General features: G+C 46.4%; 6 protein-coding genes, 1 long non-coding RNA gene and 2 other non-coding genes across 32 annotated transcripts; 3 read left to right on the top strand and 6 right to left on the bottom strand.

Moving 5' to 3' along the window:
• Positions 1–3,716: 3,716 nt before the first annotated feature.
• LOC119053197 (zinc finger protein 420-like) lies at positions 3,717–132,697 on the bottom strand. 5 transcript variants are annotated; one of them, XM_053671986.1, is made up of 6 exons: positions 34,273–34,367; positions 33,613–33,739; positions 31,160–31,335; positions 29,184–29,250; positions 24,117–24,243; positions 3,717–9,005 (listed from the first exon to the last, which is right to left on the bottom strand). In XM_053671986.1, the coding sequence occupies exons 4-6, from the start codon at positions 29,214–29,216 to the stop codon at positions 6,865–6,867; spliced, it is 2,301 nt and encodes a 766-aa protein (XP_053527961.1). In that variant the 5' UTR covers positions 29,217–29,250; positions 31,160–31,335; positions 33,613–33,739; positions 34,273–34,367; the 3' UTR covers positions 3,717–6,864. The 5 variants fall into 5 exon arrangements, with proteins under 5 accessions (XP_053527961.1, XP_053527960.1, XP_053527957.1 ...); XM_053671985.1 differs by lacking the exons at positions 24,117–24,243; positions 29,184–29,250; positions 31,160–31,335; positions 33,613–33,739; positions 34,273–34,367 and adding exons at positions 13,740–13,866; positions 15,187–15,240; positions 17,421–17,446; XM_053671982.1 differs by lacking the exons at positions 24,117–24,243; positions 29,184–29,250; positions 31,160–31,335; positions 33,613–33,739; positions 34,273–34,367 and adding exons at positions 13,740–14,026; positions 15,187–15,223 and having other exon boundaries at positions 3,717–10,642.
• Positions 54,723–54,851, top strand: LOC119053202 (small nucleolar RNA SNORA38). Its single transcript, XR_005083256.2, has one exon. It is a non-coding gene; the product is annotated as a small nucleolar RNA SNORA38 (small nucleolar RNA).
• Positions 60,582–83,364, bottom strand: LOC119053149 (zinc finger protein 135-like). The gene is given in 5 exon segments (XM_053672009.1): positions 60,582–62,613; positions 62,615–68,384; positions 74,936–75,062; positions 78,408–78,476; positions 83,286–83,364. Coding segments are annotated over 2 exon segments (1,293 nt in total). The 5' UTR covers positions 63,626–68,384; positions 74,936–75,062; positions 78,408–78,476; positions 83,286–83,364; the 3' UTR covers positions 60,582–62,331.
• LOC128628385 (zinc finger protein OZF-like) lies at positions 87,869–101,108 on the bottom strand. Of its 2 annotated transcripts, XM_053672007.1 has the most exons (4): positions 100,379–101,108; positions 99,390–99,458; positions 96,788–96,914; positions 87,869–91,146 (listed from the first exon to the last, which is right to left on the bottom strand). In XM_053672007.1, exons 2-4 carry the CDS (start codon positions 99,435–99,437, stop codon positions 89,777–89,779), a joined length of 1,545 nt encoding a protein of 514 aa, XP_053527982.1. In that variant the 5' UTR covers positions 99,438–99,458; positions 100,379–101,108; the 3' UTR covers positions 87,869–89,776. The 2 variants fall into 2 exon arrangements, with proteins under 2 accessions (XP_053527982.1, XP_053527981.1); XM_053672006.1 differs by lacking the exon at positions 100,379–101,108 and having other exon boundaries at positions 99,390–99,921.
• Positions 107,042–134,962, bottom strand: LOC119053147 (endothelial zinc finger protein induced by tumor necrosis factor alpha-like). 4 transcript variants are annotated; one of them, XM_053671993.1, is made up of 5 exons: positions 134,840–134,962; positions 133,637–133,699; positions 132,644–132,770; positions 126,465–128,305; positions 107,042–108,916 (listed from the first exon to the last, which is right to left on the bottom strand). In XM_053671993.1, exons 2-5 carry the CDS (start codon positions 133,682–133,684, stop codon positions 107,618–107,620), a joined length of 3,315 nt encoding a protein of 1,104 aa, XP_053527968.1. In that variant the 5' UTR covers positions 133,685–133,699; positions 134,840–134,962; the 3' UTR covers positions 107,042–107,617. The 4 variants fall into 4 exon arrangements, with proteins under 4 accessions (XP_053527968.1, XP_053527967.1, XP_037006527.2 ...); XM_053671992.1 differs by lacking the exons at positions 126,465–128,305; positions 132,644–132,770; positions 133,637–133,699; positions 134,840–134,962 and adding exons at positions 113,762–113,888; positions 117,879–117,947; positions 118,615–118,696; positions 120,199–120,299 and having other exon boundaries at positions 107,042–109,308; XM_037150632.2 differs by lacking the exons at positions 126,465–128,305; positions 132,644–132,770; positions 133,637–133,699; positions 134,840–134,962 and adding exons at positions 113,762–113,888; positions 117,879–117,947; positions 118,615–118,696; positions 119,594–120,099 and having other exon boundaries at positions 107,042–109,308.
• A 4,667-nt stretch (positions 134,963–139,629) lies between these two features.
• Positions 139,630–182,684, bottom strand: ZNF470 (zinc finger protein 470). Of its 10 annotated transcripts, XM_053671974.1 has the most exons (10): positions 181,903–181,975; positions 181,107–181,222; positions 180,962–181,023; positions 177,991–178,038; positions 174,691–174,817; positions 174,450–174,545; positions 172,799–172,962; positions 171,978–172,089; positions 171,587–171,682; positions 164,601–167,661 (listed from the first exon to the last, which is right to left on the bottom strand). In XM_053671974.1, exons 5-10 carry the CDS (start codon positions 174,722–174,724, stop codon positions 165,956–165,958), a joined length of 2,208 nt encoding a protein of 735 aa, XP_053527949.1. In that variant the 5' UTR covers positions 174,725–174,817; positions 177,991–178,038; positions 180,962–181,023; positions 181,107–181,222; positions 181,903–181,975; the 3' UTR covers positions 164,601–165,955. The 10 variants fall into 10 exon arrangements, with proteins under 10 accessions (XP_053527956.1, XP_053527947.1, XP_053527955.1 ...); XM_053671981.1 differs by lacking the exons at positions 177,991–178,038; positions 180,962–181,023; positions 181,107–181,222 and adding exons at positions 139,630–144,098; positions 182,404–182,684 and having other exon boundaries at positions 166,255–167,661; positions 181,903–181,994; XM_053671975.1 differs by lacking the exon at positions 181,107–181,222 and having other exon boundaries at positions 177,987–178,038; positions 181,903–181,992.
• On the top strand, positions 148,624–148,759 carry LOC119046060 (small nucleolar RNA SNORA79). Its single transcript, XR_005081902.2, has one exon. It is a non-coding gene; the product is annotated as a small nucleolar RNA SNORA79 (small nucleolar RNA).
• Positions 153,189–163,888, top strand: LOC128628394 (uncharacterized). Its single transcript, XR_008392783.1, has 3 exons — positions 153,189–153,479; positions 161,990–162,065; positions 163,555–163,888. It is a non-coding gene; the product is annotated as an uncharacterized LOC128628394 (long non-coding RNA).
• A 709-nt stretch (positions 182,685–183,393) lies between the features above and the next one.
• LOC128625751 (zinc finger protein 471-like) lies at positions 183,394–202,131 on the bottom strand. Of its 7 annotated transcripts, none has more exons than XM_053671989.1 (6): positions 201,767–201,985; positions 200,069–200,158; positions 197,578–197,704; positions 193,589–193,681; positions 191,476–191,624; positions 183,394–183,782 (listed from the first exon to the last, which is right to left on the bottom strand). In XM_053671989.1, exons 2-6 carry the CDS (start codon positions 200,099–200,101, stop codon positions 183,723–183,725), a joined length of 462 nt encoding a protein of 153 aa, XP_053527964.1. In that variant the 5' UTR covers positions 200,102–200,158; positions 201,767–201,985; the 3' UTR covers positions 183,394–183,722. The 7 variants fall into 7 exon arrangements, with proteins under 7 accessions (XP_053527964.1, XP_053527965.1, XP_037023925.2 ...); XM_053671990.1 differs by lacking the exon at positions 183,394–183,782 and adding an exon at positions 186,407–188,287; XM_037168030.2 differs by lacking the exons at positions 183,394–183,782; positions 201,767–201,985 and adding an exon at positions 202,065–202,131 and having other exon boundaries at positions 186,407–191,624.
• Between the last annotated feature and the right edge of the window lie 1,574 nt (positions 202,132–203,705).

Raw genomic sequence — 203,705 nt, 5'->3', positions numbered from 1 at the left:
ATGTATCATCATTTCTTAAATGCATATCTAATGTAGACTATTTTTGTCCTTACAGCAATACAATCACTACTCCAAGGTTACTTTATTTAAAAGGAGGCCATCAAGGCACAGTGGTCCTGGAAATAGCATGTACATGGGACTGCTGATCGCTGAACCCAGAGTGGTCCCAGATATGTGGCTGCAGAGCCAGGGGTGGCCGCTGCTCCTCTTCCTCCTCCTCTGACCAAGCTTTCTGGCATTTCCTGCCATCCATTGTTCTTAGGAGAAACAACGATTTCCCACTGTGGGGTGTTTAGTATGGGTGTTCTGGTACCTGGATGCCTGGGTGTGGAGTTGGGTGATTTACTTAACATTTTCTGAGCCTCAGCTTCCCATTTTGCACATGGTGAGGGTCCCTATCTCAGAGTCACCAGGTGGCCTATAAAATGCCCACAACTAGCACTGCCTGGTGTAGGCAGTGGATCGAGTGCAGGACTGAGAAGTGAAGGATCTCCAGTTGATTCCTAGTTGGGTAGATCCCTAGTCCGGGTACATGCCTGGGTTGCCTGACAGGTACCCAGTGGGTCCCTGCCAGAAACAGGCACACACTGATGTTTCTTCCCCTCTCTCTCTCGCCTTCTCTTCCCCTCTCTCTAAAACAAAATATATAAATATCTAAAGAAAAATGCCCAGAACCATACCTTCAGCACCCAACACACACTCCATGAACAAATCCACCCGGGTCAGCATGGGGTAAGGTCTCTGACTCTCTTTCTTGACCCCAAACCTGGCTACTACACAGGCCCCGTCCTCCCAGGGCCAGGGGAGGCTCTGAGGGCGGGAAGGAGAAGGCTCTGGGGCCCGCAGGCAGGCAGCTCCGCCAGGCCGCCTGTCCGGCAGGACCGTGTTCTCCACGCTCTGGGAGGGCATCTCTAACGCACTCATTCACAAATGTCTGCAATGCCCAGAAACAGAGAAGCACACGCACGCCGGCAGGGGAAGGCTCGGGCAGGAGGGACGCACCCCACACGCACACGCACTCACACCAGACACACAGACGCACAGGAAGAGACATCGGGATGGTGCCTTCACATGGTGACACCACAGATTGAAATAAAGGCAGACACGCACACTGAGGAACAAAGAAGGGCCCCGGAGAGACAAACACCTGCAACACACACACACACACACACACACACACACGAGCAAAGGAAAACACAGGTGGCCTCGCGCACACTCGCGGTGACACACACCCGGTGACACAGGCACACGAAGAGACCGCCCGGGAGTCTCAGCCCCACACACACGCACACTCCCAGCCACAGGCACTGCCTTCACCCGTGCGACCACACCCAGAGCCGCGCTCAGTCTCCTCAAACCCCTGCCCAGCCCGCGCTCAAACTCACCAACACGCGGTTACCTCAGGAGACAGAGCGGCTTCCGCTGGGCACCCCGACCGCACTGCGCCTGCGCCCAGCGGCCCTACTACATTTCCCGAATCACTGCGCGTCTCCGGCGAGCGCGGCCGAGCCGACCCGAGTCTCAGCAGTGGACGCGAGACTCCACGTCCCAGAAGTCCCCCGCGACACGGTCAGTAAGACCGTGTTCCTGAGGGAGCTGGGGCTGCAGGGTTAGGGAGCGGGAGGAAACTACCGAAGAGCACAGGGCCCGGGGAGGATCGGGGCGAGCTGTGACTGTGGGAGGAGAGCGACAGAGGGGTTCCTGGCCCTACGCAGCGAGGGAATGAGAGCGGAGTGAGCTGGAATGGAAATAGAGCCAGGGAAATTGAAGAAAAGGCGGGGCGTGTGGACGCAAAAAAGACTCTGGAGTCTCCGCCCCCTCAGACCTCTTTTTCTTTGGCCTTGGGCCCGCATGGGCGTGCTGAGTTGCAGACAATTTGTAAAGCGTGCGGAGACGCCAAGAAGCAAATGATCTTCAACACAAAAAAGTATCAGCTCTTCGCCTTAACAGCCAACTCCTGTTCAGGGCGTGTTAATGTTACAGAACCAAAGCGGGGGTTCTCCTGCCTGTTTCCCTAAATAGGAAAGCTCTAGAGGCACAGGCTGATGAGAAAGAGGTTTTTCACTCAAATGCAGAGTCGGGGAGAATGGCAGATACTTGTCTCAAAGCCCATTCCCTCCGAAAAACTGAGGAAAACCGCAGCCGTCTTCAACACAACCAGATCAGAAGGCAGAGTCCAGAGGTCCTGCTTCAAAGTACCATCTTGTGGGAACCGCTGTTGTCGCTGACCAGTCATCCAGGCAGCTCAGCTGGTCCGGGGCTGCTGTCTGGTTTCATACTTCCTCCTGGAACCTGCAGGCTCCGATGTTAGCCAAGTCTCTTCCAGGACCACAAAGTCCGGCCAACTCGCAGGGTAGTACCCTGCCCACCATCATAGCCAGGTGGGCAAGAGACCGAGCCCAGCCTGTAAACCAAAGGGTCACTGGTTTGATTCCCAGTGACCCAGGAACATGCCTGGGTTGCAGGCCAGGTCCATAGTAAGGGGGCATGTGAGAGGCAACCACACACTGATGTTTCTCTCCCTCTATTCCTCCCTCCCTTCTCCTCTAAATATAAATAAAATCTTAAAAAAAAAAAAAAAACTTGGAGCAAAGGAAAATACCCCTATAAAAATTCATTCCATGCAGAATGTGTATTGGGTAAATGAGCATCCAGGATAAAGGAGATGAAAAATAACTGACCTCTGGATATTGCTGGTCCTAATATGTGTGAGGTGGGGAGATGGACAAATGTAATTTCCTCCTAATATTTCTCCATCATCATGCGAGACCAGCAAACCCCCAGGGAAACTGTTCTCATAATGGACATCAGACATGGTGTAACCATTCCCAAGCCAGGAATCCAGGGCTATGAGGAACACGTGGTTTGCAACCTGCTGCTGAGTTCTTCTGGGGTATTTGTGCTCCCTCCCCACAATGGTTCACACTCATTTGGTCGGGACAACCAGTAAGTCCCTCTGTTGCACCTGACAACTGTTTTAAATGATGTTGGTGGCCCTGGATGGTATGGCTCAGTGGACTGGAAGCCAGCCTGTGAACTGAAAGGTTGCTGATTTGATTCCCAGTAAGGGCACATGTTTGGGTTTCAGGCCTTCTCACACATCAGTGTTTCTCCGTATTTCTTCCTCTTGTTCACTCTTTCTGAAAATAAATAAAATTTTAGAAAAAAAATGAGGCTGATCCCATCTCCTGGGGTCTGGGGTGTTATGGATGAGACAAGACAAATTCACATGGACTACCAAGTTCTGTGGAGGAAAAGGGACAGTGCAGCTTTTCTGTCAAGAGGAGAGTGCTCAGAGAACCTCAGCCACTCTCTCACAAGGACAGCGCCTCAACTCTTACCTTCAGAGACTTTTTATTGGGTTCCATTTACACAGGAATACAGGGTGTATACATAAACCTCATCAATCATTTTTAGGCTGAAATGATTAAACAACAGATAACATTCAAAGAACTCTCAAATAACATTCAATAAACTCAAGGACGTTTATTCCGAATAACCCTGGCTTATTCTGAGTCAGGGTCAGATAGTTAAAGGGCCATAAAACTTTGGGGAACAAACTAACTTCCTGCTTACACCCTTATCATTTAAATTGAGGGTATTTGAGGGTATTAGCAAAGTAGGTTTCATAGGATTTTATACATTTTTCTCAGGCCTGATTGCCCTAGGGAACCCAACCCTCCCCGGCCCCCCCAAGGCTGCACCCACCTCCAGCATTGTTTTAGGCTTAAGTCATTGTTTCAGGCTTAAATCAGGTGGGGGAAGTAAGGCAGCCAAGATATTATGAGACTTCTTGCAGACAGAATGAGAACTCAGGCTATGTCAAAGCTGAGGGGTGAGGGTCCATCACCCCCTTTCTCTATAGCCCCCCAAGTCCTTCCCTGAGGTCCCGTTTGTGACCATGCCTGTCTTAGGTTGTCCCTCCCTTGAGGAATCTTACCAATCATTGGCTAACCAGTCATCCACCAATCCACCAGCCATCCAAAATGGAAAAATTGGAGCAACAGGTCCTTAGCCCAAGGCCCTTTTAACTATAAACTGCAATGCCAAGTCCAAAAGCATTCACTGAATGCCTCAGTGACTGCAAAAGTGCTGACTGCAGCTTCCTTAGGTGGTGATTAATGACTTTGTTTCCATTCTCTTATTCTTTTTCATTCTTCATTGGAGGATATGTACTTGATTTTACAAATGGAGAGAGAGAAATCCATGTGAGACAAAAATCCATTTGTTGTGATCTGCAACCTTTGGGTACAAGGGACAATATTCCACCTATGTGAGCCACATGGCCAGGGTTGACCAGGCCCATGACCCAAACATGTGCCCTGACCAAGAATTGAACTGGAGCTCTTTCAGTTAGCTGGCTGATGTTCCATCCACTGAACCACACCAGCTAGGGCAATGAGATAGTCTATATTTTCCTGAAGAGTTAAATGAATGAAGTGTGATGCCTGTAAATGTAAATTATAATGATTTAATGAGGAAAACTCATTACACTGAAAATAAACTGAGTGAGCTCAATCAAGTCCATCTGCTGTCTGGGTGCAGTCCACAGTGTGCCCTGTTGAGTCACCCATGATCATGGACTCCCTGTTGGTTAAGACTTGGCCAGACCTCACCATGGGCGGGGAATGTTGTTCCCTCTGGGACTTCAGCAGTGGCCCCAAATGTGACTGTTTCACCGAGACTCTTGTAAGGATCACCCTACAAGTAGAAGAATCTACTTCACTTTTTAAAATTCTATTTATTTGAGAGAAAGAGACACATTGATGTTTTCGTCCCACTCATCAGATTGTTCTTTTTTTTCTTGTAGGCACCTGACCAGTGACAGAACCTGCAACCTTCACATACACAAGCAATGCTTCACTGAGCCACCAGCAGGGACTCCGTTTCAGGCCAGGTGGATAAGCACACTGTGCTGTGTCTGTCCCACTGGAGCACTTCAGTAAATTGGCAACTGTACAGAAGTGGGAGCCAGTCTAAGTATTGATCACCACCAGGTCGTACACGTTTGGTGATGAGGAGGGTACTAGGCTGCAGCACCATCAGCAGCCATTCACAGAATCATCCCAAATAACAACCTATACAAAATAGTTAATAGTTTCCCACTTATTAATAAAAGCTTTAGGTATTGCTTTATTGTTAACAGAACACCATTTTCATATCACTTGCTATTTATTATTGGTAAGAGGTTGCTATCCATATCAGTAATAAAATATTAAGTAAAACGTGACCTAGGCTGTGGGTGAGGCATAGATTAGGTAATGCTACAGCCTAACTGAAGGCACTTTATTTTCTCAGAAATTCTGGTTGCAAGGGGTGGGTCAGGACACTGTATTATGAGAATTTTTCTCCTGTAACTTAAATGGCCCTGTGGGGAGGAGGCCAAAAGGGTGTGTTTCAGCACAACAGGCACTTTCTCCATCTCTGCTACTGAAGGTCTGGGTCCTGCCACCTGATCTGACCATTCCCAAGCCAGGAATGTAGGGCTGGGAGGGACAGGTGGCCTCATACCTTGGGCAGGTTTGCTGAGTTCCTAAGGTTCCTGTAGGGTATTTGGATCACCGCCCCCCCAAAGTGTTCACACTCATTTTGACAGGGCAAAATGTCCCGTACGTGTACATTTTGCACCTGATTGTTTACAATGACATTAGTCTCCCTTTAAGTTCTATTTTTTAAAAATTTATACATCCCTATGAGAAACGATGGCACCTGATGCAATTATTGTTAGTTCCCAGGCTGAAAGAAATGTCCTTCTCCTCATAAAATACCTGGCACTTCTACTGTTGGAAGGATACGGAGGATGGGTATGGAGTAAATGAAGACAGCCACAGATGTGATAACCTGGCCTCTAGACAAGATCCAGACATGTGTCACAAAGTGACAATGCCCCCATGGAGCCCACCTCCACATCTTCCTTTCTCCTTTCTCCCCTCCACTTTGCTATACAGTAGATGGAGACCAGAGACACTGAATGTGTTGTCCAAGCTCCCAAAGTTTACTAGATCTGGGTCTGGAGCCACAGGACGCCTGGCAACATTTCCAGATACGAGACCTCAAGTGGGGCTTGCTTTGCACCTGGCCCTGTGGATGCTGGGGAAGCAAATGGCGAGAATGCCTTGGTGTGTCCTCAACACCAATACTTCTAAGACAGGTCTGATCAGGACTTCTCTTGCTTCCTATCTGTGGGCTCCAATACCAAGTCTGGCACTGACCCATGGGCTCGGGACCTACCAGGTGTGGATTCTAAAAGCCCCCAATTCCCTGCTATGTATCACATGAGGTAGAAATTCCTGAAGGTTTCCCTGCACTTGCCACTGTGGTAGAGCTTGTCTCCCACAGAAATCACCCAGCGGATGGGGAGCAAAAAGTTCCTGATGAAGGTTTTGCCACAATTTTCCAAGGTGGGGCTAGTTAGAGAATTCTGTAAGGATAAGCATGTCATTAAGTCCTTCTGGCACGTGGAGCACTGGCAGGGGACTGCCCAGTGTGCACTGGTTTGTACTTCCTGAATGAGGAGCTCTTGCTAAAGTCTGTAATAGCCTAACATGTATACCTTCTCCTGAGGGTACATTGTTTTATTTTCCTAGTTTTTAAAAAAAAATTATTTACTTTTAGAAAGAGAAGGAAGAATGAGAGAAAACGTCAATATATGGTTGCCTCTGGAGCACCCCCCTACTGTGGACCTGGCCTTAAACCCAGGCATGTGCCCTGAGTGGGAATTGAACCAGAGACCCTTTGATTCGCAGTCCAGCACTCAATCCACAAAACCACACCAGCCAGGGACGAAATCTGCACTCTTTGATGGTCAGTGAAGTTCCTGTTCTAGCTACAAGCCCTGCCACAACCCCTGCATACATATGGCTTCTACCCGGTGTGCATCTTCTGGTGCTCGATGAGGCACCTATTCTCTGTGAAGGCCTGGCTGGAGTCCTTGCCCACATACGACATTTGCCCAATGTGTGTCCTCTGATGCTCAGTGAGGCTCTTCTTCACTCTGAATGACTTGCCGCAGTCCCCACACAGGTATGGCTTCTCCCCTGTGTGAGTCCTTTGATGCACAAGGAGGCTGGATTTCTGACTGAAGGCCTTGCCACAGTCACCACACACATACGGCTTCTCTCCAGTGTGTGTTCTCTGATGCACAATGAAGCCGGATTTCTGGCTGAAGGCTTTTCCACAGTCCCCACAGGAGTGCAGCTTCTCCCCCGTGTGCGTCCTCTGATGCAGAATGAGCTGACCTTTCGTGCTGAAGGCCTTTGCACAGTCACTGCACACATACGGCTTCTCTCCGGTGTGTGACCTCTGATGCACAATGAGCATCCATTTCTGGCTGAAGGCTTTGCCACAGTCCCCACATGAGTGCAGCTTCTCCCCGGTGTGCATCCTCTTATGCTCCATGAGGCGCCTATTCTCTCTGAAGGCCTTTCCACAGTCCCCACACACATAAGGCTTCTCCCCTGTGTGGGTCCTCTGATGCACAATGAGACTCCATCTGTGGATGAAGGCTTTGCCACAGTCCCCACACGAGTGCAGCTTCTCCCCAGTGTGTGTCTTCTCATGTAGGATGAGGCACCTTTTGTTGCTGAAGGCCTTGCCACACTTCCCGCACATGTATGGCTTTTCCCCAGTGTGTGTCCTGTGATGATCGATGAGGCGCCTATTCTCTCTGAAGGCCTTGCCACAGTCCCCACACACATAAGGCTTCTCCCCTGTGTGTATCCTCTGATGTTCGATGCGGCGCCTATTCTCTCTGAAGGCCTTGCCACAGTCCCCACACACATAAGGCTTCTCCCCTGTGTGTGTCCTTTGATGCACAATGAGACTCCACTTGTGGATGAAGGCTTTGCCGCAGTCCCTGCACAAATGAACCTTCTCTCCAGTATGTGTTTTCTCATGTAGGACGCGATACCTTTTCTTGCTAAAGGCCTTGTCACAGTACCCACACGTGTATGGCTTCTCCCCGGTGTGCATCCTCTGATGCTGGATGAGGATCCAATTATCTCTGAAGGTCTTGCCGCAGTCCCTGCACACATATGGTTTCACCCCGGTGTGTGTTCTCTGGTGTAGGGTGATATAACCCTTCTTGCTGAAGGACTTGCCACAGTCCCCACACACGTAAGGTTTCTCCCCAGTGTGTGTCTTGTGATGCACATAGAAGCTCGATTTATGGCTGAAGGCTTTGCCACAGTCCCCACACAGGTATGGCTTTTCCCCAGTATGTATCCTCTGATGCTCGATGAGGCGCCTATTGTCTCTGAAGGCCTTGTTGCAGTCCCCACAAGAATAAGGCTTTTCCCTGGTGTGAGTCCTCTGATGCACATTGAGGGTTGATTTGTGGCTGAAGGCTTTGCCACAGTTCCCGCACACATATGGCTTCTCCCCAGTGTGCGTTCTCTTATGTAGGATGATGTTACCCTTCTGGCTGAAAGACTTGCCACAGTCCACACACATGTAAGGTTTCTCCCCGGTGTGTGTCCTCTGGTGTAGGGTGATTTTATCCTTCCGGCTGAAGGCCTTACCACAATCCCTACATACATATGGCTTCTCTAAGGAATGGTTCCGTTGGTGCTTCCTCAAGGATGACTTTGAGCTTAAAGTCTTCCCACAGTGTCTGCACTTGTATGTCTTCTTCTCTGCACAAAGTTGGGAGGCAGGACTGGGGCTTGAAGTATCTGAGTTCTTCCCACCCATGGTGAAACAGTACATCCCTGGCCCTCTCGGTCCTTCCAGTCTTGGTGGGTTCTGCATATAGCTCTGGTGGATCAATGTCTTAAATTCACAACACTCAGGAGCTAACACTTGGGACATGTCCAGAGGCACTAGACAGGTCCCTGTGCTTCTGTGTTGCTGCCCCTCCCTGTCCCCCTGTATCCCCACTTTTTCACAGGCATAATCCTGGGCCCCATTCTTCATGAGTCCTTCCACCACCATTACAATGGATGGGCTGTCTTCCAAAGATTCCTTCTCTGGGTCCAGTTCATTCATGTTCTGTCCAGTCTCCAAGTCTGAGGGGAGGGGAAAAGAGATGACAACACTCATGTAGTTAACCACACTTGGAGGGAGGATCTTCCCAAGACATGACAAGGCACATTCTGACAGCAGAGGACAGCCTGCAGTAGGTACACAGGAAGGAGGGTGCAGGTGAGTGAGACAATGAGTTTTAAGGATGTGAAAACACAGCAAGAAAAGCCTGATGGAAATAGATGCAAACATGGCCTGCACTGCTCAGACCTGGCAGGAAAGACCAAGAAGAGAACTAGGAAGAAAACAGGTTTGGAGGAGTGCATCTATTGACCCCACGCACCCAGGGAGGGTTCACTGCACCCGGTTCCTTGCTTTCCAAGCCTTTTTGTGCACATCTCCAGACAGCTGTGCTTCTCAAAGCATCGCCTGTTACTACTAATGATACAGTTAAGAGCTGATTCTCATGCTGTTGTGCTGGTTGTCTTCTGTCTCCCCACATGCCAGTGAAGCTCCCACAGGTCCACACTGCCCCTGAGTGGCCCGCCCTTTGGCCTGGCTCCTCACCCCTCCACTCAGTGCACTAATCCACCCCTGCGAACCACACAGCCTCCCAGTCTGTTATGCCTTGTCCCATTGATTCTTCAACCTGTTTCCAGACAAGGTGACTGTCCTGAGGTCCAGACTCTGCATATGCACTTTAAGGTTCATTCACACATTTAAAAACTATGGCATCTTACACGAAAATCTCATTAAAAAAGGGAATATCCTGTCACATGTAGCCCTCTTTCCTAGGACGTAACAAAGAAAGCAAGAGTGGTAAGCAGCTGTCTCATACCCCCATTAAAGCACTTATTGGCCACACAAAACCTGAGATTCAGACCCTTCCCTTGAGTGTAGAATGGAAACAATCCTAATATTGATCATCAAGTAAAAGGATAAACACATGGTGATCTATCCCGGAAGTAGAATATTACTCTGCAATAAAAAGAAGTCACCTATTGCACTGGACACCTAGCTCAGCTGGTTAGAGTTGTCAAGTCCACCAAAGGACTGTGTGTTGGATCTAAGTACAAGGCTTATACAGAAGAGAATGGATTGATTTTTCTCACACACAATCCTTCTTTCTTTAAAATCAATTTTAAAAAATAAGAAAGGAAAAAAATGAGGGAATGATTCGTACATACAGTTGACATTGAGTGAACCTCAACAAAATGATGTGAAGTGTAACAAATCAGATGAAAAATTAAAAATATGTGCTATATAATTCCATACATATAAAATTCTAGAATAGAAAAACTAAACCCCTTTTGTCACTAAAGGATTGTGCATGGACAAAAAGAAAGAAAAACTTTTCAGGCTAATCCGTGTATCTGCATCACAATGATAATTTCTGGTTGGACACAAATGTCAAAATGCGTCAAATCATTTGCTTTATCTATGTGCAGTTAATAGTAGGTCAGTAAAACCACCAGAAAAATCTGTTAAAGAAATGGGACTGTACACTAAGTCAGAAAGTTAGTGTTTTTCCTTAAGAACATTATCCAAGAAAGAATATTATCCTTTTTTTGTCAGTGAAAACCAAAAAGTGCTCATCTTTGAAGAGTTTTCTGATTTCCATCATGTTTTATTCTTTTAGTCTCTTGGTGAATATCTAGGTCATTTCTCTTCATTTTTCTTCCTACGAAAAAGCAGGGAAATTTCTATCAAGACGGAGCCACATGTAAACACATTTTGCCTCTTGGCACAACTGCAGATGAAGTTAAAACTAGACAATAAAATATATCACACAGAACTGTCAGAAAATGGAGTACTATTGACATCCGACAGCCCTGAACATACGAAATCCATATTCATCCAGAAGGTTTGGAGGGGCAGAGTGACAGACATGAGTGCAGAAGAGTAGAGATGTGGCATGGCGTGGACAGGTGGAGGAAAGAGTAGTCCCACACACCCATGTGGTAGACAAAAACTGGGAGGAAGACCTCAGGAATGAAGAATCTCACCCCCAGGCCAGACCACACAGCCTATTGTTCAAGGCCAGGAAGACACATCCCCATAACTTCTGGCTGTAAATATCAGCAGGGTTTGGGGTGGAAGAAGATACTGCCAGATTTTCAGTAGACTCCTCTAAAAGCCTCCCCACAGACTTAGGACTTCCCAGCCCCACCCACTGTGGGCTCAGCACCAGGGCAACAGCTGGAAGGGCACCACTGGTAAAAGTGTCTGGAAACAGGGCAAGTGCTGGGAGACAACTTCTTTCCCCACAAACCTCCAGAAGCCAAGTGGCAGCATTATTCCCTCTCTTGAGCCCTCCCCTGACACAGAGCCAAAAAGTGGTGAAGCTGGTTGCCCTACCCTGGCAACTACCTAAGGCTTCGCCCCCCACAATTTACATGTGCCTCTTCTACAACAGTCCACACAACTCAGGGAGTCAAAGGAGCTCTACCTAATACACAGAAACAAACACAGGGAGGCTGCCAAATTCAGGACACAAACAAACATGCCCCAAACGAAAGAATAGAACAAAACCACAGGAAAAGAACTAAACAAAATGGAAACCAACCTATCAGATGCAAAGTTCAAAAACTGGTTATCAGGATGCTCAAAACTCATCAATTCAGAAACAGAATAAAAAGACCCAGGAAGAAATGAAGGACACAACAAGTGAAAACAACAGAAGTCTACAGGGAACTAACACTGGAGGGGATGAACATGAGATTCAATTCAAGGATTTGGAACATAAGGAAGAATATATAAAAATAAGTAACCAAAGCAGCGTGAAGAAAAAAGTTATTTGAAAATATGAGGGTAGCATAAATAGCCCCTGGGACATATCCAAATGTACCAACATTCGAATCATAAGGCTGCCATAGGGCAACAGGAAGAGCAAGAAATCGAACACTTATCTGGAAAAATACTGAAAGGAAACTTCCCTAATTTGGTGAAAGAAATAGACATACAAGTCCAGGAAGCACAGAGATGCCCAAAGAACTTGGACCCAAACAGGACCACACCAACACACATTATAATTAAAATGCCAAAGGTTAAAGATACAGATGGAAAATCTTAAAGCAGCAAGAAAAAAGCAGAGAGTTAACTTACAAAGGAGATCTTTTGGTTCGCAGGCCGGTGCTTAATCCATTGAGCTACAACAGCCAGGGCTACAAAGGAGTTCTTATAAGACCTCCAGCTGATTTCTCAAAAGAAACATTACAGGCAAAAAGAGACTGGCAAGAAGTATTCAAAGTGATGAAAAGTAAGGTCCTATAGCCTACTATACTCTAGCCATCAAAGCTCTCATTTAGAATCAAAGTGCAAAGAAACTGCTTCCAGGCAAGGCAAAGCTAAAGGAGTTCATCACCACCAAGCCATTATTACACAAAATATGAAAAGGACTTCTTTAAGAAGATCAAACCTATGAATATCAATATGAAACAAATTCACAGCTATCAACAACTGAATATGAAAACCCAACTAAGCAAACAACGAGAACAGAAACAGACTCATAGATAAAGAGGGTAAGACTGTACATCCATTAGAAAGGCTAAAATTAGAAAGCGTGAGGATGTTCAGTTTTGACAGGCACATGGAGCAATGCAACACCCAGCACTTGCTGATGGGAATGAAAAATGAAGCAACTGCTTTGGGGAAAAATTTGACAGATTCTGAAAGTTAAATATACACTTATGTATAACTCAACCTTTCCAAACAGGAAGAACATTGTATCTCTACAGAAAGACATTCAGCCCTGGCTGGTGTAGCTCAGTGGATTGAGTGTGGGCTTATGAACCAAAGAGTCACTGTATCAGTCCCCAGTCAGAGGACATGCCAGGGTTGCAGGGCAGGTCCCCAGAGGGGCATCATGTGAGAGGCAACCACACATTGATGTTTCTCTCCCTCTCTTTCTCCCTCCTCCCCCCCCTAAAAATAAATAAGTAAAATTAAAACAAACGAACAAAAAAGACAGACATCCAAATGTGGAAACAATTCAAATGTTTGTCATCAAGTCAGTGGATAAATAAAAGGTGTTCTATCCATGAAGTAGAACGTTGCCCAGCAATACAAAGAGTATACTTTGTCCTGGTTATATGATTCAGGTGGTTGGAGTGTCACCTGGTTTGGAGTGGGCACCAAAAGACTCCCCAATATGTTTTGATCCCCAATACGAGCCTGTATAGGAGGCAACTGATTGAAGTATCTCCTTCTCTTTCAAATCAATGGAAATATCATCAGGTGATGACTTTTAAAAATGTATAGATAATAAAGGTAACTATTCATATATACAGATAATGTGGGTAAACTGCAAGAAATAATGCCAAGGGTAAAAACTCAGGTAATTAAAGAAAAAAGAAAGAGGCCCCAGTTGCTGTGGCTCGGTGGCTTAAGTGGTGGCCTGTGAACCAAAGGCTTTAAACTTTGATTGCCACTCAGGGCACATGCCTAGGTTGCGGGGCAGGTTCCCTGTCCAGGACAGGGGAGAAACAACCACACATTGATGTTTCTCTCCCTTCTTTCTCTCTCCCTTCCCCTCTCTCTACAAATAAATAAATAAAATCTTAAAAAAAAAAGACTTCCTGCAATATGTTTACATAGATACAAAATTCTAGAACAGGTAAACTACACCACAATGGTTGTATGGAATGGAGGGTGGGTTAAAGGAAAGATAAACTATTTGGGCTAACAGACATGTCTGCATCTGTCCCATCTTTTTTATTTCTGTGTCATCCTGAGGTGACAGGCACATGGTGAGTAACACAGGGAAGCTGTCCCCTTACCCAGCGAGACCAAGTTCCAGTAGATCTCCATCATCACATCCCTGTACAGGTCCTTCTGCGCAGGCTTCAGCAGCTGCCACTCCTCCTGGGTGAAGTCTACAATCACATCCCTGAATGCCACCGACCCCTGTAAGAGGACACATTACTCACTGCAAGGCCCTCCTCACAGTGTTCAAGAGACGTGACCAGAAGGGCTGAGAGGATCAGAAGACACACAGGATGATGCATCTGATTGATGTCAACAAGGTGCAGAACTCTGAAGGGCCTCACCATTCAGTCCTCATTGCCTAAGTACACCGGAAGGGCAAATATTTATGTCAGGCCCTGATCGGATGGTTCAGTTGGTTGGAACAATGTCCTAGACATAAAATAATTGCATATTCTGTACCAGGCTGTAGCACATGTGGGAGACAACCCATCAAAATTTCTCTCTCACATCTGTGTCTCTTTCCCTCCCTTTCTCTGCCTACAACTCAAAGAAGATATCCTGTATTGATGACAAAAAAAAAATACATTTACCTCCAGACATGTATAAATATAAATTGGTGATTTCAGAGAAAAAGATGTTGTTCTAATTCTTGATGATTTCATTGGTTATTTCTCAAAAGTGCCCTGACCAGGGATTGAACCCAAACCTTGGTATATCAAAACAATCCTGTAACCAACTGAACATTTTTTTATTGTAAAGTTTCTTTTCATAGAAGGACATTTAGAGAAAAATACGACAAATTTCCATCCACTAAAACATCATGAAACACCACAATGACAGACAGGTATTCACCAGTCCCACATATCAGATGTCCTCCTCCCATCCCCCTCCATTCTCCTGGGCATGTAGTGCCCCTGCATACTTCTGAAGGTGCCTCATCCAGCACTTTCCACCTGAGGACTCTGTCGTGCTTCACTGAATATGTTTAAGTGGCCACATCCCAGGTCCCTACAGGTGTCTCCTGAGATCCCTCAGAGTAGGACAGCTCACTGCTGAGCCATCCTTACCCCTGCAGTTGAAAAACACCAGGGTCAGCCCTGACTGGTGTAGCTCAGGGGATTCAGCGTGCAAATCAAAGGGATGCGGTTTGATTCCCAGTCAGGCACATGCCTAGGTTGCAGACCAGTCCCCACCAAGGGGTGAGCAAGAGGCAACCACACAGGTATGTTTCTCTCCCTCTCTTTCTCCTTCCCTTCCCCTCTCTCTAAAAATAAATAAAAATCTAAAAAAAGGGAGGGAGGGAGGGAGGGAGGGAGGGAGGGAGGAGGCAAGGAAGGAGGGAAGGAGGGAAAGAAAGAGAACCTCTAGGGTCAGAACAGTACTCTATCAACTAAGGGTGGACAAAACCCCAGGAGAGGAGAAGAGAGGCCTGTGGCCTGATGGGGGTTGGGGTGGTGAAGGATCATTCCTGTCCAAAAGCATGACCCTAAGGAGGAGCCAAAGGGTGACATGACTTACCAGGGTCTCCTTGGTCCGAAGCTGGGTGGCCATCCTTCCAGCGCCTATGGTGACCTGGGAACAGGCAGACCGTACACAGGGAGAGAGAGAAAAAGGCACAGTAAGAGATGAGGTAAAGGTGTGATCCACAATGCAGACATGACAAATACGCCCACTAGGAGACAGGCAGACAAGGACAGGCACACATGGTAACAGTGAATGCGTGCAGGGGGCCTATGGCATCCAAGGTCCTTGACTCATGTCCCTGACTTGATCCTCCTGACATCCTACATTGTTGGGGCTACTGTCACTCATCCCATTTCACAGATCAGGAAACTGAGGCACAAAAAGATAAGTCAGGAACCCAAGAAGATAAGGGTGGGATTTGGGTTGAGCTAGTGTATCAGCATCCATGTGATTGTCCACATGTCATACCCACACACATATACTCCCCCAACACACAGGCAATGCCCACACAGCCAGTCCCAATCCTGGAGGGAGGAATAGGACCCTCTGGCCCCTTCCCACTGGGTCTGACTTATCCAGGAGGTACAGGGCACAGGGCAGCTGACAGCAGTAGGGGCCCTTGAAAATGTCATCAATTTTAGCACTGTCTGGTGTGGCTCGGTGGACTGAGTGCCAGCCTACCGATCAAAGGGTCCCCAGTTTGATTCCCAGACTAGGGCACATGCCGGGATTACAAGCCAGGTGCCAAGTAGGGAGAGCCTGATGGCTAGAGGCACTGATGATTCTCGCCCTTTCCTTTTACTTCCCTCACCCTCTCCCTAAAATTAAACATAAAATGTTTAAATTTTTTTAAATGCATCATCATTTCTTAAATGCATATCTAATGTAGACTATTTTTGTCCTTACAGCAATACAATCACTGCTCCAAGTTTACTTTATTTAAAAGGCCATGAAGGCACAGTGGTCCTGGAAATAACATGTACATGGGGCTGCTGATCCCTGAACGAACCCAGAGTGGTCCCAGATATGTGGCTGCAGAGCCAGGGGTGGCCGCTGCTCCTCTTCCTCCTCCTCTGACCAAGCTTTCTGGCATTGCCTGCCATCCATGGTTCTTAGGAGAAACAACATATCCCACTGTGGGGTGTTTAGTATGGGTGTTCTGGTACCTGGATGCCTGGGTGTGGAGTTGGGTGATTTACTTAACACTCTCTGAGCCTCAGCTTCCCATTTTGCACATGGTGAGGGTCCCTATCTCAGAGTCACCAGGTGGCCTATAAAATGCCCAGAACATGCACTGCCTGGTGTAGGCAGTGGATCGAGTGCTGGACCGGGAACTGAAGGATCTCCAGTTGATTCCTAGTTGGGTAGATCCCTAGTCCGGGTACATGCCTGGGTTGCTTGACAGGTACCCAGTGGGTCCCTGCCAGAGACAGGCACACACTGATGTTTCTTCCCCTCTCTCTCTCGCCTTCTCTTCCCCTCTTTCTAAAACAAAGTATATGAAATCTAACAAAAAAAGAAAAATGCCCAGAACCATACCCTCAGCACCCAACACACCCTCCCAGAACGAATCCACCCAGGTCAGCATGGGGTAAGGTCTCTGACCCTCTTTCTTGACCCCAAACCTGGCTACTACACAGGCCCCGTCCTCCCAGGGCAGGGGAGGCTCTGAGGGCGGGAAGGAGATGGCTCTGGGGTCCGCAGGCAGGCAGCTCCGCCAGGCCGCCTGTCCGGCAGGACCGTGTTCTCCACGCTCTGGGAGGGCATCTCTAACGCACCCACTCACAAATGTCTGCAATGCCCACAAACAGAGAAGCACATGCACGCAGGCAGGGGAAGGCTCGGTCAGGAGGGACGCACCCCACATGCACTGACGCACTCACACCAGACACACAGACGCACGGGAAGAGACATCGGGATGGTGCCTTCACATGGAGACACCACAGACTGAAATAAAGGCAGACACGCACACTGAGGAACAAAGAAGGACCCCGGAGAGACAAACACCTGCAACACACACACACACACACACACACACACACACACACACACACAGACAAGCAAAGGAAAACACCAGTGGCCTTGCGCACACACGCGGTGACACACACCCGGTGACAAACACAGGCACACGAAGAGACCGCCCGGGAGTCTCAGCCCCCCCCCCCCCCCCCACACACACACACGCACACGCACACTCCCAGCCACAGGCATTCCCTTCACCCGTGCGACCACACCCAGAGCCGAGCTCAGTCTCCTCAAACCCCTGCCCAGTCTGCGCTAAAACTCACCACCATGCGGTTACCTCGGGAGACAGAGCCGCTCCCCCCCTCCCCCGCCCCCGTAACCCCGACCGCACTGCGCCTGCGCCAGCGGCCTACTACATTTCCCAAACTGCCTTGTGCCACTATAAAGTCCTCCCCTCTTAAGCTCCCCACAGAGCAAGTGCGGAAGAGGGGACGCGAGTCTGAGTGGCAGACCTGATGCTCCTTACCCCAGTAGACCCCGCCACACAAAGACAGTAAGACAGAGTTCGCGAGGGAGGTGGGGCTGCAGGGCGAAGAAATCACAATGGGTCTGGGAGCCGGAGGAAACTACAGAGAAGGACTGGACCCACTAAGGAGTGGGGGGAGCAGTAAGTGTGGGAGGAGAGCCAGAGGGGTTCATAGCGGTATGCGAGAACTGAGAGCTGAGTCAGGGGGAGTGGAAATAGAGACAAGGAAATTGCAGAAAATGCGGGGCGTGTGTGGAGACGGGAAAGATGCTATAGCGCCCCCCGCCCCACGTGAGAAGTCCTCCTCTCCGGCCTTAGGCCAGCATGGGCGTGCTGACTTGCAGAAAATGTGTGAGGGTGCAGGGACTCCAGGTTCAAATGATCTTCAACACGAAGTAAGTATCGGCTCTTCGCCTTAAGTGCCAGCTCTCGTTCTGTTACAGAACCAGTGTGGGGGTTCTGCTGTCTGTTGCCCCCAATAGGCAAATTCTAGAGGCAGAGGCTGATGAGAAAGAGGTTTTTCACTCAAATGAAGGGTTGGGGAGAATGGCAGGTAATTCTCTCAAAGCCCATCCCCTCCGAAAAACTGAGGAAACCCCAGCCATCTTCACCCGACCAGAACAGAAGGCCCGTTCCGGAGGTCTTGCTTCAAAATACCATCTTGTGGAAATCGCATTTATCGCTGAGCAGTCACCCTGGCAGCTTAGCTTCTCCGTGTCTGCTTTCTGGTTTCAGGTTTCCTCCCGGAACCTGCTGGCTCTGACGTTAGCCAGGTTTCCTCCAGGGACACAAAGTCTGTCCAACTCTCAGTATCGTGGGCAGGTAGGCAAGAGACCTAGAGTGGCCTGTGAACCAAAGGGTCACTGGTTTGATTCCCAGTGACCCAGGAACATGCCTGGGTTGCAGGCCAGGTCCACAGTAGGGGGCATGTGAGAGGCACCCACACATTGATGTTTCTCTCCCTCTATTCCGCCTTCGCTTCTCTAAAAATAAATAAAATCTTTGGAAAATACCCCTATAAAAATTCATTCCATGCGGAATGTGCATTGGGTAAATGAACATCCATGATAAAGGAGGTAAGAGATAACTCACCTCTGGATATTGCTGGTCCTAATATGTGTGAAGTGAGGAGATGGACAAATGTAATTTCCTCCTAATATTACTCCATCATCACGCGAGACCAGCAAACCCCAGGGAACCTGTTCTGATAATGGGCATCAGACATGGTGTGACCATTCCCAAGCCAGGAATCCAGGGCTACAAGGAGCATGTGGTTTGCAACCTGCTCTTGGGTTCTCATGCTCCCTCCCCCCAATTTGGTGGGAACAACCAGTAACTCCCTCTTTTGCACCTGACAACTGTTTTAAATGATGTTGGTGGCCCTGGATGGTGTGGCTCAGTGGACTGGAAGCCAGCCTGTGAACTGAAAGGTTGCTGATTTGATTCCCAGTGAGGGCACATGCCTGGGTTTCAGGCCTTCTCACACATTGATGTTTCTTTTCCCATCTTTCCCCCTCTTGTTCCTTCTTTCTGCAAATAAATAAAATTTTAGAAAACAAGACAATGTTTAGTTCACTTAATTAAAAGTTTTATTTAAAAAAAGATATTTTAAAGAGCACTACGAGAGACTTTGGTATCTGAAGTGATGACTGCTACTTCCTAATCATAAAAAGAGTATTTTTTTCTCTGTGTGAACCACCTGGTAATTTATACAGCTCATCAGCTTGGGGCCTTCCAGCTGGTGTTGCACAGAAAGAAGGGGCTGCGTTTTGGGAAAACAAGATACACATAGATGGCGACAACCTGACCTCTGGACTAAATCCAGGCATATGTGTGAAAGTGACTATGTCCCCATGGAGCCCACCTCAAGCTCCTCCATTATCCTCCCACTCTTGCGTTTTCCTGTTGAGGAGATGGATACCTACAGACTACATGTGTGGTCCAAGCTTACAGGACAGTTTACTCCAGCTGGGTCTGGAGCCCCAGTGCCCCGGCCATGCTCCCAGATACTAGACCTGTAGGGAGGCTTACTTTGCACCTGGCCCTTTGGATGCTGGGGAAGCATATGGTGAGAATGCTGTGGCCTGTCCTCGCCACCCATATTCCTAAGACACGTCTGATCAGCACTTCTCTTGTGTCCTATCCATAGGCTCTAATATGAAGTCTGGCGCTGGTCCATGCACTCAGGACCTACCAGTCAGGTTTGGATTTTAAGATCCCCCAATTCCACGCTATGTGTCATGTGAGGTAGAAATTCCTGCGAAAGATTTTCCTGCACTCACCACACTCGTAGAGCTTATCTCCCACACAATCCTCCAGTGAACGGGGAGCAAAAGTTTCCTGATGAAGGCTTTCCTGCACTGGCCGCACTTATAAAGCTTCTCCAGAGTGGCTGGTCAAGATATTCTGTAGGGATGAGGGTGTCATGAAGTCCTTCTGGCAGATGCAGCACTGGCAGGACTACTTGGTGTCTGGTGCCTGTGCTGCCTGAACGAGGAGTTCTTGCTAAATGCCTTGCCAAACTACCCTCACATGTATGGCTTCTCCTTGGTATGTGTCCTTTGATGCACAGTGAGGTTTGATTTTTGGCTGAAGGCCTTGCCACAGTCCCCGCACACATATGGCTTTGCCTTAGTGTGTATCCTCTCATGTACACTGAGCATAGATTTCCGGCTGAAGGCCTTGCTACAATGCCTGCACAAATATGGCTTCTCACCAGTGGACATCCTCTGATGCTCAATGAGATTCCATTTTTTGCTGAAGGCCTTGCTGCAGTCACCACACACATATGCTTTCTCTCTGGTGTGCGTCTTCTTATGCTCATTGAGGCTACACTTATAGCTAAAAGCCTTGCCACAGTCTATGCATGTGTATGGCTTCTCACCAGTTGCATCCTCCAATGGTTGATGAGGTACCTATTCTCTCTGAAGGCCTTGCCACAGTCACCACACGTATAAGGCTTCTCCCTGGTGTGTGTCCTCTGATGCACAAAGAGGTTCCATTTCTGGCTGAAGGCTTTGCTGCATTTCTCACAGAGTACGGCTTCTTCCCCGTGTGTCTAAGCTCATGCAGGACAAGGTACCTTTTCTGTGCGGAGGCCTTACCACAGTCCCCACACCAGTATGGCTTCTCCCCAGTGTGTGTCTTCCCATGCTGGACGAGGTACTTTCTCTTCTTGAAGGCCTTACCACAATCCCTGCACTTGTGCTGCATCTCCCCAGAGTGCATCTTCATATGCTCAATAAAGTGATTTTTTTCCCATATAAATGCCTTGCTGCACTCCCTGCACACATATGGCCTCTCCCTGGTGTGCGTCCTCTGGTGTAGGATGAGGTTATCCTCCTGGCTGCAGGACGTGCTGCACTCCTCACACATACATGGCTTCTCTTCAGAGTGGATTTGCTGGTGCTTTCCTGGGGATGAACTATAGCTCAGACTCTTGCCACAGTGTCCACACTTGCATATCTTATTCTCTGCACAAAGGTGGGAGGGAGGACCGAGGCCGGAAGTACCTGAGTTCTTCCCACCCATAGTGAAACATTATGTCCCCTCTCCTCTCAGTCCTTCCACTCTTGGTGGGGTTGGCATGGAGTTTTGGTGGATGAATGCCTTGAATTCACAACACTCAGGAGCTAACACTGGGGACATGCCCAAATGCCTCTGACAGGTCCCCGTGCTCCTGTGTTGCTGCCCCACCCTGTCCCCCTGTATCTGTATCCCTGCTTTTTCACAGGCATAACCCTGAGCTCCATTCTTCATAAGTCCTTCCTCTACTACTGCAATGGATGGTCTGTCTTCCCAAGAGTCAGATGAGTCTGGTTCATTCATGCCCCATTTAGTTTCCAAGTCTGAGGGGAGGGGAAAGAGATGATGATAAACATGCAGTTAATCACACTGGGAGGGAGGATCACCCCAAGGTACAACAAGGCACAGCCTGAGAGTAGGGGACAGCTTGTTGTGGGGACAGAGGGAGAAGGGAAGCTGTGATCTGAGACAGTGAGCTGTAGGGAGGTGACCACAGAGTGAGAAAGGTCTGATTGGGAGGGGGTGCAAATGCAGCCAGCAGAGCTCAGTCCTGGGAGGAAACGCTGAAGACACAAAGGAAGAAAACAGGCTTGGAGGAGTGGATCAAAGGATCCCACACCTGCAGGGAGGGTTCACTGCACCTGGCTCCTTTCTTGCAGGCCCTGTCCTGCACATCCACAGAGACCTGTGCTTCTCAAAGCATCACCTGTTATTACTAATAAAGAGCTGATTCTCAAGGGGCTCTGCCAGTTGTCCTCTACTGCCCCGCCTACCACTGAATCTCCCAAATTCCTACACTGTCTAGGAGTGCCCTGGCCCTTGTGCTGGTTCCTCACACCTCCCCTTAGCACACTAATTCCTCCCTGGTGACTGCACTCACTCCCAGCAGGTTTTGCCTTCTGCCATGGGTTCCTCAATCTCTGTTTCCATCCTATGGGTGTACCCTGAGTCCAGACGCTGCCTATACACTTTAAGGTTCATTCAAACATTTAAAAACTGAGCAATTTCCTAAAAGATCTCATTTAAAAAGGGAAGATTCTGCCACATGTAGCCCTCCTTCCCAGGAAGTAATAAAGAATGCAGGAGTGGTAAGCAATTGTCTCCCTACCCCATTAAAACCCTCAATGGCCAGAGAAACAATAGATTGAGACCCTTCCCTTGAGTCTAGAACTGGAATCCTGATGTTCATTCATCGTCAAGTGAAAGGATAAACATGATGATGTGTCCCAGAATTAGAATATTACTTAGCAATAAAAAGAGGCCAGCTATTTTGCTGGATGCCTAGCTCAGCTGGATAGAGTGTTGTGGAGTTCACCAAAGATTGTGGATTGGATCCAAGTTCAGGGCTTGTATGGGAAGCAACTGATTGATGTTTCTAACATACTTGCATCTCTCTCTCTCAAAACAATAAAAAAGAAACAAGGGAAAAAATGAAAGGAACAATTCATATATACGGTACATGTGAGTGAACCTCAAAAAAATTATGTGAAGGGTAAGAAATCAAGATAAAAAAAATGTGCCATATGATTCCATACAGAAAAATTTAAAACACACCCTGGCTAGTGTAGTTCAGTGGATTGAGCAGACCTTCAAAACAAAGGGTTGCCAGTTCGATTCAGAGTCAGGGCACATGCCTAGATTGTGGGCTAGGTCCCCAGAACTACGCACACAAGACGCAACCACACATTGATGTTTCCCTCCCTTTTTCTCTCTCCCTTCCCCTCTCTCTAAAAATAAATAAAATCTAAAAAAAATTTTTCTAGAAAAGTCAAACCAAACCACAATGGTCACTGGACATTGAGGGGTACACAAAATGAAAGAAAAACTTTTTGGGCTAATGGATGTATCTGCATCATGACAATGAATTCTCGGCTGAATACAAATGTTAAAATGTGTCAGATTATTCCTTTTAACTATGTACAGTTAATTGTAGGTCAGGTAAACCACCAGAAAACCTGATAAAGAAATGTGACTATATACTAATTTTGGAAGTTAGTGTTTTTACTGAACCATATTATCAGGGATATTTCTCTGGATCAGTGACTACAAAGAGTACTCTACTTTGAAGACCTGTGTGATTTCCATCATCATTGTACCTTCTTTTGTTTGACAACCTTCCGGTGGGCATGTAGGGCATTTCTCTGGAATTTTCTTCCTATAAAATCTCGGCACACTTACAGGAGATTCTTTAAGGATATATTCCACGAATGGAATCATTCGAATTTGGTTAAGAACAAACTGTCTTCCCAAAGAGCTGTCCCAACATCACGCATCTAAAATGGGGGGTGCTTTTCTCTGCACCCTCATAATACAGGAGCATTAACAATTTATTTTAATACCACAGACAAGAATATTCTTACATAATGAGGAAGGGGGTGGGGAGGTACAGGGTTAAAGAGTGAAAGAGAAAGAAACATTCATTAGGGCAAAAAATGTCAACTGGTTTTCCTCCTAGGTATGTGCCATCTGGGATCAAACTCAAACCTGCATATGTATCCTGATACAGATTCAAACCCACATCCTTCTGGGTTGAGAAATTCTCCAAACAAGTGAGCCATACCTGGGCAGGGTTACTATTCTTTTCATACCTGTATACATCATGGGTAAAAATTGTATTTCTGTAGCTCAATTGGTACTTCTTTGACGATTAGTATGGTTCAAAAATCTTTGTAAAGTGTAACTCGATGCATTTGTATATCTGAGAATTGAATGCTGATAAGCCGGGTCTATCTCTCTATCATTCATTTGGTGCTTTTCTCATTTATGCATAGCAGTTCTTTATATACTTATAATCCTCTGGCTGTTGTATATGTGCTAAGTACTCTTTCCCACTTCACCACCTATCAACTTTATTTTTATCTTCTAGTAATCTGAATGTCCTATATGTCAGATCTGTCCACCTTGTCTATTTCTGTCATTCTGAAGTGACAGGCACATGGTGAGTAACTCAGTGAAGCTGCCCCCTTACCCAGGGAGACCAGGTTCCAGTAGGTCTCCATCATCACGTCCCTGTACAGGTCCTTCTGCTCAGGCTGCAGCAGCTGCCACTCCTCCTGAGTGAAGTTCACGATCACATCCTTGATTGCTATTGACCCCTGTAAGAGGAAGCGCACACCACTCATCACACTCAGGAGATGCGGCCAGGAGGGCTGGGAGGATCAGGAAGGCACACAGGTTGCACCTGATGTGGGGTAGAGCAGGTGCGGAGGTCTGAAGGGCCTGAAAACTCAGTGTCCTCGGTGCCTAAGTACACTGGGTGGTTCAGAGACAGACAGACAAACTATGGTGCTGTTCACAGGAAGGCAAACAACACAGTTCAAAATGGACAAAAAACCAGAATGGACACTTCACCAAATCGGACACCCAGATGGCCAATGTACATATGAAAAAGTGCTCAACATCACTCATCATCAGGGCTGCAATCTAAAACCACAATGACATATCATCTCATACAAGTTAAATGGAAACCCCCGCTATGGACCTTCAGCTGGTCAATACCAAAGTGACAGGTGCCTGAGCAGTGGTAGCTCTCAGGGGTGTCTGGGAAAACAGAAGGGGTGATCTGAGGTTGGGTCCATGGAGGAAGATTCTGGGTAGAACTGATGGGTCAAGACCTAAGGCTTAAACAATATACTGGAGCACTAAGGAGGCTGACACCAAAAATCCAAATGAACAAAGTTACTGGTGAAAATGAAAAAGGTGTCTTTTACTTTACAGAAAAAGCATAACGGACTTTTTGGCTAACCCAATAATTATGATCTACTGAAATTACCACTGAGGTCACAAACTGATCGACCACCCACAAAGTTTCCTCCTGCTGCCCTTTATTATTGTACACATTTCATTTTAACTTTTTAAATACAACTCCTGATGAAAGTCTTCCCTAAGTCTCCCTGCCTGAATGGATTCGCTCAATGAATTTTTTACTGAGCAGGCTCCAGGCACTGAGCCCAGGACGGGAGGTACTGAAACCCTGAGCCTGTCCTGGGCATCTGGCTGCCCACACTCTACAGCAAAAGTGTGGGAAGTGAGCCCTGGCTGGTGTGGCTCAGTGGATTGACTGCAAGCCTGAAAAAAAGAGGGTTGCTGGTTTGATTCCCAGTCCGGGCTAATGCCTGGGTCGTGGGCCATGTCTCAGTTGGGGGTATGTGAGAGGCAACCACACACTGATGTTTCTCTTCCTCTCTTTCTCCCTCCCTTTCCCTGTCTCTAAAAATAAATAAATAAAATCTTTTTTAAAAAGTGTGGGAGGCCTGGCTGGTGTAGCTCAGTGGATTCAGTGCGGGTGATCAGACGATAGCCAGATGAACCAGACGATAGCAGTTCAATTCCCAGTCAGGGCACATTGCAGGCCAGTTCCCAGCTGGGGACACACAAGAGGCAACCATACATTGATATTTCTGTCCCTCTCTCCTTCCTTTGCCCTCTAAAGATAAATAAAATCTTAAAAAAAAAAGTCAATGAGACTAAAAAAAAAAAAAGTGTGGGAGGTCAGACACAGGGTCTCTCCTGAGAAGGGTTGGGAGGTTCCCCTAAAATGGGACTTCCCTGCAAGCGCACTAAAGGCCTCTGAGCGCTCTCTGGGTACATGACTGAGGCCACGCATTCCAGGGCTCCATCTGTTTTGGGTTCTTGTGCAATGGCAGAAACCACTTTGCCACAAGAGAAATCTCACCCAGTTGCAAAGAGCTGAAATCAGGCTCTATTTTTTTAATCCTCAGCCAAGAATATACACATTGATTTTGGAGGGAGAGGAAGGCAGGGTCAGAGAGACAGAGACAGAGACACATCCATCTGTTCGCATCATGCACATGCCCTGACCAGGGATCGAATCCACAACCTTCTGGTGTGCACGGTGATGCCATAACCAACTGGGACACCCAGCCAGGGCAGGCTCTATTTTTAGAAAAATCAGAATGCAATTACACTAAAAGACAGTAAGAAAGAGAAATTGAATCCCCAAGAGCCAACAACAGGGAAATACAACCATCCACAAATCCTAAACAAAGTTGGTAAAGAGGAAACCAAGGCAACGATTCCAGAGAAGGTCAAAGTGGAGACATCATGGTGCAGCCATACTGGAAAACAGGAGGATTATTCCTTAAGTGGTTAAATACACTGATATCAAAGGACCCATTATTTCCTCTCCTGCAAAGGAAATGAAACCAAATAAAAACTGTGCAGGAATGTTCACAGAAGCATGAGAAATAACACCCAAATGTCAGCCCTGATAAGTGGATACAACAGGGTCTACCTGCACAATGGCAGAGTATGCAGCCATTGAAGAGCACACCTACCACAACACAGAAGTACCTCAAATACACAGTGCTAATGAAAGCAGCCCGATATGAAAAACCATGTGTTGTGTGATTCTACTTATAGAAATGTGCAGCGCCGACCAGGTAACTCAGCTGGGTGCAGAGTCGTGTGTACAACCAAAGGAAAGGGTGTGGTCCTAGCTGGGGTGCCTGTGGGAGGCAGCTGATCAGTGATTTACTCGGATCCATGTTTCTTTCCTACTGTATCCCTCCATTCCCTTCTCTCTAAAAAGAAACAAAATCTTGATAAAATAAAAACAATTTACCCACCATAAACGGTGAAAAACATTCCTAAAAATCAGGCCTCACAGTCCCGACTGGTGTGGCAGCTCAGTGGATTGAGCACCTGCTTGCAGACCAAAAGGTTGCCAGTTCGTTTCCTCCTCCGGGCACAGGCCTGAGCTGTGGGCCAGACGCCCAGTTGGGGATGTGCAAGAGACAAGCACACACTGATATTTCTCTACCTCCCTTACTCCAAAAATAAGATAAATGAATGTTTAAAAAAAACACCAAAATCATAAAAAAGCCGTGACTGTGTCACTCAGTGGATTGAGAACCAGCCTAAAACTGAAAGGTGAACTGTTTATTTCGACTCAGTGCACATGAGTGGCAGTGGGCAGGTTCCAAACTGGGCTGCTGCTAGCGGGGACCCATGAATATTTATCTTGCACATCGATGTTTCTGTCCCTATATTTCTCCCTCCCTTTTCCTCTCTCTGAAAAATAATTAAAATCTTTACATCATTGCTCCACTTTCATAATTGAAAAAAATGAAAAAATGAAACATACAAAATGCAGGGCAAGTATTGATGCCCAGCCCTGGCCATGTGGCTCAGTTGGTTGGAACTCTGTGCCAGACACCAAATAGTTGAAGGATCTATACCAGCCTGGAGAGCATGTGGGGGGCAACTGATTGAAATTTCTCTCTCACATCTGTCTCTCTCCCCACACCCTCTCTTCCTGTCTCCCTAAAACTCAACGAACATATCCTCTGTTGATTATGAAAAAAGATTTACCCCACAGGAATACATATATGTGCATATATGTATATACACACACATATAAATATAAACTTACTAATTTGACAGACAGAAGGAAAGAGATGTTGTTCCAATTATTGATGAATTCACTGGTTGCTCCTAGAAAGTGTCCTGACCAGGAATCAAACCCACAACCCTGGCATATCAAGATGAACCTCTAACCAACTAAGCCAAATCTGTACATTTTTCTGTGTTTTATTGAAAGATCTCATTTATTTACTTTTAGAGAGAGAGGACGTGAGGGAGAAAGACAGGGGGAGAAACATCAATGTGTGGTTGCCTCTCACATAACCCTACTGGCGATCTAGCCATGCATGTGCCTTTACTGGGAATGGAACTGGTGCCCTTTTGGTCCACAGTCTGCATTCAGTTCACTGAGCTACTTCAGCCAGGGCTACATCTGTATGTTTTTTATTGTCAAGTTTTTCTTCCACAGAAGGAAATTTAGAGAAAAATACAAGAAAACACCCACTAAAACATCACAAAGACAGTCAAGGACATTCACCACTTGTTGGGAACCGCCCTGCCTGGTTTCAGAAGCTGTGACTCCCCCAGGCTAAGGCTGAGTAAGAGACCTTGGGGCCATAAGCCACTAAGGAGATACAGCTTATCTTCCTGGTAGGGCCACCACCTCTGCCCCCTTTTACTTCACCCTGCTTGGCCTTGGGCAGATGACTGGTTAGCCAATGACGGGTAAAATTCCTCAAGGGAGGGAGGACCTAAGACAGGCATGGTCATGAAAGCGCCCTCAGAAAACAACTTGGGGGGCTATAGAAAAAGGACGTGATGGACCCTCACCCCTTGGCTTTGAGATAGCTTGAGTCCTCATTCTGTCTGCAACCAGTCTCCTAATCTCTTGGCTGCTTTACTTCCCCCACCTGACTTAAGCCTCACACAATGCTGGGCAGGAACAGGCAGTTCCCCCTGGGGGAATCAGGCCTAAGAAAGAATTCACAAGATCCCGTCCAACCTTCTTTGCTGAGAATGCCCTCAGTTTTCTGATAAGGGTCCAAGCATAAAATGAGTTTCATTCCCAAAGTTTTATGGTCCTTTAGCTAACTGACCCTGACTCAGAATAAACCCTCCTACTTCTTTGAATGTTACCTATTGTTTGAGCCTTACTGCCTGACAATGATTGATGAGATTTACCTATATTCCTGTGCAGACTGAACCCAATGAAAACCCATTGAGGAACAGGCTGCTGGCCCTTCTTTGAGAGATCGGCCACCTTCCCTCCCCAAGCAGATCAAGTCTTGGTAGACTTATTTTCATCCATGGAGGCCGGGGCTGGGGTGGAGCCCCTGACAACCACTCCCACACCGCAGGGGTCTCCTTCTCACCTCCTCCAGTCTGCCCCCTGCCTACTTCTGAAGGTCACTCATCCAGCACTTCCTGCCACAGGCCTCTGTCACAATTCACTGAATATGCTGAAGCTGCTACATCCCAAGTGCCCACGGTGTCTCCTGTGATCCTGCAGGGTAGGACAGCTCACTCCTGAGCCATCCTGTCCCCTGCCGTTGAAAAATGCCAAGGTCAGGACAGTATTCTCTCAACTCAGGGAGGACAAAACCCCAGGAGATGAGGAGAGGGGCCTGATGGGGTTTGCGGAGACCAAGGCTCATCCCTGCCCAGAAGCATAACCCTCAGGAAGGAGGAGCCAGAGGGTGACATGACTCACCAGGGTCTTCTTGGTCTGCAGATCGGTGGCCATCCTTCCAGTGCCCAAGGTGACCTGGCACAGCAGGCTGTGCCCAGGGAGAGAGAGAAAAAGGCCCAGTGAGTGATCAGGTGCAGGTGTGACCCACAATACAGACATGACAGACATACCCACTACAGGACAGGCAGACAAGGACATTCACACACATTAATAGTGAATGCATGCAGGGGGCCTATAACATCCAAGGTCCTTGACCAATGTCCCTGATTTAAGCCTCCTGACATCCTGCATTGTTGGGCCTATTTTCACTCACCACATTTCACAGATGAGGAAACTGAGGCCCAAAATGGTAAGCTGTGTGCCCAAGAAGATAAGGGTGGGATTAGGTTTGGGTTGAGTACATCAGGGTCCATGTGTTCGGTGCATAGCTGACACCTACACAATGACACTCCCCCAATGCACACACTTGTGCACACACGCAGTTCAAAAGTCTGGAGAAAAGAAAGGGACCTTCTACCTTATACCTCCTCCACCCTGGGTGTATGACTTACCCAGGAGGCACAGTGGGCCCAGGGCAGCTTACAGAACTCAGCACCCTTGAAAATATCATAATTTCTTTTGATAATTTGATAGAAAATGTGACTCTAATCCAACCTGGACTATTTTTGTCCTCACGGCAATACAATGACTATTCCAAATTTACTTTATTTTAAATGAGTCCATGAAGACACAGTGGCCCTGGAAGTAGCATGTGCATGTGGCTAGTGACCACTGAACCCTGAGTAGCCCTAGACATGTAGCTACAGAGCTGGGGGTGGCAGCTGCTCCTACTCCTCCTCCTCTGTCCAAGCTTTCTGACATTTCCTGCCCTTCATGTTTTCTAAGGGGAAACAAAGATTTCTCATTGTGGGGTGGTTAGTGTCAGGGCTCCGGTACCTGGTTGCCTGGGTGTGGAATTGGGCGATTTACTTAATGTCTCAACCTCAGCTTCCCCATCCACAAAATGCGGGTGGGGAGGGTCCCTACCTCAGATTCACCAGGAGGCCTGTGTAATGCCCAGAAGGATACCCTGAGCACCCACACATACTCCCTGAACAAATCCACCCCCATCAGCATGGGGTAGGGTCTCTGACTTTCTTTCTTGATCCCACACCTGGCTACCACACACATTCCCAGCTCCCATGGCCAGGGGAGGCTCTGAGGGCAGGAAGGAGATGGGCTTTGGCGCCAGCAGTCAGGCAGCTCCGCCAGGCCCCCCTGTCGGAGAGGTCCGTCTTTTCCACGTTCTTGTTCTGGGAAGGGCACTCCTGGTGCACCCACTCACTCGTCAGCCATGCCCAGACAGAATCTCAGGTCCACACAGATGGGGGAAGGCTCAGGCCGGAGAGACGCACCCCACATGCAAAGACACACTCACAGCAGACACTCAGACAGGCTTAGAGGAAGTGGCTAGAGCGCCCTCACGCTGAGGCACCGCGGACAGAAACAGAGGCAGACAGATGTAGACACAGAGGGACCCAGGAGAGTTCAATACAGGCAGCCGACACACACATAAGCACATAAGCAAAGGCAGGCACAGGCCCTGGCTGCTGTGGCTGAGTGGACTGAGCACCGGCCTGCGAACCAAAGGGTCACCAGTTCGATTCCTAGTCAGGGCACATGCCTAGGTTACATGCCAGGTCCCCCACTTGGGGGCACGAGAGGCAACTACACATGGATGTTTCTCTTCCTCTGCTTCTCCCTCCCCTTCCCCCTCAACCCTCTCTAAAAATTAAAAAAAAGGCAAAGGTGTCTTCCCGCGCACAGACACACAGACACACAGTGACGGTGACAAACACGGACACAGCCACAGCGAGATGGCCCAGGAGTGTCTTCCCACGCCCAACACACACACACACAGCCCAGGCATAACCTTCACCCACACCCACACCCACACCCTGAGCCACACTAAGCCTCCTCAGGCTTCTGCCTTGTTCTGCACGGCCGCACGGACTTACCACGCCGTTACCTCAGGTAAGTTATGGGCGTCCGCCTGAATCCCGGGTCTCACTGCGCCTGCGCGGAGTAGCCAATTACACTTCCCAGACCGGTGCGCAGCGGTCACTTCCTCTCCTGGGTTCCCTCACTGCAGAGCAGACTGGAGCGGTGGTCGCCAGGACACAAGTCCCAGGAGCTGGAAACGAGGGAGAGAGAGGGAAATTGCAGAAAAGGCAGTGCGTGGATGGAGACCGAAAAAGACGCTATGTAGCCCCTGTGTAACCGTGTTGCTCTCTGGCCTTCGGTACCGTAAGCATGGGTGTTGGGCGTGCTGACCTGCAGAAAATCTGTAAAGCATGCAGAGACAACAGAAAGCAAATTATTTTAAACAGCCACCACTCTGCTGGCTGGTGTAGCGCAGCGGATTGAACGCGGGCCTGCAAACCAAATAACAAAGGTTCGATTCCTACTCAGGGCACATGCCTGTGTTGTGGGCCAGTCCCCAGTAGGGGAACACAGGAGAGGCAACGATACATTTCTCTCTTCCGCCTTCCCTTCCCATCTAAAGATAAATAAATAAAATCTTTAAAAGAAAGGAAGTATCAGCTCTTCGCATTAAGTGCCAGCCCTGCTCAGGGCCCGTTATTTTCACAGAACCAATGTGGGGGTTCTGTTGCCCGTCACCCCCAATAGTAAAGCTCTAGAGGCAGAGGCTGATGAGAAAGGTTTTTCACTCAAATACAGGGTCGGAAGCCCATCCCCAGCTGACCCCAGCTGTCTTCAACTCAACTAGATCAGGAAGGAAGGCCGCGGCTGCCGCTGAGCAATCTCCCAGGCAGCTCACCTCCTCCGTGGCTGCTGTCTGGTTTCAGGCTCCCTCCTGGAACCTGCAGGCCCTGACATTAGTCAGGTCTCTTCCAGGGACGTGAAGTGCGGCCAACTCACAGGGTATTATCTTAGTCAGGCATGCAAGAGAACGGCTATTCCTTAACCTGCGTTTATATATGTTTCGAGTGTGGGATGGTCTGAATGAACGCCCAGTGAATTTCCCAAATTCCCGTTGCTGGGGAGGGTGCAGTCTAACCCCCCCCCTCCTTAGTGACCAATGACTTCTTCTCCCAGGCCAGATTGACAGGCTTGTCTTCGGCCCAGTACCTCCCTGCCATGGCCTTTCTGAGCTTTGCGGTCCGCAAGCTGGTCTTGCCCGGGTCCCACGCCCAATCAGGTATGAGTAGAGGATAGGAGGGCTTTTCCCATATCCAATCATCTTCACAGCACTGCGCCTACTCAGTGCAGTACCCACTGTCTCCTGCAGTCCTCTTGCCTGGGGCAGCAAGGCAGACTAGAAGATACGTGATTGATTTTCGAGAGAAAGGAAGAGAGCTATAGATGTGAGAGAAAAATCCATTCATTGTGATCCACAACCTTTTGGTGCAAGGGAGAATGCTCCATCTAAGTGAGCCACCGGGCCACAGCTAATCTGGCCCACAACCCAGACATGTGCCCTGACCAAGAATCAAACGGGAGATCTTTCGGTTTGCTGACTGACATTCAGTCCACTGAACCACACCAGCCAGGAAGACCAGATAGTCTATGACTATTTCCTGAAGGGTTAAATGAATAAAGCGTAGTGCTTATAAGTATAAAATATTCCAGTGATTTAAGGTGAACAACTCATTGCATTGAAAATAAACTGCATGAGCTGAATTGAGTCTGTATGTTGTCTGGGTGCAGCCCATAGTCAGCTGAGTTACCCACGATCAATGAATCCCTGTTACTTAAGACTCGGCAGGAAGACCATACCATGGGCGGGGTATCTGTTGTTCCCTCTGCTGGGCCAGAAACTATGGCGTCTGATGCAATTATTGTTACTTCTTATTGTTGAAACAACATTTCCTTCCCCTCGTAATCTACCTGGCACCTTCTACTGCTGCAGGGAAACTAGGGCATGGCTGTGGGATAAATGCGGACACCCGCAGATGTGACAACCTGTCCTCTGTACTGGATCCAGGCATGTGTCACAAAGGACAACGTCCCCATGGAGCCCACTTCCTCCTCTTCCTTTCTGCTTCCTCTCCTCCACTTTTCTATCCAGGAGGTGGAGACCAGAGACGCTGACTGTGTTGTCCGAGCTCCTACAACAATTGACTCCATCTGGGTCTGCAGCCACAGACCCCCTGGCCAAACTCCCAATACTAGACCTTGGGGGGCTTGCTTTCCATGAAGCACTGTCAGTGCTACAAAAGCTGCTTGTGTGCAGTAGGCCTGTTCCCAGCATCCATATTCCTTTGACATGTCTGGGCAGCACTTCTGAGTCCGACCTGTGAACTCCAGTGTCCTTTCTGGCCCGGCACCTGGACTCAGGACATGCCTACCGAGTGTGGATTCCAAAGTCCCAGGCTCTCTTTCCCTGATTCATGTGCATCCTCCTTGCGTTAGGTTGAAGTTCTTGATGAACTTTTTGCCCACTTACCACTCTCATAGGGCTTCTCTCCCATGAGGATCCTCCAGTGCAGGGTGAGCAAGAAGTTCCTGATGAAGACATTGCTGCACCGGCCACATTTACATGGCTCCTTCCACATCCTACAGGTGTGGCTGATCTGGTGCAGGTGAAGGGACAATCCATTCACAAGAATGAGTCACTTAGGCCTCTCCAGTCAAAGCATAAATACTTAAGTCTACCAATTAAAGCTAACCTCTTAACACCTGAGTCCTATCTTTTCCCTGTTAGTTTCTATAGGGTAAGTTTACAAACTAAAACAACATAATACGCAAAGCCCACAACTCTGGAAGAGTGGCAGGCTTCTGCCGCAGAGCCTGTTCCCTCTAGAACACCCAAAGAATAATGCGGCCACCCTCTGCCAGGCCAGCCCAATCCCAGGCTGTGTCCGGGGGTCCTTCTCATTGAAATACCGTCAGCTGGGAAGATCCCGCAGCTGCAGGATGCTCAGCCTGGCACTCTCGAGGAAGAAGAGCCTGAGCACCAGCCTGAGCCGGGCAGAGAACCCACTCAGGAGCCAGAGAGCTTTCTTTTTCTTCCCGGGATCTCTGGAGGCATCCAGCTTCTCAGCCAATCCCCCCCTAGACTGCTTAAAATTCCCTGGACAAATGCTGCCTACGGCACCGCCCCTACCTTTCTCCAGTGATCTGATCAGATCTCTGTTTCAAGGTTCCATCCCAGGTCCAGCTTCGTACGGGAGGCAACTGATTGTTGTTACTCACATGCATCCCTCTGTCCCTATGTAAAGTCAAGAAACACATTCACATGAGATATTTTTTAGAAAGGGGGAATATATCTCAAGTGCTTTTGCACACAAAAAAATTAAATGCCACTGGGGAAGTGGGCTGGGATGGGAGTAAAAGACAAAACTGTACTTGAACAACAATTAAAATTTTAAAAATACTTATTTTGAAAAAAATAATAAAATGCCATCTTAAAGGCAAAATAATCTTGAAAACGTAAGCTTTCTATCCATCATAGTATCCTGCCACTCTTATGCTTTTTTTGTGCTTCCATGTAATAAATTTCACCGAAGTTGTATTACTTCAAAAAAAATAATAAAATAAAAACACAATTGAGAGTGCACACTAGATACTGTTGTCCATTGTTTATTTTGTATTTAATGCTGTATCTCAGGCCCCTGCCACCATTGACATCTGCAGCTCTTCTCACAGTTTCTTACCCAGAAGGATCAAATGTATGTAGCCAACCTTATAAGGAGGAATCCTAGTGTGATGCCTGTGTTCCCACGCTTCCGAACATGGCTCCCCTGAGCCCTGGTGGAGAGGACACTGTCCTGTCCGCCGATATCTATACAGCTGTCCTCTTTGCTGACTGGGTCTGTGCCTCAAAGTCCCCTTCTGAAACAGCCCCTCTCTTCACTTTCTACCTCATCATCTCTGATCTCACTCAGACACAGGCAGCAGGGGCTCTGTGACACAAGGGGTTATGGTCCCTCACAGCTGGACTCCCAGTGCCTGGCCCAGAGTTAGGCACTCAGATACTTGCTGAGTGACTCACTGTTTACCTGAAGACTCTCATCTCTTGAGATTCCTGCTTATCAGAGAATACTAAAATTCTAGGTCTTTGTGTATTAGGTACTGGCTTTCTTTCTGTTTTTTTTTAAGAGATAACAAGTGGGTTTTTTAAGATTCTATTTATTTATTTTTAGAGAGAGGGAAGGGACAGAGAGATGGAGAGAAACATCAATGTGCAAAAGATACATTGATCCATCTGTCCATCTTTCCTATTTCTGAGTCATCCTGAAGTGACAGGCAGAGGGTGAGTAATGCAGCAAGGCTGCCCCCTTACCCAGTGAGACCAGGTTCCAGTAGGTCTCCATCATCACGTTCCAGTACAGGTCCTTCTGCGCAGGCTGCAGCTGCTGCCACTCCTCCTGGGTGAAGTCCACGATCACCTCCCTGTAAGAGGAAGCACATACCACTCATCAAAGAGCCCTTTTCACAGAGGCTGGGACACGCAGACCATAAGGGCTGAGAGGATCAGGAAGGCACACGGGATGCACCTGACGTGGTGTCAGCAAGCTGCAGAGCTCTGAAGGGCCTGACCACTCAGTCTCCTTGGTGCCTAGTACACTGGGTGGTCCTCGGACGGGCAAATAAACTATGCACTAGTTACTAGGAAGACAAGCAATGTAATCAAACAAATAGCAAAGTACCTGAAGAAACACTTCTCCAAAGAAGACATACATATGGCCCATAGACTGATGAAAAAATACTCAACATCAGTAATTATGAGAGAGCTGGAAATTAAAGCCAAAATAAGATGCCACCTTTCATGGGTCAGACAGAAACCCCCATAATGGAACCGCAATCTGGTCATTACCATTTTGACAGGTGCCTTTGCGCATTTTGACAGCTGCGCAATGGCAGCTCTTGGGCATATCCAGGAAGCTGGAAGTTGCGGTCTGTGGTTGAGTCCATGGGAGTCATTGGATATGGGGGCAGGTAGGTCAAGTCCTGAGGCTTAAATGGCAGACGAAACACTGAGATTGTAGACACCATGAACCTGTGCATGAAATGTACATGGCTGAGCATGCAGTAGATGACAAGACAACGTCATCACCATGAAACCTGTCACTCACTAGGGGGTTCATGTGAGCCAGGTTTTCGTCTAAGCCACGTTACCGGTTCAGTTTTGTATTGAGCTCCTGCAATGAAGTGCCAAACCCCAGCACCTCAGGATGGGACCTGATTTGGAAACAGGGTCATCACAGAAAGAGACAGGATGAGGTCACACTGGAGACTGGTAGCCTATAAAAGAACAGGACTGATGTTTTTATAAACAGGAGAAAACTGGATGAAGGGACACACACACACTAACACATCTTGTGAGGATGGGAGTTATGGTGCCGCAAGCCACAGCAGCTGGGAGAGATGCTTGGAGCTTTCGGAGAAGGCAATGCCCTGCCAATACTTCCGTCTCCAACTTCCGGGCCCCAGAACTTGAGAAAATAGATTTCCATTGTTCAAGCCTCTGTGTCTCTGGTGCTTTGTGACGGCAAGTCTGAGGCCAGAGCAGAGTTAACATTATCTGTTGAAGACCATGAACCCAGGCTCACCCTCCCTGAGAGGAGGGCCTCACTTGCAGGCCAATCCCTCTGTGCTCCGAGTGCCCACCAGGGGCTCACCTTGGCCGCCTCTGTCTTGCAGCCAGCACCACGTGATAGGGAGCAGTACAGGGGTGGTCAGTGGTAAAAAGTTTGGGCTCAAAAGCCTGCAGTGGAAGCCTGGCTCTGCCCCCACCCTCTTCTACAGACAAACTGTCTTAACCTTTCTGGGCCTGTTTGTACAATGGACCTCCTAGTAACAATTTAACCCTGTTCTATCTGTTATGAGGTCATGTGTGTGTGATTCCACAGTGTGGTGTGGCTGTGGGAAATCTCAGAAATGGCAACTACTGCTCTTATCGTTTGGTTAATTGGACATTTCTTAAGTATTTTCTATACTGAATATATGCTCAGTGATTTGAGTGAGAAAAAAGGGAGAGAGTGAAACATCAGTGGAAGAGAGAAACATCAATCAACTGCTTCCCAAACATGCCCTGACCTGGGGATCAAACCCTCACCCTCTTAGTGCACAGGACAATGCTCCAAACAGCCAGGGCAATAATTTCTTTTTTTTTTTTTAACCACCTTGGCCCTTGCTGGTGTGCCTCAGTGGACTCAACCCTGGTTCAACCCAGGTCCCCATTTGGGGGCAACCAATTGATGTCTCTCTTGCTCATGGATGTTTCTTCTCTTCCTCCTTTTCTCCCTCCCTTCCCCTCTCTCTGAAACATAAATACAAAAAAAAAAATGAACCCCTAAATCCCACACAAAATGACAACTGTCAGGAAATCCTAAGCAATGTTGGTGAAGGAGGAAACCAAGGCAACCACCACAGAGAAGGTAACAGTGGAGACATCATGGTACAGCCAATGTTAGAAAACAAAACTTATCTTCCTGGCAGGGGCACCACCTCTGCCCTCTTTTACTTCACCCTGATTGGTCCAGGGTGGATGACTGACTGGTTAGCCAATGACGGGTAAGATTCCTCAAGGGAGGGAGGACCTAAGACAGGCATGGTCATGAAAGCGCCCTCAGGGAAGGACTGGGGGGGCTATAGAAAAAGGGCGTGATGGACTTGACTCAACCCTCAGCTTTGACATAGCCTGAGTCCTCCTCATTCTGTCTGCAACAAGTCTCGTAATCTCTTGGCTGCCTTACTTGCCCCACCTGACTTAAGCCTCAAACAATGCTGGGCAGGAACAGGCAGTTCCCTGGGAGGTCAGGCCTAAGAAAGAACGCATGAAATTCTGTGAAACCTGCTTTGCTGAGAATGTCCTCAATTTTCTGATAAGGTTCCAAGCATGAAATGAGTTTCTTTCCCAAAATTTTATGGTCCTTTAGCTAACTGACCCTGACTCAGAATATGTTAGGTTGGAGTCATTCAAGAAACCAGACAGACTCAGTGAGCTAAGGAGCAGGGTTTATTAGTGGGGAATTAAGAGGGAAATGTGGAGTCAACCAAGGGAGGTTAGGACTCGCTCGGTTTGTTGTTAGGGCTGGGTTTTTAAGCACAAAAACCCACAAAGGCTAACTGGTTGGGGTGTCAGATTCTGATTGGCCAAAGCTGGCTGCTGGGTGCCATTTCTGCTGACTATTGTTCTTGATACATCTTGTCAGGCTCAAATTAAAGCTGCATCCTGTTATGCCGGACAGGCCGACCCCAGACCCCAGTCTTAGCCAGGTATCTGTTTGTCCTGGATGGAGTTGACAGGCAGTTTCCCAGGCTACAGTTTTCCTGCCTGGTGATTTTCCATTCCTTCTAGGCCTACCTAGGTCTGTCAGAATAAGCCCTCATATTTCTTTGAATGTTATCTACTGTTTGATCGTTACTGCCTGACAATGATGAATGAGGACCTTCCTTGATGTAATGCTCCCCAAAAGCAATAAAAGCCCGTCCAGGCAAGAGTTGGGGCGCTCTTTCACTCAGAGAGTGGCCATGCTGTCCCTTTTCTCCACAGGACTTCTGCAGTCCGTGTGAATTTGTTTGCCACATCCGTAACATCACGGACACCGCTGGCTGGAGTCTGCACTAGGGTTCCTAAGGGAGTTTATGGGGAGGAGGGTCACCCCTGCCCAGAAGCCTGACTCTCAGGAAGAAGGTGTGAGAGGGGCACAGGACTCACCAGGGCCTTCGTGGTCAGCAACTGGGTGGTCATCCTTCTAGTGCCCATGGTGACCCAGGGAAGGGCAGGGTGTGTGCAGAGGGAGAAAGAGAAAGGCACGCTGAGAGACCAGGCAGAGGCCCAACCCACGACACAGACAGGTCAGAGACACACAGACGAGAAGACAGGCACACAGGGACACGCACACCTGTTAATAGTGATCACATGTCGCAGCTTATGGAATGTACGGCGCTCACCAAACGTCTATGTTTTAATCGTTCTGACACCTTACAGAGTGGGCGCTATTTCCACTCACCCCATTTCAAAGATGAGCAACCTGAGGCCCAAAGACATAAGCCACTCATGATCAAGCACACTAACCCAGACCTACAATCACATGAAGGTGGGTCGTACTGATAGACAAGAGTCTAGCTCAGTCTGCCTCTAATATTGGGACAAAACCCCAGAAGCTTATCCAGAAACCTGGAGTCTCCTTAAACAAATATTAACCACAGCCAGGACAGTCTTCTGCAATCCAGACCGGGAGAGAGAGACCAGGGCTCAGGAGAAGGACATTCTTTGCGAAGCAGATTGCACAGGATTTTGTGCATTCTTTCTTAGGCCTGATCCCCCTGAGGAGCTGCCGATCCTGCCCAGCATAGTTTGAGGAGAAGGAAAAAGGAAGGAGGTTAAACATGCCCACATGCTAGTGGCCCTTGCAGGACAGTCACACGCCACTAGCCCTGTCAGGCCCACTACCAAGGAGACTTAAGTGTTTTGTATGTCGAGAGACAGGGATTGGGCGAAGTAATGTCCGAGCTGTGACAAGTCACCTCAGGCACCATGTGGTAAGTGCACAGGCACTGTGTCCTGTGGGCCAAAGGGCCCCTGGGCCTGAGGCTGAGACTACCTTGCAAATAGTAACTCTGATGAAGCTCCTGTGCCAGACGATGCCACCTGAAGAAGTCACCATTCCTGGACTGGAGCCGAGGCAATGCATGGATGTGGCAAAAAGGGCAGTAATCTTCTCACCGGGTCCTAGAGCCACCTACTCTGTCCTTCTTTCCATCTCCAGACCCCTCTCCTTAAAATCCTGCAGAAAAGCCCACAACTAGGACTTTCTCTTTACTTTTACAAATATTTTATTTATTTATTTTTAGAGAGAGCCGGGAAGGAGAAAGAGAGGGAGAGAAACATCAGTGTGCAAGAGAATCCGCCGGTTGCCTCTCTCATGCCCTCACATGCGAGCTGGCCCGTAACCCTGAGGATCACACCAGCACCTTTTTGGTCCATGGGCTGGGGCTCATTCTACGGAGCCAAACCAGCCAGGACCTCTTTACATTTAAATAGAAAGATTCACAGAGACGTGAGACACGGCCAACCTGGGCTGACCTCCCTCAGGGATTTAGGGACAGCCCTCATTTATTGAGGCAAGCATCAGCAGAGGACTTAAGAGACCTGTCACCTGAGATGGATAGCCTAGAAAGCCATTATGTGATTGACCTACTTATCAATTCTCCCACAGAGGACCTGGGCTGTAAACGTATAACATAGACCCTAAATTGTCTGACACCATTAATCTTGGACAAATATAAAAGGCATTACAGAAATATAGAAACAAAATTAAGTACACCAACACATACAAGTCAAACCAGGGGCCATATTAAGAAACCTAGAAGAACAACTATTCTAAGTCTCAACTACGACCCAAAGGAAAGGGTCCACCTCAGGTCCTTCTCAACACCCCAACTGCAGCAGTGCTCACAGGAATAGCCCCGAGGTCCACCTATCTCACATTAAACCTGTGTTCCTGTGAGTGCCCACAGGAACCACAGCCTGAGACCTACGTGTATGAACCCATCGAGAACCTCAAATTCCTCTTCAAGAGACAAAAAACCCTGTTACAGATAAATAACACAACTAGGCCTTCATAGAACTGCCTTTCTCACATTCCTAACACTCCTTCTACCAGCCTGTCAACATGCTCAGGCTCCTCCCCCGGAAAAGAATTTTTCTGTCCCTATTGGATTTAACCCTCGTCAGATAGAGTCCCAGGTCTTCCACTCTGCTAACCCCTTTGTCAACTTTATTGGCTCCAGGACACAACAATTACTGTCAACACCTGGGACCCGAGGCTTTGGACATCCGTTAAGGACTGATGTACAGGCATTTCCCTCCACCTCCTCTGCTGGTAAGACCATTTTCAGGGTGAACTGCTTCCCGCACATGGTGCAAGGCTTCTCTCTGGTGTGGATTTGTTGCTGCTCCTTCAGGGATGAGTTATAGCTGAAAGCCTTGCCACAGTCCCCACACTCATAGGGCTTCTCTGCATGGGGTTTGGAGGGAGGACCGAGGCCTGGAGTACCTGCATCCTTCCCACACATGGTGAACGGGTGTGTCCCCGCTCCTCTCCGTCCTTCTAATCTCGGTGGGGCCAGCATGGGGCTTTGGTGGACAAATGCCTTAAATTCACAACATTCGGGGGTAACGCTTGATACATGTCCCAATACCCTAGTCAGGCCCCTGGGCTCCCCTGTCACCCTCCCACCCTGTTACCCTGTGTCCTCACTCCTCCACAGGTGCAGCCTCAGGTGCCATTCCTTGTAGGTCCTTCTGCAGCTATCACAACGGCAGGTCTGTCTTCCCAATCCTCCCCTTGCGGGTCCAGTTCTCTCATGGCAGGTCTAGTCTCCAAGTCTGAGGGGAGTGAGAAAGAGGTGACAATATACATGTAGTTAAGCACGCTGGGAGGGAGGACCTTCCCAACACACAGTAAGGCACAGTCTGAGAGCAGGGGACAGCTTCTCATGGGGTCAGAGGGAGAAGGGAAGCAGTGAGCTGAGACAGTGACATGCAGGGAGGTGAGCACAGACCAAGAAAGGTCCCCTTGGAAGTGGGTACAAAGGCAGCCAGCAGAGCTGAGCTGGGAGGAAAAACCCTGAAGAGAAAGAGGAAGAAGACAGGCTTGGAGGAGCGGATCCAAAGGTCCCACAAAACCAGCGAGGGTTCACTCCTCCCAGCTCGTTTCCAGGCCCAGTTCTGCGCGTCCCCAGAAGCTATGCTTCTCAAACCATCGACTTTTATTACACGGTAAAGCAAGAGCCGACTCTCATGTTGGTGCTGGTTGTCCTCTATCTCTCCACCCCCAGCCAAGCTCCCTGCTTCCTACGCTGCCCAGGAGCAGCCCGGCCCTGGCTGCGGGCTCCTCACCCTCCTCTTTGCGCACTCGTACCTCCCTGCTGACCACAGCCACTCTTTTCCCCCCTGGGTGTGTCCCATGGGATCCTCAATTTCTGTTTCTAGTCTGGGGGGCTGTTTGGAGTTCTGGACTCTGCCTATAGACCTCACAGTTTATTCAAACATGTAAAAACTGTGAGATCTTACAAAAAATATAAAGAAATGAAGATCCAGCCACACAGAGCCCTCCTTCTTCGGATATAACAAAAAAAAGCGGGAGCAGCAAGCAGCTCACCCCACTTAAGCTCCCACGGGCCTCACAGCCCCTGAGTTTGAGACCCCTCCCCGGAGTCACGGGAGCCTGGATTTCAGTCCCTTCTCTATGCTGACCCCTCCTAAATGGATGTCCCCTCTCAGACACACTCTCCGAGTTCTGCTGAGGAATAACCCAAGGCCTACTGGGCACCCTGCTTGGGGAGAGCAAACCTGACACACTGGGTGTGAGTAATAAAGAGAGAGAAAAGCTCATCAAACAGACTAAGCAAAGTGAGACACACAATGACCAACATGTTGTAGACCGCTCTGCCTGGTTCTAGGAATTGTATCTCGACCCCTTGTGGCTAAGGGTGAGTGACGACCTCTGGAATTCCAGCCACAGGAGACAAAGCCTGTCTCTGGTAGCAAACGCTGCCTCAGTTCCTCTCCCTGCCCCTTAACTTGGTCGGAAGTCAATGACGGGTAGGACCCCTCACAGCAGGGGGAAACCCAAGCCAGACTCAATCACTTGGGAGGCCTTCATGGAAGGACTGGGGGGGGGGGCTGCAACAAAGAGCAATGGACTCTCGCCCCCCCCCCAGCTTTGACATAGCCTGAGTCCCCTTGTTTTCTGGGAGAAGCGTTTCCTGGCTCCAATCCCCTTAAGCCTGAATACCTGTGGGGAGAGGTGCAGCTCCTTGCCTGGCTAGAGCGTTTCCTTGGGAAAAATCTGGCATCACAAAGACTTCCTGATAAACCTGTGGAATCTGCTCTGCTAAGAGTGCTTTCATTCATATGTTAAGGGTTCAAGCAGGAAACCCTAAAACTCTGTTCCTGACAGACTCTGACTCATACTAAGCCCTCAGATTTCTTTGAAATGTTATCTACTGTTTGATCCATGCTGCCCTGTATTCCTGTGTATTAGAACCCAATAAAAGTCCCTAGAGGAGGGGGCCCGAGGCCTTTTTCTCCTTGGAGAAATTGGCTGCTGCTGGCCTTTTTCCCCTGAGAAACTGGCCACTGCTCATGGCCTTTTTCCTCTGGAAAAATGGCCACTTCTCCTCCCTAAGCAGATCATATCATGTCTCCGTCATATTTACTCTCATCCATGGCACACGAGGGGACTTGCAAGGAAAGTTGCCCCCACACCTATACTATATGAACCCATTCTTACGAGGCAACTAGAACCATCAGATTGATAGGGAAAGTAGGACATGGTGACAGGGTTTGGGGAGAAGGATGGGAAGCTGCTGTTTAGAGGGGACAGATTGTCAGTTGGGGGTGATTAAAAAAGTTTTAGAGATGGACAGTGGTGATGGTTGAAAAACAATGTGAATGTACTTCATGCCACTCAACTGTACACCTAAAAACAGTTAAATGGTCGATTTTATGTTATTTCCATTTTACGACCACTAAGAAAATAAAATTTTTTGAAAGTAAAAAAAAAAAAAAAAACAGCCCAAACCTCCAGGGAATGGGAGCTGGAGATTCAATTCAGCTGCCGATATCCAGTGATTTAATCGACTATGACTATGGAATGAAGCATCCATAAAAACCCCAGAGGACTGGGTTTGGAGAGCTGCTGAGTTTGCGAACGTGGAGAGCCGGCGAGGGGACTCCCCTGGAGAGGGCTCCCTATACATATCTTCCATCTGGCTGTCTGTTCCCTTTACTAGTAAACCAGTTACCTCTGAGTTCTGTGAGCTGTTCTATCAAATTAATCAAACCCAACAAGAGGATTGTTAAAACTTAATTGATAGCCAGTCAGTCAGAAATACAGGTATTCAACAAATGTTTGCTGAATGAATGAATGAATGAATGAATGAATGAAACTACGTACCAGAGACTCACATTTTCTGATTCAAAATGTGGAGCCCATAACACACCCGGACCTTCTGCCTCTATGGAAAAAAGGCCCAAATAAGTCCAAGTATTTATGGGGACTTTCTGCCATCAGGCAACTCAGGGATCCTGCTGCTTCTACCCTATAGCTCCACGGTTTCACATTTGAGTCTCCACGTTTGCTGCTGACTGGCCAGGGAAGCGTGGAAACTTACATACCAGCTCCTGATGGATGTTCCAGGAGAAGAGAAAGACGAGATGTCAATAAAAGCATTTATAGTCACTCCCATAGGCTGTCATAGAGTTTGTGCTTAATAAAACACAACTATTACAATTTGTTATTAAAAAAAAATTAAGTAGTCATCCTGGATCACCCCTTCCTTCCCACCATCCAGGCTGTTCTCCCACCACAGGAGAACAGCTTGAACTGGACCAGACTAACACACCACTGATGTGGATTCAGGCTCTTGCGGTCCAAGGCATTGTGGATGAGATAGGAGACAAATTCACAAGGACCCCAAGTCCCGTGGAGGAAAATGGATGGCGTGGCCACTCTCTTAGGAGGAGAGTGCCTTGACCCTTGCCTTGATAAGCCTTTATTGGGTTTAATTTGCACAGGAATAAAGCTCATCAATCATTGTCAGGCAGAAATGATTAAACAATAGATAACATTCTAAGAACTCTGAGGGCTTATTCTGAGTCAGGGTCAGATAGTTAAAGGGCCATAAAACTTTGGGGAACCAACTCATTTCCTGCTTGTACCCTTATTTAAATTGAGGGTATTAGCAAAGTTAGGTTTCATAGTATTTTATGCATTCTTCCTTAGGCCTGCTTGCCCTAGGGAACCTGCCCTTTCCCACACAGGGCCGGACCCACCTCCAGCATTGTTTCAGGCTTAAGTCAGGCAGAGGAAGTAAGGCAGCCAAGAGATTAGGAGACTTCTAGTAGACAGAATGAAGACTCAGGCTATGTCAAAGCTGAGGGGCGGGGTCCATCACCCCCTATAGCCCCCCAAGTCCTTCCCTGGGGGCCCCCATGATCATGCCTATCTTAGGTCATTCTCCCCTTGAGGAATCTTACCCATCATTCACTAACTGCTCAAGCCCTGGGGGCCAGGCAGGGTGAAGTAAAAGGAGCAGACGCGGTGCTCCTGCCAGAGAGATAAGCTTTGTCTCCTTAGTGGCTTATGGTCCCAAGGTCGTTCACTCAGCCTTAGCCGTGGGGGTTACAGCTCCTGAAACCAGGCAGGGCGGTTCCCAATACCCCACCACTTCTGCTCATGCAGCAGCCTCCCTCACTCTCTACAATCCACTGTCCACTCCTTGCGAAGAGGAGCTCAGGAGTCAGAGCAAACGCTCCAGCACCTTCCCAGTACCCTGGAGATCAGAGGCAACACCTTTCCACCTTCCTGACTTTTCCATGCCATCCAGCCCCACTTGTCCTGTAGTTTCTGTCCGATTTCCTTGTTCAGGCCCAGTGCTTCCTGCCTCAGGGCCTTTGCACCTACCGTGCATCTTCCCATGGGAGCCCATCCTCGAGCTTCAGTGAAGTTTCTGCCCAGTGAAGCTCAGTGTCCAGCACATGGCGGGCACCTCATAAACCTTTTCCGAGGGTTGACCACGTGCTAGCATGGTGTAAACCAGCCCTTACCGCATATGAGTAGGTGCTGATAAGATCACACCAATTCTCTCTCCACACTGTGTATTTTATTATAAAGTAAATAAAAACTTTATTCTAAAAAACCAAAAAACTTGATTACACCAATTTTATAGACAGGGAAACCAAAGCTCTGAGAATGGAGCCACACCCTCAAGGTCACCCAGCACATTCTATCCCACGGTCGAATCCCTGAGTCACTATCTGGCCTCGTGTCACTGTCCCATCCCAGAGGAAAGGATGTGAGAAGTACGTAAGGCAGAGTGATCCTGGTTTCGTGACCCTGAGGTGTGGGGGTGATGCCGATGTCAGAGCGGGTGGTGGCCTGAGACATGGAGGCTCAGGGTAACTTTCCAGACGGAAGAGGGAAGGAGGGCGGCCGTGGGTGTGTTTGGAGCCCTTGGGTCTGAGACACGCCGGGGACATAACTGGCCTGTGGCTGCAGAGATTGGAGAGAAGAGTCTTGGTTGGGAACATGGCTGGAACCACAATCCCCAAAGAAAGGGATTGATAAACGGGATTTTGATCAAATTACAAACATCTGCTCATCAACAAATGGTGCTCCAGCATCTGGGCACGCACGTTCAAAAGAGTGATGATATGTGGCAATCAAAGGTGATGTGACTTTGGGTGGGAGGACGCAATGTATCATACAGATCGTTTATCATAAAATGTACACTGGAAACCCATAGGCCTATTAGCCAATGTCACCAAAATAGATTTAATTGAAAGACAGTGATGTCAGCCCGTTTTACATCATTCACAACAATGAACTCCAAATAACCCAGAGACCTAAATAAAGAGCTAAAATTCTACTCCAGTCACGGAGAAACCGGAGTAAATCCTCATGGCCTGTGGTTAGGTAATGATCCCTCAGATATGAGATCAGAAGCACAGGGACATTCACAGCAGTAAAGACGCCTGTCAATCACTAGGCAGTTCCTCTGTGCCAGGCTGTAGTCTAAGCCGTGTTTCCAGTCCGGTTTCACGCTGAGTCCCTGTGTTGAAGTGCTAACCCCCAGCTCCTCGGGATGGGACCTGATTGGAAACAGGGTCATTGCAGGTGTATTGAGTTAAGATGAGGTCACCCTGGAGAAGGGTGGCCTCTAAGGCGATAGGACATCAGTCCTTATAAAAAGGACACATTTGGACACAGAAACACACACACAGGGACACTCCACTTGAGGACGGAAGGTGTGGTGCCACGAGCCACAGACCAGCAGAAGCTGGGAAACACTCAGAGACCCGACCCATCCTTGGTGGCTCCAGAGAGGGCCCCACCCTACGGATACTGTGGTCTCGGACTTGCGGACCCCAGAACTGTGGGAAGATTTTTGGTGTTCCACGTTCCCCATCTGTGGTGCTTTGTTAGAGCAGCCCTGAACTTGAGCAGAGTAATGTATCTGGCATGGCCCGTGAACCACGGCTCACCCTCCCCGAGAGCAGGCCTCACCTGCGGGCCAATCCCTCTGCGCTCCGAGTGCCTGCCAGGGACTCTGGGCTCACCTTGGCCTCCTGTGTCTGGCAGCTACTACCATGTGATGAGGGAACAGTATGAGCTGGTCAGTGGTTCACAGTCTGGGCTCAGGAATCTGGGACGAAATCCTGGCTCTGCCCCACGCCGCTGGCTATGCTTCCTTGGACAACTGCCTTAACCTTTCTGAGCCAGTTTGTACAGTGGACCTCCTAGTAACGGCCCCTCTGTAGCTGTTACAAGGTTAAATGAGGTGTGAATCCACCGTGTCGTGTGGCTGCAGAAGATCTCGGAAATGGCAACTATTGCTGCTACCATTAAACTAATTGGACATCTGATAACACCCAAATGATAAATGGAAGGGAGGAAACGTGTAGGTGGCGGGTGGCCTGCTGACGGAGAAGTGCTTTCTCTGCTTAAAGACAATGGGAGACACCGGAGGGGAAGAGCCTGGCAGGATGCACTTTAAAAATACGCAATGCTTTTGGACTTGAAAAAAATATAAAATAAGTTGCTACCCTGACTGGCGTGGCTCAGTTTGTTGGGCAACATCCCCTCCAAAGTGAAAGGTTGCCAGTTCAACTCCCGGTCCAGGAACTCGCCTAGTTGCAGGTTTGGTCCCCAACTGCGCGAGAGGCAACCGACTGATGAGTCTTTCACGTGGCTCTTTCTCTCCCTCTCCTTCTCCCTCCCTTCCCCTCGCTCTCAAAAATAAATAAATAAAATAATTTCAAAAAATGAAATAACTTGAAAAACAAAACGCAAACCAGGAAGAATATTTGCCACAAATATGCACACACACACAGTCACCTAATCACACTTTATTTAAGACATTCTGGAATGCTAAGATTCCTGTCGACTGGCAAAGCCTAGGATAGATCATTTGTCCACCCGCAGAAAGGGCCAATAAACACTTTCTAAAAATCGGACCTCATACCACAAACGATGCTACTCAGAAAGAGATCATGTGCCATCAGTTGTCACCTACCATGCAGCAGGTTTATACCACTTGTCATTTATATCAAGTAAGTGCAGTAAACACCCCAAAAATGGTGAACTTGAAATGGCTGGCTGGTGGGAGTATAAAGTGCTCCAGCCAAGAACTATGAAGATTTCTGAAAGGCCTTAAAAATACGAACCCCTCCCTTCCTCTGCAGGGAATTGCACCTGAACAGTCATACAAAATGCAAAGGAGAGATTCATTCCGCACCCTGGCCTAGCGGATCGGTCCCTCGGAGCGTTGTCCTGAGCATCAAAAGGTTGTAAGTTCAATCCTGGACTTAGCCACATGCAGCAGGCAACCAATTGATGTCTCTGTCACATTGACGCTTCTCTCTCTCCCTTCCTCTGTCTCTAAAAATCAATGAACATATCCTTTGGTGAGGATAAAAAAAAGATTTATGCCCAACCGCATTTATATATCGATTTTAGAGAGAGGAAAAGAAAGAAAGAGAGAGAGAGAGAGAGACATCAATTTGTTTTTCCATCTATTCATGCATTCATTGGTAGATTCTTGTATGTGCCCTGACTGGGTTTCAAACCAGCAACCTTGGCATATCAGGACCATGCTCTAACCAACTGAGCTACCTGACAAGGTCATGTACATGTTTTTTAATATAAAATATTTTTCACATAAAAGGAGTAGCTGCCTATTAAAACATCAAAAACATCATGGCAACGGCCAGGGACATGCATAGGTCCCTCCCCACAGGTGCCCTCCTCCCGTCCCCCGGGCGTTCAGTGACATCTACCCACATTTCAAGGTCCTTTGTCCAGCACATGCTGCCCGGGCCGCCGTCACACCTGATGGAACACGATTAGGCCAGCACCTCCCAGGTGTCTCCAGGTATCTCCTGAGAGCCCCCAGCGTAGGACAGTTCACTTCTCTGCTATCCTGTCCCCTGCGGTTGGCAAAAGCCATTGACAGGACAGTAATCTCCCTTCTCAGGGTGAACACAAACCAGGAGAACACGCTGGGGCCGGGGCCCTGAGGGAGGCTCAGATGGACAGAGGGTCATCCCTGTCCAGAAGCTTGACCCTTAGAAAGGAGGTACGAGTGGGTGACATGACTCACCAGGGCCCTCTTGGTCAGCAACTGAGTGACCAAAAAAGGGGAGAGGGGCCAGGGACCACCCGCATCCTCCTCCCCTTGCACAGAGGTCTGGTGGCCAGGGGCCTCCTCTTGGCAAGGGACCCAAGAGCCAAGAGAGCGAGTCCTTGGTTCTGAGGACTTCCATCGCTGGTGGGATAGGCGGGGAGTGGGAGGGAGTTACATTTTGATGGAAGGGTAAAGGTGGTGCCAGCTTTCCCGGGGAGACATGAGTACCCAAAGGTAGCTATGGGTGGGGGTCTGTTAGCCCAAATCCTTACCTTGCTCTAGACTGTATTTGTTCATCAGTGACTGGGGCAGGCAATTAACCAAAGTTCTTTTATGGGCTTTTACTCTGGGCACTGTAGACCCCTCCCCTTACCCCTTCCCGGCCCTGAAATGAGTCCGCAGTCTCAAGGTTTTCCCTTTCCCAGCTAGTGGAGACAATATACACAGACTTACAAGGGCTCCCCCGCTTCCAGCACAACCATAGTTTTGTTTGTTGTTCGGGGTGCCTGGCAACCTTATCAGACCAGGCTCAGAATTACTGGGTCAATGAGTGAGACTTGTCTTCCTTTGCTTTCAGCCTCCTGTATTAAGTTCTTTGTTAGACCGCAATGGTGACCCCTGCCTTTATTTCTCTGCTGGCTGCTCACTCCTGGCTGCTGCCATGCGTTACCCAGCAACCATGACATTAGCCTTTGACCAGCGACGGCAGCATGGTCTCAGAGCTCTTCCTATGCTGTCTCCTGCAACAAAGCCACCCTCCGTCAAGAGTCGTCGTAATCTATGTAGAATTCTTGGTATGTTTACTTGAGCAAAACTGACGACAGTTGCTGAGGAGCAATAATTCATCGGATTGAGAAATGCTCAGAAAAATGGCAGTTTGGCACTTATTATAGTCACTATCACCAAAGGAGGAGACATAAGGGTAAGTGGTAGGGTCACCAAAATGTCAGGGTGCCCCCCCCCAATGCAAGATTTGAAAGAATTCACAAAGAGGAGAAAATGCAGAGGGCAAAGTGTTTCCACTTTGCAAGAGTGGAAAGGGGTCTAAGAGCATGAGGTGGCAGTGCTGGTGACAGGTCGGGGCTGTGAGTTTCACTGGGTGCAAGAGGGGACGGAGCTATAGCCGGGCAGTCGGTCGTGGCAGTTAGTTGTAAATCAGGAGGTTTCAGGCTTCAGTGTGGCTTCGGTTTGTTTCTCTGTTACCTTCGGGTTCAGGGTCCAGGTGCTCAGGTCTGGTCTGGCCTGGTTGTGTAAGTTTTAAAATACTTGTGTCGGGGGGGTGGAATGGGGGAATGCTTTTAGTAATCCACCCAGTCCCGAGAATAGAGGCTCAGAGAAACAATAGTTAATTATGCTTGGCCGGCTCAAGGAAAGAGAGAGCCAGTGCTGGTAGAGAGGGCCTTTTTTGTTCTTTAAAGGGGGTTACATGAAGTCCATTGATGACAGAATAGGGAGGCAGGAGAAAGCAAAGTGGGGAAACCTCAGGGACTGCATAATGTAAAAGGATAGGCACATCCTACACACAGGTGGGGACAGGATAGTAACAGTCAACAATGAACAAGATAGTAATAGGCAACAACGAACATGGCAACAACGGCGAAGGGACTCCTGATCTTGGCTCTAGTGTGATGGCTGTGCCCAAGGGCAGAAAAAGCAGAATTACCTGACATTCAGAAGGTGTGTTATCATAGGACAGGCTCGGTGCAAGTAAAGACTGACTTGCACCGAGTAAAGTCCGGGAGAAACATCTGCCCTGGACATGACTGCCCACAAAGAACTGCTTTTAGTTGGTAAGTTTTCATTTCAGACTATCTCTCCCATTGCTACAGCTATATAATACTCATCTAGATTGGGTGTATATATGATTCTGATAGGGGACTCAAGACTTGGAAAATTTTAGCTTAAGGTAAAAAGTTGTAAGTCTAGCAAGTCATGTGTATGTTGAAGCTTTTGTTTCAGAGACTACAGATAAGGCCCATCCTGGTTCCTGGGGAAAACAGTGGCCTCCTGGGGCACTGGCTAGAGGTCACCACCTGGGGACAAGTTGGAGGCATCCGGCCTTTTTGTCTTCCAGGGGAGCAGACACCACCCCCACCTTGGGAACAGCTCACTGCCCAGGACTGGAGTGTTGCAGCTTCTGAATCTCAAAGCCCTCACCGCGCCTTGTTTGTCCTCCCCCACCCACCCCCCTTATAAAAGGTCTGGCCAGGAAAGAGAAGGGACGATGGTTTGTTAGGGTATGAACCCACCATCTTCTTGGATCATGGGCCATGATCTGAATAAAGTGCCCATAAAAGATTCAGTTGCTGTCATTGCTTATTGGGTTTGGTAGTGATAGGCAGCCCAAATGCTGGTGTCTTCTGGTTACACTAAGGGAAACAATATCATTCTCCCCAGACCCTCTCCCTTATTTGATATGAAAAATTTAACTTGCGCCCTGGCTGGTGTGGCTCAGTGGATTGAGTGCCGGTCTGTAGACTAAAGAGTCACCGGTTAGATTCCTGGTCAGGGCACATGCCTGGGTTGTGGGCCAGGTTCCCAGCTGGGGGCGTTTGAAAGGCCACCAATTGATATTTCTCTCACACATTGATGTTTCTCTCCCTCTCTTTTCCCCTCCCTTCCACTCTCTCTAAAAATAAATCTTTAAAAAAATTAACTTGGGTACCTGCTAATCTCTGCCACCTACTAGACAATGATATTCTAATTATTAGTCAGGATAATGAAGGTAATGCTTTCTTGGCCACACATTGGGCTTCTCTTCCTATTGATAGGGGACTTAAATGTTAGAAAGATTTTAGTTTCAGGTAATAGCTAATAAGCACAGTAATCAATGCATGTAAAATGCATTATTTTGGGAACCAAAGGTATGACTGACGCACACTGATTCCAGAAGACCATGAGCAGTTCCACCTTTGTGCCTCGGGAGGAATGCAAGCAATCAAGATGGCATTTGAGCTGTTGTGCTCCAGGGAGAGACACTCAATACCCAGGACACAGATAAAGACCAGAGCCCAGCACAGAGACAGAGAATACTGCAGGTTTTATCTGGTATCTGATGAACTTTTCCCTGAATTCCAAACCCCTTACCTACACTCTTCTTCTCCTTATGAAAAAAGTCAGTTTAAAGTGGAATTGAAGACAGTCTGTTAGGTTACAAACCTGCCATTTTTTTTTTTTTTTACGATTTTTATTTATTTATTTTCAGAGAGAGCAGAAGGGAGGGTGAAAGAGAGGGGGAGAGAAACATCAGTTGGTTGCCTCCTGCTGGCCCCCAAGTGGGAACCCGGCTGGCAACCCAAGTATGTGCCCTGACAGGGAACCAAACCTGTGACCTTCCAGCTGGCAGGCCAGCACTCAAGCCACTGATCCACACAAGTCAGAACCAAACAGGCCATCTTTTCAGATCTCAGACCATCTGAATAAAGTACGCATAAAGATTCAATCGCTCTCTGCTTATTGGGTCTGGTAGGTGACAGGTAGCAAGAATATAGGCTTTTCTGGCTTCACTATCAATATAAGCTGTGACACTTTTTTTTTGGGGGGGGTTAATACCTATTATAAAGAACCCATTATGACAAATACATCCAGTCCAAGAACGCTTCCCTGACAACTCCTCTGGTAGAATTGTAACTAGAAAAGACACCAGCATTTGGGCTGCCTGTCACTACCAAATCCAATAGGCAATGACAGCAACTGAATCTTTTATGGGCACTTTATTCAGATGGCCCGTGATCCGAGAAGATGGTGGGTTCATACCCTGACAAACCATCTTCCCTTCTCTTTCCTGGCCAGACCTTTTATAAGGGGGGTGGGGAGGGACAAACAAGGTGCAGTGAGGGCTTTGAGATTCAGAGGCTGCAACACTCCAGTCCTGGGCAGTGAGCTGTTCCCAAGGCGGGTGGTCGTCTGCTCCCCTGGAAGACAAAAGACCGGATGCCTCCAACTTGTCTCCAGGTGGTGACCTCTAGCCAGTGCCCCAGGAGGCCACGGTTTTCCCCAGGAGCCAGGATGGGCCTTATCTCTGGTTTCTGAAACAAAAGCTTCAACGTACACATTACTCGGTAGACTTACAACTTTTTACCTTAAGCTAAAATTTTCCAAGTCTTGAGTCCCCTATCATTAGAAAACCATAGAGAAGATAACTATAAAAATCATTCTATGCACATTGTATCAATAGAAGCATCAATTTGTGAGCATCCAGGTCAGGTTGGTATCTTCAGCATTAACATGGTGTCCTGACAATGAGGGGATTTGTGGTCTCAGCTCTGGTGTGGTGCCCAAGGGTGAGGCAGAAGGGAGGGGAAGAAGTTACCTTGACATTCTAAAGGTATGTTTATCATAGACACAAGTCTTGCTTCCTGGACTCATTTTGACCTTTGTCTAAAAAAATGTGTTGGTTTATCTGACAGACCTAGGCAGGCCTAGGAGGAATGGAAAATCACCAGGCCAGAAACTGCACTATGGGAAATGGCCTGCCTGGAAATGGCTGCCCTCCTACCCAGGATGAACAAATGTTCAGCTAAGACTGGGGTCTGGGGTCGGCCCGTCCGGCATAACAGGATGCAGCTTTAACTTGAGCCTGACAAGATGTATAGAGAACAGTGGTCAGCAGAAATGGCACCCAGCCACCAGCTCTGGCCAGTCAGACTCTGACACCCCAACCAGATACCCTTTGTGGGTTTTTGTGCTTAAAAACCCTGCCCTAAGAACAACTGAGTGAGTCTTAACCTCCCTTGGTTGGCTCCACTTTTCCCCTTTTTCCTTGCTAATAAACCTTGCTCCTTAGCTTGCTGCGTCTGTGTGGTTTCTTGAGTGACTCTGACCTTACATTATTAACTGTCAAAAAAAAAAAAAAAATAGCCCTGGGTAGGTGACTGAGTTGTTTGGAATGTCATCTGGGTACACCAAAGGGTTTCAGGTTTGATCCCCAACCAGGGAGTGTGCAGCCGGCAAACTCATTGTTATTTCTCTCTCACTTCAACGTTCCTCTCTCTCTCTAAAATAAAAAACATACCCTTGGCTGGGGATTAAAAGAAATAAAAGAGTAATTGTAAAAAAAGGGGACTTTGGGACGGTCAGTCCCCCTTCAAGAGGTGGAGATATGTATCGCTTGTCTAGATTCCCAACACTGACACCAATCAGCAACTGTACAGAAGCTGGACCAGCCTGAGTCTCAATCAACAGCAGCTCATGGCCTTTTGTGAATCTCAGGAGCGGCAGGGCCACAGGGCCCAGGCGGGGCCTTCAGAGCCTTCAGTCAGCAGCCATTTTACCAACGTTCACAGAAGCGTCTCAGCTAAGTAACATCCTGTACAAAAGTAGTAGTATTTCTTCTATTGCTACGTATATATATTTATAGAGTTACATATAAAAGTATGTAGATATACTTTTTTAAAAACACAAATAATACCCTCTTACAAAGACATGTAGCTTTCCCTGTCTTTGGACACCCAAGAACTGGAGGCCAAGAAACACGGACTTGAAGAAATCTGCGGCCAGCTCTCTCCCTGCAGGCTCAAGACCAACCATCCCACACAGGACAAAAAGAAAAGCAACATGAACATGAAAAGATTGAAGCTCATTTTTAAATAACTGGGTATATAGCCTCAGTTTTGCCAGGTGAATAAGTCCTAGAGGTCCACTGCTGTGCAAAATTGTCCTCTGATTAATGACACTGTCTTGTACACCTAAAGTTGTGTTACGAGGGTAGATCTCATGCCCTGGCTGGGTGGCTGGATGGAGCAGCACCCTGTCACCAAAAGACTGTGGCTTTGAATCCGTCAGGATGCGTGTGGTAGGAAACTGATCAATATTTCTCACACTGATTTCTCTCTCTGCCTTCCTCTACAATCAATAAAGACATCCTTAGGTGAGGATTTTTTAAAAAAGGGGGTAGATCTCATGTTCAGTGTTTTTGCCCACCAGAGAATAAAATGCCATTTTAAAGGCAAAATATGAAAAATGTAAGCTTGCTTTTTTCTGCAGTGTCCTGCCTCTCTCATGCTTTTATAGGATACCGTGTAATCAGTTCCACTGAAGTTGTATTTCTTCAACAACAACAAAAAAACAATGGAGAAAATAAAAATGTAAATGACAGTGCACAGTAGATACTGTTGTCGATTGTTTTGTCATTTAATGCTGCAGCACAGAGCATCTTCCATTATCGGTATCTTCAGCTCTCCCTCGCCATTTCTTACCCAGATCCCAATGTATTTATCCAAACTTCTAAGGACAGATCCTGGGGTGTTGTCAATGTTTCCTCTCTTCCAAGCACAGCCCCACTGAGGCCTGGACTAAAAGGACCCTGTCCTGTCCCCCAATATCTACAGAGCTGTCTTCTCACAGGAGAAACTCGGTTCTTTTTTTTCCCTTGATTGCACACACACACACACACACGCATATATATTTAGATTTTATTTATTTATTTTTAGACCGAGGGGGAAGGAGGGAGTGAGGGAGAAAAACATCGGTGTGGTTGACTCTCAAGCGCCCCCTACTGGGGACTTGGCTGGAAACCCAGGGATGTGCTCAGACTGGGAATTGAATCTGAGACCCTTTGGTTTGCAGGCTGGTGCTCAATCCACTGAGTCACACCAGCCAGGGCTGTACATGTATACTTAACAACAGTTTTACATAGACTGCTAAAAGCACTTCATTATTTTACAGAAGGACTTGAAACATGAACTTTCTATTAATATTCTTACCATAGCACAGCCTAACCTAACTCCCAACTAAATGCATTGCAATTTGTTTAAAGTTTAAATGCTCCGCGGAGATAATGAGAGAGAATGCGTAAATTTGTTTTACGTAAATGAATGAAAAATAAACTCAAGGAATAGTCAGTGAAATCTAGTATGTCCTCATGTGCCCTGAAGGAGGTGGTGCCGATTTGGAGGGTAATTGTATGTCCAGATAATCACCAATCTGAAACTTCTGAGACTGCAGGGTCATGGAATCTTCCGTCACCTTTCTGGACGTGGTTCTGCCAATCTCCTTTACTTAATAGCCAGGTCTTCTAATATCCATACAAACAATTACAAAACTGAAGTGTGTGCCTTTCTTCCTAGCTTCTGGGTAGACTTCTTTTACTAAATTAGTTCTTTCAAGGGGGCCGCCTTCCAGGTGTTGATCTGCAGTCCACGGAAGGCAGGTCCCACCAGAGAACACATCCATGTGGTGGTGGCGCCCCCTGGAGGTGGTGAAGCCACACAGCAGCAGAAGGAACATTTGTGATTGGCTTCTCGCAATTCCTTCTTAATTTCCTCCTGGGTGATGAGCGACTCCACCACCATCTTCCTCCTGTGGCCCTAGGTGATCCGAAACTCAGTTCTTTTTGACGATGCAGTAAAGAATTATAAATCAGCAAGTCAACTGGTGTGCACGCAGAATTTATTGGTGGTACATTCTCATGGAAGAGAATGGGCCTTGCTGTGGTCGGGGAGAAAGGCAAGAGCAAGCCCAGCAAGAGCATCGGGTCCTTTGTTCTGAGGACTTACATAACTGGCGGGATGGGGGTGAAGAAGTTATATATTGATTGACAGGTAAGGTGGTGCCAGCTTTCCTGGGGGGACGTGACTACCCAAACTTAGGTAGGTGTGGGGGTCTATTAGTCCTAATCTTTTGGAACAGACTCTATTTCTTCATGTTCTTGTAAAACAGAAACATGACCAGAGGCAGTTAATTAAAGTCGGGGCAGTTACCCAGAGTTATTCATGGGCTCTTACTGTAAGAGATAGTTACCAGAGGCAGGCAATTAATAAAAACTGTTCTGTGGGCACCTTCTCTGGGCACTATGGACCCCCCTCCCACCTTCCAGGCCTTGGGATGAACATATAGTTTCAAAGGCTTTCTTCGCCACATACTGGAAACGATGCATAAATGTCAAGGGCTCTCTCCTCCCATGCTAACACCCACCGTGTTTCCGACGATGTCAGAACACCTGGCAACATAATCAGACCAGGCTCAGGACTGATGAGTTAGTAGGTGAGACAGGTCTCCTTCTCCCTGCCTTGGTTCACTAACCCACCTACCATTCTCTTTGCAGACTGGGGCTGTATTCCAAGGTCACCTTCTGAAAGAAGTTCTACTTCACTGCCAGAGCTGAAACAGCCCCTCCCTTCACTTTCTACCTGTCACCTGTGATGTCAGTAATGACTAGTGGGGGCTCCGTCAGACGAGGGGCTGTGGTTTTGCCCCTTGCTGGACTACTAGCACCTGGAATAGTACCAGGCACAGAAGAGGCACTCAAATGCTTGTTAAATGGTTCGCTGGTTCCCCTGAAGCCTCGCATGTCTTGAGATTCCTGCTTATCAGAGGATGCAGAAATTCTAGGTCTTCATGTATTAGTCATCCACTTTCTTATTTCTTCAAACAGTGTTTCCCCTTTCCCCCCACCAAGTGGGAGAAAAACTCAGGCTCCTTCTTCACCCAATTTCCTCCTTCCCATCCCCACCCCCACCCCCACACATACCTATCACATGAACCTCCCTGTGCCACGTCAAATTCAGCAGTGAAAAAACGCCAGCTTCACACTTGCCTCTCCTCCTCCACTTCTTGCCACCTCTCAGCCCCTCGGGAAAGCGGGTGATCACCTGTAAGGACACATTCCCTGCTAGGCGCCTCCTTAAGAAACTTGGGCCAAAGGAAAATTCCTCCTATGAAATTACATGCCATGGAGAATGTTTACTAGGTAAATGAGCATCCATGATGAAGGAGACAGGAAATCTACTGAGCCTCCGTGAGGGTGGTGGTAGTGCCGTGTGTGTGTGTGGTGGGGAGAAGGACAGACGCTATTTCCTGCTGGTATTTCTCTCTGATCATGGGAGACCAGCACAACCCAGGAAAACCTGTTCTGATAACAGGCATGAGACACGGTTTCTATCCGTCTTAGAAAGTGAGGATTAAAGGATTACAATGATGAATCCTGGCTGGCGTGGCTCAGCGGATTGAGCGCTGGACATTGAAACAAAGGGTCATTGGTTTGATTCCCAGTCAGGGCACATGCCTGGGTTGTGGGCCAGGTCCCTGGTAGGGGGCACACGAGAGGCCACCACATGTTGATATTTCTCTTCCTATCTTCCTCTCTTTCTCCTTCCCTTAACCTCAAATAAATAAATAAATAAATATTTTGAAAAAAATGTTTTTTTCATAAGGGAAAGGAGGAAGAGAAGGAGAGAAACATCAGTGTGTGGTTGCCTCTTGTTTATCCCCTGCCAGGAACTGACCTGCAACCCAGGCATGTGCCCCGACTGAGAATTGAACCGCGACCCTCTGGTTCACAGGCCTGCGCTCAATCCACTGAGCTACACCAGCCAGGCTGAAAAATTTTTTTAAATTATTAGAATGATGGCACATAATGTAACTTCCTATGTGTAAATTTTGTTCTGAATGCTTCCCTGTATTACTCAATTTGTTCTTCACAAGACTATGAGGTAGATACCATCCTTGTCCCCATTATACAGATGAGAAAACTGAGGTTAGAGAGGCGTTCTTTCAAAAGATCCCGCAACAGATTCTGGCTGGTGTGCCTCAGTGAATTGAGCACTGGCCTGAGAACTCAAACGTTGCCAGTTCGATTCCCAGTCAGGGCAGATGCCTGGACTGTGGGCAGGCCAGATCCCCAAATGGGGGAGTGTGAGAGCCAACTAATTGATGTTTCTCACACATGGATGTTTCTCTCCCTCCCTCTACCCTCTCTGAAAAATAGATAAATAAAATCTTTTAAAGAAGAAAAGATTCTGCAACAGGAGCGGGAGAAATTTGGATTCGGCAGCCTGCCTCCTAGGAACTATCACCTGACCACCCCCATCTCCCCCCACCTTCATGACCCTGAAGCCTTTCCCAAAATTCATGATACTCAAGCCTGTGCCCTCGAAGTTAACAGACTGCATGCTCAGTAGCTGACAGTGACCGGCAGTAGTCAGAGCTGTTACGTTTGGTTCAGAGGGCCCAGTTCACAGATACGTGGCCAGGGTTCTACAGGCTAACCCATACCAAGTACTGGGAACAGACCCAGAGACGTGCAGTTGGTGCTATGGACTTTTAAGGGGACTCACCACATTTTAAAACTACAACAGAAACTTTAGAATATGTAGCAAAAAATAGCCCAGGCTTTATTTACTTATATATTTTTTCTTTTATTGTTTCTAGAAAGAGGGGAAGCAGGGAAAAGGGAAGAGCATCATTAATGTGAAAAACATTGATTGGTTGCCTCTTGCATGCATCCAGACTGGGAACCGACCTGTGACCTAGGCATGTGCTCTGACCGGGAATCGAACCCACAATCTTTCAGTTTGTGGGACAACGGCCAACCACGTAAACCACACCAGCAAGAACAAAACTGGCTAAGGCTTTAGAGCTGCACAGTCCATTAATTAAAGTTAAACAAAGTTCAGGTCACACAACAGAATCAACCAATGAATGCATATATAAGTGGAACGACAAAAGCTTGTCAATCTCTCCCTTCCTCTCTAAAATCAATTTAATAAAATTAAACACCGGTAAAAATTCAGTTCCGAGGCTGCATTGACCACACGTCAAGTTCAATGCCCCATGTAGCCAGGGACCCCCACATGAACAGCACAGACACAGAGCTTTCCGTCCCTGCAGAAGTGCTGGGGGCAGCCCTGCTCCAGCAGGTCCCAGCACGTGTCGTGGGAACCGTGTGTGAATTAGCTCAGGAAACACCTAACACCACAGGGCAGGTTTCCTCACTCAGTCTCCTTACAGACGAGGACACCGGGGCTCAGAAAACGCCCGCACTGGTCGGAGCACACAGCTGGGGTGTGAGCCTGCGCAGAGCTGGTGCCAGAGGTCCTGCTCCCAACCAGATCCAGTCAGTCACCTGCTTCTTCCTGATCTGGCAGCGCTGCTGGGTGGTTCCCCTTCCTTCCCTCCTTTCCCTGTTCCTCTTTCTCTCCTGGTCCAAGTGTCCAAGTTCCTCCCCCTTCACTTGTGGAGGCCGACCAACCACATCTGAGGGGGGGTAAGTGGGAGTGGCCCCCAGACCACACAAGCTGACACTGGGCTCTACCCAGGGGTATGCGGTTTGAGCGCCTCCCCACTAAGAAGCTGCCTTTGAGTCAGACAGCCTGCTGTGCTCACTGGGCCCCGGATTTTCATCCTGAGAAATATTAGAGCTCTGAGGCTTGGCTTCATCAGAGGAAAGCCTAGGATAATAACAGCGCTCTGAGTAGTAGTAAATTACCCATTTATTTGTTTTTAATTAAAAAAAATTTTCATTCATTTATCTTTAGAGGGAAAGGGAAAAAGAGAGGGAGAGAAATATCAATGTATGGTTGCCTCTTATGTGTCCCCTGCTGGGAACTGGCCTGCAACCCAAGCATGTGCCCTGACTGGGAATCGAACTGTGGTTGCTTGGTTCCCAGGCCCACGCTCAATCCACTGAGCTACACCAGCCAGGGCTAATTACCCATTTATTAATAAATACTTTATGTAGTGTTGTTAACAGAGCACCATTCTTATATTGTTTGCTATTTATTATTGGTAATAGATCGCTATCATCATCAATAATGAAAGTCAAGTACACCATGACCTGGGCTGTGGGGCACGGACAAGGTAATGCCCCCCGCCTGATGAAGGCACTTTATTTTCGCAAGAATTCCCTCGGGCACCAGGTGGCGGGGGATGGCCTATGGTCTGAGATGGGGCTGTTTTCCTGTAAGGGAGGCAGCTCTGAGGGGAGGGACGGGGCAGCCTGGCTGGCTCACAACAAGGGGGACCCTTCCCCCCATCTTTGAGGCTGAGGCTCTGGGCCCAGCCTTCTGGTCTGACCATTCCCAAGCCAGGAATCCGGGGCTGGGAGGGGCAGGTGTTCTCATACCTGGGACAGGATTGCTGGCTTTCTGGGGTTCTGGTGGGGAATTCACGCCCCCTCCCGCCAGGCGCTGACACTCATGATACTCATTTTTGACAGGACTACCTGTACCTGTATCATCTACCCCTGATGAGTGTTAAAAATGGCATTGGATTCCATTAATTAGAAGTTTTATTAAAAATAATTGAACAGATCACTATGTGAAACTTTGGCATTTGAAGCAATTACCTGTCACTTTCTAATGCCGACAAAAAGAACTTTTTTCCCCTCATGAACCACTTGGCCACTGCTCCTGTTGCGGGGACACTGGAGGCTGGGTGTGAAAATTCTTCCCCTCCCCCACTTTACAACCCAGGGGATGGAGACCCGGAGACACTGACTGCATTCTCCCAGCTCCTATGTCAGTGTAGCTGAGCTCAGTCTCCAGCCGCTGAGCCCCTGGCCACGCTCCCAGATGCCAGACCTACAGGGAGCTTGCTTCCCTCATGGCCCTGCAGATGCTCTAGAAGCGGCTTGTGGGTATGGCGTGGCCTCTCCGCACAGCCCAGGTGCCCGGTACCCATCTGAACAGGACTTCTCTCGAGTCCTACCTGTAAGCTCCAATGTCAAGCCTGGCAGTGGCCCATGGGCTCAGGACCACCCTGTTGGGTGTGAATTTTGACATCCCATGCTCCCCCCACCCCAGCAGGGACGCATCCTTCTCGGGTGTCCCAGAGGTAGATGTTCAGGCTGAACATCTCTCCCCTCTGGATCCTCTAGTGCAGGGTGAGCACGTAGTTCCTAATAAAGGCCGCGCCACCCTGGCTGCACCTGTCGGGCTTCTCCCAGGAGTGGCCGTGTGCCGCGGGAACGAGCGCTCTGTCAAGTGCATCTCACACGGAGCACCTGTTGGGCCTGTCCTCAGGTGCAAGCACAGGTGTTCCATGAGGAAGTCCTTGCTGCAAGTCCTTCCACACAGGCTGCACTGGGAGGCCTTCACCCCCTTTTGGAAGCACTGGTGGTGGATCGGTCAGGCGTTCTTGCCGAGTGCGTCCACTGGTGCTCCACCAGATGCGTGCTCTGGCTGAAGGCACCCCTGCCTAGGGCACACTCGGGTGGCTTCTCCCCGTTTTGTGTCCTTGTTGCACAATGAGCCGATCCCTCTGCTGAAGGCCTTGCCGTAGTCCCCACACACGGAACGCTTCACCCGGTGTGCACCCGCTGGTGGACCGTGAGGTTCGACTGCTGGGTGAACTGCTTCCCACACAAGGTGCATGAGAAGGGCTTCTCTCCGGTGTGAATTTGTTGGTGCTTCTTCAGAATCAAGTTACAGCTGAAAGCTTTGCCACAATGCACACAGTGGCACGGCTTCTCCCCAGTGTGGGTGTGTTGGTGCATGTTTAGGCACAGTTTGTAGTGGAAAGCCTTGCCACACTCCCTGCACTCGTAAGGCTTGCGGTGGATTTTTGATTTGACGGTAGCGGAGCTTGCCGCACTCCCTGCACTCGTATGGCTTCTCCCCTGTGTGGATTCGTTGGTGCGTCTTCAGGGATGAGTTACAGCCAAAGGCCTTGTCGCACCGGCCGCACTTGTAGGGCTTCTCGCCAGTGTGCACGCGCAGGTGCTGCGTGAGTAGGAAGTTCTTGCTGAAAGTCTTTCCACAAACGCTGCACTTCGAGGGCTTTACCCCCATGTGGATGCGCTGGTGCTCAATCAGGTAGGTGTTCTGGCTAAAGGTCTTGCCACAGCGGCCACAGGAGTAGGGCCGCTGGCCCGTGTGGGTCCCCAGGTGCAGCCTGAGAGATGAGCTCCTGTTGAAGGCCTTGCCACACTCTGGACACATGAATGGCTTCTCGTCCGTGTGTGTTCGCTGGTGCTCAATGAGCTGCTTGCTCTGGCTGAAGGACCTGCCACAGTCCCCGCACGTGAATGGCTTCTCCCCAGTGTGCGTCCTCTGGTGCACAGTGAGGTACTTATTCTGGCTGAAGGCCTTCCCGCAGTGCCCACACGTGTACGGCTTCTCCCCGCTGTGAGTGCTCTGGTGCACGGTAAGGTGCTTGTTCTGGCGGAAGGCCTTCCCACAGTCCACGCACACGTATGGCTTCTCCCCAGAGTGCACATGCCGTTGACCCGTAATTGAGTTGTGGCTGAAAGCCTCGCTGCACTCCGGGACCGTGAGCGGCTTCTCGCCCCCGAGAGTCCTCTGGTGCACGAGGAGCCACTCGTTCCTGCTGAAGACCCTTCCGCAGTCCCCAGAGGTGAAGGGCTCCTCCCCAGTGTGCTCACGCTGGTGGATGGTGAGGGACGCCGTCCAGGTGAACTGCTTCCCACACGTGATGCATGAGAAGGGCTTCTCCTTGGTGTGGACTCGCTGATGGTCTTTCAGGGACAAATTATAGCTGAAAGCTTTGCTGCGGTCTCCACACTCATAGGGCTTCTCTGCATGGAGTTTGGAGGGAGGACTGAGGCCTGAAGTACCCGAGTCCTTCCCACACATGGTGAACGGGTGCGTCCCCGCTCCTCTCAGTCCTTCAGGTCTCAGTGGGTCTGGCAGGGGGCTTTGGTGGACAAACGCCTTAAATTCAAAGCATTCATGGGCTAACTTTTGGGACACATCCAAGCACCCCAGAGAAGTCCTTGGGCTCCCCTGTCGCTGCCCCACTAGGTCACCCTGTGTCCCTGCTCCTTCACAGGCAGAATCCTGGGCACCATTCCTTGTGGGTCCTTCTGCCACAACTGCAATGGATCATCTGTCCTCCCAAATGTCCTCCTGTGGGTCCAATTCTTTCATTTCAGGTCTAGTCTCCAAGTCTGAGGGAGGGGAAGGAGATGACGACACACGTGTGGTTAACCAGCTGGGAGGGAGGACCTTCCCAAGGTGAAACAAGGCACAGCCTGAGAGCAGGAGACAGCCTGTCATGGGGACAGAGGAGGAAGTGAGATAGTGAGGTTTACGGGGGTCAGTAGAGGGAGAAAGGTCCCCTTGGGAGTGGGTGCAAAGGCGGCGGCCAGCAGAGCTGAGCTGGGAGGACAGGCACCTGGAGAGAGAGGAAGGCTGCGGTAAGCAGCTCTCCACTTTCCGCAGTTCTGGAAAGATGGCTGCTGGAGTCCACAGGTCAGGTTCACTGGCCCCTGGTGTTTTTCTCACGCAAAGTATTAGCACCCTGAGCCTCGGTTTTCTCAGTGGAAACCCCAGGATAATAACAGGGCTCTGGGTAGTAATTAATTACCCATTGAATTAATTGAATGGTTCTTTATGTATTAATAAATAAATACTTTATGTATTATTTATAGGGCACCATTCTTGTATCATTTGCTATTTACTATTGGTAACAGATTGCTATCAGCATCAATAGTGAAACTGTAAGTACACCATGACTAAGGCCGAGGGTAAGGCACAGGTTAAAGGCTCCCACAAACCCAGTGGGGAGTCACTGCACGGGGTGGGGGGCTCCTAGCTTCCAGGCCCCATTCTGCACGACCCCAGTCAGCTGTGCTTCTCAACGCATCAACGGTTATTAGAAACAAAAAAGAGCGGACTCTCACGTGGGTGCCGGCTGTCCCGTCCCCCCACTGCCCGGCCAAGCTCCTGCCTTCCTGTGCTGCCCAGGAGTGTCCTGGCCCTGGCAGCTGACTGCTCACCCTTCCTCTTTAAACACTCATCCCTCCCTGCTGACCACAGCCGCTCCAGTCCCCTCTTGCGTGTGCCCTGTGGGTTCCTCAATCTCTGTTTCCAGCCTAGGGGCTGTCCTGAGTTCAGGACTCTGCATATGGACCTCATAGTTCATCCCAATATCTAAAAACTGTGAGCCGTTGCACAACACTCTGATAAGAAAAAGTGGGGATCTGGCCACGCGGAGCCCTCCCTCCCTGGGAGCAACAGAGGGACAGGGAGTGGTAAGCAGCTGTCCACTCCCCTCATTTAAGCCCGCAGTGGCCCCCAAACCCAAGTTTAAGAGCCCTCCCTTGAGCCGCAGAAGCCTGGATTTCAGTCTCTTGTCTATGCTGACCCATCCCAAATGGATGTTCCCATCCACACCTCCTCTGAGCTCTGCTGAGGACTAATCCAAGTCCTACTGCGCACCTCTTGGGTATCACAAACCTAGTGCTTTTGAGGCCAGACCTGTGCTTTTGGAACCTCTATTCCCAAATAATAAAAAAAAACCTCATCAAAACACACTTAGCAAAATAATTCAGACACACAATGACCAATTCTGTATGATTCCACTCATATGAGACAACTGGACAGGCAGAAAGGAGGACCTGGGTGCCGGGCTCACGGAGGGGGGTGGGGAGCTATTCTTCGGAGGCGACAGAGTGTCAGCTGGGAACCACTGACTGGTTCTGGAGATGGACCGTGGTGACGGCTGAATAACAATGAGAATGTGCTTAATGCCACTAACATCTACTCCTCAAGTTAAATGCTCTATTTTGTTATGTATACTTTGTGAGCATTAAGAAAATAAAAAATTTTAAATAAAAAAAAAAAAAGAATTACAAGTCGTCCTTGGCTCACCCCTTCCTTCCCACTGTCCAGACCCTGAACAAACGCCACCGCACAGGTGGACACTTTGAATCGGATCAGACCTGATGCTCCTCCACGGCGGCAACGCAACAACCTCCCTAACTCTTTGCAACCCACTGTCCACTTCGTGGGAAGAGGAGCTCAGGAGTCACACCAAAACCTCCAGCACCTGCCCAGTACTGGGGGGACCACAGGCAACGCCTTCCCACTCTCCTGACTCCTCTCTGCCATCTAGCACCATTCATCCTAAGGTTTGCTTTCATTTCCTTGTCCACGTCCAGCACTTCCTGCCCCAGGACCTTTGCACCTACCCTTACTCTGACCTGTTCTTCCACCTACCACTTCCTTCTCTCCCACTTCTAAGCTCCTCCCCCTACATTTGCTCCTCCCACCATGTCAGAGGAAGGGGAGGTAGGTGTGGCCTCCAGGCCCCAGGAAAATAGACCTTGCAGTTCTGGAAAGATGGCTGCTGGAGTCCACAGGTCAGGTTCACTGGTCCCTGGTGTTTTTCTCACGCAAAGTATTAGCACCCTGAGCCTCGGTTTTCTCAGTGGAAACCCCAGGATAATAACAGGGCTCTGAGTAGTAATTAATTACCCATTTATTAATAAATACTTTATGTATTATTTATAGGGCACCATTCTTGTATCATTTGCTATTTACTATTGGTCACAGATTGCTATCAGCATCAATAGTGAAATTGTAAGTACACCATGACTAAGGCCGAGGGTAAGGCACAGGTTAAATGTGCCCTCCAGACTGAAGGCACTTTATTTTCACACGAATACCAACCAGCAAGGGGTGGGTAGAGAACAGTCTGTCATTTTTCTCCAGGGACTGAAACAGCCCTGTGGGGAGGGGTGCCTCCTGGGTGGGTTTTTGCAGGAGACTCTCAACCCATCTCTGAGCCTGAGGGTCTGGGCCCTGCCACCTGGTCTGACCATTCCCAAGCCAGGAATGCAGGGCTGGGAGGGGCAGGTGTCCTCCCACCTGGGGCAGGCTTGCTGGGTCTGTGGGGTTCCTGTTGGCGATTCGTGCCCCCACTCCGAAGCACTGATAATCATTTTGACAGGACAACTGCTATTTATATCTTTTACATCTGATGGTTCAAAATGCTGTGGGTCTCCCTTATTAAAATAAAAATTTAGCCCTGGCTGGTGTAGCTCAGGGGATGGAGTGCTGGACTATGAAGCAAAGGGTTGCCAGTTCAATTCTCAGTCAAGGCACATGCCTGGCTTGCAGGCTAGGTTCCCAGTTGGGGGTGCACGAGAGACAACCACACACTGATGTTTCTCTCTTTCGCCCTCTCCCCCTCTAAAAATAAATAAATAAACTCTTTTAAAAATAAATAAATAAAATTTAACAAAACACTATGAGGAACCTTGGAATCTGAAGTGATTACTGTTACTACCTAACACTAGACAAGAATTTGTTTCTCCTCAGGATGCACTTGGCAAGTTCTGTTCTTGCTGGAAAACTGGGGCTGGGTGTTGGAAAATGAAGACACACACATATGGCGACAACATGACCTCTGGACTGGATCCAGGCGTGTGTCACAAAGGACAACGTCCCCACGGAGCCCACTTCCCCCTGTTCCTTTCTCCTTCCTCTCCTCCACTTTACGGTCCAGGAGGTGAAGACCAGAGACACAGACTGTGTCATCCAAGCTCCTACAACCGTTTACCAGATCTGGGTCTGGAGCCCCGGTGACCCGGCCATATTCCCAGATACTGGAGCCATTGGGGGGCTTGCTTTCCACCCAGCCCTGCATATACGATGGTAGCAGCTCACGTGCATAGCGTGACCTGTCCCCAGCACCCACATTCCCAAGACCAGTCGGGGCAGGACTTCTCTTACATCTACCCGTGGGCTCCAATGTCAAGTCTGGCACTGGCCCATGGACTCAGGTCTTGCCCACCGGGAATGGATTTGAGATCCAATGCACCCAGTGGTACGTGCACATCCTGCTGTGGTGTCAGGTAAGGGTGATGTTCGGGCTGGAGGTTTGCCCACACTTGCCACACTCATGGGGCCCCTCTGCGCCGTGGATCCTCGGGTGGAGGGTGAGTGAGAAGTTCCTGACAAAGGCCTTGCCGAACCCGCAGGGTGTCTTGCCGATGTGGTCTACCTGGTGCACTGCCAGGGACAAGAGCCTTGCCAAGTGCATCAGGCAGATGGAGCACTCACAGGACTTCTCCCGGGTGTGCAAGCGCTGTGGGATACTGAGGTACAATGGCCACTTGAACTGCTTCCCACACACGGTGCACGAGGAGGGCTTCTCCCCGGTGAGGATTCGCTGATGCTTCCTCGGTGACAGCTTATATCTGAAAGCTGTGCCGCAGTCCCCACACACGTAGGGCTTCTCTTCTCTGCAAAGCTTGGAGGGAGGACAGTAGCTTGAAGTACCTGAGTTCTTCACACGCAAACAGGTGCACCCCCGGTCCTCTTGGTCCTTCTCATCTTGGAGGGGCCGGCATAGTGCTTCGGTGCACAAATACCTTAAATCCATGACATTCATGGACTAATGTCTGGGACATGTCAAACCGCCCCAGACAAGTTCCTGGGCTCCCCTGTGGCCACCCTACCCAGTCACGCTGTGTCCCTGCTCCTTCACAGACACAAACCCAGGCACCATTCTTTGTGGGTCCTTCCACCGCAGCAACAGATGGTGTGTATTTCTAAATGTCCTCCTGTGGGTCCAGTTCTCTCATGTCAGGTCTAGTCTCCAAGTCTGAGAAGAGGGCGAAAGAGATGACAACACACACGCAGTTAACAGAGCTGGGCCCTGGCTGGTGTAGCTCAGTGGATTGAGCACGGGCCTGTGAACCAAAAGGTCACAGTTCGATTCCCAGTCAGGGCACATGCGAGACCAGTTCCCAGCATGGCACGCATGAGAAGCAACCATACATTGATATTTCTCTCCCTCTTCCCTTCTAAAGAGAAATAAATAAAAATTAAACAAACAAACAAACAAAAAACAAAGCTGGGAGGGAGGACTTTCCCAAGACACGCCAACTCACAGTCTCAGAACAGGGGACAAACTATGGTGGGACAGACAGAAAGGAAAGCAGTGAACTGACACAGTGAAGTGTAGGGACGTGAGCACGGACAGAAAGGTGCCCTGGGAGCGGGTGCAGAGGCGGCCAGGGGAGCTCAGGGCTGGGCGGACGGACGACAGCAGAGAATCGGGAGGAAGGAAGGTGGGCTTGGAGGAGCAGATCAAAGGCTTTCACAAACTCGGTGAGGATTCGCAGCACATGGCCTCTCGCTTTCAGGCCCCCACCCTGGGCACCCCACCTGTGCTTCTCAAAGGGATGTCTTTTATCAAAAACAATCAAGTAGGAGTTGAGTCTCCTGTGGATGCTACTTGTCCTTTGTGTCCCCACCCCCAGCCGAGCTCCCGCCTTCCTACGCTGCCCAGAGCAGCCCGGCCCGACAGCCGGGTCCTGACCCTTCCTCTTCGCACACCTGTCCCTCTCTGCTGACCACAGCCGCTCCAATTCCCTCTCGCATGTGTCCTGTGGATTCCTCAAGTTCTGTTTCCAGCCTCGGGGCTGTCCTGACTTCTAGACTCTGCACACGGACCTCATGGTTCATGCCAACATTAAAAACTGTGAGATCTTACACAAAAATCTCATTACAAAATTGAAGATGCTGCCACACGGAGCCCTTCTTCTTAAGAGGCAACAACAAAAAAGCAGGATTGATAAGCAGTTGCTCTCCTTCCCTCATTTAAGTTCCAACCGAGCCTAGCCCTAAGTTGGAGACCCCTCTGCTGAGTCACGAGAGTCCTATTTTTGTCTCTTCTCTATGCTGACACCTCCGGCATAGATGCCCCTGCCCAGGCCCCCCCACCCCAAGCTCTGCCAAGGAATAACCCAAGGCCTTGTGCACCCCTCTTGGGTACCATAAACCTAACGCATTTGATGTGAGTCTGTGATTTCAGAATTCTCTCCCAAATGATAAAAAGGAAGGCTCATCAAGAGATTTAGCCAAATTATTCAGACACACAATGACTGATACTGTATGATTCCACTCATATGAAGCAATTAGAATCATCGAAATGGTAGAGAGAGAAAGTAGGACACGGGTGCACAGGCTTGTGGAGGGGGGTGAGTAGGTGTTGTTTGGAGGGGACAGATTGTCAGTTGGGGACAATTAAAAGAGGTCTGGCAATGGATGGTGGTGATGGCTGACCAACAGTGTGAATGTACTTCATGCCACTCAACTGTACACCTAAAAAGAGTTAAATGGTCAATTTTAGGTTGTATATATTTTGCAACAATAATTTTTTTTTATTAAAAAAGATCTAGCCCTGGCTGGTGTAGCTCAGTGGATTGAGCGCGGGCCTGGGAATCAAGCAATTGTGGTTCGATTCCCAGTCAGGGCACATGCCTGGGTTGCAGGCCAGTTCCCGGCAGGGGACGCATGAGAGGCAACCATCATTGATATTTCCCTCCCTTTTTCCTTCCCTTCCCCTCTAAAGATAAATAAATTAAAAGAAAAAGATCTAGTAGTCATCCTTGACTCACCGTTTCCCTCCCACTGTCCAGACTGTTAAGAAATGCCACTGCACAGGAGAACAGCTTGAACTGGACCAGACCGACGCACCACCACTGCTGCCAACACAGCAGCCTCCCCCTCTCTCTGCAACCCACGGTCCACTCCGTGGGAAGAGGAGCTCAGAGACGGACCAAACCCTCCAGCACCCTCCCACTTCCCAGGGGACCACAGGCAACGCCTTCCCACGCTCCCGACTCCTCTGTACCATCCAGCCCCACTCGTCCTTGTTTCCCTTTGATTTCCTTCTCCATGCCCAGTGCTTCCTGCCTCAGGGCCCTTGCACCTGCCTTTCCTCCCCCGTCCCATGGGCGCTCATCCCTGAGCCTCAGTGAAGCTTTGTCCCCCACAGGGAGGCCTTCTCTGTCCACCCCACTGTGGAGAGGAAGCTCCGCCTGCCACTCTCTCGCCTGCGTCACTGTGAGTGACCATTACAGTGCTCGTCCTCCTTCTACGCACTGCCAGCTCCCGCAGTGCGAGGGGAGCTCCGTGAAGGCAGGAGCCTTGCTGGTCCGCAGCTCACAGTTTTTGGCACACGGAAGGCACCTGATAAACTTCATGGAGTGTCGGCCACATGCTGGCACGGTACAAAGTAGCCCTCACAGCACGTGAGTAGGTGCTGCTAAGATTACACCCATTTTACAGATGGGGAAACCTAGGCTCTGAGAATGCAGCCACACCCTCGAGGTCACCCAGCACACTCCATCATGTGGTCCAATCCCTGAGTCACTATCTGGACACGTGTCACCTTCCCAGCCGAGAGGAAAGGATTTTACAAGTATCTCACACTGGAGAATGATCCTGATTTCCTCACCCTGAGGCGCGGAGGTGATGCCACAGAAGGTGGTGGCCTGGGACATGGTGGCCTGGGTAATGTCCCAGAGGGTGGAGGGAATGAGGGTGATAGTGGGTGTGTTTGGAGCCCATGGGTCTCAGACATGCTGGGGACATAACAGGCCAGTGAATTCAGAGATTGGACGGAGAAGAATTGCGTTTGTGAATATGGTCAGAAGCAAATCCTCAAAGAAAGTAATTCATAAGCTAGACTTCATCAAATTACAAACATCTTCTCATCAACAAATGATGTGGGGGCCCTGGCTGCGGTGGCTCAGTGGATTGAATGCCGACCTGTGAACCGAAGGGTCACCGGTTGGATTCCTGGTTGGGGTGTTTGCCTGCGTTGGGGTCTCCAGTTGAGGGCGCACAAGAGGCAACCACACATTGGTGTTTCTCTCCCCCTTTCTCCGTTCCTTCCCCATTCTCTAAAAATAAATAAATAAAATATTTTAAAAATTTTAGAGGGGAAGGGAAGGAGAGAAATATCAATGTACGGTTGCCTCTCGTGTGTCCCCTGCTGAGAAATGGCCTGCACCCCAGGCATGTGCCCTGACTGGGAATCGAACCGCGGTTGTTTGGTTCTCAGGCCCGCACTCAATCCACTGAGCTATACCAGCCAGCGCTAAATAAACAAAATCTTTAAAAACAAAAACAAAAACTGGAAAAACACACAAATGGTGCTGGGGCACCTGGATATCCACATTCAAAAGAGCGACGATATGTGATGATGGAAGGTGATGTGACTTTGGGTGGCGGGCACACCACGTAACATACAGATCACTTACCCTAAAAATGTACACTTGAAATGTATGTGATCCTGCTAGCCAATGTCACCACAATCAATTTTACTTAAAAAAAAAAAGTGATGGTAGATCCTTTTTACCTCATTCACAACAATGAACTCAAATTAGACCAAAGATACAAATAAAGAGGTAAAATTCTAAAACTTGTAGAAGAAGCGGGAGTAAATCCTCGTGGCCTTGGTTTAGGCAACAGTCCCTCAGATTTAACACCTAAAGCACAAGTGACAACAACATAAATAGGTTGGACCCCATCAACACTAAAAACGTTTGTGTTCCAAATGATGCCATCGAGGAACAGAGTACGCACAGAATGGGAGAAACAGTTCTAAAGCGCATGCCTCATAAAGGTCTTAGAGCAAGAATTAACAACAAAAGAATATGTAAAAAATTTTCAGAATGAATAATAAGGAAGCAAAGAACCTACTAAGTAAAGACGCAAAAGACTTGAACCAGACACTCCACCAGAGAGAATATACAGACGGGAAACAAGCACCTGGAAGGCTTCTCAGTATCAGTCCCGCACTGGGCGAGATTGGCTGCAGCGACAGACTGAGCGTGTTCAGTTCTGACAAACGCACAAAGCAATTCCCAGCGCGTGCTGGGAGATATTAAGAAACAAGATGACTGTTTTGAAAAAAGAAGTTTGGCAGTTTCAAAAAGTAAAATAGGCACCTAGGTATGACCCAACCACCCTCCACAGAAAGGACAGATTGTGTCTCTACAGAAAAATATCCAGAACTGGAATCCACCATCAAGTGAATGAATAAACCATCAAGTGAATGAATAAACACATCGTGGTCTCTCCATGAAGTAGAATATTACTCAGCAATAAAAAGAAGTAAACTACTGACCTGGCCAAAGGGCTCAGGTGATTGGAACTATGTCCCCAGCACGAAAAGTTTGCAGGTTCGGTCCCATCAAGTTCTGCCGTATGGGAGGTAACCTGATCCATGTTTCTCTCTCCCTCTCAAATGCATAAATGTATCCTCAGGTGAGGATTAAAAAGAAAAACAGCCCTGGCTGGTGTGGCTCAGTGGACTGAGCGCAGGCCTGCAAACTAAAAGGTTGCTGGTTTGGTTCCCAGTCACGGCACATGCCTGGGATGGGGGCCAGGTCCCCAGTGCGGGGTGTACAAGAGCCAACCACATGTTGATGTTTCTCTCCCTCTTAAAAAAAGTTTTTTAAAGAAAAACAAAATAATGAAGGGAACTATTGATATATACGGACAATATGGGTAAACCTCAAAAACATGCCACTGCCCCGGGTGCTGTGGCTCCAGCAGGTTCAGCACCACCCTGCAAACCAGAAGGTCAGCAGTTTGGTTCCCAGTCAGGGCACAGGCCTGGGCTGCAGACCGGGGCACCGGTTGTGGGTGTGCGAGGGCCAGATGGGCAATGTTTCTCTCCCTCCCTTTCCCTCTAAAACTAAGTGAATAAAATCGTAAATAAAAACCAATAATGCCGCTTGTAAGAAGTCAGATTAAAAACAGGGTATGTGCTATATGATTATACATACGTAAAATTCTAGAATAGGCAATCTAAACCACAGTGGTCACCAGGGGGACGGAGGGTGGACGAGACGGAAGGAAAACTTTTTGGGCTGCCCTGGCTGGTGTAGCTCAGTGGATTGAGCGCGGGCCTGCGAACCAGACAATCGCGGTTCGATTCCCAGTCAGGGCACATGCCAGGGTTGCAGGCAGGTTCCCTGCAGGCCAGTTCCCAGCAGGGGACGCACGAAAGGCAACCATACATTGATGTTTCTCTCCCTCTCTCCTTCCCTTCCCCTCTAAAGATAAATAAATAAAATCGTTAAAAAAAAAAAGAATGGCAGATGCTGAGAATGCTGTGTGTTCCCACTTATACAAAAAAGTGAGGGAAGAAAGTGAATCCAAATAAAAACCACAATCCTCTAAAAAAAAAAAGAAAACTTTTTGGGCTAATGGACCTGCCTGCATCGTGACAATGATTTCCCGGGTGCATATAAATATCAAAATGCGCCAGATTGTTTGCATTAACTACGTGCAGTTAATTGGAGGTCAGTTAAACCTCCACAAAAGCTATGAATGAAATGGGACCGTACACTAATTCTGAGAGTTAGCATTTTTCCTGAACAACGTTCTCCAGGGAAGTCTCTCTGTGCCGGTGACTACAAAGGGCGCTCATCTTTCCAGTGCGCTGTGATCTCCATCAGACAGCTCCACCCTGATTGGTGTGGTCAGTCTCATAGGTGGGCAGCTAGGGTATTTCTTTTGCTTTTTCTCCCTATGACAAATGCTGCACACCCACAAAAAAAGTTTTAAGATTTGTATTCTAGAAATGGAATCATTTAAAATTTGGCTGATGACACCAAACTGTCTTCCAAAAGTTTTCCCCACTTCGTGCTCCTAAAATGAAGAGCCCCTTTCCCTGAACTCACGTAATACTGGATGCTGTTACTTTTTTTAATGCCTCGCGTGTCAGGATGTGCTTAGAAAGGGAGAAAGGTGGGGGAGGTGGAGAGGGGGGTGGATAGAGAAAGAAAAAGAGAGGAACACTAATGAGAGAGAATCATCGATCGGTGACCTCTGGTATGTGCTGCGCCCTGGGATCAAACTCACAACCTAGGTATGTACATGGTCAGGGAACCGATCCTGCAACCTCCTGGTGTACAAGACAAAGCTCCAACTAACTGAGCCCCACATGGCCAGGACTATTATTTTTCACCTGTGTACCTCATGGGCAAGAAACGTATTCCTGTGACTCAATTTGTACTTCTGTGATGATTAGCAAGGCTTAAAAATCTTTTATGAAGTGTAACTCCATGCATTCTCTATATATGAATTACATGCTCTTAAGCTTGTACCATCTCTCTTTCATTCCGTCTTTTTCTCATTTATTCCTACAAGCTCTTTGTATATTTACAATCCTCTGACTGATGTACATATGGTAAATGCTGTTCCCAGCTTCATCACCTATGAAGTTTATTTTTTAAGTTTGAGTAATTTGAAGTTCCTACTTAGTCAGATCTGTCCATCTTTTTTATTTCTGTGCCATCCTGAAGTGACAGGAAGATGATAAATAATGAGGCAAAGCTGCCTCCTTACCCAGTGACACCAGGTTCCAGTAGTTCTCCATCATCACGTCCCTGTACAGGTCCTTCTGCGCGGGCCTCAGCTGCTGCCACTCCTCCTGGGTGAAGTCCACAATCACATCCCTGAACGTCACCGACTCCTGTAAGAGGAAGGGCACACCACTCATCACAGGGCCCTCTTCACAGAGGTCAAGAGCCATGGCCAGAAGGGCCGAGAGGATCAGGGAAGAGACACAGTATGTGCCTGACGTAGCATCAACATGGTGCAGAGCTCTGAAGGGCCTGACCACTCAGTGTCCTTGGTGCCTAAGTCAATGGATGGTCCTTGGAGGAACAAATAAACTATGGGGCTGTTTACCAGGAAGACAAACAACCCAACTGAAACATGGGCTAAGGGCCTGAGTGGACACTTCTGGAAGAGTATGTATCTGTCGTGGACCAAGAAGTATGATGCACCCTCTGCTAGTGGAGTGCCACCTGCTGGCCAATCTCTCTGTGGTCCGAGTTTCTGCCAGGGACTCCGGGCTCACCCTGGCCTCCTGCGTCTTGGGACCACCACCTCGTGATAAGGGAGCAGTGCGAGGTGGTCAGTGGTTCACAGTCTGGGCTGGGGAACCTGTGATGAAATTCTGGCTCTGTTCCACATTCCCAGCTGTGCTTCCTCAGATAATTGTCTTAACCTTTCTGAGCCTGTTTGTTCACTGGACCTCCTAGTAACAAAGCCCCACTATGTAGCTGTTACGAGGTTAAATGAGGTCATGCGTGGGTGATTCCACCGTGTGGTATAGCTGTGGGAAAGCTCTCAGAAATGGCAGCTCTTATCATGTGATTAATTGGACGTTTCATAGATCTCTTCCAGATGCCTCTTGTCATTAACACAAATCTTACGTTATTATTATTTGATTCCTTGCCTGACTCATCCTTTGGGAAATCCAAGCTAATAATTTCTTTTAAAATCACTTTCTGAATATATGTTTGTTGATTTTTGGTAAAGATTTTATTTATTTATCTTTAGAGGGGAAGGGAAGGAAAAAGGGAGAGAAATATCAATGTATGGTTGCCTCTCATGCGTCCCCCGCTGGAAACTGGCCTGCAACCCAGGCATGTGCCCTGACTGGGAATTCAACTGTGATACTCTAATTTGCAGGCCCGCGCTCAATCCACTGAGCTACACCAGCCAGGGCTGTTTGTTGATTTGAGAAAGAGAACGAGGCAGAGAGAGAAACATCAATCGGCAGCCTCCCGAATGTGCCCTGACCTGAGGATGGAATCTGCAGCCTTTTCGTACACAGGGCGATGCTCCATCAAACTGAGCCACATGGCCAGGGCAATAATTTTTTTTGAAAAAACACTTTATTGAGGTATGATTGCCATACTCACATGACTGAGGCAGCTCATTCCAGGGCTCCCTCTGTTTTGGATTCTTGTCTAATGGCACAAACGACTTCACCACAAGAAAAACCTCACCCACTTCCAAAGAGGTGAAATCAGGATGTTTTGTTTTAACCCTCCCCTGAGGGTATATTTATTGATTTAAGAGGAAGAGCAAGGCAGAGTCAGAGACAGAGACATTGATGTGTTTGCCTCATGCACGTGCCCAGACCGGGACTGAACCTGCAACCTGTTGGTGTGTGGGGACAATGCTATAACCAACGGAGCCACCCAGCCAGGGCAGGCTGTGTTTTTAGAAAAAAATAGAATGTAATTACAGTAAAAGAGATTAAGGAAAATAAAAATTGAACTCCAAAATGCCAAGCACACTGAAATGACAATTGCCAGGAAATCCTAAGGAATGTTGGTGAAGGAGGAAACCAAGGCAACCATCACAGAGAAGGTAACAGTGGAGATACCGTGGTGTAGCTGTGTTGGAAAACGGTCAGATCGTTTCTTAAACGGTTAAATATACTGTTACCAAAGGACCCGCACTTTCTGCTACTGCTCCCAAGAGAAATGAGAATCTCAAACAAAAAAAACTGTCCATGAATGTTCACAGCAGCATTGCTAATAACAACCCCAAAGTGATAGCAACCCAAATGTATACCACATGGTGCACCTGTACAATGGAATAGTAAACAGTAATGCAAAAGCACATCTGCCACAACACAGATGAACACCCAACGCATAGAGCTCAGTGGAAGCAGCCAGTGATGAAAAAAAAAAACCACATATCATCTGATTCCATGTATAAGAAATGTCCAGCCCCAGCCAGGTGACTCGGCTGCTTCCAGTGTTGTCTGTACAACAGGAGGTTGTGGGTGCAGGTCCCCGGCTGGGGCATGTATGGGAGGCAACCCATCGATGCTTCTCTCACACATGGGTCTTTCCCTTCCTCTCTTTCCACCTCCCTTCCTTCTGTTTAAAAATAAATAAAATCTTAGGGGGAAAAAAAAAAAGCCCTGGCTGGTGTAGCTCAGTGGATTGAGCATGGGCCTATGAACCGAAAGGTTGCTTGTTCGATTCCCAGTCACGGGGCATGAGAGAGGCAACCACACGTTGACATCTCTTTCCTTCTCCTTCCTTTCCCTTCTCTCTATAAATAAATAAATAAATAAATAAATAAATAAATAAATAAATATCATACAAAAAGCAGGGGAAAGATTTATGCCTAGTCCTGGCTGGGTGGTTCAGTTGGTTGGAACACTGTCCTCCTGTACACCAAAAGGTTGCAGGTTCAATCCCAGGGCTGGGACACATGCTGGAGGCAACCAATCTATTTTTCTCTCTCACACCTTTGTTTCTCTTTCTCTCTCTCTCTCGTCCCCTTCCTATAAAACTCCAATGAACATATCCACTGGTGAGGTGAAATAAAAAAGATATCATTATGCCCAGACACACACACACACACAATTCATTGATCTGAGATAGATGTCATTCCACTTAACGATAAATTCACTGGCTGCTTCTTAAATGTCCCCTGATCACAAATTGAACCTGTAACCTTGGCATATCAAGATGATGCTCTATCACACTGAGCTATGTGACCTGCGTCATGTAAATATTTATTATTATAAAGTATTTCTTGCATAAGAGGAAATACAGAGAAAAATACCACAAACAGCCAACCACTGAAACATCATAAGAACATCACGGCAAGAGCTGGGGACAGGCACAGGCCCTCTGTACAGACGCAGCCCCCTCCCACGCCCTGCGCATTCAGTCTCCCCTGCCTACTTCTGAGCTCCAGCACCTCCTTCCCTGGGCCTCTGTCACACTAGTTGGAATATGTTTATACTGTCACTTCCAGGTGCCCACCGGTGTCTCCTGAGAGCCCCTAAAGTAGGACAGGTCACTCGTGAGCTATCCTCTCCCCTGTGGTTGACAAACACCAGTGTCAGAACAGTAATGTCCACCCTCAGGGTAGACACAACCCCAAGTAGACTGGGCCAGGGACCTGGGCGCTGAGAGGGTTTGGGGGGGTCAGAGGGTCATCCCTGCCCAAAAGGCTGACCCACAGGAAAGAGGTGCAAGAGGGTGACATGACTCACCAGGGCCTTCTTGGTCAGTGGCTGGGGGAACATCCTTCCAGTGCCCATGGTGACCAGGGGGCGGGCAGGCTGTGGGTAGGGAAAGAGAAAGGCACAGTGAGAGATCAGGCAGAGCCCCACCTCACATTGCAGATGGTCACAGACACACCCACTAGGAGACACAGGCAGACAGGAACATGCACACACATTAATAATGGACACACGCAGGGGGCAGGGGAATCTGTGGCATCCAAGACACTCTACAAATATCTATGATTTAATCCTCATGACACTTTATATGGGGGGGGCTACTTCTACCCACCCTATTTCACAGATGAGGACACAGGGCCAAAGACCTAAGCCACACGCCCAAGAAGACAGAGCCGCAATTGGTGTTAGAATGACTAGGTCTGGGTCCCCAGGCTTGGTGGACATCTGACATCCACATAGGGACACGCCCCCAACACACAGGCATGTGCACACGGCCAGTCCCACAGCCTGGAGGAAGCAACGGGACCATCCGCCTCACTCTGCTTCTGACTACTGGCCCCAGACCCCAGAAGACACCCCAACCCCGAATCTACCCTCTGAGCCTCCTCCAGACCTCCTGGCGTTACTGTGAGACTCAATGAGCAGGTCCACGTGGAGATCCTGGAGCAGTGGGGCACACAGTAACGACTCGGTCCAACCCTGTCCTGGTGGTTGACTTGGTTGGAGCATTATGTTGAACACAAAAGGCTGGGTTCAGTCCCTGTTCGTGGACCAGGCCTACGTGGCAGGTTTCATCCCCCCATCCCTGGATGGGGTGCTAGTGGGAGGCAACCGATTAATATTTTTCTTTCTCTTCTCTCTCTCTCAAATTAATAAACAAGGCTTCCAGTCAAGATGGTGACGTAGGCAGACATGGCTTGCCTCTTTGCACAACCACATCAAAATCACAACTAAAATATAGAACAACCATCACTCGGTAATGTCAGAAATTGAGTTGAATGGAAATTTGACAACTATGAAATTGAATTAAATGGAAGTCTGACAACTACGGAATTCAAGAAACCACATTCATCCAGGCTGGTAGGAGGGGCACAGACGCAGAACCCGCTGGCCCCATACCCGTGTGGATAAAAATTTGGGAGGGATTATCTCAGGAGCATGGAGTCCCAGACCCGTACCAGGCCCTCCAGCCCAGGATTCCAATGCCAGGAAGTTAAGTCCCCACAACTTCTGGCTGAGAAAACCAGTAGTGATTGAGTCAGTGGAGGAGGCTGCTGGAGCCCTAAACACTTCTCTTGGGGAACCCACACACCTACTCACCTACTCAGACTTGCTCCCACTGAGCTCCAGCACTGGGGTAGCAGCTTGAAAGGCACCAGTGGTGTACACAGAGAGACTGAAGTGTCTGGCATCAGGGTGAGTAAAAGCCACTGTCCCTTTGCTGAGCCCTCCCTCCAACAGAGCTGGTAGACTGGTGCCATATCTGAGACTCCAGGAACCGGGCTAACACTGTGTGACCCTCCTTTGAGATCCACAGAGGCTCCACCCCACTGAATTCACGGGATCACCTAAGCTGCTTTTCCATAAGAATGGCTGATATTGGCTCCTAAATCCTATCAAATAAGCAACAGCTGGCTTCAGTGAGCCCTAGCCACAGCCAGATTAGAGTCTCGGCTTGGTTTCACCTGGGAATCTCCAAGCCCAGCAAAAGTAGCAGCTATCTCAAGACTGCTTTACAGCTCAGGCAGGGCTGATCCAAGCAAAATACATGTAGGGGCTGACCTTGGTCTGCACCACCCTGGAAACCCAAAGACCAGTACACGCAGTGGACAGCTACAGACCACGTTGGAGCACCACCACCCTGCCCCTGCACAGCTGACCCTCCACAGAGGGCGGAGGTTTGTGGTCAGTGGTCACAGCCAGTCCTCGCAGCTGACTAGCCTGGCTAAATCCCTCCCATTGATCTGCCAACAGCAACCAAGACTCAACTACAAGAGGAGGGTGTACTCAGCCCACATGAAGGGCACACCTAGATTACCCAGTTTGGATGACAGGGGAGGCTGTGTCCCTGGGTCCTACAGGACACCTATTACATTAGGCCACATACCAAGACAAGTCAAAGCCACTCTACCTAATGCACAGGAACAAACACAGGGAGGCTGCCAAAATAAGGGGACAAAGAAACAGGACCTAAATGAAAGAACAGATCAAAACTCCAGAAAAAGAACTAAACAAAATGGAGATAAGCAATCTATCAGATGCAGAGTTCAAAACACTGGTTAGAAGGATGCTCAAGGAACTTAGTGAGGGCTTCAGCAGCATAAAAAAGATCCAGTCAGAAATTAAGGATTCACACATTGAAATAAAGAGCAATTTACAGGGAAACAATAGTAGAATGGATGAAGCTGATGATCAAATCAATGATTTGGAACATAAGAAAGCAAAAAACCACCATGCAGAACAACCAGAAGAAAAAAGAATCACAAAAAATGAGGATAGTGTAAGCAGCCTATGGGACAACTTTAAGAGGGCCAACATTCACCTCATAGGAGTGCCAGAAGGAGAAGAGAAAGATCTGGAAATTGGAAATCTATCTGAAAAAATAGTGAAAGAAAACTTCCCTGGCCCTGGCTGGTGTGGCTCAATAGATTGAGTGCTGGCCTGCAAATCAAAGGGTTGCCCGTTCGATTCTCAATCTAGGGCACATGCCTGTGTTGCAGGCTGGGTCCCCAGAAGGGAACATGCAAGAAGCAACCACACAGTGATGTTTCTCTCCCTCTTTCTCCCTCCCTTCCCTTACCTAAAAATAAATAAATAAAATCTAAAAAAGAAGAAGAAAGGAAGAAAGAAAACTTCCCTGATTTGGTGAAAGAAGTAGACATGCTAGTCCTGGAAGCACAGAGAGTTCCAATTATGATGGATGCAAAGAGGCCCACTCCGAGACACATCATAATCAAAATGCCAAAGAGAGAATCTTAAAAGCAGCAAGAGAAAAGCAGTTAGTTACCAGATTGCCAGATGGGAGGGAGGAGGGGGAGAAGAGGTGAAGAGGTGAAGGATTAAGAAGTATAAATCAGTATACAGCCCTGGCTGATGTAGCTCAGTGGATTGAGCACAGGCCTGTGAAGCAAAGAGTCGCTGGTTCGATTCCCAGTCAGGGCACATGCCTGGGTTGTAGGCCAGGTCCTCAGTAGGGGACACATGAGAGGCAACCACAAATTTCTCTCCCACTGTTTCTCCTTCCCTTCCCCTCTCTCTAAAAATAAATAAATAAAATATTTTTAAAAAGAAGTATAAATAGGTAATACAGAATAGCCAAGGGGATGTATAGTATAGGAAATGGAGAAGCTAAAGAATTTATATGCATGACCCACAGACATAAACAATGGTGTGAGGATTGCTTGAGGGAGTAGAGAGTCCTGGATGGAGAGGGGCAACAGGGGAAAAAATCAGGACAACTGTAGAAGCATAATCAATATAATACAATTTAAAAAAATAAAATAAAGATATAAACAATGTTAATTGTACTGCTGTTCCTGGAAACAAACATCAACAAATAAATCCTGGGTAAGCAGACCGAGGGCTGGGACTTCATTCTAAACTTTGAAGTTGCCACCAGGAAGCAGGAGTTATGTCCCTGGGTGCAGTGACTTCATGATTTCTTTAAACAGAATTTAATTTTCAGAAATATTCTTTCTGGACTTGTGTCTGACTCCTATCCCTGCACGGTGAGGGCAGCAACATGGGTTCCTTTTGCCAGATGTGGAAGGCACCAGAGTCCACTACCCAGAAAGCACAGTGGGCCCAGGGCACTTGACACCTGTACAGGACCTTGAAAGTATCATCATTTCTTCCAAAATTATAAGAGAAAAAGTGAATCTAATCCAGCCCAGACTATATTTGTCCGTATAGCAATGCAATCATAACTTTAACTTCTATCTCATTTAAAAGGAGGTCCTGAAGGTACAGTGGGCTGAAAGTGACCTGTGCATGGCCTGGTGACCTCTGAACCCAGTGTGGCTTCAGATCTGTGACTGCAGAGCCAGGGGTGGCAGCTGCTCCTGCTCCTCCTCCTCCAAGCTTTCTAGCATTTCCTGCCGTCCATTGTTTCTAAGGGAAACAAGGATTTGCCATCTGTGGGTTACTGTGGAGGCTCTTGAACCCGGTTGCCTGAGTATGGAGCTGTGTGAGCCACTTAAAGTTTCGGAGCCTCAGTCTCCCCATCTGCAAAATGGGAATGATGAGGGTCCCTACCTCAGACTTACTGGGAGGCCTATAAAATACCCAGAACGATACCCAGAGCACCCAACACACCCTCCCTGAACAAATCCACGCAGGTCAGCATGGGGCATGGTCTCTGACCCTCTTCCTTAGCCCCACACCTGGACCACACACATCCTGCTCTCCCAGGGCAGGGGAGGCTCCGAGGACAGGAAGGAGATGGCTCTGGGGCCCGCAGGCAGGCAGCTCCTCCAGGCCCGCCTGTCCACCCCCGATGCCCCCACTCACACACATCAGCCACGCCCAGAGACAGAGGAAGGCTCGGACAGGAGAGGCGCACCCCACACGCACAGACACACTCACACCAGACACACAGGCGCAGAGGAAGGGACCAGACACAGGTGGACACCTGGATCGCGCCTTCAGGCTGAGACAGAAACAAGGACGGAAACAAGGACAGACACGCACACAGACACAGACAGGGACACACCCCGGAGAGACAAAGACAGGCAGCCGACACACACACTCACACACACAAGCAAAGGCGAGACACAGGTGGCCTCCTGGACACACGCAGTGACACACGCGGAGACACACCAAGACAGCTGGAGAGTCTGAGCCCAACACACACACACAGCCACAGGCATCACCTTGACACGCATGACCCCGCCCCCTCCCCGGCCGTACACTTTCTTCTCCGGCACCTGCCGACTTCAGGTAGACTCGCCTCGAGGTTTCCTCTGGAAAATGACCAGCCCAATCCTCCTCCGCCTGCACTGCGCCTGCGCGCACCCACAGACTACACTTCCCAGAAGTCCGCTTTCCGTCTCCCTCTCACGCAAACGCTCGGGCCACCCCTCGGCGTGGTCGCTGCTGGCTACTGAACGCTGTTGGCGGTAGCGCCAGGCTCTGTATCCCAGAAGACCCCGCGGCAACGACGGCGAGACCGCAGGGCTGGAGAGGTAGCCGGAGAACGGACACCCTAAGGAGTTGGGGCGGGGGCCGTAATGGAGCGAGTGGACTGAGGGAATAGGGCCCGGGACCCGGGGGTGACAGTTGGGGGGAGGCTGAGAGAGGTGCAGGGAGGTGGTGAAGGAGGAATGCAGACGGTCAGAGAGTAGGGAAATTGCAGGAAAAAATGGGACCTTGGGAGATGGAGGGGAAGAAACTAGTCCCCTCCAAGAAATGCTGCCGTGCAGCCATGGCTCCTAATGGTCGTGCTGGCTTACAGAAAATTTGTAAAGTGTGCAGAGAAGCGAGAAAGCAAAGGGTCGTTACCAGCAAAGAAGTATTAGCCCTTTGCGTTATCGGCTAGGTTCTGTTGCAGACGTTGTATTTACAGAACCAAAGTGGGGGTTCCATTGCCCAATACCCCAAATAGGCCACCTCTAGAGGCAGAGTCTGGTGAGAAGGGAAAGAGGATTGTCATTCAGATGCTACAGAGTCGGGGAAAATGGCAGACTCTTGTCTCAAAGCCCTTCCCCTCCGGGAAACTCCAGGAAAAAGCCTGCAGTCCTCAGCCAGACCAGAACAGAAGGCAGTGCCAGAGTTCTCCCTTTCAAAGTACCGTCTCTTGGGAACCACAGGTGGCCGCTGAGCCGTCACCCAGGCAGCTCACTTTGATCCCTACGGCATTTGGACTTTAGACTCCTTCCTAGAACTAGCCTGGAGGGGACGGCACCACCATCGACCAGTCCGTTTCCAGGGCCAGAAGGACCTGCAACACAACACTTATTCTGGTCGCCAGGGTTGAGAAACCATCTCTACCTTCCCCTGGCTTTTATATTAGTTTCCAGTTTGAGAACGGTGAGACTAGCCAATGAACTTCCCAAACTTTCAACGGGGAGAGTTCAACCGCGACCAATTGCTTCCTTCCCATAGTCTATACTGGTTAGTCTTCCGTCCAACATCTCATCGCCTCCCCACCATTTTGATTTCTGTGGTGCAAGTGCCCGCCTTGCCTTTCAACCACACCCAATCTGATATCCGGAGGCTGGAGGAGGGCTTTTCCCCTCTCCAATCATCTTGATAGGCTAGCACCAGCTCAGTGCAATACATCCTATTACCAGCATCTGGCCCAGCATTAGATTGTGCTTCCAGGATAGGATGCTCCACTTTCAAGGCAGGTGCTCGGTTACCTAGGCAACGTGGTCCCGACCTCTGCTTCATCAAAGCCTAGATGACAGAGATTTCCTCTAGTGGCCTTTTTTTTCTTCCCGCCCTCTGGCTTCTCCCAGTGGTCGGGCTAGGCTGTCAGTATCATTAAGATGCACAAAATGATTTAATCCTCGGAACCAAGCTACATTCCAGATGAGGGCAGTGAAACAAATGAGGGAAGTCACAGAAGAGGAAATGGGGTGCTGGGGTGGAAAAGGGTGTCTCCAGGCTGGGCCCCCTTGTATCATAAACAAAGCCAAGTGCAAAAGTATTTGCTGAATGTCTCAGTGACCACAAAAATGCCAACAGCATCCTCCTTAGGTGGTGATTAATGACATCTTTTCCTTTCCTTTTTAATGTTTAGTGGAGGATATGTTCATTGGTTTTAGAGAGGCATGGTTTTAGAGAGAGGCGAGGGAAGAGAGAAACGTTGATATAAGAGAAAAATACCCTTTGGCTGCTGCCCACAGGGGCCCCACCTGGAATTAAACCTGCAACCTAGGTATGTGCCTTGACCAGGAATGGAAACTGCAATCTTTTGGTGCCCAGGATGATGCTTCAAAGCAACTGAGCCACGGAGCCAGGCCTGAACCCCCTTTCGGATACACCTGTTCCTGGCTTTGACCTAAGCCTGCTGATTTCCCCGAGGACCTGGCTTTCATGCTAAGTCAAACCAGCTGGATCTGTCAGTGATTGACTCGCTAGGCAGAACGCACAGCTGTCTACCTCTGACTTCTTCAAAGAACCAGTATGCCTGGGAAAAAGCCCTGCTGCCCTCTGGAAACGAAGCTGTCTGGGCTGTGAGGAGTGTGGGATAAAAGCAGAAGACGGCAAAACCTGCACAGTCATTTTTAAGAGGCAGCTTTGGCTTTTAGGGTGGTAGGGCCTGGCTAAAACCTGACTGAACCTGGCTGGTGTAGTTATTCAGAGGGGAGGCAACCATACATTGATGTTTCTTTCCCTCTCTCCTTCCCTTCCCCTCTAAAGAGAAATACCCCTCTAAAGATAAATAAATAAAATCTTTAAAAAAAAAAACCTGACTGAAGTTATTAACACGGAGTTTCTAAAAAACTCTGTGGCAAAAAATGTATCCCCCCAAAAAAGAAAAACAAAAGACAGATGTGTCAGGATTCAGGATGGCTACCTTGACTTGGGGAAATTGAGGGAGTGCTATGTAAGGATATGTGAGTTATTGGCAAGTTTCTAGTTTTTATGTTTGGAGGTGAGACCAAAGGATATTATCATGTATTTACCAGAATACAGCTGGCTTTATGCTAACTCGAATTATAAACATTTGAAATCACATTGCAGTGGCATTTGTTTTCAATGGAATGAAGCCTTGCAGCTTAAAATTTCCTAAAAATCCTTTTAAAAATTATTTTTAGACAGAGGGGAAGGGAAGGAGAAAGAGGGAAACATCAAATGTGTGGTTGCCTCTTGTGCGCCCCCTACTGGAGACCTGGCCGGCAACCTAGGCACGTGCCCTGGCCTGGGAATCGACTGGTGACCCTTTGGTTTGCAGGCCAGTGCTCAACCCACTGAGCCACACAAGCCAAGACGTATAACAGCATATTTAATAATGATAGTGAATGTTTCATAGTAAGAGGCTGATACACATTCGGCATTGTAATTATGGGATGGGGAATGTTAACTGGTTTCAATTTATGGAGAAGAAAAACAGGGTCACCCCCTCCCATTCCTGCAAAAATGCAGGGGGACTGGGAATGGTGCCCAAGGAGAGGAAGGCAGTTTTTGAGACACACTGCATATCAAAGGCAGATTAACAGCTCTTGCCTTCCTGAAGGGCGGAGCTGGAGGAGGAGGCTGCTGCCTGTTGCAAATTGTAAACCTAACTGTGAGGAAGTGAGCAGGCAGAGCGACTTCTGACAAAGTGGGGGCAGCTCATATAGCCACTGTTTTGAGCTGTGGGGGCCCAGATGTTTCCCCTTGGACTAACAGATGTATGTGCACCTGGGCACAGCTGGGAAACTTGAGCTGACTAGACAGCAGCCAAAAGAGGGTCAGAGTGATTGAGGAGCTAACAAAAGTGGGGAACGCGAGGCACCCATAGGAAAGGATGGATACTCCCACTGGCTTCCTGTGCACCTGGGATTTTGGGACACCTTTTAAAAGTTAACACGGACTCTCTCGCACTCTCCCTCCCTCCTGTTCTGGGTACAGCCATTTCACAAGAAGTTACTCTCTTGCCCTGGCTGGTGTGCTCACTAGAATGAGCATAGGCCTATGAACCAAAGGGTTGCTGGTTAGATTCTCAGTCAGGGCACATGCCTGGGATGCAGGCCGAGTCCCAAGTAGAGGGCACAGGAGAGGCAACTACACACTGATGGACAGATAAGGAAATGAGGAATTTCTGGGCATAGTTTTTGGCTTGAAGTCTTTTGGGGAGCAAGGGAAGTTTTAGATCTCGTGGGAGAGAAGGGCTCAGAGCAGAAGTGCTCTCTGGAACCCTGTTAATAAAAACCCACTTCCTTCAATGCAGATAGTAGGGTAACGTGGATTCAAGGCATCAAGCAGCAGAAACTCAGTTCCAAGGTTACAGCGGGTCCCAATACCTAGTGTAGGATCTGTGTGTGAATTAGGTCACTGAACCCACACAATATAATAGGGTATATTTCCTTACAAAATCTGCTTACAGAGGAAGACACTGAGGCTCAGAAAATGACCAGAACACACTGGTCGGAGCACACAGACCTGGGGTTTGAACCCAGCAGACCTGATGCCAGAGTTCTTGCTCCCAACAGGATCCAATCAGTCACACACTTCTTACTGATCTTATCAGCGCTGCTGGGGTGATTTCTCTACACCTCCTCATCATCCTCCTACCCCTTCCCTTCCTTCCTTTGCTTCTTCCTCTCTTCCTCTCCCCCTTCCAATTGTCCCTGTCCACCAGTAGAGGTGGGGATGGCCTCTGGGCTGCACAAGCACACACGGGACAGTCCCCAAAGAGGGCAAGGTGAGCCCCTCCCACCACACAGCTGCCATTGAGGTCTATTTGGCTAATTCACTGGCTCTGGTGTTTTCCTCATGCAAAGTATCAGACCTCTGAGCCTTGGTTTCCTGAGAAGAAATCCAGAAAAAATAGTAGGTCTCTGAGTAGTATTTAATTACCCATTTATTAATATAATACTTTATGTATTATTTTATTGTTAACGGGGCACCATTTTTAGGTTATTTGCTATTTATTATTAACAGATCACTATCATCATCAATAATGAAATCATTAAGTACACCGTGGCTAAGGCTGAGGGTAAGGCATAAATTGGATAATGTGCCCGCCACAGTGAAGGCACTTTATTTTCACAAAATTCCAGCCAGCATGGAGTCGGTAGGGGATTGTTTGTGATCTGAGGATTGTTCTCTTGTAACTGCAACAGCCCTGTGGGGAGGAGGGCCGGCCTGGCTGGGTTTCTGGAAAGGGGGCCCTTCCCCATCTCTGGGCCCAGCCTTCTGGTCTCACCATCCCCAAGCCAGGAATCCAGGGCTGGGAGGCGCAGGCAGCCTCATCCTTGGGGCAGGATTGCGGGGTTACTATTGGGTGTTCACGTCCATTCCCCCCAAGCGCTGACACTCATTTTGACAGGACAATCGGTACCTGTTATCTTTTGCATCTGACAACTATATATAGTAGCGTGGGTCTCCAATATTAAAAGATTTATTTAAACTTCCTGGGCTAGTGTGGCTCAGTGAATTGAATGCTGGCCTACAAAACCAAAGGGTCACTGGTTTGATTCCCAGGGACATGCTTGGGTGGCAGGCCAGGTCCTTGGTGGGGGGCGCGTGAGAGGCAACCACACGCTGATGTTTCTCTCCCTCTGTTTCTCTGTCCCTTCCCCTCTCTCCAGAGATAAGTGAATAAAATCTTTAAAAATTCGTATTTAAACAAAATACAACATACCACTATGAGAAACTTTGGCAACCGAAGCCCATATTGTTATTTCCTAATACTGAACAAAAAATTATTTTCCCCTCACAAACAACTGAGCAACTAATACTGTTGCAGAGAATCAAGGGGCTGGGTGTGGGCAAAACGAGGACACCCACAGATGGTGACACCCTAATCTCCGAACTAGATTTCGCCCTGTGTGACAAAGGGAGAATGTCCCCATGGAGCCCACCTTTCATTCTTCCTGTCTCCTCCTTCTCCTCCACTTTACTATCCAGGAGCTAGAGACCCAGAGACACTATATGTGTTGTCCAAGCTCTTAGAACAGTTTACTAAATCTCACTCTGGAGCTACAGTGCCTCCGGCCACGTTCCCAGATACCAGACCTGTTGGTGGGCCTGTGGATATTCTGGAAGCAGCTCGTGTGCGTGGCCTGGCCTCTCCCCAGCACCCAGGTTCCTAAGACCCGTCTGGGCAGGACTTCTCTACAGTCCTACCTGTGGGCTCCAGTATCAAGTCTGGCCCTGGCACATGAGCTCAGCCCACAGGTGTGGATTCTGAGATCCAACATGGCCAGTGCTACGTGTGCATCCTCCCCTAACGTTCGTAATGTTTATATTCCAGCTGAAGGTTTTCCTGCACTTGCCGCACAGCTTCTCTCCCGTGTGGATCCTCCAGTGGAGAGTAAACGAGAACTGCCTGATAAAGGCCTTGCCACGCTTGTAGGGTGTCTTGCTCATGCGGTCGAACTGGTGCATCGCTGGCGATGAGCATGTTGTAAAGTGCATCAGGCAGATGGAGCACTAGTGGGGCTTTGCCCAGTTATGTAGGAGCTTGTGGTTGGTGAGGGTCAACTGCCAGGTGACCTGCTTTCCGCACATGGTGCAGACAGGCTTCTCCCCAGTGTGCATCCTCTGTTTCAGGGTGAAATGCGTGTTCTGGCTGAACGCTTTTCTGTAATCCCTGCATGTATATGGCTTGTCTTAGGTGTGGATATTCTGGTGGATGGTGAGGTACAATTGTCTTCAGTGTGGATATTCTGGTGGATGGGTGAACTGTTTTCCACACACAGCACGTGAGAAGAAATTCTACCTGGAGTGGATGTGTTGCAGCTTCTTCAAGGACAAGTTACAGCTGAAAAAAACCTCACAGCACTCCATGCACTCACGTGGCTTCTCCCATTGTGTCTCATCTGGTGCAGTATGAAGTTCGCATCCTGGCTAAAGGCCTTGCCGCAGTATTTGCACTTGAAGGGCTTCTCCCCGGTGTGCACGCGCTGGTGGATGGCAAGCTTCGAAGGCCGGGTGAACTGCTTCCCACATGTATCGCACAGGAAGGGCTTCTCCCCAGAGTGAATTAGTTGGTGGTTCTTCAGGGATGAGTTACATCTGAAAGCCTTACCGCAGTCCTCACAGGTGTACGGCTTCTCCCCAGTGTGGATGCGCTGGTGGATGGTGAGGCTCAGCTGATGGGTGAACTGCTTCCCACACATGGAGCACAAGAAGGGCTTCTCCCTGGTGTGCGTCCTCTGGTGCAGCATGAGGTGCCCCTTCTGGCTGAAGGCCTTGCCGCAGTCCCCACACGTGTATGGTTTCTCCCTGGAGTGTGTCCTCTGGTGCACGATGAGGCTCTCGTTCCGTGTGAAGGCCTTCCCACAGTCCCTGCACACATATGGCTTCTCCCCAGTGTGCGTCCTCTGATGCGCGATGAGGTACTCATTCCGGGTGAAGGCCTTGCCACACTCCCCGCATGTGTACGGCTTCTCCCCGGTGTGCATCCTCTGGTGAACAATGAGGTTCCTGTTCTGGCTAAAGGCTTTCCCACAGTCCTCGCACATGTAGGGCTTCTCCCCAGTGTGAGACCTCTGGTGCCGGAGGAGGTGCTTGTTCTGGCTGAAGGCCTTGCCGCAGTCCACGCACATGTACGGCTTCTCCCCAGTGTGCACGCGCTGGTGGATGGTGAGGCATGATGGCCAGGTGAACTGCTGCCCGCACGTGGTGCACGGGAAGAGCTTCTCCCCGCTGTGGATTCGTTGGTGCTTCTTCAGGGACGAGTTATAGCCGTAAGACTTGCCGCAGTCCCCACACTTGTAGGGCTTCTTCTCTGTGCAGAGTTGGGAGGGAGCACCGAGGCTTGTAGTACTTGAGTTCTTCCTACACACAGTGAATGGGTGACTTCCTGCTCCTCTGAGCCCTTTTGATCTTGGTGGGGCCGCAGAGGGGCTTTGGTGGACGAATGCCTTAAATTCACGATATACCGGGGCTAATGCCTGGGACAGTGCCTGGGACATGTCCAACTGCCCCAGACAGGATGCGAGGCTCCCATGTCGCCACCCCATCTGGTCACCCTGTGTCCCCACTCCTTCAGAAGCACAACTCCGTGCACCATTCCTTATGGGTCTCTCTGCCTCCACCACAAGGGGTGGTCTCTCTTCCCAAATGTCCTCCTGTGGGTCCAGTTCTCTCATGTCAGGTCTAGTCTCCAAGTCTGAGGAGAGAAAAAGAGATGACGCCACACATGCAGTTAACAGCACTGGGAGGGAGGAGCTTCCAAGACACAAGACGTGTCCTGAGAGTGGGGGGCAGCCTCTCACGGGGTCAGAGGGAGAAGGGAAGCGGTGAGCTGAGACAGTGACGTACAGGTGCAGGGAGGCGAGCGGAGAGATAGAAAGGTCCCGCAGGAGTGGGTGCAAAGGCAGACAGTGGAGCTCAGAGCTGGGCAGACAGACCCCTGCAGAGAAAGAGGAAGGAAGAGCAAGTCAAAGGCCCCCACAAATGCAGGGAGGGTTCACTGCGCCCGGCTCCTCACTTCCATGCCTCGTCCTGGACACCCCCAGCCAGTTGTGCTTCTCAAAACACTGAGTTTATTAGAAATGTTCAAATAACACCTGACTCACATGTAGCTGTGCTGGTTGTCCCCCTGTGTCCCCACCAGCCAAGTAACCCCCCACTTCCCACAGGGCCCAGGAGTGGCCCGGCCCCAGCTGCTGACTCCTTTCCCCTCCTCCCTCCCTGCTGACCACAGCTGCTCCAGTCCCCTCCTGCTTGTGTCCCGTGGGTTCCTCAATTTCTGTCTCTGGTCTGGGGGGCTGTCCTGAGTTCCAGACTCTGTGCATGGATCTTAGGGTTTGAGCCAACATCAGAAAACTGTGAAATCTTACAAAAAACTCTAATTAGAATGTGAAGATCCTGCCACGTGGAGCCCTCCTTCCTAAGAGGCAACTGAAAAAGCAGGAATGGTAGACAGCTGTCTCCCGTTCCCCATTTAAGGCCACACTGGATGAACAAGCCCTGAGTCTTGGATCCCTCCACTGAGCCACAGGAGCCAGGACTGCGGTCTGTTCTGTATGCTGACACCGAAATGGGTGCCCCTGCCCGCACCCTTTCTCTGAGCTCTGCTGAGGAATAATCCAAAGACTATTGGGTGCCCCTCCCCGGTACCGCAAACTGAATGCATTGGAGGCAAGACTTGTGATTTCGGAACCTTCACTCCCAAATAACAAAGGGAAAATAAGGTCCATCAAAGAGACTTAGCAAAATAAGTCAGACGCTCAATGACCGATACCGTATGATTTCCATCATAAGAGGCAACTAGAACTGTCCAATTGATAGAGGTAGAAAGTAGGACATGGGTGACAGGGCTTGGGGAGAGGCACGGGGGGCTGCTGTTTAGAGGGGAGATCTTAAACATCTGTCAGCTGCAGATGTTTAAGAGTTCTGGAAGTAAATGGTGGTGATGGTTGAAATAATGTGAATGGGTGTAATTCATGCCATGGAAATAGTTAATTTCATGTTATGCATATTTTGCAACGATTAAGAAAATGAGTTTGTGCCCTGGCTGGTGTGGCTCAGTGGACTGAGTACTGGCCTGCGAACCAAAGGGTTGCCCGTTTGATTTGCAGTCAGGATACATGCCTGGGTTGCAGGCCAGACCCCCAGTAGGGGGTGTGTGACAGGCAACCACACAATGATGTTTCTCTCCCTCACTTTCTTCCTCCTTTCCCCTATCCCTAAAAATAAATACTTTTTTCAAAGAAAAGAAAGAAAACAAATTTGCTAAATAAAAAATAATTACTAGTCATCTTAGATTCAACCTTTCCCTCCCACCGTCCAGACTGTTAACAAATGCCACCACACAGGAGAACACCTTGAACTGGACACCAGGAGGACTGGACCAGACCAGTGCACCACCACGGCCGTGATGCAGCAGCCGCCCTCGCTCTCTACAACCCACTGTCCACTCCACGGGAAGAGAACCTCACGAGTCAGACCAAACCCTCTAGCACTTTCCCAGTTTATGGAGGATCACAGGCAATGCGATCACTGTCACTCTCCCCACTCCTCTCCGCCATCCAGTCCTGTGATTCCCTTTGATTTCCTTGTCCATGCCCAGTGCTTCCAGCCTCAGGGCCTTTGCCCCTGACCTTCCCATGGGTGCTCATCCTTGAGCCTCAGGAAACCTTTGTCCCCCACAGGGAGGCCTTCTCTGTCCACCCTACAGTGGAAAGGAAGCTCCGCCTGCATCACTGTGAGCAGTCCTTACGGTGCTCTTCCCCATTCTGCGCGCTGACAGATCCCATAGTGGGAGGTGCATTCCGTGAAGGCAAGGGCCTATCCAGTCCCCAACTCCCACAGTGTCCAGGACACAAAAGGCACCTGATAAACCTTGACCAAGCATAGGCCACATGCTGGCATGGTGCCAGGTAGCCCTGACCACATGTGAATAGGTGCTGGTATGATTATACCCATTGCAGACTGGGAAACTGAAGCTGTAAGAATGTGGCCATACCCTCAAGGTCACCCCGCATGTGGTCCGACCCCCCCACAAGAGTCACTATCTTGCCCCCCATAACTATCCTATCCCAGAGAGATGGATTTGAGAAGTGCGAAAAGTAGGAGAATGATCCTGGTTTCGTGACCCTGAGGTGTGGGGGTGATGCCCGATGTCAGAGTGGGTGGTGGCCTGGGACATGGAGGCTCAGGGTAATTTACCAGAGGGAAGTGGGAAGGAGAGTGGTGATGGGTTGGGTTTGGGGCCAAGGAGTCTGAGACACACTGGGGACATAACTGGCCACAAGCACCACAGACTGGACACAGAAGTCTTGGTTGTGAACGTGGCTGGAAGTGCAGTCGCCAGAGAAAGTAACTGATAAACTGGACTCCATTAAATTACAAGCTTTTGCTCATCAACAAATGGTGCTGGGGCACCCAGATATCCACATTCAAAAGAGTGATGATACGTGGTGATGGAAGGTGATGTGACTTTGGGTGGCGGGCACACCATGTAACATACAGATCGCTTACCCTAAAAATGTACACTTGAAACCTATCTGATCCTGTTAGCCATTGTCACCACAATCAGTTTAACTGTAGTAATGTTTAGTAAACTTAACACTGATGTCAGACCCATTTTATATCATTTGAACAACAAACCCAAAACGGACCAAAGACTTAAATGAAGAACTAAAATTGTAAAATCCTCAGAACAAACAGGAATAAATCCTCATGGCCTTTGGTTAGGCAATGATCCCTCAGATACAATACCGCAAGCACAAGCAACAATAAAAAAAAATGAACTGGACCCCATGAACATTAAAAACATTTGCATTCCAAATGATGCCGTTGAGGAAAAGGTTTCCAACAGAACGCGACAAATATATCTGTTAGCCTTGGCTGGCGTGGTGGCTCAGTGGATCGAGTGCTGGCCTGTGAACTAAATAAAGGGTTGATTCCCAGATCAATGCCCACGCCTGGGTTGTGTGCCAGGTCCCCAGTAGGGGGCGCACGAGAGGCAACCACACATTGATGATACCCTCTCTCTCCCTCCCTTCCCTTGTGGCTAATAGTAAATAAAATCTTTAAAAATATATATCTGTTAAAACAGTGGTATGAAGAGTTAACAAAAAACAGAATACATAAAGAACTTTCCATGTGAATAATATGGAAGCAAACAACCCAACTAAATAAACAGGGAAGACCTGAACCAGACACTTCACCAAAGAGAATATACACTGACGGCAAATAAGCACCCGGAAAGGTCCTCAGTACCAGCTGCAAGCTGGGTTGTGATGAGACTGCACACTCACGAGAATGGCTGCAATGAGAGACTGGGCATGTTCAGTTCTGACAGGCATAGGACACTATACAATTTGGGGCACCTGCTGGCGAAAATTAAAAATAAGACAGCTCCTTTGGAAAAAAGGTTAGCAGTTTCTGAGGAAGTTAAATAAGTACCTCTGTATGCCCCAACCATCTTCAACAGAATGGACAGATTCTGTCTATAGAAAAATGTCTTGAACTGGTAACAGCCCATATGCTTATCATCAAGTGAAGGAATAAACACATCGTGGTCCCTCCATGAAGTGGAATATTACTCAGAAATATAGAGAAGTTAAGTATTGACTTGGCTGGGTAGCTCAGTTGGAGCATCACCCCATTGACCAAAAGGTTTGAGTTGCATCCCCAGTTGGGGCCCATATAGGGGGCAAGTGATTGATATTTCTCTCTCTCATCAATTAAATTATTCTCAGGTGAGGATTTAAATTTTTTTTTAAAGAAAATGAAGGAAACTATTGATACACACAGATGACAAGGGTGAACCTCATGAAAAATGATGCCGTGTAAGATGTCAAATAAAAAGAAAAGAATGCCTGACACACGATTCCATGTACATAAAATTCTAGAGTTGGCAAAGTAAACGCAGTGACATAAAGCAGTCCCCTGGTTGCCGAGTGATGGAAGTTGACGGAAAGAAGGGACAGTTTTTAAGCCACTGGATGTGTCTGCTGCATCATGAGGAGGACTTCCCAGGTGAACGTCAATGTCAAAATGCATCCAATTGTTCCCATTAACTGTGTGCAGTTCATTGTAAGTCAGTTACACCCCCACGTAAGCTGTTGAAGAAATGTGACCATACCCTACTTCTGAAAGTTAGTGTTTTTCCTGAACAATTATTATCTAGAAACGTCTTTCCGTGTCAGTGATGGTAAGGATTCCCCACTGCTGACCAGGGCCGTGATGGCCATTATATTGATACATTCTGATATGTTCGGTCAGCCTTGGAGGTGGGCATCTAAGGCATTTCTCTAGATTTTTCTTCCTATGAAAAACTGCACACTTATAGGAAAAATGTTAAAGGATATATTCCAGAAATAGAATTGTAATAACACCAAACTGCCTTCCAAAACAGCTGTACCAGCTTCATGCTCCTAAAATTAAGAGGCCCTTTCCCTACACCTTTATTACACAGGATGCTGTTACTTTTTTTCTTTACTGAATCACCAGGAAGATGCTTAGGGACTGAGGAAGGGGATGGGGAGCGAAAGCGGAAGAGCAAGAGAGAGAAACAGAGAGAAAGGGAGAGAAAAACACTGATGAGAGAGACAGCGATTGGTTGCCTCCCATCTGTGCCCCACCTGGGGAATCAAACTCACAATGTAGATATGTATCCCGACAGGGAATTGAACCCGCAAACTTCTGGTGTACGGGACAAAGCTGCAAGCAACTGAGCCACATCCAAGGAGAAATATTAATCTTTTTCATCTGTCTCTCACGGATGAGGATTTTATTTCTGTGACTCCATTGGTACTTCTTTCACTTATTAGTATGGTTAAAAATCTTTTACAAAGTATAACTTCATACATTTCTACATCTATGATTTGCATGCTCTAAAATTGGTCCATTTTTATATCATTCAGTCTTTTTCTAGTTTATTTCTTTTTTAAAAAAATATTTTATTTATTTATCTTTAGAGGGGAATGAAAGGAGACAAGAAGAGAAGGAGAGAAATATCAATGTATGGTTGCCTCTCATGGGTCACCTGCTGGGGACTGGCCTGCAGCCAGGCATGTGCCCTGACTGGGAATCCTTTGGTTCGCAGGCCCGCGCTCAGTCCACTGAGCTACACCAGCCAGGGCTCTAGTTTATTTCTAAGTGTGCCTTATGTATTTAAAATACTCTGACTATTGTACTGCAGTAAATACTCTTCCTCACCTCATCTCCTATCAAGTTCATTTTTAGCTTTGAGTAATTTGACCGTTCTTCCTATTCAGACTTGTGCATCTTTTGTTTCTGTGCCATCCTGAAGTGACAGGCAGGTGGTGAATAAAAAGGGGAAGCTGCCCCCTTACCCAGTGACACCAGGTTCCAGTAGGTCTCCATCATCACGTCCCTGTACAGGTCCTTCTGCGCAGGCCTCAGCTGCTGCCACTCCTCCTGGGTGAAGTCCACGATCACATCCCTGAACGCCACCGACCCCTGTAAGAGGAAGCGCACACTATTCACTGCAGGGCCCTTTTCACAGTGGTTGGGAGATGTGTCCCAAAAGGCCAAGGGGATCAGGAAGACACAGAGGATGCACCTGATGTGATGTCAACAAGGTGCAGAGCTCTAAAGGGCCTGACCACTCAGTGTCCTTGGTGCCTAGTTCACTGGATGCTCCTCGGTTGGTAGAAGTGGAAACTAAGGCAGTGATCACAGAGAAGGTAACAGTTGGACTGTTTTCCAACTGTTTGACCGCATTGGAAAACAGTCAGATCAATCCTTAAATGGTGAAACACTGTTATCAAAGGATCCATAGTTTCCTCTCCTACACTCAAGAGAATTGAGAAGATCAAACAGAAAACTGTACATGAATGTTCACGGTAGCATTACTAATAAAAACCAAGAGGTGGAAACAACCCAAATGTACACATGGTCTATCTGTACGACGGAATAGTATATACAGTTATTAAAAAGCAAACCTGTTATAACAAAGATGAACATCAAAAGCATGAAGGTCAGTAAAAGCAGCCAGATACAAAAATCCATGTCATGTGATTCCATTTATAGAAATGTCCAGCCCTGGCTGGGCTGCTCAGTTGGTTGCAGTGTTGTCCACACACCAAAGGTCAAGGATGGGGTCCCAAGTGGGGTGCATATGAGAGGCAGTTGATCAATATTTCTCTCACACACAGAAATTTCTCTCCCTCTTCTCCTTCCCTTCTCTCTAAAAATAAACACTTAAAATAATAAAAACCTTCAAGAATATTAAGAGTCTTATTAGACCAGTATAGCATATGATAAATAATTTACCCACCTACATACAATTGGCAAATAAACATTTTCTAAAAATCAAACCTCAGTAATGCCACAAACAATGCTACTCAGAAAGAGATCACGTGACCTCAGCTGTCACCTACCACATGGATAGTTTATACCACTTGCTATTTATATTCAATTACCAGAATAAGAAAAGAACAATAGCCAACATGAAACACAGGCAGCGCCTTCCACATGTGGGTGGGAGAATAAACTGTTCCAACCCATAACTTAAGACTTGTAAAGGCCTTAAAAATACCCACTAGAACCCCACCTTCTTCTATAAGGACTCTCCCTTAAAGAAATCATACAGCCCTGGCTGGTGAGGTTCAGTAGACTGAGTGTCAGCCTGCAAACCAGAAGGTCACCTGTTTGATTCACAGTCAGGGCACATGTCTGGATTGAAGGCCGGGTCCCCAGGTAGGGGGTGAGCAAGAGGCAATTGATCCCTGTTTCTCTCACACACCAATATTTCTCTCCATGTATACACCCTTCCTTCTCCTCTCTCTAAAAAATAAATAAAATTTTTACATAGTTGTTCCCCTTCCATAATAAAAAAAAAAGTTCTGGCTGGTGGGGTTCAGTGGTTTGAGCGTTGGCCTGTAACCAAAGGGTCACTGATTCAATTCCCAGTCTGGGCACATGTCTGGGTTTTGGGCCGGGTTCCCAGTTGGGGAAGTGTGAGGCAACAAATTGATGTTTCTCTGGCACATCGATGTTTCTCTTTGTCTCTTTCTCCCTCCCTTCCTCTCTCTCTAAAGATAAGTAAATAAAATCTGGAAAAATAAAAAAAGAAGGAAATGTAAAAATGTCATACAAACTGGAGAGAAAAGATTCATGCCCAGCCCTGGCAGCTCAGCTGTTTGGAGCACTGCCCCATATACGAGAAGGTTGCAGACTTGATCCAGGGTAGGGGCACGTGGTTCTCTCTCACATCTGTGTTTCTGTCTCTCTAAAACTCAATGAGCCTATCCCCTGGTGAGGATTAAAAAAATGATGCCCAGGCATACATATGTAATTTAGTGATTTGAGAGGGAGAGAAAGAGATGTTCTTCCGCTTACTGATGAATTTATTCCTTCTTGTATGTGCTCTGACCAGGGATCATCAAACCTACAACCTTGGCATATCGAGATGGTCCTCTAACCAACTGAGGAACATGTATATCTTTTTTATTGTAAAGTATCTCTCGCATACAAGGGAGTTTACAGAAGAATATTACAAATAGCCACCAACTAAAATAAAACTTCAGGGAGAGCCAGGGACATTCTTGGGTTACTCCCCAGAGACATCCTCCAATTGTCCCCTGGACAATTCAATGCTGTCTGCCTATTTCTGAAGGTCCCTTGTCCAGCATGTCCAGTCTGGGGCCTCTGTCACACAAGATGGAACATATTTGACCCACCACTTACAGGTGCCTGCTGGTGTTTCCACACTGACCATAGTGTAAGACAGGTCACTCCTGAGCTATTCTGTCCCATGTGGTTGACAAAAGCACTTGTCAGTATTGTACTCTCCCACCTCAGGGTGAATTCAACCCCAGGAGACAAGGCTGGGGGCCTGGGCCCCGAGCGGGGCTCAAGGGGAGCAGAGGGTCATCCCTGCTGGGCAGCCTGACCCTGAGGAAGGAGGTACAAGAGGGTGTCATGACTCACCAGGGCCTTTGTGGTCAGAGTCTGGGTGGCCATCCTTCCAGTGCCCATGGTGACTGGGGAAAAGGCAGGCTGGGGGCAGGGGGAGAAAGAGAAAGGCATAGTGAGAGATCAGGTCAAGGCCCAACCCACAATACAGACAGGACAGACAGACACACACACTACAAGACAAGAGACAGAGACATGCACACTCTCTCATAGTGAAGGCATGCAGTGTGGCTTTCACAGCACTCTGCAAACCCTCCAGGAAGCAGTAGTTATGTCCCCAGGTACAGTGACTTCCTGATGTTTTACATAGAATTTACTTTTTACAAATGTATTCTTTCTGGACTTGCGGTCTCTGATTTCTATCCCTGTCCCATAAGGCCAACAACACGGGCTCCTTTTAATGGAGGAGGAAGCCACCAGAACAGACTTTCCCAGAAGGCACAATGGGCCCTGAGCCCCTGACACGTGTAAACACCCTTGTAAATATCTTAATTTTTTTTTTTAGCCCTGGCTGGTGTGGCTCAGTGTACTGAGCGCGAGACTGGGAAACAAAGGGTTGCTGGCCAGTTGGCCAGTTCCCCAGGAGGGGGCGCACAAGAAGCAACTACACATTAATGTTTCTTTCCCTCTCCTTTCCTTCCCCTCTTTCTAAAAATAAATAAAATCTTAAAAAAAAGAAAATATCTTAATTTTTTAAATTATGAGAGAAAACGCAAATCTAATGCAGCCTGGATTATATTTATAGCAATGCAATCACAACTATAATTTTTCATCAATTAAAAGGAGGCTATAAAGGCACAGTGGCCTTGGAAGTGGTATGTGCATAGGGCTGGTGAGCTCTGAACCCGGTGTGGCCTCAGATCTGTGGCTGCAGAGCCAGAGGTGGCAGCTGCTCCTGCTCCTCCTCCTCTATCCAAGCTTTCTGGCAATTCCTACTGTCCACTGTTTCTGAGGGAAACAAGGATTTGCCATCTGTGGGGTGGTTAGGGTGAGGACTCTGGTACCTGGATGCCTGGGTGCGAAGTTGGGTGATTCACTTAAAGTTTCCGAACCTGTTTCCCCATCTGCAAAATGGGAATGATGAGGGTCCCTACCTCATACTTACTGGAAGGCCTATGAAATGCCCAGAATCATACCCTGAGCACCCAACACACCCTCCCTGAACAAATCCACCCAGGTCAGCATGGGGTAGGGTCTCTGACCCTCTTTCTTGACCCCACACCTGGCGACCACACACGTCCTGTCCTCCCAGGGCAGGGGAGGCTCTGAGCACAGGAAGGAGATGGCTCTGGGGTCCAGGACGGCCGTCTTTCCCACACCCTCGGGAGGACACCCTGACATATCCACACACCAATGTCAGCCACGCCCAGAGACAGAGGTGCAGGTGCACACGGACAGGGGAAGGCTCGGTCAGGAGAGACGCACCCCACACGCACAGACAAACTCACACCAGACACACAGGCGCACAGGAAGGGACCAGACCCAGGTGGACACCTGGATGGCACCTTCAGGCTGAGACACCGCGGACGGAAACAAAGGCAGACACGCACACAGACACGCAGACAGAAGTGAACACAGAGGGACGCTGGAGAGGCCAAGACAGGCAGCCGACACGCACACAAGAGTAAAGGCGAGACACAGGAAGCCATCCGGACACATGTGCTAACAAACACGGAGACAGAAAGCAACTGCCTGGGAGTCTCAGACACACACACACCCGGGGATCACCTTATCACCTTTACACACACACACACACACACACACACACACACCCCGGGGATCACCTTATCACCTTTACCCTCACGAACCCGCCCTGGGAGTCTCAGACACACACACACCCGGGGATCACCTTATCACCTTTTTACACACACACACACACACACCCCGGGGATCACCTTTACCCTCACGAACCCGCCCTGGGAGTCTCAGACACACACACACCCGGGGATCACCTTATCACCTTTTTACACACACACACACACACACACACACACACACCCCGGGGATCACCTTTACCCTCACGAACCCGCCCTGGGAGTCTCAGACACACACACACCCGGGGATCACCTTATCACCTTTTTACACACACACACACACACACACACACACACACACACACACACCACCCCACCCCACCCCCGGGGATCACCTTATCACCTTTACCCTCACGAACCCGCCCCATCAGTGCCCACTTCTCAAGTGCACACGCCCCTTCCCACACCTGCAGGTTCTCTACTCCCGAACCCGCCCCTTCCGCAGCGGAAGTCTCCCTCAGCAAAGTGCCCGAATCCCCCAAAGCCCACCGACCACACTGCACCGCGCGGAAACGCAGCTACACTTCCCAGAATGCCGTGCGTCGCCGCGGCCAACGCTACCGCCTTCCTCCAAAGCGCGGGCCGCCCCAGGTTCGGGAACTGGAGGGGGATAGTGAGCGCGGATGGTTCCAAGACCCACAAGCCCGCGCGCCACCAGGGTCAAGGGGGCGGGGCTCCTGAGGGACTAGGGGAAAGGTCGTGCAGGGGAGCGGGAGGAACGAGAGGCGGGAGAGCAGGACGGGAGCCAGAGAGAGGAGTGGGGTGCACCGGCGGTGTAGGGGCCGGGGAGGGGGAGGGGAAATTGTAGGAAAGGCGGGGAGTGGGTGAGGCGAGAAAAGACGCTGTAGCCTCTCTGCAGACGTCCTGCGTCCACCCAGGGACCCTGACTGCCGTGGTGACTTGCAGAAAATGTGTAAAGCCTGCGGAGATGCAAGAAAGCAAATGATCAGAGAAGATGTATTAGCCCTTCGCGTTATGTGCCACCCCCAGTTCTGGACGTGTTATTGTTACAGAACCAAACTGGGGTTTCTGTTGCCCGCAGCCCCCAAGCGGCAAGGTCTACACCCACCTGCAGAGGCAGGTGAGAAAGGAAAGAGTGTTTTCATTCAGATGCTGCAGGGTCGGGGAGAATGGGAGACTCCTGTCTCAAAGCCTCTCGCCTCCGGGAAGCTCGAGGAAAAAGCTAGCCGTCCTCAGCCCAACCAGAACCGAAGGCAGCGTCCAGAGCTCCTGCTCCTGCTCTAAAGTACCCTCTTTTGAGAATCTCAAGTGGCCACTGAGCAGTCACCGGGGCAGCTCAGCTCGATCCCTGCCGCTGTCCAGTTTCAGGCCCCTTCCTAGAACCCAGGGGCGCAGAGGTCGGCAAAGTCCGGGAAATCACGAGTTAGCGCCTTTGGGAGGTGGGCAAGAGAGCGTCCCTTACTTACCCTGGGTTTATATTAGTTTCAGGTGTGGGGCGGTCTGAACGCCCAATTAACTTCCCAAAGTTCCCGGTGCAGGAGGTGGGTCCACTGGAGACCAATCGCTTCCTTTCTCCGGGCTAGACTGACAGACTAGTGTTCGGTCCAGCACCTCCTCCCTGCCGCCATTCTGACCTCTGGTGCCTGATTTCCTTGGTACCACCCCCCAGTCAGTTACCAGAAGCTGATAGGTGGGTTTTCCCCCTATTCAATCGTCTTGATAGACTAGCACTTGATAGTATAGCACGCGCAATGCTTTCTATAACCATCAGCGGGCCTAGGACTGGGGTCTGCCTTCAGGATAGGATGCTCCACGTGCTGGGCAGGAGTTCCTTTACCTAGGCAACGTGGTCGCCAAGACAAAGAGATTTCCTCCGGCGGCCCCTTATGTTCCTGCCCTCTGCCCGCTCCCAGTGGTCTGGCCAGGTTATTGGTATCATTAAGATGTACAAATTCCTTTAATCCTAGAAACCAAGATACTTTCCAGTTATGGGCTATGAAACAAAACAGGAAGTCACAGAGGGAACTGGGGGTCCTGGGGTGGGAAAGAGGATCTCCAGGCTGGGACACCCTTGTACTATATAAACAACGAAGCCAAGTGCAAATGCATTTGCTGGGTGTCTTAGTGACCATAAAAATGCCAATGGCGGCTTCCTTAGGTGGTGATTAATAACTTCATTTTCTATCATTTTTAATCCTCAGCAGAGGATATGTTCATTAATTTTAGAGAGAAATGGGGAAGAGAGAGAAATATTAACGTAAGAGAGAAGCGTGCCTCAGTTGCCTCCTATGGGCGCCCTACCTGGAATTGAACCTCCAGCTTAGGTACGTGCTTTGACCAGAGGTGGCAGCACGCAATCTTTTGGTGAGCGGGGCTCCTGGCAACTGAGCCACCCAGCCGGGGCTCTATCCTCTTTCAGACCGTTAACTGGCTTTGACCTAGCCAGCCTGAGCTGTCCATGGTACTGAACTGAAGCCTTTCCGACCGACCTGGCTTTGGTGCTGAGTCAGACCAGCTGAGGCTGTCCACGGTTACATCTCTAGGCAGAATGCACAGCCCTGTCTATCCGCGTGGGAAAGAGCCCTGCTGTTGTCTGGAAACAAAGTTCTCTGGGCTGTGAGAAGCTTGGGATGAAAGCAGATGATTTTTTTTTATATTTTATTTATTTATCTTTAGAGGGGAAGGGAAGGAGAGAGGGAGAGAAACACCAATGTATGGTTGCCTCTCGTGTGTCCCCTGCTGGGAACTGGCCTGCAACCCAGGCATGTGCCCTGACTGGGAATCGAACCGTGGCTGCTTGGTTCCCAGGCCCGCACTCAATCCACTGAGCTACACCAGCTAGGGCCTGCACAGTCATTTTTAGAGGCAGCTTAGGCTTTTCGGGTGTGTCAGGGTATGTCTACAACCTGACTGAAGTTATTAACATGGAGTTTCTCAAACATTTCTGTGGCAAAAAAAAAATCTGCCCCCCCAAAATGAAAAGACAGATGTGTCAGTACTCAGGATGATGACCACCTTGGGTTGGGGAAATTGGAGGAGTGCTGTATAGTTTTATGTGTTATTGGAAAGTTCTAGTTTTTACGTTGTGTAGTGGAGGTCAAAGAAGGATATCAGTGCAGGCAGGGGTGTCAAACTCATTTTCACCAGGGGCTACATCAGCCTCATGGTTGCCTTCAAAGGGCCCAAATAATTTTAGGACTGTGTAAGTGGAACTACTCCTTAACTGTTAAGGAGCTGAAATTACATTCAGCCCTTTAAAGGCAACTGGGAGGTTGCTGTGTTCCCCCGCTGAAAATGAGTTTGACACTCATGTCATAGTGTATTTATAAGAACACAGCATGGCACTAGCTAATGTGGTTTGGTGGACTGAGGACTGGCCTACAGACTGAAACGTTATGGGTTTGATTCCCAGTCAGGGCTCCTGCCTGGATTGGGGGTCAGGTCCCCCCCAGGGGGCTTGCAAGAGGCATCCATGTGTTTCTCTCTTTCCCCTCTGTAAAAATAAATAAAATTTAAAAAAGGAATACAGCATGACTATGTTTTATGCTAACTTGAACTAGAAACATTTGAAATCATGTTTCAATGACTTTTTTTTTTTTGGAATGGCATGAAGCCTTGCAATTTAAAATACCCTAAAATTCTTATTTTCTAATATGATCAGTTATGTATATGGTAAGACATTTTTGTTATTTTGGTATCACTTGAGCAGGTGAAGAGCTATGCGGACCATGTCTTGTTAGGGTTGGCCTTGAATGATGCAGGTTTTGAGTGGTGCAAAGTCTTTGAAAATGAGCCCCTGGCATAAAAATCCAGCCACACTGGAATCAATGACTGAATCGATGGCTATGTTTGTCCTTCCCAAAGATCTGGTCACCAGGGAAGCCACAGCTGCCTCATCACTCAGGAGACGGACATTCATAAAACAACCACTATGTGCTCAATATTGCAAGAGACAACTGATGTGTGTCCCCTTCCTCTAAGATGGTAATTTCCACGCTTTTTTAAGGAGCGCAAAACTTTAAGATAAAGTTTTGAGGGTCTGATTTGAACTTTTGATCAGGTAGACCTACTGAACTCTTGAGTCTTCCCTACTTTTCCAACCTTATTGTGGTTTTGTCCCAGGGATTTGGATATTCCAAATTCTCTAAAGAAACTGGAGCTCATTACATTAAAGATATTTTTTCTTTATACTACCTTGCTTTCTGTAATTCCAGCTCAATGATGGTGGTGACCATATGTTTCTAATACACAGCTGAGTATCTATCTCTTAGGAGTGTTCTAGGCACATGCCAGATATTCTACGATTTATTTCTGAAGGGTTAAATGAATAAAAGGTAAAAGGCTTGTAAAGGTACAATACTCCAGTGTCTTTTTAAAAACTATATTATATTGATTATGCTATCACAGTTGTCCCAGTTTTTTTTTACCCCTTTTCCCCCATTGCTCTACAACCCTGTACTCCTGTATTCCCCCCCACTTAGTTCATGTACATGGGTTGTACATAAAGGCCTTTGGCTTCTCATTTCCTGTACTTTTCTTAACCTCCTCTTGTCTATTTTGTGCCTACCATTTATGCTTATTTCCTGTATCTCTTCCCGCCATTCTTCCTCCTCCCCCTCCCTGCTAATAACCCTCTGTGTGATCTACATTTCTGTGATTCTGTTCCTGTTCTAGGTTTTGGTTTTTTTTTTAGGTTCAGCTGTTGATAGTTGTGAGTTTGTTGTCATTTTACTGCTCATAGTTGTGATGTTCTTTTTCTCAGATAAATCCCTTTAACAATTCATTTAATAAGGGCTTGGTGAGGATGAACTCCTTTAACTTGATCTTATCTGGGAAGCACTTTATCCCTCCATTCTAAAGGATAGCTTTGCTGGACAGAGTTATCTTGGATGTAGGTCCTTGCCTTTCATGACTTCTCAAGCACCCAAGGGGCTTCAGCCCCCTACCCCTTGGCAGCCAATGAGTCTGCCTGCCTCAGGTTTCACTGGACCCCGAGGTTTTGGTCATTCAAAGTATTAGTTCTGAGCCTTGCTTTCCTCAGCAGAAAACCCAGGAAAATAATGCTCTAAGTAGAAATTCACTACCAATTTATTAAGCATTTTATGTATTATATTAGTGTTAATAGAGCACCATTCTATATCATTTGCTACTTATTATCAGTAATAGATTGCTGTTATCATCCATAATGAAATCCTAAGTAAAACATGACTAAGGTGTAGTGAGGCATAGCTGGATAATGTGCCTGCCTGGTGGAAAGCCATTTATTTTCACAAGAATTCCAGCTGGCACAGGGTGGGTGGGGGATCGTTTCTGATCTGACACAGAATTGTCCTCTTATAACTGAAAAGCACTGCAGGGAGTGGGACTCCTGAGTTGGTTTCTGCAGGGGGTGGGGGTTCTTGCCCCCACCTCTGAGGCTGAGGGTCTGGCCATTCCCAAGCCAGAAATCCAGGGCTGGGAGGGGCAGGTGGCCTCATACCTGCAGCAAGATTGCTGGGTCCCTGGGATTTAGATAAAGCATTCCTGCCCACTGGCCCCAAATGTTTTTTTTTTTTTTTTAAGGTTTTATTTATCTTTAGACAGGGAGGGAAGGAGAGAGGGAGAGAAACATCAATGTATGGTTGCCTCTCATGCATCCCCTGCTGGGAACTGGCCTGCAACCCAGGCATGTGCTCTGACTGGGAATCGAACTGTGGTTGTTTGGTTCACAGGCCTGCGCTCAATCCACTGGGCTACACCAGCCAGGGCATGGCCCCAAATGTCAACACTCATTTTGACAGGACAGCTGGTACCTGTACCTTTTGCACCTGATGACTGTTTAAAATGACATGAGTCTCAATTAAAAGGTTTATTATAAAAATTTTTTTAAAAGACCACTGAGAAACTTTGGCATCTGAAGTGATTGCTTTTATTCCCTAACACTGAAAAAAAATATTTCCGCTCTCATGAACCACTTGGCAACTTCTACTGTTGCAGGGAAACCAGGGGCTGGGTGTAGGGAAAAATGAGGAAACCCACAGATGGCGATAACCTGACCTCTGAACTAGATCCAGGCATGTGTGACAAGGGGAGAATGTCTCCCTGGAGCCCACCTCCTGATTTCCTTTCTCTTCCCATTCCTCCACTTTACTATCCAGGAGATGGAGACCCAGAGACACTAAATGCATTGTCCAGGCTCTTAGAGCAGTTTCCTGCAGCTAGATGATGAGTCACAGTGCTCTGGCCACATGCCCAGATACTAGACCTGTAGGGGGACTTCCTTTCCATATGGCCCTGTGGATGCACTGGAAGCAGCTGGTGTACATGGCGCGGCCTGTCCCCATACTGCTAAGATCTGTCTAGGCAGGACCTCTTGAGTCCTACCCAAGCCCAAGGGCTCTAATGTCAAGTCTAGCACTGCTGTAAGCACTAAGAATCCACCCATTGGGTGTGGATTCTGAAATGTCACATCCGCCGCTTCCCCCCCAGCTACGTGTGCATCCTCCTCTGGTGTTGCGTGAGGTTGAAGTTCCGGCTGAAGGTTATCCCGCAGCTGCCACACTGGTAGGGCTTCTCTCCTGTGTGGATCCTCCGGTGGAGGGTGAGTGAGTAGTTCCTGACAAAGGCCTTGCCGCACTGGCTGCACCTGAAGGGCTTCTCGCCGGTGTGGATGCGCTGGTGCAGGATGAGGTAGGCACCCTGGCTGAAGACCTTGCCACACTGGCTGCACTTGTAGGGCTTCTTGCCAGTGTGGCTGGCCTGGTGAGTAGCCAGGGACGAGGGCCTTGCAAATTGCATTTTGCAGATGGAACACTCGTAGGGCTTCTCTCCTGTGTGCATCCTCTGGTGCAGGATGAGGTGCTTGTTCTGACTGAAGGCCTTGCCGCAGTCCGCACACACGTACGGCTTCTCCCCAGTGTGCACACGCAGGTGCTCCATCAGTGAGGAGTTCTTGCTAAAGGCCGTGCCGCACTCCCCACACATGTATGGCTTCTCGCCAGTGTGTGTCCTCTGGTGCACGATGAGGTACTGTTTCTGGCTGAAAGCCTTCCCGCAGTCCCTGCATGCATATGGTTTCTCACCAGTGTGCACACGCCAGTGCTCTGTGAGTGAGGAGTTCTTGATAAAGGTCTTGCCGCACTGGCTGCACTTGTAGGGCTTCTCCCCTGTGTGGATACGCTGATGGATGGTGAGGCACGACTGCTGGGTGAACTGCTTCCCACATGTGGTGCAGGAGAAGGGCTTCTCGCCAGAATGGATTTGTTGGTGCCTCTTCAGGGATGAGTTACAGCCATAAGCCTTGCCACAGTCTGCACAAGCATATGGCTTCTCCCCGATGTGCAAGCGCTGGTGGATGGTGAGGCTTGATTGCCAGGTGAACTGCTTCCCACACGTAGTACACGAGAAGGGCTTTTCCCCAGTGTGTGTCCTCTGGTGCAGGACGAGGTGCATTTTCTGGCTGAAGGCCTTTCCGCAGTCCCCACACACATATGGCTTCTCCCCGGTGTGCGTCCTTTGGTGTAAGATGAGGTACGTGTTCTGGCTGAAGGCCTTTCCGCAGTCCCCACATGCATATGGCTTCTCCCCGGTGTGTGTCCTCTGGTGCAAGATGAGGTTCCTCTTCCGGCTGAAGGCCTTGCTGCAGTCCCCACACACAAACGGCTTCTCTCCTGTGTGCACACGCTGGTGGATAGTGAGGCACGACTGCTGGATAAACTGCTTCCCACAAGTGGAGCATGAGAAGGGCTTCTCTCCAGTGTGGATTCGTTGGTGCTTCATCAGGGACGAGTTATAGCCATAAGACTTGCCACAGTCCCCACACTTGTAGGGCTTCTTTGCACAGAGTTTAGAGGAGGGACTGAGGCTGGAAGTACCTGAGTTCTTCCCACTCCTGGTGAATGGGCGCATCTCTGATCGTCTTGGTCCTCCCACCCTCTGTGGGGCTGGCATGGGGCTTTGGTGGATGAAAGCCTTAACTTCATGACTTTCAGGGGCTAATGCTTTGGATGTGTCCAACTGCCCCAGACACGTCCCTGGGCCCCTCTGTCGACACCCAACTCGGTCACCCTGTGTCTCTGCTCCTTCACAGTCACAATCCCGGGCACCATTCCCTGAGGGTCTGTCTTCCCAATCTTCCTGCTGTAGGTCTGATTCTTTCATGTCAGGTCTAGTCTCCAAGTCTGAGGGAAGGGGAAAGAGATGGCGACACACATGTAGTTAACAAAGCTGGGAGGGAGGACCTTCCCAAGATACGAGAAAGCACAGCCTGACAGCAGAAGACAGTCTGTCCTGGGGGCAGCTGGAGATGGGTAGCAGTGACCTGAGTGTTGAAGGTGAATAGAAAAAAAAAAAAGGGTGAGTAGAGAGCAAGAAGGGTTCCTTTGGGAGTGGATACAAAGGCAGCCCGCAGAGCATAGAGCTGGGTGGACATAACCCTGAAGAGAAAGAAGAAAGTGGGCTTGGAGGAGCAGATCAAAGGATCCTACCAACCCAGGGACAGTTCACAGCACCAGCCTCCTCGCTCGCAGCACTCTTCCTCTCCTCCATCAGCCACCTGTGATTCTCAAACCATTGACGTTTATTACAAATGATAAAGTGCAGCTGGTTCTCATGTGGGTGCTGCTTGTCCTCTGTCTCCCCGGCCCCGGCCAAGCTCCCTGCTTCCTGTGCTGTCCAGGAACATCCTGGCCCCGACAGCTGGGTCCTCACCCCTCCCTGCTGCGCAGAGCCCACCCTGATCCCCTCTTGTGTTTGTCCGGTGGGTTCCTCAATCTCTGTTTCTAGTCTAGTAGGCTGTCACGAGTTCCAGACTCTGCACATGGACCTCTGGGTTCGTTATGACATTTTATTTTATTTTTAAGATTTTATTTAGAGAGAAGGGAAGGGCGGGAGGAAAAGGGGAGAGTGCAAGAGATCAGTTGTTTCCTGCACGCCCCCAAGTGGGAGACCTGGCCTGCAATCCAGGCACGTACCCTGACTGGGAATTGAACCAGAGACCTTTCGATTCACAGGCTAGCACCTGATCCGCAGAGCTACACCAGCCAGGGCTCATCGCAACATTTTAAAACTGTGAGATCTTACAAAAAAAAAATCTCATAAAGTGTCGACCCAGCCACACAGAGCCCTCTTTCCTAGGAAGTAACGATAAAAGCAAGAATGGTGAGCAGCTGTCTCACTTTCATCATTTAAGTCACCACTGGCCCCTCAGCCCCTGAGTTTGAGACCCTTCCCCTGAGTCACAGGAGACCAAATTTCAGTCTCTCCTCTATGCTGACACTTCCTAAATGGATACCCCTGACCAGATGCCTCTCTGATACCTACTGAAGAATAATCTAAGGCCTACGAGCGCCACTCTCGTGTATCGCAAATGTAACACATTCGGTGCAAGACCTGTGATTTCAGAACCTTGAATCCCAAATAAGAAAGAGCAACCACTTGTTCAAAAGAGCAACAAGGTGGTGATCGAGACTGATGTGACTTTGGGTGGCAGGAACCCAATGTACATACAGATCACTTATCATAAAATGTACACTTGAAATGTATAACATCCTATTAGTCAATGTCACCACGATAAATTTAATTTAAAAAAAAAGTGACATTAGTTCCTTTGATTCATCATTCACAATAACTGACTCTACATGGACCAAAAACCTAAATAAAGAGGTGAAATTCTAAGACTCATAGGAAAAACAGGAGTAAGTCTTCATGGCCTTTAGTTAGGCAATGGTCCTTCAGATACAATACCTAAAAGCACAAGAACAAAATAAAAGAACTGGACCACATCAAAATTTAAAATGTGTGCTCCAAATGATGCCATTGAGAAAAAGACTGCCCCCAGTGTGGGAGAAAGAGTTGCAAAGCACATATCTGATAAAGGACTTATACCAAGAATGAACAACAAAAGAATATGTAAAAGAACTTTCAAGATTGAATAATAAGGAAGCAAAGAACCCAACTGAAAAAACAGGCAAAAGACTTCAATGAGACACTTCACCAAAGAGAATATACAGATAGTGAGTGAGCAAGCACCTGGAAAGGTCCTCATTATCAGATGAGAGCTGCAGTGGGGTATGACTGCACACCCACGAGAATGGCTACACGGACAAAGACTGGGCACGTTCAGTTCTGACAAGCACACGGAGCAATGCAATTCCTGGCATGTGCTGGTGGGAATTAAAAAAAACAACAACAACAAGACAACTGCTTTGGAAAAGGCTGGCAGCTTCTTTAAAAAGCAAAACCAACTTATATGCGTACCTTCCTATAACCAAATCCTTCTCAACAGAAAGAAAAGCATGTGTCTACAGAAAAATGTGCAGACGTGGAAATAACCCAAATGTTGATCATCAAGCGAATGGATAAACAGATTGTGGTTGATCCATGAAGTAGAAGAGTACTCAGCAATAAAAAGAAATGAACAATTCCCCTGGCTGGGTGGCTCAGTTGGTTGGAGTGTTGTCCTGTACACCAAGAGGCTGGTCCAGGCGAAAACTGATTGATGTTTCTCTATCTCTCTTTCTCTCTCAAAGCAATAAACATCCTCAGGTGAGGATCTAAAAGAAAAAAGAAAGCCCTGGCTGGTGTGTCTCACTGGACTGAGTGCCGGCCTGGGAATGAAAAAGTTGTTAGTTTGATTCCCAAATAAGGGGACGTACCTGGGTTGCGGGTCAAGTCCCCAGTTTGGGGCATGTAAGAGGCAACCAATCAATATCTCTCTCGCACATGGATGTTTCTCTCTGTCTCTTTCTTCCTCCATTCCCCTATCTCTAAAAATAAATAAATATAATGTGAAAGAAAGAAAGGAAGAAAGAAAAGAAAAAGAAAGAAAACTGAACTACTGATACATACATATAAGTGGGTGAACCTCAAAAAAAATGATGCCAAGTGTAATAAGTAAGATAAAAAGAAAAAGGCTCCTTTCCATATGATTCCATACATATAAAATTCTAAACTGAGCCCTGGCTGGTGTGGCTCAGTGGACTGAGCGTTGAGAACCAAAGGGTAGCTTGTTCAAATTGGGGCACACGCCTGGGCTGTGGGCCAGGTTCCCAGGTGGGGCACACAAGAGGCAACCACACATCGATTTTCTCCCTCTCTTTTTTCCTCCCTTCCCCTCTCTCTAAGAATAAATAAATAAAATCTTTAAAATTCTAAACTGAGCAACCTAAAGCACAGTGACATAAAGCAGAGCAGTGGTCAACAGGTCATGGAGGGGGGCGATGAAGGAGAAACTGTAGGGGCTAATGAATGTTGTCAGATTAAGGTGATGGTGTCCTGGGTGTGTAACAGGTGTCAAAACGCATCAAATCGTTGACTTTAATTATGTGCAGTTAACTATAGGTCAGTTAAACCTCCACATAAGCTACTAAAGCAATGACACCGTACTCTAGTTCTGAAGGTTAGTGTTTTTCCTGAGCAATATTATCCAGGGACACCTTTCTGTGTCAGTGACTACAAAGAGTGCTGACCTCCGAAGAGCACCACGATTTCCATCTTATTGCTACACCCGATTTGTTCGGTCAGTCTTGTAGGTGGGTGTGTCTTGGGCATTTCTCTTGATTTTTCTTCCCACAAAAAACTTTGCACACTTACAGAAAAAAATTTAAGGAATAGGTCCCAGAAATGGAATTGTTTGAAATTTGGCTGATATTGCAAAACTGTTTTCCAGAAGAGTTATCCCAACCTTATGCTCATAAAATGAAGACTCCTTTTCCCATACCCTCACAATACAGGCTGATACTACCTTTTTTTTTAACCTCACCCGAGGACATCCTTAGAGAGGGAGATAGTGAGAGTGGTGGAGAGAGGGAGAAAGAGAGGGTAGAAGAGAGAAACTGGGAGACAGAAAAAGAAAGAGAGAGAAAAACACCAATGGGTTGCTCCCGCATGCGCACTGAGTAGGGATCAAACCCGCAACCTAGATAAGTGCCGTGATCTGGGATGGAACCCGCAACCTTTCAGTATACAAGGGAGAAGGTCCAACAGCTGAGCCTCTCCTGGCCAGGGCTGGTATTCTTTTTCATCTCTGTGTATGTCATGGGCAAGATTTGTACTTCCGTGACTCAATTTGTACTTCTTCGACTACTAGTAAGATTTAAAAATCTTTTTTTTCTTTTTAAGAGATTTTATTTATTTTCAGAGAAAGAGGAAAGGAGGGAAAGAGAGGGAGAGAAACATCAATGTGTGGTTGCCTTTCATGTGCGCCCAACCTGGGACCTGGCCTGCAACCCTGGTATGTGCCCCGAATGGGAATAGGACCAGCAACCCTTTGGTTCACAGGCTGGCCCTCAATCCATTAAGCCACACCAGCCCGGGGAAAGGTTTAAAAATCTTTTATAAAGTGCAACTCCATGCATTTCTACATCTGTGAATTGCACACTCATAAGCTGTGTCCACCTTTCTATCATTCATTCCTTCTTTTTCTTGTTTATTCCTAGGAACTTTTTATATATTTACAAACCTCTGGTGGCCATATATGCAGTAAATACACTTACCCACTTCATTACCCATCAAGTTCATTTTTAGTTTTGAGTAATTTGAATGTCCTACCTAGTCAGATCTGTCCATCTTTTTTATATCTGGGTCATCCTGAAGTGACAGGCAGATAGTAATGTGGTAAAACTGCCCCCTTACCCAGTGAGACCAGGTTCCAGTAGTTCTCCATCATCACGTCCCTATACAGGTCCTTCTGCACTGGCTCCAGTTGCTGCCACTCCTCCTGAGTGAAGTCCACGATCACGTCCCTGAACGTCACCGCCCCCTGTAAGAGGAAGTGCACACCAGTCACCACAGGGCCCTCTTCACAGAGGTCAAGAGCCATGGCCAGAAGGGCCGAGAGGATCAGGGAAGAGACATAGTATGTGCCTGATGTAGCATCAACATGGTGCAGAGCTCTGAAGGGCCTGACTACTCAGTGTCCTTGGTGCCTAAGTCACTAGGTGGTCCTCAGAGGGACAAAAAAACTGTGGGGCTGTTCACCAGGAAGACAAACAACCAACTAAAGAATGGACAAAGGCCCTGAATAGACACTTCTCTAAAGAGGACACACAGATGACCAACACACATATAAGGAATACTCAACATCACTTATCGTGAAAGAGCAGCAAATGTAAACCACAATGAGATAATCACCTCACACCTGTCAGATGGAAGCTCCATAACAGAACGGGAATCTAGTCAATTTCACCCTGACAGTTGTCTGAGCAGCACTAGCTCTAGGGGGTGTCTGGGAAGCTGGAAGGTGTGGTCTATGGTTAGGTCCTTGGGGGGAGATTCCAGGTGGAGGGCAGGTGACGCAATGCCATGACCCTGTGCGTGAAATAAATGTGGCTCAGTAGCGTGGTGAACAATGATGCAGTGATGACAATGACATCACCACACCTTCCATCACTATCACCTGTCACTCATTAGGTGGTTCCTCTGTGCCAGGCTTTAGTCTAAGCCGTGTTTCCAGTCCGGTTTCATGCTGAGTCCCTGTGTTGAAGTGCTAACCCCCAGCTCCTCGGGATGGGACCTGATTGGAAACAGGGTCATTGCAGGTGTATTGAGTTAAGATGAGGTCACCCTGGAGAAGGGTGGCCACTTAGACAATAGGACATCTGTCCTTATAAAAAGGAGATATTTGGATGCAGACACATGCACACAGGGACACACCATGTGAGGATGGGAGTTATGGTGCCATGATCCACAGGACCAAGAAAAGCTGGGAGAGACGCTGGCAATAGACTCTTCCCTGGTGCATTCGCCCAAAGGTGGTGGGTGTGATCACCATTTGGGATAAATAGAAGGTCAACCAATCAATGGTTCTCTCTCACATCAATGTTTCTCCCTCTCTCCCTTTCTCTCTGTCTAAAATCAATAAGCATGTCCTTGGGAGAGGATTAAAAAAATAATGAAAGAAAGGAATGTTCACAATAGGCAAATCCTGAGGCAAAGAGTAGGTGACTGGTTACTAGGTGCAGGGATTGACAGGAAGAATCCAGAGCGATGCTTTGTTTTCAGGGTGATGCAAACACAGGGTGGGGCAAAAACAGCTTTACAGCTGTTGTATGGAAAAATATATAGTAATTAATAAACCATAACACAAGAATAAACTCTGTGTTTCGTGTACTCACAACTGTAAGTCTACGTTTGCCCCAGCCTGCATTCTGCAATTGAATGTGGCGATGGTCACACAACTGAAAAACAGTGAATTGTACATGCTGTAGTTTGTGGGGTGTATCTCAATGAAGTGTCAGAGGACACCAGAAACCCAAGCTCACAGGTAAGGGAACCGACATGTTTATATAGCAGAATAAGTTCCAGGTGGATAGAAAAGATTCAAAAGTTCACTGTTAACACTCTAACGAAAAATGGAAAAAAGGAAGACGTGCAGGTGGCATGAGGCCTGCAAAGAAGAAATGCTTTCTCTGCTTAAAAACATCGGAGACACCAGGTTTGGGAGAAACGCCAGTAGGCTGGACCTTATTATTATTTTTTAAAGATTTTATTTATTTATATCTAGAGAGAGGGGAAGAAAGAGAGGGAAAGAAACATCAATGTGTGGTTGCTTCCTATGTGCCCCCTTCTGGGGACCTGGTCTGCAACCCAGGCACATGCCCTGACTAAGAATGGAACCGGCAAACCTTTGGTTCACAGGCCAGCACTCAATCCACTGAGCCACACCCGCCATGGCTGGACTTTAAAAATAAAAAAATTTTGCAATGCTTTTGGACTTAAGAAATATAAAGGTCTCCTGTTTGATACCCAGTCAGGGCACATGCTTAGGCTGTGCTTTCAGTCCATGGTAGGGGCCTGTATGAGAGGCAAGCAATTGACGTTTCTCTCTCATGTTGACGTTTCTCTCCCTCTCTTTCTCCTGCTCCTTTAGTCCCTCTAAAAAAAATAAATAATTAAAGTTGTGGGAGGAAAAATAAAATAAGCTAAAAAACAAAAAGCAAACCAGGAAGACTATTCGCCACAAAAATGTACATACTCACTCACTCACACTCTTCTTTAAAACCTTCAAGAATGCTAAGATTCCTATAAACCAGCAAAGGATGGGATAATTTGTCCGCCTGCAGAAATGGCCAATAAACACTTTCTAAAAATCAAACCTCAGTATACCACAAACAATGCCACTCAGAAAGAGGACATGTGATACATCAGTTGTCACCTACCATGCAGAAGGTTTATACCGCTTGTTATTTACACCCAATGAGCCGAATAAATACCCGAACAAAGGCCGAAAGGAAACAGTGGCAGCCGCTGCTGCATGCTGTTGGGAGAATAACCTGTCCCACCCAGAACGATGAGGACTTCTGAAAGCCCTTAACAATACCCACCTCCGCCTTCTGCAAGGAATCTCCCTCCAAAAAATCATACAAAATGCAGGGAAATGTTTCATGCCCAGCCCTGCCAGGTAAGTCAGTTGGTTGAAGCATTTTCCCTTACACTAAAAAGTTGCGGGTTTTGGGCCCGCGAACCAAAGGATTGCAGTTTGATTCCCAGTCAGGGCATATGCCTGGGTTGTGGGCCAGTTCCCAGAAGGGGGCAGGGGACTAATGAGAGGCAACCATACATTGATATTTCTCTTCCTCTCTTCCTCCCTTCCCCTCTAAGGATAAATAAATAAAATCTTTTAAAAAGTCGCAGGTTCAGTCGAGGATTGGGGCGCATGTGAAGGCAACCCATTCATATTTCTCTCTCAGCATGATGTATCTCTCTCTATAAAAATCAGTGAACAGCCCTGGCTGGTGTAGCTCAGTGGATTGAGCATGGGCCTATGAACCAAAGGATCGTGGTTCAATTCTCAGTCAGGGCACATGCCTGGGTTGCAGGCCAGTCTCTGGCAAGGGACGCAAGAGAGGCAACTGTACATTGATGTTTCTCTCCCTCTCTCCTTCCCTTCCCCTCTAAAGATAAATAAAATCTTAAGAAAAAAAGAAAATTTATAAAAACACCACAGATAAGCTTTGAACACAGGCAGTATTGTAGCCAGTGAGGTTTACCTGACGTGCGATTACTTTTAATTGAAAGCTTTCCCCTGGCTGGTGTGCCTCAGTGGATTGAGCACCAGCCTGCAAACCAACAAAGAGTCTCCTGTTCGATTCCCAGTCAGGGCACATGCCTGGGATGTTGGCCAGGTTCCCCCAGTAGAGGACATGTGGGAGGCAACAACACATTGATGTTTCTCTCCCTCTTTCTCCCTGCTTTGTCCTCTGTCAAAAAAATAAATAAATAAAATCTTTTAAAAAACCCAACTTTTCCCAATACCCTGCCATGACAACGAGAAATATAGTTGGCACTGAGAATTTTTGGCAGTCTCTACGGAGACTGAAAAAAAAAAACCCTCACTAAAACATCAAAAAACATGACAGTGAAAGCCAGAGTCATTATGGGTCCCTGCCCCCAGGCGTCCTCTCCCCCCCCTCCAGTCCCTTGGGCATTTCATCTGCCCACTTCTGAGGGTCCCTTGTCCAGCACATGCTTCCCAGGGCCTCTATCACAATCGTAGAATGTGTTTAACTGCCCCTTTCTAGGTGCATGCCAGAGTCTCCTGAGAGCCCCCTTGGTAGGACAGGTCACTCTTGAGCTGCCCTGTCCCTGTGCTTAACAAAAGTTAGTGTCAGGACAGTACCTTCCCTCCTGAGGGTAGAACTAACCCCAGGAGAGCAGGCCAAAGGCCTGGTCGCTGAAGGGGACTGGAGAGTCATCCACACACAGATGTTTGACACTGAGGAAGGAGGTGCAAGAGAGTGACGTGACTCACCAGGGCCTTCTTGATTAGCGGCTGGGAGGCCATCCTTTCACTGACCAGGGGTACTGGGCAACAAGCAGGCTGTGTGCAGGAGGAGAAAGACACAAATACGGTGAGAGACCAGGTCGGAGCTCAGCCCACAATGCAGAGCAGACAGACAGACAGACAGGGACATGCACACACGTTCATACTGAATGCACGGGGGAGGCTATGGCATCCAAGGCACTGGACGCCATATGATTTAATCATCCTGACACGTGTACTATTCCCGCTCACCCCATTTCACAGATGAGGAAACAGAGGCCCAAAGACGTAAGCCACACCCCTGAGATGACAGAGCGGGGACTGGTGTCTGGATGACTAGGTCTGAGTCCAAGTGTTAGCTGTCTCTCAAGTGCACAACTCACACCCACACCCTGAGACTCCCCAACACACACATGTACACCCACACTGACAGTCCCAAGGCCTGGAGGGAGGAACAGGACCCCCTTTGCCTCCTCCATTGGTCTGAGTGCTAACCCCAGAAGACACCTCAACACTGCCCCCCCACTGCTCTGGGGAGATCTGAGATCTCCCCAAGATCTCATGGGATTACTGTGAGGCTTAAGGAACAGATACATGTAAGGAGCCTGGAGCCACGTGGCACAAAGCAATACTCAGTCCAGCCCATGCCACGTGGCTCAGTTGGTTGGAGCCTCCTCCTGTACACCAAGAGGTTGCAGGTTCAATCCCAGGTCAGGATGCATACCTGTGTTGTGGTTTTGGTTCCCCGATGCCTGGTGAAGTTGCGTACAGAGGCAACCGATCGATATTTCTCTCTCTTCCTCTCTCTGTAAAATCAACAAACATAAAAACGATGTTTATTGTAGCACTGTTCCTAGAAGCATAACACCAACCAATCAATGAACAAACAAACCCTGGATAGGAGGATAGAAGATTGGGTGTCCAGTCTGAAATCCCAGGTCACCTCCAGGAAACAGGAGTTATGTCCCGAAGTGAAGTGACTTCATGCTGTTTTAAGCAGAATTTAATTTTTATAAATGTATTCTTTCTGGACTTGCGGTCTCTGACTCCTATCGCTGCACCGCAGGGCAACAACACGGGCTCCTTTTGCTGGACATGGTGCCGCCTAAGCCAACTTACCGAGGACCAATGACTCCTGACACCTATAAGGGTCCTTGAAAATATAATAATTTCTTTTAAATTTGTAATATAAAAAGCACATCTAATCCAGCCTGGACTGCATTTGTCCACATAGCAATGCAGTCACAACTAATTTTTTAGTCATTTAAAAGGAGGCCATGAAGGCACAGTGGCCCTAAAGTGACATGCACATGGGTCTGGTGACCCGGTGTGGCCTCAGACCTGTGGCTGCAGAGCCAGGGGTGGCAGCTGCTCCTGCTCCTGCTCCTCTGTCCAAGCTTTCTGGCATTTCTTTCTGTCCAGTGTTTCTAAGGGGAAACAAGGATTTGCCATCTGTGGGGTGGTTAGGGTGGTGGCTCTGGAACCCAGATGCTTGGGGGTTGTGTTGGGAGATTCACTTAAAGTCTCTGAACCTCAGTTTCCCCAACTGCAAAATGAGGGTGGTGAGGGTCCCTACCTCAGAGTTACTGGCAGGCTATGAAATGCCCAGAATCATACCCTGAGCACCCAACGCGCCCTCCCTGAACAAACCCACCCAGGTCAGCATGGGGCAGGGTTTCTGACCCTCTTTCTGAGGCCCACACCTGGCTGCCACACTCGTCCTGCCCTCCCAAGGCCAGGAGAGGCTCTGAGGGCCAGAAGGAGGTGGCTCTGGGGCCCTCAGGCAGGGACGGCCGGCAGTATTCTCCACGCTCTCGGGAAGGCACCCCTCGATGCAACCACTCACACACGTCATCCACGCCCAGAGACACGGGTGCAGGTGCACACAGACAGGGGGAAGCTCAGACAGGAGAGACGCACCCCACACGCACTGACACACTCACACCAGACACACAGGCGCACAGGAAGGGACCAGACCCAGGTGGACGCCTGGATGGCGCTCTCACCGGGAGACACTGCGGAAGGAAACAAAGGCAGACACACACACAGACGTAAGCACAGAGGGACCCCGGAGAGACAAAGACCGGCAGCCGACACACACGAGCAAAGGGGAGACACAGGTGGCTTCAGACACACTAGCGCTGACAAACACGGAGACACAGAGACGGCCCGGGAGTCTCAGCCACACACACACACACACACACACACACACACAAACACAGCCACAGGGATCACTTTCACCCGCACACCCCGCCCAGACCCGCACACTCTCTACTCCCAGCCCCGCCCAGTGCGCAGCCGAACTCACCGCGGGTTTCCCTCCGGAAACTGATCGGGTCCACTAGGCCCCCTCCTCACTGCGCCTGCGCGGACCACGTTAATTACACTTCCCAGAACTCTGTGCGAGGCTGCCGCTGCCTCCGCTAGGGCCTCTCCGCCCAGCTCAGCCGACCAAACTTGAACTCCGGGAGTGGCTGCGTTGCTTCATCTCCCAGAGGAACCCGCGGTACCATGATCCAGAAGGGATTCGTGAGGGATGAGGGTGAATGGAGCCCGGGAGCAGGGAGAGGGCCAGGCGGGAGCGGGCTAGGCAAGGCGGAGGGAGTAAGGGACCTAAGGGACCGGGAAGGGGCGGTGAGGCAGAGAGAGGTCACGGAGACCGGGCAGGGGTGAGGAGCCGAGGGAGCTGCACAGGAGAGAGGGGGCGGCAAATTCCAGAAAAAGTGGGGTTAGTTGGAGGCGGGAAAAGAAGCCTTAAGACCTCTGCAGACGTCCTGCCTCTAGACAGGGAACCTGTAGTCATGCTGACTTGCAGAGAATTTGTAAAGCGTGCGGAGACGCAAATGATTGTAAACCAGCAAAGAAGTATTTAGCACTTCGTGTTCTGTGCCGGCCCCTGTTCTGGGCATGTTATAGTTACAGAACCAAAGTGGGGGTTCTGATGCCTGCCGCCCCCAAGAGGCAAACTCTAGGGGCAGAGGCTAATGAGAAAGGCAAGAGATTTTTCATTCAGACGCTGCAGGGGCGGGGGGAATGGCAGACTCTAGCCCCAAAGCCCATCCGCTCCGGAAAACCTGAGGAAAAACCCAGCCTCCCTCAGCCCAACCAGAACAGAAGGCTGTGTCCAGAGTTCCTGCTCCCACTAAAGTTACCGCCTTTTGGGAACCTTAGGTGCCGCAGAGCAGATGCCCAGGCACCTCAGCTCGCTTCCGGCTGCTGTCCAGTTTCAGTCCCCCGTCTGTAACCTGCAGGCCCCGACATCCGCCAGGCTGCTTCCCTGCCCACTTTGATTCCACCAAACACACCGGGTAGTACATTCGCCAAGTGCGCAAGAGAGCAGCCCTTCCTTACCCTGAGTTTATATTAGTTTGAGGTGTGGGACGGTCTGAATGCCCAATGAACTTCCCAAAGTTCAGCATGCTCCGTTAGTTGTCCACCAGGGACCAGTCCCCACTTTTCCCCAGGCCAGTCTGACCAGTCTTCGGTCCAGCTCCACCACCCCCTGCCTACATTCTGTCAACTATGTCCATCCAGGTTCTGATATCTGATTATCCTTTTTTTTTTTTAATGGATTTTATTTATTTTTAGATGGAGGTGAAACACAGAAGGGAGGGGAGGGACGGAGAGAAATATCAATGTGTGGTTGCCTCTTGCACGCCCCCTACTGGGGACCTGGCCTGCAACCCAGGCATGTGCCCAGACTGGGAATTGAACCCTCGCAGGCTGGCGCTCAATCCACTGAAACACACCAGTTGAGGCCATATCCAATTATCTTGATAGCCTTGCCAGAATTCAGAACAATACTTCCTCGTGCTGTCATCTTGTCCAGGGCAGGGGAATCACTAGGTTGTTAATACAGTAGCTTGGTTACCCAGGCAACGCACCCGCCCACTGCCTGGCCAATGACTCAGTGATTGGAGGTCTCTGGTGGACCCTCTGCCTGCTCCTGGAGATACTCCCCTCTACGGGCATTTGGAAAACATTCCTGTGGAAATAATTTACCCCCAAAAAATGAAAACTAAAGATGTGCCAGGATTCAGGGTGATGGTTATTACTCTGGCACTGAATAATTGGGAGAGTGCTGTAGTTATATGTGAATTATTTATTGGCAAAGTTTCAGTTTTCATGTAAAAGTTGAGGGTCACAAGAAGGACATTATTGTGTATTTATAAAACTACAGTATGGCTATATTTTATGGTAACTTCAATTATAAACACTTGAATTCAGGTTTCAGTGACTTTTTTTTTTGGAATGACATGAAGCCTTGTAATTTAAAACTTTCTAAAAATCCTTACTGTCTCACATGATCAACTGTGTAAATTGTAAACCGTGTTTGTTATTTTAGGGTCACATTAGCTGGAGAGACATGACAATCACCTCTTGTTAGGTTTGGCCTTGAATTATGCAGGTTTGGGGTGGTGCAAAGTCTTCAGGAATAAGCCCCTGGCATAAAAACCCAGCCATTCTGGAATTGGTGAATGGATGGATGGATGTGTTTGTTCTTCCAGAACATCTGGTCACCAGGGAATGCACAGCTGCCCTCATCACTCAAGACACAGACATTCATAAAACATCCACTATGTGTTAAATACTCCGAGACACCTGAGTATGTCCCCTTCCCCTAAGAGGTAATTGCAACCTTTTTAAACAGCAGGAAGCTTTCAGGGTCTGCTTAGAGCTTTTGATCAGCTAGACCCACTGCACTGTGGATCTTCCCTACATTTCTAACCTTACATGGAGTTGTTGGCCCAGTGGGTTTTGATGTTCCAAGTTCTCTAAAGAAATAGGAACTCATATGAAAAATCTTTTTTCTTTATTGGTGTCTGCCTTGCTTTCTATAATTTCATCTCCATAATGGCAAAGAGTGAGTGAGCTGAATCAAGTCCATATGTTGCCTGGGTGCAGCCCACGGTCTGCCCAGCTGAGTCACCCATGATCATGGAATCCCTGTTGGGTAAGACTCTGCCAGGAGACCACACCATGGGCCGGGGGACCTGTTCTTCCCGCTCTGGACCTGGCCCAGAACACAGGGCTGTGTGGCACCAAGTAAAGACTCCTGTAAGGATCACCCGACAAGGAGAAGTATCTACTTCATTTTTTTAAATTTTCATTTATTTGAGAGAGAGAGGGATTTGTTGTTCCACCTACTTATGAATTCATTGGTTAATTCTTGTACGTGTCATGACTGGAGATGAAATGCACAACTGGTGTATCAGGGTGATACTCTAACCAAGTCAGCTACCTGGTTAGGGCCACTTTTTTTTTTTCTTAGCAACTACAGAGAATTAATCCCACTGTGTGGATATATCTAGTTCTTATGACCCCTTCCCCCAACTATCAGACACGTACGTTATTTACAAAAGTGATCGTATGAGGTCCTGAGACCCATGTGGAGAGGCCCAAACTCAGCTTGTAAAGGAAACCACAAGGATTTCATGAAACCACCCAGGCCAATCAGCTCCCAATGACTTTTGTGTTTCATTACTACTGAAAACTCTTCAGTTTATTCTGCAGGACAAGAGAATGAAATGAAAAAAACTCATCTAGTTGCCTCAAACCTTGATTCCAGTCACCGGGGGTGCCTGGGGTGCCATGGAGAAGGGCGGAGTTGCCAAGTTTGCTCCGAGTACACAGGCCTCCTCTCCACCCCTCCCACAGGGCGTTTCTGTCACCTGACTCATGGGGTAATAAGCCTTCTAAACACAATCCTTATAAGTCAAGTGATGTATTTTTTATTGATTGCTTTTGGAGAAACTTAGGGGAGAGAGATCAAGTTGTTTTTACTCATTCATGCATGCATTGGTTGTTTGTGACCTGACCTGGGATCACTGCCTTGGTGGATGGGGACCATGCTCCCACCCACTGAGTCACCAGGATGGTCCCAGTTCCAGGTCAGGTGGGGAAGTACACTATTCTCTGCCCACCGGACCATTTCAGCAAATTAGCTACTGTACTGTAGTTAAATAACATGTATGTGAATCAAGAGTCTGTCAGGGGGCCGGACACAGAGAACACTCAGTGACTGACAGTAGTGAGAGCTGTTACGTTCGGTTCAGAGGGCCCAGTTCACAGGCACATGAGTAGGATTCTACAGGCTAATCCACACCAAGTACTTAGGACAGACCCAGAGAAGTGCAGTTGGTGGTATTGTTGCTGGGGGCTTTTGGGAGGACCCAACAAATTTCTAAAACACAACAGAAGCTTTAGAATGTATAGTAAAAATAGCAAAGGCTTTATTAATTTAACATTTTTTTCTTTTATTGTTTCTCGTGAGAGGGGAAGGTAGGGAGAAAGAGAGGGAGAGAATTATCAGTCGGAGACAGAAACATCAATTGGTTGTCTCTTGCCAGATTCACAACTGGGAACCAAACCCACAAACCAGGCATATGCCCTGACTGGGAATTGAACTGGTAACCTTTTGGTTTGTGGAACATGTCCTGTTGTTTACTGAGTCACACCAGCCAGGGCAAAAATAGCGAAGGCTTTTAGAGCACCATGATCCAATGTTGTAGTCAGAGGTAACTATGACAACTTAAATGAATTAAAATTAAAAACACATCAGGGCACATACAAGAATTAACCAATAAGTGCATAAATAAGTGGAACAACAAATCGTATCTCTCCATCTCTCTCCCTTCATCTTTGTAAAATCAATTAAAATTAAACACCGGTAAAAATTCAGTTCCAAGGCTGCACTGGCCACGAATCAAGTTCAATGCCCCATGTAGTCAGGGGCCCCCACATGAACAGCACAGACACAGAGCTTTCCGTCCCTGCAGAAGTGCTGGGGGCAGCCCTGCTCCAGCAGGTCCCAGCACGTGTCATGGGAACCGTGTGTGAATTAGCTCAGGAAACACCTAACACCACAGGGCAGGTTTCCTCACTCACTCTCCTTACAGACGAGGACACCGGGGCTCAGAAAACGCCCGCACTGGTTGGAGCACACAGCTGGGGCGTGAGCCTGCGCAGAGCTGGTGCCAGAGGTCCTGCTCCCAACCAGATCCAGTCAGTCACCTGCTTCTTCCTGATCTGGCAGCCCTGCTGGGTGGTTCCTCTTCCCTTTACCTCCTCATCTTCCTCCTACCCCTTTCCTTCCTTCCTGTTCTTCTTTCCCTTCTCTTCTGCCCCGTCCTAGCTCTTCTCCCTTCACTTGTCCCTGCCCACCATGTCCCAGTGCCAGGGTGGAGAGGCTGGGGGAAGCAGTGGCCATGTCCTCCCTGCCACACAAGAGCAGCCTGAGCTCTCCCCAGGACAGAAAGCTGCTGAAGCAACCACTGAGTCCTTGGACACGTTCACAGGCTCTGGGTTTTTTTTGTGGAAAGTATCAGAGCTCTGAGCCTTCGTTTCCACAGCAGAAATCCCAGGATATAACAGGACTCTGAGTAGTAGTTATTGGCCTATTTATTAATAAATACTTTATGTTACTTTATCCTTTATAAAGCACCATTCTTATATCATTTGATATACATTATCGCTAATATATCACTATTATCATCAACAACGATGCATCGATTGGATAACATGCCTGTCTGACTGAAGACACCTTATTTTTGCAAGAATTTCAGTCCGAAGGGGGTGAGTGGGGGGCAGGCCATGACCTGAGGAGGATTCTTCTAAAACTGAAAGAGCTCTATGGGGAGGGAGGCTGACTTGCTGGTTTTTTGGGGTGGCCCTTTCCCCCCATCTCTGAGGCTGAGGCTCTGGGCCCAGCCTTCTGGTCTGACCATTCCCAGGCCAGGAATCCAGGGCTGGGAGGGGCAGGTGGCCTCATACCTGGGGCAGGATTGCTCGGTTCTTGGGGAACCAGTGGGGAATTCGCTCCTCCTCCCCGCAAGCGTTGACACTCATTTTGGCAAGACAAAGGGTACCTGTACCTTTTGTACCTGCTGACTGTTTAAAATGATGTTAGTTGCTGTTAAATAAAAGTTTTCTTTAAAAAGAATTTTACATACCGCTATGAGAATCTGTGGCATCTGAAGGAATTACTGTTAATTACACCATAGTCTGAAAAAAAACCTTTTGTTCCATCATGAACCATTTGGTAGCTTCGACTGGTGCAGGGAAACTGGGGGCTGGGTGTGGGGAAAACAAGGACACCCACGGATGGTGACACCCTAATCTCTGGACCAAATTTCGCCCTGTGTGACAAAGGGAGAATGTCCCCGTGGAGTTCACCTTCCCTTCTTCCTTTCTCCTCTCCCTCCTCTTTACTATTCAGGAGATGGAAACCCTGAATAGTAGACCCTACACTGGTGCAGACAGTACGGTCTGGAGCCATAGTGCCCCGACACGTTCCCAGATACCGGACCTGTATGGGGGCTTGCTTTACACAGGAGGGGAAGCAGCTGGTGTGCATGGTGAGGTCTGTCCCCAGTACCCACATCTCTAAGACCTAACTGCGCAGGACTTCTCTTGCATCCTAACCGTGAGCTCCAATGTCACCTCCGTCGCTGAGGCATGGGCTCAAGACCCACCCAACGGGGTTTTGTCTGAGATCCCACGAACCTTCCCCAGCCCCGCCCCTCCTGGTGCATCCTACCAGTGCATCCTCCTCTGGTGTCGGGTGAGGTTCATGTTTCCGCTGAAGGTTTTCCCACACTTGCCACACTCATAGGGCTTCTCTCCCGTGTGGGTCCGCCGGTGGAGGGTGAGTGAAAAGTTCCTGATGAAGGCCTTGCCGCACTCACCGCACTTGTAGGGCTTCTCGCCGGTGTGGATGCGCTGGTGCAGGATGAGGTAGGCACCCTGGCTGAAGGCCTTGCCACACTGGCCGCACTTGTAGGGCTTCTTGCCAGTGTGGCTGGCCTGGTGTGCCACCAGGGAGGAGCGCCCAGAGAAGCGCATCGGGCAGAGGGAGCACTTGTAGGGCTTCTCCCCGGTGTGCACGTGCTGGTGCTCCCTGAGGGAGGCGTTCTTGCTAAAGGCCTTGCCGCACTGGCTGCACTTGTAGGGCTTCTCCCTGGCGTGGCTGGCCTGGTGTGCCACCAGGGACGCCCGCGCAGCAAAGTGGATTTGGCAGATGGAGCACTCGTAGGGCCTCTCCCCAGTGTGCACACGCCGGTGCTCCTTGAGGGAGGATTTGTGGCTGAAGGCCTTGCTGCACTGGCCGCACTTGTAGGGCTTCTCGCCAGTGTGGCCAGTCTGGTGTGCCTGCAGGGAGGAGCGCGCCACGAAGCGCTTTTGGCAGATGGTGCATCCGTATGGCTTCTCCCCCGTGTGCACGCGCAGGTGCTGCGTGAAGAAGAAGTTCTTGCTGAAAGTCTTGCCACACACGCTGCACTCAAAGGGCTTCACCCCCATGTGGACGCGCTGGTGCTGGATGAGGCAGGCCTTCCACCTGAAGACCTTGCCGCACTGGCCGCAGGTGTACGGCCCCTCGCCCACACGGGACCCGTGGTGCAGCACGAGGGACGAGCTCTTGTGAAAGGCCTTGCCGCAGTCTCCACACTCGAATGGCTTCTCCCCGGTGTGCGCCCGCTGGTGCTCCATCAGGTGCACGCTCTGGCTAAAGGCACGCCCACACACGGCGCACATGTGCGGCTTCTCCCCAGTGTGTGTCCTCTGGTGCAGGACGAGGTGCATTTTCTGGCTGAAGGCCTTTCCGCACTCCCCACACACATATGGCTTCTCCCCGGTGTGTGTCCTCTGGTGCACGATGAGGTGCTTCTTCCTGCAGAAGGCCTTGCCGCAGTCCCTGCATGCATGTGGCTTCTCCCCCGTGTGTACCCGCTGGTGGATGGTGAGGCACGACTGCTGGGTGAATTTCTTCCCACACGTGGCACATGAGAAGGGCTTCTCCCCAGTGTGGATTCGTTGGTGATTCTTCAGGGATGAGTTATAGCTGAAAGCCTTGCTGCACTCCCCACACACATAGGGCTTCTCCCCTGTGTGTACCCGCTGGTGGATGGTGAGATAAAACTGCCGGGTGAACTGCTTCCCACAAGTGGTGCAAGAGAAGGGCTTCTCCCCAGTGTGGACTGGTTGGTGCTTCATCAAGCACGAGTTATATCTGAAAGCCTTGCCACAGTCCGCACACTTGTAGGGCTTCTTCTCTGCACAAAGTTTGGAGGGAGAAGGGAGGCTTGAAGTACCTGAGTCCTTCCCACACATGGTGAACATGTGAGTTCCCGCTCCTTTCAGTCCTTCGGATCTCAGTGGGGCCAGCCTGGGGCTTTGGTGGACAAATGCCTTAAATTCATGACATTCTGGGGCTAATGCTTGGGACATGTCCAACTGCCCCAGACAGGTCCCTAGGCTCCCCTGTCCACACCCCGCCTGGTCACTCTGTGTCCCAGCTCCTTCACAGGTGGAACCGGTCCTCGGTGATTCTTCTGCCACCACCACAGCAGATGGTCTGTCTTCCAAGACATCATCCTGTGGGTCTGATTCTTTGATGTCAGGTGTGGTCTCCAAGTCTGAGGGAAAGAGGTGACAACACGCGTGTAGTTAACAACGCTCAGAGGGAAGACCTTTCCAAGACAGGACAGGGCACAGCCTGAGAGCAGGGGAGAAACTGTCGTGGGGGCAGAGGGAGAAGGGAAGCAGTGAGCTGAGACAGTGAGGCGGACAGAGGTGAGCAACAAAGGTCCCCCTTGGGAGTGGGTGCAAAGCTGGCCGGGGGGGCTCAGAGCTGGGCAGACAGAGCCCTGGAGAGAAAGGGCAGGAAGGCGGGCTTGGAGGAGCTGATCGAGGCCCCCACAAACCCAGTGAGAGTTTACTGCTCACAGCTCCTGGCTTCCAGGCCCCGTCCTGTCCTCCACCAGCCACCTGTGCTTCGCAAATCACTGACGTTTATTACAAATGATAAAGTAGAGCTGACGCTCATGTGGGTGCTGGTTGTCCTCTGTTCTCCCCACCCCCAGCCAAGCTCCCGCCTTCCTACACTGCCCAGGAGCAGCCCGGCCCTGACGGCTGGGTCCTCACCCGTTTTTGCACACTCATCCCTCCCTGCTGACCACAGCCGCTCAGTCCCCTACTGAGTATGGCCAGTGGATGCCTCATCTCTGTTTCCAGCCTAGGGGACTGTCCCTGTTCTGCACATGGATATCAGGATCCCTCCCAACATTTAATGTTAGAGCAGGTGCTGGATTGGGACACAGAGGCTGAGGGTAACTTTCCAGAGGGAAAAGGTAAGGAGGGTCACAGTGGGTTTGTTTTGGGGCCCAAGGGTCTGAGACAAGCTGGGGACAGAACTGGCCTGTGGCTGCAGGGACTGAAGAGAGAAGAGTCTTGGTTGTGAATATGGTCCCAAACTGGACTTCATCAAGTTACAAACTTCTGCTCATCCACGAAATGGTGCTGGGACACCTGTGTTCGCACATGCGCAAGAGCAATGGTTTGTGGTGATGGGAGGTGATGTGACTTTGGGTGGGAGGCACACAGTGTAACACACAGATCACTTATCCTATAAATATACACTTGAAACCCGTATGGTCCTATTAGCCAATGTCACCCCAATAACTTAATTTAAAAAACAGTGACATGAACCCCTTTTAATCATTCACGGCAATTAATTAAAAAGAAACAAAAGGCCTAAATAAAGAGCTAAAATTCTAAAACTCATAGAAAAAACAGGAGTAAATCTTCATGGTCTTCAGTAGGGCCAATGGGGCTTCAGATACGGCACCAAAAGCACAAGCAACATCGAAATAAATAAACTGGACCCATCACCATTAGAAACATTTGTGTTCCAAATGATGCCATCGAGGAAGAGAAAAAGAGCACCCGCAGAATGAAAGAAATAGTTACCAAGTACGTATCTCATAAAGAACTGCCACCAAGAATCAACAACAAAAGAGTATATAAAGAACTTTCAAAGCTGAATAATAAGGAAGCAAACAACCCACTAAATACGTAGGCAAAAGACTTGAACCAGACACTTCACCAAAGAGAATGCACTGACGGCCGAGAAGCACCTGGAAAGGCTCTCGGTACCAGCTGACAGCTGGAGTCGGGTAGGACGCACACCCACGAGAATGGCTGCAGGGAGGGAGACTGAGCATGTTCAGTTCTGGCAAAGACACGGAGCAATGCGATTTCGGCTGAATGCCGGTGGAAATAAAGACCGAGACATCTGCTTTAAAAAAAGTCTGGCAGTTTCTGAAAAAGCTAATTATGCACCTACATATGACCTAAACTTTCTCAACAGAAAGGACAGCATGTGTTTACAGAAAAATGTCTGGAACTGGAAAGAACACAAATGTTTATCATTAAGCGAAGGGTTAAATACATCATGGTCTCTCCATGAAGTAGAATATTACTCAGCAATAAAAAAAAAAGTGAACAACTGCCCTGGCCGGGTGGCTCAGTTGGTTGGAGCATCATCCGTGTACCAAAAGGCTCCAAGTTCAATCCCCAGTCTGGATACATATGGGAGGCAACCTATCTATGCTTCCCTCTCTCTCTAAAATCAATAAACATATCTTCAGGTGAGGATTAAAAAAATAATGAAAAAAAGAAGTAAACTATTGATACATAAGGATGATGTGGGTGAACCTCAAAGATGATGCCAAGTGTAAGAAGTCAGATTTAAAAAAGAAGAGTATGTGTCATATGGTTCAATACATTTGAAATTCTAAAATAGGCAAATGAAAGCACAGTGACAGAAGGCAGACCAGTGTCTGCCGGGAGAGGCAGGGTACGGAAAAGGAAAAAGAAACTTTGGGGGCTAATGGATGCATTCAGACCATGGCAATGCTTTCCTGGGTGTATGGAAGGTGGACCCCCCCCCAAAACAGGAATAGTAGTGCAGGCTTCCTTCTAGGTGAGTGTCCTAGGAACCTACCTGTAGCAGAGTACCAGCTGGCAGTGTTGTGTGAGGCTGAGTTTGGCTTCAGTGAATTTTTTCTGAAGACTCCTTGAACAAGTTTTTCTGTTGCATGATGGGTGATTTATATAAGTAGCATGACCCAGTGCCGCACCCTCCCTATTCACCTGATTATGCTTCAAGTGGTTTCTCTCCCTGGGTGCGAAAAGTCCTCAAAAGGAAATGTTTTGCGGATGTGGAAGAGGTGAAACAAAAAAATGGCAGAAGCCCTAAAAGGTATCAAAACTGATGAGCTCAAAAACTGTTTTGAGCCCTAGCTGGTCTAGCTCAGTGGATTGAACTGAAAGGTCACAGGTTTGATCCCCAGTCAGGGCACCAGCTGGGGGTGTGCGAGACGTAACCTACTGATGTTTCTCTCCCTCTCCTTCTCCCTCCCTTCCCCTCTCTCTAAACAGAAATAAATAACATCTAAAAAAAAAACAAACTGTTTTGAGCAGTGGAAAAAAGTCACGATGGTGTATTGCATCAAACTGACACTGCAGTAAATATGACTGAAGTTTAAACAAGTAAAAATAAAGACACAATTTTTTACAAATAAATTCCGATATCTTTGGGTCCCCCTTCTTACACAGATATCAAAATGCACCAAATTGTTTGCATTAACTATGTGTAGTTTAACTATAGGTCTGTTGAACCTCCACAAGCTGTTAAGGGGACCGTACTCTAGTTATGAAAGTTAGCGTTTTTTCTGAATAATATTATCTAGGGAAGTCTCTCTGTGCTGGTGACTACAATGGGCACTCATCCTCAAGAGCGCTGTGATTTCCATCATATTGCTACACCCTGATTTGTTTCGTCAGTCTCGTAGGTGGGCAGCTAGGATATTTTTCTTCATTTTTCTTCCTATGACAAACTCTGCACACTTATGGGAAAAAATGTAAAGGATAAGTCCCAGAAATGGAATCGTTTAAAATTTGGTTGATAATGCCAAACTGTCTTCCAAAAGAGTTGCCGCAACCTCATGCTCCTAAATTGAAGAGGCCCTTTCCCTACATCCTCATAATACAGATCGCTGTCACTTCTTAAAAAAATATTTTATTTATTTATTTTTAGAGAGAGGGGAAGGGAAGGAGAAAGAATGGGAGATAAATATCAGTGTGTGGTGCTTCTCATGTGTTCCTTACTGGGGACCTGGTCTGCAACCCAGGCATGTGCCCTGACTGGGAATCGAACTGATGATCCTTTGCTTCACAGGCCCGTGATCAATCCACTGAGCTACACCAGCCAGGACTTTTTTTTTTAAGACTCACCTGAGTATTTTCTTATAGAGGGAGTAAAAGGGCTTGGGGGCAGGGGGAGGCGGAGAAGAGAAATATCGATCAGTTTCCTCCTGCATGTGCTCAAACTGGGGATCAAATTCACAATCTAGATATATGCCCTGACCGGGATCGAACCCACAATGTTTGGGTGAACAGCACAACACTCCAATCAACTGGGACAGCCAGCCAGGTTTGTTTTCTTCTTCAGCTCTGTGTCCTGCACAAGCAGGAACTTGTGACCTCCACAAGCTGTTAAAGAAAAGAGACTGTGAACTATGGAGCTGTTCACAGGAAGACACCTGTATTAATGAGAATCAACTGGTACTTCTTTGACTATTAGTACAGTTTAAACATCTTTTATAAAGTCTAACTCCATGCATATCTACACCTACAAACTGCATGCTCATAAGTCTGGTCCAACTTTCTATCATTCATTTGATCTCTTTCTTATTTATTTCTAGGAGCTATTTATGTATTTATAATCTTCTGACTTTCATATATGTGATAAATCCTCTTCCCCACTTCATCACCTATTAACTTTATTTTTAGCTTCAAGTAACTTGAATGTACTACCTAGTAACATTTGTCCACCTTTTTTTTTTTTTTTTAAATTTCTGTGCCATCCTGAAGTGACAGGCAGATAGTAATGCAGTGAAGCTGCCCCTTACCCAGCGAGACCAGGTTCCAGTAGGTCTCCATCATCACGTCCCTGTACAGGTCCTTCTGCGCAGGCTGCAGCTGCTGCCACTCCTCCTGGGTGAAGTCCACGATCACATCTCTGAACCCCACCGACCCCTGTAAGAGGAAGCGCACACCACTCACCGTAGGTCAGGAGATGCAGCCAGAAGGGCCGAGAGGATCAGGAAGGCACACTGGATGCACCTGACGTGGTGTCCACAAGGTGCGGAGCTCTGAAGGGCCTGACCACTCAGTGTCCTCAATGCCTAAGTACACTGGGTGGTCCTCACCCAGGCAAATTAACTATGGGGCTGTTCACAGGAAGGCAAACACAATTCAAAAATGGGCAAAGGACCTGAATAGACACTTCTCCCAAAGAGGACACACAGATGGACACATATAAAAAATGCTCAGCATCACTAACCTAGAACCTTGGCATATCAAGATGATGCTCTAATCAACTGAGCTACATGGCCAGGGCCATGTATATATTCATTATTGTAAAGTATTTCTTGTATAGGAGGAAATTTAGAGAAAAATACCACAAAATAGCCGCCCATTAGAACATCATGAAACATCACAGCGATCAGGGATGTGTACGGGTTCCTCCCGGTGTCCCCTTCCTGACCCCTGGACATTTAGTGCCATCTGCCCAGTTCTGAAGGTCCCTCATCCAGCACGTGCTGCCCCGGACCTCTGTAGGAGCCTTTGTCACACTTGACTGAACATGTATAAGCCACCACTTCCCAGGTACCTGCTGGAGTCTCCTGGGAGCTCCCAGGGTAGGACAGCTCACTCCTGAGCGACCCTGTGCCCTGTGTTTAACAAGAGCCAATGTCACGACAGTACCCTCCCTCATCAGGGAGGGCAGAGACCCAGGAGAGTGGGCCTGGGCCCTGAGGGGAGTTTGGGTGTGAGGAAGGTCATCCCGGTCCAGGAGCCTGACCCTTAGGAAGAAAGTGCAAGAGGGTGAAATGACTCACCAGGGCGTTGGTTGTCAGCGGCTGGGTGGCCATCTCTCCACTGCCCATGCAGACCAGGGCAGGCTGGGCGCAGGGGGAGAAACAGAGGCACAGTGAGAGGCACGGTCGAGGCCTGACCCACAAAGCAGACAGGACAGACAGACAGACACATCCACTAAAAGACAGGCAAACAGGGACAAAAATACACATTCACAACCAACACCCATGGCATCCAAGGCACTTGACAAATGTCTCTGATTTAATCCTCCTCACACCCTACAAGGTGGAGGCTATTTCCACTCACCCCATTTCACGGATGAGGAAACTGGGGCCAAAGAGATAAACCGGATGCCTGAGACTACAGCTGGGATTGGAGCTGGGCTGAGTGCATCCAGGTCCATGTGCTTGGTGCACAGGCCATACCCACACATTGACATTCCCCAACACGCACACGCACGCGCACACTGCTATTCCCGCGGTTGGGAGGAACAGGACTCTGCTGCCTCCCTGGGTCTGAGTGCTGGCCCCAGAACACACCCCAACGCCCCCACCATCCCCTGGGCTTCCACAGATCTTGTGGGGTTATTGTGAGGCTCAACCAACAGACATGTAGGGAGCCTGGAGCCTGCGGCACAGTCAAGAACTCGGTCCTGCCCTGGCAGGGAGGCTCAGCTGGAGCATTTTCCCGAGTACCAAAATGTGGGCCTGATCCCCAGGCGGGACGTGTATGGGAGCCAACCGATCCATGTTTCTCTCTCTCTCTCTCTCTCCAAAATCAACAAATATACAAACGATGTTTATTGTAGTGCTGTTCCTAGAAGCAAGACACCAACTAACCAACAAGCAAACCATGAATAAGGGGTATAAAGCCGGGTATCCAGTCACCACTAGGAAGCAGGAGTTATGTCATGTCCTTGGGGGCAGTGACTTTATGATCTTCTTTTAAACAGAATTTACTTTTTACAAACGTATTCTTTACGGACTTGAGGTCTCTGACTCCTATCCCTGCACCACGACACGCACACAGATGCGCACACAGAAGGACCCCGGAGAGACCAAAACAGCCAGCTGGCACACACACGAGGAAAGACGAGACACGGGAGGCCACCTGGACACAGGCGGTGACAAACACAGCGACAGCACGGGAGTCTCAGCACAACACACACACAAACACACACAGCCACAGGCATCACCTTCATATGCATGACCTTCCCCAATGCGTACCTCATCCAGAGTCTACACTTCCCTTCCACGAACTCGCATCCCGTGGCCTCCCGCGCCCGCCCAGTCCGCAACTGGACTCACTGCGCAGCTCCCCTTAGGAAAATAATGACAGGCGCCCACTAGGCCCCCTGTCGCACTGCGCCTGTGCAGACGCCGGACTACACTTCCCAGAAGCCCGCGCCCCTCGGGCCCCTCCACTACCCAAAGGACCCAAACGCTGGAAGCACCCAAGAAGCAGTTGCTAGACTGTCTCCCAGTAGTTTCCTCGGCTCAGCTTTCCAGAAGGCGGGGTTTTTTGAAAGGCGTGCAGGGGAGCGGAAAGTGGGAGACGAAATTGAGAGCAGGGGTGGGGTGGACTGCGGGAATGGGGGGCCTGCAAGGGGGCTGAGAAGGAAAAAAAACGGTAGAGGGAAGATGAGGAGGGAGGCGGGCAGGGTCACCCAGGCAGCTCAGCTTGCTCCAGGCTGCCTCTGGCTTCCGTCTCCCTCCTGGGACCCGCAATCTCAGCGGCTAATACCAGGTGCGCAGGCATACATCCTCTTCTTCCCCTGGATTTATATTAGTTACAGGTGCGGGAAGGCCAGAATTGCTAATTAATTTACCAAACTTCCGTGCGCCCTGGGAAGATCTGTCCCCACCCACCACCATCCCTCCTTTCCCCAGGCCAGGCTGACCTGCGCCCAGTCTCGTTTTCCAGACTACACTGACGGGCCTCTTCAGTCCCGCACCTCCCCACTGTGGCTGCTCTGCCCTCGGTGGCGCCTTTGCCTGCCTTCCCCTGGTTCCGCCCCCAATTAGGTTCCCCCGTCCGAGTATCTTGCTAGCCTTGCAGGTGCTCAGTGCCCTACTTCTTACTGCCACTATCTTGCCTGGGGACGGGCAAGATAGTGGCACCCAGAGCTGGAGGCTCCTTACCTGAGGCGGGAGGTTGGGGGGCGGGGGCGGGAGAGGGTGGATAACAGGCTTGTGCCCCGAGCTTTCAAAGGGCAGGAGTTCCATTACCAGACAGAGCGGCCTGTCCACTGCCTCGCCTGGGCCGTGTTGGTTCGAATCTCTCCCGTGGTGGTCCCTCCTGTTCCTGCCCTCTACCCGCACTCAGCGGTCCTCCACGCTCTGCGTATCATTAAGATGTACAAATTCATTTAATTCTCGCAACCAAGCTACTTTCCAAATGAGGACAGTGATACAGACAAGGAAGGTCAAAGGAAAGGAAAATGGGGGGGCTGGGCTGGCAAAGAGGCCTCCTGGCTGGGGAACGCTTACACTATGAACCACAAAGCCATGTGCCAAAGGATTTGCTGAATGACCAGAAAAAGGCAAACAAGTAGCTGGCTTAGGTAGTGACTAATTTCTCCCTTCCCTCCCTCCTCACTTGAAGATGTTTTATTGATTTGAGAGATTGACAGAGAACCTACTGTTAGTTAGATAGCAATACCGATATGACAGCCTCTCTCAGTGGAACATCCAGGTACGGAGTTGGTTTGGGGGACTACACAAGGAATGGAGTGTGGGCTCCCACTCTGAACTGGGCTCTTAAGACTGGGGGAGTCCAGGGTGAGAGTCCAGCTGGTACCCAATTTTTACATGTTCTTTGTCTCCCTCTGCTCCTTCCCTCCCTCCCTCCTAAAAAGTAGATTCTGATCATTTTTTTTTGTGTGTCACTCTGGAAGTCTGAAATGATGGGCAACTTTTTGCGCATTTAGGTATTTACAAAATAATTCATGCATTTAAAAATTCTTTTGTTCCTTCATCTGAGTCTTGTTCTCAATATCTTTGTTCTTGTACTGCTTATTAAAGTGACATTTTCAGGGTATCTCTATTTTTGTTCAAGGAAGGAAATACTCAGATTAAAAAAATCATTTCAACTAATAAGTTTACATAATTGATGGAGTTTATGGACCCCCAAGAAAACCTTACATCTGTTTTACGTGTTTTCAAAATAATGGGTTCTTTCTAAATTATTTTGATTTTTCAACAATAATATTCATTTTAAACCACTTATATCTCTTCAACTTGTTGAGGCACATTTTCTCTCTTAGATCACCTTTAAAATTATTCAGAATTTGATCTCTTATTTTTCCTGAAAACACATTTTAAAATGTCAATATAATATTGAAAACTCAGAAATATTGGGTAGAAAGACATACTCAGCGGTATCAGTCACGATTTTTAAATCACAGTAACTTTTAGGAACCATTTTCATAATGTTTAGTGGCAAGAAGCACAGCCCACAGATGATCACTTATTGACTTTATGAGGAGTGTTCCAGAACATTCCATGAGTTCCAAGCTCCCTGGATACAAGGGGCATAAACAGTTTCATGTGAAGGCCATGCCTGGCGTGGGTGGTGGGAGTTTTTCCCACTGTGATCTAGACATTTTGATTCCCTCACCTAATCACATGGCTCGTGTCAACATCCAGACCATCTTCCTGTACAGGTCAGTCCTTCTGGGGTAAATGGCCAGAACATTTCTCAGTTGTCAGAACTTCTTTCAGTAGTAGCTCTGGAGTCTCTCACTTTTTATAAGGACACCAGTCCTGTCAGGTTTAGGGACCCACCCTTATCCTTTAATCCCCTCCTTAAAGGCCCTATTTCTAAATATGTCACATTGGGGTTTAAGGCTTTTAAGGCTTCAGAAGCATATGAATTTTGGGGGTGGGGATACAATTCAGTCCATAGCCACGCCTCTACAACTAAATATGGAATTCAACAACATCCCACTTTAGCAACCAATGAAATGAGACTCTCAGTTTGGTTTTGAGCAGTTTTGTTTCAAGAGAGAGGAGTGCGGGGGAGGGAAAGAGAAACATCAACTGGTCCCATTTATTCATCTATTCATTAGTTGATTCTTGTATGTGCCCTGACTGGGGGTGGAACCCATAATCTTGGTGTATCGGGACAATGCTCTAACCAACTGAGCGACGCAGCCAGGGCTTGAACAATCTTAACAATAGGACTTCAGACATTGTAAGACATCTTTCAACAACATCATACAAAAACCTCAGTTGAAATTTTTTGCCTTGATGTGAGAGGTTGATAAACTGAGTTTTAAATTACCCAAAGCAATTGGATACCAGCATCAAATAATTACTTTGGACTAGCATTCCTCTTCCTCTTAAAATGGTCATTATGAGGACCGTACACCTCTGTTCTGTCAGGAGACTGCAACTCATAAAATTCACTGGATGTTTTTGTCCAGTGCCCACACTTTGAGCTGTTATTTTCCTAGGCTAGAAAAGAAACAGGAGTCTCACTTGCCCCATCTCACCCCAAACCAATACGTAACGCCTCAAATTTTCTGAAGATCCTACTGCCTATTACTCAAATCTCCACACCAAATCATTAGTTAAGTTTGTTCAATGGCAGGCAAATGGGGAGTTGGAAGGATAATGAGTAGTCTGAGAGATTACAGACTTAGAAAGCACAATACCTAGGGTGGCTCCAAAGATCGCCCCCTTCTGGGTGTTGCCGCTGGACAACACAGATTCAACTGCATTCAAACCCCAGAAAATTTGGTCAGCCAGGTTCGTCAGAACCACATGGCAGGGATGGCCAGTTAATCAAAGAATAAGAGATGCTGTAGTCAAAAGGAGGCAAGGAACATGGGCAGGAAAATCTCAGACATTCCACACAGCAACATCTTCACGGATATGTCCCCCTAAAGCAAGGGACATAAAAAAAAGAATAAACAAATGGGACCGTATCAAATTAAAAACATGCATAGCTAAAGAAAACAGCATTAAAATAAAAAGAGAGCCAACCCTATGGGAAAACATATTTGCCAATGACACCTCGGACAAGGGCTTGATCTCCAAATATATAAAGAACTCACATGACTCCACTCAGGGAAGAAAAAAAAACACAATTAAAAAATGGGCAAAAGACATTTCTCCAAGGAGGACATACAGAGGGCTCGGAGGCACATGAAAAGATGCTCAGCATCACTAGCCATCAGAGAGATACAAATTAAAACCACAGTGAGATACCAACTCACACTGGTCAGGGTGGCCAACATAAACAAATCAACAAACAGCAAGTGTTGGAAAGGATGCAGAGAAAAGGGGACCTCGTGCACTGCTGGTGGGAATGCAGACTGGTGCAGCCCCTGTGGGAGACAGTGTGGAATTCCCTCAGGAAACTAAAAATGGAACTGCCTTTTGACCCAGCAATTCCGCTGCTGGGATTATACCCTAAAAACCCTGAAACACCAATTCAAAAGAACCTATGCACCCCAATATTCATAGCAGCATAATTTACAAAAGCCAAGTGCTGGAAGCAACCTAAGTGCCCATCAGCAAACGAGTGGATCAAAAAACTATGGTACATTTACACAATGGAATTCTATGTAGCAGAGAGAAAGGAGTTTATGCCCTTTGCAACAGCATGGATGGAACTGGAGAGCATTATGTTAAGTGAAATAAGCCAGGTGCTGAGCTCAGGACAAATACCATATGATCTCACCTTTACCTGGAACATAATCAACAAAAGAAAAAAAGCAAACAAAATATAACCAGAGTCATTGAAATTAAGATTTCCCCTCTGGCAACCTAACAATAGCCAGAGGGGAGGAGGGAAGGGACAGTGGGGAGAAGGGTTTCCAGGAACTACTATAAAGGACACATGGACAAAACCAAGGGGGAGGGTGGAAGCAAGGGAGGGAGGTGGGTTTGGAGGAGGTGGGGAGAAAATACGGACAACTGAAATAAAATAATTTAAATTAAAAAATAAAAATAAAGAGGCAAGGAAAACCAGGCAGAGAAAAACAGGAAAGTACATAATTTAGGTTTTATTTTTGATATTACAATTAATTAGTTTATACTGGAATACAGTTCTGAAATTTTTTCCTCATTTTGGATAGCGCAGTTACCTTTCTATGCCTCTATACACATTTATATTTCTTTTTTAAACAACTGCATAATTCTATTGAATAAATACAATAAATACCCATTATCCTAATAGTTTACCGCTTAAAATTTTTTTGGTCGTTATATAATTACCTACCTTTGCACACTTTGGTTTCTGAGGAATATTGATTCAAACACTGTACACATATGGCAACTTATATAAGTGACAATGGCATTGTCTTTTCACACATTCACCAAAACTGAGTATTATCACTCTTCTGTGATTTATTGGGAAAAAGTAGATACATCATCATTTTATTTTGCATTTCTCTTATTACTAGTGGTATTGGGTAATTTTCATTTGCTGTTTTTATTTCATTTTGTTTGAACCGGCTGTTAGCTTTGTCCGTTTTAATACTGAGTTGCAGATATTAGTATTACTGATTCGATCAGGATTTTCCCTTCTTAGTTGCACGCAATTTCTTTCAGCCTCTCGTTTGTCTATGAACTTTGACTCTGATGTGAACCACAAAAAAAACCAGCTCCTAAGTTACGTGCAGTGCTTAAGAAGGTATGTTTTAAGCAAAGACCATATTCTAGGTTTGTCTTGTATGTTAATATCTTACATATCCAACTTTAATCTTCTAGAGCGTCATTACTGTGCCAGGGATATAGCTGTCTCTCCAGAGAGCTAAGTGTCCCACGGCCATCTGATCACTGTTTTCCCCAATGCAACGAAGAATCCTTTTTTATCATATATAAGGAGAGTTATATAAAACCTCCACACACTCTGGATGAGCCTGCCCATCCGGCTTCCATGCCAAAGTCAAGAGGGAGCCCCAAAGCTCCGGTCCCCTCACATGGCCCTCTGTACTGCGTCAGCAGCAGTCACGATGGTACCCAAGAGCCCTGGCGCTCTAGGTTAGAGTACTCCAGGGGTGGGGGGAGCCACTGAAGGACATGGGATTTCTTTCCGGGTGATGAAAATATTCAGAAATTAACTGTGGTGATAGTTACACAACTCTGAACATAAGTCACCAAATTGTATACTTCAAATAGCTCATCTGTATGGTATGTGAATTACATCTCAGTGAGGCTAAACCACTATTGCTAAAGAGTGAACAGAACTCTCCTGACCTTTGTTAAACCATGAATTCTCTCTTCCTGCACCACTCGAAGTGTCCTAACTATCTGCCTTGGGACCACTGTGACTATTCTCATTACGCCCTTTGTGTATAATAGTTCCCTCTTGTTCTTCCTTCTCCTCTGCCTCTAATGCCCACATGTTCTGGGGGGGAGTTAGGCACTCCTTCCACAACTTCCTAGATCATTCTCTTTTTTTAAAGATTTATTTTTTTAGAGAGGGGAAGCGGGGAGGAAGAAGAAAAACATCAATGTGTGGTTGCTTCTTGAGCACCTCCTACTAGGGACCTGGCCTGCAACCCAGGGATGTGCCCTGACTAGGAATTAAACCAGCGACCCCTGGTTCACAGGCTGGCACCGAATCCACTGAGCCACACCAGCCAGGGCCCTAGCTCCTTCTTTAGATCATTTCTCATGATGGTACGTATCATGTACTTATCACGTCACATGTATTTCAGTTTTTTCTGTCTTCTCCCATTTGATTCTCCATACATTTTCCACCCTGCTATATCCTCAGCACCTAAAACAGTGCCTAGCACATCACTAAGAGCTCAATTAACAATTAAATGAGTAATACATTAACTACACACTACTATATTCCCTGTTATGTCACAATTCTAGAGAAAGTCAGAACTGGCTTGTCGGCTTAAAAATATATTGGGATTTTGCCCTGACTGGTGTGACTCAGCAGATTGAGCAGTGGACTGAAAACCAAAGGGTTACCGGTTCAATTCCCGCTCTAGGGCACATGCCTGGGCTGCAGGCCAGGTCCCCAGCAGGGAGTGCGCGAGAGGCAACCACACATTGATGTTTCTCTCTCTTTCTCCCTCCCTTCCCTTATCTAAAAATAAATTAATAAAATCTTAAAAAATAAATTAAAAAATATATATTGGGATTTTTATTGGAACATCAATGAATTTATATCTTTGGCCAGACTGAGTCTTTCCATAAACAGACACATCTACTTTTGAAAAAGTTTAACTACGTTTTAACATGTGCATTTATAAGCTACTTATATGTAGTATATGTTTTGGTGTCAGTCTTTAGTTTCATACAAGATGGGAAGCCTTATTTTATGCTCTAGAACAATGTAAGTATCTCAGAAATTGTCTGTGGTGCATTTCTACAGGTCAAAACTACCTGTAGAAAGTACAGTGCCAAACTACCTTTTTCAGTTTATTTCATGGCTTTAATCTAGTTGTTTTCTAGTTTATTTGAGTTTGTTTTTAATACTGTCCCTGGCTAGTTGTACATTCTACCAAATGCTTCTGTCCTAATTAACCTATTTTCACTTAAGTGCGAGGTGAAGAGAGTTCCTCATCAACAATGCTACGTGTCCTCATGTTTATTCATGCAGAGGGAGCAGTAAGCCACCATGGTACTGGTGTATCAGAATCTTTCGATTTGGAATGTGTTTGTCTTTCATACCTGCAGCAAAGTGAAGAGTCCTCTGTCCGCTGTAAAATATGCAGGTTTCTTAATCCTGAGCTACTGGTTTCACTTTACTTGTGGCTGAACATGACCGTTAAGGCAACCAACCCTAATCTTAATGGCACTAATTATATACGGTAAGGAGTAAATGGATTTTTTAACACATTCTTCAAAACGTGTTTTGTATTGAAAAGTAACATGAATACAATTTTTTATTTTTAAGAGATTAAGCTGGCTACAATTTAAATTATGCACTTGAGGGCAGCAAGAGGGAAAATGGCAGTAATGCTATTGCAAAAATCTTGGACTATGATGATGGGACACAGACTGGGAAAAAGTGGATCGATTCTAGAGGACTGTGTTTGGGAGATTGAATCTAGAGGACTTGGTGGTATGGGAGGTGAGGAGGAGGGAAGCACTGAGGATGACTCTCCAGTGTGAACTCGCTGATGATGAGCTAGATGTACACTCTGCCTGAAAGCCTTTCCACAAGCCTCACATCCATAGGGCCTTTCTCCGGTATGGATTCTCCGATGCAGCGTAAGATGGGCAATCTGGCTGAAGGCTTTGCTGCATTCCTCGCACTCATAGGGTTTTTCTCCTGTGTGAATTCTTTGATGCAGGGTAAGGGATTTACGATGGCTAAAGGTTTTCCCACATATGTTGCATTCATAAGGTTTCTCTCCTGTATGGCATCTTTGGTGACAAATCAGGGACGCCCTCTGCCTGAACGCCTTCCCACATTCGAGGCATTCATATGGTCTTTTTCCAGTGTGGAGTCTCTGATGTTGAACAAGATAGGAGCCATCACCAAAGGCCTTTCCACACTCGGTGCACTCATAGGGCTTCTCGCCAGTATGAACCCGCTGGTGTTGAACAAGGTGTGCGATTTGACTGAAGGCCTTACCACATTCCTTACATTCGTAAGGTTTCTCTCCAGTGTGTATTTTCTGATGCTGAGCAAGATGTGCATTCTGGGTGAAGGTTTTGCTGCACTCCTTACATTCATAAGGTTTCTCCCCAGTGTGAACTCTCTGATGATGAGCGAGGTGTGTGCTCTGCCGAAAGGCTTTCCCACAGTCCTTGCATTCATAGGGTTTCTCTCCGGTGTGAACTCTTTGATGCAGAGTAAGAGAGCCACGGTGGCTGAAGGCTTTCCCACAGAGCGCACATTCGTAAGGCTTCTCTCCTGTGTGAATTCTCTGATGCACCGTCAGGGATGAGCCGTGGCTAAAGGCCTTCCCACACACGTGGCACTTATAAGGTCTCTCTCCGGTGTGGATCCTCTTATGCTGAATAAGTCCTATGTGATCTGTGAAGGCCTTCCCACAATCGATACAGTCAAAGGGTTTCTCCCCAGTGTGATAATATCTCCGATGTCGTATGAGAGAAGCATTCTGCCGGAATGCCCTCCCACAGTCCACACACTCATAGGGTCTTTTTCCAGTGTGAATTCTTCGATGGTGCGCCAGGGATGAACAATCACTAAAGGCCTTCCCACATTCAACACATTCATAGGGTTTCTCTCCAGTGTGGACTCTCTGATGTTGAGCAAGGTGCGCAAGCTGGCTGAAGGCTTTAGTGCACTGACGACACTGATACGGCTTCTCTCCAGTGTGAACTCTCTGATGCTGGATAAGATGAGCATTCTGGCTGAAGGCCTTCCCACACTCAGTACATTCAAAGGGCTTTTCTCCCGTGTGTATTCTCTGATGCTGAGCAAGGTGGGCGCTCTGGCTAAAGGCTTTTCCACACTCAATACATTCATAGGGTTTCTCTCCAGTATGAACTCTTTGATGAAGCGTAAGGGTTGAGATTTTGCTGAAAGTTTTCTCACAGTCTTTACACTTCAGAAGTTTCTTTTCTCCACAGACTTGCTTGTGTTTTTTGACAAATGAATGTGTTTTTAGGGTTTCCTTATTTGTGCCAAAATTGCATATTCTCTCTTCAATGGGGAATATGTGTTTTATGTAAGATAATGTATTCAGATGAAAAATTGTCCTGGATTTGTTAGAGTGGCCTTGTTTCTCGATAAGTGCATCTGTATGACTGACTGTCTCTTGCCTAAAATGTGGCTGCTGACTTAGCAGCTCCCTCTCTGACAGGTCTTCACCCTTCTTGTTTTCCCCTAATGTGGAGCATTCAAGGTTATCATAGCTTGTAAGTCTTTCCATTATCATTACCTGGGATAATTTTTCTTCATAAATGTCCTGGTTTTGAGATAACTCTCTGGTCATCCACATATACTCCAAGTCTGAAAGATATTAAGAAAGCAAATGCCTTCTTTATTTAATGCTAGAAGATTGGAAACTTCCCAAAGGAAAACAGGTTAATCACACAGTTACTGAACCCACAGAGGTTAATGTTTTTGACAGCTCTTAGATGAAGTTAGGCAATGCAGTCTAATTTTACATATCTGGAATAAAGCCTCCTTATCTAAGGTATATTATTTCCATGTGACTTTTAATTTAAGATTTTATAGCAATACTCGTTATTGAGATTTTTCTTCTTGGGTGCTATTTTGGTTAAGATTTTGGTGTTAAAAGTTATGCTGTCTTTAATTTTTTCAAAGTTCTTCTTATTCTCTGTCATAAAATATTTTAACCAACATTGATGATATTTTTCCTTAAAGGTTTTATAGTATTTATTTGTGTAACTATTTGGAGTATTTGTTTTTTGTGGGAGGCAATTCTTAGATAACTCTCTACATTTCTTAACTTGTAACTGGTCTGTTGAAATTTTCTCTTGTGTGGTATCAGTTGTGGTCCCTTATAATCTCCTAAAATACTATCTATTTAATCTAAGTTTTGTTTTGTTTTTAAATTTTCACCTAAGGTTGTATTTTATTGATTTTAGAGAGAGAGGAAGGGACAGAAGAGGAAAGTGAGAGAGAAAGAGAGACAGAGAAACGTCAATGTGAGAGAGAAACATTGACTGGTTGCCTCCTGTATGCTTTCAATGGGGGATTGAATCCACAACCTAGGTACGTGCCTTGACCGGGGATCAAACCCACAATTTCTTGGTGTACGGAATAACAATCCAACCAACTTTGCCACCTAGCCAGGGCAGAAAAGTTTTAAACAAGTTCAGAAAACTATATACCAATTTCTCTATAGAATTCAGAAATGTTGGGAGTCAGAATGATTATGGCAATATGGTTCTTGAGCAAAAATAGGTCAACATCAGTGGAACATAACAGAATTCAGAAACAGACTATGGAATCTGTAGGAAATCATAAAGATACAGATAGTACAACAAAGTAGTGAAGAACAGAATAGCCACTTTTAAAAATGGAGTTAGAATAAGATGTTTTAACTTGAGAAGGATTTTGAGAGATGTTTTCCAACACGTCTTAGAGAGAAGAAACATTTTAAATTTATTATTTAAAAAATATTTATTTATTTTTAGAGAGAGGGGAAGGAAGAGAGAGAGAAACATTGATGTGCAAGAGATACAAAGATTGGTTGCCTCTCACATGCCCCCAGCTGGGGACCTGGCCTGTAACCCAGGCATGTGCCGACTGGGAATAGAACCAGCTCCTTTTGGTTCGTAGGCTGGCACTCAATCCACTGAGCCACATCAGCCAGGGGTAAATTTATTATTATTATTTTTTTATTGATTGATTTCAGAGAGAGACAGACAGATAGACACTGACTTGTTGTTCCACTTATTGTTGCATTCATTGGTTGCTTCTTGTATGTGCCCTGACTGGATCAAACCTGTAACCTTGGCATATCGGGATGACTCTCCAACCCACTGAGATACCCAGCCAGGGCTTGAGAAAAACATTTGGAGACTAGTTTTCCAGCTCTAGTAATCCTGTACTTACCTGGGCACAGGCCTTCTGTCATCTCTCCATTCATCACCCATGGCTCTTTACCTTGCTCCAATAAGGAGATCATATCTGGTTTAGACAGGCAAAGACCTGCATATTTAAAAAAATTGGTTATGCTGTGGCTATTCTAGAACTACAACTCAGTTCAAATGGGATCGAGAGAAGAGGGATGTTGTAGGAAAATGCTGATAAAGGCATGCAAGATGACGGAGGTAGAAAGATTCCTATGGGGAGGTGAAGGACGTAGATACTCTTACCCACTGAAACCAGGTTCTTGTAGTTTTCCAACATCACCTTCTTGTACAATGTCCTTTGAGCAAGATTCAGCCATTCCCACTCATCTTGGGAGAAGATTATGGCCACATCTCTGAAAGTCACTAAATCCTGAAATGACACAAATATAATCTTGCTCAGACAGTGTTCATGTCTGCATTCAGCTGGCTCTAGGGTAAAGGATTATGCTGCCCACACTGGGTAAAAAGCCACGTGTGTAAGTAATTGTACTGTGGGGTTAACTGATCCAGGTGTGGTGGTTAGTTACTAGACAACTTTTCTGCCCAAGGAAAAATAAAAAGTAAGAGAGACACTCTTGTAAATGCTCAGCATTTACAGTCCTGTGAAATTTATGAGCATTTATTTTTTTAAAGTTGACTGTATGATATTGACTATGAAATTTATGAGCATTTTTTTAAAAGTTGATTGTTGAATGTATAATGCATTCAAAACAATATCATCAAGTTTTAAGTTATTTTAACTATTTAGGAGGTCCATCACCTTTCTATGTGGAGAAATTAAAGGGCTCTGGGAACATCTGAAGGAAGAATGCTGACATGATAAACACTGATTTCAATCTACACAACATATTCTAAGAAATCTTAGTGTTCTTCAGGTGTTAAAAGGTGTGCTTAAAGAAAATGAAAGGAAAAATGCCTAACAACATTCTTTTATTTTGAAATAACACTATATTTGAATAACAAGAGAAGAGCGCATTTGGAAAGTTGTTTTTTGATGATCTGCCAAGAAGTATCAGGAGATCATATGAAGTAAGCACATCAGCCAATGTGTGTTTTCTTCTTCCATGGGCTGAATTTTTGAGCCAGCTAGCAAGTGGTACCAATCATCCATCTACTCCATGGGTGCTGGCAAGTTTTCCATTCCTTATTCTGTTATTTCACTTACATCAACACCTAAGAATAAAAAGTCAGATTCTTTTAAGGAATTCAGACTCTGGTACTGACTAGCTGGGTAATCTTGGCTAAATTAATTAACTCCCCTGTGCCTTGGTTTATCCACCTGAAAAATGGGAATAATTTTATCACCTCCCCCACAGCAGCATTGTGAAAATTAAATAAAGTTACAGGCTTTGGATGGAGGAGAGATGGGAGAGAAGTTAAAGGAGGAGGAAGAGGACAAAAAGGGAAACATTTGGTTTAATACTTAACAAAAGTTTTACTTATATTTTACCGAATTTCAGAATACTAGAGTAGTTAAAAACATAGTCTCTAAAGCCAGACCACCTATGTTCCAAATCCTATTCTGTTATCTTATTAGCTTTTTTAAAAAAGATTTTATTTATTTATCTTTAGAGAGAGGGGAAGGAAGGGAGAAAGAGAGGGAGAGAAACATCAATGTGTGAGAAATACATCAGTCAGTTCCCTTTCGCGTGCCCTCAACTAGGGACCTGCACCCCAGGCATGGGCCCTGACCAGGAATCGAACTGGCGACCTTTTAGCTCACAAGCAGCACTCAATCCACTGAGCCACACCAGCCAGGGCAGAGAAAGTTGTTTTAAAAGGAAGATTTCTGCCCCTGCTCTCTGAGCATTAGATCCCTTTTCCATTACCTGAGTCTGAATCTAAAGGTTTCTCCTGTAGTTCTTTGTATCTGAGCTAATATGCACTTTTATGCTAGAAGATACAGGGAGGGGGAAAAACGGTAAACATACTACATGTTTGATGGTACTGCATATTTTGTGCTCTTCTTCTAATTTACTGCTATTGTTTCTTTTTAGAGACCCCAAACTGCTGCTCCAGACACCCTCTTCTGGTTGGACAGCAGCATTCGGTGGGAAATGCAGGGTGGCGCTTGCTCAGTCCATCTCACCCAGAACCAGGACTTGCCCAAAGTCAGTGTTTAAATGATTATTTTTAAAGTTAATATCTCACTGGAAATAAAAATCCTCATGTTCAGTACTTCTTCTGCATCAAACATCATACTGTAGTTCTTCAGCTAATATATGTGTATGTATTTATGTGTATGAAAAACCACATCATGGACATAGAGGCAAACAGAGGCACATAGACCTAATGCTTATAAAGTACTTAGTATGTGCCAGACACTTCTCTACACATAGTATATTAACTCATTAATCCTCACAATAGTCCTATAATGTAGTACTATTATTATTATTTCCATTTTATGATTGAGAAAATGGAAATTAAGGTGATATATGTTGTATATAGTGGATCTAGAATTTGAACCCATGTAGTATGGTTCCAGAGTCCACGTTACTAACCTTTATGCCATACTTTGACGCCCTTAAAATGTTTCCCTCACACTAGGATTTTAGGTCATCATAAATTAAAATTTGATTTTCTTCACTCAGAAAAATATTCGGATAATGGGATTATCTGTTTGTTTTCTGAAATTTGTGGTATCAAACACTTAGGAAAAAGAAGAAAAGAGAAAAAATGTTTCCCTCTGATGATGACAATGCTTTTGTTTAAAATGTTTAACTGCTCTAAGAAGTAAGTCCCCTTGGTAGTACATGTTTTGGCATTATATCTGGTAAGAAAAGGAGTTTGGCTTTGGTGTAAGTTGCTTCTTGTGACTCTGATATAAAATGAAAGCATATTTTACTGTTCTAAGTTTTTTTCCCCCACATGAGGACATTTTTTTTTTCATTGCTTTTAGAGAAAGAAACATGGATGCCAAAGAGAAGCACTGATCGGTGTCCTCCTGTAAGCGCCCAGACTCAGGACCGAACCCACAACCTTTCGGTTATGGAACAAAGCTCCAGTCAATTGAGCTGCACTGGCCAGGGCCTAGGTTACCCTTGATCTCCTCCACTTCCTTCAAGAAGCAACTCAGGGACCACTTCCTCAGGGACCACTTGTGATCAACCCACTTGGTTGATTCCAGTTCTCCCAACCTCTCCCCAAGGAGGCAAAATGGAGATAAAATAAAGTAGATTTCCTCCTGCCCCGCTGTGGCCTGTCAGCAGGCTTCACCAGTCCAGAGGAAGGGGCGCCCTTCTCTATGCAATCAGAGGTGCTCTGTGGGCTATTAGTGACCTTTCTCCCCTGCTCCACAGGAAGTCTACTCTCCCGTGCAGCACAAGTTGTGTTGTATAAATAAATGGTCACTGACTTTTAATTTCTTCAACAGATGGCAAGCTGAGAGCCAAGAACTAGGCAGATGCCCAGTTCTTCTTCAAATTTCCTCAAAGGACTTTCTACGTAGTCAAATTCTTACAAAAAGACTGCACGCAAGAGAAGGGCCCAGGTGGGTCATTTTTTGAATGAAGAATAAACACTAAATAGGAAGAGGAGGAAGCTCTGAGATGACACTGGGCTGTGAGTCTGTCCCTGTGACCACACCACTCATCAGAAAGGGAGAAAACAGAAACCAGGCCCCAGGGTGGAACTACTAGGCAGGCAATTTTCAGAATGAAACATTACCAAATCCTGAAAAGCAAAACTATTATAAGGAGGAAAGAGGGTATACTAACTCACCAGGGACATGACTTTAAGAAGTTCAATTCCCATCACCCCCTCCTCTTCCTGGCTCCTCATGTGAAGGGCTTTACCTGAGAGGGCAGAGCTGGAGGAGAAAGGAGTAGTGAGAGATTGAGCAACTCTAAGAACCGTAGCCCAGAAACTCCTTCCTTCAGCTCCGTCTGTTTTCACTCTCACTCCCACCCAACCTCCCCTCAGTCCAGGCACTTGCTGGGAGTCCTGTAATTTATAGCTGGGTTCTCTGCTCCACTCTGGTTTTCAGGCTGAGCACTTCTCCCGTTCCCAAAGCCACCCATTAGTTAACAACAGAGATGTATCAGGTGGGCTGCATATATTAATACTCTGATTTAACCTTCACAGTCTTCAATGAAAATAGGAAATACTATCAGTCAGGTGGCTGAGTTGGAGCTTTGTCCCGTACACCAAAAGACTGCAGGTTTGATTCCCAGTTAGGGCATATACCTAGGTTGTGGGTTTGATGCCCCTGTCAGGGCGTGTACTGAAGGCAACCAATTGAATTTTGCTCTCACATTGATATTTCTGTCTCCCTTCCCCTCTCTCTAAAATCAATAAACATATCCTCAGGAGAGAATTCAAAAAATAAAAAAGTCCCTTGTGCCCTCTAAGCCAAGTTTCCTCCACCAGGAAAAATTCTGATGCAATTGTGGTTTCCTTCCTCTAAACACTGCTCTCTGAAAGCATGATTATAATGATAATATTGGGTTTGCCAAAAAGTCCATTGTTTTTTCTGTAAAATAAAAGACACATTTTCATTTTCACCAATAACTTTACTGGTTTGGATACTTTGAGTATGTCAGCTATCTCCCGCTATTGACTTCAAGTGGGTAGAGGCCAGGGGTGCTGCTAAACATCTTCCAATGCATAAGACAGCCCCACAGCAAAGAATTATTTGGCTAAAATGTCAATAGTACCAAGAAACTTTGCAAACCGCTTTTCACATGTTTGATCAGTCATAGCACCTTCCCCATATACTGCACAAATAATTTATGTTTTAGTTTCATTTTTACCTTTTTTAAAAATAGATTTTATTTATTTCTTTTCAGAATGAGGGGAAGGGAAAAAGAAAGAGAGGAAGAGAATCATGTCTTTATCAGGGGACCTGGCCCACAATCCAGGCACGTGTCCTGTCCAGGAATTGAACTGGCAATTTTTTGGTTCCCAGGCCAGCACTCAATCCACGGAACCACACTAGCCAGGGCTTACCTTTTTTGAAAAAATAAAGCGTAATATGCCCAAAATGCCACATATCTTCTTCCATCTTCAATATTAAAATGGCTGTACAAAAATTCACCAATTTTGGTAAGGTTTTTTCTTTAATGCATGCTGCTATGACAGCTGTCACAATACAAACAAAATTATTTCGAATGAAGTTAAAGACAACTAAGCACTACTAGAGCCATCATATGGAAAAAAATATAACAGACCTTTTGGCCAACCCAGTAAGAGGGGACATCTATTGAGCAGTTACTATGCGGCAGGGGCTATATCACGTGTTTACAGGTATGGGCTTACTTAATCCTAACTCCTGTGAGCTATATCATAGTATCATCTCCATTTTACATGAGAGACACTGGGTCAGAAAATTTAAGGAAATAAAAAATGTAGCCCAACTTGGTAGCTCACTTGGTTAGAACAACGTCCCAATATGCCAAGGATATGGGTTCACTTCCTCTTAGGGCACATTAAAGAATCAACCAATGAATGCATAAATAAATGGAAAGTCTGGCTGGGTGGTTCAGTTGGTTGCAGCATCATCCTGTTTATCAAAAGGTGGTGAGTTGGATTCCCAGTCAGGGCACATACCTGGGTTTCAGGTGCAATCCCTGGTTGGAGCATGTATGGGAGGCAACTGATTGATGTTTCTCTCTCACATCAATGTTCTTCTTTTTCTCTAAAAAATTAATAAAGATATCCTTGTGTAAGTGTTAAAATATAAATAAATAAAGTGGAACAAGAAGTCTGTTTCTTAAAAATAAAAAAAAGAAAAATGCTCAGTGGAGGTTTTGGGGATCTACACCTTTAAAGTTACTAGCCCTCTGAGAGTAGGTTTCAATGGTCAAAAATGGTTGAGAAAACCTACCTTGAGCCCCTGTGGAGGGGATTACATGAGAGCCAATACAGAGCGGGGAGTATGGAGTCAGTGTGTCCTGGATGGGAATCCTGGCTCCTCTTCCTAGTGGTTATTTGTCTTTTCTGTGCTTCACTGTCCTCATCTGTGAGAAGGAGACAAGGTAGTTTCCATGTCACAGGTTCTGAGGTTTGGTGTTAACGCTCCCAAAAGTCTCACAACTGTGTCTGACCCACAATAAGCACGTGGTAACCATTAGCAACTGTGACTGCATGCGGTAAAAGAAACAGAGAATATGGCTAAGGGTAGTACTGTTGTTTAGTTTTTAAATATATGTTTATTGAGTCTACAGAGAGAGGAAGAGGGGATAGGGAGGGAGGGAGAGAGAGAAGCATCAACTGGTTTCTTTACATATGTGCCCTGACCAGGGATGTAACCTTTCATTGTACAGGACCAGGGTCTAAAAAAATGAGCCACCAGGCAGGGCGAGAAGAACTTTTTCTCCCATCTGTGTACTCGCTGGGGTGAGGGGTGAGGACACAGACAACTGAAAGGGAGGAACGGGAATATTTTTGTTCGTTTCCTAGAAGGTAACTGAGCCATAAAACCGGGAACCTCGCCTCCACCCTAGTTTCACCCCACAGTGAAAACGGCACTCCGGTCAATACTGAAGCAATGCCCGAAGAGGGGGTGCTCTCTCCCTAGGTCCTTGGCGAGGCCCACAAAATCTGCGAAGGGTGTGTCCGGTTAGGTGGCGCCAGGCAAATCAACAGCCCTCCCGAATTTCAGCTCCTCGGACCGCCTCCAGGAGTAGCGCTGCTTCCCGCAGCCACCTGTCACTCTTACCTCAGCACTCAGTCCGTGGGCCAAGGGGACGCAGGTAGGTGTTCGGCCGCCCGGTCGGGACCCTGCCCCAGCCTCCGAGGTTTGGCCCACGCTGGCTCCTGGGCTACTGGGTCTGAGGAGGGTGGTCTCCTCCGCAGGGATCCAGCTCGCAGCCGCGTCAAGCCCTCATGCCAATTCCCACCGTCCCTCACCAGCGGCTGAGACCAGCACTGATGCAAAAATACTCGTCCCTAAGCTCCCCACCTGTCGCATGTTCCACACTTAAACCCAGGACCCTTCGCACCAGCACGCACACGCCACAAACCCGCCGTCTGTCACGCCCGCAGCCCCTCCCACTCTAGCCCCCTGCTGATTGGCTCTCAAGTCAATCTCACCGGAAGTGGGCGTGCCCCTGCGTAATAACGCCCCCTTGGAAATGTAATTCTCTTGGAACTGAACCTCTCTGAAAGCGGGTGACGAAGAAGTCGAGCACTGCTCCCCTCTCAGTGTAGTGATCACCGCCTTCCGTCTAAGTGACTCCTCTTCCATAATAGAGCCGCTTAGAAGCCTCTTAGACCCGACCCTGGGTCCCAGAAATACAGTCCCCTTCCACAATACCAGCCAAGTGCGGGGGTTTCTGGGAGTGCAAGCTCCCAGTTCGCAGGCGCCTGGTACCTGGAAACCCAGGGACGGAGATGCATTTGGGAAGCGGGGTCTGCGGCTGCAGCCTTCAGGGTAGGAAAAGTGATTTAGATGTTGTCTGTTTTGTGCACTGGTGATTTGTGACTGGAGTTTGGTAACCTGTCTTAATCAGTTTGCTCTTGCTGGTATGTACTCCTTGCGCCCATTTTGTTCCTCTTGGCTAGAAATCTTCTTTTGCCTTGTGTTCCCACCAACTAAAAAAGTGTTTGGCTTGTGTTTGTTAACCACGGAGACGCCAGAGAAATGTATCCTTCCTCGATTTCTTTGTGTGAACATCACGGAGGCACACAAACCTAGATGCTACCCCATCTGGTTTGCAATATAGCCTATTCATTGCTCCTAGGCTACAAGCCTACACAGCATGTTACCCTGCTGAATACTGCAAGCAACTTAACACCATGCTGAGCATTTATAGATCTAAACAGAAAAGATATGGTGAAAATACTGTCTAAAATATTAAAAATGGTACACCATATGGGGCATTTACCATAAACGAAGCTTTGAAGACTGGAAGTGGCCCTTGGGAGAGTGAGGGTGAGTGTTGTGAAGGTGCTGGACGTTACTGTATACTTAGGCTACACTAAATTTTTTTAAAATATTTTTCTATCTTCAAGAATAAATTAATCTTACCTTACATTGTGTAATCTTACCTTACATAGTGAAAATTACATAGTGTAATTTTCTTACATAAACTTTATTTTTAAAAAAATTTTCCTACTCTTGTAATAACACTTAGCTTAAAAAACATATTGTACAGTCGTACGAAAACTTTTCTTTACGTTCTTATTTTTATAAGCTCTTTCCTATTAAAATTTTTGCATTTATTTTTAAAACATTTTTGTTAAAAATTAAGACATAAACACATCAACTTAGGCCTACACAAGGCCAGGATCAGCAATATCTTTGTCTTCCACTGCTACATCTCGTCTCACTGAAAGGTCAAGGGCAATAACACACATGGAGCTGTCATCTCCTGTGACAACAATGCCTTTGTGAACGCTTCCTGTAGAACCTGCCCAAGGCTCTCTGGAGGAGCTGTCACTCTTTTTAGAAATATGCCCATGGTGGTTTGACCTATTTATTTCATTATAGATTTCTTTTCAAGCAGATAGTGCACAACGTACATTCTTCTCTATTAATGAAAATCTTTCAGTGTTGGGGTCCATGTTTTCAAAACTTTAAAGAAGCTTGTTGAGGTCTGCAAAAGCTTCTGTTAACCTTTCACGGTGAATCTTCTTGAGGATTCTCCTTTTTCTTCTGCAGTTCCCTTTTCTCTTGCCTTGTCTTCAGCTCTGCCTTCCTGTCCCAGTTCCAACAAGCCCTCATTAGTCAGTTCCTCAGGAACCATGCCCAGAAGCTCCTCAGTGTGATCCTCATCCACACCCAGGTTCAAGCTGTTTGCCATCTCAACCACAGCCCTACTGATTTTGGCAAACTCCTCATGTTGGCAAATCCTTTCAAGTCCTGGACAAACCTCTTGAGTGTCTGCTTCCAGATGCTGCTCATACACTCCTTGGTGACATCATCCCAAGCCCCAGCAAGGTTCTTGTTGCAGTTACAGATGTTGTAATCCTTCCAGAATTGCAGCAGTGTCTTCCTCAATTGCAGCGATAGCCTGGGCAAAGGTCCTCCTCAGGTAACAGGCTTTAAAAGCTGCTAAAACTCCTTGCTGCATTGGTTGGATCAAAGAGGTAGAGTTTGGTGGTAGAAATATCACTTTGATACTGGGATGAAGATCACCAATAAAAGGAGGACATCCAGGAGCACTATCAATAATTGAAAATTTGAAAGTTATGTCATTCTCCAAACACTTCTCCATTTTGCTAGTGTAGCAGTTCAGGAGAGCATCTTGGAAAAGAAGCTGGGTCATCCATCACTTCTTATTGCCTCTACAGTACACTGGCAATGTGGGCTTATTGATCTGCTTGAAGGCCCTGGGATTCTCTTTGTGCCAGATCACAAAGGGTTTCCGTTTGTAGCCCACAACATTGCCCCCAAGTAAGACTGTTAACCTGTCCCTAAAAGCCTTGAAACCTAGGATTGACTTGGCCTCCTTGTGGATGGAAGTCCTCTGAGGCATCCATTTCCAGAATTGTGAAGTTTCATCCATATTGAGTATTTGCTCTGGCAAGTAACTTTGCTCCACCATCAGCTCAGCTAGAGTTTCCAAAGATTCCTCATCTGCCTTTATGACAGCGACTCACGACTCACTTTCACGTTATGTGAGGAACAACAGGTCTCGAATCACTTAAACCAGCCACAGCTAGCAGTAAATTCAACACTAGTCAGGTCCAGTCTTTCCACATCGCAAACAAACTTTTTGCTTTGGTTTTGATCGTCATGGTGCTGAGAGGGATATACTTCTGAGCCTGGTCTTCAATCTAGGCCTTGAGAAGTTTCTCCATGACTAATACAGGTCCTTCCTGAATTTTTGTTACTTTTCTTGTCTTCAGTAAAGCAGATCCTTTAACAGCTTCCATCACTGTGTTCTTGTTCTTCAAGATCATAGGTATGGTGGAATGGGACATACCTGACTAGCAAGCAGTAACCATCACTGATTTTCCACCTTCATACTCTTTAATCACTTTTAACTTTGTTTCCAGGTCAACTGCTTGATGCAGCCTCTTAATGGCAATGTTAGCAATGGATTTTATACACTTTAAAGGCTATGATGAACAGACCAACATAAGATTAAGTCAAGCACGAGAAAATTATGCAGTCAAGGGCTATAGCAAACATGAGCTGTATGAGGCTGCTCCAGCATAACAGAGCATATTTACCATCATTATCAAGTATCATGTAATATGTGTAATGGAATGTACTATACTGTAAAGGAATGAAGTACAGTACATTTGTTTATACCAGTATCATTATAAACATGTGAGTTATGCATTGCATTATAATGTCACTAGGTGACAGAAATTTTTCACCTCCAGTATAATCTTATGGGACCACTGTTGAAAAGAAAAACATCCCATTAATGTTTCTTCAAATCACATTGATGTTTCTCTCCCTCACTTCCTCTCGCTCTAAAAGTAAAATTAAAAAAAGAAACTGCTAATATAGTTAACTGATACTTTATTTAAAATTTTAGCATTTATTTTCTTAGGTGAAAGGAACCTTTCCATTATCTTATATTGTTCTTGTGGTAACATTTTCTTTTTTCCTATTTTTTGGAATAACTTATGTCAGGAATAAACCATTTCTTGGTATTTTGGTAGAGCTCACCTTTAAAGCCACTTATCTGAAGAGTATTCTTATAGGATGAGTGGTGCCTGACATTCTGAGCCTTGAATTATTCTCCATATTTCCTTGTGCAATTTTACATTTTCCAAAGAAGTTATCATCTTCATTTAGATATGCATTTGGTTGTTTATCTATTGTATCTAAAGCTATTGTTTTTCTATTCTGCATTCTTCTTGCTCTCTCTCATCAAAGGTACTATTTTATAAAGCTTTTTGAAAATGGAGCCCTGGCTGGTGTGGCTCAGTGAATTGAGCACCAGCCTGTGAACAAAAGAGGTTGCTGGTTCAATTCCCAGTCAGGGCACATGCCTGGGTTGTGGGCCAGGTCCCTGAGAGAAAGCAGCAACTGATGGACGTTTCTCTTACACACTGATGTTTCTCTCCCTCTCCTTCTTTCTCCCTCCCTTCTGATTTCTCTAAAAGTAAATAAATAAAACCTTAAAAAAATAAAGTTGGAGCTCCAGGTTCTGTTGTCTATCTTTTTGTGTTTCACTGATTTTTCTCATGTATTTCTCATGCTCTTTAACACATTTCTTTACTGAAATACATATTTTGTTATTGACCTTTCTAATTTCATGATAAATGTATTCAAAACTTCACTGTCTTATGGTTTCAGCCATGTAATGTTTCATTATGTTTTTTTAGTATTCCTTAATTCCCATGATTTTTAATCCATTTTAACAATCTCTAAATTGGAGTATTTAGTCCATTTACATTCAATGTAATTATTGATGTGGTTGGATTTAGATTTATCATTTTGCTATTTTCTTAATTTCCTGTTTTAGCTGCCTTTGTTCTCCTTTTCTGACTTCTTTTGAACTAGTATTTTCTAGAGCTTTATTTTAATTGATTTTTTAAAAAAGATTTTAGATTCGTGGGCACCCAAGCAGGGACCAGGCATGTGTCCTGACTAGCAATCAAACCAGTAACCTTTTGGATCGCAGGGCAGTGCCCAACCCACTGAGCCAGTGCTAACTGATTTCTACATTTATTATTTTACATTTATGCTGCTTGAGTATATTTTAGTGGTTGTTCAAGGTATTATACCTCCTTAATTTTTCTTTTTTTTAAAATATTTTATTTATTTATCTTTAGAGGGGAAGGGAAGGAGAGAGGGAGAGAAACATCAATGTATGGTTGCCTTTTGTGTGTCCCTACTGGCCTGCAAGGAACTGGTCTGCAACCCAGGCACGTGCCCTGACTGGGAATCGAACCGCGATTGTCTGGTTCACAGGCCTGTGGTCAATCCACTGAGCTACACCAGCCAGGGCTATACCTCCTTAATTTTTCAATGTACTTAAAGTTAATACCATGCCCTTTGCTGTTAAAGAATTTGAAACACATGGCTCTACTTATGTACTTATCACTTATGATACAGATACACGTTACATTTACACACACTACAAAGTCCACAATACAATGCTATAATTTTTACTATAATAATCATGTTTTAAACAGGTGGTAAAAAACCGAGAATGGTAGATTTAAAAATTTTAAACTACACATTTACTACTTTTGGTGCTCTTCACTCCTTCCTAAAGATCCAAGTATTCTCAAGTATTTACTTCAAGCCCAAACAAATTTCCTTTAGTACTTAATATCATGGAGATTTATTAGCAGTAAATTCATGTCTTTTGTTTATATAAAGTCACTTACACCTCCATTTTTGAAGGACACTTTCTCTAGATATGGAATTCTGGGTTGAAGTTTCCTTTCTTTTTTTCTTTCCCAGCACTTAAAAAAAAAAAAAGCCACCCCATTGTACTTTGGCCTCTTGTTTCTGATCATGAAAAGCTAGTCATTATTAATATTATTGTTCCTGCCTGTAATGTATCACTTTGTTTGGCTACTTTCTAGGTTTTCTTTTTATTTTTGGGCTTTAGCAAATTCATAATAATATGCTCAGATGTGGTTTTCTTTGTATTTACCCTGTTTTGGGGGTTTTATGACATTCTTGAATGTGGAAATACATATCTTTCGCCAAATTTGGGGAATTGCTGAATATTCTTTAAGCAGATTTTCTATTTCATCCCTTTTAAAAATTCTGTTTGTAAGAACTTTTGATATTGTCACACAAGTCACTGAAGCACTGTTCATTTTTTCAATCCTTTCCTCTCTGTATTTTAATGTACCTTTTTCAGTTTCATTGATTCTGCCACCTCCATTTTGCTGTTAAACCTATCCAGTTGGTTTTTACATGCAGATACTGTATTTCTCATTTTTAGAAATCCCATATCCAAATTGTTTTTATTCACTGGCTGAAATTCCTATCTGCTTATTCATTAATCCCATACTTTCCTTTATATCCTCTAGAATTATAATAGGGGATTTAACATTCTTGTTTACTAACACCAAATCTGGGTTGTCTCAGGATTGGTCTCAGTTGCTTTTTCTCTTGCATGTGGCTATGTTTTCTTGTTTTTCATATATCTAGTAATTTTTGTTGTATAACATATCATGAAAAGTTAATACATGTAGAAGGATTGTTATGTTACTGTAGAGTACTGACTTTTAAGTTGAACAAAAGTTGAATTTGGTTAAACTCAAATCTCCAAACTGTCTTTTCTGAGTTAGGTGGCAGCTGAAGCAAATGCCTTTCAGCATTAGCTTGAATGCTTGGAGTTTGTCCAATGCTTGCATTTGTAAGGGATTAGCCAAAAATTTTGGACTTTAAAAAACTAAGTTCTGATGAAGACATAATGAAAAAAATCTTATTAGAAATTAAGAGTATAGAGGGTTCTTGTTATGTAGTGGCAGAAAGTTTAGCAATTCTGTTATTTGCAGTTAATGCGGAAAGTAGAACTGAGCTATCCAGCTAAGGAGACTTTCAGCAGTTGTTGAAGATTCTGCCTGTTTTATCCTTGCTGTTTATAAAAACATGTGAAATTGAGGGAGAGACTGTTAACAAGCCAGGATTTGATGCATTTGAAAATCCACAGCCTCCATTGATGGCAGATGATGCTAAAATCATTAAACAGCTTCTAGGCAAAGATAAAATCCAGGTACTGCTAGGAACTGGTCTAGAGAAACACTAAGAATACAACTATAAAACCTTTTGTTAGAACCTTTGAAAGATCAAAGTTGGCATCTGAGAGTACTGTTTAGTTACCCAAAGGCTCTGGAAAGAGATTAAAGGGGACCTTTAGAAGTACTCTGATCTACATGATGAGGCCTCTAGGAAGTTTTTCTCAATGAGATTCACATGAAGTCCACAGAGTTTTCAAGAGAAGCAGCTTAGCAGATACATCACCAACTTGGAGCAACCAGGAGAGAGACGCTTCAAAATAGACCACTGGATTCCCAAAATTAAAACGCCAGTAAGCAACGTTAGAAAACAACTGAGTGGCCAACTCATGGCAGAACCAAGAGTCCAGAGATTAGAGAATTGTTCCTAGGCTGTGAGATATAATCAAGAATCTCCAAACATTTTTCTGGCCAGATTTCAGAATTGCTATGTCCCAGTGACCTCACTCTCTTGGCCGGGGGAGGGGGCAGCAGACAATGTCATCTTTATTTCCAAAGATCTGCAGATCAAGAGGAGCTGCACTTCACAAATTAAACCTTATTAGCCTCAGCACCACTCGCACCTGATTTAATTGACAAGGTTATTGGCTTTGACCTGACGTTGTGAGAGGAGACTCTGGGAGGGCCTTGGAGGGGGTAAGTGTATTTTGCAATGTGGAAGGGACACAAATCACTAAGGGTCAGACAGTGGTAGGTAACCATTAAGATGGTTACCCCAATGATACCAGCCTCCTGTTATCCATACCCTTTCATAATGGTTTCCCCTTGGAAGTGAGCTGGGCCTAGTGACTCATTTCTAATTAACCGGATAACAAGACCAGGAGATGTCAGTTGTAATGTAAGTTTCCAAAATAATTCTTGCATCCATCTTGGGTACCTTCACTTGCCTCCCACCTCCAAGGAAGCCAGCTGCCATGTTGCAAGTTGCCCACGTGGAAAGGAAGTGATGTGTCCAGCCAAAAGTCAGTGAGGACTCAAGGGCAGCCAACAGCTTGAATGAGTTTGGAAAATCATTCTCTTCAAATAAAGACTTCCGATGACTACAAACTTGTAAAAGAGACAGTGGGAGCCAGGGGTGCCCAGCTAAGCCTTACCCAATGAAATTGTGAGATAATGTATGTTTGTTTTAAACCACTAAGCTTGAGCATACTTGTTACACAAATTATCACAGCTTATTCTGGTTCAGTGAATTACTGATAAAATAGAAAGAAACTGCATCTGTAGTCAAAGATAACATGTTGAAAAGAATTACAGTAGCTGCTATTATGATTAAAACCCGACTGTCACCCTGGCTGGTATGGCTCAGTGGATTGAGCACCAGACTGGGAAGCAAAGGGTCACTGGTTCAATTTCCAGTCAGGGCACATGCCTGGGTTACAGGCCCAGTCCCCAGTAGGGGGCACATGAGAGGCAACCACACATTGATGTTTCTCTCTCTCTCTTTCTCTCTCCCTTCCCCTCTCTCTAACAGTAAATAAAATCTTTTTAAAAACCCAAAATAAATCATGAATGAATGAATAAATAAACAAACAAATAAAACCCAACCGTCATTACCTTAGCACATATAAAATTTACTTTTCACTCACATGGTGAGCCATTGCTGGTATTCCTGGGTGACTCAGCACCCAGAGTTTTCCATCTTGCTGCTTTGCTGCTTCATACAATTAACAGTCTTCTTCCGGCTGGAAGGTACATCCTCTTCTTAAGAACCAAGTCTTAAGTGATATATATGACTCCTATTCAAACCACCCTGAAGAATATTAACTTAATAGCCACAACTAAAAGTAATAGCGGCTGAGTAATGTAGGATGTGCCTGGGCAGTCACATTCCAGAACCAACTCCAGACACTAGAAAGAAAAGCACAAACTTTTGGTGGTCATCTGGTCATATCATGGATATCATTAACTAAGACATACTCAGGATCTTGGAAAATAACCACAGATGGACTTGTGCTCACCAGAACTTCTATAACCTACATTAGATAAAACTCCCCCAGAATTCCTCACTCTGCATAAAAGAAACTAAATTCCTTCAGGAATTCCAGTGGAAATGTTCATGGTGATTTTAATTATGATCATTCGAGTGTACTCAGTCCCCTTTGTATGGACTCAAGTGGATGTGGTACTCAAAACACGTCATGGGAGTGCTTTTAATTAAAACTCCAATGCAGTCTCAACTATAAGGATCAATGATTAAGTGCAGTGGAGGAATTCTGAGGTTTATTAGGACCCTTTCATTCTGTTCTCATGGTTAACTGCTTCTCTGTATTTCAGCTATTACAGATGCCAAAGTTCAACTTTCCAAATGCAGTCACTCTCATGAGAAGACCCAGTATCTAAACAACAAAACGTAAGAAAGATGTTGGTGCTTTTTTCATTTTAAAAGAACATGGAAAGGCTACTGGATCCAGGACAGGGGTCCTTCAAAAGATATGTTAGGGGCATAAACATAAATGATCCAATTCAGCAGTATAAACTCTTGTCCTTATATATTACACAAACTAATTCCCAGCCATCTAAATACATTTCCTAAATTTTTGATTTTTTAGATTATATTTTTAGACCGAGGGGAAGGGAGAGGGGAGAGAAAGATCAATATGTGGTTGCCTCTTGCACACCCCCTACTGGGGACCTGGCCCACAACCCAGGCATGTGCCTCACTGGGAATTGAACTGGCAACCCTTTGGTTTGCAGGCTGGTGCTCAATCCAAGCCACACCAGCCAGTGCCATTTCCTAAATTTTTGATGGTATAATTAGTAAAGAAGAGTAAATATTTCTGAATGAGATTAATCTCCCCCCATCTTTCTCTTTCAAACTACACGTCATATTAAATTCAGATGTTTGTTACCAACTAAGCAATGATGGTGGAACTAGAAGAGCAGATTAAAAAATTAAGAGTTTTCTGTCACAAGAAAGGTATGGAAAGGGAAATTAGTAGGGAGGTTTCTTAAGGTTTGAGGAAGCCAAAGCTTTCTAAGATGCATAATCCTTTGTGTGACAGCTCCATCCTCACCTTTCCCAAGACTTCAATTTTATTTAAGTGGCAAGGCTGGGAATCTAGTCAAGCACCATAGATCAGCAACTGCCTGGATCTACTGCTGCCCCTGGCTTCCACCAACAGCAGCCCCATGATCAGCAGCAGTAAGATGATTCCCAGTGAACTAATAAAAAAGTCCCGACTTCGATGTCTTACCCAAGGTCAGAATTTCAAGAGGCCTTCTACTTGTAATGATCTAATTTCATTGTGAAGAAGCATCACAAATACTTCTGGAACTAGCATCCCTCATCACCTGGAGTTTGTGGTAACATCTTTCCAGCCCCTAATGCAAAATGGGCTTATTATGACCTGCTGTATCATGAATACCCTCCCCTAGTACAAAACAGGACTCCAGGTTTGTCTTTTGATTTTCCTCATCCAATAGTCAGTCCTTAACATTCTGCTTCTCTACAGTCTGACAATCATTCTCTAGTACTAATTCCTATACAGGCTAGTTTTCTAGCCTGAAAGATGGTTAACTCTCAGTTAGAATTAGAAGCTAATATTGGAAGAATACCAGGTACCTTGCAGATATAAAGAATTAGAACAAAATTAGGACGTGAGAAAGCAGAAAACATTTTAATGGATCAGAGTGATAGGTAGAGGGGCAGAAATCTTTAGGTTACTGCCCAAGGATGACTCAATTACAACTACTTCTGGTCCAGGAGTGGTTTCACGTAGTTAACGGAGAGTACAGTAAGGGCCTGAACCAATCAAAATGAATACTGACTGAAAGAAAGCATCCATTCAGGCGTTACATTAAGCCAAATACTGACCTTGCTCCTGTCCTCGAATCTCCAGTTAAAACACAAAGAATGAAACAATCTGATTGCCTTAATTGAAGCTTTGTGACTGGCAGTTCCCCAGAACAATACAGAAGAAAAAGTGTCAACCAAGAAAAGTGTGTTAAAGACAGAAACAGATTTCAACATATATAATGAAAAAATATGTACAAACACATACACATGTATATGCATGCAAAGATATATTCAGTATCAATCTTGATGCTATGACTACAAGATGGTATTACATGTAAGTTTGTGCAAATCACACATTTCATTGAATATATTGTGGACAGGAAACTCTCCATAGAAGCACACATAGAGCTTAGTCTCCTACTGACTGGACAATAGTGTTGAATAATCAACTTAATCTGTTTGGCACACTGCCATCCTATTTGTCATAATTAAAACAATGCTGCAATAAATGTTATTTACATCTACCTATTTACTGCAATAGAATAAAAATTCCTAGACCTCGCAAGAGAAATGCACATTTATAATGCAGATAGGTAACGTCATATTGTGTTCAAAACATGAGAAAAATTTACACAGCTAATGATCAACAAGTGCCTGCTTTCTCACACTGTTACCAGCCATGGATAGTATCCAGATTTTAGATTTTGATCCATCTGAGAGGCACAAAAATTTGTTTTGTCATTTTCTGGTTAGTGAGGTTAAGGTCACAGATTTTCTTCATCCATTTGAATTTGTGATTTGTGAAAGTCCTGTTGGTATGCACGGTCAAATTTCCCCCCACTGCTATGAATGTGTTATAGCACTTTGTTCCTAAATGATGGTTTTCTTTTTATTTTAATGCAACTTGTGTATATTTCCCTGTCAATTGACTTTTACACCTTTTGGGGGGGCCTTTACAATGCCTAAGTTTTAAATCTTTACACAGGCCAACTTATTTCCTTCCTTGTGTCTGCTGGGACCCCATGTCCTACTTAGAAAATTCATCTGTATTATATGCAATTGTATTCTATGTTCCTGGAAGGTGTAAATGTGCTTTTTTCTTAGAGGGTAGATAATGTACTGTCAAAACATCATTTGCCCCCCAAATAAAAAAAAAAGTCTTTTTATATACCAAAATCTCACATGCAAAGAAACTAATTTTTTTAAATGTCTGGCTATGATCTACAAATTATCTTTCCTTGTGTGTTTTTAATTAAAAAAAAAACTGTCAAAGTGAACATATCCTATTGGGACTCTGTTGTGGAAAACAATTTACAAATATTTTAACAATATCGAGTATTTCATCTATAAAAGTATGATCTTTTTGACATATTTTCTATTGTTCAATATGGTTTAATAGTTTCCTTTGGCCTCTATTTATAAATCGCTTGACAGTTTTTCTTGTTGATGTGAGAGTTGTATTTTCCTCAAGGAAATAATTGGAAACTTGTGTATATTACTTCTCTGCAATAGGGCAAAGGCAAACTTTTTCTGTAAAAGGGTAGTAATATTTGAGATTGTGAAGGCATACTGTCTCTGCTACAGGTACCCAACTCTGATCTTATAGAGTGAAAGCAGCCAGAGGCAGTATGTTAAAAAAAAAAAAAAGAATGTGGCTGTGAGCCAATACAACTTTATTTACATACATTAAAATTCAAATTTCATATAATATTCACATTGTCATCAAATGTTATCCTCTTCACTTGTTCAACCATTTAAATATTCTAAAACAATTTAGATCATGGGCCATAAAAATATTCAGTGAGACTTGAGCCATGACTCAGTTTGCAGACCTACTCATGATGAGTATAGCTCAGGTTAATGGTACTTCGAGAGTTTAACAGAATTCATTTATGAGTCCAGGTAACTTTAAATAGATTAAATCTTACCAAATTTTCTGATTCTTAACATGTCTGTAGTTTTAACTTTATTCATATGAAGTTTACATTTTTCTGACTGTTCCAGGTAGCCTACTCATCCATATTCTCTACTTGCTTCTTAAAACTGTTGTCAGAGATAACGTTATATTTCCTTACCAAGTACACCTTACATTTATGCAGGTAAATTGGAAAACCACAACACTATCGTGAAATCAAATTTTAAACCAACATAGGCAAAGCTTTATCAACAACCCAGAACTCCTGTGCCTGGCCTGTTGTATACATCATTTTTATTCAGAGGTAATTATGGTAATGCTTCAATGTCCCAAAATATTTTTAAAAGAGTTAAAATTACTCAACACTTTGGATAGACAAGGCACTGTTTCAGGAGCATCTTAGGCATTAACCAGTTTAAAAAGGATCTCAATGCATACTTTCACATGAAGAGTGAAGGAATTACATTTACATCTAAATCAAGCTGACTGACACGTGGAAAACAAACTTGTAGAGGACAAACACAAGAGCAGTGAGACCAGTTTTTAACAATTGGTAACAACAGTCGGTCTAGCTGAAATGACACTGAGCCTATGGGGATGGGAGTGAGGATGGGTTCCAGAGATATTTGGGAAACAGATCCATAGGACTTGATGTGGAAGGTAAAGAGGAACGAGTTGATGACTCTCCGGCATGAATTCGCTGAGAAGCAAAGTATGTACTCTGCCTGAAGACTTTTCTGCTTTTCTTATGATTATAGGACCTCTCTCCAGTATGGACTCTTTTATGTTGATTAAGGTGCCCAATTTGGATGAAGGTTTTCCTACATTCCTTGCATTCATACGGCTTCTTTCCAGAATGAATTCTCTGATGTACACTAAGGGACTGACGATGGCTAAAAGCTTTGCCACACGCACTACACTCATAAGGCTTCTCTCCAGTGTGACTTCTGCGATGACAAATAAGAGATGACTTTGTTTTGAATGCCTTTCCACATTCAATACATTCATAAGGCCGTTGGCCCGTGTGAAGTCGCTGATGTTGAGTACAGGATGAGTTATCACCAAAGGCCTTCCCACACTCAATACATTTATAGGGCTTCTCTCCAGTATGAACTCTCTGATGTTGAATGAGGTGGGTGGTCTGGCTGAAGGCTTTCCCACATTCCTTACACTCATATGGTTTCTCTCCCGTGTGAGTTTTCTGATGCTGTGCAAGGTGAGCCTTTTGGGTGAAGGCTTTACTACAAATCTTGCATTCATAGGGCTTCTCTCCAGTATGAATTCTCTGGTGAGTGGCTAGCTGGGAACTGATGCTGAAGGATTTGCCACATTCCACACATTCAAAGGGTTTCTCTCCAGTGTGAATTCTCAAATGACTAGCAAGGTGTATATTTTGCCTAAATGCTTTCCCACATTCTTTGCACTTAAAAGGCTTCTCTCCAGAATGCACTCTTTGATGTTGAGTGAGAGATGCATGATGGCTGAAGGCTTTTCTACAAACATCACATTCATATGGTTTCTCTCCAGTATGAATCCTTTGATGAACAGTAAGGGATGAGCCGTACCTAAAGGATTTGTCACACACATCACATTTGTAGGGTTTCTCTCCAGTATGAATTCTCCTGTGTTGGTTAAGTCCTATGTGATCACTGAAGGCTTTCCCACAGTTGACGCATTCAAAGGGTTTCTCCCCAGTGTGATAGTATCTCCAGTGACGAATAAGGGATGTGTTCTGTATGAAGGCTTTCCCACATTCAACACATTCATAGGGCTTCTTGCCAGTGTGACATCTTTGATGTCGGGCAAAGGAGGAGCCATCGCTGAAGGCCTTTCCACACTCATTACATTTATAGGGTTTCTCCCCTGTATGAATTCTCTGATGAACGGTAAGAGATGAGCTCTGGGTGAAAGTTTTCTTACATTCATTACATTTGAAAAGTTTTTTTCCTGCATAGATTCCTGTATGTTTTGTCATGACTGTATTTTGGGAAAAATTTTTCTTAACTGAATCATGATTCTGAACTCTCTCTTCTGAAATGTCCAAAGGGAACCATCTTCCAGATTTGGTATATGCACACTCTCTTTCTTTAGAGAGGGTTTTGTTATTAGTGATGGTCTCTTCCCTGTATTGTCTCTCCTGACCTACCAGCTTCCTTTCAAACACACCTTCAGAATCCCAATTTTCTCTGAAAGTGGAATACTCCATATTAGTGCTTAAAGTTCTGTCTGTTACCACTTCAGCGAATAAATCCTGCTTTGGAAATAATTCCTGGGTCTCATGTACAGATTGGTGGCCTGAAACGTATCAAGAAAACAAATATTTCCTTTATCATATACTAGAAAAATATACTAAGGGGAAAATTGTAAATGAATTCACTAAATGGTGAAGTGAACCACAAAAATTACGCATTTCTAAAAGCTACTGCATTTAAACATGCTGCTTAAGGTGTATGTAAAAGAGACCCCAGACTGAATTCACACAGGAACCTTAGAAGATGTGAGTAGGAAAAAAATATATATATGTAGAGTTGGTTACATATCAGAAAAGCAAGGATTTGAAAAAAACATTCTGCAATCACACCATGTAAAACTACACTATGACATGCACAGATTTTAACCTCTCTCTCACTCTCCACCAATCCTGCTTTGGATGCCAGGGCAGTCACCACATCACAAAAGTTGTTTCAAGAAACATGCCAAAGCACAAAAAAAAGAGACTGTACTCGACAATGTTCATGAGGATTATCTGAAAGCCTGATTATTCCCCTACAACCACAAAATGGTGCTTCTGTAAACCATATTTATGTGAGTAATTTTAACAAAACTACACTGCCAACTGATGGCCACAGCTCAGTGGTCCCATAAAATCATGTTTACGTTTGTTTACCTGCTTGCGTCCACAAGCCTGACAAAATCTTCACTTCTTTCCTGGCCAGTTACTGAGGATGGGGTCTTGCAATTTAATTTCTCATTTTGAAGAGACTGTTTTTATAGTAATGATGACTCAATATTGTATTTAATTATGTTTAGATATACTACTGAAAATGCATATACCTTATCTCATACTTGAAGCTTATAGGGAGAAATAAATATATCTGCAATCCTTTTACCATATCAGCATATGCCAAAAATTGTTCATATTTGGTTATACCTTAATAAATATACATAGATGAAATTGGTATTGGGGAGATGATGCAGAAAGACAATGTCTGGAAAAAGATGATGATGTTAAAAAAGGAAAAAGGAGAAAGTCTTTTTTTAAAGAACAAAAAAACACTGAAAACTACCCTTAGATCAAAGCAAGACAAGGAGGTCTGCTTTCATAGCTTCTACTCAACGCTGACCTGGATGTCCTAGCCAGAACAATCAGAAATAGAAATAAAAGGCATCCACATTTGCTGATGACACAATTTCATATATAGAAACCCAAAAGAATTCACAAGCTAAGTATCAGAGCTAGTAAGTTAAGTCATCAAAACTGGAGGATACAAGAGCAACACATAAAAATCACCACGTTGTATGTAAAAATGAAATTATGAAAATAATTTCATAAAAATAGCATTAAATGAAGAAATTATTTAGGAATAAATTTACCTGAGTTGCTAGATTGATGCTGAAAACATTACTGAATAAAATTAAGAAGACCTAAATAAATGGAAAGATATTCTGTGTTCATGGATAGGAACACTTAATGTGCTCAGAAATAGGAAAATAACAAGAAAAAAATTAACAGAAGACTAAACAAATTTGTTATGTGGTACCAATGGGAATAGTATATCTATTAGTAAAAAGAAAAACTATGAGTGGAAGAAATTAACAAAGTAAATGCTTCTGTTAATGAAGATACCACCCAATTTAAACTACCGTATAGCAAGAAACATGATGCAAACTTACAGACCACACAAAACTATAAAAAAAATGTATCACATTCCTAAAATAGGACTTATACTCACACTATATAAAGGCAAAAAAAAGGAACCCAATAGAAATGTGGGTGATGAGTATAAGTAAATATAATATAAATTCTAACTGGATTCAAATGTGTATACTCTCAATACTACAAGTTCCTCAGAAATAAATAAAACTCAATTTTCACCCAACATCTTGGCAAAAATTTTAAAACACCACCAGTCAAATACTATTGGTTACAATGTCTAGAAATGGATTTCTCATATATTATTCACCAACAGTATATCACTGTATTCATGAAACTTTAAAAACATGTATATTTTGATCATGCAAAGTCATATGTACAAACTGGACTGCTTTTATTTTAGGTAAAAACTGGAAAAGACCTAAATGTTCAAATGTCATCAACAGTAAGTCAGTTAAGTGAATATGGTCTATCTATATATTGTAAACTAGATAGCTACCTAAAAAAAAAAGAACTACACATATCAAGTTCTAAGGACACAAATAGGAGAAATTGTAAAAAAATATATGAGACTATATAAAATTTTTATGTATCACATTTTATAAAGTCTAATTAAAACAAAAACTCTCATTACCATATGTAAAAAATAGTTAGAGACAATACATCAAAGAATTAGTATGTTTATATAAAAAGTCACTGGGACTGCCCTGGCTGGTGTGGCTCAGTGGACTGAATGCTGGCCCATGAACCGAAAGGTTGCCAGTTCCATCCCCAGTTGGGGCAACCAGTCACAGCACAGGCCTGGGTTGCGGGCTGGGTCCCCAGCTCGGGCATGCAAGAGGCAACTGATTGACGTTTCTCTTTCTCTCTCCCATCCCCTCTTTCTAAAACTAAATAAATAAAATCTTTTTTAAAAAGTCACTGGGACTTAGAACACTTATGGCACAAATAGAGAAATGGGTATAAAATGAGAAAGATTTCATAAAAGAGATACTCACATTTAGAGAATACCCAAATTTAGAGAAAATAGTCAACCTCTTTCATAATGAAAAAAGTAACTTTAGGCTATAATCTTTCTCCAAACCATAATCGTTCAAATTTTTTTTAAATCCTCACCCAAGGGCATTCTTTCATTGCTTTTAGAAAGAAGGAAGAGAGGAAGAAACATTCATTGGTTACTTTCTTGCACATGCCTCAGTTGGGGATCGAACCTGTACCTGGGTATGTGACCCAACTGGGAATCAAACCCTGTGACCTTTTGATCCACAAGACAATGAATGCTCCAAACACTAAGCCACACTGGCCAGAAAATACCCAGTGCTCTAAAGAAACAATTAAACCCACCCTTCTAGTCATCACTAGGGTTACTGAATGCAAACAAAGCAAACTTTCAGAGCCTAGCAGGTATTCGGATCCAGGGATATAGCAATCTCCAAAACATATAATTTTCACTTCCATAGACTCCTACTGTAAGTATGTTTTTCATACTAATAAATGTGAAGTAACCTAACTGAATATGTACATCATGGAAGGTATGTGAAAAACATCTGTATGCACGAGTGAATATACACAATAATTCCTACTATGTTAAAAATATGTGTTCGTGACTTGAAAGAGGTCAAAGTTGCCTTGTTAACACACTGTGTTTACATGTATCCAGATAGGTGACAGGATTACATTTTCTACAAACTGTTATGTTTTTTTTTTTTTAAGAATGTCTTTCCCTTCCCTTGTGTATCAAATGAGAAAGATCTTCCACTGATGCTTTCTTGCCATCCAACTTCCGCTCACCGAGTCTGAAAACGAGGCTGCACCTGGGATCCTCTCCTTTGCCGCTGCAATGCCTTACTGGAAATTCGCTAAGTCTACCTTATGCCAGTTACCGGTGAAGATGTCTTATCCCCACAGCCCACTCCCCATTAGAGTAATGGTCTGAGTAACATATGTGTAAATTCCCTCTAACTACCTGCCACTGCCAAGCAGGGTGGCCAACTTGTGGTTCTCACGGGAATGAAGGCATGAGGAAGTGAACAGGCCTTTGGCCGTGGAGGGGTAAACCTTTTGGAAGACAGCTCGCATGCATTTTGGGTCAGGAAAAGGCACTGAAGGAACTGAGTGGCCGATGCTCATCTGAGTGGCTGGGAACAGACGGAGCACAACCCGGCAGGAGTGCCACCCCATGGAAACGAGGAAGGAAGGAGAATCGTTCTGAAAGGGCAGGCCTCATTTCTCTGCAGTCCAGAAGACCTGGTAACGTTTTTCTCCTGCACATTAGTGAGGACTTGGCTCCACAGAAAGCTACTTCTCAGCCGTGCTGGCATTCCCATGCCCGGCTCCCGCACTCACCCGAAAGCAGGCCGTCTGTCAGCTCTCTCTTCACCAGCCAGGGCTCCTTCCCTTGGTCCAGTACAGACACCACATCTGGCATAGAAATACAGTGTCCTGCGCGTGAGAAAAGACAGGGGGTCCACCCATGATGCTGGCATCCTGGAGAACCAGTTCCTGGGCTTTGAGAGAAAGTGTTACTATAGGAAGAAGCAGAAAGGAGAGCGAGGAATGCCTGACAGCAGGGACGGGGCTACAGCATCATGAAGATACCAACCTTCAGTTCTACAGGGGCCAACGCTTACCTCAGAAACCTAGAGCAGAAACTCAGCCCAGCACTTCAGAAGACCCAGCAAGCAGACACACAATTCAGAACCGAGGACGGAAAGAGCTGGGGGAGGGGCAGCCTCACCTGCTGCCTTCAGATCTCGGCTCTCCCATGTCACGTTCTTACGGAAACTCTCCTGAGATGGATCTAGCTGCTGGGAGAAGTCAGTGGCCATGTCCACGATGGTCACCAAGCCCTGAAATGGCACAAACACACTTTCTAACCAAACCATATCGCAAACCTGCAATGGCTCTAGCAGGGAGGGCGGTGTCCACATAGTGAGAATTCTAGGTTCCGAGTGATCTGGGTCACATGATGACTGTGCCTTGTGATGGCACATATGTTTGGGGGAAAGAGAAAAACAGGAGAACCTGTTTCTGCCATGGAAAATTCATAATTCTGTCAAGAACACCTTACACGCAGTATGAGTTTTCTCATGCTGACTGACAGCTTCCCCACCTTCAATACACATTATTGGCTAACTCTGCCGGCTTTTCCTCTCACATGAAATCTCTGGTGAAAAGGAAGGGTTGCGGGCCTGCCTGAGGTTCCTTCATGTTCATTACATGGAACACTTCTGATCTCACTGGACTTGTTACAGATGAACTCCCCTGCTCTTCCCATGTGTCTCATGACTGTGTGCTCCTCCTCCTGGGGGCCAGCCTGTCTGCAGGGGGCACTGCACTCAGAGCATGGGCATGGTCTGTCCTGGGATGAGTTTCTTAATGCAGGACACTGCCTTCTTGGTCTGACTTCTGCCCACTCTGTGCCACTGAAATAAGGAAGCCATGCCTGGGAACCGTCTCCTCTGCCCCTCTAATGCCCTGCTGCAAATTGCGCAAACTCCTCCTCATGCAAGTTACCCAGGAACACGCCCTCTTCCCTCCTTGCATGGTCTGCCTTACCGGCTGCCTCTCGAACAGAGCCTCATAATCCCAGCGTTCCCTTAACACGGGGCACTGCACATGGCAGCCGCCAAGTTTCTCCATCAGCACTGCCTCAGACCACGGGGCTTCACACACCCCCGCCTCTGCAGGTGACTCCGCGGCCTCCGGCGGAGCCTGCCGGTCTGAAAGACAGCACGAGAGTAGGCATCGCTTTCATTATGGACTAGTATGAAGGCAACTTCCCAAATGCAGCCAGATGAACTAAAATCCTCAGAAGAGCATATCATTTTGAAAGCATTTCCCTGACTAACGTTATGTTCCCCAATTTGCGCAGCTTTAACCCTAAACAACGTATGAGCTTTCTCACCACAATGCTCACCATGCAGGGCCTGTTACACTGTTAGCAGGAGAATGAAAGGAATCCAAAGATCAGATGACAGAGCTCACAAAAATTTACACTGAAGATAAAATGTGGCAAAATTTAGACAAACAGGGAGGGAAGGCTATAGAAGAAAATGCTGTATAATTATTCAGTAGAAGTCGCTCTGACCCGTTCTCCATTTTATCCAGCAAAAATTTCTTCTGTAGCCCAGTATGCCTTTTTTATTATTAATAAAAATGTGATTAAATATAAAAGTTAAATGAATTTTGACAAAAACACCCTCACAGTTCTGTGCCACCTGATAACACGTGAGCCACTGTCACTTGTCACTGTGGGCACCTGTCCTATCCATACCACAGTCCCTCTGATTTGAACAAAGCAGGTCTCACAAAATTCTCTAGCCCTCAGGAAACCTCACCATTTCCTGTTACAGTACCCTCCAACAGATCTGAAATTCTGATTTCTAGTCTTACTTGATTAATTTGTTGTTCCAGAAATAACGCTCTGGTTGACATCTCTGTATTCCCTAGTGGTGCAAATAGCACCACAGTATCTGTAAGGATAATCCATCAACTCAGAACCATGGTCTTTTCTTCTGAGAGCACTCACTTAACTTCATGTTGCCTGTCTGCACCAGGCAGTCCGCGTGAACCCCAAATCATTTACGGCTGAACCCAAACCCATCTCCTAACCTAATTCTTATGCTCCCGCTAAAGGCTCCAATCTCATTCACTTGGCCTGAAACTCAGAATGCATTTCTTCTTCCTCTTAGTCTCTCTTGTGCTTATCAGGCACAGGACGGCAGTTTCCACTTCACTGAAGTCATGTACAGGTGTGAGCTTGTCTCCCCGGGCAGCTGGCTGATTCTTATAGGCAGACACCCATCTTACCGGCCAGCACCTGATGCTCAAAGCTGACACTCGGGAATAATTGGCTTTAAAAAGTCTGTATACCAAACAGTCATTTCATCAAAAAGAAGGAAGACAGTAAAAACAAAATCAGAGTCAGCCAAAGATTTTTGAATGAAAGGAGATTACTACGCAAGTCTGAACGTCAAAGGCTCTGAGAGGGGGCTGGGTGAAAAATGGACCCAGAGGACAGGAACGAAGTTACGTTTAGAGGAAGCAGGGCAACTTTGGGGTAAAAACTTGGGGAGTCCATTTTCAAGAGGACTTAATTTGCCCTTCAGGCCCAGAGCTTAGGAAGAGCTTGCTGATGACCCTACGTGTCTGAGGTTCCCGAGATGTGACCCGCAGTGGCTCCCCCACCAGGGTCCCCCATGCTCACCTGGGTACAAGCCTCTGGTCAACTTTCTCTTGGCCATCCAGGGCTCTTCCCTTTGTTCTAATGAGGAGATCATATCAGGCTTAGAGAAACAAAGTCCTAAATCCATAAAAAGAAACAGGAGGTGGTCTGGCTGTGGGTCTGTGATGGGAGAGGGCTGAGGGCTAAGGGCTCAAGGCGCGGCACTTCTAAGTTACGGGATCAGACAAGGGGAAGGTGCAAGAGAGGGCGGGCACACCCTTACCCAGCAACACCAGGTTCCTGTAGTTCTCCAACATCACGTCTCTGTACAGGGCTCTCTGAGCACAGGTCAGCCGTTCCCACTCCTCCTGGGAGAAATCTACAGCCACATCCCCAAACGTCACCAAGCTCTGCAAGGACAAGACCACATTCTTGCTCAACCAGTGCTCACGCACCTCACATGTTGGGGCTGCTATGGACAAAACTGTGTCTCCCAATTTGTATGGTGAAGTGCTAACCCCCCAGGAACACCAGGAATGAGGGATCGGAGGGGCAACCATGTGAAGAGGCAGCAAGAGGGGGCTGTCTGCATGCCAAGCAAGGCATGCTTGCTTGGCTTCTCCCTCAGGAGAAACCAACCCCGCCAGCACCTTGATCTTGAACTTCTAGCCTCCAGAAGTGTGAGAAAAGAATTTCTTGCCTCTGTTGTTCAGGTCCCCCGAGTCTGTGGCATTTTGTCACGGAAGCCCTCCCAAACAGACATAGGGATTTCAAGATTGCCTTCTCTTCATTTTGGGTAAGAGAATGAGCATGTAAGGAATAGTATCTGTTAATTTGGAAATCTAGTTTAATGTCACAAATGTGAGAAAACTATGGAGACAGAAGACAGCCCCCGCCCAGGGGAACTGGCACATCCATGTGGCTGAAAGGAGGTACACGTGAGAAACAGTCCCGACGTCAATTCAAACAATACATCTCAAAGGTAAAATGTTCCAAGCACAACAGGACATTTCCCTGAGGACAGGGCAGAGCATTTTCCGTGAGGACACTCCAGGCACCTGGGGTGATCAGCACGCACACAGAGAAGTAAACCTGGGCACATGCCTCTAAACAACACGACCATCCCCACACCAGGCTCTGGGGCTTTCTATGTGACTTCATGTTCACTGCATGTTGAATGTTCATTAAAACAGAACAGAACATGGTAATATTTGCAGGCAAGAGCCAAGAGCAGCATACTGAGCCCTGAGCTAAAGAGGCCCTTGTGTGCCGCCCTGCGTGAGCTGGTCTGAAACAAATGTGGGTGGGCTCGCAGAGCACATGGCCACAAAGCAGAGGGGACTGACCCGAGGGCTGAGTACTGCATGGGAGTGTGCTTCTTGTAAGACAGACTCCATGGCAGCTCTGTGACTGTTCTTGCCGATCTGTTGCTGACACATACAACTTCCCAGCAATTTGCTGAATGTCTTCAGTTCTGAAAGCTGTGTGAGGTCTAGCAGTGGACATCTTCGAGTATCCTGGAACTCTTAACATTTCAATGTGCCACGAAATAGGCCAGACACAGAAAGACAAATACTTCATGATCTCACTCAGATGTGAAAGATAAAATCGTCCAACTCACAGAAGAGAGGACAACAGTGGCTGCCAGAGGCCAAGGGGAGGAGGTGCTGGGAGGTGATGGTCAGAGAAGACAGACTTCCACGTACACAGGATGAGCGAGTTCCAAAGACTTCCTACGTAGCCCAGTGCTCATAACTAACAGCAAGAGGGCGGATTCCCCGTTAAAGGTTCTTATGACCAAAAACAATATTATGATAAAGGGTAGGAGGAGACATTGGGAGGTGCTGGATAGGTTCCTGGTCTTGATGGTGGTGATGGTTTCATGGGTGCAGACTTAGCCTCAAATTCATTGAGTGGTACACATTAAAAACAGGCAGTTTTTTACACATCAATCGTAACTCAAGAAAGTGGTCTAACAAGAAAAAAGCCATTTTAATGCAATTATTTTAAATTGTGTTCAAAGACACGGGCGCTTGGACATACGCTGCTCTGTGTCTGTGACCCAATGACAGCAGACACGGTCACAGACTCCAGTCTACTTATCTATTGCTCAGACATCCTTTACTAATTATGCTTTAAAAATCTTTACAATATGCTTAGAGCACCTTTACAGTACCTCTGTGAGTCTGTTGATACAAAAGAAAATGATGCCCATTTCTCTAGCATTTGTTACCACGTTACACTGGGTAAGAAAACTGAAACATGTAAGCTTCTAAATTGAAGAACCCGTGTTTAACATTTTCTTAGACTTTTCGAGGGGATTCTTGTGGGTTTGATGATTTTTCCTTAGTAGGAAAGGGCCCCTCTCCACTGCCTAACCCCACGTGAGCTCACAAGGGACCCAACATCATAGTATGTGTCCATTCTCATGGTGTCCGTCCATGCACGCAACCAGTGCCTTGTGTCTGCCAATACTCTGTACTGCAAATAACAACCACCATGGCCCGCAGTGCTTACAACATTCCAGACATGGATACACAAGCTATTTCACCCCACAACATCCCGATGGCCAGTCCAATTTTTGTTCCTATGTTACAGGTGAGGAAGCAGAGCTGTGACTGACCCTCGATCATACAGTCCCCTGCGAAGCCAGGACCTGAGCCTGGCAGTCCGGCTCCACAGTCCACGCACTCACCCTCCACATCACAGCCAGCAAAGTCCTTCTGTAAAGGGCTTTGGATGCTGCAGGGCCTGCCGCGACCGCTCCGCTCTGCCCCCTCGGAGCAGGAGTGCGGCCTCGGACAAGTGGACTGTGCTCCAAGAAGGCTCTTCGTGAGCACCAAAGTGTGAAGTTCTTTGATTCTCACATATCGGAAAATACCATTCTTTCAATGATTTTCAACCACTGATAAATATAAAAGCCATTCACAGCTTGTGAGCTTTCTATACCAAAAGAACTGGGGGAGCCAGAGGCGGCCCACAGACCAGTCTGCCCACCTGTCCCACATTATATACATTGTGTGGTTAATGAATGTCACCTAAGGGTGTGCCTGTAAATTTCTAAAGCAATCAGAATGGTGTGACGTGCTGATCACTGACACTCACTGAGTTTAACATGTGCCAACACCTTCCATGTGTTAAGTGACCCTGACAAGAACCAGGAGGCATGTGTTGCCTTTATCCCCATTTTTACAGAGGAAGAAATGTGGCCATTTAAATTTCCTTACGGTTATACAGCGATTGCAGGCTAGAGCCAGCATCCAAACCCGGGCAGCCTGGCTCCCCAGTCCATGCCTGTGACCAGTATGTGACCCTGCCTCTATTAACAGTTTCCACGGTGGCCACGGCAATAATGCTTGATGCCCAATCGCCCTGACTGAAAACAAGGTCCACTAGACAATATGGTTTCAGATGAAACAAACTTTCTGTATCTGATGATGGATCACCCCACTTCATTCAGGAAACGCAAACACACTCTTAAAGGTACAGGTCCTATTCTTATTCCTGTCGCTTCCACAGAGATACGGAGCTTTCTAAATGGGTTTCACAGTGTCATACTAAACCAAAGAAAACACGCACGTACAGAATCTTCTCCAGGTGTCAGAATTTGATTAGGTGTTTAACTTGTAATCTAAATAAAGACGAGAAAGAGGCATTAAAGACAAACAACATGCAAAAGCAACTCTATCCTTATAGAAAAATATTTTGTATTATTACCTTACAAGAACTGAATAAAAAAGTATTTTATATAAAAAAATGCATAAAAGAGGGTTTTTTTGGTTTCATTCAATTTAGTTCATTTGAAAGCATACAAATCAAAAATTGGTAATAATTTTTTCGGTAAAGCTTACTATTCTTTTTTAAAACATGAATTCTAGCTATTGAGGCCCTATTGCTGTTTCATTGAAATATAATTTTAAAAGTATTCTGATTTCATCTTAGTAAGGTAAACTTTAACCCACAAAGTTAGAAAAACTTCTGCGAACATATTCATAGAAACTGATCAGGGTAAAGCACATTTTCAGGTACAAAAATGATTATACTGAATAGTTGATATTATCTTAAATAAGCAAGACATTGGTTACAAGAGAACTTTAAGACTATATTAAAATATTTAATTGACAAATACTTTCTATATCAGACACTGGGGCAAAACTGTCCAAAATCTCTGCCAGTCTCAGGTGTCCCCTGCAGTAGGGAATCAGACAAGATAAATAAAGTAAAACAACTTTATTACTTTTTAATAAAGTAAAAAGTAAAACATACATAGGTGATAAAGAGTTTAAGAAAGTGAAGCAGAGATGAGGGAAGTAAAGATCTGGTGAAAGGGTTGGAATTTCAGACAGGAAAATCAGCAGGCAATTAAAAAAAATTATTTAGTCCTGGCTGGTGTGGCTCAGTGGATTGAGTGCTGGCCTGTGAACCAAAACGTTACCAATTCCATTCCTGGTCAGGCCACATGCCTGGGTTGCGGGCTAGCACCCCAGTTGGTGGCATGTGATTGTCAACTAGTCAGTGTATCTCTTACACATTGATGTTTCTCTCCCTCTCTTCCTTCCTTCCCCTCTCTCTAAAAATAAATAAAATCTTTAAAAATATTTTTAATTTAAATATGTTTACTGATTTGAGAGACAGAAACATCAATTGGTCACCTCTTGTACATGTCCTGACTGGGGATTGAAGCTGCAACCTTTTGGTTGATGGGACCATGCTCCTACCAACTGAGCAACCTGGCCAGGGCAAAAAACAATTTTTGAATAAGCACAGAATCAGAAGTGTCAAAGCTACAAGGGCTAGGTCAGGTGGGGCCACCAGTCACAGGAAAGATTCCAGCCTCATTCAGAAGAGCCACTAGCAGACTTTGAGCAGAGAGTGACATCACTGTGCCTGCTGTATTGGGAAGTGACCTTGGGAACAGGAGCAAAAGCAGGAAGTCACAGAAGCAGAGTTAGGGCCAAAAGTAAGGCAGTGGTGGTGACCCTCAGATTCCAGACACAATTCAAAACAGTGCCCACAGGACTTGCAAACAGATCAAATACAGTCGGTGAGGGAAGAGAGGAGACAAGCACAGTGCGAGGTTTCTGGCCTGAGTAACTGAGAGCAGGGCTGCCACAGTCTGAGATGAACACAACTGTGGGAGGGGCCGGTTTGGGGGAGAATCTTAGAAATTTGGGTCTGGTGATGTCAAATGGAGGAGTCGAATTGAATGCACAGTCCTGTAACTCAGAGAAGTTTGGTCTGGAAAGGAGAATTCAGAAGATGCCGGCATGTGGTTAGTTTTCACAGACAACAAGGAAGGTGTGCCGACAGAGAAGAGAGAGCCGAGAACTGGGCCCCGAAGTGTGCCCAGTTATAGTGAAGGACGGGAGGAACCAGCCATTGAAACTGAGGGTCAGGAAAGCGGAGGAAAGCCACTCCCCCTAGGAGCCTTTGGAGGCCTGGGGGTAAGCCCATCAGGAGCTGGCAGCCGCCTGTGTTTGTAAATAAAGTTTTTGTGGAATACGACCCCACCATCCATTTACCTAATGTCGGTGGCTGCGTTAGCTCCAGGGAGCAGAGCGGAGTAACCCTCCGAAAGCCTAAAACGTTTACCTCCTAGCCCTATATCCTGAGAGCCTGCCAACACCAAGCTATTTCAAGAACCAAAGAGAATCTAAAAAAGACTAAAAACCGAGTACCGCATTTGGTAATGTGGAGATCACAGGTGACCTCCTTAAAAGCAGTTCGGGAGAAACAGGTGGAACCTGGTTCACGAGTTTATGAGAAACAGCTGACAAAAACATTTGTCATTTTAAGAAGCCATGCAATCAAGTGGGAAAATAACCCTTTCGAACTGTACCGAAAATGCTGCCCCTCCCACTTCTGTCTGCCAAACATTACCTCTCCCTGCAAAAGTTGGCTCAGGAGACTGAATGCCGGCCTGCAAACCAAAACATCTCCAGCAATTTTCCCAGGGCACATGCCTGGGTTGCAGACTGAGTCCCCGCTTGGGGGCGTGCAAGAGGCCACCAATCAATATTTCTCTTGCTCCCCCTTCTCTCTCCCCTCCCTCTCTCTAAAAATGAATAAATAAAATCTTAAAAAACAAACAAAACAGCCTTGACTGATATGGCTCAGTGGATTGAGCACCAGCCCGCAAACCGGAAGGTTGCCAGTTTGAGGGAAGGTTGCTGGTTGGGGTTCATGCCTGGGTTGTGGGCCAGGTACCCAGATGGGGCCCTGCAAGAAGCAATCGATGTTTCTCTCAAACATCTATGTTTCTCTCCCTCTCTAAAAATAAATAATCTTTAAAAAACTAAACAAAACATGGCTCAAATCGTCTCTCAGTAAACACTCCCTTATCTACTCCCGCAGCACAGCCCGTGTCACAGGACTGGTCCAAGCTCTTGCAGTCTGGGGCCTTTTTGCTTCCACATCTTCCACCACAAGGCTGTGGGCTACTCGAGAGAAGGGGCTCGGGCTCAGCCACCTGTTTTCCCAGGGGCTGGCATGAAATGGACACCAAACAAACCAGGCGCAGCACAAGGAGCGGGCATGTTTCCCCCAAGGAGTACCTTTTTGCTTCCTCAGAGTCCCTCGAAGCAAAGTGGCACAGGGAGTGGCTGAGTCACTTGGCCTATGAAGAAGGAACACTGAATGGGATCAAGAGGAAGCAAGGAGGGAAGCCCTGAACAGCCAGCCCCACAGCCCATCACTCACCAAAACGGGAGGAAATGGGAACCAGCTCCCAGAACACATCTCTTACACTGAAACCTTTTAGCACTCTTATGTTCACGGCAGCTGTTCACTGCAGCGTTATTCGCAATAGCCAAAATCTGGAAGCAACCCAAGCACCCATCAACAGACAAGTGGATAAAAAACCTTGTGCTACATTTATGCAATGGTATATTACTTAACCATAAAAAATTCAATCTTACCATTTGTGCCAGCATGGAATGACCTAGAGGGTATTGTGCTAAGTGAAATCTAAAGCGCAAAACAAAGGGCAATAAACGAATAAACAGAAACAGACTCATAAATAGAGAACAGACTGATGGTTGCCAAAGAGGAGGGGCGTTGCAGGATTGGGTGAAAAAGGGGAACGGATTGTGCTCTGACCAGGTGGCTCAGTTGGTTGGAGCATCGTCCCATACACCAAAAGGTTGTGGGTTTGGTCCCCCATCAAGGCACATACCTGGGTTTCAGGTTCGATCGCTGGCAACCCACTGATGTTTCTTTCACTTTCCCTTTCTCTCTTTCTCTCTCTCAAAAAAAAAAGGTCCATAAATATATCCTAAAATGAGGATTGTTTTAAAGGTGAAGGGATTGAGAAGTACAGATCAGCAGTTACAAAATGGTCAGCAGGTGGCTGTGCAGTACAGCATAGAATACATAGCCAATAATGTAACAACTACAGATGAAAATAAAATTTAAAAATAATTTGAAAAAATTTTTAAAGAAAATAAACATTACGCAGTCCTGCAAAGCCAGGCGGAGACAGGAAAGGTGCACTCACCTGGGACGTGGCTCCCGGTTCATTTCCTGTCGCTGCTGCCTCCTGCTTGTGTCTCCTGCGCTGGAGAAGGGCGGCATCTCTGGAAGGCAGAGCTGGGGGTCGGGGGAGACAAAGGGGCGGTCAGGTCTATCTGCCTCCTGACTGAGCGGCCTGGAGACGCTGCCTACAGGCTGAGTCTCCCACGAGCGAGCCGTAACCCCAAAGGGCTTCCGCAGGTGGAGAACCCAACACTCCGGCACCAGCAGGGTGAGGCCAGGCGTGACGGAGCAGCTAGTACCCGGCCCTGACTCCCCGAGTCGGCCATGGGAGGGGCGAGGTGTCGCGTCTCCGGGACCATGGAAACGGGAGCGTCGGTCCGGGGACTCCCGGCCAGTCCAGGTGGCTTCCTGCACCTGTGCCGGGGTGCTCTGAATTACGTTCAACGTCCGGACTCTGGGTCCTCTCACCCTGAACAGATGAGGTCGTCCCCAGCCACCCCGCAAGGCCACCTGTCACCCTCACCTCTGGTCTCAGGCCCCGTGGTCACCGCTCGCCGCTGGCCCGGGGAAATGAGGCCGTTCCTGGAGCGCGGCCTTCCCCGGCCCCGGCGGACCAGAGAAGCCGGGAACGCCGCCGTCGCGCCTCGGCCCGGCCCGGGCTTTGTGCGGAGGGCGCCTCGCCGCGCCGGGGACCCCAGCTCGTGTGTCCCCGCGCTCCCGGCCGCCCTCGCTGCCCCTCGCATGTCTCCACTAACACACCCACGCACGCTAGGCACCCCCCCCCACGGCCCCCTGCGGCCCAGTCCCCGCCCCGTGCGGACGCGGGAGGACTGGACCTACGCCGCGCAGAACTCGCGAGAGCAGGCTGAGAGCTGCGGCAGGAAGTGGGCGTGATCACTGCCGCCGCGCCCTCTGGGAAACGTAGTCCCGCCACGGCGGTGAAGGCGTCGCGCAGGGCGCGATCTGAAAGGGGCAGGTCTGCTCCGGGGTCACCAGGTCCTCCGCCAAGCCTCAAGCCTACTGGTCACAGCGAACGACAGAGCCGTGCTCCAGGGGATTCTGGGAGTCGCGCCTGGGTTCGAGTGGCCGGTGCAATTGCTAGGCGAGGGCGGGGTCTCAGGGAGAAGCGGCAGGACGGCGGCGGTCCTCAGAGAATCCTACCGCTGACGGAATTGTGGGCAGCAACGCTGGGCAATGCCAGAGTTTAACTTTGTGTGTGACTATGTGTGAGAGAGGGGGACTTCGTGTGCGCGCAGCGCACTTTGACCCCGGTGCTCCCTTCTCCCTGATACTGGGGCCACCGTACTGTCGCACCTATCCTTGAAAGGCGGCTGTCCACGTTACTCAGCGGACGCTAGGTTTGAAGCAGTCCAATGAATTATTAACATCATTGAAGTTACCCATAATGTTACACTTAAAAACCCAAATTATGAGGTATACATTATACTTTATAATGTATATTATAATCTCAATGTTATTATCTCATTTTAATAAAAAGAATAGCTCTGTATACAGATACGTTGACCAAAATGTTACTAGTGGTGGGGTTCTGATTTTCTTTGCAACTCTGTATATTATCTTAATTTAAAAAATAATATTCATTTTCCTCAAACTTTTTCTACCTTGGGTGGCTCCTTGGTGTCATTCACTGGTCGTCTCAGAGAAGGCTGCTCAGCCTCCCAGTCACAAGTGTCACCCCACATGACCTTTTAAAATCCTCTACATAGCATTATCCGGAGTTAGTTCTATTCATTTAGAAGAACACGTCATAGGCGTGCCAGATGGGAAATGTGTTAATGAAAGCCATCATTAATAAACAAAAAATGAAAAAATATCCTCTAATCATCTCAAATATCTTCTCATCTCATGAGAAAAAGGCATCTGATAAAATCCAAGATACACCTGTAATTTAAGAAAAAAATGCTTGTTAAACTAGGAATAACTTCCTCATCAGAATAAAAAAATAAAATTGTTCTAAACCTCTAATACTTTCATTCGGCTTCGGTTAAAATTATGCTTTTTTGAGGTTTAGGGTAGAAAGAAAAAGTGCCAACTGTAGTTCTGTGAATGGAAACCAATATAACAAACTTTGTCTTTTATTGTAAAGAATATTTATTCTTAACATACTATAAAAGTAAAATGGGAAAAAAAGTCTCAGCCCAAGAGTTTAAGTCTTTTTTGGGTTATGTTTTTATGAATCCATCTGAAAGGCAGTAGAGTGAAAAAAATCTGACTTCATCTAACTGAAATACTCAGAATGTGAAATAAAAATGTTTTCTTTAAAAAAAAATCAGTGAAGAGACTTCTGCCAAGATGGAGGCGTAAGTGGAAACACTGTGCCTTCTCACATGACCAAGTTTAAAAACAACAAAGTTTTAGCAACAAAAATGCAGCCAAACCACAGAAAATTGAACTATATGGAAGTCCAACAACAAACCATTCAGCCACACCAGAAAGAGAGGCAGAGCCAGCAGCAGAGTGGGGTCGGGCAGGAAAGATCCACTGGACTGACCCAGGCGAATGGCAGCCTTGGGCGGATCCCAGGTGTGAGGTAGCAACGGGCAGACCCACTGAGGGCAAAAAGCGGCAAGCTGATCACTGTCACACATCCAGGCGTAGATAAACCAGGTGAAGGAGCAAGCAGTGAGACAGACCGAGCAGGCCCCAGAGGTGGGAAGCACCAGAGGGGATCGCCATTGTCCATCTCTGACCCTGCCTCCACATACAGCATCATAACCCAGCGACCTGGGTGGTTCCACCCTGGTAAACACCTAAGGTTCCTCTCCTCATATGTAACAGGCGCAAACAAACAAAACATGGCTCAAGAACTCAAAGCCCCAGAGCTGATAAATCTAGGCGAACAAGAAATTGCCAACCTATCAGATGCATAGTTCAAAACACTGGTGATTAGGATGCTCACAGAACTGGTTGATTTTAGTCACAAATTAGAGAAACATATGAAGGCTAAACTAATTGAAATGAATGGAAATGCACAGGAAACCAATAGTGATGGAAAGGAAACTGGGACTCAAATCAAAGGAGTGGACCAGAAGGAAGAAAAAAATGACCAAACAGAAAAGGATGAAGAAACAAGAATTCAAAAAACTGAGGAGAGGCTTAGGAACCTCCAGGACATCTTTAAACGCTCCAACATCCGAATTATAGGGGTACCAGAAGGGGAAGAGGAACAGCCATGAGTGGAAAACTTATTTGAACAAATAATAAAGGAGAATTTCCCCAATCTGGCAAAGGAAATAGACTTCCAGGAAATCCAGGAAGCTCAGAGAGACCCAAAGAAGTTGGACCCAAGAAGGAACACACCAAGGCACATCATAATTACATTAGCCAAGATTAAAATGAAGGAGAGAATCCTAGAAGCAGCAAGACATAAGGGGACAGTCAGCTACAAAGGAGTTCCCATCAGACTGTCAGCAGATTTCTCAAAAGAGACCTTGCAGGCAAGAAGGGGCTGGAAACAAGTATTCCAAGTCATGAAATTCAAAGACCTACAACCAAGATTGCTCTATCCAGCAAAACTTTCATTTAGAATGGAAGGACAGATAAAGTGCTTCTCAGATAAGATCAAATTCAAGGAGTTCATCATCACCAAGCCCTTATTATATGAAATGTTGAAGGGACTTACCTAAGAAAAAGAACATTAAAAAGATGAACAGTGAAAGGATAGCAAACTCACAGTTATTAACAACCACACCTAAAACAAAAGCAAACTAAGAGGACAGCTAGATCAGGAGAAGAACCATAGAAATGAAGATCACATGGAGGGTTAGCAACAGGGGAGTGGGAGGAGGAGAAGGGGGGAGAAGGTACAGAGAATAAGTAGCATAGACAGTAGGTAGAAAATAGGGGGGAGGGCAAGAATAGTATGGGAAATATAGAATCTAAAGAACTTGAGACACGTGGTCATGAACTAAAGGTGGGGCCCTGGCTGGTGTATTGACACCAGGCCCATGCTCAACCCACTGATCAGTGGATTGATCAGTGGATTGAGCATGGGCCTGCGAACCAAAAGATGGCGGTTCGATTCCCCGTCAGGGCACATGCCTGGGTTACAGGCCAATTCCCAGCAGGGGCCAGTTCCCAGCTGGGTGGGGATGCACCAGAAGCAACCATACATTGATATTTCTCTCCTTCTCTCCTTCCCTTCCCTCTAAAGATAAATAAATTTAAAAATTTAAAAAAAATAAAAAATAAAAAAATAAAAAATAAAAAAAATAAAGGTGGGGAATGGTGGGGGAGGGGATGTGCAGGGGAATGAAGGGGGGAAATAGAACAACTGTGATGGCACAATCAATAAAATATATATTTAAAAAATTTCAAGCATTGCATAAAAAAAATCACTGAAGCCATAATATTGGTAGGCTAAATAGAAAATTGGTTAACCTTCATCCATAGCTATCTCAAGCAATGGAGTCTTAGTTGGCAGGGTTCCTTAAGGTTTCTTGGGGTTTAGAGTTATAACATCCCAAATTCTCCCAAACCCTCATTTCAGTAATTACAATGGTAAGCAAAATAAAACTCAATGCCAGTGAGTTTTATTGGCACTGAGACATTTAGCAATCATACATACAGTGCTACAAGGAAGACATCAACTAGACAACTATATTACAAACATGGCTGCATTCTAGTTCATGCCTTAAAGCGAAAATTTTAAGCTGTCGTTCTTTCTTTCACTTTCTATTACCCAATTCCATATGGACAGGCATCACACATATTCCTTAGATTGGCACATCTTGTACTCTACTGGTTTAAGGCAACAGTGATCTAGACCACAGCTGACTGTCGCTATCAATGCATGCTTTCCTGACATGAAGTAAGATTAGGACCCTAACAACTTTTGCTCCATTCCATCGAATAACAAACTTTAATAATAATCCATATTTTCTGAGGATCTTTTTCATGAAACATACCCAATACTACCAATTTCTCTATTGGTTGGGTTTCCTTGATTGACAGCAAAATAATTTAATCTCATTTTAAAAGGAAAAGAAACTACTGGTGAAATACAATCCGGAAAGAACATGTATCAGGCCACCCACGGCAAGCAGAACAGCAGGAACTTATGTACCATCTTTGAATTGTGGCCAAAGGATGTTCGTATCACCTCCCTCCTGTGTACCAAGGAAAATATGTGATTGAATTAAAGTGAACCCTGTACCACTGCTAACATGAGCAAAACCTTATGGAATGGCATCGAAGTGGGTCAAAGTGGCTCAGCAAATACATTTGTGTAAAATTGTGTTTGTGTTTTTTATTTATATTGTAGAGAAAAATAACATCGGATGTATATGCATTTTCATAGTTTTAACTTTATAATTTATATACTTAAAACTACAATATTATGTAAAGACATTAAATTTTCAATTAATAGACTACAAACACTTTCTATGAATATAGAGATATCTTATTCTACATAATCTCTCTTGAACCAATTTTCCATAATTTAAGTTTACGAGTGTTGGACATTATAGCTGTTCCAAGTATTTTACAATTCTGTAATAAATGTGCTTATGTGTATATCTCTGCACTTGTACCTTTTAAGAAGTGCCTAGATGTAGAATTGTTACAATTAATTTTATTTACAATGTTGACAGTTAACAAAGTGGTTTTCCAACAATTTAGCCTCCCAATGTAAAAAACATCATTTCTCACATCTGCAACAGTACTGGATACAGTGGTATCTAGAAGTTAATTCGTTCTAAAAGGCTGTTTGAGAAGCAATTTGTTTGAAAACTGAATCATTGTCATACTCATTCTTTCCTTTGTCACCTGAGAGAAGTGTGACCCATCACACAGGTATCACCATGAAAGGGTTATAAGTTCAAGAACCAAACTTTTGTTCAACAACTGAGACATTTTTTCCACAAACAACATGGCTGACAACTGAATTACTCAAGGTGGGAGATGTTTGAGAACTTTGGTTTGAATGTATTAATCACCCTGTACATTCACATGGGTTGGATGTTAGTGGGGACTTTTAAATTTTGCACTTACCCAGTAATTAGTATCATTAAGGACTTTATTTTATTTGGTTGTTTAAGTTCTTCATGGAAGAGCTGCTAGTTGGTATACTTTGCCAGACTATATCTTATCCTTGCGAGTTTCCAATAGCACTTTTGATGAGGGCTACATCCTTTATGATATACATTTGAACTCTCTCTCAGCTTTTCCTGTACCTGTTAATGTTGCATACAGTGTCTTATACCATGGAAAAGGTTTAAACTTTTTACATGGTCCTACATGTCACTTTTCTTTATGGCTCCTAAACTCTGTGTTCTGTTCACCAAAGTCTTCGTCAACCCAAAATAGTAGAAATATTCCACATTCTGCTCCTGAATCTTCATATTGTGTCTCCTGTTACATCTTTAATCCATACTTAATGCAATTGTCTGTAAAGGATAACATGCCGATCTGACTTTACTTCTAGTTAGAGAACTACTTGTCAAACAAAATTTAAATAATCCATCCCTCCCAATGACACATCAAAAATACCATTTTTGTAATTTACTAAATTCACGGGTTTGTGATCTTCTTCAAAAATTTCTTTGAAGTGCCTGCCCAGTTACTATCCTACATGAATTTCAGAAGAAAACAGTCAGTGCAGAAATATCATACAAAGATAGTGCCTGCAATTAAATGAATGTACAGACATCTATACAACGTTGAAACTTCCAACTAAAAATCCGTGTAGATCTCCATTTATCCCAAGTCTCTGTTCTTCTTCAATAAAGGACAATAATTTTTCTTCTATATATAACTGTAAATTCATCTATAATTTCATTTTATTCTGGGGTTGACCACAGATGAATTAGCCTCATGACAAAAAATGTAGTATTTCAAATATATTTTTCTATACTTTGTAACAGCTTAATTACTGGCAACTTGAAAAGGGGCTATTTAAGTTCTCTATTTCTTTACTTTGAAATATTAATAATATTTTTTTCCAGACTAAATATTTATTTTTCCCAGCAAATTCTAATTCATTGTTCTCGTCTTATCCAGAGCTCCAAACATGACCTATAACATATACTATGCATCAAAGTAGTGACTTTGTTGCAAAGTAGTGACTTTCATTGGTGACTGAATTTCGTCACCAACAGAAGAACACAGCCTCAGACTCATGAGGAACCCACTCTAACTGTGTTACAACACCAAGCTTTAAACATAACAAGGCTAATCCTCATTATCCATCAAAGATGGTGTTTGAGTTCCAAAGCTGTTATGATATCCTGGCACTGATATACTGCCTTCCAGAGTTTCTGTTTTATTAAAACAGACTCTTAAGAATACTGACCCATCATTAAACAAGCACTAAAGAGTCAAGTGCTATGCTAAGCACTTTATATGCATTGACTAGTTTAAAATTTCTTAATAGGCCCTGGTTGGTATGGCCCAGTGGATTGAGCAACGGCCTGTGAACCAAAGGATTGCAGGGTCGATTCCCCATCAGAGCACATGCCTAGGCTGTGGGCTAGGTCCCCTGGAGGGGGCACATGAGAGGCAAGTACACGTTGTTTCTCTCCCTCTTTCTTTTTCCCTTCCCCTCTAAAGATAAATAAGTAAACAATATTAAAAAATAGAATTTCTTGACAGGGTTTTAGGAGAAAAGTAATATTATTACATTTACATTTTAAAAATAGCACTGTGGTGGTAGTGTGAACAATGAATTTCAAGGGAACATAAGAGAATGCAAGGAAACAATTTCTTATACAATTGGAATAGTCCAGGAAAAAGGACTCTGTTTTGGACTAGGGCAATGGGAAATGAAAGAAGTGGATGAATTCCAAAAATATTTGGCAGATATATCCATAGGACTTGGTGGTATAAGGGATGAGGAAAAGCTGGCTGCCTGAGCAGACTCTGTAGCATGAATTTTCTGATGCTGAGCAAGGCATGCACTTTGTCTGAAGGTATTTCCACATTCCTTACATTCATAAGATCTCTCTCCAGTATGGACTCTTCTATGTAGATTAAGGTGTCCAATCTGGCTAAAGGTTTTCCTACATTCCTGACATTCATATGGTTTCTCTCCTGAATGAATTCGGTGATGAACAGTAAGGGACTGACGATGGCTAAAGGCTTTGCCACACACACTACATTCATAAGGTTTCTCACCAGTGTGACATCTTTGATGACAAATGAGGGATGACTTTGTCCTAAATGCCTTATCACAGTCAACACAGACATAGGGCCTTTGGCCAGTATGAAGTCTCTGATGCTGAGCCCGAGATGAACGATCACTAAAAGCTTTTCCACATTCAGTACATTGATAGGGTTTCTCTCCAGTATGAACTCTCTGATGTTGAACAAGGCAGGTAGTCTGGCTGAAGGCTTTACCACATTCATTACACTCATAGGGTTTCTCTCCTGTATGAATTTTATTATGTTGTACAAGGTGTATCCTCTGGTTGAAAGATTTACCACATTCCTTGCATGCGTAGGGCTTCTCTCCAGTATGAATTCTCTGATGAGTGGCCAGCTGTGAACTGATGCTGAAAGCTTTCCCACATTCCTTACATTCATAGGGCTTTTCACCAGTATGAATTCTCAGATGACTAGCAAGGTGTACACTCTGCCTAAAGCCTTTCCCACACTCCTTGCACTCAAAAGGTTTTTCTCCAGAATGCACTCTTTGATGCTGAGTGAGTGATGCGTGATGGCCAAAGGCCTTCCCACAGACATCACATTTGTAAGGTTTCTCTCCTGTGTGAATTCTCTGATGTACAATAAGGGATGAGCCATAGCTGAAGGTTTTCCCACACACATCACATTTGTACGGCTTCTCTCCACTATGAATTCTCCTATGTTGGTTAAGTCCTATGTGATCACTGAAGGCTTTTCCACAGTTGACGCATTCAAAGGGTTTTTCCCCAGTGTGATAATATCTCCAGTGACGAATAAGGGATGTGTTCTGTATGAAAGCTTTCCCACATTCAACGCATTCATAAGGTCTTTTGCCAGTGTGACATCTTTGATGTCGGGCAAAAGAGGAGCCATCACTGAATGCCTTTCCACATTCCTTACATTCATAGGGCTTCTCCCCTGTATGAATTCTCCGATGCTGAGCAAGGTGTGCAGGCTGGCTGAAGGCTTTTCTACATTCCTTACATTTATACGGTTTTTCTCCAGTATGAATTCGTTGATGTTGAATAAGGTGTACATTTTGGCTGAAGGCTTTCCTACATTCTTTACATTCGAAGAGTTTCTCTCCAGTATGTATTCGGTGATGTTGAGCAAGGTGTTGACTCTGGTTGAAGGCTTTTCCACATTCTTTACATTCATATGGCTTTTCACCAGTATGAATTCTGTGATGAACAGTAAGGGATGACCTCTGGGTGAAGGTTTTCTCACATTCGTTACATTTGAAGAGTTTCTTTCCTCCACTGACTCTTTTGTGTTTCTTTATCATGGAATTTTTGGAAAAACTTTTTATATCAGACCTCTGATTAAAATCATTCTCTCCTGCATAATCTAGATGGACACATTTCCCAGAGTTGTTGTATTTATGGTCTATTTCATAAGTAAGGGTTTTTTTGTAAGTGAGTGTTTCTTGTCCAATAAATGACTCTTGACTTACCAGGTGGCCCTCAAAAAAATCTCTAGCTTTCCAGTTTTCTCCAAAAACGCAATGTTCAAGTCCATAGCTTGTAATGCTCTCCATTAACACATCATCATACATGCATGGCTTCAGAGATAATTCTTGTGTCTCATAGCTAGATTCCCAATCTGAAAGACAACAAAAAAGCAAGTGTTTTCTTTCATGGACTATAACAAAGGAAATATTTAACATGGAATAGGTGATTCAAAAATAACGAATCCCACAAAATGTATTACATATGGGCATGTCAACTAAAAAATATGCAAGAAGATCCCAGAGACTGAAAGATCACAGAGGAATGTGAAACAGGTGATTAAGAAAATTAAATGTAACATAATGAGGTAAGTTACCTTCCTCAATTCTCTACTTCTAATTGATCTGCATAATAGCTTAATTATTTTAAAATATGAATATCATCACAAAAACATTCCTACTGATGTTTGAAAACCTCATTCACAACAACCACAAAAATCATATGCTTTGTGATGTCCCTTGAGGTTTAGGTGAACTGGAGTTAACTTTTCACACACAGAAAATAGTACCCCTGTGAACCATGTCTATGTGCTTCAATGCAGTGCACTATTCATTTCTCACACATCTTGAACTTGATGTGACATAATAAAAAATTTTTTCATTCATCTTTTCACTTTCTTTTTTTTTTTTAGATTTTACTTATTTTTTTTACCTTTTATTTTGATTTTTTATTTTAAATATTTTTTATTTATTTTTTTAGAGAGGGGAAGGGAAGGAGAAAGACTGGGAGAGAAACATCAATGTGTGGTTGCCTCTCACACACCCCCTACTGGGGACCTGGACTGCAACCCAAGCATGTGCCCTGACTGGGAATGGAACCAATGGCCCTTCTGTTGGCAAGCCAGTACTCAATCCACTGGGATACACCATCTTTTCACTGTCACTAGTCCAGGAAAGGTGTCACTTCTCAAGCCACATCTTAACAGGATTCCACCATGCGTTCTTCTGAAGATACTAGTTTTATAATAATATGTAGGTTGGCACTACTATTCTTTTTTTGTTTTATATATTTATTCATTTATTTTTAGAGAGAGGGGAAAGAAGGAAGAAAGCAAGGGAGAGAAATGTAAATGTGTGTTTGCCTCTCACGTGCCCCCCCCCCCCCACCGGGGACCTGGCTTGCAACCCAGGCATATGCCTTGACTGGGAATCGAACCGTTGGCCCTTCGGTTCATAGCCCACACTCAATCCACTGAGCTACACCAGCCAGGGCGAGCATCAGTCTTATTAGTTTCATTTTTTTTAACTGACACAGAAGTATCTTTCTTGCCTTGTTATCTAGACAATGTCTTTTTTAAATTGATTTTAGAGATAGAGAAGAGAGAAGAAAAGAGAGAAAGAATGATTTATTGTTCCACTTATTTATGCATTCATTGGTTGATTCTTGAATGTGCCCTGACTGGGGATCAAACCCACACCTTGGCACATCGGACAATCTTCTAACCAACTGAGCTACCCAGCCAGGCCTAGATAATGTCTTGAAAAAGGAATAAATGTGCATAAACATCAGACTCATTTGGTCTCCAAGGCTTAGAAACTCCTATCTTACCTTAACATACCTATAATATACTTGAAACATACCTTAGTACCAGGCATAGTTTAGAAAACTCTGGACTAACTTATAATGGAAAAGCTAAAAAGTGAGGCTGGAGAAGTAGAAAATTGCTCATCACATATGGCCTGATAGAGTTTGCATTTTTCTTATTTGTAATGGGAAACCAAAGAAAGATTTAAAGCAGCAGAGTATAATTGCAAGTAGCACCTACCTAATTTTAGATTAAGAAACCTCCAAGAAACCAAGAAGCTTATATATGTCTCTATGACAAAATGAAAGAGGAGATAGCAAGGAGCCAGACAAAGAGTTTTGCAAAATGGGTTATTACACAGGAGAGCAAGTAGAAGAGATATGAATAGCCTGTGTTAAGGAGTAATATTTCAGCCATCCCCTAGGGCCTGGAAGGCTTGAGGAGACTTCTAAGAGGCATAAATGAGAGGTATCGCCTTTGAAAATGGCTGAGCTGTTACCTAGAAAGGATTCCCCTAGTTGTCCTACACTCACCTGGGAATGAGCTTGTCATCACGCTCTTCACGTCCCAAGGCTCCTTCCCTTGCTCCAGTAAGGAGATCAAATATGGCTTAGAAATGCAAAGTCCTGTATGTGAAAAAAGACATAAAAATTGGCTATGTTTTGGGTATTCCAGAATAAAAGCCAGTTCCTTAATGCTGACAAAAATAACAGGATAGGAATGATTAGGGAAAGGAGTACACCACATTTTTAGGCCATACTACCTAAAGCTTCAGTTGTAGTCTAGTGGAATTGCCAGCAGTGAACTCTATAAAAGTTAGACCATTTTCTAAGGAGTCAGGGGCAGAAATTTAGCCCAGCATTTTTAGAGGATCATCTGGTAGCAGTAAATAAATATTGGAAAGAACCTCTAATGGCAGTTTGAAATTTCAGTCAAGTTAACTGCTTTAAAAAAAAAATCAATACTCTTCCAAGTGTGTAACAGAATCTATAGTCTCTACAATATGTTACATTACCTATAGCATCCAGGATAAAATCCAAAACAGCAGACGTAAGAAGAAAGAGAAAAAAGTGCCTCATACACAGAAGAAAAGGCAATCAGTGGAGATCTAAGAACTAGCACACTGGGAATCTAAAATAGCTGTTATGTCCTGGCTGGTATGGCTCAGTGGAATGAACACCAGACTGTGAACCAAAAAGTCACTGGTTCAATTCCCAGTCAGGGTATATGCCTGGGTTGTAGGCCATGTTCCCAGTTGGGGAGTGCAAGAGTCAACCAACCAATCAATGTTTTTCTTATTCTCTTTCTTCCTCCACTCCCCTCTCTCAAAAAATAAATAAATATACCCCCCCCAGGACTTCTGCCAAGATAGAGGCGTAAGTGGAAGCACTGTGCCTTCCCACACAACCAAGTTTCAAAACAACAAAGTTTTAGCAACAAAAACACAGCCAAACCACAGAAAATTGAACTATAGGGAAGTCTGACAACAATGAACCCCTCAGGCAAACTGGTAAGAGGGGCAGGGCCAGCAGCAGAGTGGGGTCGGGCAAGAAAGATCCACTGAACTGACCCGGGCACGCAACCCAGGCACGCCGGAAGCCATGGGCGGACCCACTGAGGGTGCAAGGCGGCAGACCCACTGAGGGCGGACCGTGGTCACACATTCGCATGCAGATAAACCGGTGAAGGAGCGAGCAGTGAGATAGACCATGCAGGCCCCAGTGGCAGAAAGCGGCAGAGGGGACTGCCATTGTCCCTCTCTGACCCCACCCCCACATACAGCATCACAAACCAGCAACCTGGGTGGCCCCACCCTGGTGAACAACTAAGGATCCGCTCCTCATACGTAACAGGCATGAACAGATCAAAACATGGCTCAAGAACAACTCAGAGCCCCAGAGCCAATAAATCTAAGTGATGAAGAAATAGCCAAACTTTCAGATGCACAGTTCAAAACACTGGTGATTAGGATGCTCACAGAACTGGCTGATTTTAGTCACAAATAAGAGGAACATATGAAGACTAAACTAATTGAAATGAATGGAAATGCACAGGAAACCAATAGTAATGGAAAGGAAACTGGGACTCAAATCAAAGGAGTGGACCAGAAAGAGGAAAAAAATGACCAAACAGAAAAGGATGAAGAAACAAGAAATCAAAAAAATGAGGAGAGGCTTAGGAACCTCCAGGAGATCTTTAAATGCTCCAACATCCGAATTATAGGGGCACCAGAAGGGGAAGAGGAACAGCCACGAGTGGAAAACTTATTTGAACAAATAATAAAGGAGAATTTCCCCAATCTGGCAAAGGAAATAGACTTCCAGGAAATCCAGGAAGCTCAGAAAGTCCCAAAGAACTTGGACCCAAGAAGGAACACACCAAGGCACATCATCATTATATTAGCCAAGATTCAAATGAAGGAGAGAGTCCTAGAAGCAGCAAGAGATAAGGGGACAGTCACCTACAAAGGAGTTCCCATCAGACTGTCAGCAGATTTCTCAAGAGAGACCTTACAGGAAGAAGGAGCTGGAAAGAGGTATTCCAAGTCATGAAATCCAAAGACCTACAACCAAGATTGATCTATCCAGCAAAACTTTCATTTAGAATGGAAGAGCAGATAAAGTGCTTCTCAGATAAGATCAAATTCAAGGAGTTCATCATCACCAAGCCCTTATTATATGAAATGTTAAAGGGACTTACCTAAGAAGAAGAAGATTAAAAAGATGAACAGTGAAAGGACAGCAAACTCACAGTTATTAACAACCACACCTAAAACAAAAGCAAACTAAGAGGACAGCTAGATCAGGAGCAAAACCATAGAAATGAAGATCACATGGAGGGTTAGCAACAGGGGAGTGGGAGAAGGAGAAGGGGGGGAGAAGGTACAGAAAATAAGTAGCATAGACGGTAGGTAGAAAATAGATAGGGGGGAGGGCAAGAATAGTATGGGAAATATAGAATCTAAAGAACTTGAGACATGTGGTCATAAACTAAAGGGGGAGAGTGGTGGGGGAGGTAGTGTGCAGGATGGAGGGGAATGAAGGGGGGAAATAGAACAACTGTAATGGCATAATCAATAAAATATATTTAATGAATAAATAAATAAAATCTTTAAAAACATGGAGGTATTGTATCTATGTTTAATAATGTAAAAATTCTCAGCAGAGAAATACAAACTATAAAAAAGAACCAAGGGGAAATTTTAGAATTAAAAAATACAGTATTTGGCCCTGGCTGGTGTGGCTCTCAGTAGAATGAGTGCTGGCTGGCCTGTGAACCAAAAGGTTGCTGGTTTGATTCCCAGTCAGAGCACATGCCTGGGTTGTGGGCCAGGTCCCCAGTGGGGGACGCGTGAGAGGCAACCAAGTGATTATCTCTCATGTATCAATGTTTCTCTCTCTCTCCCTCTGACCCTCTCTCTAAAAATAAATAAATAAAATCTAAAAATACAGCAAAAATAAAAACAAAATGCATAGGATAAAATTCAACATCAACTCATAATTTTATTTATTTATTTATTTATTAAAAGATTTCATTTATTTATCTTTAGAGGGGAAGGGAAGGAGAGAGGGAGAGAAATATCAATGTTTGGTTGTCTTTTGTGCATCCCCTGCTGGGAACTGGCCTGCAACCCAAGGCATGTGCCATGACTGGGAATTGAACTGTGGTTGTTTGGTTCACAGGCCCGCACTCAATCCACTGAGCTACTCCAGCCAGGGCCAATTCATAATTTAAAAAAATCCCTTATTTAAAAAAAAAGTACAGTATTTGAAGTTTTAAAATTTACTCCATGGGGTTAACAAGATATTAAAGAGGATAAAGAAATAAGTGATCTAATTTGAAAAACAGAAATATTTTACAAAGTAAAAAATCCTTAGTTTCTTGGGCACAATATCAAACATATTTGTAATCAAAGTCCCAGAAGAAGACAGCTGAAAAAATATTTTAAGACTATAAAGGCCAAAAATTTCTCAATTTTAATAAAAGACATAAATTCAGTTTCAGATGCTCAGTGAGTCACAAGTGGGACACAAGGACCCTCTAGAGAACAGAAAGCTAGTCTACCCAATGAGCTGGTCCCAGGCCTGAGAAGTATCCATGTTAGTTTCCCTGATTACAAGTGAAGCCATGTTCACAGTTTGCACTTCAGTGGTTCACTTGTTACATGTTGATAAAAAGATACAAATTTTAAAATTGATATTCTAAATTTAGAGTAATCCAGCTACATTCTTGGTGAACTTTGTTACTGCCTACTGGTGATAATACCGTAGGGAACAAGTGAGCACAGGAGACCAGTAACAGTCACATTATTGCCTGTGGTCCCAATTGCTTAAAAATTATACCAATGGAATATCTGATAATCAAATTCATGAAGTCTGAAATTTCCATTAGTCCCTAAATATCCTCTTTCTTCCCTGATTCTATTCTGACCTACACAATATAAAAATTTTATTCATAACTAAAAATGTAAAGAGCCCCTAAGCATAAATTCTGAATTATGCACAGAAGAAAAGGCCCTCACCCAGCGATACCAGGTTCTGATAGTTCTCCAACATCATACTCCTGTATAAACTCCTTTGAGCGGAGTTCAGACAGTCCCATTCCTCCTGGGAAAAGTCTATTGCCACATCCTTGAATGTCACCAAGTCCTGAAATGACACAAATACATTCTGGATTAAGCAATGTCATGTCCACACATGACTCCAAGCTGAAGTGTTAAGCTGTCCCTACATTATGTTAGAAATAGAACGGGAGAGGAAGACACAAGCTTCAACCTAAGACGGCGCTGACTGAAGTGTTAAACTGCATTGTGTACAACTATACCAACCCATTTCTCGTCACTGGGAAATGTCAACGGGTGGCCACAGGCTTGAAGCAGTAAACCAAGGCTTCAAGGCAGGACCTATACCTATGGTGGAACTTTCAAAAACAGTAACAAAAAGAATATCTAAACTGATGCTTTGCAGATGGTACTCTATAGGATTTAGTGTTCAGGTAAGAACAGCACTGAATTGATATAGGTGATTTTTTTTTTCTTATACAATTAGAATGATACATATATTTCGAATGCAATTAAAAAAAAATCATCACCTGAGGACATGTTTGTATTACTTTTAGAGAGAGAGAAAGGGTGAGAGAAACATCAGTGGCTTGCCTTCCACACACACCCTGACGGGGATGGAACTCACAACCTCTTGATGCACTGGATGATGCTCCGACCGACTGAGCCACCAGGCCAGGGTCTAGAATGCAATTTCTTATGCTATGCCATACCAGAGTAAGCTGGGAAGCAAATGAGGAATCACCCAGCGTTAAACATTGAGATAAACATTGATCAGGTGCCTCCCATACGCTCACAAACTGGGGCTTGTACCTGCAACCTAGGGATGTGCCCTGACCAGGAATCGAAACTGCAACCTTTTGGTGCATGGGGTGATGTTCCAACCACCTGAGTAACCCGGCCAGGGTGAAGTGTGTATTTTTGTACTACAAGATCAAAAACAAGTAAAACTGAAATTAGCCCAGCAACAAAATCAAATACACGCAGGAATTTAATGCAACATGTAGGTGTCGAGCCAAATCAGTGAGAAAGAGATCACTGAATAACAGCTAGTGGGTCAACTGGACAGGCAACTGAAAAAAAAATGAAACTCTGCTTACTTATCATGATAGATTAAATATTTACTATAACTATTTTTTAAAGATTTTATTTATTTATTTTTTAGAGAGAGGGGAAGGAGAAAGAGGGAGAGAAACATCAGTGTGTGGTTGCCTTTTGAGCACCCCCTACTGTGGACCTGGCCTGCAACCCAGGCATATGCCCAGACTGGGAATTGAACCAGCGACCCTTTGGTTTGTAGGCTGGCACTCAATCCACCAAGCCACATCGGACAGGACCATTTACTGTAACAATTTAATGTAAACTCAAATTAAGGTAATTTGAAGCCTTGTCCTCATAGGAAAAATCACAAAAATCAACTCTCAGTTTTTCAGAAACTTAACTGTGACAGGTTTTAGGTGGAAAAATAAAATATCTACATTCCCTAGGGGTAATGGAAGTTTTTCGAAACAAAACACTAACTATGAATGAAGAGAAAACAGTATCTCCCTATACATAGACTGACCCTGAATGAAATGGAAGCTGAGAAGTTACTGTCTCATAAGGGTGGAACTAGGAGGTAAGAGGGAAGATTGAAGATCGTTTAATTTTGTTCTAAGTTCATTTATTAAATTTTGAATTTGGAAAAATTCAGTAGGATGTAATTTTTTAGGTGGACAAATGAGGCTGGGAATTCATATGTAGAAACTTCAAGAATTTAGGGATAGTCCTGGCCAGGTAGCTCAGTTGGTTGAAACATCACCCTGCACAACAAAAGACTGTGGGTTCGATTCCTGGTCAGGTCACATAGTTTGTGGGTTTGATCCCCAGGCAGGGCATATACCTAGGTTGGAGGTTGCATCCCTGATAGGGTCACACACAGAAGGCAACCAATCAATATTTCTCTCTTACATCGATATTTCTTTCCCTCCCTTCCTCTCTCTCTCAAATCAATACACACATCCTGGGGTGAGGGTTTAAAAAAAGGAAGAAATTTAATTTTACAAGAAGATTTTAGGGATATAATTAGAAGTTTGGACAAAATTCAGGTGGAGGGATGATTTTGATGTATTCTTTGAACTGGAGAGGGCTATTTAATGCACATTTAACTTGTGCATTTAACTTGTGCAATAGTGAACTCAGCTCACTATTATCTTACTAAGATCCCTCCATCTATATACGGAACGGAGGGAAATAGCCTTCTTCTGTTCATGATGTGAGAAGAGGAGGTTGTGTGCCTCATCACACCATTCCACTTAACCACCAGGCAGTGTAAGGACAGTGTCCTCTGGGAGAAGTCATCCCCAGACCCTTGGACAAGATGGTTCATCAAGGAATTTCCCAAAGAAAAGAGTCATTACTAAGTCCTAAGAAGTAAGAATGTGTTTCATGGTGGAGAAAGGAAATAACTAACCTGCGGTATAGTTTTCATTAGTTCAACGGTCATTTTCACCTTCTCTTCCTGTCTTCTCTCGGAGAACAGTAGTGTCCTGGGAGGGCAAAGCTAAGGGAAGAGAAAGGATAGTGAGTGAGGCCTGCTCTGCACTCCCAGAATCACCAGCCTAGCATCTGTCTTCCCCTCCCACCTTCCAGCTTTCTCTTGCTCACCAAACTGGGAGATTATGGAGACCTATGGCTATTGAGGGGGGTGCAATGTATAACTGTTTCTCTTATGTTTGAGGTTCAAAATTTAGTGTTTCTTCCTAAAAGTTGCCTTCCCATTCTTTGGACTTATAACAAATAAAAATAGCCCTGGCCAGGTGGTTCAGGTGGCTGGAACATCGTCCTGGCACCAAAAGTTTGTGTGTTCGATTCTGTGTCAGGGCACATACCTAGAGCAGGCTTCATCCCCAGTAGGGGCACTTACAGGAGGCAGCAGATGTTTTTCTCTCTTCCCCTTCCTCTCTTTCTCTTAAAATTTTATTTACTTTTTAGAGAGGGGGGAAAAGAGAGGGAGAGAAACATCAGTGTGTGGTTGCCTCTCCAATGGCCCCCACTTGGGACCTGGCCTGCAACCCAGGCATGTGCCCTGACCAGGAATTGAACCAGCGATGCTTTGGTTCACAGGCGGGTACTCAATCCACTGGGTCACACCAGCCAGGACCCTTTCTTTCTAAAATCAATTAACATATCCTCAGGTGAGGAGTGAAAATAGTAACAATAATAATAGGTGTGCTAGATACTCTACATAAATTATATTCTTTCACTTTATTTTTGAAACAATCCTTTGAAATAGTTATTATTTCCTGTACTTTGCTCTCCCTTCCCACTTTGTGGTTTGACACAGTTTAGAGTTTTAAAATCTGACTCCTAAATTCCAGAGGCCAGAGTTACCCTCCTTTTATCCAAACCCCCACAGGCTTCACTGTCCTCTCTCCTCTCTCTCTGGAACAATGGATCCCTAGCACCCAGTTCTATCACCTTCAGTCTCACCTGTCCTCAGCTCTTTGGTTTCCCCTCCTGCCTGTCACCCAGAACTGAGATGAGGGTATCACCTTCACTTAGGAACTCTAGTTGCCATATGTTTTCTTCTTAATTCCTCAAAATCCTCACTGCAGAGTATATTTACTGCTTTTATAGAGGGAGGAAGGTGGGGAGAAAAAGAGAAACATCAACCCACTGCCTCCCAAACGCGACCGACCTGAGATGTAACCTGCAACCTTTTAGCGCACGGGAGGAGGCCCAAACAAATGAGCCACGGGGCCAGGACTGGTCTCTCACATTCTAATTGGCTCTTTCCATCTGTCCCTCTCTTTTAAAAAATTTTTACTTATTTATCTTTAGAGGGGAAGGGAAGGTTGCTTCAATGTATGGTTGCTTCTCGTGAGTCCCCTGCTGGGAACTGGCCTGCAACCCAGGCCTGTGCCCTGAGTGGGAATCGAACCGCAATTGCTTGGTTCGCAGGCCCGCGCTCAATCCACTGACCTACACCAGCCAGGGTCCCGTCTGTCTCTCTCTTATACACACAATACACCCTGGTCTCTCACACTCAGACACACACACACACACACACACACACACACACACACACACACCGATCTGTCACACTTGGATACACACACACACTTACATAACCGCACAGGCCGGACACACAGACCGTCTCCCCGCTCACCGGTCTCTCAGGTCTGTCTCTGTCCCACACCGCGATCTCTCCCGCTCAGTCTCCCCGGGCCGCTCACACTCGGTGACCAGTCACCCACGTCTCTCACACTCTCCAGCCTCCACACGTTGGCCCAAACCCGGATCAGCCGCGGCCTCACCACCCTAAGACCCAAACACGCTGCGCGTGGGCCGCTGGGAAATGTAGTCGGCTCAGGGACACCAGCTTAGCGGCTCCAGTTCTCGGGCCTCTACCGGCCTTGCCCGGCCCAGCCCTCGGGCTCCAACTCGCGACCACCCGGAGGACCCACCAGTTCCGCCCTGGAGGTAGCTCTCACCGGAAGAACGACAGGCGTCGACGCCCAGACTCTGACTGCGCAGGCGCCGAATCTTGAATCTCGTCGGGTTCGGCCTACGAGGGAGGAGTCTGGTGCGGGGGGCGGGGACGGGGCGTGGCTTAAAGGAGACGGCTGCTGAGAATGGGAGGTGAAAGGACGTGGCACCAGTACGTCACACAGCTCGTAGGCCCTGGAATTCCCGAGCGCGGCGGAGCTGCGCGCGACTGTGCTCATCCGTTTAAATGTAACCCCTTCCATCTTACCCTCCCGGGCCTTGGAGACCAAAGCGTCCTTAGTTACTGCATCCAAGTGCTGCAGCAGAACTGGACGAAGGACCGCCGCGCCCTTGGCGTGCCCCTGGTGTGCCCCGGTGTGGCTTTGTAACCTGTGACTGCGTAACCGCCTTGTCCTTCGGATCTGGCCGAGGCCGAGTCTGTCCCTGGGAGTGTGATTTTCTTTCTGGGCTGTTTTCCGACACTAAGAACAGTGACTGGAAACCTTGACTGTTTGATCAATTCTGTGACTACAGAATTGAAATGTAGTGTCAGAACAGAAATGTCAATTAGTACATTTCTCGCCTGTAAAATGGAAATATTATTATTATTATTCGGAGATGTGATCTGACTGCGAGGATGGAACCCCGTTCTGACCCTTACCAGAGTGGAAGTGGCGCCTGGTATAGGGGATTCGTATTACCTTCCTTGGAAGGTGAACCTAATAAGGAGGGAGGGGAGTCTTTCAGGCTCCAGCAGAGGAGAAAAACAGGTAAAATTTTGTGCCCATTTAGGTCTTATTTTCAAGTGGATGGAGACAAACCACAAATGAATGAGTAAAATCAATAGCAAATCGCATGGTGAAAAGAGCAATGGAGAAACAAAGGAGAGAAGAGGAAGAGAGAGTAGAGAAAATTCAAATGTTTATTGTCAAAAAGTGAGTAAAGGAGTAAGAAACAATGAAAGTCATCCAGAATACCAGAGCTTGGGGCTGCTGCTAACACCATTAACATTTTTAGCCTGTAGCTCAATACATATTTTTCTTTCATACCCAAGTTGAGATTTCTATACCAAATAATTTAGAAAAACGGAATTATATGGTGACTGATTTTTGAAACATTTTTTTCTCCATTGTGTCTCAGGACCATCTTTTCATACTATGAGGCATTTTTCTTTAGCTCAATTTTTAAGAATTGCAACGTAAAAAGTATTGATTACCATAAGTGATTAAAAATGGCTATCGTTGGGTTCAAAATCCTGAATACTGAGCAAATCTTCACCTGCTTCTTTAGTATTTCATGTCTTAGCTACTTGCCCTCCTGTTGGTGCAGTGTGGATGCATGGTGAGTAATTATTCATTTCTGGGATCAAATTTTCAGAGATGTATAAACTACAGAGGATTGTACTGTTGTTACTGGAGAGCTACACAAAGCATCAGGGTTACATTCTCCTACTTCACCCTCTTGTTCTACCCTGCAGCTCCCTAGCATCTTCCACAGAAATGTAACATCAAAACAAAAACTGGACCAATTAACGTTCAGATAACAGATATAAACTGCACAAAATATGAAAAACATTTCCCTGAAAGCATCAGAGAGTGCCCAGAGGACAAAAAGAATTG

This window comes from Artibeus jamaicensis, unplaced genomic scaffold (assembly GCF_021234435.1).
Source record: "Artibeus jamaicensis isolate MK-2021 breed Jamaican fruit bat unplaced genomic scaffold, CSHL_Jam_final contig_723, whole genome shotgun sequence".
NCBI lineage: Eukaryota > Metazoa > Chordata > Mammalia > Chiroptera > Phyllostomidae > Artibeus > Artibeus jamaicensis.
This window is presented reverse-complemented; position numbering and strand designations above follow the sequence as displayed.

What these genes read in the sequence shown, in the direction of transcription:
- LOC119053197 (XM_053671984.1), bottom strand. Translation starts at nt 9,213, where the DNA reads ATGTTTGCATCTATTTCCATCAGGCTTTTCTTGCTGTGTTTTCACATC.
- LOC128628385 (XM_053672006.1), bottom strand. Translation starts at nt 99,488, where the DNA reads ATGCCTTTCTCTTTCTCCCCCTGCCCCCAGCCTGCCTTTTCCCCAGTC. An exon ending in CTCTGACCACAAAGGCCCTG is followed by an intron (nt 96,915 to 99,389) that starts GTGAGTCATGAC and finishes TTCCTCTTACAG; the next exon opens with GGGTCGGTGGCGTTCAGGGA. An exon ending in CTGGAACCTGGTGTCACTGG is followed by an intron (nt 91,147 to 96,787) that starts GTAAGGGGGCAG and finishes TTCTCTCCTCAG; the next exon opens with ACTTGGAGACTAGACCTGAC.
- LOC119053147 (XM_053671993.1), bottom strand. Translation starts at nt 133,684, where the DNA reads ATGGGCAGTGGAGAGATGGCCACCCAGCCGCTGACAACCAACGCCCTG. An exon ending in CGCTGACAACCAACGCCCTG is followed by an intron (nt 132,771 to 133,636) that starts GTGAGTCATTTC and finishes TTCCTCTTACAG; the next exon opens with GGGTCGGTGGGGTTCAGAGA. An exon ending in CTGGAACCTGGTCTCGCTGG is followed by an intron (nt 128,306 to 132,643) that starts GTAAGGGGCAGC and finishes TCTTTCCCTCAG; the next exon opens with ACTTGGAGACCACACCTGAC.
- ZNF470 (XM_053671981.1), bottom strand. Translation starts at nt 182,623, where the DNA reads ATGCGAGGGGCAGCGAGGGCGGCCGGGAGCGCGGGGACACACGAGCTG. An exon ending in CCGAGATCTGAAGGCAGCAG is followed by an intron (nt 171,683 to 171,977) that starts GTGAGGCTGCCC and finishes TCTCACGCGCAG; the next exon opens with GACACTGTATTTCTATGCCA. An exon ending in TGGCAAAGCTTTTAGCCATC is followed by an intron (nt 144,099 to 166,254) that starts GTCAGTCCCTTA and finishes TGAAGTGTAAAG; the next exon opens with ACTGTGAGAAAACTTTCAGC.
- LOC128625751 (XM_037168030.2), bottom strand. Translation starts at nt 200,101, where the DNA reads ATGACCGTTGAACTAATGAAAACTATACCGCAG. An exon ending in TCAGAACCTGGTATCGCTGG is followed by an intron (nt 193,682 to 197,577) that starts GTGAGGGCCTTT and finishes TTTCACATACAG; the next exon opens with GACTTTGCATTTCTAAGCCA. An exon ending in GATGACAAGCTCATTCCCAG is followed by an intron (nt 191,625 to 193,588) that starts GTGAGTGTAGGA and finishes GTTGTCTTTCAG; the next exon opens with ATTGGGAATCTAGCTATGAG.